At 41.7% G+C, this 247,628-nt stretch overlaps 3 protein-coding genes and 2 long non-coding RNA genes across 36 annotated transcripts; 1 reads left to right on the top strand and 4 right to left on the bottom strand.

Moving 5' to 3' along the window:
• Nucleotides 1-10,545: 10,545 nt before the first annotated feature.
• On the top strand, nt 10,546-182,296 carry nfixb (nuclear factor I/Xb). Of its 30 annotated transcripts, XM_031318695.2 has the most exons (15): nt 10,546-11,594; nt 21,821-21,904; nt 32,727-32,762; nt 61,715-62,246; nt 147,452-147,517; nt 149,297-149,371; nt 151,264-151,384; nt 152,213-152,248; nt 152,922-153,052; nt 156,850-156,924; nt 162,605-162,733; nt 167,755-167,948; nt 169,705-169,852; nt 172,498-172,589; nt 176,656-182,296. In XM_031318695.2, the coding sequence occupies exons 1-15, from the start codon at nt 11,592-11,594 to the stop codon at nt 176,668-176,670; spliced, it is 1,737 nt and encodes a 578-aa protein (XP_031174555.1). In that variant the 5' UTR covers nt 10,546-11,591; the 3' UTR covers nt 176,671-182,296. The 30 variants fall into 30 exon arrangements, with proteins under 30 accessions (XP_031174555.1, XP_031174557.1, XP_031174558.1 ...); XM_031318697.2 differs by lacking the exon at nt 32,727-32,762 and having other exon boundaries at nt 10,549-11,594; XM_031318698.2 differs by lacking the exon at nt 32,727-32,762 and having other exon boundaries at nt 10,553-11,594; nt 167,773-167,948.
• Nucleotides 64,058-81,596, bottom strand: LOC118494159. The gene is made up of 3 exons (XR_004896249.1): nt 81,585-81,596; nt 71,968-71,970; nt 64,058-64,180 (listed from the first exon to the last, which is right to left on the bottom strand). It is a non-coding gene; the product is annotated as an uncharacterized LOC118494159 (long non-coding RNA).
• On the bottom strand, nt 154,220-156,853 carry LOC116063812. The gene is made up of 2 exons (XR_004108382.2): nt 156,169-156,853; nt 154,220-154,335 (listed from the first exon to the last, which is right to left on the bottom strand). It is a non-coding gene; the product is annotated as an uncharacterized LOC116063812 (long non-coding RNA).
• Nucleotides 182,297-189,834: 7,538 nt separating the features above from the next.
• rad23aa (RAD23 homolog A, nucleotide excision repair protein a) lies at nt 189,835-201,276 on the bottom strand. Of its 2 annotated transcripts, XM_031318739.2 has the most exons (10): nt 201,014-201,276; nt 199,954-200,115; nt 199,311-199,513; nt 197,769-197,806; nt 196,650-196,777; nt 195,551-195,638; nt 194,427-194,557; nt 193,589-193,774; nt 193,463-193,470; nt 192,392-192,558 (listed from the first exon to the last, which is right to left on the bottom strand). In XM_031318739.2, the coding sequence occupies exons 1-10, from the start codon at nt 201,077-201,079 to the stop codon at nt 192,552-192,554; spliced, it is 1,017 nt and encodes a 338-aa protein (XP_031174599.1). In that variant the 5' UTR covers nt 201,080-201,276; the 3' UTR covers nt 192,392-192,551. The 2 variants fall into 2 exon arrangements, with proteins under 2 accessions (XP_031174598.1, XP_031174599.1); XM_031318738.2 differs by lacking the exons at nt 192,392-192,558; nt 193,463-193,470 and adding an exon at nt 189,835-190,908 and having other exon boundaries at nt 193,613-193,774; nt 201,014-201,274.
• A 24,510-nt stretch (nt 201,277-225,786) lies between these two features.
• gng13b (guanine nucleotide binding protein (G protein), gamma 13b) lies at nt 225,787-241,594 on the bottom strand. Of its 2 annotated transcripts, none has more exons than XM_035996861.1 (3): nt 241,094-241,594; nt 228,190-228,307; nt 225,787-225,901 (listed from the first exon to the last, which is right to left on the bottom strand). In XM_035996861.1, exons 2-3 carry the CDS (start codon nt 228,285-228,287, stop codon nt 225,796-225,798), a joined length of 204 nt encoding a protein of 67 aa, XP_035852754.1. In that variant the 5' UTR covers nt 228,288-228,307; nt 241,094-241,594; the 3' UTR covers nt 225,787-225,795. The 2 variants fall into 2 exon arrangements, with proteins under 2 accessions (XP_035852754.1, XP_031174627.1); XM_031318767.2 differs by having other exon boundaries at nt 228,190-228,316; nt 241,094-241,592.
• Between the last annotated feature and the right edge of the window lie 6,034 nt (nt 241,595-247,628).

The raw sequence follows: 247,628 nt of genomic DNA, 5'->3' as shown, positions 1-247,628 counted from the left end.
AAGAAGCAAACTAACTAAGATGTTTCTTTTTTCCCTGTAATCATCTTGTGACCAGGGCTGTCGCTACCACTGATGACAGCGTGCTCATGTCCTTGCTGGTGTTTCTGGGAATCTCGGCAGAGTTTGCCTGTTGTGATTACATACGCATCACACACATTTGTTGTTTTTTTTTTAAGCTAATTCAGATATTTGTTATATAGGCAAATTATCTTAAAATGTAGCTGTTTTAGGCAGAAACAATAATACTTGTTAGTAGCTTTAGTAATAAGTTTCAGGTTTCTGGAATCCTGTTTGAGACTTTAGACTCATGAGCTCTATCTCTAAATTCCTGGCTACGACGCTGCTTGTGAGCCTTTAGATGTATCTTTATCGGGACCGTTTGAGGAGAATCGTTTTTTTTTTTTTTTTTTACACAAGCATTAAAGTCAGGTGTGACATCCCTCCATCCTCTCGTCGCTCCCACAGTCTCTTTACAGGTTTTTGTCTCCGATGTTCAGATACCCCCTTCTGCCTCCCTCTCTCTCTCTCTCTCTCTCCCCCTCCCTCTCCTTCTCTGTCTTACTCTCTCAATCTTTTTTCAATCTGTCTCCCTCTCCATCCCGAGACAGACCCTCCTATCAGTGCCCATTTCCCTCCGTCTGGCTCGTCCCCTTCCTTTTCACCCAGATGACCCTGCCACCGCCCCGTTCCTTCTGTCTGTCTGGCTCTCCTTTACCCATATGCCCCCCCCCCCCCGACCACTGCCCATTCCATACCATCCTGACTCTATCTCCACATATATCTGTCCCTCTCTTTCCCCTCTCTGTCTCTTTATCTCCAGCCCTCTTTATCTTTTTCTAACAGTGTCTCTTGCTTGCTTTCTCCCTCACTCTCTCTTTTCCTCGTATGCTCCCGCTGCACAGATGCCTGGCTTGGTTTGCAACAGCTGTCTCACCATGTGCCACTACCAAGTGTTGCCTTCGACGGCAGGGCCGAGTTGGGTGGTGGCAGTGGTGGTTTGGGGGTGGAGGGCGCAGAGTGGATTAGTCATGAATATTCATGTTCCCTTGTATGTACTTCCAAACAGAAAATGGCACCACAGAGGAGACCCCACCCATCAAAAAAAAACAGGGGGGTTTGGGTGAGGACGGAGGGAGGGAGGAAAGGAAGGGAGAAGCAGGTAGGAGGAAGGATAGGAAGAGTCAGGGAAACGTGAATGGAAGAGTATGGGAAATGGAGGCAGACGGAGGGAGGGGAGGAGGACCAGACTGAATGGCAGGGATCCATAAAATGATACCCCCCCCTCTCAGAGGTGTGAAACAGGGAATGCAATGAGAGGCGGGCATGGGAGAAAGTGGTAAAGGAAAAGGGGAGTAGGGATTGGAAATTTAGGGAAAAAGATGGGAACATTTTGTACTTTGGGGGCTTTGCTTGAAATCTCGTGCTGCAATCAAATATCTATGAAGATGTTGGAAAGAGGTTGGTGAACAACTTAGTTTTGCATGTCAGCATGCTAATATTTGCTAATTAGCACTAAACACAAAGTAGGCTGATGGGAATGTCATTAGTTTTGCAGGTGTTTGGTCATAAACCAAAGTATTTGACCTGACAGTGGCGCTAGAGGAGAAGTCTTGGGGTCACCAAAGTGATTACAATTCATCCTGAGATGAGCTCGAATATGTGTAGCAAATTTCATGCCGATACATCCGACATTTGTTGTGATATACTCAAAACCAAAAATGTCAACCGCATTGTGGCGCTAGAGAAAAAGTCATAGACAGGGCCTGACATTAACACCCGACCACACGCCAACCGTCTACCTGCCACGTTGACAGGTAGCCAATGAGAATTAAGTGATTCATTAGTTGTTTTTTTGTCACTGTTGTTCTTTCACGTTTTCAACCAAGTCCACCATTTCCTCGGATTCAAGCTCAAAAATGTGGCGCCACATTACTGAGGCGAAGAGGCCCGGCTGAAACAAGCAACCAACAAAAAACAATGAGGATGTTTCGAAGAAGAGTAAAAGAAGATGTTTTAATACCAAGTGGACAGTTGGTGACGACAACAACAAGGTTCATGAGTGGCTGGTTTACGACAGCAGTACAGCAGTACAGAATTGGCTGGGAAAAAGTCTGTGTGGCTAGTGGATTTTTAAAATGCAGGGATCACCAAAGTCAGTAAGATTCATCCTCTGGGGACCATGAATGTCACAGATTTCATGGCAATCCATCCAGTAGTTGTTGAGATGTATCAGTCTGGACCAAAGTGGTGGACAACAGGATAGACAGATGGACATTGACATGAAAATGACTGAAGACTGTGACACAAAAGAGAAGTGCCTGCACATACTGCAGATCTAAAAAGCAATAACTGGAGGTGTGAGAAATGTTACACATGATGAAGTGTGACTATAGGGAGATCCTGGATGAGCAAGAGTAAAGCGGAGGATCAAGAGCAGGAACAAGAGGGACAGATAGGCAGAGAAAAAGAGGGGACCGGAGATAGAAGATTGACAGCAGGGGTGAGGGGCAGCAGATCTAAGCGGACCGAGGCTCTGGTGGCTCTTCCTCTCCCTTTCATGGAAAGCCAGGAAAAGAGATTATAGCAGCCCTGTTTTCTCCTATGGGGGAGAGGGGGGGGGAAGGGGGGTGGGAGGGGGGCCTCCCACTCGCCCCCCCCCCCCTGCAGACGATGACACTCTCTTGTAGTAGCGGCTGGACCTAAACCAGAACACATCATACCACTGAGCTCCACTCTGCTAGGGAGGAGGGTGCGCTCCAATCATCACGATGACAAACGGTTCCATTTGATATATAGATTTTACAAAGGAGGGAGGTTGCTGTTTTTTTAGGTTTTTTTTAAGTTTGGAGCTTTGTAATGCATCACAACCAGTTCGCTTTTGAAAGGGTTCTGTGTGTTTTTTTTACGCTAAACACTCAACCCCTTGCTCACGACGGAGGCTTTCTTATACTTCCTGGGTGCCTCTGAAGAGCTACAATTCTCTGAGGGAACACGAGGATGTGTGTGTCATCCTGCGCCGTGTGCTTCACCGAGCACTTACTGCACTTGAGCAAACACCTTTCTCACACTCGCATCCTCTCAACCAGCCACCACTGCATACTCAATAGTACACACACACACACACACACACACACACACACACACACACACATTAGTCTACAGTGCACAATAATACACCCTAGCTCTCTCTTCTTTTCTTATATACACAACCCAAACAGTGAGTTAATCAGACCTATAAACCCTCCTTGCCAGTAGAAGATAAGCGCTGTGCTAGCTGGTAGCCCTGGCCTCCTGAGAGCAGCACTCCTCTAGCGGTGCCGTGGAGCTGCCTGATAAGGCAGGGGAGTGTGGGATACCCTAAGAGATCCAGGCAGACACACACACACACACACACACACACACACACATTCAAATGCACGCACGCACGCATGCACATACTCTGCTTAGCATCAGTTAGCCAGGTCTTCTGCTGAGCCAATCAGCGGTTCGCAGGGCCCGAGGCTCCACCAATCATCCTCCTCCATCAGGCGTTTTTAATCTCAGCGCTCAGGCTGCAGGTGCATGTGTTTCCTGTGTGTGTGTGTGTGTGTGTGTGTGTGTGTGTGTGTGTGTGTTTGTGTTTAGCAACCACATTTTATGCTAAAGCGATCAAGTGTATGTGAGAAAACTTCATTTTGTTGCGCGGCAATAAAATTAAATCTGGTTTCCCTGTGGATGGGATGAAATTCGGAATTTGATTGTTTTGGCACACCTATGAGATGTTGTATTATCAAAAACCCAATCAATAAAAAAAAACAACAACTTTGTTCTCCAAAGAGTAAACACAGTGACTTTAAGTCTAATCCTGCTTAACAGCATTTTCCTACCTTGATGTACAAAGGGCCGGCACACTTTCTTAAGGGTGTTTTGGTAATGAAGTACCGCTTCTCATTAAGTTTCAACCTGCATTTCAAAGACTCTTTGGGATTCAGTTACTTTCTCAGATGAATCAGTCGCTGTGAGATATGGAAATACTGCATTCCACAGCTATTTGAAAAGTCGTGTCAGTAAAGGTATCTATAGTGATCCATTTTTAATATCAAAGGCCCAACCAGTACCCAGAGCTTTCTGAAACAGATTTAGAAAAAGTCAGCTACATATATAATTAACTATAGACTATACAATGATCCTGAAACCACAGAACCAGATAACTTGTATAATAAATTACACTCTAGTTAACGGAGCAGTCTTTAACTGTGATTACAAAACAATCATACGCTCATATTTTTTTTATAACATTTTGCTGTAAGCTTTGTTTATTCTTTCATCTTTTTCCTGTTCAAATGTGGCAGTCGTGTAGTTTCCATCCTATTTTTTTTCTGTTTTGTTTTTTTTCTAAACTCTTCACACGTCCAGTGCAAGCATTTAAAAAAAAAAATCAAGCTTTTAAAGCATTTCATTCTCTAGACTTTGATCAGAGGAAATCTTGGTCTTTTGGTTGTGATGTTGTTTCCTCTGGTGCCTCAGCATTTCATGGTGAGTGCAGTGACATAGTGATGGAGCCCCCCCGTCAGCCCTGAAGCTAAAACTCCTGTAAGACTGTAAAGTACTGTGTTCTACAAAAAGTGAGTCATTATCTTTTCTATCCGAGTAGAGTTCTCCTGTAATATTGGCAACGTAATTTGACCATAGGGCTGCACAATATTGATTGATGAGTCACGATATTGGAGGGAATGATCATTTTTGTATTGTTATTCTCATTTTCATTAACAAATATTAAAAATAAAATGATTATAGTGTGATTTTATGCGAGGATCTGTACCAAACAAAGATGTTTTCTTTAGGCTGTAGGATATGATTCGAAGTTTGACACATATTTTGCCTTTAATAAATATTGCCCCCCTCCCCCTGCGATTTGGATATTGCACTATAGGCCATATTGCATTGCATTCCATTGCACACAGTCTACCATAGTACCGTTAACTATTTAAATGTATGTGAGTGATTTTTGTTGTGTTATAGTTGTCTAAGCTACTGGATGCCTAAAATTTCCCTCAGGATGAATAAAGTATCTATCTATCTATCTATCTATCTATCTATCTGTCTATCTGTCTGTCTGTCTGTCTGTCTGTCTTTCGATAAAATCGTGATTAATTGTGCAGCCCTAATTTTCAGTGGCGGAATGTAACTAAGTACACTTACTTAAGTACAATTTTGAGGTACTTGTACTCTATTTACTTTTTTTTTTCATTTTAAGCTACTTTATACTTTTACTTCACAACATTTACATTTTTATTTTTTTTAAGAATTTTTTTGGGCTTTTTACTTTACTTGATAGTGTTAGTGAATAGACAGGAAAGGGGGGGGGGTGACACGCAGCAAAGGGCAGAGGGGAGGATTCGAACCCGGGCCGCTGCCAAGGACTCAGCCTACACGGGGCACACACTGTACTGAGTGAGAGGTCGCTCCTTACTTCACAACATTTTCAAGGGAAATATCATACTTTTTGCTACGTTCATCTGACTACATACTTACATACTTACATACTTACTTTGAAGATAAAGATGTGACATACAAAACAACCATAAAATAATGTATTGTTACAGATTAAACTCCCCATATAGTTGAATATAGAACACTAAAAAGAATTGAAATGCAATATTATTACGGATCCAATGACATCCATTCATTCAACCTTTATTTATCCTCGAGAGATCGTCTTTGTCATCGAGTCAGATTACAAAGACAAAAACAGAACACCACCACCTAAAATACAGTCATAAGAAATAAGAGAGACAACAAAACATTATGAATTGGAAAACGATTTAATTTTAATTTAATAGGGATGCAAAAGAAAGTATAACTAAAGCCATTACCAGTAGAAGTTTGCAGGTTTACAGGGGCCATTCTGCTGCCTATAATGAGTACTTTTTTTAAACCTTTATTTAACCAGGAAAAATCTCCTTTTCAAGAGTGTCCTGGTTAGTGTACTGGACATTTGGCTGCTAATGTTTGTGTATTTTGTACTGAAGTAAAATTATGAATAGGATTTTGACTTGTAATGGGAGTATTTTTATTGTGTCATATTTTTACTTAAAGACCTCAACACTTTCTTCCACCACTGCTTCTTTGACCTTTATTTTCTAACCTGATTTTACCCTTTTAATTATCACTATAATATTCTTACATTATCAGGAGCATGCAGTGTCAGGTTTAGGGTTACCTTATTAATGCACTAATGGTATATTTCTTGTTTGCTGTTGGTCATTATACTCCCCCAGAGAGATCATGGTATTCTTTACATCGTGTTACATAAACTGAGTCTTCACTGCTCATTTTCTCTAACATCCCGCACAGCAAATTCTACAGTGAATATAGATAGGAGTCAAATTTAGAAGACCCGTTTAGGTGAACATACACTTGACACCTGAGTTAAAAATAATAACACTAAAATAGTGTGAAATTCCTCATTCACAGACATCATGTGAGCCTGCCCTGAGATAACCCCAACATCTATCCTGTATAAGCTGATGCAACTCTCAAAGAATACACATGACCACTGATACAGTGTCCTTTTGGCCCAGCACAGAGTCAAATGTACCACAATAAGGGGCATATTTAACACCAAAATAGAGATAAATCTAATTTTAAGAGTTAAAACGTTTACACGTGTTTAGATGAATATACTTGTACTCAGATATTATATAGGCTAGCCTATTCATATTGAGATACCCTGGTACACCAATGACTAAAATATGAACTCCCAATGTGAATTATTCCACACACTTACATTCAACCCAGCTTTGTTTCAAACCTGCCAGGAGAACAGAGAGCACTGTTAGCGTCAAGAACAGCATTACAATGTATGGACAATGCTGTTGTGTGTTGTTGTCCCTGATGTAGTAATGTTGCTGTAATGTGCAGTGGTGGAAGAAGTATTCAGGTCCTTTACTTAAGTAAAACTACTTAAACTTTAAAAAAAAATACCCTGTTACAGGTAAAGGTCCTGCATTAAAAATGTTACTTAAGTATAGGCTGAACGTATGCAAGTATGATCAGGAAAATGTACTTTTAGGTAGGCTACTCAATGCTGACATTACATTTTAGAAACTGGGAACGATCCAAACAGTTCTGTGTTTAATGGTCTAATCATTTCAGCTGGACTTCTAGGCCTGTATATTGTTGGGTAGTTTATAATAAAACATCGTATTTTATAAACTACATGTGCTTTGTGTGCAAAAATCTTTATTTGTGAAGTAACTAAAGCTGTCAGATGAATGTAGTGGAGTAAAAAGTCCAATATTTCTCTCTGAAATGTAGTGGAGTAGAAGTAGAAAGTGGCATGAAAAGAAAAGACTCAAGTAAAGCACAAGTACCTCAAATTCGTACTTACTGTAAGTGCAGTACTTGAGTAAATGTACTTAGTTACATTCCACCACTGATGGACAACGTTGTTGCGTGCGTGTTGTTGGCTACTTGATGTATTAACGTTGCTGTAGTGTGTCTACTCATCCAAACGTCCCTGTGAGGACTGCAGTCAGCCAACCAGCATCAGCCTCTCATAGCTCGGCCTACACGGCTCCAACACGCCTCAACCACCGGCACCGTGGCACCGTCTCTTGGAAGTTGGCGCAGGTCAAATGCGTCTTAATTCAAAGCAAAAAGAAATGAGAGAATGGCCGTGAGTCGGGCCGGTTCCACTGGCCGTGCCAAGGTCAGCATTCCTCGACAGGCCGTTGCCTAGTGGAACTTTTGTTTCCCAGTGTGTGTAAACCTCCAGGGAGAGACGGTATATGCATGTAGGAGCGGGAGAGGACAGAGGACGGACCAAAGAAAGGATTTTGCAAATGCAAGGCAGGCAGGCTGCTGTTTGGGCGAATACTGTATAGACGGCATGCTGCATGTATGGAAAGGCTAGATAGACGCTGGCCACAATTCAGCCTGCAGGGCCAATGTGCTTTTGTAGTGTAAGAGTGCAAAAATCTCGAGATATCCTAATGATATCAGTGACCAGTGACTGTTGTCCCCGTGTATCTGCGACCCAAGCGGGGTTAAAGGTTTTGGAGATGCTATCAGACGCCATTGCCCAGTTCAGGCTATGCAGGTAGTGTAAATGTGTCTGTGCAAACAGAGAGTGTTGGTCTGTCAAGAACATATCAGCTACATGCACATGTTGTTTTTCCGAATGAATCATATGTTAAAATGAATTATCCGTTAATTCACCGTTCAAATATATATTTTTTTTTCCGATGATTTTAAACGTCTCTGAGCAGATTAATACGACACAATGATGTATTTAGGTCCTAACAGGCCGCATGTTCAAGGAAGTTCAAGTAGAGTAGAACAAAGGCAGACGTGTTCAGGGTCAAACGGCAGGTCAAGTCACAAATGAAACGAGCCAAGTGATTGAGACGACTTCGTTTCCGAGTAATAAGATGTGTGTGTGTGTGTGTGTGTCTTACACGCGATTTAATGTAGCCTATATAACGTTCATGTTGCATTACTACACAACAAACCAGCCTCCGCGTTTCAACAGAAATCGCACGCAGGGCAGTTAAATGATTGCGCAGGTTGACTAAATTAAGAAATAATAATAATAATAATAATAATAATAATAATAATATGGTGTTCATGATGCACTGCACATGAGCTCCCTTCCAAAAAAAAGAAAGAAAAGAAAATCCGGCGCACTTTTAACAAGTGATTGTGATCGTACAGGCCCAAAGACACTTTATGGAGAAGACAGTTAAGACTGTGGCTGAGCTGCAGGCCGCTGACTGAAGAGGCCAACCGTTCACATGTAGGCCTGCTGCTGCTGCTGCTGCTGCCGCCACTATCTATCACACTTGTACAACTATTTAAAAAAACGCTTTAGTTTGGACGTGGCTGAATGAAAATCTGACAGAATCTGGGCCTTCAATGTGTTATAACTAAAAAAAATATTTAATCATTTAAACAGATTCGTCTTGATGCTTTTGTAGCCTTTAAAAAAAAAAATAGCCTATGTCGGACATGTAGTCTCAAAAATGACATCATTTATCCCCTCTGTCACGTAGCCTAATTATGGTTCAGCCGATTTTAAATACAAATAAAATACTTGAGGCCTAAGCTAATTATTTGTCATGTAATTGTTTTTTTTTTGTATTTTATTGTGCTCTGTAAACAGTTTAAAAACTATGGAAAGTCGCATATTTTGTGTTTTTTTTAATGAACTTACAGAAACGACAGATATCCTATTCAATGTTATAAATATAAAGAGAGCCATGTTGTGCAAAATATAAAGACTGCCATCTTTGATCAATGTGTTTAGGCATTCATTGACATCACTTAAAATAAGGGTCACATGTAACCTAGCTGCTTGTTGAAAATCTCAGACAGATATTCTAGTTTAGAAATGCAAAATGGAACAAATGGAAAACTTTAAAATAGATCTGTATGTCGTTCTATTGACTAAATAAGTGGGCTTTACCTTTACCTGTTTTCAATCAATTGGTCCAACATTTAAAATTTTACGTTTTTTATTCCAGAGTCCAAAAACAACATTTATATAATTCAAAAATGCTTCAAGCTTATTTCTCTCATTGAAATATTTAGCTGCGTGCCTCTTTAAGGAACAACTGTGAGTCCAGAAGCTTTTTATTTGTCTTTTTGTAAAGTGATAAAGTTGAACCAATACAGACTAAATTGTTGGCAGGTGGGATCCATTTTGACAGTGGTCATCATTTAATTGCATGACGTCTGCAGTTGCGCACTTCCGTCAAGTGCTCTGTTTCCCGTAAAAGGTCAAAACGCTACTTTGGTAATGTATTCATGACTATAGACCATCTCTCTTGAAGGCGTGTCTGCATGTTGAAATTCCATCTGAATACCCGGGGCTATTTGGATATTTGTAGTGAATAAATATGATGTTTATATACGCCAGCCAGCAGTCATGCACCTGCTCTGTCCAAACCCACTGCTTTATTCATGACAGAATAAACAGAGGTGCATGTGAACTGAACGAAACAGAGACGTTTGTATAGTTTGACTGAGGATGTGATTGTGAACTATAAGGCTGCAGTCCAGTAGTTTGGAGTGGCGATACAAATCTCTAAATAAGACCAGACACGTGACAGTTAACGGCTGTGGAAGCTTCTCCTGTTATTCCCATCACAGGCATGACATATAGGCCTATAGGTCTGTCCCATAATTTGCTATGAGAATTAAATCAACATGGGTACCCACCTAGGCTCCGTTTAACCTCCTTTCAAATACTATAAAAATGTAAAATAAGCCTACATAGATATGCTACAGATTTGGTTTGAATTGTTGTTGACCAGTTGAAGGTCATATTTTACAAAATGACCACATGAGTTTACGCATGCCTCCCTGCATTGAGGCTGAATATTAAGTTTGCAAAACGACGTTCACAGCCATCACAAAATATGTGGGTTTATCATATAAGCTAGCACCGCGGCTGCCTCCCCCACCGCCGCCGCCGCCGCTCCCTAACCTCCGCTCCCTCTCCCGCCCTCTCTCTCGGTCCCGAGCTGCCCCTACACTTTTTGCCGGAGAGAGCTACTAATCCCCTGCGTCCATGGTTTACTCTGAGCCCGTATTTAATTCCTCTAAACCCCCAGCTGCCGCCCTGGTTACTCACTGAACACGACAGACTGTGAACCGCTCTGGTTATTAATAATTCACCAGCCCTCCGTTTCTCGGCCGCATGCAGGACCCCGCACGGCACGTCCTCACTGCGCCGGTGCCTCCGTCCAGCCACGCTGTCTTTTCACTTCGAATTGTTTTTCTTACATTTTTTTTTGTGGATTTGCTCGGTGTCTCACACAGGCGTACGCGCATTTCACCTCCTTGTTAACGTATTTAGCCTATAGGCAGTCCCGGCTGGCAGTGCCCACCAAGCCCCGCTATAGTCTCATCAACTCTTATTGTTGCGACATCCGCGCTGCCACATGGTGAGTTTGGTTGTAGACGCTGTTCTCTCCGCGACTTTCTCCGGACACTGAGGAACAGGTGGGGGAGGACCGAGCGAGGAGGAACGTTTTCATATCAGCAAAGCCGGAGCATGCACAAGGGGGGAAAGCGCGCGGCGGCGTCCCATCTGCAGGAGCAACAGCTGATCTGGTGAGCGCGTAAACAGAGAGTGCAAGCTACTTACTGTCGGTGCACAGCCACACTCCTGCTCTGTCACTCGGGCTCACACGGTGACTGTGTCGGTGTCGCAGAGCGCGGCGACTCGGTGGACATTACGGTACCGGGACAAACTGGACAGAGAACACGCAAGCACAGCCTTGAAGCCGACCATTTTCATGGGAATTTCACGAGTTGAAACCGAAACATAAACACCTTGCATGAAGAAGTCGGGAAGCAGACGACTTGGATTACACAGCTCTGTCCTCCTTTGCCTTGACTGAGAGGAGTTGACTACCAATTACAAAAAAAAATGTTTACCGGGCAACAGGCCGTGTATTAGGGCTCTTTTGCTTCCGGTATAAGGCCCAGACGAACAAGAAACCGAGTTTTCTCTCTCCCACACACTTTTTTTTTTTGGAAGCCGAACTTTTGAGAGTGGAAAATGGGTCTTTGAGAGTGTTGGCACATTTCCCTACACCACAATGGTACGTGCTATGTAAACCAATATAATTTGCTCATTTATGCAGTCAGCTTTCAGATTCATTTTAGTTGTTCATAGATTTAATGATACACAGAAATTATTTTAAAGTTGTGTGTGTGTGTGTGTGTGTGTGTTACTGTTTACTTGTGTAGCTAATGGGTAACAGTCAACAGTCACCAAAGAGTGTGCCAAGTCCTTCCACCTACCTGTATATGTTTTCTGTCACAGTCAGACTTATTATGGAATAGTTTTTTTTTTCAAATTAGGAGAGTTTGTCCTGCTGAAATGTTGCATGTATATTTAAAATGAGGTTGCTGTTAGGAAAAAAACATAATACGCCTTATTTTAATAGTTACACAACACGTTGCCAAAATGGGTTTCCATCCTTCTGGCCAAATCAGTGTCCAGCCCTCTCAGTTCAGCGCCCGATGCCCACAGCCTTCTGCCGTTTTCTCCACAAGGAGAACATGACTCCCCTCATTGCGGTGGTCTCTGAGGTGGGCCTGCCTGTGGACTATTTATAGCCACATATATGATACGCGCTATCGCATATCATACAAGCAGCTAATCAAGAGGCGTCATACACTTTATTATAAAGGTTACATGGTGAAATGTGAAAAGCCCCCAGAGCCTGAATCCCACCTAAAGGCAAAGTTAAACAGAGTTTGGAAACTTGGCTATAAGAGGATGGAACTTATTCTTTGCGCCAACATTCAATTATGTGCCTATTTGATTTGTGCGTAATTGCGCACAGCGGTTTAGACCAATTCCTTCATTACGCAGGTGATTTATTTGTGCAATTCAGAACAAATCCTGTGACATCACGAAGCAAATGATTGCTCTGGGAATCTGCTCGCGTTTAGCTTTCTCTTATTCAAAAACATTTGAGATTGTATATGTGGTTTCCTTATAACTTGAATTGGCCAAGTACTTTTTATATATTTTTGTTTCCTATTTGATCCCCATTTTCCCCGGACATCATATTTGTTTAAATGTTGTTAAAATGCTAAATGTATTCCCTGTGAGGTTGTGAAAACATGCATTTGAATGCAGCACTTGTAGGTTTCAAAATGAGTAATAAGTAGTCTGTTTTATACAAAATGATGATATATAGCACATCCTTGACCCATAGATCTTTTTTTTGGCATGAAATGAGTCAAGTCAGGCAATAGTTAGGGGAACCTCCCACATACAACCTTGAAGCTGCTTAGATACCAGAAAGGGATCTTATTTGCACATGAATATGGAAGATTATTAGTATGAATAATTATTTGTTTACAAGCATCCTAGCTGACATGGCAGCTGCCCAAAAAGCGCATCAGTAAAAATGATACAGAATTCAGGACAGGCCTCACGTGGGATTATCTCGACTTGTTATTCGCCTACTTATAGCAGCAACTCACCTCTTTTTATTTATTTTTTATTTTTTACAGGGAAGGCTATATTGTGAAATTGTGCCAAATATTTCAGTTGCATGTTAGTTTAGCCAGGACGCACTGGAGGCATCTGTCAATCAGTCAGGATTGCGTTACCCCCCCCCTTTCCAGAGGCGGATGCTCCATCTATGACACTCAAATAAACACTTAAACTCCACTTCTCTGTAGAGACGACCTTTATCTGCCGCATGACAGGTTATTGATTTTCCCAACTGTGTTAGAAAGCAAAAAGGAAATGTGACCCATCATCATGAAACTGGAATCATGACACATGTTTGGTCCCAAATTATGGTTTAGACTTTCACGATAAGTAATAATAGTCATGTAAAGTGTCCACTGCTCTCTCCTGCTGCTCAGCATATGTGTGATGTACAGTATAGGAGTATAAGAAACAAATACAGTAATCATGAAGTGCTGTGTAAATAGTTGGGGTAATTGTATCCGTGTGTGTGTGTGTGTGTGTGTGTGTGTGTGTGTGTGTGTGGGTGTGTGTGGGGGTGTGTGTGTGTGTCTGTCAGCCACACGATGATCAGAAAAGCGGTTTTCCAGTCTTGTGTGATCTCCCTCTTGGCTGTTGCTGCCAGTGATGTCATCCCTGACTGTATACAGAATATTATGCTATTATGTTTGTCCTGGCCTTGACATTTGGAAAAATAAATAAGGCTTCAAGCTGGCCATGATAGCTTATGTGGCGTGTAAGCATTTGCCGTAGTTTGAAGATGGAAACTCTGATCTACGTTACAACAGCGTAAATATTACAGTAGTGAGCTCAGATGGGTTTGTCAGGTTGATTGGTTGTTAAGTGGTTGTAGCTATTGTAGCGTTGTTTAGCAGAGTGGCTATCGAGGACACATCGTGATATGATTTTGATGTGGCATCTATCTTGCATTAAATTAATCAAAAGAAAAAGTGTCACTTTTGACAATTAAAAGTCGCAGGCCTAAATTGTTTACATGTATCTTTTTTAAAAGCCAAGCAACTGGTAAGGGTAGAAAAAGCAGACTTCAAGGGGCACTCCAGTGATTTAGTTTTGCGCTAGTCTGAATCAACAACAGTTCATTTCCAGGATAATTGGCGCAACATCCGGCCGCTCTCTGTGTGTTGCTGTTCTCAAAATTTTGTTCGCTTCGGGAAACAACAACCAGAACCTTCGAGCTAGCAAGCTACACGCTGAAAATGACAACTTTTGAAGAAAAATTGAATCGTGCAACTAAGCAGGCCTGCTTGGTTCTTTCGGGGAATAATTGTAAAGATTTACAAAGAATATGTTTACGGCATTTACTACTCTCTAACTGGGACGTTTTGGGATCGATTGGTGGGATTGCTGTTATCGACAAAATACACATGGCGGAACACTGGTAAGAGCAAATGAGGTTTAACCATGTATCTAGGTAATTTAAATAGCTCACGTTACTGTATTGTGTGAACAGTTAACTTCATTTAATATTGTATGTGGCGAAAACAAGTTTCTTCCCGAGCTTAGCGCTGACCAAGACGATTGTGATTGGAACAACCCAGAGCGTTTTTTTCTCCTATCCTGGAATGTTTGTGTGGAGGAGCCGGACCTTACTGCGCAGCGCTGTGGAGATAGGCCTGACTATACGAGACTAGTATTGTATTTGCATAAAGTTGGGGGACTTACGAGAGACAGATTGAAATAAGAATGGTCAAAATCGAAGCAGCAGAGGTCGAGATACAATCCCTTTCTTTAACTCTGATGAGCCAAACTTCACCAAAGCTGGATCCTGTAATTCCCACAATGCAACTCAGAAGCATCATTCTTGAAATCTTTCCTGCTTGTTGAATGTCCTCACCTTTCAGACTCCATGGCCCAAGTTTGTAACATGCAGCTTTCTGTCAAATTTTCAAAGTCAAGCCTAATTTAAGATAACCCTGATGACATCACCATGACATCCCCAGGGTGATTTTTCTCAGGCTTTAGAAAGACATTATACCACTGTGTTCACATGCAGAGTAGTACTCTACATGATGAATAAACTGACCTTTATGAGTGTAAGATAGTGTCTAAAATTATTATTATTTTAATCATTATGAGCACAGCTGAAAACAAAGACAACCGCTTAATGATTTACAGGCCAACATAAACATAAAAGGTTATCGGCAGCTTATTACTCATATTGTTTTTATTTGCCAGCATTCCACGTCAGCTCTCTTCAGGGTCACGTTGAAACGTGAGTGAAGTATTTTAGCAATTAAAACCGACTCTCACAGGAACAGAGAGCTGTTTTTCTGAGTGATACCTCTTCTAATGGATCTTCTACTCTTGAAAAGATAAATGGTAATATGAAAGCAATAGTACTGTGATGAACTTGATAGTGGAGAGCACTCTATGCCAGATGAAAGCAGCGGAGGACCTTGTGCAGTCGGTCTTTATGACTTGTTTGAGTAAAAAGAAAAACACTGGAGTGAGTAATCTCACCTGTTCCCAATGCAGTTTTAGAGTTTTCTTTGACTATATGTTGAAAGCGGACATATGAAGTATGAGGATAATTTGACTTCAGACCCCAGATCAGATTAGTTTGCCTTGGAAACAACACTGACAGATTTGTTGAACTTAACGAAACTACAACACTCAGACTTTGGGATGTATATTTTGTGCGGCGTCTTATCAAGCTGAGGCCGATCACATTACACTCCTAACTCTTCCATCTCATTTCTAACCCTGCCTCAATTACTTTTATCAAGACTTTAACCCTCACATTAATTGGTTTCACAAGACACCCCAGACTGCACACCAGCTGTGTAACTGAGTAATTTGAATCTCCTTAATTTGGGAAGGTGTTGGTATCTTCTGCCTTCCGAGTTTAATTCGGAGAAGAAAAAAACCCACAACAACAACAATACATGTATTTTCTCTCTTCACTCTCGTCTTTAGGGCCTTAATGAGGATTTAGAGCCAATAGCATTATTCATTAAACAGAGCTTGCCAGCTATTTATCACTGTAACAATATTAGCATATTTGTTTAAATTTTCAACACTTTTTTTTTTTTTTAGCATTCGTAACCAGGTTTAGCATTTTTAATAATCTGGCATCAAATGCATCGTATCAAATTGAATGCTGAAAAAGAACCAGTGGCAAGCCCCAGAAACATACTAAAAATCCTTTATATACACACACACACACACACACACACACACACACACACACACACACACACACACACACACACACACACACACACACACACACACACGCACGCACGCACACACACGTACACGCACGCACTCTCCTCTAATTACCGCCTCCCCTGCTCCCTGTCTCGTTCCTCACCTCCTGAGATGCAGGTGTAAAATATCACATTTTTCCAGCATTTCTCCCTGAGGTGGATCTGGCTTGGACTCACACAACGTAAATTTCCCCTTTCATATTCCCCCACACATTTTTTTCTACAAACAAGTTCCCCCTCCCAGCCCTCCCTCTCTTTGATGTGCTTGCCACATCTGCACAGGTTTGTTAGCTTGTTACCAGGTGAAGAATGAGGATACAATTAAGAGTGAATAAAGTGGGACTGGGTAGGATGTCAGTTTGTGTTTTGCAGTAGAAGATAAAAGTCTCTGATGCGCTAGAAAGTGTTTGAGCTCGCAGAGTCAACGCTGCGAGTGACTAGGAGGAGGCTGCCGTAGAATGATCAGAAGGTTGTTAATCAGTGATTGGGAGGATACCTGCCTCTCCTGGATTGTTGTGTATCCAGAAACATGGAAACCCAGGTGGTTTCTGTGCTGCTGAGTGCCTGTGTAGGATCAAGAGAATGAGAGAGACAGGGGAAGGTGGGCCATATGTATATGTGCTCTAATATATGCAATGCCTTGAGAACCCCCCCCCCCCCTTTAGATCTGACTTATTGTATATACATCACAGAGCTGCAGAGTGAAGCTGAGGTACTGTAGACATTAAAATTCACTTTGACACTCACGCAATCAGTAGGCCTCTTTGCCTGCCTGTGAGAGTACATTGGTCAATGGACGGGTTTAACAACCTGCAACGCATTCTCATTAATGGGTTCATATGATATCCTACGAAAACGTATGCATAACAATTCGTATGATATACTACGGAATTACGGCGACCGCACACTGTCATGTGACCGGTCGTCACGTGACTGGCCCTATGACAGTTAAGTTAAGCAGCCTATACAGTTAAATTTAGCCGAGAAAAGGTTACTGTGAGCAGGGTCCCTTTAAGTTGTAGCCTACTCCAGGGAAACAAACACCCGTTTCCTGGGTGAAAGTCTTGTGTTTTCCCCTTAACTTCTTCCAGGTCATGAAATCCGCTCCCCTGCTTAAAAGCCCTGTGTTTTAAGACCCACCCATCCGACCTACTCCCTATGCAGATCTTTGCGGTTTTATACTGTCCGTGTGGTGCATACAGTAATAAATATGTGGACTACATATGAAGTCAAGGTCAAGGTAAACTTTATTATCCCACAAGGGGAAATTCATGTGGTCATTCATTACGCGTCCTTGTCACAACATATTCTCTAAACATATAGACACCACAGACAAGCCAATAAGCATGTATAGAGAAGAGAATAACAATACTACAGAAATGACAATGACAGAAATCAACAATAACAATACAAAAAAAATAAACAATACTACAAAAAAGGCAAAGACAGTCCGACGTCTGACATTTACGATACAAAAAGAAAAGGAAAAAAACTATAAAATTATCATCAGGTAGCTAAACATTTTAAAAATAATATAAAAAAAAAATAAAAAATTAAGATCTACCATCCAGTTAAAGTGCCAGTGCGGGATTAAAGTGCCTGCGATGTGCTTGGTCATTATACAGTCTGATCGCTGTAGGCACAAATGATTTATTGTACCTTTCTGTTCTAATTCTCTGTTGTAAAATTCTACCAGTTGACCTATTGCTTCTCATAAATTTATGGTGAAGAGGGTGAGTAGGGTCATTAAGGATTTGGTCAGTCTTTTTTAAGATAAGCTCATTGTACAACTGAGCTGCCGACACCTGGTCAATGCCGATGATCCTACTGGCCATCTTGATCAATCGCTGCAATCTCTTTTGGTCCATAACATGCATGTTACCAAACACACAGATAAGGCCAAAAGACAGAACACTCTGGAGGATACTTTTATAAAACATTACAAGGATGTGTCTGTTTAATCTAAAAGTGTTTAGTTTCCTAAGGAAAAACATCCGCTGGTGCATTTTCTTAGTTTTATTCAGTGCACATACATTAAAAGTTAATTTAGAGTCAATTTCAACTCCCAAATATTTGTAGGTTGAGACTCTCTACTAGTTGACCATTGATCTTAGAGAGGGGGGCTGTAATTCTATTTTTGCTAAAATCTATGACCATCTCTTTTGTTTTCTTCACATTTATTTCAAGGAAATTATCAGAACACCACTGAGTAAAACCCTGTAATTCCCTCTGGAATTCATTCACAGAAGAAATGTCAGATTTTAAAAAACCAACCAGTGCTGTGTCGTCAGCATATGAATTACAGTGCAGTACTTTTCATAGCTTTTTTAAATTTTATTTATTTTTTACGAATGGTGGAGAACAGCCTGCAACCTGCAGTGCTTAGAACAGTTAACATATTGGAAAATCCCCTCTTTTACATTTTTCCCCGAGATTCAGCTTAACCTAGCAAAGCATAAAGAATGGATACGGAGGATCAAAACGCTCAATCCACAGAGAAATGCATGCAGCCCGTATTCAGAAACTGTGCCTTTAAACGAGCCGTCAGGACTTCTGTATGGTTGTGATGTCACAACTATAATATATCTAGGTAGAAAGTGGCACTACAGTGCCGTTACATTCATTCCCCGGCTGCAATGACGGTGCAGAGAGAGTACACATGCAGAAGACCCGGAAACGCTGACCAATCAGAGCAGGCTGGGCTTTTTCAGGAGGGGGGCTTATAGAGACAGGTGCTAAAACAGAGCGTTTCAAACAGAGGAAGAATATTCAGACAGACAGCCTGAGAAAAATGTGTTTTTTGAACATGAAACCATGTAAACATATTCAAGTAGAAAGCCAAAATACAAGTATAAAGCTGAAAACGAGCATAATATGTCCTCTTTAAATTACCTTTGAACCCGTGGCTGAATAACAGGTGAAAAAACATCGTTCTGAATACCCCCCTCCCAAAGGTTTGTGTTGGGAACACTATGTGACTGGATCACAGAGTAACATACACAGTTCTGAGTTCGCTAATGGGGCTAGTTTGTACTTGCACACATGAGATTTATATCTTCTCAGCACACTCGCGGTAAGAAAGCGCCATGGCAAATTTCCCAAATCACTGAACAATCTCTTTAATACATCACACCCACATGACATGAAGACATGAACTGTGACATTGACCAAGAAAACAAATGTTCTTTGGCCTGTGCTCTGAAATTTCCTCATCCTCTTTTCCACTTTGTTTGCAGTCATAAAGACATTGTCTGCGCTCTCCATTGATACAATCTGACAACCATTTCAGTGTTGTATTACACTCCGTCTCGGTCACCTAAAAAGTCAACATCCCAGACATCAAATGACTCCTAGAGCTTTTTAAGTGTTAATTACAACGAGGCTCTGCGCCTTTTTTTCTTGCTCTAGGCTGGCCATATGGATTGGGCATATGCTGAAAATATATATATATATAGAAAAACACACACATATATATATATATATATATATATATATATATATATATATATATATATATATAATTGATACCATGCTCTATAAAAACTCACGTGTGTGTGTGTGTGTGTGGGGCAGTGCTGTAGGGAGTTACATCAAACAATCCATCTCAAACAAATGAGAGAAAGATATGGACAGAGATATGCTTCATTCCTTTTAACAGACCCACGTTTTTATTATTGTATCAGCTTGAACTCCATTTTCTGTGCAGCGCAAAATCATTTTTCAACTTTAAATGACTCAAACCTGTCAGAAAAGAGGCAACTAGAACTACCAGCGTGCCTTGTTCTGTGCTACTCTGTGATTATCAACAGAGTAAAATATATCCTTCAGCTGGACTGGGCAGTTTAAGAGCTTAACAGAAAGCCCAGGAAGCTTGACAGGGGCACCATTTAGTGGGACAAATGGTTTCAAATGTTTTTCCTCCGGTGTTTCCCCACATATTAATGATGACAGGCCAGAGGTTGGATGCTGAGGCTGAACGCCATGACGAGTGTTTTCTTAGTCACTTGGATGACTTGAATGCATACATTTTTTTTTTTAAGCCGAGTGAACGCTTCACATGGCCCTCGCTGAATTTATTGCAAGGAAGAGAGGCAACGCTAAACAAACTAATGTTAATCTTATGTTAATCAATCCGTCTGCTTGACCTTTCGCCGCAGAGATGGAGTGAAATCACACACACAGATGCCTTTCCTGTGTTACAATAAAAGGGAAAGGGAAAAGGCTCGGGCTGTAACCTCTCATTCTGAAGGATATGAATAGCCTGTGTCTCCAGCCGCAGCTTGGTTAGCCCAAGTCTGGGACTTATTATAGTGCTGTGTTTTTATGCATGTGCCTGCACATGTATTTCTCCAACCAAGTGCAATCCCGTGTCACCGTGTGTGTATTGGTGTGCATATGTAAATGCTTAAGTAGCCTAATGTCTGTTTGAAATCCCCTGAAAGATTGTTTACCTCACATGCCAGTTTAAATAGTATAACTTTACATTTTGTAGCTGGCTACGAGCAATGTTTCTTCCTGTTTTGGGTCCGTGTTTGTTTCTGCTTAAGGTATGTTAAGAGACGAGAACTTAAAGTTCTGGAAAATAGGATTATTTCTTCTCCTCTCTCCAGCAACTTAAACTTAAAACTCCTGGTCTTAAACTTCATTCCCCTAACTCAGAGTTATTTTCATTAACATAGCAATTTTTAGCCCCCGCCTAACAGGTTTAGTTGATATCCAAAACAGACATTCAAATTTAGCCTGTCGAAAAAAACAATTTGTTTTGGACCAGTTTGGACTAAAAAGTATCCTCAGTCTGTGGTTCCCTCCCATCCATGTTGCCTGGCCTGGCTGCCTCAACTGACAGCAGAACTGCAATGGATGCTCATTCAGAGCCCAAGTCTCTGCTGGCACGTCCCACGGCATACAAATGAACTGCACTGAATAGAAACAAACACTTAGAATAAATACTTTAGCTGCATCTCTCAGGGAATGCAATGCAGGGCCAGTAGTGTGGCCAAGGGCTTGTGTTTGCATATGTATATGCTAGCAGACGCATGGCCTCCGTATGTGCGAGTCTGTGCCGAACGTGTGTCGTACGTGTGACTGTGTGTATGTATGTGTGAATGATTTGTGCTGAATCAGTGCGTGCAGACAGAAAAGTGACCATGCAGGTGAAATAGCAGGGACAGGAAATGCCATTGTGTTGGAGTATTGTGTGCGGGTACGGCAGCTAAACACTTTGCTCCCCATTCAAGTGGTGGTGACTGGCAGGGCCGGGCCTCAGGCCTGCACAGCATATGGGTTCAGGCAGGCAGCACACACCGTGAACTCTGTGTGTGTGTGTGTGTGTGTGTGTGTGTGTGTGTGTGTGTGTGTGTGTGTGTGTGTGTGTGTGTGTGTGTGTGTGTGTGTGTGTGTGTGTGTGTGGAATGTAAAGATGAAAGTGTCTCAAGCAGTTATCTGGTGGTGGGACTTGAGGATGAATAATAAATAGGTCATTATCAGAAGCAGCAGGATAAACCTGCGTTTACAGCTTTGTACCCAGCTTTCCTGTGTTTTGAAATTCCCTGAACATAAAGACAGTGTCAACTAATGAATAAATGACTGTTGTGTTACATTTCAGGCAACCGAAACCTTTCTGTTGAACGAAGAACCCTCCAGAGGTCCTGGGATGCCTGAATGCTTTGTAGTATCAGATTCATACAGGGTATGCATCTCTTATTATTTTTATTTTTTAATTTTTAATTTTTTTTTCATGTGTTGTGTTAAATGTGTTATTTGAGTCATTACTCATTACTATGACTGACAGTGTGTTTTCATGCTCTTGGTAATTGCACCACAATCATAATGTCATTCACAGCTCCCTCTACTCAGCTGCAAACCATTACAATCATTATTTCCACACGCACATTTAAGAAAAAAAAAAGGGGCCTTTGCAACTTCAACCGAAGCGCCCTCGCCTCATGGGAGTGAAAATTATGACGATAATGTGCAGTGTGCCTCGTCGTATGAAAAGTGAAAAAAAGGAATACAAAGTTAAAGAAAGTGAGCAGCTTTTCTTAAAAAGAAAAGACGAATCCTCGCAGCGGGCACAGTGGATTTACGCCGATTGACGTAGAGATATAGAATGGTAATAAAAACAAAGGAGTGGAGTATGGGGAGGGTGAGAGGACAGAGTGTGTGTGTGTGTGTGTGTGTGTGTGTGTGTGTGGGGGGGGGGGGGGATTGGATGACAAAAAAAAAATTTGATTGTTAATGAGATGAGAGCCAGTTTTTCTAGGCTACAGTGTGTTTCCCAGAGTTAAGACTTACGCCAAGTCTCACACAGAATCTGGGTTGCTACAGTGTATCGTGTGTCTCGGGGTACAGAAATGAACCATTATGACTGTAATTGAGTAGCACGGCTGCTAGAGGAGAGAGTTTTGGAGAGGGGGAGGAGCGTCGCTGGGGCTGTATTGGATTCCAGGGGCAACGAGTTCAAGAACATCCACAGGAGGGTGTCCACCTCCAACTTCTCACCAGGAGGTCTGCTGTTGGGGGCTTAGTTTTCTATATCACGGCTCTCCTTCTTTCTCTCTTTATTTCTGCGTATGTGCTCTTGGCTTACATGTCAGGGTTCCTGAGGAAGAAAGTGCAATCGCTTTCAAAAAAAGGATATTAAAACTGAACGCAGATATGAATTTGACACCCTGTACTGGAAGTGGTAAAGAGAAAGATGTTGCAGTGCCTTTGTTCAGTTCTTTAAGCCCCGACCTGTTTGGATTGTGAAGCCTTACAATGAAGAGATGTCTGCTTGTGTGTAGTTGTAGTGTGGATGTGTGTTATGAGCAGATTGTCAGATTGTTTTAATGTGAAAGGTGTTGAGAGGCCAGTAAGCATTCAGTATTACAACAAGAAAAAAAATCTCCATTTTATCAAGCCATTTCTGTATTTAATTCAATTCTAAAAACCTCAGTGGCAAAATCTGCAGGTACGGTGAGATTTTCAGTGTTTCCGATAGAAATCAACCTGTTTTAAGAACTTGCTAGAAATGAGCGTCTGTGTCTCGAAACAAGGCAGGTTACTGCTTTCGAACGAAGAAAAATGAGGTGATAGGGATTTTAGAAAAAGTCTTGAAATGGAAAGAAAACAAAGAATTCTGCACACTGACCTGTATCACTTTACACTCCCTTTGTTGACGATGTTCTGGTCCTCAGGCCTTCATCAGAAAATGTTAACACAGTATAGGCAAACAGCACATACATACTGTATACAGGCTATAGGAGCTCCACCGAGAAAATCAGAGGACGCCAGCAACACTTCATGGTATGCATACAAATTAGGGCCAATGAGCTCTTCAGATATAAAAATGAATACTGAGCTCTTCCGTTTGCAAACAGACAATAAAATTACAAACATTATAGAAAGTAGAACGATATCACAAAATAAGGACCACGAGGGACATTAGATAATACATTTTTTTATTTTTTTTACAAATTAGTTCAATATTACACAATGTAGCCTATAGTGTTCCAAAGGTAGAAAAAAAGAAAAAGACACTAAAGTCAATTTAGAAATGGAAGAGCTAACCTAATAATTGCAAAATCATTCATACCAACGAGGGATAATACAATAAATTGCAAGCAGAAAATACTTGATTTAAACTGGAAAACAGTAATGTGTTCTTGTGGGGTTTTTTTTACTTTAAAGAGTTAAGTTTCATATGACAAAAATGACTTGGTAAAAAGGAGCCTTTTGCAGTGACCCAGTGACCCCTCTGATTTATCTTGTCTCACCCCACCCGTTTGGGAGCCACTTCTTTAAAGCTTTAGTGCGTAACTTTTTGATATTAATGAACATCCGTTACATTCAAGCCATTGCCAAATGAGTTGCTACAAAGCTAATTAAGACTATCAGCTCCACACAACTCTCTCTGTATTTCTCAGTATGACTATGTTCAGAAACTGGGGTCGTCCGGCGGCTTTCGTATGCAGAAACTCGAGTGAAGATAATTACCTCTTCTGAAGAGTCCATCATGTTTTTTTAATCCTCCGTGTCCTCCTTGACTACGTAGCAACTGTGGAGGAGGGGTGGGGGTGAAGCGTGATCACGGAAGGCTTGTATGATGTGGATGCACCGACAGAATTGTTGTCATTACTTAAAATTCCTCATGGGGGAGACAGAAACTAGCTTTAAAAGTCCCATATTGTAAAAAAGGTTGAGGTGCTATATTTATACTGTGAAAGTATCACAACCCTCAATCCACAGAGAGATGCACACAGCCCATATTCAGAAGCTGTGCCTTTAAACTAACCGTCAGTACTTCCATACGGTTGTGATGTGACTATACTATATATTGGTAGAAAGTGCTGTTACAGTGCCGTTACAGTCATTCCCCGACTGCAATGACGTTGCAGAGACTCTGATAGCACAGATGCAGAAGACCTCGAAATGCTGACCAATCAGAGCAGACTGGGCTTTTTCAGGAGCAGGGCTTTTTAAAGAGACATGCGCTAAAACGGAGCGTTTCAAACAGAGCTATATTCATACAGCTATATTCAGACAGACAGTATGATAAAAATAATGTTTTTTTTTATATTAAAGCACGTAAACATGTTCAGGTAGAAACCCAAAATACAAGTATGAACCTGAAAATGAGCATGATATGGAACCTTTAAGCAAAGTTTCCATATCTGCACGTGCAATGCATGTTAACTGTGGGCCACTAGAGCTGACATCTGCTCAGCCAAACAGCACAACCACACTTTTAGCTTATCTCCCATGTGCTGCGTCCGGTTTCCTTAGACAGACAGCCAGGTGTGGTATCATAGTGGGATCATTTCAGGAAATGTGTGCTTACTGTCATCCTTAAACAACCGGTTCTGCAGACCTAAAGCTTCCCTGAAGTAGTCAACAGTAAAAAATGACACATCAATTTCTCTGATCATTTATTAGCGAAAGCCTCCGTTTTTTCAATGCAACTGTACAACAGCTCCGAGCTGATGGGTGAAGTCATTACAGCGCTGGCCACTGTGCAGCAGTGGTAAATATGTATATTCCAAGTGTGTGAAAAAGCAGAGCCGCAGCAGACCCACCAACCATAGCATATGGCTCTACCATGTGTTACTTAATGAGAGATTTACTCACACAGACCACTAAATGTGTGGCTCATTTAGGGAGCCACGGCAGAGGAGTGTTTGCGTGTGTTGCATGCAAGTCGACTCTATAAAGGAGGGGGGTTTGATCCCCGCCTAACCGCTCGCTGTAACCTTTTGCACTCGCGGTACTTTTAATGACTCCGCTGCAAAATAGAGCTGAAAACAAAGAATATCCCTTAAATGTAGAAGGCAATGGTTATGAAGTCAATACACCTGCCCAAAGAGAGACCAAAAGGGTGTGTTTGAAAGAGGTAAAAATATGAAAGACAACCCACTCCCCAAAAGAGGTAAAACTAACCTTTTAGGGGGCTCAAAACTCGTACGGAAAACAAGAACTGTGTCTTCTTTGCTACATCGGGGGGTTAAAGAACACAACAGGAAGTGAAAAATAAAGAAAGATTTATGTAGATTTGAACTTTCGAGCTTCTGGCTTTAACAAGGTCTCATCCTTTAACAGATTTGTTGTTGAGATGTACGTGATTCCTAAAAGAAAACATCCAGAAACACGTGTGATGTTTTAAATGTGCAGAAAGTTTCGAACAATACAGGAGAATAATAATTTCCTTTACATAAATAAAGACATTTGCACCATAAATTGTTGCATTAAAAATGCAGCAGAATGCAGGACATGAAGTGTTTGACGCCCCAAATTCTATGGACGATATTCACAGAGAGGAATGCTTGTATTCTAATCTTGTGTGGCAGCACGTCCTCCAAACCATACAATGATATAGGTTGTTTGTTCCTACCCTCTAATACGACCTACATGAGCGTTTCATAAATAAGGAAATACAACCTCATTTCGAAACCAGAGAATGTTAACGGTAGCAAGTGGAAACACGTCATTAACGTTGTGAAATGCTTGCAGTTTGGTTATGTTTAGGCACCAAAACTGCTTAAAGTAGCTACGAGAAAGCTGTCAGTGCCGCTACGCGTGTGTTGCTTCTCCCAATGTCTTTTAAAATTTCTATCATGAAATAGCCAGTAAAATAAAGGCTTTTTAAGTAATTTTGAAGAAGAGTGCCTTGGATTTTTTCTTTTTCTCTACATTCAATTGAATTCCCGACCCCAAAGAGCACCTTCAAGCATTTGATTGAACTTCCTGAGCACCCTGGACTTTTTTGTCTTTCCTAGCTACGAGAAACTTTTAAATGTTTCAGAAACTTTTTGCAGTAATTTTCCATCTGACCTGTAACTGAGACTAACAGTGAACATATCGCTATTTTTATTTAGTTTTTATGAATGCCTTTCCCCGGGTCCGATTTGTTGGAGGCTAAGTGTTATGGTATGCAACGCTTGAAATGCAACGATGCATCAGTGACATATTCTCTTATTGTAAATGAATGATTGTCTGTCTGAGCAAAACATTCATCACAACTATATATATGACCTCCCGGTAAGATCTTTACGGCAGCAGGTGTGGTATTTTGTCCGGAGGGGCCGCTAGAATCAACACAAACTGAAAGTTACAAATAGCCGCTTTAAGTTTAGGAAAAGATCGTGGTTTGGGTTCAAATCAGACGCTACTTGACTTCCGATTACGCCCGGGACATAGTAATAATAATCGCTGTTTACTTCTATTTTCAAACGGGACTCAAACCTGGGTTTCCTGTTTGTTTTTTTAACCCATCCACCACCCCAACCTGCCTCTTTACGCAGAAGTTTGGCGCTTTTATACTTCTTCACGTTACTTCCTGCTTTGCTCCCATCATAACTACGACAACCACTTGAGGGCGCCGCCACTATAACCGTAAATATGAGTCAAAATTGCTGCTTGAACAAACAACTTAATGTGGGTGTTTTTCATGGGGAGGACCGCCCCTTGTGTGGCGGCGAGGCCAGGAGGTTACAGTTGTGTGGCGTACATACACTCCTGACCACACACTTTCTCCCTCCCCGCCTGCGTCTCTGGCTCGCCTATCTGGCCATGTGCAGTAATTGGCCACACAGCGGCCAGATCCCTTTGTTTTCGCCTGCAGAGGCTTGCGCTAGACATGCACAAGCAGTAGGCCTCATAAATCTGTGGGACTCCAATGTCAGGCCCAGAATTTCATTCTTCACAATGACTTCACTCCCACCCAAATTGCCACAGTACCACACATGTATCACTCACTGTTTGTTTGTGTAGGCCTGTGTGTGTGTGTCTGTCTGTGTGTGTGTGTGTGTGTGTGTGTGTGTGTGTGTGTGTGTGTTTCTGTTTCCTCACACACCCCAATTTAGGCTAATTTAGTATTTTGATACTGCTCAGAGCCTGTGATTATATGTCTGTCTTCGCTGTTTGCTATGCTTGATAGTGAATGCCGCAGTAACTGTTTGTAACTGTTTGGCTTGGACTCACTTCACTGCTTTTGAAACGTACAGTTGCGGCTTCCAGACTGGGTCAAATACGGTTCAGTAAATAAATAGTCTTAACTTTACAGCCTGTGATGAGATAATGCGTTGATTTTCAAACGCCTGCAAATGAATTAAAGATGCAATATACAGTAAGCCGGTGCAAACTTTAGCTTTTAATGCGCGAGACTTAAGAGCTGCAATCCTCCCATCAGGAGCAGTAATAGTTTGTCCATGCAACTGACTTGCACTTACATAACCCTGGCTTGTCCATTATATACATTATAATATAATATGTGTCTGTGTGTCACATCGTAACTACAAAAAAAAGCTTCCACAGGTCTAACTATATAGGTCTGTATCCTGTACTATATTCTTTTTTGAGATCTATTCTGATAATGCATTTATGTGTCCTTTTAACCCTCATGTTTTTCCTCGGGTCAAATTTGACCCGTTTTCAAAGTTTTTCTATCAGAAGTATGGCGTTTCTTTTAACCAAATTTCCCCAAAAATAACATGGATGGTTCCATACAAGGCTAAAATAAAAATTAAAAAATGATGATCACTACTTTCATGTTCTACCCAGGTCAAAAATCTGTTAATAATCCATAAACATATATGTTCCTCTGATCTTAACTATTAGTCAAAAATCTAAGTCACAATTTTTGCTTATTTTACTCAAAAAGTAGGCAAAATGTCATGTAGGACAAATGACCATGCATTCCGAAAAAGAAGTGTAAAACTAGTGGTAGCCTAATAAGTTGGAATCAAGTTGGATAAGAAGAGGTAAGACAGAATTTTTTTTGGGGGGGGGGGGTCATTTATTGGCTAATTTATGCTTTACAAACAAGCAAAACCAAACCGGGTCAATCTTGGTCGACGGGAAGACAAAACAAGGGTTAAGTCCAAATGTAACAACAGTGTAACTCCAGATACATGCAACACTACACCGAGTGACTCATCTGCCCTCTGATCCCTGTGTAAAAACGTAGCTGAAGCATACCATTTACCATGGAAAAGATGTAGAGGCGCGCGGGCAAGGCGCAGCGCGTCAGACAGCCATCGAAGATTCACCAAAAGAAAGATTGGTCTCATTTTTTTTAATTTTTATTTTTATTTTTTTAAGTCAAAAGTTGTGCCAGGCAGCAACAACTTGACGAGTCTCTGGTGTGAGAATTTTTGCGTAAAGAAGAAGAAGAAAAATATGCCGCCTTTCAGGAGAAATTCGTTCGAAATAGGAGAGCGATAAAAAAAAAAAAAAAAAAAAAGTCCTGCAAGAGGAGAGAGGGGAGGGAGAGAAAGTTTTTTCCCTGAAAGTTTGTGCAAGCTTTCACTTTCTAGGCGGGGTTACTGTAAGCTGCAGCAGCATGGAGTGAGAGAAACAGGACGGCGAGCGATTGCAATGCAGCACTGTATACCGAGCTTCCATCCAACTTAAATAAGCTCTCCAATTCTCCTTTTCTAAAAAAAAAAAAAATATATATAACAACCATGTACTCCCCGTACTGCTTGACACAGGTAAATTGTCTTCTCTTCTTTCACTCTTTTGTAAGCTTGTAATAGCGAGGACGCCGGGTATTTTGATTGCGCTGCCTCTGTCTTGTTGTGTTACATGTGTTTAGTAGTTGTGTTGGAGCGGCTTTCTGCTCTCTTGACTCGCTCTGAAACTTCACCTCAACTCTGCGACACCCGTGCCGTCTCCGAGCGCGTTTCTGCCCGCCGGGCGGGGACGACGACTTCCTTGTGCGTTTCCATCGCACATGGGGTTTTTGGAGAGAAAATGGCGCTTCTCCTGAAATGTATTTCATATAAAAAAAAGAAGGAGGGGAGCCCGCAGGAGGAGGGGAAAGCAGAGCGTATGGACAGGCAGAATGTGGACCGGTGACTGATATTAAATGCTGTACGGTTTTTCCAAGTGTTGTCGCAGGAGTTTTTTTTTGTCCGTTGAGCAGGACGCACACTGCCGCCTTTACGGCTGCTTTCATGTGGAGCTGAGACCGGGAGAGGAGAGACATGAGACATTGGTGTGTGTGTGTGTGTGTGTGTGTGTGTGTGTGTGTGTGTGTGTGTGTGTGTGTGTGTGTGTGTGCGTGCGTGCGTGCGCGCGTGCGTGTGCGTGCGTGCGTGTGTGATTATAAACTGTGAAGAACAGCTCAGACACTCTGCATCTTTTGTCATAGTGTGTTTTTTTTTCTGGATTTTTTTTTGCTGTACTAGTTGACTGTTTTACAAGTTTTCGCACTTGACACGTGCTGACATGTTCCAGGTTAACAGGAACTACTTGATTTTATATTTATTTTTCAGCCTCTGTTTCTTCATGTTCCTGTTCTCCCCCCCCCCCATACACCCTCCTCATTAACGTAGACAGCAGTTGCCTTTCCGGTTACAGTCAATTTAGACAACCTTTACAAAATAAATGTCTGTGTTTTTCTTATTGCTTTCCTCTAACATCTTGCCGTGGGTAATAGTGCACCTCTTTGCTTCACTTTTAAACACTAGGCATGCCTTTTTTTCCCCCCGAGCTGTTCATATTAAAAAAAGCAGCCAGTTCTTTAGAAATGATTGCTCCAACATCACATTTCACACATGCTATTTGTCACTTTGTTGCTGTTGTTGTGGGGGGATCAGGAAATGATTATTGAGTAGTTGTTTTGAACTTGAAAATGTTTTTTTTTTTTTTAGTGGATACAATGTGATGAAATGCGTCTCTTCAGATGTGAGGCATCTGTAATAAATGTTACCTTTTGACCGATTCGAATTTACTTTTTCAGTCACATTTTAACTGTTAATTTTTTTCTCCGCTTTTATTAGTGATTAATCCTGTTAAAACCTGCATTTATTTATTTATTTTTTTAAATCATTCATCCGAAGCTAAAAACACCACAGTGTGAGAGAGAGTGAACAGAATAATACAACGCCGCTCGTAGAACTTTTTTCAGGGAGCTTTTTGCAGCGTTGGTGCGTGCAGCTGTATGCAATCCACCACAGCCGTAAAATGTCAGATGTTCAGAATGTCAAATCCAACAATCCCTCTCACGCTGTTATCTTCATATACAGTAAACTGTCATTAGCCCTCTAAAATAAAAATCTCAAATTCTCTAGTTATAAATGTTTCCCTCCCGTACCTTGTTTTCCAGAAAAAAAGCCTCTCTTTTTTTTTTTTTCCAGGCCTACTACACGGTTTTCAAGGTTTCATTTAAGCCAACCGGTGGCAACGACACACACACACACACACACACACACACACACACACACACACACACACACACACACACACACACACACAGCTGCTGGAAGTCTTACTCTTATAAAGCAGACTTGTTTATCCCTCATTGGCTTCGTCTGACAGTGGACCGCCAGGGCCTGTTTCATGTGTAATTCAATCCTGATTTTACCAGTGGTTTTATTAAAAAGAGTTTTCCACCCAGCATCGTATGCCTCTCGCTGCTACCACAGGCTGAGAGGATGTTCTCGGCTCCTCTGGTGCCGCCACGAGTCGGTTCTGGTTTCCATTTCAAAACATTAGCATCTCGGATCCTAATGTCGTCGTCTCAATGACACCAGAGAGAGGGAAAAGGAGATTTTTTTTATTATTATTATTTTCCCTTAATTCATCATTTTATTGAGAAAATATTATAGGCTAGTTAGTGTGTTGACTTAAGGGACTGAATCTAACTTAGAACTAGACAGAAAATAGAAACCGACTGGTAAATTATGCTTACAGCATTACACATATTGCCTATAGATGAGGATATGTGTGTGTATAAGATACTCACTTGTACGTTTAAAAAAACAACAAAAAAAATCAGCCCTCAGCTGTGAGTTGTCCGGCATGCATTTCCAAACAGGCTTTTAGAGATGATGACTATATCTGTAATTGATACAAAAAAAATTCTTTCACAGCCGATCATCTCCGGACAAAATGAGCAGATCATCTCTGAACAAAAGAATCTTTTATACATTTCCTGTAGTTAACTAATTGACAACAGAAGCTCATAGAGTGTAATGCAGTACACATGTTGCACATGAGGCTAACTTAAGGTGTGCCATTGGCTGGGCAGAAAAAGCATAATGTGTATCTTGGTATTTGAAAAATATTGTACCTTATGTGTGTGTTGTGCAGAGAAGACCCAACTTCCCTCTCCGTGTAAACGGCACCAGCTCTCTCTCTCACACACGCACACATGTGCACACGCACACACACACACACACACACACACACACACACACACACACACACACAGCATTCTCTTGCAGCTCCGTCTGCAGACGTGGAGGCACGTTTTGTTTTATTTAATTTCTGTTAATAATTTAGAATTTGAGCTTGGATCTCAGATATGGCAAGAATTGTAAACAATCACATGAATTATTAACTGTGGTAAAATAAAAGCCTTGCTGGAGAGCAGCAGCGTGCTGGGATGCGGCGGACAGTGCGTAATGGAAGCAAATGACGGGGAGAACCTTGAGAGTGAAGGAGTGTGTGTGTGTGCGTGTGTGTGTGTGTGTGTGTGCGTGCATGCGCGTGTGTGTGTGAGACTTCTGGTGTGTTTTTCATGTTGATCTAATTTAGGAATAAAATCCCATATATTTAGGCCGTTATTTCATGTTATATAGGTTTGTCAAGAGAAGTGGGAGCCAGTTCGTCTGCACTGCCTCATATTTTTAATTTCCCATTCATTTTTTAAATAAATTTGAAGCCCCTAACACACAATGTCCTGACATCATTTTCTCTTGTAATTTTCAATTAATGAACCTATATTTATTTGATTCTCTCTTTTTTTGTGTCCGTTTTTGTTGCTTTCTCCAAACCTAAAGTGTCCGTTCCCTTGCAGGCCACAATGACGCAGCACAAAATCTGCAACCTTAAAACAAAAGTTCATTGGTTTCATTGCATTTTTTTCAAATGTGTTCTGTAGTTCTATGCAGCTCGTAATGTTTTTCATCTCAGACTGTTTTCACTTGGTGCGACATTTTAACTTATTCCTTCCCTCTGCCCCCCTCTGCCCGCCTGGACGCTGACCCCTGCTCTCCTCGCCTCTTAACACCCTCTCAACACTAAAGTATTACCCTACTCACCTTCTAAACAATGCCTTAGTGGTAAGTCCTATTTAGTCCCTATTTATTCCGCATTAGGTGTTTGTGTTTTTATATATTCCATCTTGAGAAAATGTTTCTTTTTTTGATACGCTCCTGCAGGGCCGCTCACGCTGACCTGCAGCTGGAGTTATTACAGGCCCGTGTAGGAAAGAGCTAAATATTTGATTACTCTATGAAAAGTTGCATTTTCTCTCTGTGTGTTTTTCTAGCCTGTTACTGCCGATATGGTTTAACCAGACCACTTTTTTGTTGTTGCAAATGCACTCATGCTGCGGCGCAAATAGACCAAAAAACCTGGCTGCAGCTCCGGCCACGCTGTGTTTTAATGTGTGCAAAGGAAAATATCAGATCGTAGTTTTGGAACAGAGATAGATACATGACATTACAGATATTGCTTCTAAGCTATTTTTTCTTTTTTTTTACGTACAATTTGAAATTTGTAATTTAAAAAAAAGTTCTACGCTCGTTTTAAAACACCAGCCTCCTTTTCCTTTTCATTTTTTTTTTTTTTATAGCATCAGTGCAAACTCTTATTTGCTCTGCACTTTTTCCCTTTGGGCCTTCCATCTTTCTCATGCAGCTGCAAGTTGCTTGTTTGCTTAGGTGTAGGCTAGCTATCGGACAGCTCATTTTCAATCGCTTGAAAGAACTTTCTACATAATAAATGATTTTTTTTTTTTTGAAAGCTGTGCTTTCTTTGTCTGTCAGAAGTCTCCTCTGCTTCGAGGTCAGCGTCTCGGCGCACATGACTTATTGCTTTGTCCTCCCAGTCTGAAGCGCCGCAGCTTTCTTTATCAGCGCTATGTGTCGCTCCGAGAGGATGTATTATATTTTTCTTACGTCACCACCAGTCGCTATCAGTCGTTATCAGACAGCAGTGTTTTCAGTGAAAATAATCAGAGCATGAGCTGTGGTTTGTTTTATGTGAACAATCTGATGAAATTAATGTAATCAATATCTGGACTTTGAAGCATTAACTTTACATTTACACGTATTTGATGAGGTGGCCCTTACGCACCACATACCCCTCCCTCTCTCCCCCCTCTGCCCCCTCCCTGTCTCTTCCCAAGGCCTGCAAAATGAGTTGGAACAGCTGTTCGGAGGATTAAAATCTGATGGAACCGCAGTCTGAATAAACAGAAAATGTTGGATTTTTCAGAATTAAAGACACACACGCACACATAGACACGCATTGCGTGTGCGCAAGCGTGCACACGGACATGCAAACATGCACCTAAAACCTTTGGTGTCTTCATGCCAATTAGGCCTGCGAGTGGTTATCGCGGGATTAGCCGGGATGCCAGCTTCCAAGCGACTGTTTCACCTTTATCCAAATCCTTTTTAAAAGCCAATCGCTGCAGTTTCATGTCAAAAGCAAGCGCCAAAGTCACACTGCAAAGGACTTAAGAATTGGTCTCATACCCTGTATTACATTTCTCTGATGGGTATATTGAATTATGATATAACTGTGGGGTTTTGGTTCAGTTGCACACAAGTTAAACTGTCTTAATTCTATGTATACAGCTGCAGTGTAACTCACTGATGCCAGACAGCAAATAAAATAAATAAATAAAAGTGACCCCGGCAGCCAGTAGAGCACTCTGCTTTTGGACAGCAGACAGAAGAATGAACTCATAGTACGCTTGATTGACAGGTAGGGCTGATCTTTTGTGCTCTCTTGTAACTGAGTTGTGCGCGTGTAAGGAAAGGAAGACAGGCGGTAATATCGGAGTGCCTGATTGGCTGTGCTGCAGGCAGCGGCGGATCATTTCTCCTCATCACAGGACACCAGGAGGTCAGGATGCCAGACGCTTGCCGGGCCGGGGACACCGTGTTCCTTTTACTTATTCATTCATACCACGCAGCCAATTATAGGCCAATCCACCGCACAAACCGCCATCATTAAAAAAACATTCAAGTATTTTACACATTGAACTCTGGCTTGGCTCATATAAGGTGGCATTTTTTGTGTATTTTTGCCCTCCTTTCCATTGGCGCCAGTGGCCTTAAACAAAGAGGTAGACATCCCAGAGCTTTGAATGTGAGCTTTTTGTTATCTTTGCGGCTTCAAAATCGCTGGCATGTTGTGGATTATTTGCATTATAAGCATATACCTGAGAGAATTATGAAGGTTTCTGTGATTAATGTCTTTGTCAAGTGTTATGAATGTTCTGTGTTTATTGTCAGCTGGTGACTGGGGGCCACCGTGCGTCAGCAGGAGTGAAAATTTACAGCAATTTTTTTGCAAAGAAATTGGGCGCTCTCTTTGGTGGCGAAGACAAAGACGAGATGAGCTGGGCGCATTTTGGCAGCCGGCGACATAGATTCGAATTAAGTAGCATGTAGTTTTTATCTCGAGCTGCATGCAGAGAGAGGCATAACCAACTGTGTCTCATTCAATATCAGCACAGCTGTCCCAGTATCCGTGGAGAATGGATTCCTACTGCTATTGCCATGGGAGGCTCCAGCCAAGAAGAATGGGAGGATATCCAGTGTGTGTGCTTGTGTTTTAAAAGGAAGGAGTGAGAGGAGAGAGTAATACGCTGATGTGTGTGTGTGTGTGTGTGTGTGTGTGTGTGTGTGTGTGTGTGTGTGTGTGTGTGTGATGTGTGTGATGTGTGTGTCATGTTGTCTCCACCCGCCTCACTTTTCCTTCGCTCATGTCACCTCTGGCATGGATTAGTCTTTGGCACAACCCTGGCAGTGCCGGCGGCCCCGGTGCGGTTCTGTGGTCGCCGATATGTTGCGCTGTTGCCATGGCTACTGAACACACACACACACACACACACACACACACGAGTGCTAAATTACATAATTGAGCTAGAATATACAGAGGAACACAAAATACTTAGTGTACAATATGGGAGCAGAAAGAACAAAAATGTATAACCACCGAGACAAAGTGTGCTTTTACCAGAACGGATCGTGAGCAGAAAACTGAAATGCATTGAATATTTGAGAGCTTTGTCATAGCTGAGCTTTGGACATCAGTACACCATGTTCTTTCCTCTGATTTTGAGTCATAAACCTAAATAACAGCGCCGCCATTATGTGGGTATTTGGAACGTTGTGTAAACCAATCTGACAGGGAAATTGAGGGTAAGGTGTTTGCGGTGACACACAAGTTGTGTTTGTGTGTGTGAAAGAATGATAGAGAGAGAGAGAGAGAGCGAGAGAGAGAGAGAGAGAGAAAAATCTACAGTGTATGAGAGAGGGTGTGGCGACTTAGGTTTACACAGATACTTCATGAGGGATACACATATTTCTTTCATCAGCCTCTTCCTCCTCCTCCTGGGCTTCAGTTTGTTTTGAATAGATCTTATATCTGTGAGAGTATCAGCGAATGTCACATTTTAGCCGCCATTTCTGTCATACTTGGCTTACACTGGAGCGGGTTTCAAAGGCAAAACCTTTGAGCTGCAGAGTAGCGCATCATTTAGAATTGATGAGTGTGTTGTAGTAATTGAAAGACCATCTCCGCAATTGTTAGACATACAAAAAAATACTACTTGATAGGGTTTTTTTTCTTCTACAAAAAGTTCAACAACCTTGTTAAAGATTCTTAAAGTGACACCTACTCCCTCTCCGTCAAGTTGCATATTAAACCCCGATTGGCTCCCAGACTAGCTGTGATGTCATACAAATCCTGCTCATGCCTTAAAATGAGATTTAAGGTGAGCACAGAGAAACTTTCCACTTGGGCTGTGTCCTCGATTAAAGGAATTCTCAGTCGACACATAACACTCATACCATTTCATCGACTAATCGATTTGTTGATTTCAATTGACAGATCTGTAAAACTGAGTTTCTCCACGAAGAATTACGCAAAAGCGCCATATTAAATCGTGGGTTTACCTGATATGTGTTCATAAGTTTCTTGGAAATAAGTCCTTCAGCATTAAAAATGACTAACTGACTAAAGAAATCTTAGTCGACTAAGACCAAAACGGCCGGTTACGCCGGGGAACACACCACACTCTAAAGTGCGGCAAATAGCCGTGAAGCATAGATTTGTGCCTGATGGCGCGCCTGACTGTTCATACCAGACACGCCGTTATCCGCCGGTCACAAAGCAATCTTTCTCCTCTCCACTCTACAGAACGTTTCTCTCTCTCTCTCTCTCTGTCTCTTTCTCTCTCTCTCTCTCTCTCTCTCTCTCTGTCTCTCTCCCCACCCCAATATGTGTGTGTGTGTGTGTGTGTGTGTGTGTGTGTGTCTGACTCGACACATTCGCTCACGGAAGAAATATAGATGACGCCGAAATGATCGCTGCAGCGCTCGGGCCGGCGCGTCCGCTCCACGCCTGATCGCATCCGGTGTGGCCGGACAGATCGAATAACATGGTCGCTTCGCGGCGCTTCTGCGCGCGGTGTGTTTCTGGCCTTAGTCGACTAATCGTCTGAGAGGGGGCAGCCCTACTTTCCACCTGCAGCAGATGAATGTGAAAACTTTGCACATACATCATTCGACACGGTAGACGCTCAAACATCCAGGAGAAGTGAATAAGCAGGCGCATTTTTGAGCGAAGTGGCAAAAAAGAAACCCTGTGGAACTATGGATAGTAGCGCAAAACTGCCATTGCTATAAAGGATTTCAGTCCATAAAGTCATGTTGCGGGTTGTAAAATGAATAATTGTCGTTTTGCTGTGTTTGGTCAGTTTTGTTCAGTCTCTAGTGCTGCAGAAGACAGACTGAGAAATGTCTGTGAATGAGTGTGCTTTGTTCTTGCATTGAATAGATTTGAACTAATGCCAGTATCAACACACGTCGCGAACGCTGACAGTAACTCATTCTCTGCTCATTCTTTTTAATCAACGTTTCCGTAAAGACAAGCTGTATATTGAATTTCCGATGTTTTTTGTCTTCCTCAAGGAGGAACGTGAAGGGCTCACACTTGTGACCGAGCAAAACACGCAGCGTGAAAACCATTGTATCAGTCTGTCACAGGTCAACTGAAAGAGATAGAGAGTTGTTGTTGTGGATCATTGACAGCCCACTCAAGGTTAATTTCAGTGTGGGCAATCTGGGCATGTTGTTTAGCCTGTCCTGCCTGCCTGTCTGACCTACATCTCACTGCACTGGCTAAATATATACAGTAGACCCGTCATTACAAAGCTCAGATTAATCTGGATGAAATCTGAGCTCCATTTCTCTCTCTCTCTCTCTCTCTCTCTCTCTCTCTCTCTCTCTCTCTCTCTCTCTCTCTCTCTCTCTCTCTCTCTTTCTCTCTTTCTCTCTCTCTCTATCTTTGTGTGTGTGTTTGACTGCAGCCTTCTTTTCACAAACTTTCCCAGGCTGACTTTCCATCTCAGTCAACTCAACAATCCGAAAAAAGAAAAGAAAAGAAAGACAGATGCAGGCATTCACACAAACATGGCACACGCAAACACATTATCGTCTTGTGAATAAGACAGGAGCTGTAGCCACAATAGGGCTACCCCATTCAGAAACAAATCCTCTGTGCATTTGGAGTAGGTGTGTCTGTTTGAATTCAAGTCTAACTGTGTATATAAGCTATATTTTGTGGTGACTCATACATAACGCACCTGCACATATTTAATCACGAGGCACAGGTGTGCATTCTTTCAGATAAAAAAAAACAGTATGATTGCGTTACAGCCAAGAGAGTGAGTGTGTGTGTGTGCGTGTGCGTGTGCGTGTGCGTGCGTGCGTGCGTGCGTGCGTGCGTGCGTGCGTGCGTGTGGGATATAGGACAGTGGTTCCCAAGCTTTTTTGTCTAATGTACCCCCAGGACCCTGTCAGATGAACTCAAGTGAATATTATTAAAATTTTATTTTGTGTCAAATGTTTAGGTCTTTTGTACTATAGGCCTACCACTTGGAGGGCAGAAGCTGAACATTTACTCTTTACTTTTAGCTAACTATGACTACCAATTGTAAGACCATAAATGGAAAATAATATTGTTGCCTAAGTTGCTTGCAGTAATTAAGAAATTAAAGAGTTAAAAAAAAAACACTGACACTTTGTGTAAGTTGAAAATGCTACGTAAGGTTCCGTAAAAGCTTAGCTTTGACTCCTCTTTAACAGAACCTGCAAGTAAAAACCACGAAATGGTTTGGAATTACACAATTATCTAATACTTTTAGCTAACTGTTCTAATCATTTAGCCATTAGCCTACGTTTAGCTAACTATTTCAACCATTTATCTGTTATTTCTAGCTAACTATTTTGACTGTTTATACATTACATGAACCACATTATTGAACAGTTTTTTTCCATTTCTTTAAGCTAACTGTTTTAGCTAATTGTTTTAGCCATTTATGTAGCTGTTAGTGCTAGCTAACTGTGTAGACTACTCTGCTCGCTTTCTAACTAGTTTTCACACACTTTAAATCACAACACTTGTGCAGTGGAAATAGGGCTGGGTTAAAATAATCGATTCTCCAATTAAAATCGATCTTTGTTTGAGTTATCGGATATCAATTAATAAAATCCCCAAATTGATCTTGACCTTTTCAGCATGGATGTAAAAGGGCATGTTAGTCCTCTTAAGTAAAAAGTACATGAAGCAAACTTTTTGGGGGTCAATTCTTAACCTCGTGCATTATAAAAAATATTTGATGGTTGCTTCAGGCTTGTACAATTTACAGCACGTTCTCTGAGAAACTTTTTTCTATCCAAGCTAAATTGGTATTGTAACTAAAATTTCCCTAAACTAATTGATTTTTAAATCAATTCGGAAATGTAAGGGAATCGGGGCCCTGTGAATCGGAATTGAATCGATTCGGGGAATCATTGGCGATACCCAGCCCTAAGTGGAAATGAAGCATTAATGTTCAGTTGTTCATCCATCCATCCATCTATCCATCCGTCCATTCATCAGTCCATCCATCCATCCATCTATCCATCCGTCCATTCATCAGTCCATCCATCCATCCATCCATCAATCAGTCCATTCATCCATCCATCCATCCAGACATATATCCTTTTATTACCTAGCAAAACAAACATCTCTGCACACCTGGGTGAGCCTGGAGAGATTATTGCAATCATTTGGACAAAAAGACATCTGACCGCAGTTAACTGAGAAAGGGTGGTGGTGTCGGAGATTGTTCAGTCGTGAAGGGATGACATCACACAGCAACGCCACTCAATGATGCCATGGCATTCATTATCTTTTCACCACTTGTTTGGCTTACCTTTAAGTAGAGGAGGGATAAAGAGGCATTGATTGGCTCCTTGATTGTACCTCAAATTCCCTGAGGCTTTCTCTCATCATCACACAGCATTACCTCATGCTGTAGCAGAGGCAAAATAGTTCCAAGTATAGAGTCCTGGATATGTTGATCCAATACAGTGGATGAAAACAGTGACCTTGCAGGAGTATAATCCACATCGGCTATTTAGGAGATAAGATTATGAGTGAGTTATAATGATTATATACATGACTTAAACTTTGCATCAACATTTGATATTTGCTTGTATTCTCTTTCTCTGGGAACAAGACTGAAAGCTTATGTGATTGGGCTTAATAGGCATTTATTGGGTTAATGTTGGAGGGAAAAAATCTTTTCCTGTCTTCGGGGTGGGTGGAGGAACGTTGACGCATGGAGGTTTATGAACCTGCAAGTCAAACAGTAATGAAAACAGTTGTGACCTGATTTCAAGAGCTGGGGGAAACGACAGAGTAGATAGGGAAGGAGGAGTTTTAGTAACAGACAAAGAATCACAGACAACAATATCTTAGGATGACATAGCTGCATGCTTTTCTTTCCTTCTTTTTTCTTTTTCTTTTCCTTGTCTTTTATTTTCTACTCGCTTGCTAGGTTGTGTTCCCTTTCATTTCTTCCTGTTACCTTCCCTCTCCATTTCTGTCTCTGTATCTAATTCGGCCACCCTGTCCGGCAAGGAATAGCTGTCACCCCAAGGAACAAAGGGCTAGAGCTCACTCTTCGGAGCAGGAAGTTGGCACAGGGCCAAGGGTGGAAAATCTATACTTGGTTGCATAATATAACATATCTTTACCTCAGATGAACTCTGAGGAGGCCTGGCAGCTGTGAGCAAACAGAGCTGGAGGGCGGGAGTTTGTGTGTTATTAACCAACTCTGTTTGTGTGGAAGTATCTGTGTATGTGTTGGGTATGAGTGCGCACTCTATGCTTCTTATGACTTGTGTTTGCTGGCTGGCGCTGCGGGCCTGAGGCTGTTTCGAGACCCCCTTGACAGTCGAGCAGAGTACAGTAGAGTCAAATAGAGCCTTGTTGAAAAAGAAATGCCAGGATCAGAGTAGAGTAGAGTTGAGTGGAGGAGGCAGAGGCCAAGCAGGGCTCAGGGTTAGACTCAAACACAACTCTGTGGCTTCTCCTTTTGGCCCAGCCAGCCAGTAACTACTATCCCAACTACAGCTGCACCATACTCTGTGATATAAACTTTCTGCTCTGTTTAGGCTCAGAGAAATAGCTGCAGGATTAGTGTGTGTTACATGGAAAGTTGTATATTTGACTGGAAAATTCAGTGCAGGATGAAGATTTCATGTCACTGCTAAAATATAAAACCCAGATGGGCCAGACTTAATTCTGCGAGTTCATGGAGTGGGACTATCTGCTCCTCAAACACCCTTTTATGACAGTTTTTAAATTCACTTCCATGCTGCACTCAACTCTCCTGTTCTTAAGTTGCTAGCTGGTCTAGCGGGTCCTTGAATTCAAATTGTTATAGGAGCCCTTGTTGTGATGTGATCGCCTGCAACCGTAATGGAGAAACAGTGTGTGCCGCTCCCCTTTTGTGGCTATGCTTTTTCTCTTGGGCTCTGCTGAAATAGCGGAGGGAAAACGGACCCGAAAGCGGCCGTCTGTCTGACGTGTCAAGCTGCTGTCAGTCTCTTCAGCGTGCCCGACGTCTTAAGAAAAGCCCTGTGAAACTTAAACTGGGCTCATTATGGTCATCATCTGGAATAAAGCGCAATCATCTCCGCCACCTGTGGCAAGCTGCGGTGGAGAAAAAGACTCTTGTCGGCCTTATGGACCTGTCTGTTAGAGTCGCAAACTCAATTCACACACGTTTACTCTAGTCATTTTTATTTTATTTTATCCCTCTGTCTTGTTTTCCCTCTCCATCTGCACACCTGAATAAAAACATTTCCAAGTTAGAGTTAGGACTCTTATGGGGACCACAAATTGACTGTATATTGCAGTCAGGCTGTGGAGATTTATGATGAAAGTGAATAGGGATGGTGTGGGCGGGTATGCTATGCAGAGGTACATATTATGGTGACTACTTTTTGTTTTTTTAATACTTGGAGGAGCTGAAGGCCTTGAGAGCGGTGTAGAGGAGTCAAACAACAGTTCAGAAAGACAGAGGGATTATAGCAAGGAATACAGCGCACAGAGAAAAAGAAGGGACGGGAAAGAAGAGAGGGAAATGGGCAGGAATGAAAGAGGCCATAGTCTGTGTATTGTAAATACAGTAAACTGGGGAGCACTCCATGTCCTTTTTTATTTTTTTCTAGCAGCATGATTTGTTTGATTTACTTTCCATCAATCAGCGGAGGATGTATTTAAACGAACTTGAAGTACATTTGAGAAAGCCTCTTTATAGCTGTGGCTGTTTGTATTCTCCTTTTACTTTCCTTGGAAGCAGACTGTGATTAAAACAGACGATATAGGCATATTGTATTTCCTAGGGGATTGGAAGGAATGCAAATGCATCATAACCATATTATACTAGTTAGGAGCGGTGTGCGTTGCCAAGCCTCTGGATACAGGAGAGAGTAGACGCAGTTACACTAAAGGGATCCGAGTCCCACAAAGAGTCAGAATCCCACAACTGCAACAACATGAAGAGGACATCTGACACCGTTGGACTATATTTGACTTTTCATAGGATACACACAGTACCGACTGCATAAAAAAAGCCCGCTTTTTCTCTCGGTGAAAAACTTTACAGAGAAACCCCCCCCCCCCAAAAAAGTTTCTCTGTCTGTGTGTGTGGATGTGTGTCCGAGCGCCGCAGAATCCGTTTGGCATTTTTGTTGTGAGGGAAGCATGTTGCTGGTGGGACTTTGGCCTGCACAATCCCTCCTCTGTTAAAACAATGTGGCGGTTGTCCTGCCTAACCTAATTACTCCCTCCCGGGGGAGAAAGGCAACAGCACCAAATCCCATAGTTAGGAGCTCTGATCTGGGCCCTGCTGTAAGAAAAGGCCTCATTCATTTTACCCTCCCTACTTCCACCACACACACACACACACACACACACACACACACACACACACACACACACACACACATACATACTCACTTTCTATTTGTTTCTGCAATTGGGTTTGGCCTGATAGAAGCTAATTACGTTCTAATATATCCTGGTATTTCTCTTGATATCTGTTTTTCTTAACATTTTATTGTTGTTGTTCATTTATTGATGCTGACGACATAATCGCAAGTGTTATGAATGTGTTATGATAAGAATACCTGTTGTACCGAAGCAATAGGTTAACTTTACCCAGTACCAATGTAAATGTTGTGTTATTTACCCAAACTTAAATATGCTTATTTTGACTCAGTGTCAAATTTGACCTTAGAATTGTCACAATTCAATTCAATTGTGTTGTTAGTTGTACAAAGCGATGTGCATATGACATATACAACTGCAAAGGAGCAAATCTTATTTACAGTCAGTAACAAATAATGATATGGAAGTTTAAAAAGAGTGAAAGAGTAGCTCACCTGGTTGAGTGTGCGCCCCACGTACAGGGGCTCAGTCTTTTATCACAGCGGCCGTGGGTTCGATTCAGACCTGCAGCTGTTCGCCGGCATGTTGTTCCTTCTTCTCTCTTCCCTTTCTTGAGCTGTCCTGTCAATAAAGTCCTAAAAATGCCCCCAAAAATAATCCACAGCCCATTGTCTTGTGGTTTTCTACTGATGGTTACTTAAAGTAAAGTTAACCCAGTATTGCGTTGGTGCTAAATTCACCCAGTGTTAGTGTTATTTTTATGTTACTGTAAAGTTATTTACCCATACTAAAATATGGTTATAATATAATATAACGCTAACACTGGGTCAAAACAACCGTTGGCGCTACATTGACCCACAGCGATTAACCCAGGGATTTGTTTGTGTGTATACTTATCTTTTTTTCACTTATTTAGCGTATTATTTTTTACTTATTTAGCTTATTTTCATTCATTTAGCCTTTCGCTATTTTAGCTCCTATAGCTTTTTAGCTTCACGCCTATCATTTGGTGTGCCTCTGTCGCCCTCCCTAAGCTCTCTTCTTCCATTGCCGCCCTCCGTCACTAACTGGCACTGCGTAGGGTTTTGAAAACGTTATTGCTGTTACAAGGAAGTCCGCAGAGGAAGAGGAAAAAGGGATGTGTGTCTGTGTGTGTGTGTGTGTGTGTGTGTGTGTGTGTGCGTGCATGTGTCTGTCTGTCTGTCTGTCTGTCTGTCTGTGTGCGTGTGTGCGTGTGTGTGTGTGTGTGTGTGTGTGTGTGTGTGTGTGGTGGCATGTTGTGTCAGAGTCTTAATTCTCCCTTAACCAACCTGTTTGGTTTTGTGTATACTGTATGTCTCTCTTCTCTCAGGAAGATTAGAAAAGCCATTGTGCGGAGGTTTGGGAAATAAAGCTTGTAGTGTATATTTGGACATTGTTGCGGTGCTGCATTGTTGCTCTTGCCTGTTAGGGTTTAGAAGTCTATGTTTGTTTATCTGGCAGGAGAAATTTCCATTTGTTTCCACTGAGATCAAGATTTCCTTAGCGAGGGAGACCTGTTCACGTGTATTACGGCATTCAAAAAAATGAGATCACTGAACAGCATTTATTTGCATTTTCTATATGACATTTCACATGGTTAGATTGACTTTGTGGCCATTTTCTTTTTCAGTCTGTTTCACACTGGTACACTGGGGGCATATAAGGGAGACAGTAGTGTTTGTGTGTGTGTGTGTGTGTGTCTGGTCATGCAGTGTTTGTCTTAGGCCGAGCTCCTTTCCTGTAGGGTGTGTGTGTGTGTGTGTGGGCGTGGGCTTGAATGTGTCCAGCTTGTGTGGACCCTGCGCCCTGTTTGTGCGGCTCGACGCTCGCCCTACGGCAGAAGCGGAAGCTCTGCTTTAACAGCATTAGCGGGGCTCTTCCTTCAGCCTCCGGGCCACTCCGTTAACCCTATCACTGTCCTTTCATACTCCTATTTGTGTCCATTCACTGGCCTCCATAACTTTTGTTTACACTTTATAGATTTAAGCGTTCGGTCCCAAGTTCTCAAAATTCTCTGTCTTTGTTCACTCGTCGGGTCCTTTCAGTCTTTTTCTATTTACTTCTAATTTATGAACCTCTCCTGTTTATTCAGCCCCGGTGCCAACTTGTGAAACCCGCCTGTCAGTGGCAGCCATGATTGACTTTCTTTTCAGTCACATTAGTAACCCCTTCGTTGCCATTTAAGCCCGCACAAAGTTCATTAACCCCTCATTATGCCTAAACTCAGCACTTGCTGGCCCTAAAACTCGATTAATCTGGTTTTGAACCCACTTTGTAATATTTTTCCTGTACAAATTCTGCTATTATGTGACCCTGGTATGTGGCGCATCCATCGCTAAATATGTCTCTAAACATGTTTTGAAGAATGTAAATGTAATGCAAAAAGCAGTGACTAATTGCAGGAAGTTCTCCCTTTATTCTTTATACTTTCCTTTCTCCTCTTCCCTGCCCTCCCTTGCTGTTCTTTGTCTTTATTCTATTATTTATGCCAGGAGATGTCCTTCTTTATCAGGGCTCGTACAGACACATACAACCACACCTCTGTCAAATATTCGCCCCTGGTTAGTGCTTTTTGCACACGGAGGGCACCAAACAAAGTACAGGCCTACAGGCTGAACCCGCACTGAGCTTTTTTAGCTTCATTCAAGAGCCATACAGGCAGGACCTTGGATCGTCAGGGTTCAGTTCATAACCTATGGCGATGGCTTAAGCTCAGTTACTTGGCTAATTTAAATGGAAACGTATAAAGATAAATAAAAGGATATAGACAGGAGGCCGTAAGGGGGTTGTGCACAGAAGTGGAGGGTGAGACAGTGGGGGTTGTGAGTTAGGGATTGCGGCAATGCATTTGCATAAAGGGCAGGGCAGCATGCCCAATGGTGGAAAAGGTTGGCATCACGCCTTTCAGACTGGCAGAGAGGGAAGACTGGAGAGAGAGACAGAAAGCGAGAGAGAGAGGGGGGGGAGTATAGTCAATAGTGCATCCCTTGTTCAGAAAGAGGAGGTCCCTAGCTGTTGGCAGGAGAGCAGGCTAAATCTCTAGTTTGATTGTGTGCTAGATTGCCCCTTTATTTGTCTGATTGCAAAGCGTTCAACACTGCATTAGTAGTGGGCTTTACTTTCCTGGAGCCTTTATGCAGGAGTGAGTTTTTCTGTCTTGGCCTGCTCTGCTCTGTGATTGTGTCTCCACATATGTCTCAGAGTTTAGATTGTGTAACTGTGCAATCAGCGCATCAGCCAGTTTGGGGGGGAGTTTCTGACCTGTCTGTTGTATCAAGTCTGCGTTGGTTTCCACCTTTTTATCCCCAAGCATGCGGCGAAGGTTAACGGCGCTGTTGATTTAGCTTAATGATGATGATTCAGATGTGTTCTTCAGCATTTTACAATCTGTAAACAAAATATGTGTCAAACCATTCTGAATTAAGTATTGTGGTGCTGCAGAGAAGTCCCAGTCTACAAATCCTATCCTACAGAAAACATCTTTGTTTGGTACAGATCCTCGCAAAAATCACACTATAATCATTTACATTTTCTAAATGTTAACATTTTTCAGTGAAAATGAGAATAATGATACAAAAAATCATCATTCCCTCCAATATCGTGAATCATATCGCAATCGCAATATCAGTCAAAATAATCGCAATTAGATATTTTCCTCATATCGAGCAGCAGTTGTGCACAGTGTGTGTGTGTGTGTGTGTGTGTGTGTGTGTATGTCTAATGGCCACAATAGTGCTGTTCTCCCTTCATGCCGGCTGTGGTTGTGGTGATGTCATGGTTGTAGCGAGTGAAAGGGCTGATTATTCAGCGTTGGCCTGTTATTTCTGGCCCTGGGTCCGTAAGCGCTGTATATAGAGTCTTGGCGCTCCATACATCGCTGGCCACCCGTGGTCATAACGACCGCTAAGAGTGTGATGTGTGGTACCGCGTTGTGACCACAGACTAGGGCTGGACAATATGAAGAAAATCAAATATCACGATATTGATATTTACCAAATATCTTAATCGATATTGCAATGATATTGTATAGGGTTGACAATTGTTGCTTTCACAAAATATTTACACAATGAGATTTTAGATAAATAATCATCAGTGATGTGGATAAAATGACTAAGTGGGTAAAGGCAAATAATAGAACAGCTAGAACAGTCTGGTAACACAGAAAATGACATCACTTTACTGTAATGATTCTTTAAAACCAGGAAAAGACAACACTTGAGTCATGTCACGATATCCAAAATCTAAAACGATATCTAGTCTAATATCACAATATTGTTATAATATCGATATATTGCCCAGCCCTACGACAGACCTAATGCAGGGACATTAGCATGAGTAGAGGGATTTTTAAAATCTCTCACTGAACTTTTAAATTATAACTTGGATGCTTATTTTGTCAGCGTATTAGTATTCATTTAATAATGATACCAAATGGAGAAGGATGTTATTTACTTGATAAAAAAACAAAAATTATGAATTTATTTTTTGCTAAATGACGCTCAAGCTCATGATCATCACAAGGCAAATTTTGTTCTAGTAGCTATCACAAGATTTCCACACGACATTAATAATATTCCCAAATGCCTGCATTCACAGTCGGAATGAATTAAAAATAAACAAATGTTTCTCAGCAAACTTTACTTACATTATGAAAGAAAAAGGCCCATGTGACTGATATATTATTATATATGACATTATTCGATCATTAATAGTGATGCATCAACCAGTCAGTCAGCAACATTTCATTGTTGTAGCTGGCCGAAAGTGGACATGGACACCAGATACATGTGCTAGGTCCTGAGATGATTAATGGGAGAGGAAAGATAAAGAGAAAAAATGCAATTTCGGACATAAAAATGTCTCCAACCGCTGCTATTTTGTGAAATATTGGATCATTTTAAAGATTTTTTTGGGGCTTTTCTCTTTATTTGATAGTGACAGTGGATAGACAGGAAAGGTGGGAGAGAGATGGGGGATGACACGCAGCAAAGGGCTGTAGGTCGGATTCGAACCCGGGCCGTTGCGAAGGACTCAGCCTACATGGGGCGCACGCTCTTACTGGGTGAGCTAGAGGTCGCCCCAATATATTGGATCATTTTAAAGATTTTAAAGAAAGTTATTGTTAATTATAAAAAAATATTGAAAGTTTTTTCCAAAAATGAAAATGTCTTAACATGAATCCAACATATTCTTATCAAATATGAATCAGCCTATTTGTGAAAAAAAACATTGATGATAGGCTTACTGGCCTATAGGTGAGGAAGGCCATTCACAGATACAGTTCATCCTAAGGATTCACTCTGCCACATGTATTTGTAACATCCAAACGCAATTTTTAAATTCACGCCAACAATTATTATTTTAATAGCTTAGTATTTTATGTACTAAAAAGGTATGTATAAAGGCTTTAGGCTGCCCTACACGTTATTGTAGGCCCAGTTTATTATGCAACTTAATATGCAGTAGTCCCTGCTCCGTCTCTCTCTCAGTTAAGGGGTTCTTGGCTTAAAAAACATTGAAGACCGCTGTTTTTATAGGATTATGTTTTTTAATTGTTAAATATTTACCTGCAAAATAACCGGTAACTGTAGCTGTCAGACAAATGTAGTAGAGTAACAAGTACAGTACTGTATTTCCCTCTTAAATGTATGATGTAGAAGTATAAATTTGCATAAAACGGAAATACACAAATGTCACATGACACAGAGTTCCTTAAAATTGTACCTTACTTAAATTAATCAAATCAATCACAAATGTATTATAAAAGAGGTCAGAAAGTGCATCATTGAACTGCTTGAAGATAATGTATTGTAATGTATGATCACGCTGTACACGGACATACAGTATAATCTGACAGCATCTAAAAGCCTTAGAGAGTGTTAAAAAAGCGCATGTGATCTCTTCATGTCATGAACCTGAGTGGAGGGTGGAGACAAAGCAACATTACTCATAAACTACACAAAGCTCAAACCTTAGGAACAAGTGTGCATTTTCCAAACATTGCAACCAGTACAAATAAGTATTGAGCTGCAACGATTACGATTACTCAACTATTAAATTAATAGCAAACTATTTTGGTAATTGATTAATCGTTCGAGTCATTTCTTTTTGTAAAAAAAATTAAAATGTGAATATTTTCTAGTTTATTCTCTCCTCTGTGACAGTAAACTGAATATATTTGAGTCGTGGATAAACATGACATTTGAGGACGACCTCGTCCCTGGGCTTTTGGGAAACACTGATCGACCTTCTTCACCATTTTCTGACATTTTATAGGCCAAACAACTAATAGATTAATCGAGAAAATAATCGACAGGTCGATCGACAATGAAAACAGCCGTTAGCTGCGGCCCTATTGATTGGGGTGTATAGGTGTCAGACAATCCAAAGGGTGTTTCAATCCTCCTTTTGGTGCAACGACACTGGTTTACTTTCAAAAGGGGCGACAAACAGCAGCGTTCTGCTCGAGTGCACTGCTTGTCTCGGGTCTGAAAACACAATCGTGTTGTTTCGGCTCACTTTCTTCTTCCAGCAGTGTGTGAAAGGCTGACTTTGGCATTTCACACTCCTCTCTTTGAAAAGAGCAGTAAAGCCCTACAGCTTTGTTAGGCGGCAAGTTAACACATGAACCTGATGATGCTTTTATTTCATGCTGTGTTGAAATTCTAATTCCAAATGCAAAAGGATCTTTTCATTAGAGGGGTTATGGTGTAACATCCTTCTGCTTTGAGCCGAATGATGAATCAACGTGCTTGTAATTCTCTGTGATGTGTGTCAACCACGTATCAAACTGTCTACAACAAAGATAAAGTGGCACACAGAGAAGGCTATAGGCGCTGACTGCTTGTATACTGTTATAATGATATGATATCCCACTTCTAGTATGATAAAATGTCTCTGATGAAAAATAGATTACCTTCCGTCAAAACCAAAATAGGAATGCAGGATCAAAGAGAATGAATTTGCTAAATGCATTTCTTTGTTGCAGGCCAGGCGCATCGTGTTTACCGATTACAGAGCTGCTTTTTACCAGGGTAGAAAATTAACATCTGCCACCAGCCAAATGCTGCTAAAAGCTGGCTGTGGTTTGTAAGTTTGTCTCCTCTACCAGCCACTCTGGCAGGCTCATGATTTGGATCTTGGTAGATGAAATAGTTTAAATCACCTGGGGTATTTTTTCACCGGGTGAGTTTAAATTGTAATATTTAAAGGTCCTGTATTGTCAAAAGGGATGTAAAGTGTATTTTTTTTTAATACAGCAGGTGGAGGTGCTATATATATATATATGTGTATATATATATACAGTTTACTGTGAAAGTTTCAAAATGCTCAATCCACGGAGAAATGCACACAGTCTGTATTCAGAAAATATAGGTAGAAAGTGCTGCTACAGTGCTATTACAATCATTCCCCGGCTGCAATGACGGTGCAGAGACTCCGAGAGTGCTGATCATGGATATATTATATTAACTCGATACCGGATCTCAAAATGGCACCTATTCAGTTCAATGGAGTTGCTCGTCTGGCACATACGCCAAAACAGTTTCCAAGCTTCTGGGATTACTTCTGTGAAATGCGGCCCACTGAATATGCGCAGTAGTGTTTCTCCCACTGGCCCTACCCACGAGTTCCTGCTCGGCCCAGAGACTTTACATTGTGGTGACGTCAAAGGGTTTTAAATTGCTCTTCTCCGCTCGAGGGAAGTTTTTCAAATATAAGAAATCCATGGATTAAAAATTCAGAATAGAAAGAGTGTGTCCTGGCAACAGTTTTACAGACCAGCTCTTTTACAATGGTGGCCTATAGGGAAAATCCTTTCTGGGAAGCAGGGGGATTTTTCATTGCAATACTGCCAGTGGCCACTAGACAAAATTGGCGGAAAGGCTGAGTGCTTTCCCTCGGGGCATGGTACAGATAATAAGTCCCAGAAACCCTGACCAATCAGAGCAGACATGGGCTTTTTTTCAGGAAGGCCGCTTAAAGAGATATGCGGAAAAACGGAGCGTTTCAGACAGAGGGTGAATACATGTATATTCAGACAGACAGTATGAGAAAAATAATGTGTTTTCTGAACAGTAAAGGATGTAAACATGTTCTACTAGAAACCCAAAATACAAGTATGAACCTGTAAATGAGCATGATATGGGACCTTTAAAGAGATAAGGCAAAGGCAACAAAAAGAACACAACATCTTGGTCCAGTAAGTAGTATCCCCGTTACTCAGTCTCAGTCTGCACTGGCAGCAGTGTGAGCAGCGGTAGTCTGTTGGCTGGCACAGTGAGAAAACACTCAGTCATGGCGGCTGTGTGGTGCTGAGTCGGCCTGCCCGGGCATGGCCAGTGACTCAAGTGCACACACACACACACACACACACACACACACACACACACACACACACACACAAACACAAACACGCACGCATGCACGCATTAGTGAGACGCAAGGCGGTTCCTTCATCCAACAGCACATTCTTTCTAGACAGTGGCAGGCGGGCCGGGGGTTGAGAGTGTGTGTTTGTGTGTGCATGCATGTGTGCAAAAGCAGGTAATGTGTGTTGTGATGCATGCAGTTACACACAGGTGAGCCTTGATTTCACAGGGAATGCATGAGCGTGGCATCAGCAGTATTGAGATCCATGTCAATAAGCAGCCTGAATTACCACATGCTGCGTTAAATTTGCGTGGATTATATGTTAGTGTGTTCCTCCACTCCTCCCTCCCCGCTCATCAATACTGTCATCTGCATGCAAGAAGATCTGCGCGCCCCAACATGTCTTATACCTCCTCAAGCAGGAACAGATAGTTTATTAAAATCTCTATCACAAAAACAAAATAGCCTCAGGGGATTTGGTTTCTCATTGCTGTTGGAGCAGTTATAGATGACGCGTTTCTTTTTTTTCTTTTTTCTTTTCAGCACACAAAACCCTCAGTGTTTCTCATGTGAGTTCATGTCTGCGTTGCGTAGCTTGATTTGCATTACGTTACATTACATTTCATTTAGCTGACGCTTTTATCCAAGGCGACTTCCAATAAGTGCATTCAACCATCAAGGTACAAACTCCAAACCAAGAATCAAGTACAAGTAGGCCTACATTAGCTTCAAATAAGCAAAACTACAAACAGACACATAGGTACAACATGTAAGTGAAAAATGTGCAACATATACTGTAAGTGCAATTTCTTTTCTGTTTTTAGCCATCATCTTCTTAGCTAAAGTGATTTGAAGTGCGAAAGTTATCTGTATTGATGGAAACAGGAACACAAATTCAATATGTTGGTAGTTGCAGGGAGATAACCAGGAGCTCCAGAGCCAGAGGTCGGAAGGGCCCTGTTGGTTTTGCTGTGCAGCCAGGCAGCGGAGCCCCTTTGTGGGACTGGAATGTGCCGTGCGTGCCTCTTCCTCAGCTGGTCCCCCCCCCCACCCCCACACGGCCCACCCTGGGCACGTTAGCGCGCAGCCACCGCAAATTGCTTGCAGATTTTTCACACATAGTAACGTGCTGGTTTGTAAACTCAGAGAAGTGCAACCAACGGAAGGGCGCTGAGCTCCGTGGATGTTTACGCATCACTTACTCCCCACAGCGACAAAGAGTGTGGGGCCTTCTGAGGTACTTTTTCCCCCCCGTCTTTAAAATGTAATCCTGTGTCTCTTCCTTTAAACCATGTCTAATTATTACCAGGAATGATTACTGTGTGTGATAACAATAGAGGGTCATGCATCAGGCACTGTAGCTTGTTGTGATTACTGTATCAAACCACCGCGAGCTAGAGAAGACATGCTTTCTATGGCATCAGGAAACACTTTGGTTAGTTTTGGATGAAACCAGAGAACACACCTGCCACTTGTGATATATTTTGTAAGGTAAAAGCTTGACTTTTGAGACCAGTTTTGAATAAACTATTCACACCTGGAAGAATCCAAATACATTGTTTTAAAGATTTCACTCATTGGGGCGACTTTTTGCTCGCCCTGTAGAGTGTGCGCCCCATGTAGGGGCAGCGGCCTGGGTTTGAGTCCGGCCCGCGGCTCTCTCTCCTCTTTCTTGTCTTCAAGCTGTCCTGTCAACAGTGGTGGAATGTAACTAAGTACATTTACTCAACTACTGTACTTAAGTACAAATTTGAGGTACTTGTACTTTACTTTTTTTTTGTCTTTTCTTTTCATGCCACTTTCTACTTCTACTCCACTACATTTCAGAGAGAAATATTTATATTATTATATTTTTACTCCACTACAGTTATCTGGCAACTTTAGTTACTAGATACTTTACAAATTGAGATTTTTGCACACAAAACACATGTAGTTTATAAAATACAATGTTTTATGATAAACTACCCAAAAATATACAGACCTACAAGTCCAGCTGAAATGATTAGACCATTAAACACTTAGTTGATTAACAGTACTGTTTTGATCGTTTCCAGTTTCTAAAATGTATATACTTTTACTTTTAATACTTTGAGTACATTTTCCTGATGATACTTCCGTACTTTTACTTAAGTAATATTTTTAATGCAGGACTTTTACTTGTAACAGAGTATTCTTTTTTTTACAGTGTGCTATTAGTACTTTTACTTAAGTAAAGGATCTGAATACTTCTTCCACCACTGCCTGTCAATTAAAGGCCATAAAATAATCTTAGAAAAAAGAAAAAGATTTCACTCATTAAATGTCATGCAAACGACTCCTACGCAAGCCTCTAGCATCTTTTCACTCTTAAGCATATGATTGAATCTCTCCCCATCTTCTCTTTGTCTCTCCTAACCCCGTCTCCTCTGCCGCCTCCCCTGCCTGCTCTGGCTCTCTGTCAGCGGTCCAAGCCGGGGTCAGAGGGAGCCGGGGTCAGGCTCCGTCCCCTCCAGGGTCAGGGACACTCGGCTGGGCAGGAGAGGACAGAGCCCAGCCCTGCACCTGCACAGAGCTGCGCTAATGAAGGGCCAGGCGGCTGCAAGCCCCCCGGGGTCATGCAGACCACGGTTTAATTGGTCTAGCGAGATGCAGCGTAGCCTCGGCGAGGTCAGCTACCACAGGGCAGAGCAGGACAAAGCAGGGCCGAGAGGCCTACTGCTGGGCATTATGGGTCAGAAAGAGGAAGAGACTTTTATCACTGGCTGAGTTTGTTGAACTTTTCTTAGGTTAAAGATCTTGTTATTGTGTAGGTGATCATATTAGAAAAATCCTATTCTCTGCATTCAAAAGGGTTGGAATTATTTAAATGAATTTCAGTGTTGGTTGGAAAAGAAAACATTTAAGCCAAGGATTTATCATAACAAAAAAAAGAAATGTTACTGTGCCAGAGTTATGATTTTTTTTTGGCTAGGATTTGGACTTTAGAGCAAAGCTCACCCTTACCTCCATTGTTTCTTTGATTGTCAGAACAGGTTTTCTGAATAAAAACCAAACAGATACTTCAGACTGCTCTGTCATTTTAATCTCATGCATTTTTACTTTTTTATCCTAATTTTACATTTGCATTTCTGTAGAGATATGTACTTTGTAAGCAGGCAGGACGGCCCCCTGCGGGTTTATTAAGGCTTCATATTTATTCATCTATTTGCACCATTGCAGTATTTTCAAGCAACATATATACAAACATGTAAAGAAATAGAATGAGTATATATATATATATATATATATTGACAGTCTGCCATTCACATGGACCTGCAGGAGGGTTCCATATTGAAGTGGCTGAGAAAAATAGATACATCTAATTCTGATTAACATTATTAGTCCTATAAATTCAATGACAATATTGTTTCTAGATCTGATTTTGATTTATAAACCGATGGAAATTATTGAGCATTTAACAATAGCAAACAATAAAATGGGATAATTTTAAGGCTCAAAGTGAGAAAAAAAACCCCAACCCAAAATAGTAAATATTTTAAAGGATAGACCCTCCTCTGTCGAAATGCAGAGGCTCTTACAGGCACACTAATGAATCAAACTGTGGGATTGTTGAGAGTAAAGAGCCTTTTCTCTCCTCACTGAAAGAGTTAATCTGAAGTTGGCAGCCAACTCCACAGTCTCGGTCAGACGTGCGGAGAATTAAAAAAATAAAGGACTGTAAAATCATTTCTTTTATCTTGTCATAGACTGTTGACATTCAGCTGCAGCGACATTTGAAATTGAAATCAACGTTTTTCGCTTTTTGCAGTGGAAATGGGGCTTAAATATCAATAATTATCAAAATATAACAGCAAACATTTAGGGCCCATTTACGTATATTTAGGTTTATTCATTTTAAATAGGCACACAACTTGATTTCTTTTTTTTTTTTTATCAAAGCAAATCTGATTTAGAGAATAAAACATAAAGGTCCAGGCTTTATTTCATATTTCCATCAGCAGCTGGCCTAATCCGGGTCATTCAGGGCCTCATAGGAAAAACACAGACAAAATGTTCACATACATATTTCCATGTGTTCCATGCGTTTGATTGACGTCGGGTTTTAGTAACGATGTAGCACAAATGTGTCGCATGCGGGAATGCCAGCCCGTCTTTTTTCATTTCCATGTTATTCCTGGCTGGCAGACTCCGTCGATGATGTTTTAGGCTACACTCTTTTCTTTTTAAGTATTCATATTTCAAGTGCCTTATGAGAAGAGAAAGACAGGGGGGGGGAAAAGAAGTGATGGTTCATTATTAATTGTTTTGGCTGAGGTTTTCGACGTATTAACGAAGACTGGATATTTGAGGGAATATAGCCAGAGAAACATGTTGGTGGAAAATCAAAAAATAAACCAGGACTTTAATTGGCTGAATGTCGGTCTATTGAAGAAACTCACACAGGACTAGTTTGTCATTTTCTTTCATTTTTAGGCCTGAAATGTGACCCTTTAATGCATTACGTGCAGACTGGATGCAGTTTGGTTTTGGGGACTTTTAAGGTGAAGAGATAAAACAACCGGAAATGGGAACTAATATTCTTCACGCTGCTTTCATCGCTGTAAAAAAAAATATCAGGAAGAAAACACCGACAGCTCCGACTGCTAATTAATAATAAGCCTGAATTTAGGCTGAAGGCCACGCGCGTTTGGCCATAATTTAATTTCCAGGTAAGGAGATTAACCAAGAGACAGGTTCCATAATGGGTTTATGTCGTTTCGATAACCTAAATAAAATAGGCGTACATTTCAGTACTGAGCATTATACAGGCCTAGTGTGGCGCAGCTGATAGCGGAGACATGCAAAGCTAACAGTAGCTCTCACCCACCGAGGAGACTTTGAATGATGGGTTTTCTCCCTCCAGATTTGGCAGTTGGAAAGAATCTGCATAACAGTTATTCCTGGATGTATTCCTTTTTTTTTCAGCCCATGGAAGGCAAATAGTATAGCTAAGGAAAATGACTTAAAACCCCCTTGTAGTCAAATTCCAGTGACATTTGAATGGTGGTTTATTTGCATTTTGGCAGGGTCACCCAGAAAGACTTAATTTTTTTTACTGAAAAGCAGACTCACAGGAAGCACATTCAAGTGCCAGTTAAGTTTCATGATTTTTTTTTTTTTTATCGAATTGCAGGTGGTGATGGGAACAGAAAATGCATTTAACTCGGATGCCATATTTCTCTCTGTCTCTCTCTCACTCACACACACACACACACACACACAATGAAATGTGTGAATCCCTTGGCTTCCTTTGTTGCTTTATCTAACTGCGGTCAGTGGCACACAAAGCGAGCGGGATGAATGTGGAGGTGTGTTGTCCTCCATGGTGTTAACAGATGATGGGTGAGAGTCTGTCTGTTTCATTAGGCTGATGGCTGGAAGATGAAGCTGAAAGGCATTGCTGGGTGCAATGCGAGCAGAGGGACCTGATGTTTATTAGTGAGAGGATGGTGGTGGCATTGTGTTTGAGTGCCTCTACCTTTTTGTTTGCATAATGCAGTGTTGCACTGGTTAAAGGAGAATGCCAATAACCTCTTGTCATTATTTAAAGATTAACACTTGTGTTTGGAGTTGGCAGAATCTGTGGCCCTTTTTGGGCAATGTGACTGCACCGAGTCATTTTCTTTGAACAGGGAGAGACATTTATTAATTCCAATTTGTGAACACAGCTCAAACATTGATTTTAAAGCCGGAGCTAACAATGCTTTTCCATTGTCGGTTAATCTGTCGATTACTGTCTTGATTAATCATTTTGTCTTGAAATTGCCAGACAGCTGTGTGACTGAAAATGACTATTTAGATTTTTCCAGAGCCCAAGGTGACGTATTTGAATTGTTTGGTCTGACCCCACCCCCAGTCCAAAACTCAAAACACTCAGTTCAGTACCATATAGGGCCGTACCGAATATTTCAAAGCCTTATTCATGACGTTAACCTTTTAAGTAACCACATTTTTGTTGCATGTCTAGTCATTCTGTTGAAATCCAGTGTTTCTGCACAGTTGCAGATAAAGATAAGGCTACAGTAATATTATCAGTAATTTCCTGTTTGTAGAATAATTTGCCAGCGGTGGCTGCGTATTGTTTCCGACTTGTGTGATCCAAACATTTCCAATAACCCCAGAACGTTGTTTCTGTTGTGCGTTCCGTTCTGTAAAGCGTTGTTTAACATAATGTCGCTGTAAGCCTTAGGGCGCGTTTTATTATTTCATCATTATTTTATGCCCTTATTGGATTAGCCTGCTGCCTACATGTATTTATGTTGACGAAAGCGACGAGTTATATTCATTACGGATAGTTGATGTAATAAAAAAACTCAATTTAATTCCCTTTTTTTTTTTGAGGTTTTTTTTTTTTTTAGGGTGATGACGTCAAAAAATATGACGACAGACATTAGGAGCTTCATTCGAAAAACCACGAAGCTTTGAATGTAAAAAAAAATAAAAATAAAATAGACATTCGATACAGCCCTGGTATCCTACATGGCAAAGGAAAGCATGACATCTGTGTTGTGGAGAAACTGGAACCGGGAAACCAGTTTGGTATTTTTGCTTAAAAATGACTTAAGGATTAGTCGATATTCCAAATAGTTGCAGGTACATTTTTCTGTAGATCGACTAATGGATTAAGTGGCTATTATTTAGGGCTGGGCAAATATATCGATATTATATCGACATCGATGTATGAGGCTAGATATCGTCTTACATTTTGGATATCGTAATATCGTGATATGACCCACGTGTTGTCTTTTCCTGGCTTTTAAAGGCTGCATTACAGTGAAGTGATGTCATTTTCTGGACTTACCGGACTTACTTACTGTTTTATAATTTGCCATGGTATCCACATTATTAGTGATTATTTATTAAAACTCTCATTGTGTAAATATTGAGCGAAAGCACCAATAGTCAACCCTTCAATATCGCCGCAATAATCGACATCGATGTATTTGGTCAAAAATATCGTGATATTTGATTTTCTCCATATCGCCTAGCTCTACTATTATTTCTTTTTTTTTTTATTTATGTTTAATATGTTTGTTTGTTTGTGTATGTATGCACCATTCACCAAGGCAAATTCCACGTAGGTGTAACTTACTGTGGCAATAAGCCCTTTTCTGATTCTGACCAATCGTTTCCGCTCTGCACACGTTCCTAGCTGTCCTAGGTGATGTTGCTTGGGATTGTTGCCTTGGTTTCTAGCATTGGCAGAGCACATGAACTAGGGCTGCACAATATGAGGATAAATATCTAATTACGATTATTTTGACTGATATTGCGATTGCGACATGATTCCTGATATTGGAGGGAGTGATAATTTTTGTATCGTTATTCTCATTTTCATTGAAAAATTGAAATGATTATAGTTATATAAGAGTCTGTACCAAACAAAGATTTTCTCTTTAGTCTGTAGGATAGGATTTGTAGGCCGGGACGTCTCTGCAGCACCACAATACTTCATTCAGAATGGTTTGACACACATTTTGCCCCCTGCGATTTGGATATTGCACTAGTCACTATTGCAATTTCGATAACATTGCGATTAATTGTGTAGCCCTAACATGAACTCGCATATGATTTCTTGTGTTTGGCGAATTGTCCTCTTTTTGTTTCGGAGTTCCAATCCTCAGTTCCCAGAGTCTGTGTTTCCGCAGCACTCCTGCCGTCAGACTCGCTGTCTGCGGAGCAGGTGCGACCCTGAATGACGTGCTATCACGATGAGGCAACATGACAGCCGTCGCCACTCACAGACCCAACGCCAAATCCTCCCGGGAGTTCAGGAGGAAGGCGCACAGCAAATTTGGGATTTGGGGGAATTTTGTGGGAGACGTTACACTTAACACTCCAGCTGACCATTTATCTGCTGCTTTCAGTGCTGCTCCATACAGCTGAGGCACATTCAGTTTCCCCTGCCTGCCTGTCGCCTTCCCCTTGAAATTCTGTAACCATTTCAGTATTCTGCCTCTGAATCATCCCGTCATTTGTGTGTGTGTGTGTGTGTGGGTGTGTGTATTGGTGTGTGTGTGTGTGTGTGTGTCTGTGTCTGCAGTCAGAGGAGTGTGGCTGCCTGGGTTTGTTTCTCCCTCTTTGTTTGCTGTGGTAAACCCATGAGCAGCTGCCGGTGGTGGGGTCCGGAGGGATTCTGAAGCTGTGTGTCCTCTCTCTGCCATCCTCTGCCAAGGTGGCATTATGCAAGCAGATCGAGGGGTAGAGAGAGACAGAGGAGCGCAGAGGAGGGCGGGGGGGTTCGTGTGGGGGTGGAGGGGGGTGAGGGAGATGAGGCGATGGCGGCCATAGCAAAGATGGAGGCAGGCTGAGGGCTGCGGCGATTGGTGCGGGAGAAGACTTGCTCCCTTGAACTTTGCCTCCGTGTCAGAGTGGAACTTGTCGATTTGGCAAATTGTGCAGCGTCGGCCAAGGCTGCGCGCGCTCTCTTACACTCCCACCTGCTCGCTCTCTCTCTATCTCTCTCTCTCTCTATCTCTCTCTCTCTCTCTCTCTCTCTCTCTCTCTCTCTCTCTCTCTCTCTCTCTCTCTCTCTCTCTCTCTCTCTCTCTCTCTCTCTCTCCTGCGCGCTCTCCCTCTCATTGCCACTACACCCCCCCCCCCTCCTCTTTCTCTCTTCCCTCCCTTTCAGCTCTTGAAGCTAACGCATTGGCTGGGCTACAGGCGTCTTGTTGCCAAATAGGTGGGCCCTACTCGCGCTGGCAAAGGCTCAAGCAATGGTTAGGGAAAGAACGCGAAGAGGACGAGAGACGGCGAGCGAGAAACAGAGAGAGAAAGAGAGAGAGTTGGAGAGAAAAGGGGAAAAAAGAAGCAGCACTCGGCTTTGCCAGCGGTCGTATGCGCTCGTCCAACATTGATTCGGCGCTCTATTTTTTTTTTCTTCTCTATTCTGTGCTCTGCTCTCCCTGGTGCCCCCCCCATCTGTGTGTGTGAGCGAGTGTGTGAGTGTGTGTGTGTGTGTGTGTGTGTGTGTGTTTGAGTCTTGCGCCGGGCCCAGGGATCAGAACAGACACCACCACCACTTAGACTTCTTTGCCAAGGATTTTTTTTTTTTTTTTCAAGGTTCATTTTTTTTTGTTTTTTTTTTGGAAAGCACAAAGGACTGTTTATTTTAAGTGCATCTATCCCCGTTGTTGAAGTTTTTCTAACAGTGCAATACTGTTAACATTTCTATTTTTACTTGACAATTTTTGTAGCTACAACTTTTTAATCTGTCTTTTTTTGTTGTTGTAATTTTTGGCTTTTGTGTAATGATTTGCTGGCCGTGGTGCGGCTGTAGTGAATTTTCTCCTTCCTAAATTCTTAGAGTTTTCATTTTTAAACTTTGGCCCACTGTTAGTGAGCAGCATATTCTGCTAATTCATTTTTTTTTTTTTTTTTTAACCCCCCCACCCCCACCTCTCCTTTTTTTTCATCTACTAATTCTCCACACCCTGCCAAACCAGTGCTTGCTTTACATTTTGGAGCGCGGGAGGAAAAAAAAAAAAAAAAAACTGGTGCAGGAGATTTTTCTTTTTTTTTTTTTCACTTTAAACGCTGTGCCAAATTTATGATGAGAGTGCAAAATGGTAACTACCAGGCCGTCTGTCTTCCTCTAGCAGTGTGGTTTTCTGTGGTGATTTCTGTCTGCTTTCAGTTTGTTGTGGAAATGTGAGTCTGGTTGGAGCTCCCCTTGCATGGTAGCAGAGATAGGAAATGGTATGGCTGATCTTTTAGCTGCACATTTCAACAGTGGTCTTGTGGCGGCAAAGCTTGGCGGTGGTGAGCGACCGGTGTGTGGCAACCCTGGCACAGGAACGCTGTGGCGAGATCTGGGCTTTGTCGCCCAGAGATATGTAGTGAAGGTATTATGGTGCAGCAGAATAACTTTACTTTTCACAGCAGAAAACTGGGAGCGCGACTTGGCTCAGCTTTTCAGTTGCAGTTGGATTACTATTCATCTATTTTATATCTGTTGTCCTGAATGTTTTTGGCTGTTTATTTATGAAAAGGAGGCTTTGCATTATACCTTTTGCATTTTACAGTTGAGATCAATTTCTGTGTTCATTGCTGTATATTTATTTATTTTTTATGTGATTGGTAAATAACAGTTATTTGAATAGATCATTTAGTAAACTGTAATTAGATTTTAAATTACATGTAGTTACAACAATTTAAATTTGAACAATATAATCACTGTTATCATATATTGTGTTACTTTTTCACCCTATTGCCTCTTTTTCATTTAAAATTGTCTAATTTGTTTACCAGCTTTTTTTTTTTTTTTTTTTTATTATTAAAGATATGCATGCTCTCTTTCAAACTGAAAGCCCTTTCTGTCCAGCCTCCTAACACCTCGTCTCTCTGTCGTCAGGATGAATTTCATCCCTTCATTGAGGCCCTCCTCCCCCATGTCCGTGCCTTCTCCTACACCTGGTTCAACCTGCAGGCCCGCAAGCGCAAGTACTTCAAGAAGCACGAGAAGAGGATGACCAAGGACGAAGAGCGCGCGGTGAAGGACGAGCTGCTGGGCGAGAAGCCGGAGATCAAGCAGAAGTGGGCCTCGCGCCTGCTGGCCAAGCTCCGCAAGGACATCCGGCCTGAGTTCCGCGAGGACTTTGTGCTCACCATCACGGGGAAGAAGGCGCCCTGCTGCGTGCTGTCCAACCCCGACCAGAAGGGCAAGATCCGCCGCATCGACTGCCTCCGCCAGGCCGACAAGGTGTGGCGGCTGGACCTGGTCATGGTCATCCTGTTCAAGGGCAGCCCCCTGGAGAGCACGGACGGCGAGCGGCTGGTCAAGTCGCCCCAGTGCTCCAACCACGGCCTGTGTGTCCAGCCGCACCACATCGGAGTGACGGTCAAGGAGCTGGACCTCTACCTGGCCTACTTCGTCCACACACCAGGTATGTGGTGTTACTCTGTAGTCGCCTACGTGACACGCACACGCGCACACACACACACGCACACACACACGCACACACACACACACACACACACACACACACACGCACACACACACACACACAACCACACACCAACTAGTGTGAATTTTGTTAATTTATACACACAAACAGGTCAGTATGTGATGCTATTAGGTGTGTAACGATACATAAGTGTGGATCGATACATTGCTGTGGATCGAATCGATATATCGACAACAATCCAATATTATCGATGCAAAGTGAAAATATCCATACATATCGTCATCTTTACGATGCGCCTTTATTTTGAAATTCCGACTTTATATTTATTCTGTTTATTAAAAAGTGTAGTTTGTTTTTAATTGAAATGTCTGGAGAAGCTAAGTAATGAAATTGAATAATCATATTTTAGTTGCTTTTTGTAAATATATATATATAAATGGAACTGATATCGTCTGGTGTCTGTCGCAGGCCCCTGAATTGAATGGAATCGAAGTCGTCTCGTGACAGACTTTGTGATACCAGTAAACATTGTATCGTTGTCGATATAATATCGTATCGGGGTAAAATGGGCAATCTACACCCCTATTTGCCATGTGAGTCACAGATTAGACCCTGCCCCTCACTATGTACACAGCTGAGCCAATGCCAGGCTTTGATAAACCCCGTCAGGACTAAGATAACTTGACATTTAAAGGGACAGTCTGTGCAACATAATCTTCAACAAAAAAAAAAAGAAATGTGTGTGAGATAGATGTTTCTATCTGGTTTAAAGAGATTCTGAGAATTTGACAGTCAGGCTTAAAACCTGTGTTTACCTAGAGATATGTTTCCGTTGGTACATTTGTTCAAGTATTTGTGGGCAAATTTGTCTAAATCCAAATGTGCATGTTTCCCGGTGCCATGTGTAAACAAAAGCATCTGCGAACGTGTGTGTCCGTTTGTCATGCGTCTGTAATCCATGTGTATGTTATTGTGAGATTGGTGGGTGGGTGGGTGGGTGTGGTGTTCTGGAGAGCACAGTGACGGCTGGCCCAGTCCCAGGTAGTTTAGGAGGCAGCGAGAGTCAGCTGCCTCAGCCGCACACGCAAAAGTGGACACACTCACATGCTGACACACACGGGGGTTGAGGCTTTATTTTTTGTTTATGGCAGCGTGGCTCTGTCTCTTGTTTGTTTATGAGATATTTTATTCCATTTCTCCATATTCGGCACATGCGTTTCCTGCTGTGACCATGAAGTTATAATAGCCGTTGTTCTCTTAAGGAAATTTGTGAAATGTAATAGTGGGAATATTTAGTTTTTTTGCTTAATTTTAGCAAGGATTATTCTTTTGTCTTCCTAAATAGCAATACTAAAATGTTAACGCTAAATTGACATACTATTAAATCATAAAGTGCTATAATTATGAACTAATGCTTTTGCAATAACAAGGAAAGGCACACTTCTTTGTATGGGTAAAACAATACGATTTATGTTTTGTTTTAAGTCATTTTAAGCAATTACAATTCTCAATTAATTACCGCCTGGTATCACTGCCGTCGTCATGGGAGCACAGAGCTAATCCACTTTCTCAGCAGCAAGTTTAAATCATTAACAGCTTTTACGTTTTTGGAGGTGTGCAGATGTCACGTGATTCTAGCTATGAGGCTAGATATCGTCTTACATTTTGGATACGGTGATACGACACGCATGTTGTCTTTTTCCTGGTTTTAAAGGCTGCATTACAGTAAAGTGATGTCATTTTCTGAACTGTCCAGACTGCTCTAGCTGTATCCACATTATTGATGATTAATTATCAAAAATCTCACTGTGTAAATATTTTTTATTAAAGCACCAATTGTCAACCCTACCGTATCTATACCGAGGTATTTGTTCAAAAATATCGTAATATTAGATTTTCTCCGTATCGCCCAGCTCTACCTAATATGTGACTTATTAGTGTCATTTTAATTGATAATTGAAGCTCAGCTGTACCGCTAATACTTTGAATGATGTGTGACTGCACTAGTAGCAGTATTGGTTGGCAATTTGATACAATGTGCAAATGTATTTTTGTATGCCGTTTTCACCGTGATGCTACAGCCCAGTCGTCTGTTTCCAGGATTCAGGTGTTTGCAGGTGGAGTCAGTCAGGTGTTTGCCTTTCTCCTCCCTTAACTAGTCTCCCGGGGTCTCCAGTAAAGGGCTCTCTTACCACAGGCATACAGTTACACGACCTTAATTCTTCTCGTTGGCAGGGAGGGGCAGCGTTCCTCTGTGACAGAGTACCCCATGCCAGGCTCCTTTCAGCCCAGTGTGTAACTCCGCTTGAGTTTGCGGGGCCTCCGTGAGCGCCTCTTCCTGTTCCACAATGCGCCGTGGCGAACCGCGGCTCAGATTAGCTCCCAGCGCAGCCTGGTGCCCCTTTTGGAGTAAAGCTTTTTTTTTTTTTTTTTTTTTTTTTTACTCTGTGCCAGAATCCAGCAGCCACTCACCCCTCATATGAACACTCCATCGCCTTCATCTTGCTGATTTGTGTGCGGTAGCACCGTCACATTTGTGTGTTTTTTGTACACATATGAGCATTCTCATATAAATCACTTTGAAATATGTCGTCCAGTCGAGAGCACAACATTCCATTTATTGGCTAAAAGCATGTGTTAAAACTGGGGAAAAGGCTTGTGCGCCATCATGAATGAAGTAGTGGCATTTTTACATTTTTTTTAGTCTTTCCTGCTTGCTTAAAAAGCCGACCTGCTGTCTGCTGAAGAAGTCCACTGCCGTGGGAGGGAGACAGTTTGTGATCGTGCTCAGCTTTTTTTTTTTTTCCACAGCACCCTCTCATGCAGTCTGTGCAGCACCTGGCACATACGACTAGAATGGAACAGAGGCAACATTAGGAAACGGCTAAAAAAAAAAACAAAAAAAAAAAAACATCCACTTGTATAATGGAATTGCTCTGTTTTCCAGGAGGCTGTCTGGGGTTAACCAGAGTTTAGAGAAGGACAGGCAGACAGTGGCTCCATTCTAACCTTTGGGGTGGCAGCGTTACAATTTTATTCTTAGCTCCCCATTCCAGGGTGTCTGTGTCTTGCGGAAGCTATCAGTTGCCAGGGGCCTGATGATTGGACCGCGGCCGTGTCACCAGCCTGTTTTCCGCCGCGGTGTTTTTTTTTTTCAACTCTCTTGTCCCTCTGATGTCACTGTCGCCAGCTGCGGGGGGGGGGGCTCTGCTTTCAAGCGGCGTGATTGACAGAACAGGAGATCCACCGCGTCTAACCCCCTCCTCTGTTTCTGCTTCTCTCCAGTACAGTATGTGTCCCTGCTTTTGTCCAATTATAGACTTGGGCCCTTCCAGGCGGGGCAGTGAGAGCTGGGACAGATCACAGCCACTGCACTCCGATCTGCGCTGCTGCTCTGCAGCTGCAAAGCAAGGTTCCACTAGCAAAATGGGCTTTTTGACAAATACCTGGCTGCTGACACACACCTACACACACACACACACACACACACACACACGCACATACACAGATCATGATATAATAATTGTCGCGGAAGTCAACCCCGAAAGTGTTTCCTTTTCATTGCACTTACTGCGCTGCATCTGATGATGATAACAGTAATGGGAGAGGGAGAGGGAGGGAGAGAGAGAGGGAGAGAGGGAGAGAGAGAGGGAGGGAGAGGGAGAGAGAGAGAGAGAGAGATATCATCTTTGATCGCAGGTCGGTAGAAACCAAAGTCTGGCTCGCCAGTTGGGCACTGTGAGCCTTCCTCCACCTAGAGACCCCGGATCAGGTCGTGTTTTTTTTGGAGCGTCGTGTTCCGTATTTGTCGATCTGACGAAGGCGCACGGTTCCAGCATTAGTCGTGCCAGAGCCAGCTCCATACAGCTTTCATTACTTGAGCTGTTATAATAGAAAGATGTTTTCGGAGAGTGCGGCCTCCATATCTGTTCTCTGTGCTGGAGACAGACGTACCAGAGAGGGGCCTGGGCCAGGTCCGAAAGCCAACTGTGTGTGTGTGTGTGTGTGTGTGTGTGTGTGTGTGCGCCAGACTGCGGCGTATCTCTATGGTGCCACTGCGAACCTTACATGTTCATTTACCCATCAGTGTGTGTCTGTGCGTGGTCCCGACATTACAAATGGCCGAGAGAATATCTTTTAATAGAGGCAAACAAAGCGGAGAATGGACAGGGAGACAGACTTCACGCCACTCTAATCCATCAGTCACATCTTATCTGCTTTGCACAACATCCTGAGCTTCAAAGGGAGGTAACGTTATCAGATGCAGTTACATAATGAAGAGGAGACTAAACAGGACTGAGCGGGATTTGTTAGTTTTTTTACACACTAAGATATATGTGTGTGGTGGTTTATTGAGGCTGTACATTATGGCTCTAGCAGGTTTTAGCAGAATATGTGCTATAAGATTACACCAGTCCTCCTGCACACACAGGTTATGTTGACGTTAGAGTTGACGAAATCATAATTATTAAAAGAAAAAGGAAGAAAAAAAAAATCACTGAGGCCCTTTTTTTCCTTGGCTGAGCGTGTTGTGCAGAGCAGAGATTTCTGGACGGAGAACAGAATTGGGCTCCAGCGCTCTGGCACCGGTCCTTAAACCGGGCCGACAGAGAAACAGAAGAGTGTCGGCGCTGAGGGAGCCACATTCATCTAGTGTGAAAAACACTGCTGGTCGGACACTTTCAACGGAAACTTTCTTACGCTTTGTTGTCATTTGAAATAATGAGGCCAATAAAGTTTGAGCTCCGGCGAGCCCCTCTCATGACGGGACAGCGTCAGTGACACTGTGCTGTCTTTAATATGCACTGGTGTGTGTGTGTGTGTGTGTGTGTGTGTGTGTGTGTGTGTGTGTGTGTTAACCAATCTCTCCCAACTTTCCACCACTCTATAAGGCCGACTTCTGAGCAGCTCTACGTGCTTGGTTGCAGGCCAACCTGCTTCATATTCACTGTAATTATCCAGTTTAGTGAATAATACTGGAAAAGATACACAAAAGACTGAGTGTATATGATTGAATTAAGTCTAATTTGAAACAAAGGTCAGGTCTTAGCTTTGCAAATAGAAACATTCCTTGTACCAGAGAGTGCCTGTTGTGGGCAACATGGATTAGCTTTATTTCCTAATTTCACTGTACAGTGGTTTTTAATTATTTGTGTAATTAAGGTTAATAAATAAATTGTTATGGTGTCCCTTTAGCAATTCAGCAGCTCAGTTCACTCATTCCTTAAGAAATGGTAGCTGAGATTTAACAAAACAATAAATTTAAATAACCTAATTATATGCATTAATGAATTAGCGTTAATGAATGTAGTAAACGCATGCAATTAAATGAATAGGCTTTTTATCTATTGAGCAATTACTGCATTTTATTTGATGGTATCCTTGAATGGATTTTTCTCCTTTTTAAAAAAAAAAAAAAAAAAAAAAGAATGGCAGCGAAACAGGCGCACATTTCCCTCTAGTTTCTTTGTGTTTATATTTTTAGTCTCTAACACTGTCTCGTTCCAGTGTGTCAATTAGCATGACCAGTCCTCTGTTTCTCTGTACACACGCCAGGCCTGAAATCTGTCTGTCCCCTAAAAACATACGTATCTCGGCGCAGGAGGGGCGGCTTGGCTTCTCAGCCGCCTGAGCCCAGGGGCAAAGAGCAGGAGGAGAGAGGAGAGGTGAAGGCAGCAGAGGAGGAGAGGAGAGAGAAAAAGGAAAGCGTCTTTTTCTGGGCCGGTTCCCAGCAACCAGACTCTGATCCGTCCGCGTCGCGCCTTGTTCCCTCGGTCCAGTGGAGCAGAGCACGGGGACACTGCCCTGTAATTGGGACGGCTCTTTTCCATACGGAAAACGGGACCGGAACACCGCGCCGCCGCCGAGCATAGATCCCGCCATCTCTGCGTGGATTTTTTATTTTTTTTTCCTTCATTTCTCTTTCAAACCATCTCAAATTCCAAAAATTAGCAATTATACGCAAACAAAATCCTCTTACATAAAAAACAAAAAACAAAACCTAGATAAAATCCTTGAAATGAACACTAATAATGACTAGATGAATAAATATCTCCCTCTAATTTTTCCCCCTTGCCTTATTTATTCTCTCACTTAATGGTAATAAATGTCAGTCACTGCTGTGAGGATGATATCGAGCACTGATATAAAGTCAAAAGAGAAGCGTACAGTAGAATAAAGATGATGCAAAATGCCATGCTGAAAACAAAGAGAGAGGGAGGGCACATATTCAGGCTAGTGGGGTTGGTTGGCAGCATTTGGCACCCAAAGCTGCAGCTCTGTTTAGAAGGTGCCAGCTTTTCAAACCGACACAGTCTCTGCCAACTTCTCTCCTTCTGATCCTTTTCTTTCTCTCATTTTAACATCCCCCCCACCCCCCATATCCTTTTTTTTCGCTTAACACTTCTCCCCCCCCCCTCCGCACGTCCAGTTTCGTCCCTAAAACCCCTCCTATGGATGCTTTTATTTATTTTTTACAGCGGGTTGCCAGGAAAAAAAGCGATCATACCATTCAAAAGTCTTATTTTATGGAGATGTCGGCATGTTGATTAAAATGGCTATCGTGTTACTAGATGCATTTTTTCTTCATTTTTTTTTTTCTTCTTTCAAAATATTTTCCACCGGCTTTTAGCAGAGCAAATATTGTTACTCGGTGTGATGGTACTGCTGTGGATTCAGGTCCAAAACAAAATGGAGGATAAAGCGCTGCTCCTCAACCAATCAGAGGAGAGAATGATTCCACATGTGGGAGAAAAAAAAAAAAAAAATGTTACTGGCAATTTAACAATGCTGAATGATTTCTATTTTTTTTTTAATGCAAATCTAATTTCTGCCTTTGCATATTTTTTTGCTAAATTGTCTTCAGGTGTCTTCATAGATTTTTTTTTTTTTTTTTTTTTTTAAAGGGCCGAGCAGGAAAAGGGTAGCCAGGAGGATTAAGGACTGATGGGCTTAGAGGAAATGAAGAACATGTATTGTACAATCATTTGGGGCCCTTCGGAGACACGAACGAGGTGGCGTGAGTGATTGGAGAAAGCGTTAAACGCTGGGTGTGGGGGTGGATGGAATTACTCAATAATGATCAGAAAATTAGAGCCATTATTGAAGGAGAGTAAACAGGCCTCTCCAAGTGTGAAAGGCCCCTATTCAGACAGGACCAGGAGCAGGACTCCTTTCTTCCTTTCACGGATCCACCCATGGCCTCGAGAGCCCCGCTTTTGTTCTCTGAAATAACAGAGTGAATATATAGGGTCGCGGGGGTGGGGGGGGTCCTTCTTCCCAGTGCGAGGCATAATATGCAATAAAGCTACTGACTGTAAGTTACACTCCATATCCATCCATCCATCCTTTTATTTTTGCATTATTTTGACGTTTTAGCTTTTCTGGCTCTCCATACTTGCCGTTTTTAATCAGACTTAACTTGTCTAGTCTTGTACTTCAATGCATCCGTGTCACTGAGCTCAGATATTTTGGCAGCCTGTGTTTTGGTGTTTCTGTGCGTCTACAAGTGCACCTGGGTGTCTCTTCTCCATTATCATCACTTACAGTATAGACCAACACGCCGACTTCTGCTGCGTCCTCCAGAGTCAATAGTCAGGGGGGAAGGCGGTTGTAAACTAGGCGCTAATGCGGCTCCTTCCGCGTTTGTCAGCGCAAATGTTCTAATTAATGGGGAATGGATAAATAAATAAACTCCTCGCCATGTCTCTGAGCAGCTGAACTGCAAATGCGCCGCGCAGACGGGGACAAAGAAACGAAGAGAGGGATTTACGCTTTGAACAAGCCGTCGGAGAGAATAAAGGAGACTTTGTTTCAGGTTTTTTTTCTCTCTCTCACATCACTTTTAAGCACTACATTTGCAGCTCTGCACTCAGATTAGGAAGATTTGAAGATAAATAATACCACAACACTGTTTTCTGTAGCAGTTTTAATGACTGTAGTTAAGTCTTTTATGCGAGTCCAGAATTTTTGATTCAGCCATTTTCTTTGCTTTTGCCCATCTATCACAGCTAATTTGGTCTTTCCTCAGCAACATACCTTCACTCGTCTCATTCTCATATATCTATGTAATAGTTCGCCCTTCTTCACTCAGGTCTCCCCTCTCTCATCCGTCCTCTGAGGACACTCTCCACGGCAGTGCTCCGTCCAGCTCTGGGCTCCTGCTCAAAAACAAAAATCACCTGACACGTTCACTCACTTTCTCCGTCTGTTTGCTTTTCATACGGACGACCAGGTCCATTTCACAAGCATCATTTTTGGATAGTAACGTTCTCATTACACCCATCAACTGTCAGCGCTCAACTCTCTCGTCTATAATTTCAGGCTCATTTAAATTCTTATTGGCAGCCTCGATGCATAAATTTCATAAAAAGATAGGAAAACAACAGTTTTTTTTCCCTCTCTCCCTGATGAGCAATAGAAATATGGAAGAGATCGCGGGGAGAGAAGTTTATGAAATTGCATTGTTTGTCTGGGAATAACACATGTCCAAATACTATAGTTGTATACATTTTGTATGTTTATGTCCTTTGTGTCGACTTTTAAACCTCACATCAAAAACACAAAGCTCTCATGCTGTGTCTGTGCCTTGGGATAGCTGTCAGGGTTTTCCCCACCATTATAAGACTTCTGCGCAGCACCCAATGAATGTAAAATCAGTAAGCATCAAAACTAACTACGTGACGTTTCTCAGTCCTAATGATTGTAGTTGGTCCCCAGTGGACTTTTGTTTAGCAACTTTTGTCTTAGTTTTTTGAGTGTTATTAATTTCTTATCTGCTCTAGCTTTTCAAACATTTTAGAAACAGACATGGTAATAATAAATAATGGTCCAAAATTATGTGAAATTGCATTTTTATTTTTTATTTTTTTTTATTAAAACACTTTTTAAGAAAGGACACCTAAACAGCCCCCCTTTTACGTCTTTCACAAACCTAGGGAAAACACCGGCTGTCCAGAAAGGCAGATGAATAGAGTTGCCATGGCCACGTAGGTTTTTTTTTTTTTTTTTTTTTTTTTTTTTTTGCTCAGTGTACCTTTCCTGGGTGATATCCAAGGAGTGTCAGCGACTGGCCTGGTTGGCACGGTGAGTGGCCATGCAGTGCTGGGCCGTTTCTGTGCCACCCCTGCCCTCTGTGGGGCCAACCAGAGCACAGAGCTCTGCCAGAGCAATCCACTCAGAACACTTTCCATCTATAGAGGGCATCCCCACACTTGTGCTTATGGTTAAGCAGATACCTATACAGTGCGGTTGAGTGTGACTGTGCATAAACCAAGTACCATCAAGGGTTAGCTGCTAAGTACTAACTTTAAATCAACATCCAGGTCTTCACAGAGCGTGGTTTGAGTTTCAAAGGAACCATTTGTACTCCTTCGAGGAAAAAGAAGGATATTCGATTTTCTTGGCGTTATTATGACATACTGTTTCTGGATACATAAAACACTTGTCATTGGATGTGGACCAAGTGAGATATATATATATACAAATGTCAAACTGTAATTTTAGAGCAGATTTTCCCCTTAATGTTATTCACACATTTTGTGATTATTTCAGTCCAATGGGCTTACACATGATTTTTATGCTCTAAGAAGCTCGAAGTAGCCTTTGGGATTGATCATTTAAACAGCAGAAGCCTGTGATAGAAAAGAATCTTCTAAAACAATACAGCATTAACCCTTTTTGTTGTTGACATTGGCTTTACCCCCTCATTATAATCCCTACTGATGTATGTATGAAATGTATGAAAATAATAACATATTTGCAAAATTAACATCAATTTTTTTTCTTCTCTTCGGACCTTTTTTAAACCCCAAATGTAGAAAAGTATTACAGTGGTAACCAGTTTATTTGCCACAAACTGAGCTCACATTTGATGAAGGTGACAAAATACAGAAATGACCATTATGCATTGTTAATACCCGCACCCTCCCAGTCCCAACCCGTTGTGAGAGCCAATCCGCATTGCCCAGCCTGCAAAATATTCGCTAATAAACCACACCAACCCGCAAACCGCCAACTTTATGCATTATAGTAGCCCAATTGTCAGGACTGAGCACTGAGACATGGTCTGAGTCATTTACAGACAGAGAAGTGTTCCAACACAGTGATAATGATCAGTTAGACTCCAGAGATGTCACACTTTTATAAAGAAATTGTTATAAAACTCAGAAATCCAAACCCTAATTTTGGATTTTGGAAGGGCAGAGCTGCGTAAAAAGTCTTGTCAACATCAATCACAGATATAGAGCATATGAAAGTCCATCATATTTAACAGCTGGGCTCTCTGAGGCCCCGAACGGAAGGAATGCTTAGTTTTCTGTAACAGACTTATGAAACACAACATCAGTTCAAAATCATGTTTATAAGCAGGTCTCATATTATGTGGAAAGTCATGACATATCAAGCTGATGAAAGAATGGTTAGTACTTTTTTGAGCTGTTAAAGATGGCATGCGGCCCCCAGGACCCCAAACACAACAATGGGATTAAGTGAAACACTAGCATAGGGGAGTTAGGGCCGTTGTCGTGTTTGTTCTTCCTAATCTGACGCTGCTCCACCCCTGCATCGTCCTGTGTGCTTTTAATTGTTTCCTATGAAGGAGGATGGGGTTTGTAATCGTCACTCCCCAATCCCTCTGTGGCTACATTTACGCTACTACGTTTTGGTTTGAAAATAAATATCTTTTGCTACGTTTAGCCTCACGTTCACACTATTTAAGCGTTTCTGAGCCCCTAAGCGGAAAGATTTGGGAACACTGCTGCCCCCGTTTTGGTTTAAAAACCCAGGGGTTGGTTTGTAGTCTGGACGGGCAGAAAGGGAGAGCTTTGGAATCAGCAATGAACCTCAGTCATTTGTATCGGTTTGTCGGCTTACGTACCTTTCATCAACAGTTCCTCCTCGTCGTCGGTCCAAGCTAATAAATCTCTGCCTTAACCTTTCACCACTGTTGTTTGTTCTCCAAAGTATTTTCTGTATTTTCATACTTATACATCCATGATTTTGAACCGCGGAGTAACGTAATCTACTTTCTGTTTACACCGGCACGCAAATGCTCAGTATATGTGAATGGTCATGTGATATGTATTGTCAGACGTGTTAATATGGATGGAGATTAGTTCTCCTACTGGAGCGGATTTTGTTTTTGTCTGAACACACTGCTTAAAAATGAAAACATAGTAGTGTAATTGTAGCCCCAGTGTAGTCTCAAAGGTATGCTATAAGTGACGAGGGCAAAGTACATGCCTTAATTACAGGGCCTTAAGTACATGCTGTACAAGTCAAAGGTTTGACTGGTACTGTATGCATACTCTGTATTTGCATATTAATACAACTGTTGCACGTGAGTTGGCCAACTGAATTGTTATCGTTCGTAAACATGAGCCTGCATCTCTTCCCCTTTCACTTTTCAAATGCAATCTGCTTTTCCTCTAAAAAGATTAGGCCTACATCCCCAATGGCTCTCTTTAAGTCCATAAGAGTAAAATGTGTGTGAAGTATGTTTTTAGGTGTTGTTTGTGTATGTACTCTAAGAGATTGTATCTGTGCCTCCATCCATATGTTAACGTGCGCCTCAGAAGCAGGCCGAGCAACAACAAACGCGGTCTGCAGCGGAGCATATGAGTGTCCTCTCTGGACTCACCCAGCACCTGAACCCCCGTCACACCTGATGCCTGCGGGCCTTGCATGTACACATGAAGAGATACGACCACATTTTGAAGCAAGCGTGCACAAAAATATACATGCACTGATATGCCCCAGCTGTCCTGCAGCATGCCTGGGACCTGGGATTAGACTGCGAGGTGCGCAGGCCTCAGAGTAGGTAAACCAGGCCCCAACTGGGTCCCCCTCACTGGTCCTTGACTGGATGCGATTTGTCACCGCATAAATAGAAAGTTAAAACAAACTCCATGTGTTATTTATTCTTGAAATTTGATCAGGATTCTGCTCAGAAATCATCTGCGAATGATTTGAAATTGGGAAGTCGTATGGGCTGAATATTAGAATTTGACTTATTAGTATCTATTTGCATTCTCTCTGGTGTCCCTCTCAGCAGCAGCAATGGAGCGGATCTACTCTGTTATTTGCCCTTTGTGCGGTAACATTTGATTGGTGTATTATTAGACACAGGGACCACCCGGCTTCTGAGCCCTACTTGAGTTTCCATTCTTCTGCTGCTCAGCTTTAATGCAAGGCTCTCCTCCAGCAACCCAAACATTCAGGGGAGAGCGCGTGCGCGCACACACACACACACACACACACATACACACACACACACACACACACACACACACACACACACACACACACACACACACACACAGAATGAACGTAAAGAAATAAGAGCGGAGCGAGGCACAGTCCCTGCAAGTGTGTTCTGCTTCAGTGGAATGGTGATAGAGAAGGTAATCCAAGCCTCTGTGTTTATTTTAAGAGCTGATGATCTAGAGATGGCCATTAAAAGCAGAGGGCAAACAATTTAAGAGCAGTAAATCTGAATAAAGTAGAGGAGTGGGCTTGCTGCCATTTTCTCTGTCTCGCTCTCTCCCTCTACTCAGATTTTTTTTTTGTTGAGATGACAGTGAATAAGAACAATCTGGCCTTCATTCTGCGGTTAGATTTTTATCTGTGGTTTTGGCCCTGAGAGCATCTCCGATCCCTGCTTTCTCTTTTCCTTCTTTTATTGTAGTTTCTGTTCTTTTCATCTGAGTTTACTTTCCCCTCTAGCCTGGCTGTAAAACGGACCCTAAAGAGATACCATTCACACCAAAAGGCATTAGGATTGGTCCAATTATCACCACTACTTCGATCCAGGGTGGTTTTCCTCCACCAGGTCCTAAACACACAGGCTAATGTGATTACTCCAAGGCCAAGGTTTCTGTTTTTGATACATGGTTAGAAAAGTTTTTTTCCACTCTGATGAACTGAAAGATTTTGTCTATGGGCATGGATTCAAACTACACAATCCTGGCAGCTACATGGGGAAATCCTTATGGTGAGAGCCATAATTACCCCTGTAAAGATGACCTACACAGAGCTGCTGTTTCACGGTCTTTCAACAAACTCCTCGGCCAGTATGCATAAAATCTTCAATCAACAACGTACTGTTTACCCCGCATTACCAATGTCACATTCAACATATCAAGTAAGAATTAGTTAAAAGTAGGGCTGTCAGCATTAACGCGTTAATCGCGATGCGATTAAGGGCCAAGCATAATGCGTTCATTTTTTTTAATCGTATTAATCGCATGCCGCCATTTATTAATTTATTTTCACTTCACTCGGCTTTGCGTCGTGCCTAACAGGCTACTATTTTGTCGTACTTCCTCGTAACACATCCTGCTGCTGCAGGAATAGCAACGCGGATTTCGGTGCCTCATTCTGGTGCCACTGATATGTCTGCACTTCTCTCTGATGCTCTGAAACAGACGTTACAGGCAACAGAAACATTGCTGCACTTGACGCAAGTTAACACTATACTCAACAGCAGCTAACGTTAGCCCACCGCCAGCTAGTAGCTGGATTAAACACGGTTACAATGCTGACAGCTAACGCTAAACGGTGTAAAGTTTGTCTGTATTTCACTGTAGAGGATTCCGACACCGGGATGTAACAATCTGCAGCTGCTGTTGTCGGAAAAACACAGACAGTGCGTTCAATGAAACTGGTAATTTACAGCCTCGTGGTGCATTCAAAGTTGTTGTTAATTGCCCTTTTCCCATCTGGTGGTTGTTTTTGTCATTCAACAGCTATTTACTAGTGACATAAGTTATTTTTATAGTAATTACATTATTATTAAACATTTCATTTTGACGATATGGCCTTAGCAATAAACAAGCCATTCTTTAATGTCGCCAACTGTTTAGTACCCTACTTTTTTTTAACTTTCTTAAAAGTATCGGTTCAGGCACCGTTAAGGCACCGGTACCGTTTTAAAGGTACCGCTTTAGCACCAGTATCCAAACCAATTATACCATACCAACCATAATACCCAACCCTAATATTGACTCTAGATTCAAATGTATGACTAGATTAAATAAATAATAAACAAATACAGATCTTAAAATCAAGTTCATAAAGTAATTTTCTTTGCATTCATTTGATTCCCAAAAAAGATACACTGGTAAGAATTGCTTTCCATTGTTAATATGTACTTAAAAACAGTTCTGAAATGCAAAATAATAGAATTTTAATCATGTGATAAAACATGCGATTAACTATAGAAATTCAACGATTAATCGCGATTAAGAAAATTTAATCGTTTGACAGCCCTAGTTAAAAGTAATGGATACATGGTTAAATAGCTAGAAGTACTGGACAAACATTAATGAATAAACCGTTAAAACGGTTAGCTAAAAATAAAGGAAACAGTTGAAATGGTTTTCTAAAAGTAACCGATAAACAGTTGAAATTGTTTGCTAAAAGTAACATAAACAGTTGAAATTGTTTGCTATGAGTAACGGATAAATGGTAAAAATGGTTTGCTAAAAGTAACCGAGTTGAAATAGTTGGCTTAAAGTAACAAATAAACAGTTGAAATGGTTTGCTAAAAGTAACGGATAAACAATTGAAATAGTTAGCCAAAAGTAACGAATAAACAGTTAAAATGGTTAGCTAAAAGTAACGGATAGACAGTTAAAATGGTTAGCTAAAAGTAACGGATAAACAGTTAAAATGGTTGGCTAAAAGTAACGGATAGACAGTTAAAATGGTTGGCTAAAAGTAACGAATAAACAGTTAAAATGTTTAGCTAAAAGTAATGGATAAACAGTTGAAATAGTCAAAAGTAATGAATAAACAGTTAAAATGGTTAGCTAAAAGTAATGAATAAACAGTTAAAATAGTCAAAAGTAACGGATAAACAGTTTAAAATAGTTAGCCGGATAAACAGTTGAAATGGTAAGCTAAAAAGGTAGTCACGCATAGCCAGACCCATCTCCACAGTGCTGTGTCAGCGCTAGAGAATGGTATGGCTTCACCCCTTATTCTGTTATAGGGGGAAAAAAACGCTCTGGCTTGTTTGCATTTCTTTAAACCAATCGTCTTGGGCAGTGCTAAGCCCAGAATGCAACAATGGCACCCTTGCAAAATAGTGTCGGGAGGGAACTTATTTTGACGAAACATTTGTACTTGTACTTACTAGAGGTCCCCAGCTAGCTAATACTAGTTCTGTGAAAATAGGGCTTAATTATAAGCCTGCCATTGGCCGCGTGAAATACACGGCCAATGGCAGACTTATACCCACAGTCTACATCCGATGAGTCAGAAGTTATAGGTAAACAGTTGTAGTAATAATAATAATAATAATAATACGTACTGTGTGTATATGTTTATACTTATATTGTTTATATCTTTTTATCCTTCTTATATTTGTATGTGTGACATGCTCCAACAACACCATGACAAATTCCTCGTATGTGCAACGTACTTGGCAATAAAGCCCTTTCTGATTCTGATTCTGATAATCAGCTAAAAGTAATAGATAAATGGTGATGTAGTATTTGAGTTCATCTGACAAGGCTGTGGGGGTACTTTATACTCTATAGTTTGCTGTCTGTTGATTGATTTTGACTGAGACTGTCTTTTTGGCAATGTAGCATTTTTGGGGCTTACATTCTTTCACTGTTATTTGCTGAAGCCTCTGTCCCAGTGAGAAACATTTCATATGTTACTCAAAACCCAACTTACAAAAAACTGTGGTTCCCACTTTTAGACTCTCGCCCATCTCCTTTCCATTGGGCTTTAGATGTGTGATGAAGTAATCTCGACATATTTTATATCCTAATGCAAAACAAACAGAGCCAAAATACACACATTCTTCCCCCACACTGATTCGTGGAAGTTGTTAACCAAATAAAGCTCCCTTTTCTCTTTCTCTCTTTCCATCTCTCTTGTGCTCTCAGTGGATCTGTCCTGGCTAGAACTCTTAACTGAAATAGCCTTAAGCACAGAGCCTCTTTTGTGGTCAGGCCTTTTTTTTCTACAAGGTGTTTGTGAAAAAGAACAGGATTTTCTCTCCTGGGCTAAGGTCCCTCCATCGCTCCACTGCTGCCTGTCTGGCTTTCTTTGTCCAGGTCTGCTCTGGTAAACAGCTGTGTCCTACGCACACAGTTTATCACACTCAAGGTTGAAACTTTGTTGATTTTATTTTGGAAATGCTCAGGTTTTGCTTGGAATATATCTATGGCTTCTTTCGTTATAAGCTCCTGTTTCTTTTTCTCTTTATGAACCAATGAACATACATGCTAGCTGCACTGGACGCGGCTAAGACCTGGCTAGAATGTTTGAACCCTGGCTAATGCAAAATGTATTCGCTTAAACCTAATGCTATAAAATGTGAAGCCCACACCAGACAGAACAAAGTAGAAAACTCTTGCACTCTATAGGCGGAAACTTTCAAGCATGTTACATTTTTACCACACCCAAATCAGTGATGTCACAGCTGATGTTTGCTTTTAAGAGCAGATGGAAAACACCTGCCGAGACTTTTGAATTAAAATGAGATTTTTGCCTAATTTCCTTTACATGGTTTGGCTCAACTCAACTAACATTTGGTACCAGGTGCTTTTCTCTATTTCATTTTCCACTGCGGATAGTACCCTCTCAATGAAGGCGGGATTCTCAGCTGATTGCCATAGCGAGGTGCGTGAAACTGCTGTGACATCAAATTTAACGCAACACTCACTGGATCCTTACTTTGACAACGATGTCTGCACTCCTGCGTAGTGTATGGCGTAGTTTATTGCGGGCTGCCAATAGCGATCGGTATTGACAGTAGCTTGGCTATTTAAAGATCCCATGACATGGTGCTCCCCTAATACTGTATCTGAAGTCTCTTTTATATAGACCTTAGTGGTCCCCTAATACTGTATCTGAAGTCTCTTTCCTGAAATTCATCCTTGGTGCAGAATTACAGCCACTAGAGCCAGTCCACAATGAGCTTTCCTCAGTATGTGCCATTTCTGTGTCTGTAGCTATTGAGGAGGAGAGAGAGGGGGGGGCAAGGTGGAGGGTGGGGGTGTGGCCTTGACCAATTGCCCCTTTGCTCATTTGAAAGCCATGATGTCTCTCTCTCTCTCTCATAGGCGGGCCAAATTCTCTGGGTGGGCAAAGCAGAGAAAGGGGAGGTAACCTTTCCCCTTATGACCTCATAAGGAGGAGATTCCAGATTGGCCCATCTGAGCTTTCATTTTCTCAAAGGCAGAGCAGGATACCCAGGGCTCGGTTTACACCTATCACCATTTCTAGCCACTGGGGGACCATAGGCAGGCTGGGGGAACTCATATTAATGTTAAAAAACCTCATAAAGTGAAATTTTCATGCCATGGGACCTTTTAAAAAGGGCGGGTTTGTGCAGGATGTCATCAAAGAAGAAATGACATATTCTTCTCTTTCAAAGTTGAATTCATATGCAATAGAAGTCACCCTCTCATTCCTGCTACAGCCTTACTTGGTCTTGAATGATCAGCAGCTAATGGTGGCTAATGTTAGCAAACTTTAGATAGATAATGCTGTGTGATGCACATTACTTCGCTGCCCAGAAAAAGATCTACTACAGTACCCAACACTCAGCCGATGTGCTGTCATGGGTCTGACCTTGGAGCCTGGACTGAAACACAGTCTTGGACTTGTCAGGCACATGAGCTTAAATTAAAGTGATTGAGAGATGGAACAAATATTTGCAGAGACTGATGCATGTCTGACCAAGCCTTCAGTCGAGACTGATGAATAAGCAACCATTAACCTATAGATATATGGCAGAACAGTTTGGGTGTATTATGATTTACGGTGTGCGATTGAATGCGCTGTGAGTTTAACGAGCGGCACCTGAATGCACAACACGCGGTCTCACGGCAGTTCGTGAAATGGTCACGTCATTTTTAATCTATTGATTAGTGTACAGGGACACGTTTATCTCGTTTTTTTTCCGTGGTGGTCAGCACGTAATGGGAAGCATCTATACGGAGGTTGGGTTTAGGAAAAGAAGAACGGGGAAAGGAAACGTCACACGCGGGAGACGGCCGCGGTCTCTGGGAGACGCGGGACAACAACGAGATGGTTGTGTTTAGGAAAAGAAGAACGGGGAAAGGGACTGTTTAGGAAAAAAACAACGGGGAAAGGAACCCGTCACACGCGGGAGACGATCCCCAGTCTCCGGGGTGAAAGTCCTGCGTGGATTTTCGGCATTTCATACTAATCGCTACCGTAGTCGTGCTGTGATCACGAAAGATGTTTCGCATTGAAATACATTAGTTTGAAAAACTTGCTGACCACCACGAAAAAAAAACTAGATAAACGTGTCCGTGTACACGAATCAATAGATTAAATAACCATTTCATGAACTGCCGTGAGACTGGGTTGTCCTGTCGGAGCCCACACGCGTCTGTTTACGTGACACAATGGAAGACAAAATGTTGCCACACTGGTGACTTCAGGGAGGTGGGAGGATTTTCCAGTTCTGTCGGTCTGTTGTCCTCAGTTATCTCCGACTGCTTTTTCATTCGTGGCTTGAAAAGTAAAGTACACATGTACCTACATTTCCTGAGCGAGTGGAGTATAGTCTAAATTAAAGGCTGCATGTGTACACTCTGTGCCTGTCCAGTGTTGCTTTGTGGTATGTACGATGTACTGTGCATGTTTCCATGCTGAGAAAAATATTACCCAGTTAACTAAGTCATTTTATAGCGCTTACAAAAGGGCGTCACGCACACACACACACACACACACACACACACACACACACACACACACACTAAGTCCGACATGTGTTCTGCACAGCCTGTCATTACAGAAGCCTTGATGTGGTCACTGGGTGGCACTGAGGCCTCTTATTATTGTCGTTTTATGACAACTTTCACTCTCTTGCTCTTCCCTCCCTCCCTCCCTCTCTCCCTCATGTGTACCCTGATCCTGCCCTCCTTTCCATTCCATCCTTCCCTCCCTCTCCCACTTCGTCCAAACCCACATCCATTTTTCTTGCTGTTGCAATGGGACGCCTGTTTGTTTTTAGTGTGTAAACCATCTTGACACACATCCCCAGGGCAAAGGGCGGATATAGGATTGTTTTTTTTGAGGAGAGAGGGACGGGGGGGGGGTAGACAGTTTGGTCTCCATTTGCAGAGGTATGAACTGGGGAGATGGAGCCGGTCCAGACGTTGTTCTCAGCTTTGTCGATTGTGGCTGACAGTTATCGTTTTTGGTTTTGTCAAATAATAGGGTTGGTAACAGCAGGGTGACATCCCGCCATGACCCGCTGATGAGTGTGCTCTGCGTATGTTCACATGTCGAGGCCTGTGTTGTAACTTGTAAATTCAAAATGACTAGTTTACCCAGGGGTGGGCCTGACGTTTGCTAAAACATTCCCTCTTTTTGCCTTCGCTCCTCCACCCCGCCACCTGTCACCTTACTGTTTAGCTTTGAGGATTTATGGCATTATGGTTTGTTTATTATTATTTCCCCCCCCGAGGCATACAGTGTGGCGTGATTGGGCTCATGTTGCTATGACAGAGACCCCTCTGTTATAGTAGCACTCTAACGTATACGAGAATGTTTAACAAATGAACTTTGTGTTTGTGGGAGTTCATGAGACACTGATTAAAGGTGAGCGTTTCAAATAATTCAATAAAAGAACCCAAGTGGAGAGAGTCCTGTGCAAGCACACACACACACACACACACACACACACACACACACACACACACACACACACACACACACACACACACACACACACGCCTGAATGTTTTGCATGTCTGCACTTTAATTAACGAGGTCTTTGGGAGTTTGGGCCCTGCGGCAGTGTTGGGTAAATGAGTGAAGCGAGTCACCTGGGGACAGCAACAGGTAAATCCTGTTTAGATCAGCCCCAAGGCACTACTTGATCCTTAATTTGGCTACGAACACCCTCCTGCCTCCCTCCTCTCACCCTAATCACCTCGGCGCCTCCTCCTAATCTTGTGCATGCACCATCTCTTAATTTCTTAACTTGCCACATTCTCTCTTTATCTTTGTTTTCTTACTGCTCACGTAAAAACTCTGCTTATTGCGCGCACACAGTTTGATGCACCGTGCACACTTTGCTGATCGCCATCAAGTTGCTAAACAGCCTGCTAGGTCAACCAAGGTGATGAGTGGAGCGGTAGGGCAAGGTGACACTGACACTATTGTGTCAATATACAATCTCCAAATGTCAAAGGTTTTTGTTACCAAATCCAAGCATCCAGTTTTTTTTTTTATGGTGTTCCTCAAGGTCTTTGGTGTCTTAGCGTGGTATTTTGGAGGGATTTCTGACCATCTTCATAAATTCTTGAGTGGTCAATAATTATTATTAAATTGTTACTGTGCACAAATCTGTGTAACAAATAGTATCAACCCAAAAACTGCTGCAACAACTTACGAGACATAAGTGATAGGGGTGGGAATCGATTGGCACCTCACCATTCGATTCCGATTAAGAGGCCAACGATTTGATTCTGAACTGATTATCGATGCATCTCGATGCAACAATTTTTTTTATGCACATTTCCATGCGTGATTTTTAAAAATATACATATAAATCAGAGTTTGCTAATCACTTACTAGAGAAAGCTTAGATTTTGACATATACAGTATTTGTCACACACAAGTTTTAATGAAATGTTTTGTCTACTGAGGTTTTTGTTGGGTAGTCGTTCCATGCTGAAGCCTTAAACGTGCTTGTGAAAGTCCCCTTCGCTCTCAGTGATCTTCCATGTCAGAGGCTCAGTCATGTTTAAAGGTGGAGAATTGGCTTCTTAGAACATGAAACATGAGGTGGTCAGATGTCATATGATAAAGTAGATGAACAGCCTATATGTGTTTTGCCTAACTATTTTATGTATGTCTTATTAGATCATGTGTGTGTATATATATATATATATATATATACAAAATTTTATTTTTCCTTTTGGCCATTTTTGTGTGTTTTTTTTTTTCCTGCACTCTTCCCTAAACTCTAAGTTGTTGTCCATTATCCCATCCTCTTTCAGTCACTCTGTTTTCTGATTTGTACTTGTCTGGAGACAGTAACTTTTAAATAAAAATCAACACTTTTTTTTTTTTTTTTAAATCGATTATTAACTTATCAGAATCGATAATCAAATCGTTCTAGAGAGAATCGCGATGCATCTAAGAATCGATTATTTTTCCCGCCCCTAATAAGTGAGCACGAGAATCATACGGCCACGGCATTATATGGCCATTATACACTCATACCATAATGTTCTTAGTCTTTTTACACTTTCAGAATTTATTTTAGTTAATTGATTCATTAATAAATGAATCAATTAATTAATATTTGTTTCTGATTTATGACATTATTACAAAAACTTGACACACATAGCTCCGCTGCATGTCAAATTAAGCCTCAAGTTCCCAGCTTTCAAATGCTGTATACCACTTCTATGAAGCATCTACTGTTGACCTGCTATCACCCCCTAAACATCCCCTGTCCCCCACCCCTACCCCTCTAAAAAAAAAAAAAAAAAGAAAGCGGGGTGGAATGCTAAGGGGTATAGGAAATGAGAGATGCTAATGATCACAATTTTAGAAAATTTGCAGGAATCATTGACTCATATTTCAGAGTTAAAGTTGATTTGCGGTGACAGCTGCAGCAGCGTGGCCTGTATTTTTCATTACATGTGCCTTTTAGAAAGCACCAATAGGATTTCAGCGTTCCTTCCTGATCCATCTGTGCTCCTGGTGTGAGTATAACTTACAGTAGTGTGGAGGGTCTCATGAGGTCAGGGAGCTGAAAATCACAAAGACATGTGGAATGCTGAAAGTTGGCCAATACAAACAGGCAGGCCTGGCTCTCCATCCATGCAGAGCTCAACAACCACCCGCTAGCCTAGCACCTTCCTCTAGCTCGGCCCAGGAGCAACCAAAAGCTGCATGAAGTGGATTTTGGCTACTAGGGTGTAGAACGTATGCTAAATGTTTTTTATAATGACAATAGATTACATGAGGGGTATGTACAGTAAAAAGTGTCCTTTTGTAGTGATGAAGAGAATTATTACCTGACTCTAGTTTCCTTCAGCTCTATACAGATTGTTAGCATCTTTCAGCTCATGGTTTTGGTTTTACAGCCCACAACTAGAGTTTTGGTCCGCTCTTACTGCTCCTATACTGCCTTTTTCAACCGCAGGCAGGCAGGCAGGCAGTTGTTGCAGCAAAAAAAGTTCTAAAAACCCACCGTACCTAACTGCTCAGCACCAAACTGCGGACAGACAAATTTAGCGACTAGCTGATGAACACAGTGGAGCATTTAGCAGTTAAAGAACCGCTTACGTTGGATTTAAATTCACCACTTTGTTGCCAATGTTGCTCCGTAACTGCTGGATGAATGAATTGCTAGCACGTTCGCCATATCGACTTAGAAGGGGACGGCATATCAAAGTTGTTTTGACGACTTGTTTGTGCTGCCAAAAAAGATGCTACTGCTGGCTAACTTAACCACACCAACTCCCGTGAATTTCACTTGAATCAGAGGCTAAGACGGCAGTTATTATAACCTGCTAAGCTCTGCTTGATACCTTTTTAGCAGAACTAGTTTAGCTGTTCTTTTCCTCCATATTTAGCTACTATCTTATTTAGTTATGTGGACCACAAAACTGAATTAACAACATGTCAACTTTAGCTCAGGCTAGCTGTGGCTATCTCGCCAGCTAGCTTACACAGAGTGCAGTAAGTCCTTCCTCCACTGTGATGTGCTGGCTGAGGACAAGATGCAGCTGATAAACGGATGACTCATTTAAGCCTGTAACCATTATTACATAATTGTCTAATTGTCAATTTTTTTTACAAAATTGTTAGATATGCCAAATTGTAATTATATAAGTGATTAATGGTCGGGCTATATATTTTTATTTCAATTGTTAGTTGTTTGCACTTGACCCTATACACATTCATAGCAACAAAAATGACAAGGGGGGGATACAGTTAGAAACCATTTTTATGATAATAAAGAGAAGTTGTTTACTTCATAAGCTGGGTATTTGTGTTATTACATTATCTGGGCCACATAACGGAAAGATGCATCCTGGGATTCATTCAAAACTTTAATTTGTTTAAAAATGTAATAAATAAACAATGAAAACATCTTTTAAAATTTGAGTGAAAGAGACAATTATATTGTTAATTGCAATTATTTCTGAGACAATTGTACAGCAACATTTTGAATTGTTACAGCTCTAGACTCATTGTCTCGGCTAAATTGGGTGTAACTGTCTTCCTTGTGGCTAGTTGCTTGATTTGTGCATTGTCTGCATACATGGCAAAAAAAGAAAATTAGAAAAATATAAACAATTTTCAAGTTGGTTTTGTGAAAAGTTGCAGGCTACACCTTCGCCCACAAAGTCCAAAGGTTTGCATTTTGAAACAAAACTAGACTTCACAAGGAGCTGACTGGGTTTTCTTCCCCCATTTTCTAATCAAAACCACAATAAGCTTCACCCACAGAGGGACGATCCACGAGGCTCAGTTTCTCTTCCCCGGCACACATCCATAACAATAGAGGGCATTTTGGTCCAGCAGAACTCAGTTGGCTGCATCAAAATGAAGGGTGCAGTTAGGGTTTCACTTACAGAGTAAAAGTAAGAGAGCGAAAGGAAGAGAGAGAGAGGCAAAAAGGCAAAACAAACACACAGGGATTGTTGAATTATGGGTAAAGACAGCTGAGGCTAGCCAGGTTTGGTTTCCACGGTGCAGTGGGGGGCTTATTGAAAAACAAAAAGTCTATGACTCAGTCCTGCGCTCAAGGAGACTCACAGGCTGTAGACTTTCTCTCCCCCGAAATTTAACAAAAACAGTTGAATATAAAGGGGAACACTTTCAAAAACATAAAACCTTAGGGTTTAATATGGTCACGAAAATGTTCCACGTATCCTCACTGTTAATGCCAAAAAGGGAGGAGGTGGGGTGGGGTGCGGCGGAGGAATGGAGGGAAGGAAGAGTGAACGAGAGGAGGGATCTGTCCTCACATTTGCTATCAATTTAGGGTACTGAAAATAAGCACCAGGTTTCACTGGAGCCGAGTAGAACACCAGGAATGTTTTTCCATATAAAACCGAGGGAGGGAGAAATCGAGAGAAATGGGGCTGGGAAGAGAGTGAGAAAAAAGAGAGAGATATAAAGTTAAGAAAAGGGGTGAAGCGGCAAGCAAAAAAAGCTATGAGAGGAAGATTTCAGTTTGACAATAGCACCTTGGGTCCAGATGTGATGTCCACTATAGTTTGACATATCATATGGCAAAAATGAGGAAGTTTGTGAGTCATGGTGACCCTTATGACCCTGTTGTGAAGGACAAATAGACCGTCTGATCACCCTGAAGTGAGTCTGATATTCGATCTGTGATTATGGGGATGATGGGTTGAAGGTAGCGCACACACACAAATGGAGATTTCTACAAACAAGGCGATTTATGCACATCTGTGGGCAAACTACAATCACCCACATACAGATGTCAAAGCCTTTTTTTAAAACTTGCTCTGCACACTTGCAGTTCCATTGGTGTGTGACAGTGTCAGTGGGCTAGGTGGAGACCAGAGACTCCCAGAGGGCACTGACTAGGCACAGCGGATGAAGGAGGTTTTTCTTTTGAGAAGATAATCAATACTTGCAAGCAATGTGTTCCCATTTCTGCTTGTGACATAGTTCAAACAGATGTAGCCAGTGTTGAAGTTCCACTTTTCACATGCTTGCTGTTAGTTTGCTTAACCGACAAGGGGCTTAGAAAATCCTGTAGTTTAGTGATTCTCCAAGGGGGTACTTCAGCAGATGCCAGGAGCTACTTCATATGATTTTAGAGAAGCTCAACTAAGAAATTATGAGTTGATTAAGAAAATGTATCCACATCGTGAGTCAGCAGTAACAACTGAACATTATGTGTTGCATGTGTGTCAAAACTAGGGCTGCACGATGTGAGAAAAGTATGCCATAACATTGTTGACTTAAACAGTACCTGTGCTTTTGCCACATCGCCTCTCCTGTATCCAAAATATTGCCAGATGGCTGACGTGCTATTATGGATAAACAGTTGAAATAGTTAGCTAAAAGAATGGGATAAACAGTTGAAATAGTTAGCTAAAAGAATGGGATAAACAGTTGAAATAGTTAGCCAAAAGTAACAGATAAGCATTAGAAATATTTAGCTAAAAATAACGGACAAACAGTTGAAATAGTTAGCTAAAAGTAATGGATAAAATAGTTAGCTAAAAATAACAGAAACAGTTGAAATAGTTAGCTAAAAGTAACACTAACAGTTGAAATAGTTAGCTAAAAGTAATGGATAAAAAGTTGAAATAGTTAGCTAAAAATAACAGAAACAGTTGAAATAGTTAGCCAAAAGTAATTGACCAATTTTTAAAACGTCAAGCTCCTGCCACTCCAAGGAAGTAATACGAGCGCAAACTTGACCACACTGGCCTAAACAATGACAGTAACTGCATCAAAATAAAAATATAATTTTTTTACTTTTATTTTATCCACTTTATAAAATAAAATGGAGTAAAATCCATTCAAATGAACACATCTGGAACAGGACAAGTAGTGTGTTGATGAAGGTGTACCTCATCTGACAGGCTGTGGGGTTACAGCAGACAAAATTGATGTAGTGTAGAAATGCTGGATACATAAACAGTTTTGAGAACTCTACAAAGGCAGTCGGCAGGTAGTGGGATACAGTGGTCGTCTTTCACAGTGAGTCGGACTCCAGCGACAGTCTTAAGTCGAGTGGTTGACCCTCTAACTAAGCTCCTTCACCCGGCTCTTCCCACCAACAAAGTGTTGCTCTTAGGCTGATAGAAACAGTTGAAAAAGACTCGGAGAAGAAACAAGGAGGGAGTTAAAGAGAAAGAAAGCGAGAGGGGAAAAAAGGGGGGTAAGAGACAGACCAGATGTGTCTTTTGTTTAGATTTGAACAGAGCGGAAAGGAAGGGTGTAGGAGTTAGGAGGCGAGCTTGTGAGAAGAAGAAAGAGAGAGGGAAAGCAAGTGGGAGTGAGTGGATTTTGGGAGGGGAGGACTGTAATGAAACCAAAGCATTCATAGCCGAGAGCCTGTATGTGGGGAGAGGGGGCTGCGCCATACAGTATGTGATTACCTACCAGCAAAACCACATTCATTATACTAATTGCTACAATGGTCCCGGCGGTTGGGGGCTGAAAAGGGGCGAGGACGAGAGGGGCTACATTGTTAACATTTGTTAGGCTCATTGACTCCAGAGTTCATGGTGTCTGTCATTGTAGGTCGCTGGGATGTTCTCCAGGGCCTGTATTTCTAGAGAAACTGATAATCTGGAGGTCCTAGCTGAAGGCCTGTTTCCTCTAAATCTCACCGAGCCTACGTAAGCGTTCCAGGCCCTATGAGCTTAATGCATGCATGCATAACAACATGCTGCGCCTCTGTTAAGATTGCCTTGCATTTTCACGAGTGCACGCGTTTAGCATGTGTTATGCATTCAGGCTCTCAAAAGCAGCAAGACGTTAACCAAAACAGAGCCAGAGGGGCCAAGATTTGAATGATTGAAAGACGAGGCCTTTCCGGCATTTTGCTGCACAAAGTAGCCAAGCTTCCAGCATTTTGTACGTATGTGTGTGTGTGTGTGTGTGTGTGTGTGTGCCCAGTGTACGCAGGGAGCTCTGAACAGATGACTGGTATGACAGTTAGAACATGTGCGATGGTGAGCACAGCACACAGAGACTCACACAGCTCAATCTGTTGAGTGTCGAGCCCAAATAAACCCAGTTGGGGAATGATGCCAGTTGTGATCACCAATATGGCCAGCAGTTGTTTGTGGAAATGTGCAGGGCATTGCTGATTTCTTTTGCATGCCTTCACAGGAAATGAAGGACTAAGTGATAATTTTTTTTTTCTCCCGCCCCCTCTGACCACACTATTGCCTCTTGTGTGTGTCTGCTTAGAAACTCTCAGCCTGTTAACTGTGCTTCCTCCTCAGCTGGACCTGTCTCAGTCCCTCAGTGCAATAACATCATTACAACCATATATTATCAAGATCAACTCTCACCCCTTTCACCTCTTTTCCTTTTGTAGCTCAGCTCTTGTATCAGGCAGCCTAAAGTAATGATCTGCATCATGTGTTTTTACTCTTTGGCTGGAGAACTGGTGCTTTTCAAATTAACAGAAACAGGGACACAGGCTAGTGGGTGGTTGGCAGAGCCTCTCTTTCTCTTCTCCGGTCTCTCCTTCTCTTCATCGTTATCCTTCAGTGGCTAAAGAAATTTTCAAAACCATTACTTAAGTAAAAAATGGGATATGACAACCAGCATTCAAAACCCTTTTTAAAGTACAGGAGCATTATCTTATTATATGTACTATATATTAAGTAAAAATGCTTAAAGTATTCAAAGTAAAAGTATTAATTCTGCAGTAAAATGTCCCCTGGGACTAGAACTGAGTATCGTTATTGATACCTATAGTGGTACCGATACCGGTATATTTTTCGATACTCGATACTAAGGAAGCTATTTGGTCGGTGCCTAAAAAGTATCAAAGTTTGGTACCCAGCCCTGCTTGTGACTGATATTATTACATATGACATCATTAGATTGTTAATACTGAAGGAAGTTTTGGGAGTTATGCCACACACATTTGTGTTTTTTGGACTTAACGTAACTGCAGCTTATAAGTGAATGTTATGGACTTGATAACTTTTTAGCGCTGCCACAATGTAAATAAACTACATTACATTAAATTGCATTTAAAAGCACGTAAAGCACCCATTATGCAGTAACCCTGTCAGTGTTGTATACCATATTATTGGATTAGTACACGTGCTGCATTAACTTGTGTGCAGCATTTTAATGTTGTAGCTGGTGGAAGTGGAGCAGCTATCACATATAATCTCATATTTTATATACAATATCTATTGTCGCTGTTGGGCAGAAACCTTGTTTATCCATATCTCGTCATTTTAATTCTTTCATAAATCAACGCGATTGGTCACTCTTTACGTCTGTCTGTGGGTTTCACAAATATTTAAACAGTGACAAAGCAATTTCATCTGGTTTTAACGAAGGTAAATAGCTCAATAAAATCTTTTCAAATCAGCATTTTTTTTATTTCCTGAAAAGCAACATGGCAACATTTGGACATACAAAGTTTTCCCCCGACAGTGACGATATAATGGATAAAGGTTTTTTAGTAACTAAAGCTGTCAAATAAATGTAGTGGAGGGAAAAGTACAATATTTCCCTTTTCTCCTCCGGGTTTCTCTCTCGCTCTCTCTGTCTCTGTCTCTGTCTCTCTGTAGCTGTTACTTAGTTGTTGTTGTTGCTCTGTGGGCCAGGAGAGACCCAGGAAGAGCGGGTCTGGCCAAGGTGGCTGCTGCCTGCTCTGACACAGCCAAAGTAAATGAGCAATCCGCCCCCAGTCTCTTGGAAGTGTGTGCTACTGTTGTAGGAGGCTAAAGCTGGAAGGGAATTCCCTCGTGTAGTGGATCAATATTGTGCACGCGAGGGCTGTGCAATTAATTGAATTTTGATCGCCATTTCGGCTCCTGTCGATCACAAAAACAATGTATTCGAGAAGAACAATGATTTTGCACGTTACGCAAGTAAACTCTTATTCTGTCTTGTGTTCTGAAGGGGAAATCAAAGTTCAACAGGCGAAGTATTAAGGGACATTTCACAGTTCAAGGTGTTTTCACTGTTGATTTGTTTAACTGTTTCACTGTTTTTCTAAGTTCAATAAATGAAACATATTTCCAAAAGTCAATGAGCAAACACGTTAAATAATCATTGACCAAAATAACTGAGATAATGATTTTATTTCCATAATTGAGCAGCCCTAGTGCACGCAACACTTGGTGTGGGTGGGTGTGAAGAAGATTGATGATAGATTCCTGTCAGGTGGTTTTTAAAAAAAGTCACAAATAGCCGTGGGGCTATGAGAAGAATTGGGGGGGAAATCAACCAGGTCAGGACAGGGTTGGCATTTTAAGGGCGCTCTGCGTCTGCTTTCTCCCTGGAGGTGGACAGCTCACGGATGACGCTGGCAATTCACCCTCATCAAACTGCCTCCCCCTGCTCACTCACCCACCGTAGCGCAGACTCCCTGGGTCAGAGATGAAGCCCAGGGGCCTGACTAATCAGACCACACACGCTAAAGCCAACGCAGTAAGAAAGACGGTGAGATGGGACGTTGTTGTTTGACGTCTAATGCTCTGCAGGGCAGTGAAGAGGAGAGTGGAGTAGGGCTGAACGATTTTTGAAAATAATCTAATTGCGATTTTTTTCCCCAAATATTGCGATTTCGATTCGATTATTTTTTTAAGCTCTTTGTCTTCTGTATTATTCAACAAAGAATAATATAATAATGTATAGTATGAACACACAATAACACACTAGACAGTTAAATAAGTAAAAATATAGTACACACACACGTAATTTTTTACAGTGCAGAGAGGAGCTGCCTCCAGCCCCTCCCCCTCGTTTAGTTGCGTGCTGCCGTGTGCACTTGTTCAGAGAGGCTATCGTTGCATTAGCTAGTTGCTGGTGTTCTTGCCATAGGATTAACTGTACTAATAAAACTGTTGAAACACCGCGGCCACGCTGCTGTGAAAGCTCCCCGAACGTCATTTATCAGAGTCTGGTTGTTACCCCTCTCAGTGGCAGCTCCTCCACTCATATCTTTATAACGGAGCTAACTGCTAACCGGAGCTAACCGCTAATCAGAGCTAATCGTTGCCAACCGAGCCTTGAGTTCTGTGTGCCTGTATCCATTAACTGCATGTATAGACTCAAGCCCGAATAAAACCCTTCATTTTATTAAAATGGCTGTAAAAGTTTTAAACTACAACTCAGAGTTGTTTGAATGACAGAAATCAGCTCAAGGTACAGTGTAGCGTTAGCATGCTAGTTGATGCTTTCTCTACGGAGTGCAGACTGATTGCGCTCGTGAGTCATGTGATCAAATCGCAGCCTTTGCGATTAGGAAATCGCGTTTTAACATATCGCGATATTATCGAAAATGCAATTAATCGTTCAGCCCTAGAGTGGAGCGGGGCTGAGGTTTTTGTACAGTATGCAGTGTGCATAAGTGTGGAAATCAGTGAGGATCCAAGAGCACGGAGTGAAAACATTTTGGAGGTAGAGGGAGAGAAAGAGAGACAAAAAAGAAAACACTGATTAGGGCTACGGGTCTAGGGGTGCAACCATACATTGGTCTAGATCGATATATCGCTTGGATCCTCAACGATCCGACGTTATCGATACAAAGTGAAAATATCCATACCCATACATATCGTCATCTTTAAGATGCACCTTGATTTTGAAATTCCCATTTTATATTTATTCTTGTTACTAAAAAGAGTACTTTGTTTACAATTTAAATGTCTGGAAGAGTTTAGTAATGAAATTGTCAAATCAAATGTGTTGCTTTTTGTAAATATGTATAAATGTAATTGTGTTAAATGGGTTTATGTATCGTGTCTTATCGGTCGCAGGCCATTGAATTGAATCCAATCAAAATCGTAACGTGGCAGACCTGTGATATCAGTAATTGTATCATTGTCCAAAGAATCGACATAATATCATATTGTGATCAAATGTGTGATTTACACCCCTAACTAAAGGGGGTGAGGGATAGTGCTTCAGGTGAGAGTAACATCTTAAAGGTCCCACGACATGCTGCTTTTTGGATGCTTTTATAAAGGCCTTAGTGGTCCCCTAATACTGTATCTGAAGTCTCTTTTATATAGGCCTTAGTGGTCCCCTAATACTGTATCTGAAGTCTCTTTTATATAGACCTTAGTGGTCCTCTAATACTGTATCTGAAGTCTCTTTTATATAGGCCTTAGTGGTCCCCTAATACTGTATCTGAAGTCTCTTTTATATAGACCTTAGTGGTCCTCTAATACTGTATCTGAAGTCTCTTTTATATTGGCCTTAGTGGTCCTCTAATACTGTATCTGAAGTCTCTTTCCCGAAATTCATCCTTGGTGCAGAATTACAGCCACTAGAGCCAGTCCCACAATGAGCTTTCCTCAGGATGTGCCATTTCTGTGTCTGTAGCTATTGAGGAGGAGAGAGGGGGGGGGGCAAGGTGGAGGGTGGGGGTGTGACCTTGACCAATTGCCCCTTTGCTCGTTTGAAAGCCATGATGTCTCTCTCTCATGGGTGGGCCAAATTCTCTGGGCGGGCAAAGCAGAGAAAGGGGAGGTAACCTTGCTCATTATGACGTCATAAGGAGGAGATTCCAGATTGGCCCATCTGAGCTTTCATTTTCTCAAAGGCAGAGCAGGATACCCAGGGCTCGGTTTACACCTATCACCATTTCTAGCCACAGGGGGACCATAGGCAGGCTGGGGGAACTCATATTAATGTTAATAACCTCCATAAAGTGAAATTTTCATGCCATGGGACCTTTAAACCCCTCTGACCTGCCACTGGGTTAGTCATACAAACTCACGCCATGCAGCCAAACTTTGTCTCCAAAATCACAGAACTTTAAATCTCTTTTTGAGGTCCCAAATTTCCCAAAGATACCAAATGTGTCATGCTGAACTGTGGAGAAAAGAAATGTACATTTAACAAGAGTCCCTGTGGGCACTGTTCAATGCCCCACAAAGCTTTTTTCTTTTCTTCCTATTTATTTATTTTCAATTATTTCTTTTCTTACTTAATGTCTTTTTGGTTATTTTTTATTTTTAATTTTATTTTTTGGGGGGGGGGAAATGATTCATTTCACATTCATCATTTTACTGTACATACTATCAATATTACTGCAAGTAGATTCACATAGCTTTGTGCACACTTCAAACAAAACCAATTTGCAGTTTTTGATAACCATTTTTCAGCCTGAGGTTTTCTTTTATATCATAAGCTTTCATTATTTACAATTGAACATTGGAAGCTTTCACCTTTACATATTAGAAAGAAAAAACGTAAAAAAAAAAGACAGATATTTGGTAAAGCTATTTAAGGAGACATTAAAGGTGAAAACTGGGAGTTGAAAGGATGAAAGCACCAGCGTGTGCCCGCGTGTGTATGTGTGTGTCTAAAGGTAACGTGAGGTTCTGGACTCGAGGTTAACAGAATCACAGAAACGGAAGCAGAAAGTGTTTAGTGAGTAGGTTCTAGTGTACATGCGTCTCTGTGACTGCGATGACAGCTGAGACTCGCCCTCCCCACACACACCTCTCTCTCTCTCTCTCTCTCTCTCTCTCTCTCTCTCTCTCTCTCTCTCTCTCTCTCTCTCTCTATCTCTCTCTCTCTCTCTCTCTCTCTGTGGCACGGGGGGCTCCCATGCAGGGTGCATTTGAAGTGGCTTCTGGGAGGCCCTGGAGCGTGCCGAAAGGTCAGAGGTTACAACAACTGGGCCTCCCTGGACCTCCCCACACCCCCTTAAACACCCACACACACACACTCCGCCCCCTCCTGTTTCCATGTCAGGGCCACAGATCATTTCCAGATCCCCCTGACATTTTAGGCAGAAAAAAAACCTCTCGCTCCCGTTAGCCTGTGCTTACTGCTGACAGCTTCACATTTGAATGTTGTGTGTGTATTCCCCCCACCCCCCCGCCACCTCCCCAACACCATCATCACTGTATCTTCATTAAGTTACAAATGCCTCTTGAAAAGACCCCCCACCCCCTCCTCTTCTTCAAAGACAGACGTGTCTGTGTATACACACACACGCATATCTCATCAATAGGCCATTGTGTTTTTTTTCTCAGAGTGTAACTCACAAGTGTTAACAGAATACATTGTATTGCTGTGTGTGTGTGTGTGTGTGTGTGTGTGTGTGTGTGTGTGTGTGTGTGTGTGTGTGTGGCTTCTCAGGAGGATGTTTTGTTCTCCTCGCTAACAGAAATATCTGCCGTTCGCTCAGCGAGGTGTGAAATTGCACTGTCATCCGCTTCACCTGTCAGGGGAGGGGGTGCGGCGAAGTGACTCAGATCCTTTTCGGAACATTCTTTTTCTCTCGTTATTCCGTCACCCTCTGCTCTCTTTTCCTCTCCTCTTCTGGAGATCTGTATCTGGGTTTGGCTCAGCAGCGTTCGCCGTATCACCCACCACCACCACCACCACCACCACCACCACTCCTCTCCCCTCCCTCTCAGCTTAACATCTGTTTCTAGTGAGGGCCAGAAAGGCGCGGGGGATGTCGAACTCTTAAAATTAATTAGCGCATTACCAAACGCTTGAGTTAGAAGAGGCCTCGCTGGACTGCCGTTACTCACCCCACTCCACAACTCCTTGCTCCTCCCCGCCCCACCAAGTCCACATCTCCCCCAGTCCCAGGGGGCCGCTTTATCGCCCAGGGCCAATTAGAGTAGGAAGTGGGGTCGCTGACCTTCTGTCAGGCCTCATCAGCTCCCGTGTCACCTGACAGGGGCCATGCCACCACAAGGAGGAATATACAGAGAGAGGGAAGGGGGGGGGGAGGAGTCATTGACATCATGAAGGAGCGTGCTACTGGGCTGTGACTGCTGTCAGGCATTCTTTTGTACCTGTGGAAAACTGGGATTGTTCAACTCTTCTTTTCCCCTCCTTAATCTTTTCCCTTGTTGAGCCTTTCCCTCGCTAACACGAGATGGATATCAAAGGACACGTGCTGTTTCCAGTCTTATTACAAACGCAGATAATGTCGACACACTCAGCCTTAATCAATAACCTGCCAGCGTGTTTCCCTCTAGAAAGAAAAACTACTGTAAGAGTCTACAGCCATGCAAGCAGCTCTGCGAGGCAGGGCTTTGAGCTACATGCTAATGTCGGCACGCTAACATGCTCACAATGAAATGCTATTGTTTAGTAGAAATACTGGTTACCATGTTCACCATTGTAGTTAATTGTACGTGTAAGCATGCTTACATTTGCTAATTAGCATTTAGGGCCACAACTAACGCTTATTTTCATTGTTGATTATTTTCTCGATTAATGGATAAGTTGTTCGGCCCATAACATGTCAGAAAATGGTGACAAATGACAATGGGGTGTTTCTCAAAGCCCCAAGATGACGTCGTCAAATGTCTTGCCTTGTCAACAACTCAAATATATTCAGTTTACTGTCACAGGGGAAAAGAAACCAGAAGATATTCACATTTAAGAAGCTGGAATCAGAGAATTGTAACTATTTTTTGTTGTTGAAATAACTCAAACCAATTGATCAATTTTAGTATAGTTGATGATTTAATTTAATAGTCGGCAGTGAATCTGCTTCCCATCACCTTTAGAGAGAAGACACACCAGCCCGATAATCGGGCGTCGGGCCGTCTGGCGAGGTCCGTGACTCGAGTCTGTTCTGTGTGTCCCGTGCCGACAGCCGTCCGAGGAGCCGTCGGCCTTCATTTGGGCCGACCTGACATGTTCAGTCGGGGACAGGGCAGTCGGGACTCACCCGGAAATGGGGAGCAGATGAGCCGCTCAAAATCTGATGAAAATCTTTTAAACTGACCTTTGTCAATCTGAAATGAAGACAGATTCAGCAACTGCTTGGCCTATTTCTCGCTTAAAATGTTTTCAGAAACACATTTCGGTGAACTATTTTAGTACAATATGAGATCGTATTCTGAACAAGCCGCCATGACAGTCTGGCTGTGAATTTCCGAGAAAAAAGAACCACGTGACGCGTTCGTCCAATCAGCTGCCGGTTTTCATTTTCTGGTAAATAATCAGACTGTTAATGGAAACGATACAGAGCAGCGCCGCCTGCTGCTATGGAGACGTATTACGTTTCGCGCACGCGCAGAGCGTACGCTCAAGTCGGCGTCGCCTCAGTGTGTTCTGAGGCATTTTTTGGACCTCGACCCGACTGATCAGTCCGACTGGCTTTTCTGCCGACGGTCGGCCCGTCTGGTTGGTGTGTCAGGGCCTTTAGCCTGTATCCTAGAAGCATTACCCTAACATAGCCCTTGTCATATGGTACTTCGTCACACTTCCTTATGTCACATGAGCTAATGCAGTCATGTGCAGTCATCTTCGCAGGTCTGCTGCTGCAGCGTATGAATGATAGCCTTTTTTTGTGATAAACAATTTTTTAACACACAAAACCTTGCAACTTGAACAACCCCCCCCCGGTCATCATCACCACCCACCCAGAGAAAAATCAAGAAAAGATGACACAGTAACTACAATATTCCAGACCATTTAACAAATAGTAACCAAAATAGACAATAAACCAAATAAACATGATGTATAAATGACAACACCATAAGCCCATCATACACGTCTCTCCCCAGCACAACGCTTCCTAGGAGCCCATTTTTCTAGTATAGACATCCAATCTGGCAAACTGTTTGTATGACATCTTTATCAAACGCCGCCACCCTAGTCATCTCACAGGCCCACTCCTGGAGTGACGGCACCCCTTCATTCCTCCATCCTCTTAGAAGAATCTGTCTGGCTATCATTAACCTAGTCTGGACCCTTCTTATGTGCTTATCCCTCCCGCTTAGGATTGACCCATCTCCCAGAACGAATAATCTTGGTCTGACTGGAACCCGGGTCCCTGCAATCTGACTTAGGTTATCATGTTGAACGATAGCATTTTTTAAATATTTATTTAATCCAGCACTTGTTTCAACCTTTTTTTTTTTCATTTACAGTATGAATGTGAAACCAAATCGTCGTGTTTTGCGTTATAGGTTCCACACAGGGAAGAAAGTGTGTATCAAAGCTACAGCAATGGTGCGTTTTACCTTTGAGCTTTGATCAACCATGTGACCAGCCACAACTGACCCAGATTAGACTAGCAGACGGAAGTGTTTCCTAAAACCATCATGCTAATTAAAGTATTTTTCTTTCTTCCTCCCATGTTTCTGCTGCTGCCCTGCTGCTGCCTCAACTAAAGGTAAGATACCACGGAACTGATTTGTGTTTGAACAAGTGTTTCCAAAACTCATTTCACATCCGTCTTCACCTGAACCATATTTCCTCTCCTATATAGTCTTCAATTTACTCATTCTCAAATTATAAAAAAAACAAAACAACTTTCAGCCTTTTTTCTTAGCCGTCCCTTCTTACAATTTCCCCGCCACTTTGCAAGATTACTGTACAGAGACAGACACATGGTGTGTGGGCACTGCTCACAAATCTGCACAGTATAGCTAGGAATCCTGTTTATATTGGATAAGTTTTCAGCGTACTTTAACGTGCAATTCCACCAATTTGTGAAATGTTTCAAATCCTACATTGTTTGCAAGCATCTATGTTTGCTAGGTAGCAGTCCTCTTTTTGACTGCCTTTGTAGGCACCTTTGCCAACGCTGAGCGGAACAGTGTGGAACTGTTGGCAGCGTGCATGTAACGGTTTCCTTGTGGCCGTGCATGATACAAACAAAACGAGGGGCGGGGGGGGGGGGCTATGCAACAAGGTTATTCTAGTTTTGAATTTTCAATTAGTTTTTATTGTATTTTAGTTTTGACTTTTCAATTTCATTTTAGTTTAGCTTTAGTTAGTTTTCAGAGTACTTTAGCTAGTTTTAGTTCAGTTTGAGTTTTTTTAGAAAGGTTTATTTTTTGAATGTATTGTTAGCTAGTTTTAGTCCAGTTTCAGTTTTTTAGAAAGGCTTAGTTTTTATGAATTGTTAGCTAGTTTTAGTTCAGTTTCAGTTTTTTAGAAAGGCTTAGTTTTTATGAATTGTTAGCTAGTTTTAGTTCAGTTTGAGTTTTTTTTAGAAAGGCTTAGTTTTTATGTATTGTTAGCTAGTTTTAGTTCAGTTTGAGTTTTTTAGAAATGTTTAGTTTTTATGTATTGTTAGCTAGTATTAGTTCAGTTTGAGTTTTTGAAAAAGGCTTAGTTTTTAAGTATTGTTAGCTAGTTTTAGTTCAGTTTGAGTTTTTTAGAAATGTTTAGTTTTTATGTATTGTTAGCTAGTTTTAGTCCAGTTTGAGTTTTTTGGAACGGTTTAGTTTTTATGTATTGAGTTTTAGCTTTACAGTAGTTTTTGTTAGGGCCAGGTATAATGTCTCAGAAGTATGTAGCTACATACAGTATACAACCAAAATACATAGTTGGAGAACTGTGTAGGAATGGCCATGAAGTTTAAATCTTTTGTTATGGAAATCAACTTCAACCTGACCCCAGTTGATTAACATTAGACCTGTGTTGAATGAAAATGAAAAGTAAATGACATTTGATCTACTACGATATTTAAATCATGTTATTTAAAGTGGTCATATTATGCTTTTTGGCTTTTTCCCTTTCCTTTATTGTGTTATATATCTTTTTTGTGCACGTTATAGGTTTACAAAGTGAAAAAGCCCAAAGTCCACCCCAAAGGGACTTACCATCTCCAACAGAAAACACTGTTCACAAACTGCTCTAAACAGCTCTATTGTAGTCCAGCCTTTACTTCAGAGACAAATCTGCGTCACTTTGTAACACACATTATAATGCTCGCCTAGCTGCTAGCGTGGCACTCCCTCATGCTCTGCAACTGACTAGCTAGCAGTACTTACTGAGCATGTGCGACTCCCAACAAAGATGGAACAGAAGTGCGATGCCTCACTCTGTAGCTAAAACAGAGAGCTCAACACACAGGGTGAAAAGAGGAGCTGCAGCAATGTGCAGTACAACGAAAATATGGTGTTTTCTGAAAATTAAACCATGTAAACCTATTCTGGTACACCCTCTAAATACAATTATGAACCTGAAAATGAGCATAATATGAGCACTTTAAATCTTCTTTTACTCAGACAAGACTGCATGTGAAAGACAACAGGGATTAATTGTGAAGCAATTGCAGCACAGAGCCATCTCCTGGAGAGTCACAGCCGTTTCTGTGGTTCGGTGCCCCGAGAGTTGATGGAAATTCATGCTGTCTCCTGTTTTTCTGTAGTTATTATAGCTACAAAACTAAAAGTGAAATTAATTGACCGGTACATTCATTTTTTTTTATTTTTTTTTAACCAGGCAATATCGTTTCAGTTTGGTTTTCATTTCAGTTTGGTTTTGATTTTGTTTCAGTTTACAACAATGTTTTCTTACTGCTTATCTTCGTTTTAGTTACACTTTACGATAATACTGCGGTAGCCAAAGACCCATTTACCCATAGCTTATTTGCCATAACAACGATGTTTCCCTCACCCTAACCAGTCTTTGCCATGTGCAGATATTCAAAGTTTAGCAGAATAGTCAGTGAAATAACGGTACGTGCTCTAGGCCAAATACTTGAAATGTAAATGCTATAAATATCAATGAGCGCCACGTCCTGAATGTAATTTTAATCACATATTTAATAAATAAAACAGAGTTACAATTAGTGTGAGCTAACTTTTTAAATTTCCGAATGGTTTCATAGCACTTTGGAATGGAGCCCACCTATTGTCCCGTATTCTGTAATAATGGATGCAACACGAAAGAGTGTTTGAAGCTCCCACTCCTCCTCTCCTTCTGTCAAACCTCGACTACAACACCTTAATTTGTTTCCAGACTACATTGTTGTCACCCTCTCCACCCCCTCCTTCCCTCCCCATCATCCGTCTCTCGTCCGCCTCCTCCTCCTCTTACTCCTCCACCTCTCCCCTCCCTCGCATCCAAATTCTCCACTTTTTTTTCCTTCTCCCCACCGTTCCAGCTCCGTCTCTTAGTACTCCTACTCCTCCGTAACATTCGGCTTATCTCATCCCATCTCCCCTCTCTCAGGATCTCTGCTTCTCTTCTCCTCCCTCAGCTGCCTCCCCCCCCCTTCCTCCCAGTCCGGTTCTGTTTACGCCTGTTTACCTCCATCGTTCCACCAGATGGTTTGTGTTAAAACTCTACGTTTGACAGCTCAGATGATTTTTTTCCTTCTTCTTTTTTAGATATTGTTTTAACATCGGGGAGATTGCTTAGACCTAGAGGAACACAGAAGCAGGACAGGCAGGGGGTAAAAGGAAATTAAAAAATGAAAAACCCTGACGTATTGAAAGCAATTATTCCGTCAGGCAAAGGGCAGCAGTCATCACAGGGCCCTTTTTTGGTTTGGTTCCCTGTGTTACTTTTTTTTTTTTTTTCTTTTTTTATAAATAAATAAAGGCACATTTAATGCAATATTGATTTAAATCACATCTGTTAGGGTGATTTCATCCACCCCCTCTCCCTCTGCTCCAAGTCTTTTGGAAGAGAGAAGGGCCCCAGGCTGCCAGAAATAATTGCTTGTTTGCTGGTATTTACTTGAAATCTGTCAAAGATGGAGAGAGAAAACGAGTAAGTGCAAGAGTTAGTAAGAGAGACAGAGAGAAACCACTCGGCCACTACACAGATCATTATCTGCTGCTTGTCTTCCTGCTGCTGACGAGGAGTGTGCGTGCGTTTGCGTGCACGTGCACGTGCACGTGCGTGACATTTCAGAACTACGGGAAAAGTGTCTCAAATACAAACTCACTGGGTGCGATCTATTTAAACCGTTTTAAGGTGGACGAAAATGTCAACCCAAAAATAAAAAACCAAGCCACTTCCATTTGCAGAAGAAGACTTTGAGATAAGGTTGATAGCTCCTAGAAGCTAGTAAGGGGACCTTGAGATGAGATTGTTTTGTCATAAATCAATCACACTTTCCAACAAAGAGAGACGTCTTCCGTTAAAGTCGATGCAAACCAACGCTGTTTTCCAAATACCTATCAAAGGAAGCATTGCTTTGTGGTATTTGTTATGGACATCAGTTCCCAGAAAAATTCAAAACTTTATTAAAATGACAGTAAATATCTTGCACTAGGTAGTGAATACTGAGCCATTAAAGATGTCCCAGGATTACTTCCATGCTCAGCGACCTCACGGTGTGCTCGGTGCTGCCACTGGTGGCCAGTAGCTATATTGCAGCAATGGTAGTGATTTTAAACAGGACTCTGCTTTTATACATATAATTCCGGGGCCACTTTTCCAGTCAGTGAGCAAAGAAGAGATGCTTGATTTGACGTGGTTTGTATTGACTTTAATAGAAGATACATTTCCCACTCATAATAAATCATGTTTCTGTTTTTGCCCAATCTGTTTTATTTCCACTTTAAAAATGTGCTCAGTTGCCCACTGGCTCTCTGAGAGTTAGATGAGAACATTGACACCACTCTCATGTCTTTGGGTTAAGTATGTAGCTACAGCCAGCAGTCGATTAGCCTACATGTAGCCTAGCATGAAGATTGGAAACGGGGAGAAACAGCTAGCCTGGCTCTGTCCATCAGAACTTCTAAAGCTCAGAAAGTAACACGCTGTATCTCAGTTCTTTCATTTCATTCATCTATTCTTTAGCGTAGCTCGACGTAAAAACCACAACTTGTCATTTTGACATTTTCTACTTGTGTATGTAAAAACATGTTAATTAGTGAGCTTAAAATGTGTTGGTGGGCAGACTTTTGAACTTTGGACAGAGCCAGGCTAACGATTTCCCCGTTTCCAGTCTTCATGCTAAGTTAGGCTAATCTCCTCCTGGCTCTTGCTCCATACACACAGACACAATAGTGGTTTTAATCTCTCATCTAACTCTCTGCAAGTAAACAAATAGGTTTTCAAAATGTACAACTATTCATTTCATGCTCAACATTCTTCCCGCCCGTGCGACAGAAATGTCCCGAGTTTCGTGAGATGACTATCCAGGACAAAATGTCGAGCGCATTGCCTGGCACACATGCTGATGTGGGCTTTGTGTGTAGTCTGTGGGCGACCTGAGCACGAAAAGCCTCCTTATTGCAGTGTATTTAATCCTGTGCCATAGCAGTTTGCAGTTTTCCAGTGTGCTGTCTCCTGAGCAGCATTAGTCTGATTATAGCGCTGCTTATTTGGTAGGGAGGCCTCCGTCTGCAGGTCTGCCTGACGTTGTGGCCTCTGCCAACGCGCTGTTCCCACTCTCTCCCTCCTCCTCCTCGTCTCCTCCCCTCAGCCTGCTCCCTTCCCCTCCTTCGCTCGCTTCGTTCCCTCCCCAAAGAACCACAAACAATAAACCCTCTGTTACATTTAACCTCCTCACGTGTTTCCCTTTCTCCCTCGGTCCCTCCCTCTCTCTCTCTCCCTCCCCAGTTCAGTCTCTTACGCACTAGTTGCTTTCTCTCTCTCTCTCTCTCTCTCTCTCCCTCTCCCTCCCTCTCTCTCTCTCTCTCATAACATTATAGCCTTTTCGGGTTCTGTCGTCGGTCTGTTACTCATCTCTCCTGGGTGTTTTGGGACTTGTTTGTGGGCTTGGAGCATACAGTTGAACAAAGACAACACACACACACACACACACTCTAACTTGGTCAGGCCACCGCTAACTCTCCCACTCCAAACCAGTGACAGCGGTGATTAGTATCTCATAACAGCTTAGATTGTGTGGAAAGTGGGTGTGTTTGTGTGCATGTTAGCTGGTATAATAGCCTAAAAGTAGCATTACCACTCATCATAGCTCCACAGCAGCAGCTGCGACAGCGGAGGGACAGCAAACAGATTTGGCGTAATCTTCCCCTAATGAGATTGGTCCCCCATTCCTGCATCTTTATGGCTGGCAGACAAGCTGGCAGACAAGCAGGCTGACACTCTGTAGCGTTTTATGGGAGAAGCATCACTAAGACAGAGTGGAGCTGATGTCTGGGAGTCAGTAAGTGAGACATGTGGAGCGTCAGGCAGGTTGTAATGTAAAGAGGCTGTTCATCATTAGCAGAGCGCCTGCTCTACCAGGTGAGCTACCCAGGCGCCCAACTAAAACAACTTTTTGAACATACACATTTTCCACCAAAACAAGTTCCTTCCCGAAGGCTATTATGCAGCGGCACCGTGGCTCTGTCTGCCGCCTAGCGCCGTCCAAGACGATTGTGATTGGTTTAAAGAAATTCCAATAACCACTAGCCAGACCCTCCTCTGCAGCGCTGTGGAGGAAGGTCTGGCAGAGCGAGACTAGCTGGGCAGTAAGTTAGTCCAATGAGTAGTGTAGCTGAATGATTTTGGAAAGTAATCTCAATTGCAAATTCTTTTTTTTTTTTTTTAACCACTATTGCGATTTTCAGTCAGTGCTGATACAAGTTGGTAGAGTTGCCCCGCGAGGTAGCAATGTTAAATGAACTGATGACTGTCCCTTTTTTGACACTAAAGTTTCCGCGGTGTCGGGTTCTGTCGAGGTCAAGGTACAGCATAGCGTGGCAAGTTGATGCTTCCTCTGTAGACTGCTTTACCCTCGCGGGTCACAGGACCGCAGTGTAACATATCGCAATATTATTAAAATATAAAAAATGCAATGAATCATTCAGCACCAAAGAATAGATAGAGGCTGGTAGGATGGTAGGCAGACGGCCACCAACTCTCAGGATGTGGAAGGCACACATGACGGGCCTTTATCTGATGGCCTTCGCTGGTCAATTAGATCAGAGCACAGTTCAGCAAAGAACAATTAATTCTCCAGATTAACATCCTCGCTGGTTTCTCAGAGCACTAAACCAATTCGCTTTTTTTCCCATTTGGTGAATTTCATTATACAGTATATCAAGATCCAAGGCTGTTTTTAATGAAAACAAATTAGGTTGTGTGAGCGTATGGCTAAGAATAGGTCACTTTCTTTTTAAGTTTCTTTTATCCGTGAAGGTAACATTCTTTTTTTTTTTTTTTTTTTTTTTTTTTGATTAATCTTGTCTGGATTGACCGGTCTTGTCTGGGGCAGACTTCACCCACAATGCACTCTGAGCAGGGGTTTTGCGAGGACTGACGCAAGCAGGGGTTAGCTCTGTAGCTCACGTCAGGTGTGGTCGCCTCTCTACCTGGGATAACCCTGCTGATGTAGGGCGCCACCTGCTGGTGCTTGGCTGCAGGGATTTTTTTTGATTTACCTTGTTGTGGAAGAACATTTGAACATGGAACATTTTTTTGTTCTGGGCTGCACACCCGATCACGCTATCCTCCCTGGACTCCCTGGGGGGCCAGCCCTGTAAACAACGAACGTCTGTCTCTGTCATTGAGTGAGTGATGAAGTTATGCTATTGGTTGGTCGACTTGGAGTTTCCCCATTTGCCGTTGTTCTTTCAAAATTCATTAATTTATTATTTATTTCAAGTTCATTTATCAGGGACAATGCACACTAATAATACATTAAAAAGTCAAATGTGCCAGAATAATCCTGGAGGCTATTTTACATCCGCTGTCCCAGGACGTTTGAATAGCAACGGCAGTGTTTCCACGGGTGACGTCTTCGCCTCTGTTATCAATCATCTGATCCACTTCCTCAATGCTTTCACGGTTGTTACTCCAGACACAGGCAGCCTCAGTTGAGAAATTTAAGTGTAGTTCTAAAGTGTCGCATTTTTTCGTGCCACTTTTGATTTATCTGTATAAATATATATTTTCCTGTATAGGCCTTTTGTGTTTCAAAAAGGGTGTTTAAAGTTTGCTAAGTTATAAGAGTAGCAGAGAGAGAGAGAGAGACAGGTGTCGGCGATCAAAGCAGAGAAGAAATTCGCAGTAAAGTTGTCGAGTGGTAGAAATATGGACAGTGTAGGTTTCAGTTCGCCCATGAATACACGCTCATCAAGACCCAATTAAAGTTTCTGTGTCTTGCTTCCTAATAGCTGGCACATTCATAATTGGTCTGTTTAACAGTTTAAGAACAAATAATACTGGGACCACTACAGAAAATAGCAGATGAACATTTAATATCCAGCTATATTTAATACGCCACTATGCTACTGTAGGTTTCCAGCTAGTCTTAGTACTTAGTTGCCATCTCTCGCTCTGTTTTTCTTTCTCTTCCTTTGCTCTTTCTGTAACAGGAACACACACACACACACACACACACACACACACACATATACACACACGCGCACACACACAGCAGTCGTAATAGCAGGGTTAGAGTGCTGGGCCGACCACTGGACAGTGTTTGTACAGAATGCTAGCATATGTCAAACCTGGCTTATTGAACTTAGACCGCAGCCTGAAACAGCCCACTGCTCAGCTTAGAGCAGCACAGAACTACTCTGGGCCCACAGGGCGCACACACACACACACACACACACACACACACACACACACACACACAGACACACTTATATGCATGCACAGACATAAACATTGTCTATATATGCATGCATACATACATATGCAAAGACACACACACACACACACTGACAGGGGTTACTCGGTACGTTTTCAAAAAAAGAATTACCTCACTTGAGCCATTAGGAGGCTACAGGCAAAATGAAAAGCAGACAGACAGACAGAGAGAGAGAGAGAGAGAGAGAGAGAGAGAGAGAGAGAGAGAGAGAGAGAGAGATAGAGCGAGAGAGAGGGAGGTGGGGTGGGGGGGGTGGTGGAGAAAGACAAAATGTCACATGAGTTTGTGTGATGCATATTCATTTTCATGTAAGCTGATAGGCGTGCTGATGATCAGCTTTCATCTTGTGTGCACTAATGACCTTAGCAAACGTACTTAACACACGTTGTTACACATGATTACACAGGTGCCTTTTTGTGTGTGTGTGTGTGTGTGTGTGTGTGTGTGTGTGTGTGTGTTTGTTGCTTGCGGACACCTGTCCCTGTGTTTAAAGCAGTGTTGGACGGTAGCGCAATACAAACGTTCTTTTTTCAACTGCAACTCCACTACCGCTCAGAGTCATCTTTGGAGAACGGGCAGAGCGGTGAACATCATTGGTCTGTGCTCATATGGCTGTTCTCATAGGGAATGACATGAATTAAACCGCTCCACTCTGCTCTTGTTGAATCAGCCTGTGGAAACCCAGCGTAAAGCACAATCTATGCTGCTGTTAGGGATGTCCTGATCGGATCCGAGCCAACGTGGACATTTTTTTTTTAACTAATCCGGGATCACTCTGATCACCTTACTCCAGTCATTTTACTTCAGTAAATTCTACACCATTCTAAGAAGAAGTTGATTTTATGTGTAAGTTTTACAAAAAGTTAAATGTATTAAGCTGAAGACATCTTTTACTTACTTTGTTCACTTAGTTATTATTTTTGTAAGCAAAAACAGTGTGCAGCTAGGAAAATACAAGTATTGGAACGGGACTCAGTATCGGCAGATATTCAATATTTAAAAAATCGGGGGTCAAAAAAGCTAATCGGGACATCCCTAGTGTGCTGCGACCTGTGATGACTGTGCATCCCACAAATTTTCCCCGCCCCGTGTGACGGTCACATTGAAATCGACCCGCGTCCGACCCAGTAGTTCAGGGGATACATTTGATCAGTGATCATCATGTATATCCCAGTAAGGTCGCTATTTCTACGTCTGTCCGTCAGGGGGTGGATATATATATATATATATATATATATATATATATATATATATATATAAAATGTAGTCTTCAGTGTATGTAATTACTTTTCCAATGAGAAATATGTTAGTTTTGGTTACATATTTGAAGTATATTGCCCATCACTGGTTATAAGCAGCTGTCTCAGTGCCCTAATGCAATAAAGGCCTCGGTCCAGGCTGTATTAGAAATAGTATTAAGGCTCCACACAGCTCAGGTACCAGGTATCTGAATGCAGTATAAATAAATATATATATATATTGTGTCACTTCCATGTTTACAGCCTTTGAATGATGTCAGTGGTGTTTTTAACGCATAACTATAAGACGTCATCCTTCTTGTTCCTATTTAAGCCAATCTTCTGAACAGTAACACTGCATGTTATCCACTGAGGGAGGATGATGCCCAGAGGATCATCTTGTTAAAGCTCATCTAGTACCACAGTGTCTATAAGGCCCTTATATGACTCTTAAGGGATACTCAGAGACCCACTGTGGGTGAAATTAGTCCCAGATAATCATCTCCTTGTGGGCTACAGCCACTCTCAGCACCAGGCCTGTTTTACACCCCATTTACCAAGAAGAGAGGGAAGGATTTGCCTCAGTGACCCCTTTGCTGTGAATCTATATAGCTGGTGGAATGGATGGCGAGAAGAGCTTTTCCTCCGCCGTTTCTCAAATGAACACTTAAAATTAAGCAGACGTAAATAAGCCTGGGATTGTAGATGGAAGAGGACACAGCTGGAGTTGACCGGTAAGGTCTTTTCCGATTAACAGCAGGCCTGCAGTACCCATAAGACAAAAAAAGAGCAGAGACTGGGAGAAAGAGCCGTCCTTTCTTGGGAAGTGTCTCTGTAGGATGATAGATCGCAAGGACGCTCGCATCCCTTCCCCCTGCTCACTTTTCTCTATTCTGGTTCCCTTTCTCCTCAATCTCTCTCTCTCTCTCACCCCGCTCCCCCCCTTCAATCTCCCACACTTCCCCTGCTCCTCTCTACCCGTCGTCATTGTGTCTTAAATCTCTCTTTCCGCCTGATTTTGTCTGAAAGGTGATAGAGGAGGTTCTGGCTATAGATTAAAAAGAGGCTCTCTATAGATGAAAGGAGCTGTGTAGAATCAACACATTAGACAACCTTGCTGCTACACATCCCCCTTAAAGTAACAGTATGATGCAACACACGCTCTGTCTCTCTCTCTCTCTCACACACACACACACATATGTACCGTACAGAGAGAGCAAGAGCACTACGCATTAAGATATCTTGCCCGTGGGAGGAGAGGTACGCCAACAAGTAAGGAGATGAATAGTGTTAATGCCTGTTAAACCACATATGTTAGAATCAGATGGGAATACGCCGAGTTCTTTCCTCCCTCGAAGCCCAATATGAAATATATCTCCCTTTACATTCAGCCAAGATGTGTGTTTTTAGGAGTGATTTGTGTGCGCGCGGACATACTGTAGTCGAAGTTGGGATGACAACAGAGAGATGTTAACCTCAAGAGCAGTGAGCATGCATACATGCAAATACACACACACACACACACACACACACACACACACACACACACACACACACACACACACACATATGCACAACTCGCTGTGGTGTCCTGAGCCTGTGTGGCCCGGTGCTGGGATGTGGACTGAAGCAGGAAATGTGTGAGCCATGAAGGCATGTGTTTATGCTGGCTGCAGTCGGCCATCACCAGCCAGAGGGAAAACAGACACCAGCACCGCTTCATTTGCTCTCCTTCTCCTCCAAAACCCTCAACGTGATCTTTTCTCACCTCCTGCCTCTCCCAAGATGTCTTCCCTCACACTGCTCCCCCCCCCTCCCCTACTCCCCCCCTTCTCACTGTTTTTCTTTTTTACTTTTCGACTCTGAAAAGTAAGCTGCAGCTCACAGAAAATAAAACCGAGGCTAACTCTGTATTTAAGGAAAGATAATTCCCATAGTAACACAAATGTATTTACACTTTAAAGAGCAACATGAGCCCACATGAAAAATCTGTTTCTAGAAACAAATATTTCAAAAACCAACAAAAATACTCCACAGCAACAGAAGTATCCCCAGTGGGGATTCTCTATTGCCTAATAAAGATAAGTTGTTTAGATAATGACACTTAAATAAAAGAATGGATACACATTTTAAGACAAATAGTGAAGCAGTGAGACAGCGTTAATAAAATGAAAATGTAATAACCCTAAGTAAATAAAGGCAGTCTTGCAGAACTTGGCTGTTCTGCTCCCTGTGGCTGGCCCGAGCCCTGAATCAACAGTTAGCTCTCATCAAGGCCATTTTTCCTCAAGGTTTGGACAATAAAAAGTCCCGTCACACAGTTGCATGGCTTTCAGTATTTCTCTATTTGTTAGACAGCTACATTAGCGTAATTATTGCCTGATGTGGCCTGTGCTGTGTGTGTGTGTGTGTGTGTGTGCGCGGTGCAGTGAAGTGACCTGCAGCAGTGTTAGATTGGGATCTGCTCTCTGCTAATGAAAGGCGTTGGAGCATGGGGGAGCAGACACTAGGGCGGTGCAATCAATCGAATTTGAATCGCAATTTCGGCTTCTAACAATCACAAAAACGATGCAATCGAGAAACAGTTATTTTGCACGTAAACTCATATTTTGTCTCGTGTTCTGAAGGGTAATTAAAAAAAACGTTCATCGGGAAGAGGTATTAAAGGGTAACTACCGTTGTTTTTGTGTCTAAGTGACTGATGGGAACAACAATCTTTGACATTGGTCCAGTATTAAGCGAGATGGCTGCAGTCGGCAGCGGCAAAACAAGCTACAATGTAAGTTAATAGGGCAATTGTAAAGCTTGTATTTTACTTCACAAAAGTGCTTGTTTTGCCACTGACAGACTCAGATTAATATTCTAAGTGTCTGACAGCATTATGGAAAGGATTTCTAAGGCGGTCAACCTTTTTGTTAAAGAGTAAGATCCTTTTTTTTTTTTTTTTAGACATATAAACATCCGCAAAATTGCGTTTGCTAAACCCACCAGACTCCATGTAAATAAAGAGTAATTTTAGCATCGGAAAATACACTTCATTCAAAGTCGCCAGATACAAAATAAAACTATGAAACGCCGTTTTGGTCGTCTTTCCACTTTTCCATCACAACTCTAGCTTCGGTTCTTGCCAATTTAAAGGGAGGTTTGAGGTATGTTTTGGTAGTTCGCTCGACAGCTGCCTCCAGGTCTTTATGGCTGGTTGCTGTCCAGGATCATCCCCCATTGCAGACAGGAAGCCCATTTCTCACTATATGGCAAGTTTAGGGACATTGATTATGGCAATAATCGCATCTCACAAGCTAACCTTCTCATCAACAGGTAGTATTCATCAGGCTGGACAACTAGGGCTGGGTATCGTTCAAAAATATTCAATTCCAGTACCGATATAAATACCATGACTTCGATACCGGTTCCTAAACAATACTTTTTTCAATACCAATTTTATAAAACAAAAAGAAATGACAACATTACACATTACGGCACAAATCTTTTTATTTATTTTTCAACTCCTACTCCGTGAGCCCTGTCTCTGTGCGTAGCGTAGAGTTTTTCCTGCCTGTCTCTACAACGTGTAACATTAAAACTAGGGATGTCCAGATCCGATCACATGATCGGAAATCAGGCCCGATCACGTGGTTTCAGACTCGATCGGAATCGGACGTTACCTCCCGATCAGGACTCGGATATATATGTATATATATTCTCATTATTTTTGAACACATCTATAGTTATGCGGTGGCACAGAGTTAGACCCTTTTGACTCCACACAGAAACAGCAACGCATGCGGCATGACATCACTTTGTTGCAGAGACGCTATTGGTTAAATGCCGGCAAAGTAGAACACGGAAGCAGCTTGAAGCGGAAAGTGCGAGTATGTCTGCGGTCTGGAGGTATTATAAAGTTGAATTATTATAGAAGTATCGGTTCGGGACTCGGTATCGGTAGATACTCAAAATCAAATGACTCGGACTCGAGGGCAAAAAACCCTGATCGGGACATCCCTAATTAAAACTGCCAATCAGCAATTCGGCACCCAGCCCTAACGACAACTTTATGCAGTTAAGAGAGTTTTGAGAATCCTCACAGAACAAAAGTAGCCTATAGTGTGGTGTATGAGGTGTGTGAGAGGAGGAGTGATGTAATGATATTAATGAGTTCTGGAGGAGACGGCACGTTAACACCGAGTTGAACTTCTCTGATATTCTGTCTCTTCTATCTCTCCCTCTCAGCCACACACCGTTCTTCTCGCTGCTCTGTCCATCTATTTGGGTGCCTATGAGAGAACACACATGCATAAGGTTAACATGGGAATAAAGGAAAGCACAAAAAAGAGCTGGAGGTTATTACATTTTTATTCCGTCTTTTTTAATAAAACGAGCACTCTGAATATGTTGGGGGACAGGAAAGGGGGGTATATATAAAAGCCTTGTGCAAGTACAAGACGTGAACTGAGAAGTTTGATCGTAAGTAGAAAAGGAGGGCTGTCAACATGTTGCACAATTACACTTTGATGAATCCCAAAAGTCTCTTTCAGTCACAATCTGCCAATTTGGATCAAACATCCCCTCTGTGTTTTGTCTCTTTTGGGCATTACAGTGAGAAAATGTGCAAACAGCAGTGGTGGAAGAAGTATTCAGATCATACAAATTCTGCAATGAAAATGTTAGTTAAGTCAAGTATGTAAGTATTATTGGGAAAATGTACTCAAAGTAAAAGTACTCAGTGCAGAAAAATCCTCCCATTTAAACGCTGGAACCTAAGTGTTTAGTCGGCTAATCATTTCAGCTGTGCCTAATTTATAATAAAACATTTTATAAACTACGTGTGTTTTGTGTGTAAAAAAACTCTTAATTTGTAAAGTAACTAAAGCTGTCAGATAAATGTAGTGGAGTAAAAAGTACAATATTTCTCTCTGAAATGTAGCGGAGTAGACGTAGAAAGTGGCATGAGAAGAAAAAGACTCAAGTAAAGTACAAGTACAGAACTTGAGTAAATGTGCTTAGTTACATTACAGTACAGAAAAACAAAGACAGCCTCTAATCCTGCACCTACCTGCACTCCCCCCCCCCCCCCCCCTCTGTGTTTGATATCATTATTCATGGCAAGCTGCTGATAGTGATGGGAAATTGGTCGACCCAGCAATGCAGATAGAGATAGGGGATCATCAGCGGGTCAGCTCAAGAGTCCAACCACGGTCAATGTCAGCGGGATCTGTGAGGCTAAGTCCCAGTGAGCGTGTGGATCCCGGTGATTGAGTGATTGAGCGCTTAGTGTTTGAGCCTGCGGACAGCCCAAACAAGTTAATCTCCACCCCCACCACATCCCCCCCACTAACTCCAGATCTACAGCAGAGGGAGAGGAGCGGAGGCAAATTTAGTGGACAGGGCTTTAGTGAGGCTAGTAAAAAAAAAAAAAAAAAAAAAAGCTCCTTAATGATTTAATCAGCGGAGATATTCATGTGCTGTAATACCAGGGTGCCCCGCTCAGCTCTGTACACAGCTCCGAGGCCGATGTGATCGGGAGCATTTGTGATTATGGAGCCGGATTAACCGACGACGTTGTGCTTTTTTGATTGGGGACAGAATCTGAGCCGGAGGTCAGGCTTGTTTGTTGGGAATAGGATGATCCTTTTTTTGGAAAGAGGAGATCCACTTAGAGTTGCAGGCATGCAACCTAAAATATTACCGTTGCTTTTTTTTTTTTTCTCACACAATCCAGATTGTGCCCTCAGTAGAGCCGGATGTCAATTCTTTTTTTTAAGCGGGTGTGTTGCCTTCATTTTAATGCAACTGCGAACGTTGCAATTACATGGTTGGCATCTTTAACCCCCTAGGCGACCAAGACGCCCTATCTCGATATTTTTAAAGTTCCTATCTGAAATGTGTACATAGCCCCAAGTATCAAAAACTGTCCAGAATCATGATTGAAAGCATGGTCACATTCTTCGTCTTTTAAATAAGAATTTAGCTTATTTTAGACCGTATTTCAAATTTGCAAAGTTGTACAGCTGTAGTAAGGTATCAAAAAAACTTTAGGTATTGGTACCCAAACTCGGTATTCAAAACCCTCAAACAATAGCCTGACCGATCCGCCAGCTGCCACAGTGCAGGAGAGCAAGTGTGGCTCATTGTCGATTGCCTTATCACACACATGCATGGTCATGAATGGATCATATAGCTGGTGAATAATCCATGTAAGTCGGTGTGTCCTCTCCTCAGAGTGGTGTGTAGCTAGTCTTTATGCACCGCTAAGCAAGCTTATCTGTTGTGTTTCAGCTGTAAAGCCACGGGTCTTAAAGGTGCTCAAGCCTGGGAGGCCCTCTTAGTCTGACCCCAGAGTAACACTGGGAGGGTTGTTGCATTAGTACGACCCGTATAAACTGGGATAGATGTAATGGGAAAACCGTTAAATACATTTTAAAAAAAAATGCAGTGTTCAACGTTGAGTTTTTTTTTTTCCCTTTGCCGGGTTGGGCAAGTGATAATTCTACTTGCCCAAAGTCAGTTTTTACTGTCACCTATACTATACTAACCTGCAGCGCCAGATTTTCAAAATAAAACGGGGACTACGGTGCCCTGTAGCTATGTATTTCACACACGCAGCTGCTTCTCACACACAGTTTGTTTTCTGTGAGTTTGACTAATTTGATTACAAATAGTACATTGGGGTTGGGGGGCAAGAGATCAATGATGATCGGGAAAAAATTATTGAAAACTTGCCCGACGTGGCATTTTACTTGCCCCGGGGCCATCGGGCCCTTATTGTTGAACCCTGAAATGTCATCTAAAATCCGCAGTCTATGAAGATCAGCACTAAACTAAACTGGAATGGCAGATTGTTCCTACCAAATTGCAAATCGCACGGAGACAGAAATGAATTGGACTCAAGAGCAGAGACCAAAGTCCAAGTGTAAACACCCCCGAGTCTGAGACAAGTAGGAGAGACCGGACTGGGTAACTACAGTCCTGGATGTGCCCATGAGGACGTCTACTGCAGCTGGCTGGCCAGTACAGACTGTGGGCTATGTAAGCAGCACATTAAGGAAGTTTAAAAGTAGAGCCCATGTGGAAAATCTCTTAGGCGGTGATCATGAAATTGCCACCTGTGTTTCTTCACTGACGTTGATCTTGGCTCATTTTTAACTGTGCTGACTTAACATTTTGATTGGAATAATCAGGGCCTTCCTTCGAGGGCAGAGTTGTTTTGCACTCTTGTTCAATGTTACTTTTTTTTTACCATTCTGTGGTTCCTCTGTGACTTGGGTTTGCTAAATGAAGGAGACAGAGAACTTAAGAAAACCTTGCCAATATACTTCCTGTAGGTTAAAGGATGGGGAAGAGGTGAAAGAGGAGAAGGAAAGAAGAAGAGAAAAAAGAGGAGGTGGAGGAGAAGAAAGAAATGAAATGGAAAGATCCAACTTCTCAGATCGCACCAATTACAGGAACATTCAGGAGCCAGTTTCTGCAGAAAGCATTAGCAGCAGTTCCACAATCTCTTCCCCTCTCTTTCCCCCGCTCGCTGTGTCCTCGCTTCATCTCTCCTCCCTCTTTTCTTTCCATTTAATCTTACTATCCCAGTGGGGTTACTAGTGGTGAGGTACTTCCTGCTGTAAGTTTTCCTTCAGTGTGCGAGTGCTCTCTCCCACAACACCCGGAGAGCAGTGAACCAGCACTGGAGCATTCGAGGACTCAATGCAGCCTACTGGAGGAAGAGCAAGCCGCAATGCAATTTTTTTTTTTTTTTTTTGTGTGTGACAAAACTCAACAATTGAGCTTTCGCTAAGCCAACGGCATATTCAAAGTATTCTCCAGCGTGGGCAAGGGGAGGGGGGGCAAGAGATCAATGATGATCGGAACAAATGATTGAAAACTTTTTGTTTAACCAAAGGTTGTTATTTTTACTTGCCCCGGGGCCACACTAAACTGGAAAGGCAGATTGTTCCAGTTCTTACCTAGCAAATTGTAAATTCACGAAGACAGACACGAATTGGACTCAAGAGCAGAGACCAAAGTCCAAGTGAAAACACCCCCAAGTCTGAGACAAGTAGGAGAGACCGGACTGGGTAACTACAGTCCTGGATGTGCCCATGAGGACGTCTACTGCAGCTGGCTGGCCAGTACAGACTGTGGGCTATGTATGCCCACAACTGTTGTACTCGTTCGGATAATGTGCCGTTTACAATAAAGGTGACAGTTTACCATCAAAATTCTGAGTGATGTGAGAAACAATGGGTCCTTGATTTCAGAGATCGACAAAATCAGGCTTCTCATCTCTAGTCACTAACCATCTATTCGCCGGCTCAAAGGAGTCAGCCGGCAGATTAGCTAGCTAACGTTAGCCCCGTGAGTAGAGATGGTCTGATACCATTTTTTGCTTCCTGATACCGATTCCGATACCTGAACTTGCGTATCGGCCGATACCGAGTACCGATCCGATACCAGTGTGTCATATATTTTATTATGTTTTAACAGCTGTATACTACTATCCCTGTATGGATGTGATATGATTTCTATCTTTGTTGTACGGTCGGGCTCAGGTTAAACTCTTTGTGAAACATGAACAAACACAAACAGTCAATGCCACAGAACTTTCTTTTTTTATCCAGTTTGATAAAGTCAGTTATAACGGAAAAAGAACATAAATAAACTACTTTAACGTAGATTTTCTTTAGGGCTTTATTACATGGTATCGGATCGGTGCATAAACTCCAGTACTTCCTGATACCGATACCAGCGCTTTAGGCAGTATCGGAGCCGATACTGATACTGGTATCGGAACATCTCTACTCATGAGTTGGTTGAAAACGCTGTCTCTGGGTGACTTTTTATTGTTCTAACCTGACTTGTTTTGAAAAGAGTGTCTTGTGAAAGCGCTCCTAAATATGCACATAATGGGTGCATACATGATATAATACTAAAAGCCTGAGGATAAAGCTTCATGTCCCAGGTTAAAAAAGAAAAAGTCAGGATCCTAACTGTTGACAATCCATGCAGCAGACATGTAATGCTAAATAAAAAAACAGCATAATTGTTCTTATTTTCAAACTTTATGTTTTCACCTTTTTAGCGCTACAAAAAAAAAACTTTTGGCAAACATCACTCTATCTTGGGTAGGGGTGTAAGAAAAAATCAATACACTTGAGTATCGCGATATTTTATTTTGAAATACTGTATCGATTTTTTTTTTTTTTAAACATTCAAAAATATTCATGTAAGACAGTGGTTTATGTTATGTTTAAACCCCCTACCGCTAGATGGCTATGCTGAGACGCACCACTAGTGTCCTCGCCTAGCAGTGCCTGACTTTTTGCTAGAAGCTAACATTGTAGCTATGGCTGAACTTTGTTCTACTTTAGCATGTACAGATTTGCTCAGTAAGAACCTGTAAACCACAATCCCAAACTGGCAGTTTGATTTTCTGTGTACTGAATTGTTTACCTAAAGTAAACTTCTTTGACTTTTATGAACATCATGTCTTTTTTTAAATATTAGTTTTTCTAAAATTATACTTTAAAAATATCATTATCATTATTATTATCATAATATTGCCTTACGCACAGTATCGAAATATATTGCAATATATTGAATCGTGATACGTATCGTATTGCCAGATTCTTGCCAATACACAGGCCTAATCATGGGTAGCAATTGCTTCCCCAAATCTGATAAAGAGCATAGCAGAGCTGCTAATATTAGCCTAAACTCCTGAATAGCATCCACGACTGACTCTCACACGGTTTAACGTAATTTGTAGCACAAAATAATATAGTTAGTTACTGATATGCTCCTTGTATGTAACGCTTGGTTATTACTGTAGGTATCAAGTTAGTTAGCCAGAAATGCTAAAGAAAATTGCCAGTTATGTTAGAGCAGATAAACACACACTTTAATGCTTTCCTTAAACTTTTGTGTGAGTATCACTCTTACAAGAGCCCTGTGGACACCACACATATTTTTCGTGTTACACCTGTTTATCTCTCTAACAGCAATTTATATTCAGGAAAACATTCAGAAATTTTAATTCAGTATCTATATGCTTTGTTAAACACTGCAAATTCTTTACATTTGGCAATGAGGAAACTGTCCTGGCTCCAATGAACGGATCTTTGGCTGTGTCTTGTTTGGCTGTCTGTTCGCTCTCTCATGGGACGAATTGTTTTCAGCCAAAATCATCTTCCCCCGCTGAGATTTCTCTTGACTTAAATGCGTTTGAAAAAGAAAAAAAAAAAAAAAAACATTTTGCCCAAACGCCAGAGTTTGCTTGTAATGTGAAATTCCATCTCGAGAATAGATTATATTACATTGAGTTTCTGAATCCCACATCACAGCCGTTCCTTTGGCAGATCGTTCTAAACGTTGTCGAGATCTTTTGACCCCTGACTCGAGGGATGATTGCTGCCGCAGATGTAGGACTGTATCTCCATGGCTCATAAACACCCCAAAGGGATGAGAGGAGATGCACGGAGAGAGCCCAGAGCACAGCGGAGTTCTCTGATCACCATGACTGTGCCTTGAAGACAGCACCAGACCCTCTCTGGGACCAATAGAATGCAGAAAAAGGATGTTGTTAAGACAGAGATGACATGTTAAGCCAAGTTCAGGCCAAAGGTTACTTGCAACGCGTCTGTTTGCAACGTTCTAAAACCTGCCAGTTTACACCAATGCGACAAGACCAGATGGTGTATCATTTCTACAGCAACAACTCTTTGTACTTCCGTTCTAACTTCCGACTTTCAGGCTTTTGTTGCCTTGTCTAAATATGAATGTGGCTAACGTTGGTGATAGTGACATACTGTACTTGCAACATTTCTAGTGATGAATTAGCAGAAACGTTTTAAGGCTCTGATTCACAGTTTTGTTCTAGGCTCTCCCTCTATTCAGTCCCGCTCTAGCTCACTCGACCAGATTACGGTGCTCGCGGCCGCTCGCTAGCCTCTGTCTAGTCTATATTGACGACGATTAATTTACCGGATTGCTGTTGTGCCGCCGGAAATTCCGCCGGATGTCCGTCCCCTTCCCCTTTCTTTGTGTTGGCATTCTAAACTCTGGTAGATTTCTGAGGACTATGGTTAACTGCTCCTCAGATCTCTGCAGGGTAAATCCAGACAGTTAGCTAGACTATCTGTCCAATCTGAGTTTTCTGTTGCACGACTAGAACAACTTTTGAACGAGCACGTTTCTACCAAACAAGTTCCTTCCCGAGGCTATTTTGGCCGTTATTGCGTCCGGCGCTTAGCGCCACTCGAGACGATTATGATTGGTTTAAAGAAATGCCAATAAACCAGAGCACGTTTTTCTCCCATCCCGGAATGCTGTGTGGACTAGCCAGACCCTCCTCCTTAGCGCTGTGGAGGAAGGTCTGGCAATGCGAGACTAGCCACAGTCTAAAACTCTGCCATTTTGACCAGTTTACAGTTTGTGACTCATAAATCAAATTGATTATAAATCATTTTATTTCTATAGTTTGTAGCTAACTTTACAAGCTGGCATTCACTATTGGCTGTTAAAACGGGTGACGTCAAAAACCAGCCGCTGGCGACTTGACCAGCTGAGTCGCAGGCGGCAGCGTCAGCCGGCTCGAGTCGGGCTGAGACGGGCCGGTTCGTACTGCTGCAACCTTTCCCTGCGACGTTCTTAAGCGGTTTTGAATCTTTGGTCTGAACTGGGGTGTTATCGCTTGATTCGTGACTTGACAGTGCCGTCTCAGCATGTTTGCACATCTGGGAATACCATATCTGTGCAGGCCACAGAGGTGGTGATTACCTCTAATGACTCACTTTCACTTGGGAGGTGTGGTAGAACAAGACAGGAGGTATTACTGGAGGCATTTGATTTCAACGGGCTCACGTAAGCACACCTTAGAGTCAATGGGGGATAAGAATAACTGATCCAGAGACCAAAAAACATCATGCAATAGGACAGGAGGCTCGCTGCTCTTGTGTTTACAAGAAGAAGAGCTCTTTTTGTTCCTCTCTTTGTCCACACGGCTTATTTTTTCTTTTTTTTCAATCCAGCATTTTTGTGTAGGTGTGGCGAGCAGCCCACATGTGGACTTTTTTTTCGGGCAGCGGAATTTGAAACTAAAGCAAAATATACAGGTCCTTTCATCAAGCCTTGCCACGGTGAGGGGAGAGAGGAGGGAAAGAGACAGGCAGATGACCATTAGTCTGTTCTCCTCCACTCTAATTTCACTGGACGATAAGTGAAATCACATGTTGGCAGCAGCTCTAGTGGAAAAGACGGAGCAGAAGGAGAAGAAAAGAGGGGCGAGTTTCAGGATAATGAGGAGAAACGGAGCAGGGCAGATAGATCTGATAAGAAATGAATGTGGTAATAATAATCACACAGAGAGACGTACTGTAAGACTTGGTAGCATTTGTTCCCATTTCAGTCAAATCTGGAACTTGAAACCTGGCTGGGATGCATATGCAGCTGTGTTTCTCCTGTAATTTAAATGACACTGTTGCTTTGCACCTACTTGTTCACATTTAGTTAGGAACAGAGGAACAAAACATGACATACAGTACAGTTTGTAATCAGGTGGATGCTTGAGTGCTGAAACTCTGGCGCTTCCGTTTTGTAGCATTGATATGAACTTGTTAGCAGCTTATTTACGTCCAGCAGATACAGATCAACATTAGCATTCATTTGAAGTTGTGTCTGTGTCCGCCGAATGAATGTAAGTGCAATATTCGCTCTTATGATAACTTTGTTTTTGGTTTCCAGCAACTCCTGAGGGGAATATCTGTCTCTCTAGCTACTAAATGCTCCACTATGTTCATCAGCTAGTCGTTAACTTTGTCCAGTCTGTCATCTGGTGCTGGGAAGGGTAGTGCCCAGTGGGTTTATTAGAGCTTTTGCGCTGAAAATGACGCAATGAGAGCAGTGAGGCTGGACCAAAACAGTAAAGTGGCTGGCCTGAGCAACTGGCAAGAGTTATATCCTCGGTATGTTCCAAACAAAGTGCTTGTTGGATTGTCGAGCAGCTAATACGGGGCAACTGTTTGTGATAAATTGGGACACTTTTTGAAACGGACAATCAAGCCCACTTTACGCAGCGATTGGCCAGGTGTGTGGAGATTTTGAGAGAGTTTGAACTTCTCTCTCAAGCGCTCCCTTTTTTGTTTTACTTACGTTCCGTTATCCCAATTTGTAGACGTTTAAAAGACACCGAATTCTAAAAGAGAGATCAGGGAGGGAGTCGGTTGGCAGTTATGACGGTAGGCTTTTTGCACCATCTTTGCGTGTGGTAGTTCGGAACAGGTATTTAAACTTTTGCCTTTTTAAACGTGGAACGAAGGACACACTGCGTAAAATCGCTTCGCATGGCATTATTTGCATTACTCAAGTTTGATCGCCGGATTATATTGCGATCATTTGTGTTTACTTGAGTTACTCGCGCCAGTGCAGAGCTGTAGGCACACACAACATTTCGTTAAAAAAATGTTTGAAAAACGAAACGGCGTCGTGTCTGGATTCATAACATCATCCGATACGCCAAAACAACCACCTCATGGTGATTTGTAACAATTCTTAAATAATGCTTTGTCAGGTCTGTCCGCAAAGACGACAAGCAAACAACAAAAATATTTCAACAAGCGTCATTTGCATCGGCCGTCGGAAATTCCTGTGTATTTGCGTCTTTGCATTGACTTTGTACGGTATCCCGGAACGCAATTCACGTGAAAAGTAGCCGGTGTGAACACGACATAAGTCAGTTTCTTGTTCATATGAAGCATATGGTATAATTTGCGGTCTTGAAATTTTCTCTGCCCTCTCAGGAGATTCAAACCAGTAACATGCTTCAGATTATTCCACCTTTTCGCAATTGATCCCTCAGCGGGGCCACTGCAGTCTGTCTGTTGTCAGTTTGTCCTGTGCCATCTGACACAAACCTCCATTGATCTCCTGACTTCTACTGTACACCGCAGCAACGCCACCCAGCCGCTCGTTTTACCTGACATCCCCAGCCATTACACAGCAAGTGCACATTTCAGTCTCTCCTCCTTTCACTGTCCCTTTGTTGACTGGCCTCCTCTTGGACGGCAGCCAATGACACAGACAGTGCGAGTGATCTACGTGAGCGGCATTTAGCCACCCCTCCTTCAACCCTCTTCTTCGCTCACTCTCTCCATCCTTCCTTGAGCCTGCACTGTCGACAGCCCTCTAATCCACAGCGAGGTATAATCCAGTCCCTGGTGCCAGTGGTAATGCAGGCTTGATTTCATTATGATGTTTAATGGGCATAGCAGCATACTGGGTTATACGGCTGTAAGGCTGTGTGGGTCCCACTTTAGGGGATGATTCCCAGAGGCATTCTTTAAAGTCTATTCTATTTGTTCTCTGTGGACTTGAACTTAGCCCCCACATCACATTTTTAGCCATAGTATCGACATTTCGTGTTGACATTTGTGGTTTTGAGTGAAATATCTCAACAACTATTGGATGGATCGCCATGAAACGTGGTACAGAAACTCATGATCCTTTCAGGATGAATTGTAATCACTTTGGCGATCCCTTCACCTTTCATTTAGAGCCACCATCAGGTCAGAATTTAAATGTGTCCAATACTTTGATTTAGGACCAAATTACCAGCTAAACTGACATTCCCATCAGCCTCAGCTGTACTTTGTGTTTAATGCTAATTAGCTAATATTGGCATGCTAGCACACTAAGCTTTTTTTTCTTACTGTAAAGTAAACTAACATGCTCCTATGTACGAACGAAAATGACTTAAGATTTAGCAACACTTTTTGCAATTTGAGACGTTTGAAAGCCTTAATTTTGCGTTGGCAGATTTAAAGGAGATGTTTAACATTTGCTATCACAGTCAAGTACCTCAGATGCTATTTGCCTTCAGGTGTCGCACGCTGCAGAAAGCTCTTTTCTTACAGAAACTCCTCATGTGAGAGCCTGTTTACATCTTCAGACGATGCATTGCATCATGCACCGTGATCATACGTTAACTGCCTTATCCGCCTCCGCTCACATTTCAGATTATACATGCACAGAAAACGCACGCAAACTATGAACAGCCATGAAAAAAATGTTGAAAGTGACATGGTGGCTTTCTTTTAGTTAGTTTTTTTGGGGGGGCATTTTCAGCCTTTATTTTTGACAGGACAGCTGAAGGCATGAAAGGGGAGAGAGAGGGGGAAGGACATGCAGCAAAGGGCCGGAGGTTGGAGTCGAACCTGGGCCCGCTGCGTCGAGGAGTAAACCTCTATACATGGGCGCCCGCTCCACCAACTGAGCTATCTGGGCGCCCGTGGTGGGTTTCTTTTAATGGTGCTTTTTTAACGTCTTCTCAGGCTTGCATTCGTGTTTACATGTGTAGGCCTGTTTCTATCTGCCCCCGGAGGTTTGAGTTGGAAGATGACAGACGATGTAAGGACAGATGATAAATGCAGACTACGTTTTATTGTATTTCCTTTTTAGTCCACAGTTTTGGCCAGCGCTCTGACTTTCCCTCCGAGTGCGCTCTGTCTGCTGTGTCACACAAACAGCACGAAGAGAGACTGAGAGTATGCATCAGGGACCCCAGTGTGTTAAAGAAGTACTCTTCTCATTCTTTCCCCTGATCTTTCCACAACTCCATCCATCCTCTCACACCTCCCTCATTTCCTTTCCTTTCCTCTTCTTTCCTGCCTCCACCAGCACTAGAAAATGTCCCCTTTCTCTGCATTTCTTCACCCCCACCCCACACTGTATTTTTTCTTCTGCTTTTTTTTTTTTTTTTTTTTTTTTTTCATTTGCAATTACAGTAATATGTAACATCAGGCGCGGTGAGATTTAGGGCTTTACCTTACATAACCCCGGGATTTAGCTGCAGGGTTTTAAGGCTTCTCTGAGCCGCTGAGCTGGGGGCAATCGGGCCTCTTTAAAATATTTTCAAATGACTGAAATCCCCAAAGGGCCTATGAGCATATAGGGATAGGAAGGCTTTGAGGGCCTTGATACATTACAACCGTCATTATTTTGTATTACCATTGGAGCCTGATCCATTAAAAATACAGCCTGCTCTATTCTATTCAGTGGCAGTGTTGGCTCTGTGGCAGCGGGTTAATAGATGTGGGTCAATACGCACGCATACAATGCACACGCACACAGCCACCGACATAATCATGGTGCATCTCCACATGCACATACAGCTACATGATGTTCCTGTCTATTTTAGGTTTATAGCAAGAGTGCTTATACACGTTATTTTTTACGTGGCCAAAATTTCTCACGAGATGAATGATCCTTAGTTTCTTTTTACCCCACAAGCTTTTGCATGTGTGTGTGTGTGCGTGCGTGCGTGCGTGTGTGTGTGTGTGTGTGCGTGTGCGTGCAAAGTAGTGCTCTTGGCACGCAGGAGAGTTTTTTTTTAATATTTGTTAAATTTAATTTGATATGACTTTATATAAAACTGTAAAAGGGTAGGAGGAGGGGTCTTGGGTTTGGCCCCAGATCACCACGCCAACCAAGGCCTGATTTTTATTCCTCCTTGAAGCAGGCCAAACGGACAGGCCGTAAATCTGAAATAATGAACTGCCTGGCCTAACTTGGTGATTTGACCAGGGTGAGGGAGGGAAGTGAGTTGTGGAGAAGAACTGGGTACGACCTGATGGAGGAGGACAGAGCGAAAGTGGGAGAAGTGAAGAAAATAACATCTACGGATAGCAGAGTGAGGGGAAAAAAAAGAACTCGATGAAGGTAGAGCGTGTGCATCAGAGAGTGATTTAAGGCCAAGGCTTTGCATTGGAAGAAGCAGAAGAGCATGTGCAGGCAGAGCTGATGGTGGCTTTGAAAGCTCAGTGTTATCGGACGCGTAATGTCAGCGGGGTTAATGTTAAGTTTCCACGGAAAAGCCTGCTTCTTCAGCTTCTTAGGGCAACTTTTTTTTAATTTGTCCCTGGCACAGGTCCTGAGCCGGAGGGGGTAAAGTTTTAAGATGTAAAGCCGCTGGGATTAGGCCTGTATGAGGGGAAGACACGGGAGAAGAAGTCGGGATGAGCCCCGCCCCCCCCCTACAGGGTCACAGGGAGCGCGGCTGACCGCGTTGCTCGTCACTTTTCAGGCAGTCATAAAGGGGCTTTGCAGCAGCCCTGAATGTTGCATGTGTCTCACTGCACACGCAATGTAGGGATGAAGAAGGGATGAGGAGAAGATGAAGGAAAGATGAGTTTGAGATTAAAGTGAAGGATGGACGTGGAGGCTGATGGGTGTTTTGGCGAAGCACAAAACTGAAATTTAGGGAGTCTTCGGTTGAAGTTTAAAAACTTTAAACAACAATTCCATTGGCTAAATAAGCTCTGAAGTTTGGTTAGATTTAATTAACCTTTTGGGTTTCTATGCTACAGTGAAAGTTGAACGAAACACTCAATTCACATGCAGCACACATCTGTAGAGTTTACAACAAGTAAAGTTTATACCACTTCTCTCTTTTAGGCTTTCGTTTTTTTCACTTTTCTCTATCATGTTTTCACTCTTCATAGTTGCTCCATTCCCTGACTCAGCCCAAGACCGCCCTCCTGCTATTTTTCAATCCATTTTACTGGTCTTCCTGTGTTTTAACAGGCTTTTATAACCCGGCTGCAGCTGCAAAAGAGAGCAAGGGAGTATGGTAGGCAAAGGGGTAGTTAGAGAGGGAGGGAAAAAGGGAGGGAGCGGGAACTGAATCATGAAATGAGGACCATATTTCCATACTGCACTAAAATGAGGACTTTCCATTTTTCAAACTAGGGTGCTCTCACTTTCTCTCACTTTTTCTCTCTCTCTCTCTCTCTCTCTCGCTCTCTCTCACTTTTTCTCTCTCTCTCTCTCTCTCTCGCTCTCTCTCTCCCCCCTTTCCTTCTCTTTCTCCCTCGCCCTCTCCGTCATTGTAGCGCTCTGTGCAGCTGTTCGTCAGTAGTTGTTGTCTGTTTGTTTGTCTCTGCCCGTCTCCCCCTCTCCGCCTTTAGCTCATGTGAACTTTGCTTTTCGTCATGCTTTTTTCCACTGCCGAGCGTCTCTGCTTTTGATTAAAGTAAAAAAAAGAAAAAAAGCAGCAAATCCCACTCTCTCCCAACTGTAACTAGCAGAGACGCCATTTCATTTTTCTTTCCCGTCTCACCCCTTTCTCCCCCACACCCCACACCCCTCTCTGTTCTTTCCACAGCAGTTTGTTTTAGGCCACGCGGCTCTGTGAAAACTTCACCGCCAGTGTTTGTTGAGCTTTCCGGCACGAGCATCTTGAACCGATATGGCTTCCCTCTGTGTTATGACCGTTAGAAAACAACCTTTTCTTTTGGCCACAGAGAGGACCAAAGCACCAGGCCTTGCCTCGATCCCATGGTCCCAGCTACTGGCACCATCACCTGTGCCAGCTGTAGAAATAACAGTCGCTCCCTCTTATAACCCTCAAAAATTAACTCCGTCTTCATCCCCGGATTTGATCTCAACCTCAGCCCCAGCACGGCTAACTCAAGCCACACTCTGTCCCTGCTCTCATGCCTCCAACCTCAGCATCCTCAGATCCTCTTTCCCCCACCCCTGCTGCAGCCACAGCTCAGACGCACTATTGCATCTGAGTCGGCCGCAAGCATCTGTTTACAGCGCTCCTTCTGCAGTGCGAGAAAATGATGGCCAGATATAGCCCACAGTAAAATAAATGCGCTGCCACCTCCCTCCTGCAGGCCTGAGTGAGTGCACATTCTCACTGACGAGGGTCTCGCACTGGATTCAAACCTAAGAGGAAGAGGCCCTTATAAAGTCCTCATAAAAACGTTGCCTTGATTGTTTTATTGCATTGCATTGCAAAAAAAAAAGGGAACTAATGGGACACATGCACAGGGCTTTTCCTGACTCAGAATGGGCCTTTGGGGGGTGATAACGCATGACAGTAAGCATGATCGGTCCGCTTATAGGCAAAGAGTCTGTTACATATTTGACAGAAATCTATGCATTTGCCTGTTATTTCTGACAATTGTATAAACAAATTCCCTATTATGCTTGAGTAAATGAAACCCAAATTAACAAAACCACAAAAAAATTATAAATTTATATTTAAATACTACTATTGAAATCATCGGGAGAGTCCGGTACAGCCAGACTCTGGGTGTTAAAACTGAGATTAGCACGCCTATTCAAGTTTATGTTCTGCTTGTTCAACAGTTACTTAGTAAATTGCTATTAAACATGTTCAGAGAAGTATTGAATTGCGAATTTTTTTTTTCTCTATTATTTTGGCGCTGGTGATTTTCCTTTGGTCCTGACTAAAACCTCTTTGCGGGGGTGCCAAAAATTCCTCTATGCAGGAAAATCCCTGATGCAAAAAGATGGTAACCTCTGGGGTCTAAGTCCTCATTGCCATATCACCTAAAGTAGTAGTTGTTTTTTTCTAAATCAGAGCTGTGTGGAAAATGATGTAAAGCATATAAGAAGACTGGAACAGAGTAATATATAAAAATGTGCTTAACCTGCCTCAGATACCAGATGGGTGGGGATTATTACATTCAGTTTGGGTCAAGAAGGTTGACAGTCACAGAAGAGTAAAGCAAATTACATTTTTGATTCTTTCCAGGGATTGTCTAAGCTTTCTGGTGTTGTGGTTTTTGCTCTAAAGATTCTAGTACTTAATATTTACACAATGCACTACACATTTCCATCTGTACTTTTAGACCAGGTCTGTTTCTTGTATACAAAATAAAAATGCTCTTTGGAAGTTCAAACTGAGCCTAGTTGTAACCTAGTATTAACAGTGTGTTTCAAAGTGTTTTCTTAGTGGAGATTTGTAGCTGTTTACATAGCTAACGGAACTTGCTAACTGCCAGTCGCAACGTTAGCTTGCTAATATACGAGAGGCTTAGATTGAAGAGGAACAGATATACTATGAAATACGATCGACACATCTGACTGACGTGTAAACTGGCAAGATTTTAAATAAGATTTTGCATACATAACACAATATAATGAAATTACAACGCGTGTTATGCTAATAGCGTCAGGCTACAGTACTAGACAGCGTCAGTTACGTTGGCATAATCAAATGTTTTCCATTCATTCTAAACTATATGAATACTACTGGCTAAAAAACATGTGTATGTAATGCAGGGTCATACCTACATTGCAGTTAAGTTAAATATATATAAGGGCCTCTACAACTGTCATTTTCTGCATTTATGCTACAGCTAGGATGCTACAGTAACTTTTGACTGGACAGTACACGTGTGTCGTAGCTAGGGTTGGGTACCGAAACCCGGTGCTAATATGGCACCGGTGCCTAAACGACCGGTATCTACCGGACCGAATAGCAACACGGATTTCGGTGCCACTAAAATGCCTGCGCTTCTCTCTGATGCTCCGAAACAGACGTTAGAGGCAACCGAAGCATCGCTGCACGTGACGCTAGTTAACACTACACTTGACAGCAGATAACGTTAGCCCACCGTTAGCTAGTAGCTGGATTAAACACGGTTAAAATTCTGACAGCTAATGTTAAATGGTGTAAAGTGTGACTGTATTTCAATGTAAAGGCTTCTAACACCGGGACGTAACAGTCTTTTTTTTTTTTTTTTTTTTTAAGGTAGGTTTAGTTAGGTAACGGCACTGTTTTAAAAGTATCGTTTTAGCACCGGTATTGGAAAAAAATCCCAAACTATATCCAACCCTAGTCCTAGCCACTGATTTACACATTACTTTACCAGATAATACATTTCTATAGTTTAAATCTTTGTGCAACCCTAGTTTGTAACTAGCTAATAGTTTTTAAGAACTTAGGAAATACTTTACACATAAACTTGCGATATGTATGCGATATGGATATTATTTTTAACGTATGTTGCTTAACTCATCCGTAGTAATAGTAATATCTACGGTCAGTACTGTATGTACTCTGCCAGGCAGTCACAAAAAAACATAAATAATTCAAAGTACTTCAACCTAACTCAACTAACTGTATGGGTGTGTAAAACAGCTTTACCTCCTCTTTATGTCCTATTTCTTTTTCATAGCAACCACTCTTTGAATGCACAATAAAACAGCGCGTTCATCTGGTCTGCCCGTTAGCGAAAGCCGTATGCATGGATGTATATGTGTGTATGTATATGTTTGGATACGCCATGTACTGGTTATAAATCACAGAGTATTTTCTCAGTGAAGCTGACAGGAGGCAGACAGTGCAGGCGCGGTGACAGCTGAGATGGAGACCAAAGCAGAGATGGGGCTCTGGGGAGCGGGTTTGTTGTGGAGGACTGGGCTTGACTAAAGGCAGGGCTGCCTGTCACATGTTAATCCAAGGAATACATAGGCGTTTGTGTGTGCTGCTGATAGTACATAATATATATAAACACACACACACACACACACACACACACACACACACACACACACACACACACAGTCATGCATCCTCGTGCACAGTGTTTGGAAGGTTACTTTGGAAATGTAATAGGTTACTGATTACAAGTTACCCTATTTAAAATGTAGTTGTAGTGTGACTATTCCAATTCCTTTATCAGTAAGCGTGCCTTTCCTTACTTTTTCCTACCCTTTTGCCAGCGATCAAATTGCTATCGATGTCAAAACTTTCAATATCCAACCTCAGGAAACATCTGAAGTTACTGTAAGCTAACTTAACTCACATACCTGCAGATGTTTCCTGACATTTTGACGTCGATAGCATTTTGACCGCTGGCAAACATTCTTTCCAGGGTTATGTTCGAACCCCGTAGCCATAGTGGCAACTCTCAGACAGCTTGAGAGGCGATTTCACTGTCAGACGGGCGGCGCTGCAAATCCAAACAGGAGAACCAATCGAATCAGAATAGCATCAAACTTTACTAAACAGCTGTGGCTGGAAATGGCAAAAGAAGTGCACATCAAAAAACATGCAAAGCAACAAAATTAATATCATTCAACATGTAGCCTAGCTTTTTACAGAAAGTATTCAGATCTAACCCCCCCCAATTTAATCAAGAACATTTTCATAGGTAACTAATTTAACTACACTCCCCCCCCCAGTACCTGTAACTGATTACAGTTACCTTTTTATTTTGTAATTAAATGACGTAACACCGTTACATGTAACTAGGTACTTCCCCAACACTGCTCGCGCACATGGTTTAAATCTCAGATTATGCCTAAATCACATACACACTCGTGTGTGGACACACGCCATTGTCCTTTGTCCAGAGTGTGTGATTACCACAGTCACAGGCATGCGTTTTGATGTGTAGCCACACCTGTTCCTCACCTGAATCCACTCAGAACCCACCGGGGGCCCCTCAGGCTCCTCAGGGGCCTCAGGAGAACCCCTGCGCACGCACGCAAACACACACACACACACACACACACACACACGCTGCAAGCAGAATGGAAAACATCACATCATCATCATCTACACCAGTTCCCTTTCTCATTCCAGCTGTCCACCCTCCTCCTCTTCGCTATCTCTCTTCCTGTCTTCTCATGTCATCTAGCTAATTCTTCTCTTCTCCTTCGCGCTCCATCACTTCACCCACCCTCCTCCTCCCACCCTCCTCGCTATTCTCTCCTTCCCGGTTCCCTCTTTCTCTCTGTTTTTCATAAACTTCTGGCTGAGTTTCGCCAGTGATCCCAGAGGCGTAGTGTGAAAGGCTAGACATTTCTGAGCGACTGCCAAACAGATGCAGGCTCCTCTGGTCTGCCCCTCGACTTCAACATCCTCTCCATTTAATACCACAGAGCCACTGGCAGCGGGGGCAGCCATTGCGGGGCTGACATTTCATCTTTTTGTACAGAGGTGGAACAGACTGACAGGAGTTCCCATCTAAATGAATATACTTAATGGTCATTTTGCACCGGTGTGTTTTGGAAATGACCTGAGATGCAATGCGTGAAAATGATGTGTTACCATGGAACCCGCCTTTGTCATCTAAACATTTCAGCTTCGATTATCAGGCCCTATGTCATGGTCAAAGATGTCTGTATTTATTGTTGAAGATTACAGAGTGTTACAGTCCTTATTTTATTGCAAAAAAATACTTTTTCCCCTCCTCTTTTTTACTTGAATTTTGACTTATTTTCTCCTCCGATATATTCACGTTCAGTGCGTGTCAGCTTTTCAAACGAGGTCAGAATTTTCAAGTGCATCACTTGAGAACGCTGTCGCTGCGTTGGGAGATAATAAGGCTGAGGGCAGTGATGCTTATTGATGATGAATATGTTTTTGTTGAACTCGCTAAGTGGATTGGCACTAGTTTAATCTCTTTGCGCCGTGTTGATTCTGATGAGGGGGGAGGAAGGAGGGTTTTAAAGCTTTCATCTGGGTTAATAAGTTAATAGATGGATTGATAGATGGTCGGAAAAAAATCTCCAATTATCAGCTTGACCGAGGGAGAGCCTGAGTGGAGCCATAAGCTGTCCGAACTAGGCTAATCCCGTATGTCTGACATATATGGACATGCATTTTGATTCACTTATATTTGTCACAATCTGATTTGTGTCAGCCCATGAAAACTATATGTTCCTCATATATGAGGCAAGGCAGCAACCTGCGCTTTTACTTGTGGTCATATATACGCAGACTAATAACAATTGTGTGCACTTTCACTCTCAGGCCTGTGGCTGCAGCTGGAGCCTGGGACTCGCCTGAATTGTTTGTCCCAGTGCCCTGATATTAGGGGGAGAGGGGGGGGGGGGGCATGTGGTGAAAGCAGGAGCGTTTGTCAGCTACAGTAGCATGTCAGAGACAGGGCATTTGTTTACTCACCTTATCTGCCCGAGAGATAAAGCCAGCTGTGACACAGATAGCTCGAACCGTGCGCATGGGCGCGCACACAAACACTTGGAAGACACCGCGGCAGCATGCACACACGGAAACAAACACGCGGCTGTGCTGTGCTGGGAGCCATTGACCCTTGGGTCGGGTTCATCTGGGGGCACAGACTGACAAATGCGGCTGGGCGGTGACTTCCAGACAGCTGGTGGTCAAAGGTTGCCTTTCTATCTGTGCCCTCATTTAGCTGATTGTTTTTTTTTTTTTTTTTTTTTTTTTTTCCAGGCCCTCATCTGCTACTCTCGATCTCTTTCTCTCTCTGTGTCTGTCTCCTCCTCCTCCTCCTCCTCTTCTGAAAGAATAAACTTCAGTTTGGTGGTTTGAGGAAGTATGCAGATCAGCTCCCAAGTTTAGCGGAGCAAAACTTGGATATTTAGCCAATATTTGTGCTCCCGTTTGCTGTGCATTATTTGTGGGTTGTTCCAGATCGGATCTGTTAGAGCTTTTCACTCTGTGTTCTTTATTTGACACCGATCTGAAAGGTCTAAAGATAAGCGCCATGAGTCAGGCACATAAAGTACTTGCCGAAATGCACGCACGCACGCACACACACACGTGCGTGCACGCACACACACGCACACGCACACACGCGCACACACACACACACACACACACACACACACACACACACACACACACACACACACACACACACACACACACAGCCACACTTACCCCTCCTCCAGCATACGCAAGAACAACTGACATGCAGACTTGCTCACAAATCATGCCCATCATACATTATGCCTCTATTGGCATCACCCAGGGAGGATGTGGAGTTTTTACGCAGCCATTCATCGCTCCCCTAATTCATTAGTCCAAATGAGCATTTATGCAGAGCACACATTATTTTTACAGGCCTGCTTTATGTGTTTGTGTGGAGCTTTACAACCCTCATAAAACACGTCCTCCAAGCCCCAGATAGATTTGGGAGCATTTATTTGCATAGTTCACAAACCCAAAATAAAATGGTTAGTGTTCTCTGGCCCAGCCTGGATCACACTGAAGGCCTGTTGGTGTAAACTGAGTATGATGCAAACAATGTTGTCTCGTAATCTGAACAATATTTTGTTGACATTGTCTTATAATGTGAGAAGAGTGACATAATGCTCGCTCATGACGACATCCATTTCTAAAGTGAATGTTGCTTGTAATCTAGTCTAATGACATTTGCTGCAAAGCCTGAAAGTAAAGTCTGGCTTTGAATGTCATGCAGTCAAAATGCAGACATGCACACATCATTAAACCTTTACCTTTATATCTCCTCGCATAGAGTTTAGTCATATACCGTGATGGTATGATATTATCTTTTGTCCAAATTGTCATTTCAAGCAAGCTGTCATTAAAACATAACATTAGTTTTTCATTAGTTTATGATTTACAACCATGAAGAGTTTGGTGTCATTTGATGTGTAATAGTGGAGTACAATTCATTGCTTTGGCATACATGTGCCGTATTGTTATATACATTAATATTGGAATATATCCTATTTAATATAATGACCATGATTTCAGCCATATTGTCCAGCTCTAGCAACATCTACTGGAAGTAAATGTATGTGTACACCCCCAAGATTAGGATAACTCAACAAAAACAAATGGGATTGTTTTTTAATAGGAAGAGAAAATAGATTTTGTTTTAACTTTTTGACATATATTGGCATAAGAGCAACTGAACAACACAGAGAGACAGAATTAGAACACTGTCTTTAAACCGCAATTTAAGTTTTCTTTTCTTTTTCTTTTTTTTTTTACTATTTGGGTTTAGCTTGCTTATTTACACATTGAGCAGGCAATAGCATTTATTTGGAGTCATGTTTCTGACCTCCTGACAATTGTAAGTCCAACATTCATTGTACTTTTAGCTCAGTTTTTTTGCTCTCCACCAACTCCTGAGGGAAATAGATCTGGCACTTTAGCTGCTAAATGCTCCACCATGTTCACCCGCTAGTTACTAACTGTGCCTGTCTGCCTGTTTGGTGCTGAGCAGGTAGTGTACAGTGTTTGTTTTTTTTTGTTTTTTTTAACAGCTTCTTCACTGAAAATAGCTGCCTGCTGTAAATTAAGATGATGAGAGGTGTGAAAGTGAACCAAAACAGTGAAGTTGCAAGCTGTAAAACGGGATTATATGAGTCATTGCTTAAAAAAATGATATGATTAGCGCAGCTTTAAAGCTCTAATCCGAACCAACTGACACACATTAAATGGGGTCCCAGCATTGCCTGCTTCGCCCTGTTTCTACGTGAACTTGTCCACTGTGAGTTTGGGGCTGTAAATGTATCCCCAGGGGAACTGACTAGACCCGGCCGATATCGATACAAATATTTGGTGATTTAAAAATCCGATATTCCGATATATCGGCCGATTATATATTAAAAAAAAAAAAAAAAAATCCAGAAACGCGTAACAAAACATAAACAGATTTCCTTAACATTAGTTATTTGTAGTTATTTACGAGTCCTCGTTAAAATAATATGATAATGCAGTTTAAAAATACACTTGTTTGTTTGTGTAACAGAACAGAGGAACATCAAAATATATGAAAGTTCTGATAAATAAAATGTATAAAAATACAAACTTAAGATATGAAACTTAAAGGGTTAAACACCAGTGTTGCCAACAGGGAGGTTGTAGAGCGCCCTCTGGTGGACAAACTATACAACGCCAACACTCAGAACATGGTTGAACGGTGTTTCGTCCGTTTTTATTTTATTTTTTAAATGTTCATTTATCGGCCATTATAAATGCCAATACCAATAGTTTGGGAAATGCCTAATATCGGCCGATGATATCGGCCCGCCGATATATCGGTCGGGCTCTAGAACTGACACAGTGGGGGAATGGGCATAAAACGCCCAGCCAAGAGTTCACAAAGCCATGCTCTCAGCTCCCCGTGTAGCAGTGTTGTGACCAGGTCATCTTTGGTCCAAGTCTCGAGTTATTTTTTTTGGGGGGCAAATCAGGTCACAGGTTATGTCGAGTTCTTAGTTAAGACAAGTCAAGTCCCAAATCAAGTCACTTCTTTTTCTTTTTGTACACCCAAGATAAAGCACTCTGTAGATTTTAAATCCAAAAGTGATTACTGGTGGCACAGACGCAGCCGTTGTGGTGGTCTGGTCCGACTAATGAGGCTTCATCAGGGGTCTTTGATGTTACGTGTTGCCATAGCGAGGCGTTTGACTGACAGCCAGTCATCCAATCGTGACAATCACATACCGGGGAGGTGCCGCTGCATAGCATGCTTGATAGTTGGAGACAGAAATGTGACAACATACCTATTTTTTTTATTATTATTTTACATTTAACAGCTCACATTTAAACTTATGAATACACCCCAAGTCATCCAAGTCATCATGAGTCATTACCTTACTAATCCAAGTCAGGTCTCAAGTCATTTATTTTTTTGTGAAGTCGCAGGTCATCAAAACGGTGAATCCAGTCGACACCAGTCCAAGTCTCAAGTCCACATCTCTGCCGTTTAGTCACCGCAACGCACAAACACAGAGTCAAGGTTTGAGTGGCAGGTCGGCATGATCTCCCGGATCATAGCACACTCATTTACCTTACCTGGTTAGGCAATGTGTGTGAGATGTTTTAATTATGGTCAACTGGGAGAGGAGTTCAGAATATTTGGCTTGTTTTGAGATGGCGCTGCCTCTCGGTGGCTGTGGTGTTGTGTGTGTGTCTTCCCCCGTAGTGCTGGGTTTGATCGGGCCTGCTCCCTAGCTGGTGCCCACTGTAGGCTGCTGTCACACACACACACACACACCCTCCTTCGCTCTGCCAACAAGTCTCTCTTTCTTTCTCATTCGCCATTTCTTGGCGAGGCAAAACGTTCCCACAGCTCTCACAATCCCCCCCTAAAGCCCCGACCCCCATTCTCCCTCTCTCTCTCTCTCTCTCTCTACCCCTCTTTCTCAATCTATCACTCTTTCTCTCCCTCTCTCCCTCCCTCCCTCCCAATCCCCCCTTCTCCCTTTCTTCCTTTCTCTCATTCACTTCTTTTTTTTTTTTTTGGTCTTTTCCTGTCTCTCCACCTCTTTCCTCTGTCTGCCTCTCTTCCCCCATTTTTTTGTTGCCTTTTCTCCCTATATCCCTCCTCCCTCCTCCTTCTCTGTCTCTCTCCCCCATTCCCTGGCAAAGGCTGGCATCACATGATCCCCATTCCCACTTGTGCCCAGACCCTGACACATACACACACACACACACACACACACACACACACACACACACACACACACACACACGGATATCACAACATGGGAAACGTGGGGGTACCACAGGGTGGCTCATGTCTTCCATTCAGTGCCATACATTTTATACTCAGTTCTGTTTGTATGAAACTTAATATACACAAATCATCAGTGCACTTTGAACAAGCCTGCCAGTATCTAAAGTCTGGGCCGGACTTTTGAGTGTTTCTTTGTATGTGTCCATGTCACCAGGCCAGCTGTGACTCTATATGATCTAGCATGTTCTGTGGATGTGATCAGTCACACACAAAAAAAAAATCTCCTATTGAAGTTTTTCAGAATGTAGACATTCAAACCTGCAGTCCAATATGAAAAATGCTCAAGGATTTCTGTTGACGTTTGGAGTTAATTCTTTGGAGCCACAGATATTTTATATGTTGGTCGGAATTTTGACTGAAGCGAGATATGCCAGAGGGCTTTCAGCCCCAACACCCCCACCCTCCCTTCTTGCTAAAGCCGTGGCAGCCCTGCTGAAATCTCTCCCGCTGCTCTCTCTTCTCTTCTCTTCCCTCTGCGAGAGGCAGATTTCTTTAACATGTGTTGCTGCGTTGTGGCCCTACTGCCAACAAGTGACATCTGCTGGCCAAATGGAGCAATAACACCTCTCCATATGCATAGTTTAATGTGAACGTTTGGATAGAAGGGTAAAGAGGTTTAAAGCAAAGACACACAGAGGGGAGTCACAATCAAAGAAGTTACCGTTATATTCTGTCAAAGTCAGAGCTCTGGCCTCCAGCTTCATATTAATACAACCAATAAGTATAATAACATGCACACGAATATTCAACTATTATTCAGAATATGATAATATTCCAAATTTGATACGGATACAGAATATAGAATATGCCGTTTACGTGACGTAAACGGCATATTCTGTTTGGATATTTTCAGAATAAGGCCTTTTTTCAGGATATAGCATTTTCCGAATAATGTGAGATAGGCCGGTATTCAGGTTTTAAAAGCATTCTTTGGACATGTATACAGCGCATTCGGAATATGCATCTCAATCAGGGGTTTACAGCAGTTTGTGGCAATATATCGATATTGTATCGACATCCATATATGAGACTAGATATCGTCTTAAATTTTGGATATCGTGATATGACACAAGTGTTGTCTTTTTGTTTTAAAGGCTGCATTACAGTAAAGGTATTTCATTTTCTGATCTGTTCTGGCTGTTCTGTTATTTGCCTTTAACCACTTAGTCATTATATCCACATTACTAATGATTACTTATCACAAATCTCATTGTGTAAATATTTTGTGAAAGCACCAATAGTCAACCCTACAATATCCACATTGATGTATTTGGTCAAAAATATCGTGATATTTGATTTTGTCCATATCGCCCAGCTGTAGTTTACAGTCTCTTTCCAGTTTATGACTCACGGTCAGCTCTGTGCGTTGCTATGGTTGTTGTACACAAACCAACCAGCCAACAGTTTGCAAGGCTGGGGTAGAGATGCATGCCCAAAAAAGAAAAGAAGGAGAAACACCTACTTCTAAACATTATAAAAGACTTGGGCATCAACAGGTTTTTGAAAATGCACAAACATCGCAACGGCAGACTTTTTAAGAAGGTGGCTGAAGGAATGAAAGAGGGACGCTGTGTTTCGGATAAGTCCGCTGCCGCTGGAATACTTTGGGAAAAAAATCCTATTTTTGCACGGCTACTTGTAAACTGGAATATTAGTGGAATATTCACTTTCATTAGCCATGTAAACAGCTTAGTCGCAATATTGTCTTTTTTTGGAATAAGGCCAAAAAAACTGAATATTATGCGCATGTAAACGTAGTCGATGCAGCACAGAAAGCACTTTACTACCCTGAGAACATGCAGGGTGGTAAAGAGACTTTGCTCAGTCTGTGTGTCCCTCTTCCTCCCTCCCTCCCTGTCCATCTCTCCCTGTACATCACAGCTCATCAGCATAGGCACAGATAGAAGATAAAAGGAACAGGGCAGAGGGGGAGTGAGGAGGAGGGGTATACATGGGCAGCCAGCCAGCTGCCCCTCCACACCCCTTCCATCCTTCTACCCCCTGTCCTCCTCTCTCTCCCATGGTTGATTCCCTTTAGGCCCCACTCACCCCTCCTCACCCCCCTCTCACCCCCTGGCTCCCCGGCTCTGTGTGGCGTTGGCACGGAGAGGGCGCAGGCGGCACACAGACGGCCACGCAGATGGGCAACGGGCAATACAGGGCTGCCTCCCCACACCTGCTCCTTGCTGGCACAGGGCTCTGGCCAGGCAGCCACGCGGTGTGCACACACACAAACACACACACACACACACACACACACACACACAGAGAAAAACAGATGTGCATCTAACGTAGAATTATCTCTGTTTTTTTTTTTTTTAACTTTCCCACATATATAGACACAGACAGACTCGGGAGCATGCAAGTGCAAATACTCCCACAAGCAGCTCTGCATGTTGATTCACACGCATGCTTACATGTTTTAATAAAAGGAACGCTGTCTCCCTCCTACACTCTGCCGCTCAGTCACAGATGTTTACACGCTTATCTCCAACTGTGCCTCAACATGTGCTCTCCAGATATATATATATATATATATATATATATATATATATTTTTTTTTACACTATAATATACACTATCATACACATATATAAGACACAATCACACATCCATAGCCACCGAGCGATGTATTTATGGTCTCACGCCCACACGTTCACACTTCAGCACTACCAGCGCAGAAAACACATTTCACAATTAATCACATCGCCCCCATGCTGTGCTGTCACATGGAGTTACATACCAGGTATTCAGTGAACTACATAGAGATGCACTATTGTCCCTTTTACACTGAATGTGGGAACAAAGATCGATTATATATAGACTCAGGTTTGATTTTTCAATGGCTCGAAAAAGACGGGGATTTGCAAGCTTAACTGCTATTTTGTTGATACCACCGTAGTTGCTCGAGGAATTGCTGGTTTAATAGGGAGGGTGTGGATATATGGAAGCCAAATAAACTTCCCAGGGAAGTGCCAAAAATAGCGGAGGGAAAAATCCATCCTGAAAGCAGAAACCACCCAAGTGTTATTCCTCCAATCTTTTTGAAAGCTCACCTCTGATTTGTAAGCGAAATGAGCTGCTCCATTGACAGTTAATGGGCCATCTTTCCAGTCACTTTTAGAACAAGGCAGGCAGTTATTCATAATAAGCCTGAACGTTGACAACATGTGCCGACATAAGTCACTCAACAAATTCAGGGACTTTTTTTATTTATTTAATTTTGGTCAATGGATGAAGAGCGCAATTTCCACTGGGGAGACATGTCCAACTCACTTCATTAAATCCTATTCTGGTCCCCCCTCCCTTTTATTGTTCCAGCTTGATTTACTCACTAAAATAACTGCTAATGCTGCCAAAATCAGTATAAGAGTTGATAAAACTCTTTGAGTCGCCTTCAATGATTCCATTATTACCATGCACTCAAAATTTTAACGAGCAACAGATTTAGACAATGAGTGCGCAGAGGATGTTAAAAATCATTTAATCTGTATTTAGTTAGTTAATATTCTCCTTAAAAGACAGAAATAAGGCAGTAAAGCACAGAGCTCCTTGTTGTAAAGATGCTAATACAAGATTATCATCTCTATCAAGGAACCTAAACACAATTGTACTAGATAGATAGATAGATAGATAGATACTTTATTGATCCTCAACGGGAAATTCGAGTAGTAGAGAGAGCGCATCAGTGCAACAATACAGCATTTTTATTTACTCCTTTTTTAGTTTGTTACGCTATTATTTTGGGATGTACGACAACCAATTTCTACGTAATACATTTGCTAGAGCAGAGATCTTCAACACGGGGTCTTCAGAGTTTGCAAAATGCAAAAATGATTTTGATAATCTTTTTATAGTTTTAATAATAATAAAAAAAAATTAAATATGTCTGAAACTATACATTAACATCCAACATATTATTAGCAAAGATAAATTAGACTATTCATGAAAAAAAAAAACTTTCCATTTACACAACATTGAGGATAGGCTTACTGGCCCATAGCTATGGTAGCCACTAAATCCACAGATACAGTTACGCTTAAGGATTTGCTGTGCCACATGTATGTTTAACATTAAAACATGACATAAATATATGAATATGTCAACAATTGTTATGTTAATAGCTTAGTATTCTATGCGCTAAAAAAGGTATGTGTAAAGGCTACACGTTATTGTAGGCCCAGTTTAATATGCAACTCCATTTTATACAAAATATGTAGTAGGGGGTCCCTGCTCCGTCTCTCTTTCAGCTGAAGGGTCTGCCTGGCCTAAATAAACCTTGGAAACCCCCTTTTGCTAGAGTGATTTAGATGTAGCTTGTATTGAGTCAAAACCAACTCACGCCAGAGCTACGCCCACTTTAGCTTCGTCTCCAGTGTGAAAATCCTTCTAAATGTGACAAAAAACAAAGATATTGGAGCAATATTTCATGTTAGAACATAAGTAAGTGAAAGGGATAATGAAGGGGTAAAGTCAAAGTGGATGACTCAGTTGTGCAGCGGCGGTTCTGGATGGCCTAATGGCTCAGCAGGAACACTGTGTAACCACAACGCTGATTTGATCCAATCCCCTGTTATTATCTTGTTACACTCAACTATACATTATCTAATGAAACAAATTCATATGAAATAATCAGGGGCACCTTTTTGGAGAAGGTGGCGTCCTGTCACAACCGTGTTCATCTCTCGGCCAACGTGAGCCGGGGTCATTCCTGGGACAGATGTACTGTACCATCAACTACTCCCCCTCAAACGGCAGCACTGTCCAATAAGGAGCACCGGCTTAGAAACCTGGGCCAGGGTGAGGTTTGCTCGGAGAAGATTGAAGCACTGGGGGGGTGGGGCTGATCAGAAGGCGATGATGAGTGGTTTTCCAAAACCGGAAACAAATCTGCGAACGAAAACTGAGGTGGGGAGGATGAAGGAGGTGGTGAAGGAGGAGGAGAAGAGGAAGAAAAAAAAAAAAAAAAAAAAGAGGTTGAAATAAAGTCCAATAAAAGAGCTGAGTGAACATCTGTGTGGGATAGCCGTGGGGATTAGGAGGGTTTGGAACATTTTAAGCGCATTAAAGTTAAAAAAAAAAAGGTCAGAATGTTAAGCAACATACCGATAAACCTCTTAAGCGAAACCCAATTGAGGAGGCTGTTTGTTTTCTTTATCCAGAGGCTGGTGGGTGGGGGTGGGGGTGGGGAGAGGGGGTGAGACTGTGCAGCTACACACACACACACACACACACACACGCACACACGTAAACTCCAACACATATATTTGTGTGTGTGTATATATATATATAAGTCAGTAAGTGCCTGTACACCGCCTGCTTCACATCCATCTTCATCAGCATGAAGCTGCGCAAACATGCTACATTATATTTAGTATTTCTGTATATACATGTGCACTGCAATGCAATCAGGGCTGCCCCCGGTCACATCTCGAGACGTATGAACGCAACACCGCAGCTGCATTTCCATATTAACCCAGAGCCTTGAGACCGAGCTGCTGCTGGTACCCACACGCTCCACCAGAAATGACGGGGTTTGAGCCTGGACGCCTAAAAACGCCACAGCTCGTATAGACCGAAGTCTATACTGGGGGTGGGGGGGTTACAGCATGAGAGAGTGAAAGGGAGAGGCAGAGGCGAGACAGATGAAGAGAGAGAGTACAGTGGTAGGTTTGTCCGCAGAGCTCTTGTGCAGTTGCAGGAAGAGGCCCCTATCATTTGACTGTGAAGTGAAGCACGTCTGGTGAGCTATCCTTAAATGACATGCACACAGAAGGTGGAGACAGAGAGATGGACTCAGACAGGTCATGGACTTTAGGCTGTGGCTATACTGGGTTATTGCATGTATTTATACATAGTATAATATGGCTGGGACCATATGTTTTTGTACCGATTCGATTCTTTCACTATACATGGATGCCGATTAGGTTTGTATTGCGATTTTCATTTAGTGCGATTCTATAATATTGAGTATTGCGATTTTCTTTTCCTTTTTTTTTTTTTTTTTTTTTTTTAACAAAAAAAATCTGAATAATACACTTCTAGAGACAATATACCATGAGACATTTCTAAGAAGAATGCACATCACATGTCAGTCAGTCAGACTGACATTTGTTTCATCTGTACAGAAGTACACAACATGGATTTTCTGCTTCCGCTATGTTTTGCTGGAAAAGAATATGATGTAGTCGCCGTCGGCGGTACCGTATAAACGGAAAATATTTAGGTGAATCATTGGGGAAATAAATAATGATTCTGGGAAAAAGAATCAATTTTAAAAATCGTTGGCAAAAAAATAACGATGCGTACCATTTTCGATTTCTTTTCCCCCACCCCTACTACATAGCCTGTTTCATGTTCCCATTTGTTAGCAGCCTTCTCTTATTGCTACAGTCATCTACTGTTGGTCCTCAGAGGCTTCATGTACCTGCCAGACTGAGCACACTAGTTTTGCTCAAGGGCACTTTAAGTAAGGAAGTATAAGTGAAGTCACTGTTTCCTTGTAGATGCTAGGATTTAAACCTGTGACGTGCCACTAGAGCTGCAACAATGAATCGATTAATCTTCTTAAATGTGAATATTTCTTCACTCTTCTGTGACCGTAAACGTTGAGGACGTCATCTTGGGCTTTGGAAAAGACCGATCGACATTTTTCACCATCATTTTACAGACCCAACGATTGATTAATCGAGAAAATAATCGACTATGAAAGTAATCGTTAGTTGTCAGCCCTACGTGCCACCATTAGTTATTAAACCATATAAGCATTCACACCATAGCAATTGGAGCTCCAGCAAAAGAATTTCGCTCCTATAAAGTTTGGGGGACTTGTGACAAAAGTAGTAGTAGTTAAATATAATGCTGCAGAAGCCTAGATATCCTTACTTTTAGTCCCTAGTATTTGTCGAGTTCCAAAAATGCTGGGCGCCCGGATATCTCAGTTGGTAGAGCGGGCACCCATATATAGAGGTTTACTCCTTGACGCAGCGGGCACGGGTTTGACTCCGACCTACAGCCCTTTGCTGCATGTCATTCCCCCTCTCTCTCCCCTTTTTATGCCTTCAGCTGTCCTGTCAAATAAAGCCCTAAAAATACCCAAAAAATAATCTTAAAAAAAAAAAGCTTGATCCTACACTTCCCATAATGCAACTCAATAGCGTTTTCTTTATTAGGCCCTCCCTGACTGGTAAATGCACATGTCTTTGAAACTCCACGCTCATACTTGTAGTATGTAATGAAGGCTTTGTGTACTTTTGTAGTATCCACGCTCAAGACAACCCTGATGTCAACATTTATCACATTTTTACAAATCTCCAGAGCCACAGATGCCTACAGAGTAGTAACATCTGGATGTTTCAAACCACGTTGTTTTGGCACTTCAGTTTTTGTGTGGATGAAATTAACAAGATATAACATTGACAATCTGTAAGCTTCCGAGCTGCTGGTAGGTGGATTTAGTTACCTTCGGACAGAGCCAGGCTAGCAGTGTCCCCTGTTTCCTGCCTTTGCGCTAAGCTAACTGGCTGCTATTGACAAAGGATGTGATGTGATTTAAGGAAAGTTTTTTTTTTTTCTTCTTTTTTTTTATAATAATTTGAATGACCTCTCCATTTTGAGAATAAAACATTAACACTGAATATGAGAAAACGTATTTATGAAAATATACACGCTCGAGTGACTTCATTCCTTCCAACCATCATCAAGTTTAACATCCAAAGCTGTTTATATTTCATCTCCAGTGTTGGACTGGTGTTGGGTTTTACAGTGTGTCATCAGTCTGAAACATCCCCATCACTTAGCGCACATTAGATTACAGAGGGCCTGTTTGCTCATGTGTGCTTGTGATGCACAAACAAACACTCTAAGCTGTTTGGTAAATTAGCACACACACAAAATAGTGCCCGTGTGAGCATTGTGCACTCGTATATATGAATATGCGCACGGTAAATGAGTCCATTAGCGTTGACAATGGCTGCCTGCATACTGAGCGAGTGTATGTAATTTTACATTCAAGTGTGTGTGTGTGTGTGTGTGTGTGTGTGTGTGTGTGTGTGTATGATGAATGGAGTGATTAAGTAAGTGTGATTTTGAGTGTGTGTACATTAGCCTGGGTGTGAGTTATTAGCCTCTGTCTGCATCTGCAGTGTGATAAATGTATAGCCAGCGTTAACTTTTTGTGTACACACAGCAAGGGTTTATCAGCAGCAGTGACTGTATATACTGACCAAGAAGCAAAATGAACTCTGTGTGTGTGTGTGTGTGTGTGTGTGTGTGTTATCTCTGGTGAGGCGTATGCAGGGGGCCTTGGGGCGACTGTGCGCCGGAGATAAGGGTGATTCATCCCCGTATAAACGTGTGTGTGCATGTGTGTAAGAGCATGTTTGGGCTTTGGAGGCATGTGTAAGTCCATGTTTGGTGCGTGCACGTATACAAAGCATTGAACCACCGTGATTATAAACGCTCATGCGGTTACATACTGTGTTATAGGTGTGGGCGTGGGGACATTTAGCATCTATATTAACACATATTTTTGTCTCCACGAAGCACATCCTGTATTATTCTGTGTAGGCAACACTGCTAGTGAACATAAAAGTTTTCTACTGACATTTGCTTTCAACTAACAAAAAAGTGTCTTTCGCGATATGTTGCAACCTTTCGCGATGAGTTTATTGCGCCAGTTGATATCGCAATGATTTTTTTTTTTTTTAAATGATATATTGTGCAGATTGTTGTTAACGCACATTTGTTCTTTTGTTCATTAATGTAAGCGTGGCTCTGGTGTAGATGGCATGCTTCAAACAAACTATTGTGACTTAAAAAAAAATCTGAAACTTATAGTTGGATATGTCAATCAGTTTATTTGAAATAAAACCAAAACCAATCAAACAAAATACCAGTTCTCCTTTCCATCTTATCACGTTACCACCATACCTTGTAACCACGGTCAAAAAACTGTGACCTCGCTGTGCGCAACACAGCTGTAGCAATTAGTCCACATTCAAATAGATTTTTGCTACCCCCAGCGTCACACACTGGGTTCCAATGTAATGTCTCCAACAAATATCATTTTACTTAAATGGCAGTGTGCAGTGGGGGATAAGATCAATACATCTATGTCATAGATTGGAACTACTTTCTTCATACAAACTGTCCTTAAAGGTCCCATGGCATGACAATTTCAGTCATGAAATTTAACATTAATATGAGTTCCCCCAGCCTGCGTATGGTCCCCCTGTGGCTAGAAATGGTGATAGGTGTAAACCGAGCCCTGGGTATCCTGCTCTGCCTTTGAGAAAATGAAAGCTCAGATGGGCCAATCTGGAATCTCCTCCTTATGACGTCATAATGAGCAAGGTTACCTCCCCTTTCTCTGCTTTGCCCGCCCAGAGAATTTGGCCCACCCATGAGAAAGAGAGAGACATCATGGCTTGAAAACAAGCAAAGCATGGCAGTTGGTCAAGGCCACACCCCCACCCTCCACCTTGCCCCCCCTCTCTCCTCCTCAATAGCATTTAAAGCTATAGACACAGAAATGGCACATACTGAGGAAAGCTCATTGTGGCACTGGCTCTAGTGGCTGTAATTCTGCACCAAGGCTGAATTTCGGGAAAGAGACTTCAGATACAGTATTAGGGGACCACTACACCACAAAAGCATCCAAAAAGCAGCATGTCATAGGACCTTTTAAGCTTCATCACACAACTTCTCAAGTACTGTATGTCTTTACTCCTAACAACTTGTAGAGATCGGTTTACATTTTGCTAAGAAAAGTATACAGTTCTGAAAGCCGAGTTTGAAAATCTGATAATGTAACTGTAGTGGATTTAACACCTTAAACTGCAGAAAGACTGATATAGTGAAGAGCTACCCTCGCTGTAGCACAGCGTCCGCCGGCCTGTTTGGTGCCAAGACATACTTAATAAAACAACACATTGAGCCCCTGCCAGTAGGCTATATTATTATCTTCATTCCAACTAATTGCCAGGCCAAACAGTGACACATATGCACACACAGGCTTCAACAACCACTCATCGTTAGGGACTGTGGTGTGCCATCCCTGTTGTCATGACAACTAGGCGCTGAATTTTGGCTTGGAAACTGTCACCCTTTTTCAGAGGCATACAGGTTTAAAAGGTTTTAACGGTTTGTACTTGTAGTGAAATGCATGATCAGGATTGTCGGGGCGAGCGCTGCCGCAATAAGCAAGGCCTCAGGCTTTATTTATTCTTGGTTCATCTTACATGATCACCTTATTTGCTTTGAATGATTCCAGTCCTTCCCTATACTTTATGAGAGTGTGTGTGATCATGTCTCATTTAACTCATACTCTCTCTGTAACATGCTATCAGGGCGGGCAACACGACATCCCAGCAGTTTTTATCCTCACTACATTCTCATTGCATATCCTCTGTAGGTCTTTTTATCTTTAAGACCATTGGGTCTGTGTGCGAGAGAGTGTGTGTGTGTGTGTGTGTGTGTGTGTGTGTGTGTGTGTGTGTGTGCGCGCGTGTGTGTGTGCACGTGTGCGCGGGTGTGCCGTCAGCTAGCAGGAATGCATGGGTACCGCCAAAGCTAAGATGGCTGCCAAGCGCTAAGATGGCTGCCAGGATTCCACAGAGCGACAGCACGAGAGAGAAAGAGAAGCAGAGACAGAACGAGTGTGAGAGGAATTGAGGGAGAAAGACGTGAAGATGGACTGAGAATGAGGGAAGGGAGTTGCGAGGAAAAAAAAGAAACTATCTCTGTGTGTTTTCCCCTCTTCTTTTCGGACCCAGAGTGATGAGGTGATTTTGTTTTGTCTCTTTATGTTGTCTTGGTTTTGGCAACGCACAGACAGGGTGAATAGTGCAGCCAGTTTGCTGGCACGTCGGTCACTAATGCCACCCAAGATTAGAACGCTGATTTGGGCTTAGAGGATGTTGAGATTGGGGGGCCTAGTACTTGCTGCAAGGGGGCCACGTTCTGGCTAGGGAGACTTGGCCCAGGACAGCCTTAAAGCTTCAGCGCTGTGGGGTAATTGGCCTGAATGGTGTATACGATACGACCATAAAACTCCTCAAGGCTGCATTACACATCTGAAGAAGAATGGCAGCCAGCGGGCCAAACAAAATTAGCTGAAGCAGGTGGCTCTCTGCCCGCCTGCCCCTATAGACGCTAAGGTAAACACACACAGGAGATGCAATCCAAACAATGCAGAGGACCCACAGGTGTACCATTCACAAGTACCCCTCAACTTATGAGTCAGCAGTGGAGAGGCTGAGTTTCTTGGGACCTTTAACACTTAACTTACATGGTCAAAGAAAAAAAAAAACTAGTGTGCATGTTAAAGCCAGTCAGAGTCCCTGAAAAAAAAGATCTGTAATAAAAAGAGAAAAGTGGTTTTGTCAAGGTAAACGCGAGGCAATCCACACAATGCATAGAACCTGTAAAATGTAAATTTTTACAAGTATCCCTCAACTTACGAGTACTTCTACCGCTTTACCCAGCCTGCACTGCTTCAACTAAAATAATGTGCATGGCATTTGAGCGGGTGGAAGTCCCTGAAAGAGAAGTACAGGAAGAGAAAATTGTTCTCTAAAGTGAATTCTTTTACCCTTTCTCTAGTAAGTGATTTTCCCCTTCCAGAAGTGACGATATTAACCTTTTGATTAGCCGATTCATGACTTTCAACGGATGTTCAACCTGAGTGGAAATACCGGTATGAATCTTTAATCTCAGGCCTGTGTCTGTCTCTGTTCAGTGGAATTGGAAAGAATGAAAGAAGTCGCCATTTCCGGTCAGGAGTTCCCTCTGATGCTTACCTGCCCCCTCACCTTCGGTAGTGTCCAGACATCTGTCCACCTGACTAAACATCTCTCTCTCTCTCTCTCTCTCTCTCTCCCTCTCTCCCTCTCTCCCTCTCTCCCCCCTTTTCTCCCACAGAACAATCAGGACAATCAGACAACTCAAACCAGCAAGGAGACACAGACGTCAAGCCCCCACCAAATGGTGAGTTCTCAAGCAACAAGCACGTCCCGTTTGCACACATGCATGCGTTAAGATGTTTGACAGACCTGTGCCTACAGTACGTGCAATCGCAACTATACAGAACAGACTCTAACACACATGCACCTACTGTAAACGCACACTAGCACACCCCTGCATACAGGCCTCTCTGTGTGCGAATGTGTCCCGGCAGAGTTGGGTCTAAGTTTATTATGGTAAGGAGAGCTGATGGTACTGTAGCGTGGGGGTTGTGCTGGGATTGTGGCGGCCCGCTCATAAATCACACTGACGTTATTGGAAGATGGGAACCACATGGCCGCTGCCTAGCTGAGCGCTGACCTCATGCGCCATCCCTGCTGTGGTTAACCCTGGACAGGGATGGAGCGAAGGAGAAGGAGAGAGAGAGTTGGAGAACTGGAGAAAAGTGAAGGGAAGAATGGGAGTTGAAAGTGATGACTTGATGGAGAGAGGGATGAAATGGAAGGAGGAAGGGTGTGGATTTAAAGTTCACTCAACCCTGCAGTTTAGGATGTCCTTTACACACACACACACACACACACACACACACACACACACACCACATAGACCTAGGTATTATGGATGTGGACATTATAGAGCATGGATGAACACACTTTACTCAGGGAGGCTAACAAAACATTAGCGTACGCAAAGTCCTGTAGGAGCACAAACATGCTGAAAGAACCCTACAGTACACTGCACCTCCATTATTTTGAAAGTCAACATTGAGACTGAGGTGTGCTTTTGTACCGCTGCCCTTGTGAGAACGTAATTTGTGGATATTTCTGACAATTCTTTGTTTTGAGAAACTTTTGATGGCTAGCTCATTTTTTTCACTGACAATTGTAGGTCTTCAGAATAGGTTTAACCCTTGTGTTGTCTTCCCGTCGAACATGAACTTGTCCTTCTGGGTCAAAATTGAAAATTAACTTTTTTTTTTGTTTGTTGTTATTTTCGACGTTTTTGTCCCTTTTGTCTATGCTGTCATTTTTTTCAACAACAAAAAACAAGACATATGAGGACGTCGCCAAAAAAATCTACATTTTTATAGACCAAAAAACTTTGATTAATTGAGAAAATAACCAACAGATTAATCGTTAGTTGCACCCCTAGTCACAACTATACCATATATAGGTAGAAAGTGCATTTACAGTCATTCCCCGGCTGCAGAGAGTGCAGATGCAGAAGACCCGGAAACGCTGACCAATCAGAGCAGACTTGGCTTTTTCAGGAAGGGGGCTTAAAGAGACATGCGCTTGTGTTTTTTAAAAATTAAAGCATGTAAACATGTTATTACTATATATATTAAGTATGTTGTATGTTCAAGTTAGGGGCTGATGGTTAGACATTAAGGTTTAAAAGATACCTCCAAAAAAGTGGTTTGGCTAATGTGGCTAAACTGTTTACTTGTAAGCTGTCTGAACGTTAGACAGCTCTGATAGAGTTGATGGCCAAATATGTGAAATTAACACCCAAAATGTTCCTTTTTATGGTTTATGTTACAGTTTCAAAAATAATGAACATGTCTAACCCGACAGCCTGTTGTATCTTATAGAAAACACATGGTCCCACTGCATGACACCGGCAGTGTGTCATGCTTTTCCATACATGTGTTTTTCAGCTCCCTCTGGATACTGATCTGTGTGTCTTATGATGACATATGTGTGTATCTGTGTGCACATGTTATTTTCTGCAGGTTAGGTACATGCATCTACCCTGCAGTGCATTCTCACACACTCCTCTTCCTCTCTGTCTTTTACCCAGGCCACTTGAGTTTCCAGGACTGCTTTGTGACTTCAGGGGTGTGGAACGTAGCCGAGCTGGTCCGCGTTTCGCAGAGTGAGTCACAGCTATAATTTCCCCTGTCAATCTCTGCGTAGACACACTCTTCCTGTCACTCCTTGTACACTTCATATAGTCACTTCCTTATAATATATACTGTAGTATGTAATCATAAGGCTGGTGTTATTGTATAATGTTCTAATTGACCCTAATAACATAATAAGTATTGTCTGTGTCCAAAGCCTGATATATCTTATTCCTCTGTGCTGTAGAGTTCTATTGTTGTCCAAAACCATTTAAAAGTCCATCAATGAGCCACACTGGATGTCACTCTAGTTCATTTAGTCTCAATCCCACATTCTGCTGCTGGAAATATTCCCTAGAACACCAAATGTGTTTTAATCCGCAGCTGAAAATAGTTCCCAACAAATGTACTGTTTATTCCTGTTTGAGAAACATTTGCTAAAAACTGCAGTGGCCAGGACACTACTGATTCTTTTTTGTTTTTTAAATGGAACATATATACATTTTTGACCAGTTTTTAATGATAGACATCTTGCGGCCTGGGGCTGAGTGCCACAGGCAGGCTGGGGAAGTCAGAACGTGTAGAGAAATGTCAGGAGATCCACTAACGGTGTGCGATATGAACGCACATGTGCACGTGCATGTGCACGTGCGGCCAGACCGAAGAGCAGAGAAGCTCAGATTATATTTGATATTAAATATTAGTTTGCTGCTACATTAAGGTTCTTAATGTTGAATACAGAACCTTTTAAAGCAATGGTTCTCAAACTTAACTTAATTTACCCCCATTATAAAAAAACAGTGCAAAACATTTTGGGTAGAAAAGACAACAACCTTGTAACTGAAAAACACTTAAATGCTGTTTCAAATATTTAGAATCCATTACTAAATTCATTCAATTATTATAGTTGAATTATTTTAATAATTGTGAATGACTGATATTTTTTAAATTAACATTTTTTTTAAAACAACTCACAACTAAAACAACTTATGAGTACCCCCATTTGAGACACACTGCTTTAAAGTATTACATTTGAGAAGTTATTGTGGTGTTTTATTACCTTGTTGGACTATTTTTTTTCTCCTGAAGCTTGAGGGGGACAACCGTTTGGTTGTACTGTTCAATAATTCGCAAAATAGTCTTAAAAACCAACATGGAAGAAGAATCGTGATAATATTGTTGATCATGATTCTGCCTAAAAAAAAACAAAAAAAAAAAACTATCATGATATATTTTTGCCATATTGCCAACCCTTATTACCCACTGATATTTTAAGGTTACTTACTCTCAAGTTTTCCGTCTGATTTATCATTCATCATCAGGAGCAGGCTGGTGTCGGCAAATAAAAGCCAATGGATCACCAGAGTTGTTATGATTCATCCTGAGTGGGGCATGAATGTGTCTACAAATTCTTTTTTTTTTTATTTTTTTTTTTTTATGACAATCCATCCACTTGGGTGATAGTTCAGTCTGGACCAAAATGGTGACTGACAGACCGTCATTGCAATGGTGCCAGCTTGGCTAAAATGAATAAATAATAAAAAGAACACCAGCCTCATCCTTTGAGAAAATAAATTCATACTTATGTAGAGCTTGTTCTTACATTCATTTTACTAATCTGTGCAATACGTTTGTTATTATCACTGCCCACCTGCTCTTGTTTTCTGATGAATGTTGGTTGTTGAATGAATGTTGTTTTGTTTTATACGGATGTGTGCAATATAGTTTCTTGTAAGCAGCGCTGGGAGGGGCATTCGCAATGTTGTTATTTTCATTGTAATATAATGACAATTAAAGGCTTCTTATCTTATTATGCAATTGCACATTTTCTGATATTCTTCTGCGTGGTGTGTGTGTGTGTGTGTGTGTGTGTGTGTGTGTGTGTGTGTGTGTGTGTGTGTGTGTGTGTGTTCGTGTTCCTTAGCCCCGGTTGCTACAGCGACCGGCCCCAACTTCTCCCTGGCTGACCTGGACAGCCCCGGCTACTATAACATCAACCAGGTGACCCTGGGACGGCGCTCCATCACCTCCACCCCCTCCACCAGGTACGTACACATACATGCACAAAGTGGTGGAATGTTACTAAGTACAAATTTGAGGTACTTGTACTTTACTTGAGTCTTTTCTTTTCATGCCACCTTCTACTTCTACTCCGCTACATTTCAGAGAGAAATATTGTACTTTTTACTCCACTACATTCATCTGACAGTTTTAGTTAGTAGATACTTTACAAATTAAGATGTTTGCAAACAAACACATGTAAGTTTATAAAATATGTTTTAAAAAAAAAAAACGACCCAATAATATATATATATATATATATACTAGTACATCTGAAATGATTAGACCATTAAACACTTAGTTGATTAACTGAACTGTTTTGATCGTTTCCAGTTTCTGAAATATATGTACTTTTACTTTTAACACTTTAAGTACATTTTCGTGATGATACTTATATACTTTTATGCAAGTAATATTTTTAATGCAGGACTTTTACTTGTAACAGAGTATTTTTTACAGTGTGTTATTAGTACTTTTACTTTTAAGTAAAGGATCGGAATACTTCTTCCACCACTGCATGCACACATACATCCAAAACAAATAAAATGTACCTGTTTTTTCTGTACTAATATTCTCCATTTAATCCTATAACCTCTTAACACTGCTGAGTTCTTTATGCTCAGCTTGCTCTGCTTTTTGATTGTGGTCGTTCTCTCCCCTTATTTCCTCCTTCTCTGCTAATCTTTCTCATTCCCTCTCATTTTCCCCACCGATCCGTCCGTCACTCTGTCTGTGTTCTGTGTCCTTTGTCTCCGTTATTTCCCCGGCTCCCTCTGTTGTCGTCCCTCTCTCTCGCTCGTCTTACGCTGCAGGACTGAAATGGAGCTTTATGCAAGTCTCCCACGGAGGTAGTTACACTCATTACAGAATATCTCCCTTGATACAAATGTAACACAGACCCCTGCATCACACTCGCACACGCATGCTGTCACACAGATATGCACATGAGCGCACACATATTTAAAACCTTTTGGATCAGCAGGGAAACGCTGTACGTTCACAACCTTCCTTAATTTTTATTGGTAACAGATGTATGATCCCATAAGAATCTGCAAACGCACACACAAATGAGTTCCCAGCATCATCATGCACACTTTCTGTGCTCCAGCTTCTAGTGTGAGGCCGCTTCGGGCCAGTATGGATTCAGCATGTTGCATAAATTCTGGCCTCATGTTTGTCTCGCTGTCTCCCTGTTGTGTTGCTCTGTCCCATTTGGCTAAAGCATAATATGAAAACAAAACATTGAAGGGAAACCTAACTCGTGAATTAATGCAGACACATGCCTGACTACAGGGAAAATAGGCACCCATTTATTGTCCTCAAATGTCCCACAAATGATATGCGTGCAATCATTAGAGCCCCATTAGTAGTGCCTGTTGGTTTCAGTTAGAAACCAGGCTGACATGCAAGTTTTAAGAAAAATGGAAATAAACAATGCGATTCATCTCAACAATAAAACTCCTTTCTGTCCACCGTCTGCAAGAATGAAACAAACCGCCTCCTCTCTTCTTTTTCTCTCAGCTCCAACAAGCGCAAGTCCATTGACGACAGTGAGATGGAGAGCCCGGTGGACGATGTCTTCTACTCGGGCCGTTCCCCAGCGGCGGGCAGCAGCTCCCAGTCCAGCGGTTGGCCTAATGACGTGGATGCAGGTAGTCCCGCCACAACCTCGCCATCACATTCTGCACGCATTCCACACACCTTTCCTGGAGCTGGGCTCAGGTCCACATCAACTCAAGACACAATCAGAACATTTTTGCAGAACAGGCTTACACTACCTTTACACTGAGTTTTAAATCTCCTAAAGACATATTTATTTCTCTCTGAAATATCCTTATTCGCTTTCTGGTCGGGTGTTAGATGAGAAGATGGAAATTAGAGCTGCAAAGATTAATCGATTAGTTGTCAACTCTTAAATTAATCGCCAACTATTTTGATAATCGATTAGTTGGTTTGAGTAATTTTTTAAGACAAAAGTAAAAATTCTTTGATTCCAGCTTCTTAAATGTGAGTAATTGCTAGTTTCTTCTCTCCTGTGTGACAGTAAACTGAATATCTTTGAGTTGTGGACAAAACAAGACATTTGAGGACGTCATCTTGGACTTTTGGGAAACACTGATCCACATTTGTAACCATTTTCTGACATTTTATAGACCAAACAACGAGAAAATAATCAACAGATTAATCGACTATGAAAATAATCGTTAGTTCCAGCCCAAATTGAAACCATTCTCTGTCTGTGCAGTGAATATGAAGCTACAGCCAGCAGCCGGTTAGCTTAGCTTAGCATAAAGACAGGAAATGGGGGCAAACAGCTAGCCTGGCTCTGTCCAAAGGTAACAAAATCTGCACCTGTAAAGCTCAATAATTAGCATGTTATATGTTGTTTAATCCATACAAAAGGGTAAAGCGGTACGTTGTGGTTTCGGCCGCCCGGTGCAGTAACTTCTGGAGTCTTTGTTTTTTGTAGAGGTGCAACGATGAATCGAGTTGTCAACTATTAAATTAATCACCAACTATTTTGATAATCGATTAATCGTTTGAGTCATTTTTTTATAAAAAGAAATAAGATTTTTCTGATTCCAGCTTGTTAAATGTGAATATCTTCTAGTTTCTTCTCTCCTTTGTGACAGTAAACTGAATATTTTTGAGTTTTGGACAAAGCAAGACATTTGAGGATGTCCTCTTAGGCTTTGGGAAACACTGATCCACATTTTTCACCATGTTTTGACATTTTTATAGATCAAACAACTAATCGATTAATCGAGAAAATAATCGACAGATTAATCGACTATGAAAATAATCGTTAGTTGCAGCCCTAGTTTTTTGTACAGATTGAACAAACAAGATATAACATGTCAAATTAGTGAGTTTTACAGGTGTCGTTAGGCAAATTTTGTTACCTTTGCACAGAGCCAAGCTAGCATGTTTCCCCCTGTTTCCAGCCTTGATGCCTGATGTTAGCTCCATATTTACTGTACAGACATGAGAGTGGTACCAATCTTCTCATCTAACTCTCTGCAATAAAGCAAATAGATGTATTTTCCAAAATCTTGAACTATTCCTTTTAAATATTCTGGTAAATAGACAGTTAAAGGCCAACAGTTAAAGTTCAGAAAAAAAACATCCTTAGCTATTAATTATTATCATCGCTTGTAGTAACAAGCTGATTAGGAAAATCTGTTTTCAACTATTTTCACACTAACTGATGTGGACCAGAAGCCACAGCTTCTCCTTCTACCTCCTCCACGTCCCTTTGCCTCTGTACTGTGCTGACCTGTCTCTCCACCACTCGACCCCCTCATCATCCCACACTTTCTTTCCCCCCCCCCCCCCCCCCCCCCCCCCTCCATTCACAACTTCTACTCACAACATTGTACCCCCACCCCCAGCGAGCAGAGTTTGTAGGTAGGACCGTCATTATGCCACGGCTAGGTTATAGCATCCTTTCTCACATGCAGCAGGAACATAAAGGGCAAGTTTACCCAAAACTATATTTTCATCCCAGTGAACATGAAGATAGGTTTGGTTTTTATTTGCAGAGAAGAAACCGCTTAAACTTCTACCACCACCCCAGTACAATGGAAGTGAATGATATCTTTTGTAGCAGAACATGACATTTTAAGCCCACTTGTTTCTAGACAGAGTCTCGATGTCCCAGTTTCTGATAATAATTTTCAGTGGGGACTATTTTCAAACCAAAAAAAGACCTGTAAAGTCTGTGCTAGTGAGGTCTGCGGGTTATCCCGAGTGGCCTGGACATTGCTTCTCAAATGACAGGTTGCTGTCTAGTTTTTTCCTATATAAGTTTTTTACACAAGCACCACAACTCTGTTGTGATGGGGTGGAGGCAAATGTCTCATGGAAAGATATTTCAGAAAACCTCTGTAAATAACTGAAGCTATCTGCAAAATATGTCTAGTTTTGTTTTCGCTGAACTGGCCCTTTAATCAGACCCCAAACTGAGTGCATTTATCTTTTTTCATCCTAGTGTTTGTTGCCTGCGTTGTCAATGTCAAAAGAGTGGCAGAGATGGGTGTATTTTGTTCAGTTAGTTCTTATTGCGTCAGCGCTAACATTCATTGAGATCCGGATTGTGTGTGCGTGGGTGTGTGTGTGATGTCTGAGACTGTCAAAGCCACATACTGTAGATATAACACAGATAACTCTAAGCTAGATAGCTAGCTAAATAGACTTTTGTTTGAACAATTGTCTATCCCTTTTGTGGTTTTAATTTTGTTCATTAAACTTAAGCTATATTCCTGAGTAAGGCCATTAAAAAAAAACTACGACAATTTACTCGTCACATATCATATGTAACAGACATTTACTTGCCAGGAGTTAGTGGGAAGGTTGATACCACTCTGTATGGTAACTATAAAAGCTCCAGCATCTGTTAGCTTAGGTTAGCAAAGACTGGAAACAGTGGGATACAACTAACCTACATGTTGTTTTTACGCTCCAGTTTTTGTACGGATAAAACAAAGAGGATGTAACATGCTAGCCATGTTTGCTGTTTTCCCGTTTCCAGTCTTTGTGTAAAGTAAGCTAACCGGTTTATGGCACCAGCCGTGAAACAGCGAGTTGTTGTTTTTACACTGTGGTTTTGGTACGGATAAAAAAAGATGCAACATGTTTATTAGTTAGCTTTAGAGGTACTGATGGCAGAGTTTGTTACCTTCAGACAGGGCCAGGCTAGCTGTTTCCCCGGGTTTCAATCTTTGCGCTAAGCTAACGTTAAGCTAACTAACTGTAGCTTCATATTTACCCTGTTTTCAGTCTTTGCGCTAAGCTAACGTTAAGCTAACCAACTGTAGCTTCATATTTACCCTGTTTTCAATCGTTGTGCTAAGGTAACGTAAATCTTTTTATCTACTTCTCGGCAAGAAAGCGAGTAACTTATCTCCCAAAAATGTCAAACCGTTCCTTTCGCATTATTCCCCAGACACTGCGTGAGTATAGTGAGTATTCCGGACTATTTCAGCAGAGCAACACCTGTGTAACCACTCATTTACTTCTTAAATCACTCACCACTCACTCACCCTTTGGCCTACAGCATTTTTAACCATCATGATGGCTACCATGTCAAATGTATTTACAATAGACTTCATGTATATCTCTTGGGTTTAGTATTTGATTCTGTTAAATCGCTATGTTTTCATGTATTCTCCAATTTGTAACGTCACTCCCACTCACATGCTGCCATTTTAATACCCCAGGCAGTAATGATGTAACTATTTTATGGACACTTGCTGCACTCTGTAACATAAAAAAAAATCCCCTGTTGCCCATTATTTAACCACCCTTCTCTCTCTCTCTCTCTCTCTCTCTCTCTCTCTCTCTCTCTCTCTCTCTCTCTCTCTCATTCTTTCCATCCCTGTCTCTTTCTTTTTCTCTCCTCCCCTCTTCCATTGTTAACTCTTCCCTTCTCCCCTGTTTGGCCTTTCAGTGCAACACCATTTGGCCAGTGTGCAGGAGAGGAAGATTAAGCATGAGAGCGATGGAGTGCAGTTTCCTTACCATGGTTAGAACAAACATTAAACATTATACTGTGTACATGTATACATGCTCTACTTCAGCTCACACCACCATTCAATTGTATACATCTCTTTTTGTCTGTTCTTTTCCAAGTCTGTTTGCACTTCCTGTGAGCTGGTCTGCATCTTCCATTCGTCCTTTCTCTCTCCTTCTCTTCTCTTGTGTCTTGTTCTCTGGGTATGGTGCCGCTGGGTGGGATTGTTTCTGCCAGATGTCTGCTGTTTACCGTTGTGGGTTTTACCAAAGCCTTTTGGTAGCCCAGTAGCTCCATAACATCCACCGCCTGTCTGCCTCAAAGATGTTGTTGTAAATCTGTGGAAAAAAATCAGATATCTAGGAGGATGAAGACATCCCTGATGCATTAAACAAAACAAAAAAGCACCTCTGAATCACTTTTATCATGACATACACTGTCTGACAAACAATCCACTGTATTTTTCAATGTGTAATTATGTGCATTATCATATCCAAAAACCACATTGTTGTGACACACCACGTGCATACAAATAGTTTTCAAAGGCGGTGTGAATTTGTCAGCAACATGCAGCTAAGTGCTTTGGGTGTGTTGTAATTTTGTTGTCGAGCCCTGAGAGAGAAAGCGATTAAAGACGGGAGGAGGGCGGCGTGTGTGTCTGTGTGAATGAGGGTTTGTTAGCCACTTCATGCAGCCCGTTGTTTAGACAGAGCTCTTGAGTGGTGTCCCACCTGTCGTAGTCCTGACTCAACCGTCTCTGAAAGACGCCACAGGAAAACCAACATACAACCCAAACAAACACGACTAAAGGCACTCAGGTGTGTCATCAATGCACACGGCACCTTCTGCCTCCGAGAGATGCTTACTCACTAACACACATTTACAAATGGGATGCGCACACACACACACACACACACACACACACACACACAAAAACTAAATTTCAGCTCTTTCTCTGATTTACATTCACACACAAATAAACACACACACTCCCCAATCTGGAGAGAAGCAGCGTTCCGGTCCAGATGGCGCCTCCATGTGTCTACAGCGAAGGGAGCTACTGGGTTACAGCAGACATCTGTTCTGGTGATGGTGGTGTTGGGAGTGAGAGATGAAGAGAGGAGGGGCGGAGGACAGGAGGAGGGAGCAAGAGGAGGGAAGGGCAGGGCCTCTGCCTCTGCCTACTCTGGAGGTGATCCTCTACCTGAATGAAAAGCTCAGAGGCATAGCAGGTGATCATGTAATTCATCATTAAGTCTGCTGTCTCCCGCTCCGCTCTGCTCCGTTCTCTCCTTCTGCCTGCTTGCTCCTGCTGCTCAGAGGTGGGAAACCCCACTATCAACTCCTCAGGAAAAAGGGGTGGTCTGATATTGACAGAGAATTCCAGCTTAATATTTGGTGTTATGGGCTTAAAACTGTGGTGTCTGTGTGTGTGTATGGTTGTGGTGTTGCTAAGGTGTCCTTGCTCTGCTTGAACCACATTACCTCAGTGTTTATGGGTGCTAATGATGTGTGAGGTAGTCAGCTGCTTGTTTTTTGCTTACCTGAATGACGAGTGTGTGAGCCGTTTTTTCTCTCTCTCTTTGGTGGGTGTGGGTGTGTTGGTGCACATGCTAGTGGACCAGTTCTGTGACAGTTAGGGGGGCTTGTGGGGTCGCCAGCTTGTTAGCGCAGCAAGACTAGAGGGTCATGGGAGCAATTGGCTGCCAGTCTGCTTGTGCAGTGTGCCAGGAGCAGGACATAGAAATAATGTAGAACAAACAAGTGTGTGTGTGTGTTCAAACACACACAAACACAGATTAAGGGAGAGATCAGAGTAACTTCTGTTAGCTTTATCAGACAGAGCTTTCATTGGGCGTCTGGGCCTCATTTGCTGCTCCTCACAGAGAAGCCACATAGTACCAGATATTTCAGCGATATACAGACTAATTAGGGAAAATCACAGAGACTAAAAACAATATGTATAATTTAAGGCTGTTTATGCATAATAAGCTGGTTATAATTGAACTTGTGCCGTGGTGGCACGCAGTCATCCCTATACATACCACAGAGGAACTGGAGCCAAACAGAGGCTTCATCGCAGCAATGCTTTGAATCCACAACATGTTGGGCTTCAGTTTGTCTGCTTTTTACAGTGTGAGCAAGCAATCCAAATGCAAGCTGGAATGATTTTACCCTGACTCTCAGCACCTCATGTAAAAGTGTACGGCGGCCATAAATATTTAAACAGCAACTGAAAGTTCATTAGATCGCTAACTTGCTGACTGTTACTGTGCTTTTCTTGAATAGTTCTATGTAATGCTGCTTTATACTCCTACTCCACTACATTTCATATATCTATATCTGACAGCTTAGTTACTTTACAGATTAAAGTAAAGTAAAAAATTATGCGTATTTATTCACTGTATTATCATTTGTAAGAGCTCACATGTTAATGCATCAACAATTATAATGCAATAATGTGACATACATAATGTAATACTGGGAAAGTGGCCATTTTCGAAGAATAAGTACTTTAACTTCTAATAATATTGTACTTTCACTTAAGTAAAATGTTGAATGCAGGACTTTGACTTGTATTTTTACAATGTGATATTACTGCTTACATTTAGAGGCTGCACTTGAAATATTGTAAAAAATCTGCGGGCTTGGATTGCCTCCACACAGCTCTCACAGACCGTTATCCGATACATGAAATAGCGAATAGCTTTTTACAGCCACATCCACTAACATGCACGTGCGGACGCCATTACTTCACTATCTCTTTATATAGCAAAAAAAATGTGCTGCTATATTAATGTTCTGAATATCGAGGGTAGCCCTTTAACTTAGCTGACTACATAAACCTGAAATAAAGTGTGTTTTTTTTTTTTGTTGCAGAAACCAGCTGACATATTATCACCTATTCAGTTGTGACATGTTAGCGAACATTTGCCTATTTTGCACATCCAGCAGATACGTAGCCTAAATTAGCATTTATTTGGAGTCGTTTCAGACCACCTGTTGAATATAAATCCAATATTCACTCTCCTTTTAGGTCTGTTTTTGGTATCTACTGTACAAACTCCTGTGAAACATATCGGGCCCTTTCAACTACTAAATGCTCCACTATGTTCACCAGCTAGCTGCTAACTTTGTCTGGCTGCAGTTTGGTGCTGGGCAGGTAGTGTACAGTGTATTTTTACTACGCTGACGAGAGCTGTGAGAGTGAATCAAAACAGTAAAGTCATACATCTCTGTAGAGCTGAGGGGAACTGCAGAGTCGGGGGGGGGGGGGGGGAATTCTGTGTGGGATTGTCACTACCAGGGAACCCGTTCATATACAAGTAGTCATGTGATCCATTATTATTCTAAAAATATTGATTACAGCCGCTTTAAGGATCTGAGTATGTTTTTCACTAGTAGCTCGTCAAAGGTTTGCATTGCAGCAGGTGCGTTCTCTGTGCCCTTAATTAGATTGGTTGTAATAAATGACCAAGCAACATTCCAAACACACCATCGGAAGTAAAAATACCAGTGCCAGATGGATGACAAGACTACGCTTCTAATGTTCTGCTGGCAAATGGTTTATACTTTTATCTTCTTTAAAGTTTTTATGCACCATTTATTGTTTGAGTGTTCTTCTACTTTTGCCTATATATCTTATTTTCTTCATTAAATACACATGGGATTAGAGCCAAACATATAATGTTTGCAACAAGAAAAGTATAAAATTGGTTGAAAAGCATCTTGTGCCCTTCTGTCTTCACACTGGCTTTTTTTTTTCTTCCTCATGAATCTAGGCGTAAATAAAATGTATCTCACCCTACTTATTGTATCCGCTTCTCCCACATGATGCGCATAGCTTGAACATAAGTGCCGGCGCCCACTTTCTTTCTTCTATACTTATCGGTGCCCACACAAGCACAACTGCGCCCATGCTGCCTATGAGCATTGTTGGTAAATAGTGATAAAAGATTTCCCAGTGATGCATTAAAGAAAAAGCTTTTCAGAAATCTGCTCTGTTAGAGTTTATATGCTTAGCTCATAAAATCTATTTCCATGTTTCTTTGGGCCATGTTGAAATTACCCACGTCTTTATTTGAGTGCGTTTGTTTTATATGTGTGAATATTGTGTCGTTTAGTCGTTTATTGGGCTTTTGCTCGCCTAGGTTGTTTATCACTGTATTCTTTCAACCGAATCTGATCTGGAGCAAACAAAACATGAGTCCAGTAGAGAAAGTAATGAGGTCTGTGTGTCCACGCTGATGCACTTTTCTATGCTTTTACTTCCTCATTATTCGCTGTTTTATGGATTTATTTTTTTTTCCCCCCAGAGTTTTATTTCAGCGTATATACAGCATTGCGGTTCCCGACAGAGGTCAAATACACCATTTGGCGCTGGTCCTCTAACCTTGCAAGTCTAAATTGTGCCTTTGGATTACCATACATCAAAATACATTCCCTCAGTGCCCACCACACAAGGCCTTGATCACAGAAGAGAGCTTCTTTTATCTGTAGCTCTCACACTTTTGGCCATGTTTCTGGTCCGCTGGTGAGCCTGGCCTATACTTAGTGTGCCCGTTTTTACCAAAGTGAGGGATATTTCATGCAGTCCTTTGGCCTCAGTCGACATTTATAGACATAGGGGGACACTTTAATATGTTTGTCTATGTGTGTCGTCCGTTGCCGTCACCGCTCCTCTCCTGCCCAACTCCTTCCATCTTTCTAACGCTCTCCCATCCAGCGTTCACTGGCAGTCTGCCCGGTGCTCGCCACCCAGCCTGAACATCTTGTGTGTGTGTGTGTGTGAGAGAGAGAGAGAGAGAGCGAGAGAGTTCAAGCACTTATTTATGAAATACTGTACGTCTTAAGGCAGTAACATAAAATACCTGACCGTCAGATATTGCAGAAGGGCACTACATCAGAGTAGCCATTGATGTATGTTTTGGCATGCTCTTCTGCAGCTATATGTAGCCGCGTAGCTCGCGCTGGCTTTGGCTTGGAAATCACAGTCTGCCCCAGATATGAGGCCATCCAGGATCCCATTCATTCTATGAGGCATCCTGACAAGTGCAGTGAATAGGTTGGTTGGAGTGTTTGTCGACTGTGGTCCTCTGGGATCATTGGGGTTTGGGTTTAGTCCGATAGTTTGCATCTCCAAGAGGAGACATCTCTGAATGGATTTCAAGGATATGGACTTTGCTGTGTTTGTATATACACACTCCAGTGGTGACCATAAGTGGGCCGCCATTGCATTTCCCAGCTCTCCTCTCTCTTGACACTGTGCCTCTAGCCTCCCGACCTCCCCACCCTTCCCTCCTCTTTTCTCCCGTCACCTCCCTCCCTTCGCTCTGAATCCCTGCTGCTTCAAAAACATGGCCTCTCCCCGGACCCTGCCCTCAACCCACCCCCCCCACCCCCCCTTCAATCTGCCGGACATGGTACAGCCCGCTGACTGTACACAAACCTAGAGTATTGGACAGACAGACTGTGAGAACCCATCTGTATGTTAAGCCAATCAACAAATCAATGAATGAATCAGCCGATCAATCCATTGATTTCAATCATAATCATTAGATTCTTGCAATCAAATAAAAAAGTGATAAGCTTTATTTATTTATTTTGAGTAGAGTCAAAGTAAGAAAAGCAGCCATGTTTGATTAAAACCTCGTCTCTGTTCTGCCATTTTTGTTGATCCCCTTTTTGCCAGGACTCTCATCGCCTGGTTCTCTTAAGAAGCCGGGGAAATTCGATTTCAGCGCCCTGTCCTCCCAGACGAGGTCCCCCCGCATGGCGTTCACCCACCACCCACTGCCAATGCTGGCGGGAGTGAGACCAGGTGAGACCAACCCAGCTCCAGATCCTCCCCGATCGCCCCCCCATCCCCCCCATCCCCCGACCCTTCCTCTCCCTCCCCCCCCCCTCACCATCTCTTCTTCAGGGCCCCAACCCCTTCCCCCTGGCACAGAGGTGGGAACATTGTCTCTGGGAGATGAGAGGGGCTGGGAATGAAATGCTGGCAGGTAGCTCTGTAGGCCTGTGCTCCCCTCTACCTCCCTCCCCTGCCTGTTCTGACTTAGTAGGGTGTGGGTCAAGCTGGTGATGGAGCTTCTAGGGAGTCTGGGTGTGGTGTGTGACTTTTCTGGGTCTGTTTGTCTGGTGGATGGTCGTTGGTTGTAGCTCTTGAGTTATCTATAAAGATCACTGTCTTCTTCTTAGAGTGGAAGAACAGGACCACAGGGTTGCTGCTGTGTATTCTGTCACATCTCTAATTGCATGAAAGTTTGGCTGATTGTAAGGCTTTTGTGCTCTTATTTTGGCATTTGTGTCTTTAATGGCGTATGTAACACTTGAATCAAGTTTCATTTACTCATTGACTCCTGGCTTGTCTTGTCATGTTTTCTGACATTTGACATTTGTTTTTACAAAATTTCTGAAACGTATAAGTTTGCAGAAAATTAAGTTTTAAAAAGTGAATATCTAAAAGACTAAATAAATAAATAGACTTCTATAATAGACATTTAAGTGTGTCAGATGCAACAAAACACTTATAATAAAATATATTGTTTAATGTTTATTTTATTAGATTGTAAATATTTTACAATTACAGATAAAATATCAATAAGTGACAACTGAACAGCGTCGTTACATTTTTTTATTTATTTCTTGGTGGAAAACTTGCAAGTGATGTTAGTTGTACCACTTTAATGCTCTACACCTTACCTATACAATTAAAGGGGAACCAATTTTACACATGTAGTTTGTTCAGACTGTGAAAACAGCTTTGTAATGTCTTGTGGCTCTGAAGAGAGTTTTCCAAAGTGAATGGAATAACCCTGATGATGTCGTACTGATGTCATCAGTGTTATATCGACTTTAAAAAAATAATTAACGTTTAGGGTTACAAACTGGAGGTGGGGGGTTTGACAATGGTGGGCATTTAGGAGGCAGGGGGTGGGGGTTAATAAAAGACACTATTGAGTTGCATTTTGGGAAATGTAGAATTTTTGGAGCTTGATTCATAACTTGAGACTAGGGCTGCACGATATGAGGAAAATATCTAATTTCGATTATTTTTGACTGATTGCGATTGCGATATGATGCACGATATTGGAGGGAATTATCATTTTGGTGATTTTTGCGAGGATCTGTACCAAAAAGAAGATTTTTTCTTTAGTCTGTAGGATACAATTTCTAGGCCGGGACGTCTCTGCAGCACCACAATATTTAATTAAGAATGGTTTGACACATATTTTGCCTTTAACAAATATTGCGTCCCTGTACGATTTGGATATTGCACTAGTCCATATTGCGATTTCGATGACATTGCAATTAATTGTGCAGCCCTACTTGATACTAAAAGTCAACATACTGTATCCCCGCTTCTCCTCCTTTGGTTTTGACCATTTCTTTAGTCATGAATCCCCCATCTTTATGGAATTACAATACCACATCATTGGGGTCATAAATCTTGGCATGGGTTTTTATGATGCTGGATTACCAACCAGGCAAAGTGGGAAACTACCTGGGACCCCAGATCTCCAGGTGCACTCTCTGTGTGGCAATTGGTTTGTGTTTTTTTTTCATTGATTGATTGCAATTTTGCTCGGGAGTATGTACCACTAAAGCACAATATCAACTGACGTGATCTGAGCCTTAAAGTGGGTCTTGAGGCCCCATCTTTAACAGGTTCCCTCTGTATCAGTATCAGGTGATACTGATACTATGCTTACATTGTGCAAATTCCTAAATTCATGTGTTGGTTCTACTATACACGTTAAACAGAGAGTTGGAGGAGCGAGGCCCTCTGCAAATTTTTACCCGAGGGCCCCCAGGCTGATCTGGCCGCAGGTCTTTCCATTTCACTGTTCCCTATCTTCTCTCCCATCTTTTTTACTTCTTCTTTCAGACATGCTTTTCTTGACACTTTTGGAACAAATTGATCTCAATGTGGGTGAGCACATGTTTGTATTCATACTGGCAAGGGCAGAAAATAAAGCTCTGAGTGTAAACCAGCTGATCTTCACCAGGCTGAAACAAGCAGCTCTTGATAACATCAGATATCAAACAGAGCCAGGGGCTCCGATAATAAATCATCACTCTCTCGTCATGGCACAGATCGTAAAAAGAGAGTTCCTTTTCTCTTTTGAAAGGGCCCGTCTGTTAATTCACCCAGCGAAGGAGCTCACTGAATATAATTACCCATTTGCTTTAGTACTGTAGCTAGGCTACATCAAAGGCTTTTTAAGCCAGCAAGCAGATGTGAAGCAATGAGGTTGACCGCCGTGTCATCAAACTTTCCTCCGTGGTTTTTGACAGACCCTATGCCTCTTGAGATACAAGACAGCAAATGCGATCACCACACACACTCATATACATGTTCACGCTGACATGCACACAATTACACAATATCCCATCCTTGTTGTGGCCAGCAGTTGTGATTTATACAATTGTGATTTGTTTCTTTTTACACAAACTCTTACAGTGCACAAGCTGGAACTGTTCTGCACTGGCGTAAAAGTGCCTACCACATCATCAGTGTTGTTGTTTTTCTGTGTGGAAAATGAGATCCAAGAGGATTTAGGGGTTGGTGAAGTCGGGTTGAGGAGTGTGCTAGGGCTAGCCGCTCGCAGTGGTGGTTGTGCGAAGAGTTGGTTTTGTTAGTGTTAGTCCCTCTAACTACATTCAGCTGTCCTCCCTCTAGAGCAGTGATTTCCAACCAGGGGTACTCATGCCCGATGGGGTACTTCTGCAGTTGCCAGGGAGTGGAGTAGCTTAACTTAGCTTGCGGGGGGGGGATGAGAAGCGGGGTACACAAGTCAATCACAGGGCTGACACAGAGACGGACAACCACTCATGTTCACATCAGCACCTACGGGCAATTTAAAAAAACAGACGCATGGAGAAAGCAAACGCAGGCACAGGGAGAACATGCAAAGTTCAGAAAGGCTGACTGTGAGGTGACAGTGCTCTCTACTGTGCCACCCAGAAATCACAATTTGATTAAAAAAATATATATCTATGTGAGTCAGCTAACACCTGAACACTAGGTGTTGTGATTGGAAGTGTGTGAAAACTAGTTGGAAAGCAAGCATAGAAGTCTAACGATAGACAGAAAAGTCTGTGGATAAATAGCTTCAATAAATAACTAAAAGTTATTGATAAGCAATTTCAATATTTAGGTAAATGTAATGGATAAATTGTTGAAATGATTAACTAAAGTAATAAAGAAAATTGGAAATAGATGGCTACAAGTAATGGATAAATAGTTGAAATAGCTAAAAGGCATGGCTAAATGGTAAAGAAGCTAAAAGTAATGAATACATGGTTGAAATAGTTAGCTACAAGTCAGGGCTAAATGGTTGAAATAGTTAGCTAAAAGTCAGGGCTAAATGGTGAAGAAAGCTAAAAGTAATGAGCTCTTGCCACAAGTTAGTAGTATCAATGCAAACTTGACCAAATAGACCTAAACATTGAGAGTTCAATTGTACAAATAAAAAAATTAAATAAAAAAACCATTATCACCCTATATGTAATCAGTAGTGTTGAATAACATCCAGTTTAAAATCAATTCAAATGAACACATTTGGAATATGGTGGGTGGTGTCGATGAAGGGGTACTGGAGTTCATCCGACGGGGCAGTTGGGTTGGGAACCAGTGCTCTAAAGGGAGAGGAGACTAGGTAGGGGGTGCAGGGATTCCCTCTGATCCTGTCCTTCCCCCACCATCATCCCATCCCCAATCCGCCCCCATACCCCCAGAGTGTTTGGCCTTCACCCAGTCTCTAATGGGATTAGTAGGGGACTAATGGAGGCAGGGAGACAGCTTCACTGGGGAACAGGCAGCCTGGCATGGGAGCAAGGTGTTGCTGGGCTCCGAGGCATAGGCTCCTGTCTAGGGGGTAATGCAGCAGGGTTGGAACTCTCATGAAGTACACTCACACACACAATGTATAAGATGCAAGAACCACAATGAGTGTTGGCAGCCCAACATGGGCAGCTGGGAGGCCTAGATTGGATGGGGTGGGTGTCAAGACTGGCACAGCAAAGAGGAGAACAGGCTTCTAATACAAATCAAGGAGATTTAGTAATGGATATAGGTCTGATAGAGAGGGCTTTGTGTTTGGTCATAGGGTAGATATGAAGCTCCAAAGCATATTAGCAGAAAAGCGTCAACTTAGACATACAGTGTGAACGTACAGATTAGTTCTGTCATAGAAACAAAATGTGTCAGATAAAAAACGGCTTTGCCGTCTGGATGCCAAATTGCATCAACGCCAGTGAATCACACCCTCAAAACAGCACACAGGCATGCAAGCATTAAGACCGGCTAATTTAAGACAGTGCTCAATGATCTCGTTGTGCTTTTTGTATTTGCGAGCTCTTTGGATCTGATTTCAAAATACAGCGCTTGCATCTATTATTATCTATAATTTGTGCACGTTCAGGTGTGTGCAGTGTCTGCCTGTGTACAAGTCTGAATGGTGTTGACTTGTTATGTAGTCTGTGAGTGTGCACATATGAATGCAGTGTGTGTGTGTGTGTAAGTGTGTGTAAATCTCCTCCATAAAGCTGTTTAGATTTATTGGAGTGATCATAAAACATTATGAGCAATGCCCATAATAGCTATTAACTTGAAATCAGCTTTTCTTGGAAAAGCGACATTCCTTTCATGTACGACATTTTAAAACCAGATTTATACTTTACTGTTTCCAGTTGTGATGTGATTTTGTTGCTATCATTCATCAGTCACTCAACACATCTCTCCCATCTGTAAGAATGTGTAGGAATTCAATGGCTAATCAATGGCTAATGTCGTCTTGCTCTCTGCATCTTCCTCTACTTGTGTTCCTCTAATAGAAATGTATCTGTTGGCAGGGAGTCCCCGTGCTTCAGCCTCGGCCTTGCACTTCCCGTCTCCCTCCATCATTCAGCAGTCTAGCCCATACTTCACCCACCCAACCATCCGCTACCACCACCACCCTGGACAGGATCCCCTGAAGGAATTTGTGCAGTTTGTCTGTGCTGATGGCTCGGGGCAGGCCGGCGGACAGGTAAGGCATGCTGCCAGAGAAGAGAAACACTATTACTTTAAAAATGTGCCATTCATACAGAAACTGCGGGTGTGCCGCACCTTGCAACTATCTTGCTTTAGTATTACAGACCACTGAAAGTACAAAAATGAGTGTAAAATAAGTAAATTAGTGGAAATAATTTGTGTATGGAAGCAAAAAAGGTCACCGTAATAATTATAATTTCCATAAGAAACTGTTTACCTGACTGTGAAATAGTATTAGGTGTCGACATTTAAATACCACTAAATTGATAGTATTTAAATAGTTTACTTTGAAAACCATCTGTCTGACTTAATGTGGTTTGATTTTCCCTCTTTAAAACTTTCAGTAGGTCGCATTTCAAATACTTTTTTTCTGGTTTTCAAATTTAGAGAATTCCGGTGTCCAAGGCTCATCTGAAGTTTTTTTTCTTGAATCATGTGACTGATCTGACTGGACGTAACCTGATAGGACAGCTAGGTCTGATCGATTCTTTCAAGCTGGATTGATGGAATTTTGGTCCGTGAATATAACAAATCTCATATAAAGCAACCTGCCTTTTTGACATTGCTTGAATTTTTAGATCCGAATTTGACTGAGCTGAATTTAAGCGACTTCAATCGTTTTTTTTTAAATATTGGATGCTTACATTTTCTGAATTTGAAACCCTAAGCAAAAACTTGAAATCAAATTTTGAAATTGTACAACTTGAAAGTACCATCTGAAAATTTCATGGAGGGGAATTTAAACCACAAACTGTCAGACAGATGGATTGCAAGGTAAAATATTTCAATACTATATATATACCTTAATTTCAAAATTAGGTATTCAGTTGCTTATAAAATTGAAATTATTATAGCCTGTTTTTGCTTCCATATGTGTGCCTATTTTAGAAAAGTCAGCAGCAACGTGTTTGCATTGTTTTACAATGCAATATTACTATAATTACATGATTGTCATTACTTAAAGTGCTCACAGTGCATGCCAAAGGCTTATTACATGGTGTCATGTATACATACAATATAGAGAAATGCACAGAAATACACCCCACAAGTGCACACATAGACATTTGTTTATTTAATTGGTCTACAAATTTTTGTATTGTCTTGTCGTTGTCATTTTGCCGATTGCTGTTTCAGACCCCAATGTTTCCCCTCCTCCTTTTTTTTTTTTTTTTTTTTTTTTTGATTAACTTTTTTGCTCCACCCAACCCCTTAGAAGTTACAACCATCAGCACGAGAGTGAATCAGTCACGGCACACTTCAGTCAAACATACCTGTCCTGTGTTGTGTCATTGCGTTTCTGTTTTCATCTCTAGCCTTTTAAGATTTTAGTTGGAGTTTGGTTGTTTGGTGCTGGTATCGTTGGTGGTGTTGTGCTTGTCTAGACGAGTATTCTCCCATGGTTTTGATTTCTTGCCATCTTCTGGACAAACCCAGTCAATAATGTGCTCACTTCCCTCCTCCACCCACCACGGACCACCCCTGTGGAACCTCTCACCTCAAGCTCCAGCTCCCACTCCTATCAAACCCAGTGGTGTTATTATTTTTCACACCTCCATAAAAGATGCCGTCCACATACATCATTCCTTTGGTTGTTGTTTTCCACCACATCCTCTTCCCTCCTTCCACCATCGCCTTTCCCCTCCGTCATGGATATTTTTTCGGACCTGGCCTCCCGAGCTGCGTCCTTTTTTCATTCCGTGTCTGCGGATTGTCGCATGTCGCCCTCTTGACCCTATTTGTGTTGTCTGCAGCCAAACGGGAGCGGCCAGAGCAAAATGCCAGGCTCCTTCTTGCTGCCTCCACCTCCCCCAGTGGCCCGCCCAGTGCCCCTCCCTATGCCCGACTCTAAACCCAACAGCACGCCCCCTGACGGCGGACTCTCCTCGTCCGCATCTCCGTGTAAGTGACCCCGCAGAGACCGCTCTCAAAACCAAACCAACAACAACAAAAATCTGAAAATCCCAACCCTCTCCAGTGAAAAGACCCCTGCCATTGTTCTTCCTCCAACTTCGTGCCATCATTGTTCCTGTGTATACAACATCTCACCTCCCTTAACCCTTGGAAGACTGTGGAAGCCAGCACAGGAGCTCTGTGGAGCTCAGAGTAGATCAAGGCCACCAGAGGTCTGGTTAGACATACATTTCATAATGGACTCCCGTGGTAATCATCAGGGTTCTGTATTAGGCCCCATCAGTTTGAGCGGCTCTTCATGTTGAGCCCATTCGGCATTGTCTGGTGTGGAAGTTGCATCACCAACCCAGTTCTTCTACTTCTAAATCCTCCTTTCTTCCCCTGATGGACTCATTAGCAAACCTTGTATAAAAAAAAAAAAAAAAACTTGAAAAGATTTTGATTATTAATTTATTCTTACTTGTACTTGTGAAGAGCACAAATTTAGGGCAGTGAATTTATATGGACTCCAAAACATTCCAGTAGAAATTGGGACATTGGTGGTTCAAAAAAGTAGTCATACTTGTTTTTGGTTGAGCTGATTTTAACTTCTAGCTTTTTTTGGGGTGATTTGTTAAGCAGTGTGTTTTTAAGGTGAAGGTGTGTCAGTCCAACAGAGGGGATTTGTCCTTCCTCACATGTGATAGGAGGGGCACTGGATGGAGCACTTTATTTTTTTTGTTTTTAGCTTTCCTTCAAATTTAGTGTTTGCGTTTTTTTCCCCCCAGTCAGCGTCTCTAAGTCTTTTGTCTTATGTATGTTATTCCAATTCTTAGAAACACATGGCTGTATACTGTATATGTCCAAGCACATAAATCTCCAAGTTATCTTTCTCTCTGTCTTTTTCCTTCTTGTCCTTCCTCCGTTTCCTCCACACAAACACAAGTCTGCACACTGCATCCTGAATCCCTTAGTGAGATTCAAATGCTGGAGTCCGTAGGGTACCTCAAACTGCCCTAAATTTGTCAGAGGCTTTGATGCCAGTGGGTTTTAAATGTCCCTGACTGATCCTCAATGTCAGAATTCTGGTGTGCTCAATCACTTCCAATGAGTTTATCAACAGGATTTAATCCCTCAGGGAGATCTAAGTTTGCAGACTAGGTTTTGGCAGACTTCTCTGTGGAGTTTTGATGACCTCAAAGAAATATAGCACTACTTTCTGTGGTACTAAATTGATTTATCAGATTTTTTGTTATTTAACTGAAGTGATCAAGTAGGTTTACTCTATGCTATCACATGTCTGACATTTTTCTTCAAGAGTTACCACTCTCGTAACTATGATAAATATGAAGCTACAGCCAGCAGCTGGCTCTGTTCAAGGTAACAAAATCCCCCTCCCAGCACCTCAGAAGCTTACTAATTAACACATTATATGTTTGTTTAATTCGTACAAAAACCTCAATGTGGGAAAATGACACATTGTGGTTTAATGGGGTTTATGCGTCACTCACTTCCTTGAGTCTTGTCTTGTTTTCACACTTTTTGTACAGATTAAACAAACGTGATATAAGGTATTAATTAGTGAGCTTTAGAGGTGCTGGGAGGCAGATTTTGTTACCCGCTGACTAGGGATGTCAATAGTTAATCGATTATCGGTAATTAATTTAACCAATTAAACATATACTGACCGATGCAGAAGACAAGGGACGTGTGGCGAACCGTCGTGTAATGTTGTGTAGATTTGCTGTTGTTGCCATTAGGTGGAGCCTCTTTCTTTTTAATGAGATTGAGTTACAGGTGTGTTTGGTGACTGCCCGAAAAGGACGCACAAACTGCAAAACAAACGCACCTCCCTGCCCTCCGAGGAAGCCAAAAGTCGCCGTGTACCTCACGCTGCTCACCAAGACAGTCCTGTTAAGGAACTCGAAAATCCCACGGAGTTGTTGTTTGGTGGCTTTGCGGTTTAGCTGTCTGAGGCTAATGCTAACGCTAAATTAGCATCTTGAACCGAAGCAGCTGCTCGGTTAATGCAGGCTGAGAATTACACATGCTTCCAACTAAATAAACACACAAGTGTTTTAACTGTATTAGCAGCACTCACCTGCTCTTTATATACATTTAAGCGGTGGCAGTAAATGAACAGATAGAGCCCAGCTAAGCTGCTGTTTTCCGTAGCTTGGCTAACGTTAGCTACAGTCAACGACACATCACTCCATCGTGTAGATCAGGTCTGCAGATCATTTTAAATAAAACCAGTCAGACTGAAGTCCGCTGTGGGGAGATTGTTGTAATCTGTTTTACGTTAATTTGATAACGTTACAGGTTATATACTGTTGAAGGTTTTAGGCTTCAACTGTAAATGACCTGTAACTTTTCTTAGAAATGAACCGGTTAGTTACCAGTTGATGGTTGTCGGGCTACCGAAAGCAAAATGAACCGAAACTGACATCCCTACTTCTGACAGAGCCAGGCTCCTGTTTTGGTCTTTGTGCTAAGCTAACAGGCTGCTACCATACAGACATCAATCTTCACATTTACCTTTAGGTACGAAAGTGAATACGCCTATTTCCCAGAATGTAATTGATTGCTTTAAGCTGCCAGCTGTCTTTGTGTATGCACTGATGTGTTGGTTTGTTTCTCTTCTGTTTCTCTAGCATACTCCACGCCAGGCGCCACAGCTTCCAACAGGTTTGTCGGCATCGGATCACGGGACAACAACTTTCTGAACATCCCGCAGCAGACACAGGTAGGAGTCTGGGATACACTGGCAGTTTTTGTCTCCATGTGTAGAAATGAGGAGGTAATTCGTCTGTTTTGACTGCGATTACTGGTCTAACTCAGGAAACGTATTAACTGTGTGGATGTTCGCCAGAATACTTCTTATTCCCTCTCTCCCTGAAACCTGCTGCTGGGTTTCCTCCACCTCTCCTCTCACACCATCCCACAGTGCACCATCAATGTGTGCATTTGTACATCTGTATTTTACTGTACGTGTGTGGTTTACCATATGTGCTCAACTGTTTATTTGGCACATATGGAGCCTACCCTTCAGGCAAGCAGGCCTTCTCCCTCGCTGCCTTTTTCATTCCCTCTCCTTGCTACCTCTCCTTTCCCTCTTCTTGTCTTCTTTCTCTTTTCAGCTGTGTCCTACTCTGCTCTCCTCCCTGAATGAATAATGAATGAATAAGAGGGAGCTCTTATTCATTTTTCTCTCTGCCTTCTACTTTCTCCCTCTTCTACCTTCTTTGTTCCTTCCCTTTCGCCGCTCTGCGCCTCGCTCATATGTCTCGCTCATATGCCTCCTCCATTACCAACCAGTACTTTTCTCATTAGTGTCCAACCACACCCACCTGGAGCCAGCTCCGCTCTGAACACATGGAAACCATCTGAAACTCTTGTTTCTCTGCCCTCCGTTCTCTTACTTTTCCTCCCTTTCCATTTCCCCCAGTCCTGATCCTTTCTGCCCCTCCACCCGTTATTCCCCTTCCTCTCTTTCTCACTCCGATCTTTATCTTCTTCTGCTCTACCACTTTTCACTGTCTGCTTTTCTCCCCATTCTTCATCGCAGAGCCTTCTTTGTTAGTCATGTGCCTCCTGTCCGGAATGGACTTAACAACTTAGATGTAGATGTAGTAGATGGACACCCGACATCCATATGTGATTGCTGAACGTCTCGTTCCACATTCATGGGCATGGCCGCGGGCAACATGCTGCCATGCTCCACTCTTCTGCTTTCAGGCTTTCGAACAGAATTCTGAACCTGGCTGCAGGGATTTGCTCCCATTTAGCCACAAGAGCACTATAGTGCACTGATTTTAGATAATAAGGCCAACTTGCTGTCGACTTCCACGGTGGCATTGTCATGGTAAAACAGGACAAGGTCTTCCCCAAACTGTTGCCACAAAGTTTGAAGCACACTATTGTCTAAAACAGTGGTTCCCAAAGTTGAGTCCTTGAGGGAGTTCCAGGTGGTCCCCAGGAAATAGGGGAATCATTATTTTAACTATAATTCCATAACTCAATGACAGAATGTATGACTATTTTGGTCATCGGTTTCATGCACTTCCTGTAATAAAACATCTAAATGCAAAAATCCCATTGAATGGGGGCCCCAATGACAAAATCTTGTCAAATGTGGGTCCGTGGTGTAATTTGTGTCAGTTTAGGGGTCCTTGACATGAAGAAGTTTGGAAACCACTGGTCTAAAATATCATTGAATGCGGCAGCATTAGGCATTGGAGCTAAGAGGCCGAGACCAAACAATGAAAAATAGCCCTAGACCAAACGTCATAAAAAGTATCTACATACTTCTTGGCCACGTAGTCTGTCTTCATATGCTCATTGTTCAGTACGGAGTGTCTGAAGTATGGTTTTACTTTTCAAGGCCGAACCAAAACACACAGCATTAATAGTTTGCATGTGGCCTCTCAGAAAATGACACAACAAGATTGATGATCCACTAAAAGAAGAAAAAGAATGATAGATCACGAGACAAAGAGCATGTCAGAAGTGTGTATGTAGTGACTACAGGACAGGCTGGAGAAGCTCTCACACTGACTACAGTGGGCTCCGTGTGCCCTCTGGTGGCCGATGTGAAACACTGCGAACAGGAGGAGAAGGGGAAACAAGATACCAATGGGGAAGGACAAGAGGGGAGACGCAGGGAACGGAGGGACCGAGTTTCGGCCCTTACAGAAGTCACGTCTTGGCCGTCTCGTTACCCCCGGCAACCAGACATGATGTCATAGCCAGTGATCTTGAATTTGAGAAGGGGTTGCTTGAGAGGGGGTGAAGGGGCGAGGGGGGCAGGAAAGAAAAGAGGGTGGTCACTGTCTGCTGCCAAGGATTTAGTAGGAGTGTTCACGGGAGATGGATGGATTGTGAGTGTGTGAGAGAGAGAGAGAGAGAGAGAGACAGAGAGAGCACACACAGAAGGAGAGAGAGGGAGAGTAACTGAGAAGTTACAATGCCCAAGGCCTGCTGGGACAGTGCCCAGGGGAGTAGGGTAGCTGAGAAGGGCAGGAGGCAGAAGGGGGGCATTCATGCGACCTGTTTGAGTCAAACGAAACAAAAGGCTGCTTCCCTGGAGCCTCAGAGTAGTTTCCAAGGCTTGACTTATAGAATGTTGGCGGCACTAGCACCCAGTGCCAGATCCTGCAGGCCAAGCGGGGCAGCCAACAGCAGCGACGGTGACCCATTTCTGCTCCCTGCTTCCCACTAAGTGGGAGAAACCCAACGTGAAGATGGTGCAAGTAACAGAGAGCGCCAGACTGCTGTCTCCCTGCTGCTGCATGGCCATTAGTAGCCATTCACTGCCCGGCCAATTTGGAGACACACCGTACTTCAGTCCAAAAATGGACAGAATTGATGGTAGTAGCTGGGCTGGTGGCCCAGATGACTGTTCTGTCACTGTAGGAACCTCTAGTGGAACCTCTAGTGGAGTCATTTTCAGGGACAAAATAACAAAGACACCTTACAGTACAACACTTTCCGTAGGTTGCATCTGTCATAGTGGTTTCTGATATATTTCCTTGTCAGCACATCTTTTTTTATCAGTAATCCCAGTGGCGTGGCTGTCGGTCGTCCACCACTGTGACTGAAATATCAGCAATTACTCAATACATTACCATGACATTTTGTACAGACATTCGTGTTCCCCAGAGGATGAATCCTGCTCACGTTTGTCAAGTTATTTCTTTTAGCAAAGTGCCAGACACAGTCATTTGCCACTTTCAATTAGGTACACCCGCACAAATATCCCTACTTCTTCTTTTTCTTCTTATTGAAGAAGTCTCTCGGATGAGACACGGAATGTCTTCAAGCACCTTTAACCATGTCCAGATGCCCTTGATCTTAACCTCCCTAGGATAACGATGATAACTTGAATGACTGAGAACTTTTACAGACATCTTGCTAAGTATTTTGGTACTGTATGAACACCCTCAGAAAGGTACGGGAGTATGAAAGGATAGCTAGGAAAATTGCAGAAGAATTCTCTTGGATGTGAGACAAAACGTCCCATTTAACCAAGTCCAGGTGCCCTTGATTTTAAACTTCCTTGAAAAACGATGACCTGGACGACTTGAGAACCTCCACAGACATATTCCTGCTCCGTCATGTATATAAATGGGGTGGACAAAATATTAGAAACACCTTTAAAGGTAAAACAAGTCTAGTACAACACCGCCAGGCACTACAACAATAATTATAAAAGTAGAAAAGTGTCAACATAAACTGGAAAATGTCTAAATTTGGTGAAAGTAGAATTCATGGCAGGGCTGTCGTAGTGGATCGCATTAGATTGTGCAGATGTACCTAAAAAAGTGCAGTGTTGTAATGTAACGAAGTAAATGAATATTACGCTTTACTATAAGGAAGCCACAATAAAGTTCATAATCAAGGTTTTTCTTTACTTTTCAAAATAAAGTACTTTTAATATCAGGAAATTACTTTTGATACTTAAGTACAGTAAACATCAGATACTTTAAGACCTTTCCTCAAGTACTATTCTAAAAGGTGACTTTAACTTCTACCAAAGTCATTTTATGTAAATACTTTTAAACTACTTTATACAAGACTGATTAAAGTGATGTCATCATTTGTAGAGTTCCATGTCCATCCGAGCCACGGGAGTGCTCAAACTCAGTCGAAATCACCAAATTGTAGCCGATTCAAAATGTATTCTAAGGTGTTTCTGTTATTCCTTCTTGTGTATGCTTGTTGACACACATTTTACTGGTTTTGATACTAACGTGATCTCATTCCCCCACACCCCCCCACTCCCCTCCTCTTCCCCTTCTTTTCTTTTCCAGTCTTGGTTCCTCTGACAAGATCTGTGTACAAACCAGCAACTAGAATTCTTTCTTTACAATCGGAAATAGAAAAACAGAGAAACAACCCGCAGGATGATAATCGTCCTCCAACCAACCGACCGACCCGCCGACCGGCCCTGACAGTACGTCTCAACCTGATAAAATATAACCGAGCAACGCAGGAAATTCCAGCAGCATGACGCTTTTTAGAGGAACTCTGGACTCATTTATCCAGTCAGAGGGAGGACCCGTCTCGAGCAACAAGATGGATCGATGGAAAGATGAATGGATGGACAAGAGGATGCCCAGGATAAAGAAGGGGTAAGGGGACAAACAGCAGCAAGCAGGTCTCTCCTAAAAAAAACAACCACCACCACCGAACCAGCAGCAACGCAGGAGGAACCTGAGGAAGGGGGGAAAAGCGGTCAACTGTCTCCTACTTTCGTGAGGACGCATTGTGTAATGAATGGCTAAGAAACTCAACTGTCCAACAAAAACAAAATCAGGTTCCCACGACACAGATGTTACATTTAAGCTACACAAATCCATTTGGTTTCCAATGAAAGCTGCAGTCCATGCTCCTGTGATGTCTGTCATCACCCGAAACAAAACAAAAATCCAATCGACCAATGTTTCTCTCCCTCTGAGTGACCATTGACTCTACAAAGTCCCCTTTTTATTTACCCTGCTACTAACTAGAGCGAGATCATGCCAAAACATATCTTGATTAAGGGTTGCACTAGAAGCTGAGTCAATTAACACTAATCGTAACGATGTGCACTATTTACCTACAAGGCATGGGAGGTAAACCAGACTTGCCTATTGAGAGTTTTAAAGAGAAGTGCCCCAGGTACAAGAAGCCTTTCATGTGTCCTCGACCCATTGTTCAGTTTGACAAATCATTGGCCTCCGCTCATTCTGACATTTTCCCGCACAACGCACACTCACACAATCTGTGCCATGACCACAGCATGTGTGTGTACGATCGAAAACACACACAGTTGCCCAGTCAGACCTTTTAGATTGTAGTCTCCACAGGTGGCGGTGTTGTAATCATATTTTCCAATTTATCTGCACACAGTAAGCCCCGTCAACTCTTTCTACCTATTTGATTAGATATCCAAACGTCACACATGCTGAAAATCCCAGTGTGTGTGTGTGTGTGTGTGCGCATCATTACTGGCAGTTTTCACGACTACAGACAGCAGTTATTGGTTCCCCCCCTTTTGCCCTCTTTGTAATGTAGATGAATGATTTTGTTATCGCTTGTGTGTTCTCTTATTTGAATTTATTCCTTTTGGATTTGTACTATTTTATAATTGTTTTGTATTTGAATTACAGCACCTTATAGAGAAACACAGTAAGAAGTGGGATGTTGAAGCGGTGTAGACAGGGTGGTTCGCTGACCTGGATCAAATAGTACATGCAAAAAAGCGTTGACGTTTTCGGGAAATACACTTGTTTGTTGTTTTTTTCCCTGAGAGGTAGGCGAGAAGATCGATACCACACTCGAGTGTGTACATGAAATGTGAAGCTACCACGGGCAGCTGGTTAGCTTAGCTTAGCATAAAGGCTGGCAACAGCTAGCAGGCCTCTGCTGGAGCCCTTTGCGTCCGAACGCAGCTCGTAGGCAGATTTTGTTACCTTTGGACAGAGCCAGGCTAGCTGGTTCCCCTTATTTCCAGTCTTTATGCTAAGCTAAGCTAACCAGCTGCTAGCGATAGCTTCATCTTTAACGGACAGACATGAGAGTGGTATCGATCTTCTTGTGTAACTCTTGGCAAAAAAAAAAAGCAAATATGGGTCTTTTCCACACTGTCAAAAACCTATTTGCCACGTACAGTACAGTACTGCAAGACCACACAATGCAGGATTTTGACAATCACAGGAAGCTTATTTTCTGGGGAACTTACCTGCTGAACCATACAGGTCAACAACAACAACAACAACAACAACAAAACCAGCCCCATCTACTATTTGACCCAGGAACCAAGGAGGAAAAAAAAAAAAGGTTGCTGAAGATGGGACCCAGAGTAAAAGAGAGAGTAGCTCTTCTTTTCTGTCTCCCTAAAGTTTACCCTGTTGTTTACACTCCCAGACGGGCCGCTGCTCCAAGAGCAGAGGGAGCCACACTGTGGAGCAAAATGAATATGTGACATATCTGGCTGTTTGCGGAGAGGGAACGAGGGCCTCTAAGGCTAGCAGTAGGACGATCACCCATGTGCCCATTTTTGTTTTTGGTGCACAGGATCAGGTCAAGGATATCGGTTGCTATGGAAACCCCCCCCCTCCCAACACACACACATACACCAGCACTCCCCACCTAACTATTGTGAATCGATGAGCCCTTAATGATCAAAACTGCACTAAAACAATCATACCAGCCAACCTTGTGAGTTTAAAAAAAAAAAAGTATTCCAGTAGATTGACCATTGCAGTGGATGTATCGCTGGGATGGAAACACACTTGTAGAGCACACAGATGGCCACTTCTTAAACACAGACTTATAAAGACCACTTACTATAAATGCAAACACCCCCTCCCCCCTCCATGCTCGACTATTTCAATTCAAAGGGAAGTCTTAAAAATAGACAATCTGAGGAGGCCTTTATGCTTTCAATCGTTTTATATCCTTAGCCTATACATATATTCTGACGGATTCAGTCATCTCCTGTTAAAAAAAAAGTTCTAATGACCCATCCAACCTCACAAAATAACTGGACTGCCTGGCCATGTTCTTCACTGCAGGGAAACACAACATAGTTGGCCAAAAGCGAACGGCGCCCCATCTCATACCGCTTCGTAGAGAGAACCAGCTCCGCTGAGAACAACGTTAACGACGGCTAAACGTGATTTCTTTTCTAATCTATGGAAGTGCCTCTGTATTCCCATTATGCAATTTGTCAAACATGAATTCAGGTTCTTTTTCTCACATATAAGCTATAGTGAACGGTGGAAAATTTTATGTCAGGAGAAAAGGGGGTGGGGTGGGGGGGGAGGAAACAAAACGGTGACAGCTCACTAGATAATCGCAAGCATCTTTATATATAATACACATATATATTTATAGATATATAAATTTTTTTTTATTTGCAAGATAAGCTCTGTGGCAGTCTAGTTATTTTTTGAAGCATGGCGTACATCGCACAGTCATAGGATGCATCTGAAAAAGCGCTGATTAGAGCTAAAAGTACCAGTCTAAACCCACACTAAATGACGAAAAAGTAAAAAAAAAAAAATCTGCGGCAAACACAACAATAGACACATAGACAGTGATGGTGATGTAGTTGAGGATTAAAAAAAAAAAAAAGAAAAGAAAAAAAAAAAGAACAGATTTGGTTTTGTTGTTTTCTTTCTTGTTTTGATGGGAAGTATTGTTCTTGAAACTAAATGATGTATGTCGATTGAGCCATGTGCAATGCCTTGGTAGAGGAATTGTGTTTGTGTGTTAGCGATTGTTTGAGGGTGTCCCAAGAAAAGAGGGGGAAAAAAAGGAGAAAAAAAACCTCTACGTTTCTTTTTTTTTTTTTTGTTTTTGTTTTTTTCCAAGTCCACGTGCTCCGGGACTCTAAATACGAGGGCAGCGAGAGAAATATCCCAGTCTTTGTAAGTAAGTTTGGGGAAATAGTTTTGAATTTCCTTTTTGTTGTTGTTTTGTTTTGTTTTTTCTCCTTTTATCGCTTTTTTTTTTTTAAGAAAAGAGAAAAAAAAAAACTTCATTTCTAATGATTTGTTTTTAAAATGTGGGAGGGCTGAAGGAACGATTTTGCAACTCAAAATATATATCACTATGAAACCTGGTGCTTTCGTAAAGAATCAAAGTACATTCAATCTCTATTATACATAAATAATAATAAACAAAATTAAGTGTTATGATAAAAAAAAAAGGAAATTTTTAGGAAAACATGCATTATTCTATTTCTCTTTTTTTTGTTGTATTTACCGAGGGGGGAGGGGTTCATTGTATGAAAAGGTTGTTGTGACAAAAGGCATTCTTCTCTTCCCCCCCCCCCACCCCCCACAATATCACATAGCAGAGGAACAGTCGGAGGGAGATTAACCTGGATCTTGTATCCAACACAATCAATCCTAGTGTGGGACAAAGACAAGATCTTCCCCGAGTTGGGAGATGCACAATTATAGATTCAAAGAACGAGGGGGAAAAATAAAGAGTGATATCTGGTTTGATTTAGGTGTAAACGTCTAGTTGGTTCAGAGAGAGAGGGAATCAGCGGACTCTGTCTGGCCAGAGGGGTGCTGCTGTCATCAATTCAAGTGAACCCCCCACCCCCTTCCCCTCTTCCCCATCTCCCACTGTAAATGATTATAAATATTTGTTTGGTGATGTAGTGTTATAGACTCAGAGCATCTTAAAGGTTGTCCCTAAAAAGTGCCTTTTGTTCACAGATTCCATCTTGTAATCCTGAGTGCCCATCTCGAATGAAAAAAATATAACAAAAAAAAAAAACACGTCCCCCTCCTTCATAATTCTATATCTTTCTCTTCCTCTTCTTGGAGCTTTTTAAAAGCAGTATACATAGTACTAAAGGAAAAAAAAAAATTGGTGTGATTTTAGTTCTTCTTTTTATTGTTGAATAATTAAGAAAAGCAAAAAAAAAAAAAAGACAAAAAAAAAAAAAAAAAGGACAAAAAGAACTTCTGTCTTGCTTCTCTTCCTCTGTATCTTGTCTTCTGTCTATCTTGGACACTGGAGTAGTCTATAGCCGCGTAACCCTCTCTTCCCCTCCTCCCCCCACCCTTTCCTCTTCTCCCTTTCTCTGAACGGCGGGGTTTTAAAAAAAAAAAAAAAGGAAGAAAAAAAAATACGCAAAGTTTTTTTTTTTTTTTTTTTTTTTTTTTTCGTCTGAGCAGAATGCAGTTAGCTCACATGTTATTCTTGTCTGTACGCTTCACATTGTATTACCATACCCATCTTCTTCAGCTTCTCCATTCAACAGCTAATGTAAGTGAACAAGTTACACCAGGGGGCTCTGGGCTGTGCTGAGGCTGGGGCCGGGTCAGGGCAAAGAAATAGTCCCCAGTCCCCCCCCCGTGGATGACACATCAGCCCGCGGCGGAGGGAGAAAAGCACTCGCGGGAACTTTTGGTTTGGGGCGTAAGCGAGGGAGATGACCAGTAGGATTGCTAGTATAGGCAGGTTTGTTTGTAGTCCTTGTTTCTGTCTAATTCTTTTTTTTTTATAATTGAATTTGGATTTGCTTTTTGATTATTTTCTTCTTTTTTTTTTTTGTCGTCATTGTTTCTGCGTATCTTAGTCAGCAGGAAGATGCTGCGTCGAGACCTTCAGTTATGCACCTTTCTAGTGGTTGAATGAGACCAGCTGTTTTTATTTTTTAAAAAGGAAAAGAATGACTTGAAGCACCTTATAAGCGGACTGGTTCCACAGCATGGAGACTGAACGGCTCACATTTAGCACAATCATAAAGAGATGTTAGACATTGATTCACAGCCATTCTAAAAAAATCGCAGTGTTTGATCGACGCATTGACCAAAGTGATAATGGTTCCAAAAGCTGTACGAAACTAGTTGGTGACTTCTAGAGAAAAAAAAAAAAGCACCGTGAAATTCCACCAGCAAAATCGAGTGATTACACATTTTTTTTGTCCTGCAACAAAAAAAAAAAAAAAAAAAAAAAAAATCGATATATGCAACTTTTTAAAGTGTTTTCTTCCATCAAGCAAATGAAGCCAGCAGCAGTATTATCAATCAAACCTTTGACAAGTGAAAGCGCCACAGTTGAGAAGCCATATCGGAGACAAACAGGTTGCACGGGGCTGTGTGTGTGTGTGTGTGTGTGTGTGTGTGTGTGTGTGTGTGTGTGTGTGTGTGTGTGTGTGTGTGTGTGTGTGTGTGTGTGTGTGTGTGAGAGAGAGAGAGAGAGAGAGAGAGTGTGTGTGCACCGTTCAAAGAGCCCAGTCGGACCCTGTGGCCGGACCGTCCGCCATTTTTTTGTTTTTCTCCTTTGTTTGTTTTGAAGACGTTTCGTAGGACGCTGGGCCGTGTTTAGTGTACACCGAGCCTCCTGCCTCGGCCCCCGTAACCCCTCCCGCCGAGAGTGCTCCTCCCTCAGACCAGCGTCCCATCCTCAGACACGCACCCCCAGAGCCCATGGTAAATGCATGTGTTAATTACAGTTTCTTTTCCATAATAATAATAAATAAAAAAACAGTTTGAAAGGAGCAACACCTTTACTTGATTGAATAAAAGGATGTTCTTGACTGTATCCTGCCTATCTCGGCTGTGATTATTACTGTGTCATTTCACTGGGGGACGATCCTTTACTTAGGTAAAAGTACCAATAGCACAATGTAAAAATACTCAATACTCTGTTTTCCTTCCTATTAATAGCAGGCCCAGTGGAATCTGCAGATTTTTTTTTTTTATTTTATTTTATTTTTTACAGTTTTCAGCGGTGATCCAAAATAAAAATCTGCAGTATTTAGCGGACTGTTTTCTGCTTACAGTGGAGATGTGTTAACATTCTGAGTTTAAACAATCTAAATTCTGTGTTCGCAGATTCCCTCTGGCCCTGTAATATGACTCAGTCCCTCTAGAAAAACGCGATTATGCGATCGCATAATTCAATCATCAAATTTTTCAATCAGCCAAAGTCCTCAGATTTATGCGGGGGCCGCATTTTTTCAAATACGCGCACTTCTGCCGCATAAATTGCCAATTTCCGCGCAAACTATGCGGGGCTTGCATGATTTCATAATCCCCGCATTTTCGTTGCAAAAAAGTCACATATATCTTAGCAGAAAGTTGAAAAATGTTGCGTTTACTTCACACGAGCAACCATTTTCCCCTGTTGCCATGGGATGAAGTGACGTAATTACGCGACATGAACATCATCGAAAAGCTGCGAAACCGCGCGATGAAGCCATGATGAAACCGCAGTTTTTGCAAGTTCCCGCAATTTCATCGCATAAAATTGCATAAATATCCCGCATATTCCATCGCATTTTTTAAGAAAACGTGCCGCATAATCAAGGATTTTTGCCCGCAACAATCACAAAAAAACTCCGCATTTTTCTGGAAGGACAGATGACTTTTTTTTTTAATTCACTTTAAATTAGATGGCTGATGATCCCCAGCAAATTGTCACGATTTCTAGAACTGGTGTTTATTCACAACAGTAACATCAAAGTAGTCTCGCATTACCAGACCCTCCTCTACAGCGCTGCGGAGGAAGGTCTGGCTAGTCTACACAGCATTCCGGGATGGGAGAAAAACATGCTCTGGTTTATTGGCATTTCTTTAAACCAATCATAATCGTCATGGCCGGCACTAAGCGCCGGACGAAACAACAGTGACTCTGCAAAATAGCCTCAGGAAGGAACTTGTTTTGGTGGACCGGGCGCATGTCGGATTTACGACACGTAGGAACTAAAATGGCTGTCGATGATGAGAATTTTACTCAAAAAAAAAAGATAAATAGATAAATGTAATTTGATCGTCTGTTCTAGCTCTGGGGAACGGAACAATCCCATAAATTAAACGTTGTCGATAACCTCAAACTACAAATACCTGATTCATTGCAATGACGTCATGATGATGTCATAGTTCAGATATTATTTTAGGCCCCTCCCCCACACCTAAGGCTACATTTACATTGCTACGTTTTGGTTTAAAAATTAAAATCTTTTTTGCTACGTTTACACCTCACATTCCCACTGTTCTGGCGTTTCCGAGCCCCTAAACCGGAGACATTTGAAAACACTTCTGACCCGTTTTGGTTTGGAACCTGCGGGGTTGTGTCACAGTCTCAACGGCCGCAAACGGAGACCTTTGGCAACACCGACGCCAATGTTTCGCCGCCTGATTGGGTCATGCCGCCTCGTTCTCTGAGAATAAGCTACTAACTTTACCATGGCAACTACCAGCAACTGGCAGAGTATACATGCTGCCTCCTGTTTGTGCCCAGTATATGAGAATGTTGATGAGATATTGTGGTTTGGGTGTGTTAGTTTAAACAGAGGTTAGTTCTTCTACTGGAGCTAAAAACACGTGTGCATGGAGATCGCTTTTGGCTCAAAACTCTGCTTAAAACAAACAAAACGTAGCAATGTAAATGTAGCCTAAGGTTCTGTAACCTCATAGACGATGTCATCAGCTCTGATACGGAAGGAGTGAAAAACAACAAATTGAATGAGCTGTGTTGACCTGGCTCCCTTAGATGGAATGGCGCAGAACTTCCCCACAGCTTCAGAGGTGAACAACTTGAGTTGCCAGCGGTCCCCGGAGTTTCCCTCTCTGGGGACAGCGGTTAGCGTGCAATTACGGGTGCTGTGCTTTACTCGTTTTGAGCTGCATTCCATCTTCGTAGCCTTACTATGGGGAAGAAGTAGTATGCTGAGGAGAGAAGTATAGCTTCATTGAAAATAAAAACCAATATAATATCCTATTATTCAGTTATTCAATTTGCATATTGCTTTAGTTCTTGATAATCAATTTACGAATATAGCTGCCAACTTTTTTTTCATTGATGTGGCACAATTAATTTCTGACAACTTTAAAGGGGACATATGAAAAACTCATGCACATACATTTAGTTATCTGGAGTGTCTACCAACCACTCAAACTATGAAATTGGATAACCAGGTCAGTTTTTTGTGGAAAACATGGGATTCAACCAGCCACTCAGATTTGGCTCCCTTCACTTTGTCACATGCAGGCTCATTAGAATATACCGCCACCACAGTGTTTCTCAAATGGGGGTACACGTACCCCTAGGGGTACTTTGGAGTACTGCAGGGGGTACGTGAGATTTTTGCAAAATGTTAGTTTAAAAATATGTCATGCATAATTCCTCAAGTAATTATACTATAATAATAAATGGATGTATTGATGGATTCTAAACATTTGAAATGTAGCATTTAACCCTCCTGTTGTCTTCGGGTCAAATTTGACCCAATTTTAAAAAGTTTCTATATCAGAGAAACTTTTTAAGTTTCTTTCAACCAAATTGTCAAATAAAATAACATGGATGGTTCCATACATGTTCCATCCATATAGCATTTGAAGAAAAAAAAATGGATGAAAGAACATTGAAAAAAGTGACCAATAATGTTGGAAAAAGCTACAAAAACGTCAAAGAAATAGCGCAGAGAAAATTGACAAACATCGTAACAAGTGACAAAAGACTAAAAAAGTGAAAAAGGTGTCGAAAAAAAAAAAAAAAAGGTTGCATGGTCGACGGTGAGACAGTGTTTCTCAACTACAAGGTTGTTATTTAGTAAATCTATCGCTGCCAGCGCTGTATTGTTCCTCTTTATATAGACTTTTGTTTTCTACCCAAAATGTTTTGTGCTGGAGGGTGAACTTGGCTTTTTAAGAAAATTCAAAAGGGGTACAGTATTACATTATTGAAAAAAAAACACTGGTTTACAGTATGATCTCCACCCATGCATTAAGAACGACTTTTGCAAAGGTGCGCCATATTTTTCTCAATGGCCAGTTTCAGACAGAGGGTTAATACACTTATATTCAGACAAAGTATGAGAAAAATTAGGGTTTTTTTTTTTTTTTACATTAAAGCATGTAAACATGTTCTAGTAGAAACCCAAAATACAAGTATGGACCTAAAAAATGAGCATAATGTCTCCTTAACCCTTGTGGTGTCTTCCTGTGGACTATGCAACTTGTTGTCCTCCCGGGTCAAACATTAACCCTTTTTTGTCGCCTTTTTTCAACATTTTTGTCACTTTTTTTCTGTGCTTTTTTTGTCACCACTAACACCAACTTATTACCACTAGTTTTACACTCTTTTGTTAACTAATGGTCAATAAACTTCATTTATATAAAAATTATATCTAACTTTTGACTGATAGAGGAACGTATGTTGAAGTTTAGTCAGAGAACTGTTTTAAAACCATTTCAATTGTTTGTTTTTTTTCAAAAATTGAATAAAACACCCCAAATTCAATAAAACTAGTGAACTGCTCCTTCATTTTACTTGTGAAGTGCGTCATGTGGAAGTATCCATGTTATTTTTGGGAAATTAGGTTGAAAGAAACCCAAATTTCTAATACAGAAACTTTGAAAAAACGGTTCAAATTTGACCCGAGGACAACAGGAGGGTTTAAAAGCCACACAGGTGATTTCAGTTATTGTGGCTGATTGTGGCTCTGCTCAGGTTGAAGGTGGGTCGGAGCTTAGATGGGAGTTTATTACGTCACAAATCTTCATCTACCAATAAGAATGATAAAGGTATCATTTGTCCTGCCCTAACAGGGGCAACAAAGCTAACGAGAGGTTTAGGAAGATGTCAATCAATCAGTCTAGACACACCCACGCAGTCCTGGGAAGAGGTCCAATCAGCTAGGTTAAATGAAAACACCTGTGTGGCTGTTCAGGGCCTTTATATTTCAAAGTTGAGTACAGTAGGTATACACTGGCTGCATTTGATAGCCAATAGGAACCACCAGTTAGCCTACATGGTGGATTTGAAGTTTTATCTCAACTTCTCAGTTAACAAATTGTTCTATTACTACTAGGGCTGGGCAATTCATCTATATATCGCTATCGTGATATGAGACTAGTTATCGTCTTCAATTTGGAATGTCGTAATATGGTAAGTGTTGTCTTTTCCTGGTTTTAAAGGCTGCGTTACAGTAAAGTGATGACCTGTTCTAGCCGTTCTACGATTTGCCTTTACCCACCTAGTCGTTATGTCCTCATTACTGATGATTATTTATCAAAAATCTCATTGTAAAGATATTTTGTGAAAGCACTAATAGTCAACCATACAAAATTGCAGCAATATCCACATTGAGATATTTGGTAAAGAATATCATATTTGATTTTCTCCATATCGCCCAGCCCTAATTACTAGTAAGTATGTTTACTTTAATATTTTCTTCTGATTTAATTGTATAAATTCATTCTATTTATTGATAGATGTTGGCCTTTTATGTGTGCAGGGTAAGGGGAGTTTTTATGTTCTCAGCGGCTGGTAGTTTGGGTTTCCCTCCAACAGTCGAGACGTGAAGATGAGGTAACTGGACCTTTTCCACGGCAGACATTTTGACTTGTCATAGTAGGAAAAGCACAGCTGACATTGATAACCTTAACGATGGCTCAATTCCATCAAGTGTCCCAGTAAGCTGTTTCAGTGAGTCAGCATGCACAACACCAGGGCCTCTCCTAAGTGGAATGCAGCCATCATTAATGGTTTTGAATACACCTGTGCTTTTCCTACTATGACATGTCAACATGTCTGCCGTGAAAAAGGTCTATTGGAAACTCCGGCAGGTGTTAATGTGTAGCAGCTGTGATGGCCATAGGTGTTCCCTTCTTCTTACCGCTGCAGTGCTGGATCAAACCACTAGAGGGCCTCCATTGACACAGAGTTTTTGTGCCTCATTAAAATCATGCATCCTACTTAAGTCTGAATGTGCAACACAAGGAGTCAAAGGTCTGAAAGACTGCTGATATTTAATGTAGCGCAGCATAGTCTACGATCATGTTGATGCTGTAGGACAGTAAAAACTGCCTGCACACATACAGAATGAGACTGGAGACATTTGTTTTTTTCTCTAACAATTTTTGTCTGTTCATGGACCCACATTAAGATGAGAACCTTTGCAATTATAAGCTTCATAATACAGTAAGCTACAGTGGAGAATCAGCCCATCTGCACATCAGTGAGATGGTGATGGTAGATTAGATCTGCTCCTCACTGAACGTCTTCTCATTGGCCGTTTTGTGTGTAGTTGAGCCTCAATGTATGCATAATGGAGCCTTTATGTATGTACAGTATGTGTTCCAGTGTATTTGTTGTCTATTTAAATTCAAGATAAACGCAGGTCTTTACGTCAGGGGCTGGTTCAGAAAGAATAGAGGAATTTGAATGCACATTTGTAAAATGAGTACAGATTTAAGCCTTGCGTTAAAAGCTTGGTTCTTGGCAATAATTAATTGTACATTGTTAATTCACTGTATTAAATGAATGCCAAATAAACAACTTTAAATATTCTTAAATGAACTATATTAATATATCTGTCGGCCCCTGGACAGACTGAAAGAGACACAAGATGACTACCAATGCATTTGCATCTTCGTGATCATTTTGCATCTTGGCGTTTCGCGTCTGAAGTCATTCTGCGTCTTGTAAAAGTCGTTTTAAGTGTCTGAAGTCATTCTGCGCCTCTTTGAAGTTGTTTCGAGTCTATAAAGTCGTTCTGTGCCTCTAAGTTGTTTTGCGTCTCTTTGAAGTAATTCTGCGTGTGGTTGAAGCAGTTTTGCGTCTTTGAAGTCATTGTGTGTAGTCAATCTTTCTCAAGTCGTTCTGCATCTGCAAGTAATCTTTGCGTCTCTTTTTAGTCTTTTGATTGATTTTCTCGTCACTTCATGAAGAGGCCCATGGGTCTGTACCCGATGCTACTAATAAACCAACTACCCATCACCTTCTGACCACTAGGAGTGGCCAATCCGATCCCAGGGGAGGCCTGTGCCAGTCGACTTAGACAACGGGGAACTAGTTACTTTTAGTGTCATTTTCTTTCATTCAGAATTTATTCTAAGCTTTATTAGTACTGATTTAATCAAATTGAATTGTTTATCTGACAATTTCGCCAGGTTGGGAAGATAAGGTACAGTATGTTTACTCTAAAAGTAATTGTAGATAATCTGGTTCCCAGTTCATTCCCTGAAGTGTTTTCAATGTCTGAAAGCTGTTAAAAGGAAAAAAAAAAAACCTGTATGAAGTGGTTTCTTCTTAACGCATCATTTGTGACCCGTTAGGAGTTGAAGAGAGAATAAGTTGTTGCGTGGTCCGTTAACCTCATGCAGCTGGTTTAGAGCTCACCAAGCAGTACACACAGATTTATCTGCAATACATTTGCATATAGCAAATAAGAAGTTAAAGGAGTGTGGGTATTTAATCATTTTGGTTAACTTGTGAAATGCCTTGTAGGTCAAATCTTGGCAAACTAAATAACAGTTGAGCATGGGCCATCTTGATAAAAATGTCCCTCTGTTGGTAAACCGGGGAAGACATTTTCTATGTGTGAATCAGTTGAAATCTATAAACTAAAAATTGACACTTAGTGACCCGGCGTCTGCTCGGGTTTCTCCCTCTAATGTTGCATTTTTAAATCATAATAGCTAAAGAAAGTTAAAAAAATACATTATCAGAATCTTGGAGAATCTAATGTTAAGTTGCACAGAAGCTTTATATGGGTAGTGTTAATAGGTACCAAAAGCTATTAGCATAGACAAAAATAGTTCCACATTTGAGTAACCCAAACAGGCAGGCACAGCAGTTGGACTGACTGGCTGCGATCTGTGCAGCCACCACGGAAGGACAGATGAGTGGTACAAAGTGAACAGAATACCAAACCAGATACTTATTTTGTCAGTTTAGTTCCCATTCCTTCCCCCCCCGCCCCCAAACAGACTGATAGACCCCAGCAACAACATGTCAGACACATACAAAGGGCAGCACGGTCCAGTCTATCTCTGCCAATATCATTCTTGGACGTACGTACGAGGCTTACAGAGGTACATACAAGCAGTTACACACACTGATAATGTTGTCGAAGTGCAGTGAGGAGAATGTGCTTCCATACAATCCAGCTACAGCATTAACAAACTTAAGAGAATGCAAATTGATTACTTTTTTTTCAGCTTAACTGTATCGCACCCATCTGCAGACACGTACACACACACGCGCGCACACACACACACACACACACACATCGCAACCCCCCACCCCCCCCTCCCTAATGTCCCAAAGCGCGTCTAAAATCAAATTATAGATCTCCCTTAGACAAACCCAACACATTCCATTGGAATTCACGTGGATTTTATCATTCCGCCACACCTTTGCACCCCAACTTCCAATAATCTTGAGTCTGACCTTCCTGCACACAACCTCCACTTTGTGTACTTTTAAGTGTGTAACCCCACCATTACCTAACACACCCCATCATCCCTTCCCACCCCAACCCGCACCCCCCTCCCCCTGCTGGCTCTGCCCTCTCCTCTCCAGTTGGGTTGAGCTGAGGTTGGTAGCTGTACAGTAAAATTGGGGGTGCAGTCTTTTTATGCTGAGCTGAAGAGGGGAAGGTTGGGAGGGTGGGTGGGTGGCTGGGAGGAGCAGGAAGGCAGCGCTGCTCAGTCATCTTCCAGTCCCTGGTTGAGGAGAAAGTTGGCCGCCAGGTTCTCATTCTTCTCGCAGGCAAAGTAGGCCTGGATCACCAGAGCCTCGGGGAAGCCCAGTGCTTTCAACTGTTGAAAGATACAGGTAAGGAAAGAGTAGGGAGATAGGAACAAAGGCTTTAAGAACAACAGCACCTGCAACTTTTTCTGTTTCTAATCTAACAATGTACAAACTAAAACAACAAAACTACAATTACTGCCTTGGATTACCGGTTGTATGCCTCCGCCAACCAGCGCAGTTGTTGCAGTTTACGTCCATGTCTCTCCAGACTCATAATATATGTAGTGAAGACTTTGAAGTAATTTAATAAAAAAAAGGTATTAAGTGTATTTTTTTTTTTTTTTTTGTCGAAACATGGATGCTTCACACACACATCTTCAACTCGGCAGGACAGAAGATCTATGCTAGGGCTGGGCGATAAAACGATCTCGATATGGGATCGCAATAAAATTCCGGTCGATAACGATCATTAACTTGGACATATTTTACTCGATTTGGATAGATCTAACAGCCTATCACACAGCAGAAATAAACACCATTCCATTTCAGAAGGTGGCGGTATTGCGCACCAAAAGTTGTTTGCCAACCGCCAAAAAATGTCAATAGAAGAAGTAGTTTTTGGCTTGCCCGTCAAGTACACGCCCATTTCCTACTCGGAGCGTTGTTTGAGCTACCGGCGGTGAAGAAATGAGTGGAACCGAGGGGCATGGGCACGAAAGCGACAGTGAAAGTGAACTTGCATCATCATCCAAAGCTGAGGAAATTGTTGACAAAAAAGGTAACAGGACGTCAATTATATGGAAGTGGTTTGGTTATCTCAAAAGCGCAGATGAACACGGTCTGCAAAATATGCCGTCGGTCGGTGTCGACCAAGACGGGAAACGCAACCAATCTTTTGTCAGTTGAAAAGGTACCATCCCAGCGAACACAGCGAGGGTTTGAAAATGCGGGCCCATGTTAACGTTAGTCTGCCCAAAGTTTTGTCCAACATCCTAGTGGTTCTTCTGTTAGCAGCACTAGCGGGGCTGAAAAACAACAATCAATCATGTCGTCTTTTGCGACCGTTGCCCCATATGAAAAGTGAATGTGATAGTAGTTACAGCTTTTAGTTTATTTACATTATTTGTATTTACATTACTAACTTGTACTGTTAAGGCAGATAAAGCATGTTTGCAAAGTTAAATGTTTACATTTAGATGTTATTCAATATTCTCTTATCACACAATATATTCTAAACCAAGCCATGTTTGCACAGTTCAATGTTACGTTATTCTATTTATGTTAATAAACTATATTCTAAAGTTTAACTAATGAACCCTCTGGTTTCTTCAGGCTTCAGTCATTATCAGGATACTCTTCAACCTGGCAGTATTATCAAATTATATATCGTGATAAATATCTATTAATCAATATGGAAAAAATTATCGTGATCATATTTTTTGCCATATCGCCCAGCTCTAATCTATGCAAACGCCACAGTGCTAGAGACCAAATGTCTCTCCTTCTGTTCCTGAGCTATGCTGTCGAATAACGGCCAGAAAAGTGCTTTTGCAGAACATTATGATGTCACAGTGAAGTTGACCTTTTGGATAGAAAATGTCTTCACTTTATCCTATTAGACATTTGTTTGAAATGTCATACATTAGTGTAGGAATTCTTGAGTTATGGCCAAAAATGCGTTTTGTGATGCCACAGTGAACTGGAACTTTTGTCACTTCATCCTTGAGTCCAATGGCGTTTTTCCATTACATGGTACCTGCTCGACTCTCCTCTACTCGCCTTTTTTGGTTTTCCATTACGAACAAAAGTACCTGGTACCTAACAGGTACTTTTTTTAGTACCACCTCAGTCGAGGTTCCAAGCGAGCTGAGGAGATATCAAAAGGTGACATGAAAGCGACAGAGGAGGGTGTCCTGAACAAACCCACCTTTTTTAAATATACTCAGCAAAAAAAAGAAATGTCCTCACTTTCAACTGCTTTTATTTTCAGCCACATGCGTAAAACTTTGAACATAAAAAAAATTCAACTACTAAGAAATAAACTGAACGTTTCACAGACATGTGACTAACAGAAATGGAAAAAATGTGTCCCTGAACAAAGGATGGTCAAAATCAAAAGTCAGTCAGTATCTGGTGTGGCCACCAGCTGCATTAAGGACTGCAGTGCATCTCCTCCTCATGGACTGCACCAGGTTTGCCAGTTCTTGTTGTGAGATGTTACCCCACTCTTCCACCAAGGTACCTGCAAGTTCCTGGACATTTCTGGGGGGCATGGTTCTCGCCCTTACCCTCCGATCCAACAGGTCCCAGACGTGCTGGGATTGAAATCCAGACTCTTCACTGGCCATGGCAGAACACTAACATTCCTGTCTTGCAGGAAATCGCGCACAGAACGAAGAGGACATTTCTCTTTTTTGCTCAGTACAGTTTAGCCAGCTGTGTTTTTTTTTTTTTTTTTGCTGCCTCCAGCTTCATTTGAAACAAAATGTGTCTTCTGGCTGTGGCAACAGCAACACACCTTCGACGTTGTGTGCGCGTGTGTCGCGTTAGGTCACAGCAGTTTACTGCGGCGTCGCTATGAAGACCAGCCACGCTGAGGCGGTACTAACTGGAAAAACGCCACAAGTGGACATATGTGCCAAATTTGAAGAAGTTCCCTGCAGGTGTTCCTGACATAATACATTCACAAGAATGGGAAGGACAACAGACGGACAAACCCAAAAACATAACACCTCCGGTACAGAGGCATAGAAACACATTTTCAATATTCACCCTTTCGATGGCTTCCTTCTCCTGAGGTGTAACCTGGATATAGTTGACAGGTGCGCCCTCCTCCCCTGCTGCCCCCAGCTCTCCAACTTCTGGCGCCTCTCCCCCCTCTCCCACTGGCTCATTCAACATCTGGATGAACAGCTCCTGATGCTGACTGATTTGCTGGGAGAAGAGAGAACAGATGAGACGTTAAGAGCCAATAGTTGTCACCTGACATGTATACATAGGCTGAGATCCGTCAAATGAAGGGTTTGAGTGAACTGAGGCACTCAAGAGGGGTGAAGTTTAAAAAGCCTTAAATATATTCTGGGCTAAATCATTAAAACATGACAATGCGTTTCGGCCATTTAGGCCTTCATCAGGGCAAGTATAAAATGTTTGTCTTTGAGCTGTATCTTATAGCTCATTGGCCAGTGATCACATGGTAGAAAGTGTCCCATGATTAGTGTGAACAGGTAGAGTCACATGGCAGACAAAGCAGTGATCACATCAATAATCAAACACAATATAAGGACCAAAAGTAGCTTGATTTTGGAATGGTTTGATTGATAGGATTCACTGCTTTGTCGGCCATGTGACTCTACCTCTAACTCCAAACACGTCATGTTTTACTGATTTAGCCAAGAATATATTAAAGGCTTTTTAAACTTTACCCTCTTGAGTGCCTCACACCTACGCGCCCGAGCAAAACTCCATGCAGACTGCATTGTGACTAAAGATGTGAATTTGCAAACAAAACTAAATTGAAATGCAGGCCGGCTTGCTTGTGTGCCTGCCTGTGAATAGCTCTGTGTGTGGCCATCGACTGCGTTACCTGTAGAAGTTGAGGATTCTCTCTGCCTAGTTGTTGGAGAAGAGCTGGTAGCAGAGCAGGGTTCTGCTGGATGGCCTGTCTCATGTGCAAAAACTGGGGCTGGGTCCGCAGGAATGCAAGTGGGTTCTCTCCTAATGGATGTAAAAAGAATAACCATTAGCAAGAGAGCAAACTAAATCCATTACATGCAGGACAACAGAGATGCATCAATACCTTCGATTGCCTACGTGTCTTCATCATTTTGCAAAAACTAATTTTCTACTATTTCACGTTCAAGTCCAGATTCCTGGCCGAGCTGAGAAGTGTTTTCTCTGACCAACAATCCAAAAACCCCAAATATTCAATTTACAATAATAAAGACAAAGAGAAGTTGCAAATTCTTTCATTTTAGAACAATCAAATGTTTATCAGTGTTTTAAGCCCTTAATGTCTCCTTCCAGGCAGCGCTGCCTGGAAGGCACTAGGATTAGGCAATGGTTATGGTTATGGTTAGGGTTAGGTGTCTTGAAGTCGACGGTCGCAGCGCTGCCTGGAAGGAGACGTTGGGGGCTTAAAACACCATCGAGCTCAAATGTTTGGCATCTTTGCTCGAAAAATCACTTAAACAATGAATTGATATCAATACTGATACGGTCTCGATCAACTCAATCGACTAATCGTTGACGCGCTAGACCCATCAAACAAAATGCCTTTATCCACTCAGAGACAAGTCTTCACATGAAGGAACAGAGAGTTGCCACCAAACCTGAACCTAACAAAAGTCCACAAAGTCACAGTAGAGAAACATTCTGTGACTAATGAGTCATATGATGAGTCATTCCCTGCCACTGGGGCTATAACATTTATTAATTGTAGTCATCTGTACAGTAAATGTTTCCAGGACTATCCTAGTCTCCTAAAGAATTTGATGCATGGAAACTAGTTTGGGCCAATACAATACAATCCTATACTTTTGTGGTCTTTCCTATTCACATATTAAAGATATGGGAGGCAGTTTCTAAAAACCCACTGATCAATACCCCATCAGTACTGGGATTTTGTTTTTGATTTTTTTAACAGTAGGGAGGGACAGACACAAATGTCGACTGGATGTATTTTTGGACTGAGTTGAGCGTGTGCCTCACCCTCTGATAGAGGTGGGGCTTCTGTGGGTCCAGACGCGGGGGCCTGCGCTGGGGGATTACTCTCCTGGACTGGGCTGCTGGGAATACCCTGAAAACACAACAATACAACTGTCCATCACACACACACATACGCCAAAGAACATGGAGGGATCAAAATAGTGCGAGGGCAGTGGACGTTAGTTGGCACCTGATAATTTGGTTTATATTAGTTGGAAATTACAACTCAATACACTTAATTTAACCCTGCACTGTTCATCATAATGGACAACTGCAGTATCCTTAAAATAACATACACTCAGTGGCCAGTTTATTACTGTAGAGGCAACTAGCCAAAACTAAGGTAAGCTAATACAACAACCCTTTGTGGAGGGTTTTAATGTTCAGTTTTGTTATAACTGTTTTGAGGAGCAGTTGATTAATTTGTATGGGGATAATCGTTAAGAGGCTAATTGTTTTGTGGTGCAATACAATTCAAAAAGTGTCTTGCGTTATGAAAACGGTATATCATATTTTGTCCACCCCATTTATATTAATGAGGTTAGACCAAAACAAATCTCAGTATGATATTAATTCATCTCACAGTGCACAGAGCAAAGCTTTATTAAGAGGGAGGAACAGAGTGTGCTCATGTTCATGAAGCGTGTGTCACCATGATAGATTACACTAAAACTAAATCAAGAAGCAGAGTGGCTCACGCTGATTAACATCATGTTCAGCCTAGTTAGCCATCCTCTTCCCAAAATGTGACTTCTCCGCTGTGTGTAAAAGCAGCGACCCAACAAAGCCGAGTAGGGGCAGCTGCTGGTCGGGGAGAGCTCTGAGAGATGTGAGATGAAATGTGAGAGAGGATGCTGGAGAGAGCACAGCTTAGCCTATGTCTAGTACATTTTAGGTTAGTTCTATGTAGGAAATGACACGTGGATTACCAGAATAGACTGACATGGTGGTCAGTAGGCACAACGGCCGCACAAAGAAGTTCAACTACATTTGTATAAAATAACTAGGAAAAACAGTTTTGAGAAAGAATTGAATTCAATGTTAAACCAGTGGTGCTTTTCAGACGTAAAAATGTTATCATTTGTCTGTGTGCGAGACTCACAGTGAGAAGGTACTCCACAGCTCTGTGGGGGTTGTTGAAACTGGCACGTAGCGCAGCCACCACTCTCTCCCTTTCGTAGCCCATAGACATGATCTCTGTGAGCATGGCCTCGTACTCTGCACCAGTCACTGAACACACACACACACACACACACACACACACACACACTTAGTATATTTGCACAGATACATCTCCGTGCATGACAATCAACACTGACATAAACAGAAAATTGCTTTTATAATCATACCTCCCATCAGAAATGTTATTTTCCTAAATATAGCACTTAGTCAATACATTTGAAACATTACAAATCTTAAAAGAAATACTCCACCAAAAATAAGTCCTTTTTTTCCCTAAAAGGTTTGTCCTGTATATTTACATTTATTCATTTGACACTTTTGTCCGCAGCGACTAACCACCGTAACTTGCTCCTTTGTGGAGGACGGCAGCTGTAGTCACTGGAGAGAGAATATGCTGTATCAGCAGTTGTGATTTAACATTTTGATGCATCTTTTTGCTGTGACGGCGCGTAGAGACTATAAGTCACTGTAACTGTTGTGGACCTGACTACACCTGAGCTCCTTTATGAAGAAGCAAGCTGCTACCAGGGGATACATACATACATATATATATCCCATGCTAGACATTTCCAGGGTTAACATAACTATAGAAATAGACCTAAGCTTTAAGTCACCACTGAGGAATGAGTCTTTCTATGCAAAGGTGAATCTTTAAAATTATACATACAGTTTATAACAACAAACACAATGGGCTTCAATAGCATCATGACTTCTACTCTTTTAGATTCTCTATGTATCTAGTATGATCATAATCTATGCATGGACCAAACGGGAATCTCCATTGCCCTCTGTAGCGCCACAATAAGGGATGTTGTACTTTTGTCACAGCCTAAATATAGAAAAAGTATGCATTGCACTGCTGACTGTAAAGTCCCTGACTCACAGCAGTAACTATTTCAGGCACAGCAAAACACAACCCAAGTTTTACACAAGAAATGTACTGCTGTGATTTTAACCCATTTATAACACTGTCTGAAATTGTGCACTTATAGCAACTACTGCACAGTGTGCACATCTGGCAGATTCATTTGTTACCTACCCAGCGCTGAGGAGGCATCCAAACCCCCGCTGCTGGAGCTAGAAAACAAAGGTGGAGAGGAAAAAAAATCAGACAACACTTCTGTGATTCCCAGGTGATGAGTAAAGCACTAGACCCTGTTGACAACTGAATTTAGATATAAGCATCCTTTCCATTAAATAAATATGCTGCTACTTTTTTATATATATATATATATATATATATATATATGAATAATATTTGAATATTTAATGCTCAAATGCAGCCTGTTATTAATACTTACTACACTACTCAGGCTTATGCATTGTCAACGCCACCATAAGCATGTGGTTGTTGTTACATATTCTGTCCACTGGAGGGACTTCTAACATTAGCCTGGCCTTGAAGAGGAACTACGTCACGGCGCATTGCACGCAACTTTGTTTACATTCATTTTCCACCACGAGCACACAGCTACAAACACAAGTCAACAGAGAACTCTGTAATCAAACATTATCTAAGTGTAGTGAAGCGGCTATGTTGTAAAGGCTAACGTTGTAGCACAGTGACAGCACAGCTGAAACGATTTGTCATAAACTAAGTAACAATAGTGTTAGCTATGATGCTAATGAACGGCATTGATAACTAAGCCAAACGGTGCTGTCACTACTATTTTAGTGATTTATAAGCAACCTGTTTCTTGCAGATTGTCACGTTACTGAGAATACCGCTATTAGAAGGTAATATATGAAGTCGAAGCTACTCTGACAGCTGTAGGGTAGCTAACATAAACTTAAGCTGTTTCCATGAAGCTCCCAGCTAAGCTAACGTTACTATAACTCGCAACGCAGTTAGGAAACAAGAATGAGCTAACTTATGTTAACATAAGCACTTTGGCTCGGTGGATGTCGATTTTAAAGTCACGTTAAAACTATTTCCCGTCCTTCCGATTTCCAGCCGCAGACCCTCACTCTCCCCTGGCTCCGTGATGTTGTACTAATGTTACTCTGTACGTAACGTTAGCTTAGAGCTCACAATGCCTTGTGTTTCTCACTCCCGCTAACTTATTGTTCATAAGACGTGACATGAGTGACACGTGGGTAGGCTAAGGCGAGAAGAGGGAGATTAGCTAACGTTAGCCAACATATTTATAAAAAAAGTCACATTCGAATAGTGATTTCAGCATTCAAATAGTATTGATTTTTTTTACTATTCGAATTATATTCTACTTTCAGTATTCGTTCCAACAGCGCTTTTGTGTGTGTGTGTGTGTGTGTGTTATATTTAAGAAATGGATGTCAGAATTGTCTTAAACTTAGAATCCTAAACACTGAATAACCCATGTTCCATAGTTATTTAGCTGATGCTTTTATCCAAAGCGACTTCCAATTGTTACATATGTCAGAGGTAACACGCTTCTGGAACAACTAGGGGTTAAGTGTCTTGCTCAGGGACACATTGGTTGATGTATCGCAGTGGGAATCAAACCCGGGTCTCCCACACCAAAGGCATGTGTCAGATCCACAATGCCATGCTCTGATCAAACAAAAGAAAATGGTAAGTTGTGTAATAGACAGGTTCTACCTGGCTGGCTGTTGTGGTTCTGTGGCTGCAGCACTTGGCTCCTCTTTGGCCTCCTCGGAGGGAATGGGGACAGCTGCTGGGGTTGGGACTGGGGCTGATGCTGGGATTGTGGCTTGGACAGCTGTTGACGTGGAGCCCGAGTCCTGTACAGGGGGCTTGGGGGCGTCTGAGGCCGGGGGTGAGGCGGCAGCTGCGGATTTAGCCTTTAGCCAGTTCAGAAGAAGGTGCTGTTAGACGGCTGTGGCTAGAAGTGATACAGCTACGGCCGGAAGTTACGCAAAATTACGCAAACTTTCGCAAAATCTACTAAAATATAACATAATTTTAATACTTTCACCCAGGAAACTCGTGTTCGTTCCTCGGGAGTGTTTCAGTCCAAACCAAGATCTTTTTCTTAAACTTAACTAGTCGTTTTGGTGCCTAAACTTAACTGTCGTCGCCATAGCTGTGTCCCTTCAAGCCTGAACCCTGTTAAGACTGGCAACTTAATAGTAAAAATGTCTGACATTACACTCCAACAGAAAGTATATATATAATATAAATTACCTAACTGCCGACCATAGATTAGCTCAGAAAAGTTGAAACACCCCCACACTTTAAAAACTCAATGTCATCTGAGTATTACAATCAATTCAGATCTTACCTTGGAAACCATCACTACAACAAAATTCTTTTCATCAATGTTGTAGTCCTTAATAGGTGTGTCATCTTGCAGGATTTTTCCGGCGTATATCAGCTTCTGCCCAGATACAGGAAAGTTGTCTTTTCCTCTTTCTGCTTCTATCTTCTCTTTCAAGGCCTTCACCTGGTATAGAAGAGATTCATCAAAATCAATAACCATCGATGTACAAGTACTTTCTAATGGTTTCCTAATGCTTTTATTTCTACTGCGACTGCTGGACAGGCGCCCCGAGCTGGGGGGGGGGGGGTGTCTATGACTTGCTCATGAGCACCTTGGCAGTGCCCAGGAGGTGAACTGGCATCTCTCCAGCTACCAGTCCACACTCCGTCCAAGTCCGTACGGGGACTTGAACCAGCGACCCTCCGGTTCCCAACCCAACTCCCTACGGACTGAGCCACTGCCACCCCAAAATAAGATTAAAGTTAAATATCTGAATGATATAGCTACACTTTGAGTGACCTAATGCCAATAACACAACATAATGTTAACTCAAAGTTGGCCTTGCTAGCTACACGTCAAAGATGTGAACATGCTAACAAACTTAGCCAGCTTCACAGTCCGCTACCAATGAGGCTAATCGTAATTAGCAGTGTCATAAGCGTTAGCATTAGCAATGGCACTCGTATCGTAGTGTGAAGCTTGGGCTCATTACAGAAGTTACAGCATTACATACTAGATGACATCAGATATTACTGAAGAGCAGCAGCAGCAAAGGAACCACGACACAAACTTGAAACGATTATAAATTCGTTAGCAGTCGCGTCGCGATGGCTTTGTTAACGGGCTGTTCGGCTAGCTAACTGGCTAACGCTTGCTAGTTTGGTTTCGCGTTGTTTAGCAGCCGTTTCATGTGTGTTGCCAAACTCGTAACACGTGCTATTAATGGCCAACCTTTTGCCGAGACTACATGAAGTATCATCTCATTGTAAACATAAAATGCAACTGTCTGGTCTTCACGTAAAGTTAAAACATAGGTCCGACAGCTGGGACTGTTAGCTAAAGTTAGCTAATAGCCACTCACCGTTTGTACGGGGTCTATCTCAATCTGAATGGTCTGCTGTTGCAGTGTTTTAAGCGTGATCTGCATGGTGGCGGTGGCTGACGTTGTGTCAGATGTGCTTCAAACGGAGAAATAGTTGCTCGCTAAGTAGTTAATTTGTTTTTAAAGTTGGTGTTTCTGGTAAGATAACGACAAGCTGAAAAATGTGTGTATCCATGAGCACTCAGCAAATCGCCATCTTTGGTGACAAGTTGGTGGTGCGGCGAGAAAAGCTCCGCTGGAAGATACGAGATCTCGTGCTGTACGACGCGACTATGGTCGTTTTAACGTTTGAAAGATTTTACTTTATTTTGTATTTTGAATATCTCCAAATAAATGCAAGATTTTCATGATATTTATAATTTATTAGATTGATTTTGACAAATATATATTAAATAGCCTATTATTCTATTTAGGCAAGCTGCAATTCGTTTAAAAATGTCTATATAATCAATAATAATCAAGTTCTTAGTACAGAATTTTAATGTTGACTTAATTTATAAATTATTTTGTATTATATAGCCTAATACAATGAATTTACAATTTAGTTTAATCAACTGTCTGAAATGTGAATTTCAAATATCTCAAATTGGGTCAAAATTAAAATTAATTCTGCCAACAGAATAACATGATGAACTGGAAGAATTGATCAACCTTGCTTTGCATAAGATGGTTGGATGGTTATCTGAATCAATTCAAGGCTACTCCTGTTACTTAATATCTTAAATGATCTAAGGCCCTGGGGGGAGGAAGTGCTGCAGTATGATGACCACAACCTCCTGTCTTCAAGGAAGATGTATGTATTCAGGATGCATACTTCTACTTTAAAGGAATAGTGCCACATTTTGGAAAAAAACACTATTTGCTAAGATTTAGATGAGAAAATTGATACCACTCTCATATTTGTCCATCAAATATGTAGCTGGTAGCTAGCTAGCAACTAGCTTAGCTTAGCACAAAGAGTGGAAACAAGGAAAGAGCTAGCCTGGCTCTGTCCAAAAAGCCAAAATCCAGCACCTCTAAAGGTCGGTAATCTTTTGTTGTTGTTGTTGCATATTGTTTGTTGAATCGTCCACAAACCAAAACGTCAAAATCATAAGTTGGTGTTTTACAGAGAGTTATGTGCGAGACTATTTCTTGGCTGGTATCAGTAAGTTCCTGAAGTCTTGTCGTCACCTTGAGGTAGCTGTTTCCCCCTTCCTTCCAGTCGTAATGCTAAGCTGACTAGCTGGGTGCTTGCTGTAGCCTTATATTTACCATGGAGACACAATGGTTTTCTCATGATATTCTCTTCAAGAAAGCAAATAAGAGTGTTTCCCAAAAAAGTAGAGCTGTAGCTTTAAAATAAATCCTGATTTATTTCAAATAAATCTTGATTTATAACTTAAAATGACATCAGAATGTCTTCATTATTATGGCGTTTTGTTGCTCTTTCTTATTACTTTTGTATTTGGATGATTAGGTGAATTAGGCAGACACAGACAGATTGTTCCATTGTCCCAAATCTTTGTTGTTGTTTTTATAATTTTAAACACAAAACTGTAAGCTTAAAATGACACCAACCACTGTGATTCTTACCACTGAATGACAACATCAACAAATCTGTTATTTTTATAACTTGATGTAGCCTACCTAATGGAACTGCTGGCACCATGGCAACCAAATATTTCATCTGTATCTTAAATGTGTTTGAATCTCGTTAGAGCAAAACATTTTTACCTGCATGGCTCGTCAAATCTAAAGTCTACTGTGCGTGTTACCAAGAATATATGTACCGGGAATCAGTCCGACAGCTCACACACACACACACACACACACACACGCGCGCGCACACACACACACACACACACACACACACACACACACACACACACACACACACACACATATACACACTGTATCTGTGCAGTTTTGTGATGCAGTCAGCAGGGGGCAGAGTTTGACCACTCACAGACAGACAGTACTGCAGATAGCAGAGCATGACTGACAGAGAGCAGAAAGCCAGGAGGCATAATTCAGAACATTTCTAAATATTGAAAACAGCTATGTCACTGGCTGTGTGTGTTTTGGATGATGCTTTATTTGTTTAACTGGATCTGTCAGGAGAATGGAGAGCACTGGCAATGGAAAAATGCTGATAATATATCATAGACAGGTGGATGGATAGATGAATGAGTCCACTCACTCAAATGTGTGCAGCTACTTGTGTTGAGAGACATAGAAGGGAATGGCATAGCTCTGGCCCTTCACATGTTGGACATATATTGAATGGACACTGGAGAACACTGGGGGCAGTTCCTGTGTGAGTGCCGCAATAATCTGATCTAATCATCAGAATAATATCATATCTTATCTTTGTCTCATTTTGAGCCACCAAATTGCACATACCTTAGGCATATACACACAAGCAATAACGTACACATACACATGCACCTGCTGTGACCACCAGTCAAACCTCCCAGCAAGCATTGCAACATGAATATTTTATCAAACTACCCCCTCACCCATTGCTCAGTGCCAAGTTTGGCGGGGTCTCTCTGTCGTTTCTCTACTTACTGTTGCTCCTCAACCTCTTTTCTCTTCCTGTCTCCTTCCCCTCTTTCCTCTCCTCCAGGTTTTTGTTTTGCACACAACCTCTTCCACGCCTCCATTTGGTCATTGTTGTTTCTTCCGCATTTCCTTTGATTAAGTGAATGATCCCGTTTTGTTAACATGGTGTGAAATCTGGTTTAAAGGGTAGAGGGGGGAACATGGAAGAAGAGGGAGGGAAAAGCCAAAATAACAGGGGAAAGAGATGAATAGATGACAGAGAGAGAGGAAAGTAAGAGAGAAAGGAATGTAGATAGAAGACTGTCAGAAAGTGAAAGGGGGATGAAGGGAGGGAAATAGGAAGAGATTGAGGGGGTGGGGGTGTGTGTGTGTGGGGGGGGGGATGGTGCCCTAAATGTGTGTTCATCTGGGTTAATTCTCAAAGACAGAACTATTAAAGATTAACAACGGACCACCATGTTTTATTGAGACGAGCAGCATTCAAGGGCATGTGGTTCCAAACGCAGACCTACTTAAAATCTCTCTGTTTGTGTGTGTGCGTGTTTGCGTGTGTTTTTCTGCCGGCTTTTATTTTGTCCAGACAAAAAGACCATCTTTTGTGAAAAGCCATGTTATGACTGTAGGCAAGGCTTTTTGCTGCAGTGCTGCAATGCTGCAGTCGTACCTCAATTAGATTGGCCTCACTCAATGTACAGTATGTCCACATTTGACTTTGTGTCCATTGTTTTGGAAAATACCAAGATCTGCAGATACTCAATATTAAATGACACATTGGGAGTGTGGGCAAAAATAAATAAATAATAACTTGCTGGGACATTGTAGCTTACCTGTTGCCAAGTTTTATGATCCTGCCACTTTGCTTGCCATAGATAGGGGATTAGCTAGCAATATTCATTTACTCCAAGAGGTGTTCAAACTGAACAGACTATACTGAATCACTACTGATATTTGATACATTTGATATTTGTTCATATACATTACTGACTTTTTACATTTTTACACAAGCAATAGGAAAGTAATAATACTATTTCCATCCCTGCTTGCTTTTTTAATAATGCCCATCAGCAACAATTCCTTCAGTGACATCCTTTCCGATTTATTTGTTGTTGTTTTGTTGTTGTTGTGGGAAACATGAAATCCAGCATTTGATTGATTAGCTAAGAAAAAGGAGCTGACATGGCTTGGCTCGTTTCTGAGAAGCTAAAACTTTGTAAAAGAGTTCTACACAAACCTATAGAAAAAAAGCCTCTGAGTGCTGCTACATTTTCTGCCATTTTCATTTTCTGAGCACCTTCCAATTGCTTTCTGTTTAAAAATAAACAAAACTCCACTTGTCCACTGGATATTCACGATGGAGCCAGAAATGTGTTATAACTTTAAGGCCTTGGTATATCTGAACACAATGCACAGTTATAATAAATCACTTTATGGACAAACACAGACACATACAAACACACACTCAAAAACACCATCCGTGTGTTTAAAATAATTTTTAATTGGGGTGTAGGTGGCAGAGGAACTATCGACTGTGTCACTCCTCCTCCTCTCTGTTGTCTCTGTCCCATGATAGAAATCCTTCTATTCTTCTACTGGAACACCCCCACAGAACTGTGTCATCTGCATAGCCATGATATGTCACACTGGTGTGTGTGTGTGTGTGTGTGTGTGTGTGTGCGCTGTCACCAGTGCAATGAGTAAGTCATGTATGCAACCCACAAGGATTCTTCTTAATATGAGACTTCTGAGACCCATTAGGCTTACACTCTTCACACACGCAGGCACACACTCACGGTCTGTAACGTCATTCTGTTTTTCTTGTTTCTGTGTATTACTTTTACTTCCTGGTAAATTGTGTATTTTCTGCATTTAATGCTGTACTTGTATGTACAAAGTCCAGCTAATAATAGCATTGTGTCATTTGAATATTCTCCTCTTTGGTCGTGCAGTGCAGGGACATACAGTAAAACCTCAGGCTGTTGTCATGACCTATTCGTACATAAAGCTACGAAAAGTAAAGCACCGTAATTCATATGAATTCCATGTATTTATTGCTGTATGCACCACATTGACTGCTTCTGTATAAGAACGATAAGTAACGCAGGGCTTTTATGAAGGGAAGTGGAGTTTGCGTCCCGGGGGAAAAAACACAACTGACTTTTCACCCAGAAAACACGTGTCGAGTCCCAGGAGTGTTTTAATCCAAACCACAATCTTTTTTCTAATCGTAATTAGTCGTTTTGGTACCTAAACTTAACTGTCATCGCCGCATGACAGTCACCTTTTGCCGGCTAAAGTCAACTGCCATGGCCTTTGAAACGACCGGCACCTCACAGTGACCAGTACCCGGCTCACAGAGACCTTTTGTAAGATATCATACTAATTGGTGTGCATAGGTTTTTGTACGATATCATACGAACCCTTTCATGAGAATGCGTTGAAAACCTAAGAACTTTCAATGAATGATTAATTTTTAAGAATTCAAAATGTGTGATGGTTCAGAACGGTTAAAACTCACATTCTGTTTTGTCCCCCACATCCTGTTTCAGAGGGGAATAGGAAAAAAAACACCAGACAACATCAAGCTTCTTTTGACTTTAACTTTAAAGGCATACTATGTATCTTTTCCAGCTCGGGCGGCTGTAGTTCCAATGAGACAACCTGCAGGGGGACCGAAGAGGGAAAAGTTACATAGTATGCCTTTAAGAGCATGTGTTACATTTTATTAATAAAAGCAGCACCCACGTGTTCCTCTCCTTAACACCTCATCCAGTTTGCTAGATAAAGACATATGGAAAATCTCCAACAACAGCATTTACTGGGTATCTGCAGTTTTTCTGCCCGTTTGTGTGAAAATTAGTGAGGTTAAACAATGATCCTGGACTGGATTGAACCAGTTTAAAAGGGTAGTTTGGATTTTTTGGAAGTGGGGTTGAATGAGGTACTTATCCATAGTCAGTAGCTAAGTTTCCATCCACTTGTCAATCGAATTATCTAAAGTTCGGTAAAAAACACTCATGCGACTAAAGCTGGTGAAAGTGTGTTTCCATCCAACGGCTTTAAAGCGAATAAAAACCTGTGCGTAATGACGTCACATGCTGTTCTGCGATCAAATTGGTATATCGAATTGATTTTAGACATCTTAAAGTGCCCATATTATGAAAAAATCACTTTTTCTGGGATTTGGGGTGTTATTTTGTGTCTCTGGTGCTTCCACACACATACAAACTTTGAAAAAAATCCATCCATGGTGTTTAGAGTGAGATACAGTTTCTGAATGTGTCCTGCCTTCAGTCTCTGGGTGAGCTGTTCAAAATCGGCACAGCTTGTGACGTCACAAGCCGAAACGAGCAGGCTAACCGCAACCATTAGCTCGTAGCGTTAGCATGCTAACGCTATGGCTAACGCTAGCATGCTAACGCTAGCATGCTACCTCGTTCTCAATAGCAAAGCACTGCTACAACACACACAAGTTCACCATAATCTACAAAAGAACTACTTACATGTGCGCCCTCATTTAGAAGTCTCCCAGCTAATCCTGCCTTGTAACTGACCGAAGTTGTAGAAACAGCCTTTCTTTTACTGTCTATGGAGCTAGCTAGCTGACATGATCTACATCTGAGCTACTGGGCATGTGCAGTGCACTCAAAGATAGTACAGAAGAAGAAGAAAAGAGGTCTCACTCTGTAGCTAAAACAGAGACCAGCTGAAAAGAGGATCTGCAGCAGTGAGAGAGAGCATTGCAGTACAACACAAATCTGGTGTTTTTTGAAAATTAAACCATGTAAACCTATTCTGGTACAACCTTAAAATACAATTATGAACCTGAAAATGAGCATAATATGGCTGCTTTAAGGTGTTTCCATTCATTTTCGCACTGAATCACACAACATTCAAGCTAACTTTTGCGAACAAAGTTTTGCTAGACAAAATGGATCATGCCATCTACCAACAAATGATCAATATTGCACAAGTTGTAATAGTGCTTATGTGCCAGCTGATAGCGACATATCAAGCTATAATAAGAAAATGACGCTATCAACACATTGCTATGATGATGCAGATGCACGTAAATGCCCGACGACAACGGAGGCGGCCTGTGGTGTGGGAACGACAGCGCTCCAAACATGTCTGGGAGATCATGGTTCAGAGACACTTCACGGAAACCCTTTGGTTGAAGCATTTTCGGATGACCAAGACAACATTTGACCTGTTGTGTAATTTGTTTGGCCCGTCCTTTTCTCCAGATGTCGCAAGCTATCGCCCTCCTGTTCCAACCGAGAAGCGTATCACCATTGCGCTCAACAAACTGGCTACATGCGCAGAGTACAGAGTGGTAGGCGAAACGTTTGGAGTCAGCAAAACCACCGTGCACCAGTGTGTTTACGCCGTGTGCAATGCCATATGAACGAGGATGATGTGAAGGTATATATACCTACCTGGAGTGGATGAGGCGCATGATATCTCGCTGCGTAACTCCAGAGCGCACCTTGTGCCACAGGTGTATGGCGCAATAGACGGGACTCACGTCCCGATTAGAGCCCCTGCTGAAGTCTATAGGGATTTAGTCAATAGAAAGGGCTGGCCATCAATTGTACTACAGGCTTTGGTAGACGATCGTTGCATCATAAGGGACATTTGTGTCGGTACTCCCGGTAGTGCGTCTCCTCGTTCGTCCACTTACATCTGTCTTTGTTGACACCCGCCATGTGTGCAAACAGAGCGGAAATGAACTAAAACTTCTTCTTCTTTGTTTTGTGGCGGGTTGCAACCATAAAACCCTAAAACTTAATCGCAATTCATTATTTATTCGGCAAATAACTTTTCCATCAGCGTTTATCGCATAAGCCCTATATCGATCAAGATAAAATCCGATGAGACCGAACGTATTTCATTTGAGTTGATATTCATGAAATTCTATCGAATTTTACTGTTTCCATAAGGCATTTTTCATTCGATATCACTTAATTCGGATAAAAACGTGTGGATGGAAACATAGCTACTGTATGACTAGTCTATATCCACAACGTTCCACTTCCGGGATTGCTCTATTGCCGTCGGAAATTACGCCGGATTTCACTCTTTTCAGCCGGATGTCCTTCCCGAGGCTATTTTTGAGCGGCACTGTGGCTCTGCCCTGTGCATGATGATTGTTATTGGTTTAAAGAAATGCCAATAAACCACAGCACATTTTTCTCCCATCTTGGAATGCTGTGTGGACTGGCCAGACCCTCCTGTGCTGCGCTGTGGAGGAAGGTCTGGCAAAGCGAGACTAGTATATGACCTACAGTAGATGGCGGTCAGCGCGTCCCCAGTTTGGAGATGCAGACAGGAGTACGGACATGGATGGACTGTGACTTTGGTGAATCCAAACTAACCTTTTGAAACCCCAAAGTCGCACAATAACACAAACAAACTAACCGAGGATATGGCACCTTTATCATTTGCATTGTGAGCATGTTAGCATGCTGACGACAGCAATTAGCTCAAAGCTCCGCTGTGCCTAAGTACAGCTTCACAGAGCTGTTGGCATATAGACTCTTTTTACATACATACATAGTATATACATACACAAAACTTTCAGAATTAGTATTCATGCAGTCCAGAGTGGGTAGCAAATATCCAATTACGCAACCCAACAGACATTCATTTGTCATATAGTCTAACATAACGTTGTGTAATTTGAGACAAATTGTGTTATTTTTGTAAAATATAGTTTAAAATCTTACTAGTTTGCCTCTTTTACTCTTCATTCTAAATAGGTTTTATATTTGCAAGCTTATTTTATCAGTTGGTTTAGTTAGCTACACAATAGTTACACTCATTTCAATTAATTTCAGTACAACTCATTTCTACAAAAGAACTAGTCGTGCAAATCAATTAATTTTGGATAAAATTGTTTGAGTTCCAAGTTTCTAATCAATCAATCAATAAAATTGAGACTTGAGAAAAACAACCAAGAAGTGAAAGTAATCCTGAACACTGCAGCATTCACCATGTCTTAAATCTTTCAGCTTTTATTATGTATTTGCCCTTAAAGCCTCTGAACACCCACACAGGTGATTTCAGTTATTGTGGCTGATTAGACTCTGCTCAGGTTAAAGGTGGGTCGGAGCTTAGATGGGAGTTTATAGGTCATGAATCTTTTCTACCAATAAGAATGATAAAGGTGTTATTTGTCCTGCCCTAACAGGGGCAACAAAGCTAACAAGAGGTTTAGGAAGATGTCAATCAATCAGTCTATACACATACACACACAGTCCTGAGGTGTGGCTGTTCAGGGCCTTTAAAACTCTACCAATATAAACATTTATTTTCCTTGAGCCCTTTGGAACAAACTGTTTCATGCTGGCAAATGATTTAGTTGGACTCAGATTTTAGGATTCAACATTTCAGTTCAGCTTTTCCATTCAGCTCTCAGCTGACTAACACGTAATGTGCTGAACAGGCTGCGTTTGAAGGTGACATCGAGGCAGGCTCACTGCGTCTGTTGGTTGCCATAGTGATAATGGATGCTCCTACAGTGACAGCTCAGAAACCATGCTGGGTAAACATGGACTCCCCTGAGAGCGGCACAACCGGTAATGACACCACAAAGGAAAAAACACAGACTTGGGCGCAACACACACACACACACACACACACACACATGAATGATCACACAGAGGAAACTCACTGGGGACTGGGGTGCTTTAGTTGTTAACAACTCCATCATCTCTCCCTCCCTCTCCTTTTCTCACTTCTATCTATATCTGTCCTTCCTAACCCCTGTCTCTTTCAGGCCTACAGTATTCTCCCTTATTCAGCCAAAACTGGGCCACAGAGCACAACCCTATATCAGCTATGCACACACTCACTGCACATATACGCACACATACGCTCGCTCACATGGACACGTCCTCGCACACGGAGATATTTAATGCTAATTAGCTCTACAAACAGGTCCCAGCTTGCTCTGCGTGTGTGTGCGTGTCGGGGTGAGAGAGGGGCAGTGTGCCGTTAACTAACTAGTGTGTCGGGATTTCTTTTTCTGTCCTCATTTACGGAAATGGAGTTTGCCCCCTGAGTGACCCATATCTCCCGACACAGGGAGGCAAGAGAGGAAGAGAGGGAGGAAGGGATAGAAAGACATTAAAGAGCCATATCTTTGAATTTATTTATGAGAGACATCAAATGGGCAGATATCAAAAATCTCAACAAAGTGAGATAAGGGAGGGAGACGGAGACATGTGGATGGACAGGACGTGCAAGAAAAGAGTGGCGAGATAGATGAGTGATGACTGAACTTTACCAGTTAGAGTTGGACTTTTCCTTGTAAGGCAAAGAGATGAGGCCAAATTCAGTGCTCTGGAGTCAGATGGTACATGGCTCAGTGAATACGTCTTAATGAACCAGATCCTTGATCCCCTCTCCATATACAGCCATGCACAATATACAGCAGGCTTTCCTTGACAGCTTTGTGGTACCACAGTAGCCATATTATAAATCCTGTCCCATTTTAGCATCTAGATTGTGTACCATTTCCATAGACCTCCATTGTTACGTTCTTGTTCAAAAACACCTTAGAAACACATAAATGAGCCGCACAGCTGCACTGGGTGACGAATTCCTTCATTACCATGGGAACTAGTTTTTCAGCTCTGATGCCCTAAATATGATTACACTAAATGTGTATTAATCTGCAGCTAAAAATAGTCCTCAACACATACACCATTTACTTTTCTTTAGGCAACGTGATATCATGACTTTGCGTAAACGTACACGCCACTTTCCTAAAGCCAAGTGGCGTATTATTTTACGCATTTTGAGCTATCCGCGTGTATGTCTACGCTGTATACAGCGGACGGCAGTCTGCAACGTCACAGCGTAAACATGCACAGCACTTTCTAAAGCCACGTGGCGCATTATCGCGAGGCTACATGTTATCGCGAGTCTACAGTTGGGTTTAGGAAAAGAAGAACCGGTTGGGATTAGGAAAAGAAGAATGGGGTTGGGTTTCAGAAACGTGACATGCCACTTGGGTTGGGTTTAAGAAAAGAAGAATGGGGTTGGGTTTAGGAAAAGAACAAACGTGGAAAGGAAACATCACATGCGGGACACGATCCCCGCTCTCCTGGTTGAAAGTCCTGTGTTTTACCCAACCCAGTGTCACGGCAGTTCGTGAAATGGTCACGTTATTTAATCTATTGATTCGTGTTCACGGGGACGTCAAACAACACAGGACTTTCACCCGGGAGACCGGGGATCGCATCCCCCGCGTGTGGCGTTTTGTTTCCCCGTTGTCTTCATAATCACAACCGTTGCTGTAGTCCTTTCTCAGTGGTGACGTAAAATGCATCACTCGAGCTGCTGCATGCAAATGTCGCTGTACTACACCATTTTATGAACATAGCTATACTGAAAAATACAGAGAGAGTTTTGTGGAGCTGATAGACCTAATTATCTTTGTATCAATAACGGATGTTCATTATTATAAAATAGTCGCGCACTATAGCTTTAAGTGGCCAAAAGAATAAAAGCAAATCCTGCTTTGACAAACTAAATATACAGTATAATATAACAGATGAAGGAGAATATGTACATAGAGGTGTGATGCTGCTGGCTCCACTTTGTAGTCAATAGAAGGCCACACAGTCAAAAACATTTTGTTCTCTTCTGATAAAAGTGACTGAATAAAGTGGCATTCATCATTGAGAGTGAACTGCTGCACCATCAGCTATTCATATAGTCAATAAGGATAACACACCACACTTTTCACAGTGGAAACTCAACATGTAAGTTTGTTCTGGTCTCACACCATTCAACACACTGGGACATAAAGTACATAATGTCATGGTTTCTGCCAGTTGCGTAGTATTAAACAATGAGAGTGATTGCTGAATGAGCCCTGAAAAAGGGAAAAGACAAAAAGAAGCTGTTATGAAACCCCCACAGACTGCCTGCACATTAGCTGTATGTGGAATTGTTACACCATGTTAGCAGGTTGTCTGATTTGACACCTTCAGTGAAAAGATGTCATACCAGAGAAAATGAGGCTCACCAGTGAAGACAAAAGGAGGAGAAAAGCCTCAACTGACCTGGTATTTTTTCTGGGTAAAAGAGAGCCTGAAAAATGCCTGTCCAAATGCCATTGTAGCCATCTGGTGTAACCTAGTTTTATCAGTATTGTATTTGCAAACTACGCAATCCTTCTTGTTACACAACATGCAGCGACTCCTCTGGAGTACAAAGATGATCAAACTTGGATGGACGATAAGGAATGCCTGTGGAAATATTTCAGGATTATCCTGGTTTAGCAACAGCATTTTTACCTGGGTCAACTGCATAAAAAGAGCTTATATGATGGATGGTCCTCATACATTTTACATGATGGAATATAGCATCTACTCACCATCATTTTCTGGTTTTAGAAAAGGCCATGATCTTGTGCACTAGACTGCAAATGTGTTACATGAAAGTTTCCAATACTGGTGCCAGATTTTGATGTGTTTTATGGTTTGTGTCTGATCCTGCAGTAGATGGTGGTCAGCATGCCCCCAGTTTGGAGAAGCAGACAAGAGTCCCAACACAGAAGCTAAGCAGTGTACTTCTGGACGGGACCACAAAGCAAAACGTATTTTAGCCACCTAAAAAAAGGACCATCTAAAAAAATCAATATCAGTTTAAGTGTAAGCTATATTTTCATTGCTTTACCTTGCCGTCAGACAGCCCTTTCCAACAGGGAACTGAAGCCGCCATGTCCATCCGTGGTCTCGTCAAAGCCGCCAGACTCCTTTGAAAAAAAAAACAGTAATTTTACCTCGCAGAACACAGGAGTTGCTGGTCTACTGCTGCCTCGATCAGTTAGTCTGTTTGTGTTATTTGCGATTTTGGTGTTTTAAAAGGGTTAGGAACTAACAAAACCAACGATCAAACTAATCAATCAAGGCAGCGGTAGACAAGGTAAAATTACTGTTTTTGTCAAAGGAGTCTGGTTGTTTTGAAGAGAGCGATATAATAGCTTCAGTTCCCTGTATTAAAGGCGCTGTTTGATGGCAAATTAAGGCGTCAGTGTTACTGACTATGGATAAGTACCTCGTACAACTCTCTTTTCAAAAGATCAGAACTGTCTCTAAGTCATCCCTGTGTGTGTGACTGTGCGTAAGACAGTAGTAGAAAGTTAAGTACATGTATTTACCTTATTTACCTAATTACCTACTTTACTATTATTAACACAATCTCGTGAATGACAGTTAAGTTTAGCGGTCTTTACATCTAAAGGTCCTATGACATGCTGCTTTTTGGATGCTTTTATATAGGCCTTAGTGGTCCCCTAATACTGTATCTGAAGTATTTTTCACGAAATTCAGCCTTGCTGCAGAATTACAGCCGCTAGAGCCAGTCCCACAATGAGCTTTCCATAGGACGTGCCATTTCTGTGTCTGTAGCTTTAAATGCTATTGAGGAGGAGAGAGGCGGGGCAAGGTGGACGGTGGGGGTCTGGCCTTGACCAGCTTGCAGCCACGGTTGTAGCTCTATTTCCTCATGGGTGGGCCAAATTCTCTGGGCAGCTGTGGGCGGCGGGCAAAGCAGAGAAAGGGGAGGTAACCTTGCTCCTTATGACCTCATAAGGAGCAAGGTTACCCAGGGCTCGGTTTACACCTATCGCCATTTCTAGCCACTGGGGGACCATAGGCAGGCTAAGAGCTCTGACACACCAACCCGATAATCGGCTGTTGGACAGTCTGGCGAGGTCAGTGACTCGAGTCTGTTCGGTGTGTTCCGTGCTGTCGTCCGTCGGAGGAGCTTTATTTTGGCCGACCCGACATGCTCAGTCAGAGACGGGGCAGTCGGGACTCACCCGGAAATGGCAAGCGGATGAGCCTCTCAAAATCTGACGAAAATCTTTTAAACTGACCTTTGTTGATCTGAAATGAAGACAGATTCAGCAACTGCATGGCCTATTTCTCGCTTAAAGGAGAATTCCGGTCGATTCCAACCCGTAGCTCTGTTGTTTGTAAATTTGGAGTACTGTCAGTAGCGAGAAAAACGAAACCAATCGGTGCTGCCTACACCGAGTTATCCTCCTGCTAGCGTTAGCACCCAACAGGCTGGTTGATGTCAGACTTTGAATTTGATGTTTAAGAAGGAGTGGAAACCCTGAATATTACGCTTTACTATAAGGAAGCCACAATAAAGTTCATAATCAAGGTTTTTCTTTACTTTTACTTCTAAATATTAAATACATTTAATATCAGAAAATAACTTTTGATACTTAAGTACAGTAAATATTAGATACTTTAAGACTTTCACTCAAGTAATATTCTAAAAGGGGACTTTAACTTCTACCAAAGTCATTTTCTACTGTACTTGTACTTTTACTCAATTATTGCTTTCAAGTACTTTATACAAGACTGTTTATTACAGATATGTTAGAATGGTCTAATACATGTTTACTATATTTATCTGACAGCTGCAGTTATTAGTTACTTTGCAGATTAAGATTTTACATACAAAACAAATTACAATTCATTTCTATAGGTTAACAGTATATGAAGTAGGTAACACATTTATAATAAAGTAGTACAAATCCATTACAATGACTTTATATAACACTCACAGGGGCCATTTTTCTGCACAACAACTACTTTTACTTGTGATACTTGCACTGTGGGAACTTCAATAATGCAGCAAACGCCCCCAACCCCCAAAGTATATTGTGGTTGCCCGTCCCCCCAATGACCTGATCTCATATTTGATCTGGCTCGGTTATGTGAATTGAGCAAGCGAGTTGTTTGCTGGGTTATTATTGATCTTGGAGCACTGAGCTTGGATTACTGCTGGGTTTAATGGCTGTGATGTTGATGGAGCTTGCAATACTATGATATTTAATTTTATTAGATTGTATCTATGGAGCTATACAGCCTGCTAAGAGGCGGTTGGATTTTCAGGCTCTTTGTTAAGCTGTGATTATCTGAACAGCCTGATATTTTTCTCTCATGATTTTAAAGTAAACTAACAGGAAAGAAAGACTTCGCTTCATCAAATCATCTTTGGTAGTACTGTATTTTTTTAGGTTTTTAATTTCCTTTGGTATCTGCAATGTAGGTTCATCACTATAAGCAACCTCTTTCACATTGTCACATAGTTTTCACACCGTCATTTAATACATTGTTATTATAAATATATACAATTAAAGCTGCTTTAAAGCTAAACTTTCATATGGCACACATGTTAAAGTGATAGGCTCTGTAGAAGTTTCCTGCTTTAGATGTGCCATTCTTTTGTTCTTTGACATTGAAATCCCCTTTTGTAATACCAAAGTTTTTCACCTTATGACAGCTGAACGGAGAGCAAAAGTCAAGTATTTCTCAGAGGCTGAACAAATGTTCAGCAGTAACTTAATCTGGCATGCAGCGTGTGCCACTAAAAGATGCCCAGAGCTGGCACAGATTTTTAAATTTCATTTGAGTTTCTTGACAGCTCCATCTGGATATAGCATAGTGTTATGCAAGTGTCTGAGCTGCAGCTCCGGTGGATTAACCCTTGCTGCGATGAGTGTTGATGGTAACCTAAAGACGAGGGAATCCACCGTTTCGATCAGCGGATCAGCTCAGTTATTATCTGCAGGACCAGGCAGGAAGACAGCATGAGGCACATTTGGGTAATTCTTGGCAGAAAGAGACAGTAAAGATGTTGAGTTCAGTGATTCACCTGGCAGTTTTCCTTGGATTGGGGTTGCACCTAAATTGTGGTTGCAGCTGCTGCTCGATGCCCTGAACTGCTACCACTATTATTTCTAGTCATTGTTCTATTGTCTTTATTATAACTATAATTGCCACTGTTCATCATACCAACTGCTATAATTATTATGAATCATATTTCTGCATATCTGTATCAGTGTCTCTGTGTCCCAACTGGCAGCGGCAGATGGCCGCCCACCAAAAGTCAGGGTCTGTCCGAGGTTTCTGCCTGTTTTAAAGGAAGTTTTTCTTCGTCACTGTCGCACCAAATGCTTCCACTTAGAGGAAATGTTGGGTCTTTGTAAATTATAGAGTGTGGTCTAGACCTACTCTATCTGTAAAGTGTCCTGAGATAACCTCTGTCATGATTTGACACTATAAATAAAATTGAATTAAATCGAATAGTTACTGTAGAGCAAAGAGGGCAGACTGTTTTTGAATTCCAAAAATAGCCTACATGTACAAGAGAAAAACAGATCTCTCTAAATGACTTATGTAAAGCAGTGACACACAAGGTTGCCTTCAAAGCTGCCAGATGAAAATAATAAATATAATTTAGTGGATCTGTTTAGCATAACTGCTGTTGCCTTCACTCTCTCTGGCCCACTAGTCCAAACTAACTAACATGGAGGTGTTTGGACGGAAAATGTAAAGTGACTTCAAAATCGATTTAGCGTTTTTACATTTCTAGCATTTCATTATCTGTTTAAATAACAACAACGTAATGTAATTTATTAACACTTTATATTTTAAGATCTGTAGTTTGGTGTTATTTTGAATCACTGTAAGTATAGTAACATCTGAAAGGAACAAGAGGCGTAAGTATGAGAAAGAGAACCATGCACAAAAATACTTATGCATGTATGTGCTAATGTATGTGGGAATATGCCTGTGTGAGTGCTTTAGTGTGGGTGTGTAACTTTATTTATTTATTAGGGACAACATGCTATATTTAGAATATTTTTACAACTTTACATAACTTTCAAACAGCCCTGTTTAAGTTTACGCAGGGGGAACTGAAGCTCTTATCTATGCTCTTGTCAAGCCACCAGACTCCATTGACAAAAATAGTAATTTTACCTTACAGAACACGGGAGTGGCTGGTCAACCACTGCCTGGATCGGTTAGTTAGTTTGTTAGATTTGTTAGTTCCTAACCCTTTTAAAACACCAAAGTTGCACAATAACACAAACTAACTAACCAATCGAGGCAACGGTTGACCAGCAACTCCTGTGTTCTGCGAGGTAAAACTACTGGTTTTGTCAAAGGAGTCTGGTGGTTTTGACGAGAGAAGAATGGCTTCAGTTTCCCCTGTGTAAACCACACAGGGCTTTTTCACGGCAAGATAAAGTGATGAAAATCTAGTTATATATAAGTCTAGGTGCTGCCCCGTTTACAGCAATAATTGTTAGCTTCCGTGTTGGTACTCCTGTCTGCTTCTCCAAACTGGGGGCGTGCCAACCTCCATCTACTAGCTAATACACTGGCTATGGATAAGTGCCTCATACAACCCCACTTCAAAAAAATCTGAACTATCCCTCATTAAATTTATCAACATAATTGTGCAGGCGAATTAACAGAACACTACATTAAATTATATTGTTATCTTTTTAACGTGCTTAAGGGATGTCAAAGACATTCTTCGTCGGAAAAAAAAAGGGAGTATATCCATGTTTCATGCTGTCAATACTATAGGTGCACATATACCTCTATGGAGAACTTTTCTCTCAAGCTCTCTTCTTTTAATTTTTTTTACACAATTACTTTGATAACCACATGCAACACAGCAAAGGCCTTAAAGAGGATCCTCAGAGTTTTTTCAAGTGTAGCTGTTTGAAATATGTATAAACCACTCTGCCTTGCCTTGCCTTGCCTGGACATGTCCGGACATCACTTCTTATACAAGCTTATTCTTTTGAAGCATACTGAAGCCTTAAATGCTGCCAGTTCAGCTTTTTGTTTGTATCTCAAAAAGGCTTAAGGGTGGTTTTACATGTCTGAGACCAACTGGTAAAACAACATGTGATATGTTTAAATTTTCCCCATTTAAACACAGAACAGTGCATTCATGAGAGAGTGGGGGAGAGAGAGAAAGAGAGAGAGAAGGGCCCCGAAAGAGTGCATTAAAACTCGCAGATTAGATGGCATCTGGTGACCTCAGCAGCACAGAGAGCAGTGATCTGGGTGTATGTGGTGTTCGTGAGAGACAGGGAGAGAGAGATTATCACTACCAGCAGAATGTGCATTAGAGATTGGTTCTGTTTACTGTGTGTGTGTGTGTGTGTGTGTGTGTGTGTGTGTGTGTGTGTGTGTGTGTGTGCGTGCGTGTGTGTGTGCGCGTGTGCGTGCGTGTGGCGGTGGATTGTTAATCCTAATCCACTCTTGAATGTACATGCTGAGGACCAACAGACCATTAGTTCCTGTTTTGTGTCGCATGTGCATCTGTGTATATGAACACGTCCATGTTCACCAGTGTGTGTTTTTAAGTCCGTGCATGAATGTGTGTGTGTGCACGCGGAAATGTACCGGTATGTGTACGGTTGTGTGTGCGAGAGTGTAATCTGAGAGTGAATAAGGGGTTAGAGGGCCATTAACCAGTGCATTAGCCCTGACTGCAGACAGACTGGGTAAGAGTGAGGAGATGGCGCGTGTGTGTGTGTGTGTGTGTGTGTGTGTGTGTGTAGGAGAGCTGATGGCTTGAGGATTTCAGGGGGAAAAGGACAATGGGGGGGAGGATTTAGCAGCAAGGGTGAAGGGAGGTGGGGTTGGGGGGGGGATTGCGTGCATTAGTGAGTGCAGTGCGTGTTGAAGGGATTGAGGGGAGCTGACCCATTAAAAGACAGACACACACCCTGGGCAAGAGTCAGCTGTCTCACCGTCTCCTCTTCTTTTTGTTCAAAATAGACCGAACTAACAATTTTTTCATTGAGTTACCAGTGTTGAAAATGTGAATATGTGCGCAACAAATGAAAGTTGAGATGCCATTCTTAGTCACCCGAAGGTATCAGTGTCATTTACGGGCATTGGGGGCTTTGTTTCACGCTCATCTCACAGTTTAAACTGCCATTTATGGCATTAGTTGAGGAAGCATTGGGCGTGGGTTGCATTTTGTTTTCAAGATTTTCCAACAGTGTCCAAAGACATGGACCTGCATTTGTTTGTACTGGCTAGAATGTAAGGTAATCCTTTGACACACAGAGTATGAAGCATTGTAAGGGAGAGGAGGACAAGTGAAAGTAAATATTTCTTTGACAAACATGCTCCTTGTTTAAGGGAGATATGAACTGATTTGTTTGTTCGTATGTTTGTTTTCTAATAGGATGGAATTCGCCAGCTAGGTACTTCTTGTGCTAAATGTTTATAGTTTAAAAGGCATTCAAATATACATGTACATGTAGAGGGGAGTAAGATTTTGGAGAAGTAATAACCATGTTTTTCGGTTCACAACTGGTCAACTCATGCTGTGTTCCTTTTACCACGCAAGTCGGAGGTCGGAACTGGGAATGACGTCACTCCTGAGGTAGTCAGAGACAGTTTAGAAAGTATAGAGGATCTTTGAGGTAGTCTATATCAACAACGTTTTATTTCTGGGATTGTTCAGGTGCCGCCGGAAATTCCGCTGGATGTCTCTCATTTAGGCCAGATGTACGTTACCTTCCTCTCTCTTGTGCTCTATTTTGTGCGTACAAACTCCGCATGAACTCAGAAATTCTAACTTAGCATAAATGTGTTTTATTGCTTATGAATTCAACTTTTTATTTGTAAGAGGAAGAGGTTACACATGCTCACTTTAGGAGAGTAAGCTAGATCTGAAACAAGTGTTGAGTAATATGCTGTAATTCCGAACCCAGCAGTTCAGGCGATACATTTTTGGTTAAACACACTAGTTTATGTTTCTACATACATTTTCCTACTGGAATAATATTGGAAGAGAAGTAAAAGGGATGAGATGGAAAAAAAGGTAGCCACGGGGAAAGTGAGAGTCCAAAAGGCGCTGACAGGGTGAAGAAAGTCAGAGCCCTTCCCTTCTATAACTATTTCCTGTTTTCCATTATTCATGAGTTACAAGAGGCAGTGGAGGGGAAGGAGGAGAAGAGATTGTAGCTTTCCATCTTTCCCTCGAGTGTAGTCTTTTATAGGACCATATGCCTCCTCCTGTCTCTTACTACTATCTTGTAGTCTTTTATTTTCCCTCCAGGTCTCTTAGTCTATCACTCATTCCTCTCTCTCTCTCTTTTGTCTTCTCTCTCAGATTTGAACTTAAGAGTTTTGTGTACAGTACACATCCCGGAGCCAGAGCTGCTTTGAGGCTGAGAAATTTGTGACTAATGGTCAAATCCAGTTCTGAGTTTAGACAGGCGCTGTAGTAGAAGGGAACTATGAAGGAGAAAACTACCACTTTTAAACAGACAACATTCAAGCCTGCAGGCGGTTAACATATCAGTTTTGCTAACATATGTAGAGCTGCTCTAGGAGGCTGAAAAACTTGGAAGTAATCAAATGAAAACCTACTTGTTACAGCCAAATAACTGCAGTTTCTCTGGCTAACAAACAGACTGATAACAGTACAAAGGCAAGAGGATTTCCCATGATTTTTTTTGCTACTACCTTAAAAAAATTGTGACAGACTACCAGTTAGCTGGTAAACTAGAGAGGCAGACTTTCCACGGCCATGAATGCTTATATGATATGGCCATGAACATAGATACATATACGTAGATACCGCATTGGGCGCTGCTGTTCATTGGAGTGATACATTGACGCGGCCGCCATTTTGGCTAATAATAAAGGAGGTTTATCCACAATTAAAATAATCTTTCTGAGTTTCCAAATGATTTTAAAGCAGTTTGCTTTGCTACAAATGTCAGAAATGTATTTATGATACAGCATACTTGAGTAGGCAGTGATCCAAAGGTGTGGAATCAGACCTCTCTTTTTTTAAAGATTAGTTTTTTTGGCTTTTCCGCCTTTAATTTTTGACAGGACAGCTAGGTGAGAAAGGGGAGAGAGAGGGGGAAGACATGCAGGAAATCGTCAGAGGTCGGATTCGAACCCTGGACCTCTACATCAAGGCATAAACCTCTCTGTATATGCGCACCTGCTCTACCTGCCGAGCCAACCCGGCCACGAATCAGACCTCTCTTAATGTAGATTTGCAGTTGAAAATATACATTTTCGCACTTACACATGTACATACCAAACACATAATAAAAAAAACAACCCAGACAACCAAGTTGTCTAAAAATCTTCTACTTTATTCAATAACATAAATGTTTTTGTAAAACATTCAATAAAAAAATTATCTTTAATTTATTGCTCATTGTCATCTTTACACTAGGACTTGAAATGATGCATAATATTTTTTTCCAAAGCACTCTCACAAGGAATATGTTGCTAGATATTTAGACAAGATTTTATGCTGCCATTATAATAGTAATAACTTACATACGTATGCATGTTCAGATTATATAAAAACAAACCAAATAAAGTTACAGTTGCTGAACAGAAAGACAAGGGACAGGCAGACTCAGGAATCCTCTCGTGTACTTTTGGAGCTGCTGTAAGACTGTAGCGGACAGCATTTGTTGCATTTCCAGTGGTGTTGTAAGAGAACAAAAAGTTTTAAACCTTTTGAGTTGTAAACCCATTTTGGAAGAGGGAATAAACTTATCACTGGAGAAGCTACAAACCTGAAGCTCAGAACTTTAGTTCTTTGTACCGTGGAAGCCGTTTTAAAAGTCCCCCTTCATGCATTTATTATGACATTACAAGGCTAGATTTTAACGCAAAGCTTTAGTATCATTCTGTCAACTAGTTAACACACATTGTACTTTCCAACACCTAAACTATTCAAATAAAATAAAATAAAATAAGGGAGGTGTATACTTTACATGCCAGTGAATCATAGAGTTTATAAAATGGCTCCATTTGGAGTCGTCATGTTGCATAATAAGCTTATTGTTGTACTGGATATCCTAAATTCACCGGTCTCACTTCAGCTACACTGATACAATTTTACATTTGCAGTTTTTCTTTTGTTCCCAAAAAGTATTTTTAATAAATCTGAAACATGTCAGTATGATTGGATGGAATCTTTGCTTGTCGGACATGTTTTACAGAACATATGAATCGCGGGGTCTAAGATAGATACAAGCATGTTTGATAAAAAATGTAACAATTTATTAGCACATTATGGACCATGTCATTGTTGAAATTGAGTTGTTTTTTTGTTTTTTTTTAATAGGGAAATTAAATATTTGCAGTTTTACATTATATAACCAAAGTGATCCAAGCAGTGAGTAGCCTTTTGGGAACCGGGTCATCTTGAAGAAAATGTATATAATGAGACTCATTACAGTACTGAGATGATTTGAGGCTCCCCTGTCCCAGGTCATTTAAAGAATCCCACATCCTTGCTACTCCTCCCCTCATACACATTCTCAATGTGCGTGTGTATGTGTTCTGCTGATCTGCTCGGCCTCAGGCTTGCCTGTGTGTGTGACACAGCTGCATGTGTGTGTGTGTGTGTGTGTGTGCATGTACAGTACAGTATGTGTGTGTTCTTCTGAATCTGCAAGGGAGCTTAATGTTGAAATGTATGCACTTTTTTTTTTTTTTTTTTAAGAAAATAAATACGTACACGTAAACTCACAATTACAGTCACGTGCACGCACACACAGGCCAGTTCTGAGGTCAGTGGTTATCATGCCACATATTTACATTCTCATTTTAAGGAAACTGTGTACAAGGCAGTAGTAGATGGTGATCTGGCAAGGTTTAGTCTTTTTTTTGTGTGTGGTCATTTTTTGTCTTTTTTGGGGGGAGGGGTATGAGGAAAAGGGAGTGCGGACATGAAAACTAAGGTGAGAAAAAAGGTCTCGTCAATAAATAAATAAATAAATAAACCAAGTATTAATCAATAAGTTAATAAGTTAAGTTAAAGGGGTTTTGTCTGTACATGTGTGGAGAGAGATAGCATGTGTGTGCATGGTTCGTTTGATGCAGAGTGTTTGTGTGTTGTCCTTAGAGTCTGTAGCTAAGGAGGAAAAGAAGCAGTAAACTCAACCCCCACCCCCCCAGAGACCCATAGCTTCATTCTGCTTTGACAACACAAACAGAGCTGCTATGAAAGTTTGGGATCTAATGACACTGAAGTCTTTTTAGAATGTAAATGCGATAACCATGCTTTAAAAAGTTGTGTGAAATCAAAACTACACATGTAGGAAAACTGTAGTCACACTTGGAAGATAGAAGTGAAAGCTGAAAACACAATTTCAATGTGATAATGATCCTTTCTTAACTCTTAATTCTCAAACCCTGGCAGCTACGCACACTTTTGTCTTCCGACACGGTCAGACGACACTAGTTCATGTCAAGCATACTGACACCTTTTAAGCAACTAATAAGATACATTTTTAAATATTTTTTTTTCCTTTTTTATCTTTAAAGAATCTGATCTGTAACAGTGGAATCATTTGTTAATTCAATTTGTGGTTTATGTATTAAAGTTGAAGACACAATGAGTAGGATTTTCCTTAAAAACGATGTAAAGACAAAAATGATTCCTCTCAATCATCACTTATGACCCACTAGAAGTGTGTAGTGGTGTGCGTATCTGCAAAGACCCTGCTCTCTGCCTGTATTTTCTCTTTTCTTTACATTTTGCTGTGTTCGGGACTTTTCTAGGCGTCAGCCTCTATAAAAAAAAGTAGCGACCAGGTGCCAGATCGTAAGCACGCATCCAAGAGGAAGCTACGAAAATGGCTGTCACAGCGTCGAAAATATAGCAAGGCCAAATGCCAAGCGGAGAAAGCTGGTTCCAAAACGAGAGTGAATCTTGGGTTGGTTTTCACCCGCTGGCAAGCACCATAACGCTCGATGAGCCGGGGAGGAGGGGCCAGCTTTGAATGTTGTGTTTACAAACCAAAACTGAAAAAATCCTACTCATTTTACCTTAGCCAATAATAAACATGTTTATAATTTATAAACGCGCCATTAGAACCTATAAAGATTTAAAATTAGTAATAATGAAATTCATAATGTTACAATGGCTTACAGTATAGGCATACATGTATTACAACTGCCCCCATGTTGGATGGGAAATGCCTTGAATGCAGACAAAGACACCATTTACACTCATGCGTCTTGGGTGATTGGACAGCTGTCAGATAGGGCTGGGCAATATAACATCTTAGATGTTGGATATCGTAATATCGTTATATGGCATAAGTGTGTCTTTTCCTGGTTTTACAGGCTGCATTACAGTAAAGGGATTTTCTGAACTCACAGTTCTATTATTTGCCTTTACTTACCAATTCTGTGGCCTTAGTCATTATATCCACATTACTGATGATTATTTATCACAAATCTCATTGCGTAAATATTTAGTGAAAGCACCAATTGTCAACCCTACATATCGTCGCAATATCGTTATCGAGGCATTTGGTCAAAAATATCGTGATATTTGATTTTCTCCATATCACCCAGCGCTACTGTCAGATATCAAAAAAGCTGATTGTAAATGTATCCAAGAAGTGTTTGAGATGGGCTGAAATTAAAATGCTCAAACCATTAGGTATGATTTGTGTAAATATGTGTGTTAAATCACATCTGGATTTAATCTTACGCATCATATATACGCTACAGTCATGAGTCTTAAAGTCCTTTACATGAAGGTCCAATGTGTCTTTTAAGGCAGATTTCTAACTTTTGGGAATTGTGAAAAATTAAAACCATTGTCTGTAAGACAACATAAGCAAATCCTTGGATTATAAGTATACTGTATTTACTATAAATCATCTTCATTCAATAACGAATCTTCATAGGTTCTTATGAATAGTTTAGTTGTAATGAGGTGTTAGTTATTTTGTCAACTACCGTGTGCAATCAATTAACTTTCAATTCAAAAAGTGCCTAGGTTTTATTATCATTTTGTAAGAGCAAGTAGTTCAATCTCAACATGGGACAAAATTCCCTCAGCAGAGCTGCAGTCAGTCTGGCAGTGAAAATTTTACAGCTCATCAAAAATGGAAAGGAAGAAAAGCTGCTATGCTCACAATGGAGAGTAGAGATTGTAAGAGGAGAGGAAGCGTGTGACTGGCAGCTGCATAAATAAGTCGTCATCTATCATACAGAGACATGTAATAGGAGTATTGATCATCATCATCATATATCATACTAATGATGCATTGCCGTGGCAGGAATAAACTTGCAGTGGATGCGTGGCGGTCAGGGAAAAAAAAAAGAAAAAAGTTTGGAGTGTGTGAGTGTGTGTCTCTGACAGTGTGTGTTTTTGTGCCCTTGTTGGAGTGTGTGTTCAGGGAAGTTGGGGGACATCAGCTGTTGTACATTCACGGTGAGATGTTAGGAGGCGCTGTCCTGCCATGGCTTTCACAGGCCAGGACAGGAGGGTCAGGTTCAGGGGTCATCTGTAGGTGTGTGTTGGTCGGCGTGGTTAAAGTTGAAAGATTGTGGCAGGGTGGTTGGTTTTTTCTTCTAGAGAAGGATGCACTTTCCTTTCTCCACCCACGGGTTGTTTTTCATCAGCTCCGGGTTCAGGAACGGATCCTCGGGGACGCCATCCTCTATCCACTTTACCAAACTTTGTGGAGAGACAGAGAGGGACAGAGACATTTTTTGAATTCCAGAGGAAGTTTATAACCACAATCCATCCTCTATCCACTTTTCCTCTTTTCCCATACAAGGCAAGGAAGAGAGGGAGAAGCTGAGCAAGCAGAAGTAAATACTTTCATTTAGCCTACCCTAAAACTGTAGCTTTTTTTGTGCTTTTACTTTTTTGGAGAAAGTCATTTTATTTAGTCAAAGTGGTGTTGCAGCAGTTAAAATCACATAGATTAAAGAGTACAAATGTTATGGCCTCACCATAAGCTTTAATACTTGAAAGTAGCCAGTCACAATCTACTGTACATGGGTGACAATTAGATGAGTCATCTGATTTTAATTGTTGCGCTTTATTGTGTAATTTCTGATTTTGCATTAAAGGATTGTTTGATATTAATTTGGGAAATACGCTCTTCACTTTCTTAGCGAGGGTACAACGAGAAGATCTTCTTTTTGTTGGACAAATATGAAGCTAGCACACAAATAGTTAGCTTAGCTTTGCTGGGTGCAGAAACTTCCTCTGCCTGTAGTCCGAAATATAAGCCCCCGTGAAACTACAACATGTTTTTTTTACACTTGGGTTTTGTACAGATTAAACAAAGAAGACATAACACGTTAATTAGTGAGATTTAGATGTGGTGGTTTGGATGGGCAGGGTCAGGCTCGCTGTTTCCCTCGGAGCCCGGTCTTTATGCTAAGCTAAGTTAACCGGCTGCAAATAAAAAAACAAACTGAATTAATAAGCCTTAAAACACACACTTTGCTTGCTTTAACACATATTTGTTTCTGCTACAGCCTTACTTGGTCTGGTATGACCAGTAGCTTATAATGGATAATGTTAGCTAATCTTAGCTAACTTTAGATAAGTACTGTTTTGTAACTTATCCTGAATTAGTCCATTGTCTTACTATTCTTTGCTAGTGCTACATTGCAGTTACACGATGTTTTAGCATGTCACAGATATACATGTTTACTTCCTGTTTTACTCTTGTCATAAACACATTGAAATATCAATTCGTGACAGTAGCACAAGTAAGGAAAGATTATTACTAAGTAATGCCAGCAATATACTGTATGTCTAATGTTTGCTATCATTAGCCACCATAAGCTACTTGTCATATGAGACAGTAAGGCTGAAAAACCTCTGCGTGTACTGTTATGTCTTCACTCAAAGGTTACATATTCTCACTTTAAATTCAGTTAATTATTCATAACAGCACTTTACTTGAGTAAAACATTGCACTCTTTCCATCACTGCTTCTCTTATTTGTTCAGCATCTTTTTAGATTCTCATTATTTTGTATGCAGGGTTTCAAAACACTGACCCTGAATACTTTAGTGAGTGTCATGTGTGCTGATGAAGCCTCAGAAGTGTTTCTTCTGAGTTTCCTTGATTGGCCCCTAATCTAGCGGCACGGCAGTGAGAGCCGGAGACAGACAAAGAGTGCTGAACACAGCTTTGCTTAATGATTAGATGTGCACTGCGGCTGTGACAATAGCTTTCAAGGCAGCATTACTTAATGAAGTCATATCACTGTTTTATTATTGTGGTGCAGTGACTAATGCTGTCATATCCAAAGTCATTGTGTTTATTCAATCACTGTACTCATTACAATGAACAGCAGCAGATATTGCTTGCCTTATGTGAGTAGCGTTTATATTAGTGTATAATTGAATAACCCACTGAATACTTGAGTTACCTTGGAAACAGTTATTGGTTAAACAATCACAACTCAAGGTCCACTTGTTCTGGAGCTTTCAACCATATGACACCGCCTTTATTGGCTGATGGGGTTTGCTCAGTAGTCATAGAACTTTGATTAAAGTTGCCGACTGCCTCACTGACCAGTAACTTTTGGTTTGAAAGAAATTAAAGGCTTTAGAACAGAGCAGGTGTGTCGCCTCAACCCAGAACTGCCGGATTTGTGTGCGTTGTAGACTAGTATTTTTGCACATTTGTCACAACGAACAAAGTCCAGTTCGTTTCCATCTTTGTCACAAACAATTGAGAAACTTCTCCAAATGTCAGACTTGCCTTGCTTTGTTTTTGTGTTGTAAAGACCTCGTTTGAGGTTCTTTTCCACATCACTTACACCAAAGTCCGTGAGTCTGTGAGTCCAGACTTTGGGTTTGGGCCAATGTATTTAGCCTTTAGCCCCCCCCCCCCCTTCCACTAGGCTGGCTACGGCCCTGTCCTATCACGGTTGTTTTTCGGGGCTTAAACTCCGTGCAGGTGCTTGTAGAGCATTTTGTGGACTAACTACTCACTCAGTCACTGTTTTGGAGGACTTCTCTCGTTTGAAGGCCAGCTGGTACTTGAGGCTCTCCACCTCTTTCTTCATCTGGGGTACGTCCCACTCATCCATGGCTGCAGTTCGATGTAGGGCTTTTCTACCTGTGCACAGCAGGGAACCCACAATTAAATGTATACAGTGCACACAACACTGTTAAATAGTAGTCAGGCACACTCCATACAACTGTGCCTTGCAGCAAGAACACAATGGCGTGCATCTGACTTATAACCTCTGCTTAGCAATTCCACCTACAGGAGAGAAAAATGGAGAGAGAGAACAAAACAAGTGCTGCCAAAACTGGCAGAGCCACTTAACACCACAGGATACAGGATGCATTCTTTTGTGTCCTTAGGGCTGCATGTTTCTACTTTAAGAAAGGTTCCCCAGCTTTAAGGGATATGCCAAATTTAATTACGTTTGCAAGCAAACTTAACAGCAGTTCAACAGCACTGCTGTCTAATTTTCTTAGTTTAGTTTTTCTCATACACTGAGGCAGAAATCTCCACTTCAGTAGCACTTACATACACCAAACTATGCAGTTTCATTCCTGTCTATATTCTGAAGATTTTTTTTTTTTTACAGAGGGCTTTGTTCATATATCATTCATAGCCTGATTTATGTAAAATGTTATACCTAAAAACTGACTAAAAAATAGATTTTTTTTATGGCTGATGACACAATTTTTTGTTTTACGAAGTATTAAAACGAAATATCCAAAATTCCCTTTGTCAAAAACCTTTGACTCTAAATGAAAGTCTCTAAATGACTCATATGCATATTTAAACATAACATTTCAGGAAACCTTTAATACAAACATGTATAGTCTTAATCTACTAGGAAAGTGTCATGGTGATATATATTAGTTAAAATATTTCGCATCACCTCCAGTGTTCCAAGGGATGGAAAAGAGAAAATGTTTTTGCTTCGCCCAACAAGAAAAAGGACAGCCTGTACTTGTGCTGCGTCCCATTTCTTCCCGTTTGCCCTCAATCCTCCCCAATCCCTATTGCGTGTGCTTCTGATATGTAGTGGTGTCCCAACACAAAACTTCACTCTGTGAGACGAGTGCTTAGCCCTCCCCTCCACACCCCGTCACACCGAGGTTTATCTGAAGCAAAAACAAAAGGACGGTAAAAGGCAGTAATGTAGCTTTAAGCTGGATGTGATCCTCTATTACAGTGATTTCTAACCAGGGCTATCTGTCTGCAGTTGCCAGACAGCACTTTGACAAAAAAAGAAAGAAATGATGGTATAAAAAAAAAAAAAAAACACATATTAAGTAGGCTGAAATCACTTGTTGTGATTGAGAGTGCATGGAACAGAGATGTTCACAAGTCATTTTTTGGATGTCCAAGTCGAGTCTCAAGTATTTGAGCTTGAGTCCAAGTCAAGTCTCAAGTCTTTTGCCACAAGTCCAAGTCAAGTCTCAAGTCTCTGGTCATCTGATCTGTCCCTAACACTGTATTGTTAAATCTTATGAATTCAAAGCATGTCCTGTAGCTACCATCCATACAGTACAGTATCAAAATCAGTTGTAGGATAATTTTATGGGGTTTACTTAACACATTCCTCTAGCCCTCGGACCTGGTGAAATATTAACCTAAGTCTGTCACATCATATGGATACAACTATAACGATACAATTTGCCTGTTCCCAGCATTAGCACAACACTTTGCGATGGTTAGCTTGTTACCTGTGACGATATATGCTAAATGTAACGTCTCTTTCACATTAGCAATTGACTGACCTACCTGGGTGCGTTTTAAGCTGCCTGATGAAGTTCGATGTTGTTGATCCGGCATAATTTATCATGGTGCCCACACCTTGCATGTAGCTGTTAGCTTACTGCCACTGTTCACAAAGTTATTGAAAGCAAAACTAATGACAAAAGGCACAACTCTGGGAGGACTTGGTGTCGCCATGTCAATGCATTTTTTTTATATGTGAGTGCGCGCACATAAGGCATAACGCATGCGTTACGTTGTACATTATGGCAAAGGGCAGGAAACATGCAGCTCGGCATACGTTTCCCCAACGTATATACGTCAATAAAAGAAAATAGAAATACATGAATCCATTTAGATAAGCAATAATTGCATGAAAACAGGTTGTTGACGAGTCTCGAAGCTCGAGTCCGAGTCAAGTCTGAAGTCTTTTGGGTCGAGTCGCAAGTCAAGTCTGAAGTCTTTTGGGTCCAGTCCGAGTCAAGTCTGAAGTCAGCTGTTTGTGCGACTTAGGTGCGACTCGAGTCCGAGTCTCAGACTCGAGTCCCCATCTCTGGCATGGAAGCTGGCAGGTTCTACAGTATAGGCAGTGGTGGAATGTAACTAAGTACATTTACTCAAGTACTGTACTTAAGTACAAATTTGAGGTACTTTACTTGAGTCTTTTCTTTTCATGCCACTTTCTACTTCTACTCCGCTACATTTCAGAGAGAAATATTGTACTTTTTACTCCACTACATTCATCTGACAGCTTTAGTTACCTTACAAATATTGCACACAAAACACATGTAGTTTATAAAATATGTTTTATTATAAATTAAACTACCCAACAATATATAGGCCTACAAGTCCAGCTGAAATGATGGAAATGATTAAACACTTAGTTGATTAACAGAACTGTTTGGATCCTTTCCAGTTTCTGAAATGTGAGGATTTTTCTGCATTGAGTACATTTACTTTTAATACTTTAGGTATCTTTTCCTGATGATACTTACACACTTTTACCTAAGTAACATTTTCAATGCAGGACTTTTACTTGTAACAAATTGTATTTTTGACAGTGTAAAGTTTACAGTTAGTACTTTTACTTAAGTAAAGGATCTGAATACTTCTTCCACCACTGTCTACAGATTCTGTATATATGACACCAGCACTTCCTGGATCTTCTGAAGAGTGAATTTTCCAGGCAAATCTTGTGCTAACTACCTAAAAACTAACTGTATACACAAGTCTTAGCCACTCACCCATCATAATAAGATCAGTACTCCCTCAACACAACCTGAAGAGATTAATGCATCAGTAATATGCACTTTTACAGGTCCTATCCATTCGCCCACACTGTACAGTGAGTAAGTGTGAGGAGCACATGGGAGGAGTTAGCCTTCAGCCCTTTCTGCTAGAAATATGGTTAGGTTTAGGCAACAAAACTACTTGTTTAGGCTTAGGAAAAGATCATGTTTTGGGTTAAAATAGAGTTTTGGGTTAGAATAAAGTCCTGAAGGCTAACTTCTCCAATGTGCGTAGACGGAGCTGCAAATAACAAAAGACAAAATCCATCCTATGAAGACAAAACTGTAGTGCGTTTTATCATGTCATAGGGTGCTAGCTGTAAAGACCACTAAACCTAAATGTCATGACCGGCTGGCGGTCACCTAATTGCGTAGGATATCATACGAATTGGTGTGCATAAGTTTTCGTACGCCATCATACCAACCTGTTCATGAGAATGCGTTGCACTTAAGTAGGCTACCTCATACAAGACTATTTCACAAAATCCAAACTATCCCTTCGACGCACAGATATCAGAGTGACCGTCGCATCTCACTTTCAAAAATAAAGGAGTACATTGGAGTATTTCCCAAAATGTTAAAATATTTATTTAAACGCAGTATATTTAGGACTTTACAAAATCCACTGAGGCACACACACACACACACACACACACATTTGGATGTTGAAGGGTTAAAGTGAAAGGAAGTGCTTTTGGGCCATGACCAGTTTGTACCTCTATCTCATCTCATGTTTCATCAGGAAAACACGTTATATTTACATGTAATAATTGGAATTGTAAGTATTTTTCTTTGTCTGTTCCTCCCTCTCCCTCTCTCGCACTCTGTGTCCACTATACCCTCTCAATACTCTATATACCTTCTTTTGTGTGTACTTGTGTACCCTTAAGTGTGTGTGTGTGTGTGTGTGTGTGTGTGTGTGTGTGTGTGCATTCAGGTGAGCCGAGTGCTTGTCTGGTCTGCACTCAGAATCGATCTCACTGAGGTGCTTCAGTGGTATTTATAAAAGGGACATTAAATAATACTTGATATTATGCAATGATCCTTTATGACAGTTTAGTGAGCGGGGGGGCATTGTGAGGCAGGAAATAGCCGCTCTGAATTCAACACCTACTTCACCGTATGGTCAGGATGCTAATGAAGTACATAAACAATACAATAGGAATGTGTTGTATTTCATTTAAATGGCTCTGAAACTCTCTATTTTTACCCCAATGCAGTGCAGTTAGAATGGTGTTTGGAAAAATATAGCTTACAGTAAAACAAGAATCTAATAATACAAAAACATACATGCTTTTATTCTACATATGTCCGTATGGTCGCTGCATGTTAGAAAGTAATGTTTCACACCGCTCCTTCAAAATGGATATTTAAGATGTTGGAATAGAATGAATCAATCATCTGTCTGCTAAAAGCCTACACTTCGTTTTACAGAGAGAGACCCCACACTGGGAAAAGAAGAACCATTTTGCTGGAGAGTGTGGAAAAACATTAAAGATTAAGCTTAACAGTGTTGGAGGCAGACAGTCATTTCAGTTTGGAGATAAACGTACGTAGTAGGAGCTGAAAAATAAATAAAAAGATTTGTGCCGTAATGTATAATGTTGTAATTTGTTGTTGTTGTTGTTGTTCTTTGTTAAAATTGATTTTATAAAATTGGTATCGAAAAAAGTATCATTCAGGAACCGGTATCACAGTCTGGATTTTGGTAGTGTTACCGGTATCGAAAGTTTTTGAACGATACCCAACCCTAGACAAGAAAAGGTTGTGGCTCAAAAAAGGCGAGACTGAGACAGGCAGTGAAAGAGACATTTACAGTATAATGAGTTAGTGAAGTGTGTGTGTCCTTTTGTGAGTTTAAAGGAAAACACCAGGTGCAATATTACATGACAAAGTGTGTGTCTTACCAATATTAGACACACAGAGAGAGAGAGAGAGAGAGAGAGAGAGAGAGAGAGAGAGAGAGAGAGAGAGAGAGAGGCAGAGCGATGGCTTCCTGGCTGAGATCAGGTTTCAGCGGCCTCCTCCAGAGACGACGAGAGGATTGAATGCTTTTTCTCTTTCTTACTCTATCATTCACCATCTCCTTCATCCCTGTTTTCCCCTCTTTCCCACTTTCATTTCTTTTTGTCTGCTCGATCCATCTGTTTCCCAGTCTCTACCTCCTTTCGGGTCTCATTTTCTCGCTTCTTCTCAGCCAATGTCTCTGTTTGGCTTTTTCATTTTTGCTGTACTAATTTTGTCTCATTCTCGCCATTCTTTTTTCCTCAATCTTTTTCTGCTTCAGTCTCTGTCACTATCTTTCTGACAGAGGGATTAACCAAGCTTTGAGGTACTGGCTTGAGGATGTAAAGGTGGTGTGATGGTACACTGTCCACAGCTAAATCAATTCAATCGCTGCATAATTGACAGAAAAAGCTGTGAAAAAGCTCCAAAAACAAACTGTCTGAATATGAATTTAATATTATGTAACTGCAGCTTTAGCCTTAGTCTTTTAGCACATGTAGGTAGCCATCAAGTGCATATTCAAGAATCATTTAAAGGGTTCTCGTTTTAAAACAAGTCAACTTCAGCTGGAGGCAGTGTTTCCAACCTACTCCTGAAGCTAGCATTAGCTTAATTAGCTAGCTACAGTGGATAAACTCTACTAGCGAGAGCTGCCATGTCAGTCGACAAAATTGACGGTCACCTGCTAGAAATGAGAAGCCTGCTTTTGTCTACTTCTGACTGAAATCAGGGATCCTAATGTTTCACAAATGACTATGAATTTTGAGTAGTAAATCAGCCACCATCATTGTTTTGCATATAGAAAGTCATGGCGTCACGCCGGACTAGCCTCTGTTCCATTAGCTGCTGTAACTCAGTCTCTCAGTCAGCTTTTTTTTTTCATCAGCCTTTCTGAAAAAAATATGCATATTCCTGAGGTTCACTTTCCATATTCCTCGACATCCACTACAGCACTTACTGACAGAAAAAAAGTCAAACTACGTTTACTTTGTGAGCACAGAGGTCCTGGAAGCCATCCATATCACATGTTTAGTCTAAAATCAGCTGCTATGATCCTGATCTTTATTGGCTTTGGAAACATTTACATTCCAGCAACCCCAGTCAACATTACCCAAGATAGTGTTCCGTTTGCCAAATACACCCTATAAGTCTTTTTCCTTGCAATGTTCAAAGTGTTTCCTACTGTTCAAACGGAGAAAGCATTTCCAATCAATATGCAGAGCTAACGTTAGCCTGTTTAGCTAGTTGATATAATCTGCCTTTTACAGTGTCATTTCAGCGGGCAAAATTAACGGTTGCCGGCAAGGCATGTAAAGCTGCTTTTGTTGCTCTGACAGAAGTCAAAGCCTAACAGGTGTAGCAACAATAAGAGGGTTAGGGTTTAGCAAACGGCCAATCAATGGACTTGGGCAGAATGACAGAAATCTCTCATTTTTTATGGTTATGCAGCACATGCAACTGTTCACTCATGATTAACTTAGTGCAATTATTTGTAGTTAAACTTTCTTCAGCTGAAGGTAATGCTTACTTTTCCACTGTGTATTGTTTATTTTTTAGTTATAAATTAAATATTGGACATTTTCAAGAATGATTACTTGAAAGTTAATTAGAGAATTAATAACTCCCATAAAAAAACTACAAGCATGGCAGCGCATGTATTTATGTCATTGTACATTCTAGAGTCATTTTTTCAGCTTTCTAGCTGTAATCTCTACTGTCCAAAAACCTGCACGGCATTCAGTCCTCTCTGTCCTGCTGTTACTACAGACATGTCTGAACTAGCGCTAGTGGCGACCACTCGCCTAGCTCGATGTCAAAGCGATGTCTTTAAATAATGTTGTCCTCCCTCTTCTCTTCTCACTCATCTATCTACCTGCCTGTTTCCATTATATTCTCCCCATTATTTCTCCATTATTTACCTCATTGACATCATTGTCCTGTCTCCCTCTCCTTCAAAAATTACTCTGCCTCACATTTGCTCAATACCCGTACTCATGTACATCATGTCTGTGTTTATCTTCTGCATCTCAGCTACCAGCTAATTACCAGCCAGAAGCAAACTTTAAGCCTTAGACATCACACAAATCCAAATCATGGAAAGAGTGTAAGACAACAGTAAGCCACATGGCAATCCATGTCTCCATGCCTCCTCACTAAGTGCTCCCTGTCCATTCTCCTGAATTTCAAACAGTTACTACATTGCTCCACACATGAATCAATCCCTCTTTCTCTTTGTTGCCCATCAACACCCCTCCAAAATAACACATTCAACCTTAACCAACAGTCACATTTAAAGGTGCTCATGTAGTTTATCACAGGCTGTTCTCATGAACCATTTGTACATGTAGCTATGAAAAGTAAAGGACTGATAGACCTTTTTCACGGCAGACATGTTGACATGTCATAGTAGGAAAAGCACAGGTGTATTCAAAACCATTAATGATGGCTGCATTCCACTTAGGAGAGGCCCTGGTTATTGTGCATGCTGACTCACTGAAATAGCTTACTGGGACACTTGATGGAATTGAGCAATCGTTAAGGCTATCAATTTCAGCTATGCTTTTCCTACTATGACAATTCAAAATGTGGGCCAAGCAGGTGAGTGTAGTTCACTTCCCGTAAAAAACAAAAGACTTACCAGACACCCAGGAAACACGTGTTTGTTCCCAGGGAGTATTTTAATCCAAACCACAATCTTTTTCCTAAACTTAACTATCCGTTTTGGTGCCTAAACGTAACTGTTGTCGCCGCATGATGCTCACTTTTTGTCAGCTAAACTCAACTGCCATGGCCCCTGAAAGGACCGTCATCTCATGGTGCTCTATAGCCGGCTCCCAGTAACTTTTGATTGGCTAAACTCAACTAGCAACGGCCACTGATATGACCGACTGCTTGCTGTGCTCTGTAGCCCGTTCCCAGTAACCTATTGTCGGCTAAACTCAACTAGCAACCAGTGTTGAAGTATCGGTCTTGGTCTTAAGACCGGTCTCAAGACCACTTTTTGAAGTTCTCGGTCTTGTCTCGGATAAAGAGGACAGACGAGGGTTGTAGTGGGCTCACCACTAGCAGTTATCAATCTCGCTTCAAGGAGCACTGACAAACAAAGAAAACGGGCTACACCGTCGAACAGAGTGGAGGCTGCACCTGATTGGACGAATACTTGACGTGGGGCTGTCTGCTCCCGGACCATAATGGTGGCTCGTTTGGAAAACTTTCTCTTATTTTAGGAAAGTAGTTCACTGAAATGTGTTTCTACAAACATTTTATGCGAGAAATAGGCTATGTAGTTTCTGAATCTGTCTTAATTTCAGATCGACAACTGTCAGTTGAAAAGATTTGCGCAAGTTTTTTTAAAGGCGGCCAGTCAAGCTGCCCGCTCCTCATTTGCATTAAGTTGCCTGGATTCAACTTTTTGCAAATGAGGAGCAGGCAACTCAACGCCCCGCTTCTCCCAAGTTGCCACAATGCTACCAGAATGCACTGCGCTGCTGCTCACATAGACAATGAATGGGAAGCAGGGAAATGACGCTTGACAGTGGACACGTACCATCACACTATAGCAGCTTTGTTAGGCTATCCTTCACAGTATGGTGCTTTGAGCTTGTTCACATGTTCACAATGACAATGCTAACATGTTGATGCTAGGCAGGGAGGATTTTTACCATGGTCACCATTTAAGTTTAAACTGTTAGCATGCTAACATTTGCTAATCAGTACTTAACACAAAGTACAGCTGAGGCTGTCGGGAATATAGTAGTAAATAGTAACAGTTAGAAATTTGGGAGGTATTTAATCATACTGTAAAGCAAAGTTTTGTGCACATTAAAATTTTGACCTGATGATGACGCTAGATAAAAGGTTCACCAAAAAAGGATCACCAAAGTCAGCAGGATACATTTTCAGGGAACCATTAATGTCTGTGCAAAAGTTCATGGCGATCCTTCCGATAGTTGTTGAGATATTTCAGTCTGGACCGAAGTGCTGCACTGTCTAAATGACAAACCGACTGTCGACATTGCCATCCCTAGAGTCACGCTGCCAGTATGGCAAAAAAAAGAAAGATTGAATGTTCTTCGTCTGCTGCACTGGATCACAGTGTACTGTGTGATGTATTTTCCTCAACCGAGCTGCTGAATCACTGTGGAAATAAACTTCTAGTCAATTTATATATAATCTGTGTACCGGCTAAACCACGCTTTGTCTGCATTTACACTAAAACAACAGTGACCTGTGCTTTGCATATAATCTGACTTATGAAACAGTGCAGTGCAGTCATCATGGCAGTGCTCTCATTTTTGCAGCATTTCTACTTAATATAACAGTAATTCATTGATGTAAATGTGCTACATTAGAAGTCAAAGGTAACTAATGTAATCCAATGTAAACCTACTGTATAATGTAGGCCCACCTGTGAAGCACTTTAGTATCAGTGTAAGAAATGTTGGTTGAGTGTTCAGAGGAGCAGTGTGTGGTGTTTGGTTGAGGTTTGAGTGTGTAACTGCAGCCGATATTGAGCTGCAAGTCTAAACTAGGACACTTTGCCATGAAGGGAGTTCAGGTTTGCCTTAAGATAATACTCTGCTCAGGAATTTTGGAAGATGAAGAACCAGTTAATTACATTTGCTTTATTAAAAACTATTCTTTGAGATCTTCTAATCAAACTTTTTCCTGTCTCCTCAGCTTGAAGCCAATCCAATCCTCCAGCCTGTTTTGTCACAGGTAATTAATAACTCAACGGGGCCTTGGAAATTGGTTTTCCAGTTGTAGGGGTGTAAATCCCACGTTTTATCACAATACGATATTATATTGATTCTTTGGACAACGATACTGCCACTTTATGATTTTGATTCGATTCAATTCAGGGGCCTGCGACCGATACGAGACGATACTAAAGCCCGTTTAACACAATCAGTTACATTTATATACAGTATATTTACAAAAAGCAACTAAAATATGATTAGTCAATTTCATTTCTAAACTCTTCCAGACATTTCAATTAAAACCAAATTACTCTTTTTGATAAAAAAGAATGACTTTAAAGTGGGAATTTCAAAATAAAGGCGCATCTTAAAGATGACAATATGTACCGATATTTTCACTTTGTATCGATAATATTGGATTGTTGAGGATTTAATCGATATATCGATCCATATCGATACCGTTACACCCCTATCCAGTCGTAGTGTGGCTCAGAATCCAAACTGCTGTTTTTGTATGTGTGTGTGTGGTGCTTTTTAAAGACATGTTTGGGTGGGTGTGTAGTGGGGATTGTTGAGTGGTTGTTTAAGTGTGTGTGTGTGTGTGTGTGTGTGTGGGGGGGGGGGGGTTATGTAGGTTGCATGGAGATTTGGGTCAAAAGCATCCAGAGATTAGCCTCTGCCCCCTGTCTCCTCCCTGTCTTCACAGTCTCACAGAGTAATATACTGTATGTGTGTGTGTCAGTGGAGCAGTCGGCACTCTGTGTGCTGAGCTGCTACCGATGCTTAATGTGTTAAATCGCTCTGTCTGACTTGATGATCTATGATGATGGCACAGATAGCAGCTTGAAGGAGAAACCAAAGGTTAAAGGGACATTAAAAAAAAAAGTGAGTAAGTGAAAGACAGAAAGAAGAGGATCAGACAGGTAGGGAGAGATGCGAGGCAAAGAGACAGATGAAGGGAAACAGAGTGAGGTGCCTCTGTAGCTACTGCAGTGTAAATAGAGACTAAAAATAGAAAGGAACAGGCAGAGCTCCTCTGACCATCTGAGAGTGTAGACTAAGAAAAAAGGAAGAGGCTCCTTGCTGTTAAACTGCAGAGGAGATGTTGCTGAGGATTACAAATGCCAGATGCTGACAGATGATATTTAAGCTTTTACAACCAGCCGATCTGTTCAGCACTTCAATGAGCTCTGAGGCCAATGAGGACTAGTCCAGCTGATATCACACAAGCATACATGGGGAAAGGTCCAGTCGATCAGATCTGATCAATATAGGCCTGGATAAATAATCAATAATGGACTGGATGGAATGTAGGTTTTTGTGTGTATGAGGGTCAGCTGTTATGTATTCTGCCCCACTGTTCCCACATTGTAAGGAGCCCAATCAGAGTTCTCTAATCTGGGTGTGTTTGTCCCTAAGTGTGTGTGGGTGTGTGGTCCCAGGGGCCAGCCAGATGGGTGGCCCGGGCCCCCGTACCAGAGCCAGAAGAAATTAAATTAGTATCGTGGATTGATTAGTGAACAGGCATATCGTGTACAGTCCCAGGGGCCCCTGGACCAGAGCCTCTGTGTGAAGGGACCGTTAACCTGAATGTTTAAAAGTCAATCAAACGACTACAAAGTGACGCAAAATTAGGGCTGGGCGATACGGAGAAAATCAGATATCGCGATACTCTTGTCCTAATACCTCGATGTCGATATTGTGGCGATATTATTGGGTTGACAATTGGTGCTTTAACAAAATATCTTCACAATGAGATTTAAGATACATAATATTCAGTAATGTAGATATAATGACTAAGTGGGTAAAGGTAAAAATAATAGAAGAGCTAGAACAGTCTGGTAACACAGAAAATGACATAACTTTACTGTAATGCAGCCTTTAAAACCAGGAAAAGACCACATTTAAGCCATTTACGATATTACGATTTCCAAAATCTAAGACGATATCTAGTCTTATATCATCAATATAATATTGATATATTGCCCAGCCCTACGCAAAATAACCACAAAGTGACGCAGAACGACCACAAAGATGCACAGAACGACTACAAAGAGACGCAATATGGCCACAAAGAGACATCAAATTATGACAAAGATGCAAAATGATCACAAAGACACAAAACGAAGTCAAGAGATGCAAAACGCTCACAAAGGGACGCAAAATGACTAAAAAGACATGCATAACAACTACAAAGAGACAAAACTGACTACAAAGACACAAAATGAGAAGAAAATACGCAAAAAGACGACAAGGACACGCACAACAGCTACAGAGCGACTCAAAGCATCCGCAAAGAGGAAAAAAAAGCAGGCAAAATGACTACAAAGAGACAGCAAATGACTACAAAGACACAAAATGACTAAGAAGAGACACAAATTGACTCCAAAGAGAAGCAAAACAACTACAGAGAGATGCAAAACGACCACAAAGATGACTACAAATGACACGGCCATTTTATGTTTTCTGTGTCTTCTTTGACATTCGTTTATTACACTAAATGAACCAGGGATTTCAATGTGAGACTTACAGTAACCCATTTCTCATTTTACAAATGTGTCCCCCTTCTTTAAAACTGAGCCCTAATCTGGCCCCCTTATACCAAAGTTTCGAAAACCGCCCCTGCTCAGAGCCAGAAGTAAGACAAACATCTTCCTTCCTTAAAACAAGGTCAGGTGAGGCCAGAGAAAGAGAGGGGGAAGGAAAGGATAGAGGAGGAGAAACTGCGGAGGAGAAATGTAAGTTTTATGTAACATTCGTGGGTTCTATATGGACCAGTCTTAAGGTGTGTGTGTGTGTGTGTGTGTGTGTGTGTGTGTGTGTGTGTGTGTGTGTGTGTGTGTGTGTGTGTGTGTGTTTTGGGAGGCTGGATGCAGACAGCACAAAGTGTGAAATCGTCCACCCGGATTGTTGCACTTTGTGAAGTACACACAGAAATAAACAGGTGAGCACATATAACCTAGTCAAATCACATTCATAGAAATTAATTTTCGAGCCTATTTGATGCCAATGTTGAATTTTACGCGAAGTTATTATTGCTGCAGAAAGGCCTGTAGGCTTATTAGGATATTACAGCACTGTGTTGGTACAACAGGCACGGTGAATGATTATTATAATTGCATATGTGACTAAAACAGACATGCAGGCGCATCTCTTACCTCACTGATGCGCCGGTGGAGGCTGTTGCTCTTCCCAAGTCTGACCGGTGCAGTTAAACCAGAGGGGGGGCAGAGAAGACGGCTGGACGGACACAAGGCTAGAGGATTTTAGTCTCCAGCTATAAAAAAAAATATATATATATATATATATATATATAACAGCAGACTTAATGTCCGTACACTTAGTTTTTCTCGGTGAGGCGGTGCGCACTCTCAGTAGCCTATCCACTGGAAAATAAACCAGGGATAAAATCCGCAGTCTCCGGAGTAAAAACAGACGATGACGACCAGTCTAAGTCTGTCTGGAGTGCTGGAGGTGGAGGAGCCTCTCTTTAGCCAGTAGTTAGCCCGGTAGTTCGATGTGTGGCTGCTGCTGAAGCTGAAGCTGCCAGAGAATGAGGGGAGGGGACATAGGAAGTTAACGAGCTGGTCCGGTGCGCGCTCCGCCGTTCACTGGCCGCTTCTCTGCTGGGAGCCTCCTATATGAGCTTCCGCGCGCGCACGTGTGTGTGTGTGTGTGTGTGTGTGTGTGTGTGTGTGTGTGTGTGTGTGTGTGTGTGTGTGTGTGTGTGTGTTCTTGTTTAACTATATTCGTGGGGTCCACAAACCGTGAATACAGTATACTTGTGGGGTCTGGACAGCTTTGTGGCGCCAAAATGCTGGACCCCACAAGGTTAAAGGGCTGTTTGAGGGTTAAGACTTAGTTTTAGGATTAGGGTTAGAATTAGGTTATGGTTAGGGTGAGGGTAAGGGTTAAGGTTAGGCATTTAGTTTTGATGGTTAAGGTTAGGGTAAGAATCTAGGGAATGCATATGTCAATGACGGGTCCCTACAAAGATAGTGAAACGCAGTGTGTGTGTGTGTGTGTGTGTGTGTGTGTGTGTGTGTGTGTGTGTGTGTGTGTGTGTGTGTGTGTGTGTGTGTGTGTGCGTGCGTGCGCGAGTGTGTTAGTGTTAGAGAGAAAGAGAGAGAGAGAGAGAGAGAAAGAGAGAGAGTTCCCTGAGGATGCGGTTAGAGAGTTGGCGAGGCTGATGAGAAAGGGATGGAGGAGGAGGAGGAGGGGGAGCTGTCTGTCTAAGCAGGATTTTAAACTGTCTTCACTGCATGCGTGTGTGCGTGTGCGCGCGTGCGTGTGCGCGTGTCTGTGTGTGTGGGGACACTTTTTGCCAGACTCTGGATTTCTGCCCTAATATGGCCACTTATAGCTCCATTTGCAAAAGTCCGATTTAGGTTCTCAGTGTAGCTGCAGGGGGAACACTGTTTGGGTTTGTTTGGTTTCACATATGAGAAATACTGCATTTGAGACCACAGCTGGAGCTTGTTTGACTGTTCATGGTGTGTACAGTGAAATTGCTGATTCAGGGATTGTATTGTTGTGTGCTAACAGTCTGTCTGCCTGTGTGACCTTTGAATTGCCTTTAATGGTGTTGTCTACATGAAGAAACATGTATGCAGATTTATGTATACAATACACTTGTGTTTTACTATTTCAAAAACTTGCATATATTTTGCTATTATTCATATATGCTCTATTTGTCTTTGTTCTATTTATTTATTTATTCTATACATTTTATTTGTTGTTGTTATTTAAATGTATTCTACTTTCATGCACACTGTTGAAGAGCTGCTAAACAGATTGTCATTGTACTCTGAGCACAATGACAATAACGATCTGTCTGTTGTTGAATATGTAGCCTACTTTTACTGTAAATTGGACCAGAATACTCAGAGTAACTGAAGAAAGCAACAAATAATAAATATGTCCATTGCTTTTATCTGAGCGGGACCATTAAAGGGTAATTAGAATTTCACATGTTTGTCCCCAGCCTGCACGGTCCATGACTTACATTTTCAACAGAAATCTCAATGCATGTATGCACCTGCACAATTCATTAATCCAGCAGCACGCGTTTCATTCATTTCCATCTGTTCAGGTGTCCTATTGAGAGGGGAAAATGCTTGATTCAACAACAGCGACGTAGTAACAACAACGATGTTGTGCAGGTGTAGTTTGTTGAATGTAACATGTTGATCTGTGATCTGCTCCTAATTAGTTAGGATGAGTAAAATGCAGAGGATGTATTCCTCGTATGTGTAAATGTGCTTGGCAAATAAAAGAAATATATATCTATAGAGAACTTAAAAGGAAAGGCACATTTAACCTTAAACTAGAAGGCTACGTTTTCTGAAAACAATTTGCATGTGCTTGCTGCTGAAAATCCATGGTTGAAACATTTGAAAAACTTGAAATTCTAAAAATAAGAAATGTTAGTTGAAGTGGCAGATGGAATACAAACACTTAATCCCTGTACTGAGTGAAGTTGTGGTATCAGTGAAGTGAAAGTGCTAAAAAAAAAGCTGAAGATTCAATGGTATGGAGCACTGAAAGGAGTTGAAATGTCAATCAAAGCGTAGATGATGAATTGAGCTGGAAGTGTCCTGAAAACTGTTAGTGTCATTTGAAGTGTATAAACTGAAAGACATATCAGTTAAAAAGTGTTGGCTGAAGTATACGAACTGAAAATACTGAAGAGACCATGTCCAAAATGGAAGCTGCAAAAACAGGACTGAGAGATATTTAGATGGAATAAATGTAAAAATTGATATTACACACGCTCCCCTCCCCCCACTGTAAGAGATATAACACTTTACAGGCTCCATTAAGAGCTGTGCCCAGCTCAGAGAGTAGAGATACCAGGATGCTGGCTAGATGAAATTAGTCCCCTTCACTTCCTAGTGTCATGGTCCGCCACTCTCTATAACCCCCCCCCCCCCCTCCCCCTCCACCCGGAAAAAAAGAAAAATCTATTTCCATTCTTTGATAGATGATTTCCTGTACCTGCTGTTTCTGTGCTGCTGGAGCCAGAGTGCATATTGGGAGCAGAGGCGGTCAACCACGTACATAGAAGGTGTGAAATGACCTGGAAATTGGCTGTCTCACTGTCCTACAAACAAACTTGAAGAGTTTTTTTTCTTCTTTTCTTGACACTAGTGATTCCCAAGAGCAGAAGGCAGAAGGTCAATTTGAGAACTGTGATGCTCAGCTTCAGATGTACTTATGCTAAATTCATGCCATGGCAGCAGAATGGGAAAAGCAGGAAGATGTTCTGTTGGTAAGACTTGGGATCATTCACATAATACATACATACTGATGAATTACAGTAATAGTCCTTCATTCTTGAAGACCTAGAGGTTTAAAGAGATGAAGAAAGTAACTGGACATTCCACTTTTTGCAAAAACCATTTGAATAACTCAAGCCTTTTTTGTATTTGATTGGTTGTTTTTTCGCCTCGTCCATACACTGACATCTTACTAATATTAATCTGGATTGATGACAGTCGCTGGACCCATGTGTGTTGCCGTTGTCTTCGAGCTACAGTAGCAAGCTACAGACTGAAAATAGCAAGTTTTGAAGAAGATAGAGAATATAGGTTTACGGCATTTCCTCTCTAACTGGGAAGTTTTGAGACCGACTGGCGGGGATTTGCTATGGACAAAATACACACGGCAATACACTGGTAAGAGGAAATTACGTTTAACCATGTATCCAGCCAATTTAAATAGCTCATGTATAAGATATTTAAACTGCAGGTGACAAAATCTCAAACTTTATGTGTTCTGGGTCTTCTACCGGATGACATAGTTTTGAATGAACGGAAGAGATTATGGGTTTGTCTGGCCACAATAACAGGGTGTAGAATAATATTAAGACACTGGAAAATGACTAGCCCATGTTGTTTTAAGGAATGGATTGAATGGATGATGACAAAAATGGCTGCATTTGAATGTGTTACATACAGAGTAATGGGGAAAGAAGATATTTTAAGAAGAGTGTGGGACTCCTTTTTGGATGTAATAGAAGAAATCAGGCTGTCTGATTTTTTTTTTACTGGCACCTGGTATTATAGATTGGTAGGCTTGGTAACTGGTTCTATCAAGGCATGTTTCTTTTTTGTTTATTATTGTTTATCATTGTAATGTTCGTTCTGTGTTGTCCACAGCTGTGTCTCATTTTGAAATTGTATTGAATGGCTGACAGGTGCAGCCTGGGATAATTTAATCAAAGAGGGAAAGTATTTGTGTAGTAGTCTGATTTCTATTATTAATCCCTCTGTCGTTGTTAAAGGGATGCTGTGTTATTCAAACAATTTTGGGGACAAGGAACATAATCTATTGTCCTTTCAAAATATCAATAATAAATAAACAAATAGCTCACGTTACTTTTATTGTGTGAACAGTTAACTTCATTTAATATTGTATGTGGCGTTTTCTTTTGTGGGGTGCAAATGTTCCACCAAAACAAGTTCCTTCCCGAGACCATTTTGCAGAGCCACCGTCACTGCGTCCGGAACTTAGCGCCGCCCAAGACGATAGTGATTGGTCTAAAGACATGCAAACAACCTAGAGCGTTTTTTCTCCTATCCCAGAATGTATGTGTGGTGTAGCCAGACCTTACTCCACAGTACTGTGGAGATCTGTCTGGCTATGCGAGACTAAACTAATATTGACAGTCTGTTTTATACTGTTGTTCAGCCCCAGTTGCCCTTGGCGATAACGAGAAATATCTTTTGTACTGAAGTCTGGTACAGCATGGCAGCAGCTGCTGAACAAGGATGTTGCTACTTTTAAAAGACATTTAAAATAGCAATGATAGAATCGCGAATTAAATATATAATTATATAGTAAATAGACTCTTAAAGAAGAACTCGATTCACAAGCGGGAGTGAATCCAAAATCCTGCTTCTGTATGGTGCATTTGCAGTTTTGCATAAGAGCATTCAGACTCGTTCAGCGTACAACCTCTGAGCCTAAGAACAATACGCTCATGAGCACACACCCAGAGGCTGATGGGAATGTCATTAGTTATTCAGGTTTTTAGTCATAAACCAAAGAACTGGAGAAATGGAATTTCAGACCCGATGATGGGGCTTAATTTAAAAATCAGGGGGACCAAAGTTATTGCAGTTAATCCTCGGGGAACCTTAAATATCAGTAGCAAAATTGACAATCCATCCAATAGTTGTCAAGATATTTCACTCCGAAACCACAAATGTCAACCTGCTGGCAGCACTAGATGACAAGTCAGGGGTAGTTAAGATATTTTAGTCCGGACTAAAGTCGCGGATCAACTGACCAACAGACAAAATATTGATTAGTGCAGCTTCAAGATTTGTCTCTCACTGGCTATACCTCTTGACTTCATTTAAGGCCGTCTCTGAAACACACAGGCCATCCTGCAGTTTCCACAGAGAAGGCTCTGGAAACACCTTCTGTCTTTAGACAAGCTGTTTCTAATCCAGGAAGTGTCCACACTCTCACCCATTAATCTGATGTCATATCTGGTGTGACATATTGGATGAACGGTCAGAGCCAGTAAAGAGGGTCTGGATTAGATTAGATCACAGCTCTTTGTGTAAATGTGCACGCTGCTGTGAGATTGCATACTATGTCCCTCTCTATATGTGTGTGTGTATGCGTGTGTTTTGGGATTAGACGTCATTCAGCAGATTACTGATGTTCCATTAGAAAAAAGTCTGCTGGTTTAGTAAAACCAGTTTATTGAACACACTAGTGATTACTGTAGGACCTTTACACACAGTGACACCAGACACTCACACACACACACACACACACACACACACACAATGATTATACAAGTAGAGCAGACAGATAGAAAGCTATCTGAGACTTTCATGTCTGTACTGTAATTGAAGAGCTACAGCCAGCAGCCAGTTAATTTATCTTAGCATAAAGACAGGGAAACAGCTAGCCTGGTTCTGTCCAAAGGTAACAAAATCCACCTACCAGCTCACTAATTATGTTATATCTCGTTTTTTGTTACCTTTGAACAGAGCCAGGCTAGTGTTTCCCCGTTTCCAGTCTTTATGCAAAGATAAGATAACTAGACGGCGCCACTACTATAAATATGAGTCGTAATTGTTGCTTATATAACAAACGACTTATGTGGGCTAGTATTACCTTTTGTATTTTAAAAAATGTGAAACTATGTTTTTAAGCAACTGAGAAAAATCCTTGGATTGTGGTGGCACCTGGATTGTGGCTGTGGCTGTGGTCCTGCTCCACGCCCACTGCTACTACATTTATTATAATTTTTCATAGTTTTATTATCCTACTGTTACTATAATTGCCACAGTTCATCATGTCATTCCATTATACCTACTGCTATAACTGTTATGAGTCATATTTCTAAAATTGTTATAGTTACAGTAGGTATTATTTCTCTCTCTCTCTCTCTCTCTCTCTCTCTCTCTCTCTCTCTCTCTCTCTCTCTCTCTCTCTCTCTCTCTTGGGGGGCGAGGCAGAAATCTAGACCTAGAGCCAAGGTTTTTGTCTCTTAAAAGGACGGTTTATCTCGCCCCCGCCACTCTCCCTAGGGTGAAATGTGTCACCACACCTGACCTTAACAGCAGGTATAAACTACAGTATCATTAGGGAAATCAAGGTTTCTACTTAATTGTTGATTATTGTCATTATTGTTTTTGTTTTCCTTTTTGGAAAACATTCCTCTGATTT

This window comes from Sander lucioperca, chromosome 21 (assembly GCF_008315115.2).
Source record: "Sander lucioperca isolate FBNREF2018 chromosome 21, SLUC_FBN_1.2, whole genome shotgun sequence".
In the NCBI taxonomy this organism is placed as follows: Eukaryota; Metazoa; Chordata; class Actinopteri; order Perciformes; family Percidae; genus Sander; species Sander lucioperca.
Note: the sequence above shows the minus strand (reverse complement) of the source record. Positions and strands in the feature narration are given on the sequence as shown.

Bases quoted from the DNA above. Each gene is read 5' to 3' on its own strand.
- nfixb (XM_035996950.1), top strand. From the start codon at position 61,038: ATGGTAGCAGAGATAGGAAATGGTATGGCTGATCTTTTAGCTGCACAT. The intron at 153,053-156,849 runs GTAGTCCCGCCA...TTGGCCTTTCAG, and splicing joins GCCTAATGACGTGGATGCAG to TGCAACACCATTTGGCCAGT. The intron at 162,734-167,754 runs GTGAGACCAACC...TTCCTCTAATAG, and splicing joins GCTGGCGGGAGTGAGACCAG to AAATGTATCTGTTGGCAGGG.
- gng13b (XM_035996861.1), bottom strand. From the start codon at position 228,287: ATGGATGAGTGGGACGTACCCCAGATGAAGAAAGAGGTGGAGAGCCTC. The intron at 225,902-228,189 runs GTGAGTAGTTAG...CTCTCCACAAAG, and splicing joins TCCTCCAAAACAGTGACTGA to TTTGGTAAAGTGGATAGAGG.
- rad23aa (XM_031318738.2), bottom strand. From the start codon at position 201,079: ATGCAGATCACGCTTAAAACACTGCAACAGCAGACCATTCAGATTGAG. The intron at 194,558-195,550 runs GTGAGGCACACG...TACATCCATTAG, and splicing joins AGCCCCACCTCTATCAGAGG to GAGAGAACCCACTTGCATTC. The intron at 190,909-193,612 runs GTGAATATTGAA...ATCTTTCAACAG, and splicing joins AGAAGGAAGCCATCGAAAGG to TTGAAAGCACTGGGCTTCCC.